At 41.3% G+C, this 257,311-nt stretch overlaps 1 protein-coding gene across 1 annotated transcript; it reads right to left on the reverse strand.

Annotated features, from left to right (window-relative positions):
- Nucleotides 1-110,852: 110,852 nt before the first annotated feature.
- LOC126176425 (uncharacterized) lies at nucleotides 110,853-243,557 on the reverse strand (the record flags this gene model as incomplete). The annotated part of the gene is made up of 5 exons (XM_049923581.1): nucleotides 243,391-243,557; nucleotides 218,193-218,304; nucleotides 198,086-198,206; nucleotides 188,076-188,143; nucleotides 110,853-111,080 (listed from the first exon to the last, which is right to left on the reverse strand). Coding segments are annotated over exons 1-5 (696 nt in total), but the record flags the coding sequence as incomplete, so codon positions are not given.
- Nucleotides 243,558-257,311: the final 13,754 nt, after the last annotated feature.

The raw sequence follows: 257,311 nt of genomic DNA on the forward strand, positions 1-257,311 counted from the left end.
ACATGTAGGAATGTACATTTCCACAGGTAGTTTATTGAGAATACAGCCACCATGTCTGCTGATACACTTCCTACCACACATGTTATGCCAGTGGGGAGGGGGGGGGGGGGTTTGAGGTGTGAACCCTGTTACATACCAAATCACTTGCACCCACCCAACTGTTGTACGATAATGGGAAGCTCACTCAGCCACTTAACCAAAGCCTTGTTCCTTCGACATATTATGATACACTAAATGAGAAATACATATTTTTCAGAGCTTTTCTGTAGATCCTCTGTGGAAAGGCTCCCAGCAATTTCTTTATCTCCGCCATCCTTTCAGATGTAAGTTTTCGGAATTGTCCTCTGGATGCTGAGAACTTCAAATATCCCTGTTGACCAGTTTTGTATACAAGATTTTTCAAACACTACCTTGCACTTTGAAATCTATACTAAAACACCTATATTACATTTTTGTTTGCATGGGTGCACTATTTTAATACAATTATGTACTGTAACTAGAAGTTCACTATCATAGACATTAATTAGGCTCATTTTTATTATCAGTGTATACCTTGGTTATACTCTCCAGTTGTTGGTGAGAGAGTATTTAGTCATTTGTAAGATCCTCAAGGATTAAAATGTATCTGCCCACGTGATTTTTTATCGTTCCGTTCTAGCGCGTCACGGTACTCTATTTCATGTAGAAGAATGTTGATTAGTGGTGTATTCCGTACTATCCCATTACCATCTTCAAATACCTATTATAAAACTCCATTATGGTCTGATGGTTGTCTGGGCAAAGATTTGTCCGTCCCCCGTGGCTGTTCTCTCACTTTTGCAACTTCCTTCCCAATTTTTGTTGTTATTGGAATGCCCAGACCAATACGAATTTTTTGTTGATACTGAAATACCCAGACAAATTCGAAATACATATTAATAACCATGAACACCGTATTTGATATTTTATTCCAACATGAAGGTGAAGCAATATTGCTTTGTATCTGTGAGATCCAGGTGCCGTAAATCGTTCAAGCCTGATATTATAACTCATCTATGCAGGAATGTTTCATGCACCAGTTTGTGGAGTTCTTTAATTACTGTTTCCATAGATTTAAAACTTTCCAGGCGTAGATATTGTTCCCCAACATTTTGGGAGAACTGCCGGATGTTTGTAACTTCCTGCCACAGTATTTCGGCGTGGAGTCTTCTGATACTGGTTACAACGCACTGAGCTCTGATATGTAATGCACCGCCGGCACATGTATGGTGGATTCGCTTGGCGTGGCGCGTGCGCTACTTGGGTGCGTTCGATTCAGCTGCGCAGTGCGCCTTCCGCCCTCACATTTTTACAAATGTACCTCTAGTGGACTCTACATCTCATTGGCAACAGGTGTGGAGCTGGCGTTACAGCGCTGTTTGAGCACACCCTATCCTCTACATAATTTTTATTTAGCAACAAGTTTTATGAGCACTCAGACGGTGTCGCCATGGGGAGTCCTTTGTCTCCCCTGGAAAATCTTCTTATGGAAGATTTTGAGAAGCCAACACTCACCTTAGCCACTTTTAAACCAATTGTATTTTGGCGGTATGTTGATGATACTTTTATAGTTTGGACTCATGGTTTGGATCGTCTGCGAGAGTTTCTACAACATCTGAACTCAATGCATGAAAACATAAAATAATTGGAGAAGGAGGGCTGCCTGCCGTTTTAAGACGTCTTTGTGCGACGTAAGAGCGGTGGTACACTTGGTCATTCAGTATATAGAAAATCCACTCACACAGACCTTTACTTGCAACCCGCTGGTTGCCACCATATGGCAAAAACGATGGGTGTTTTGAAGACCTTGATTCGCCGAACCCACGTCATCTCTGATACCGATAGTTTGCAAACGGAACTGGAGCATCTGCAGACTTCATTCGTCCTCACACGTGGAGAGAGCGTTGCACACCTGTAAATGACAGAGCAAAGAAGAGGAAGGCTGGTAATATTTCAGCGTAAATAGGCAGAATACTAAGAAAATATAAAGTGTAAGCAATCTTTCGCCCTCCTGCAAAAATTTCGTCGTTGTTAAGATCTCCCAAAGGCGACCTAGAGCTGCGCAAGATAGGCGTTTACAGTATTCCGTGCGAATCTTATACAGGGCAAATGACGCGTACTATGCAGGATCACATGGTAGAACATCAGCGGCATACTCACCTCCTTCAGGTCTGTAAGTCTGCCATTACCTAATACTGTATTTCCACTGTTCATGTAATGAATTAAAGTGAGACAAAAAACGTGGCCCACAGTCTAACTTTTGAAGTTCTATTATTAATGAATCCGTGGAAATACGGCTGTCTGACAGTGAGTCTCTTATTAATCGAGACGGCGGTTTTCGATGGGATTCAGCACGGAATCCAGTCGTTGAAAACCTTCGTGTCATCCGTAGCCGGCGTAGTTCTCTGACGGAAGCGCGGGAAGACAATCTAACTGATATCGATATGGCGAGTTTTCACCACAGATGGTGCGCGGCGCAGCAGAATCTAACGCGTTCAAGTAGCGCACGCGCAACGCCAAGCGAACCCACCACGCATGTGCCGGCGGGGCCTTAAATACCAGAGCTTAGTGCGTTTTCGCCAGTATCACCTCAAGATGGCCAGAAGACTCTGACCCGAAATACTGTGGCAGGAAGTTACAAACATCCGGCAGTTTTCCCGAAATTTTGTGGAACTACTGTTTCCATAGTTATTCAGTGATGTATCTAACTATATATTTCTACGATTTCATTCATGTGAACCATGTTCCTGGCGACGACTGATGCCAAGAGCACTCTTAATCGCTCTGTTGGAGTCATCAAAATGTATATACTACAGGGATCGATTATTCATTCTTCTATTCTGAATGTCTGTACCTTCTGCAATGCTACTTCTAACATCTAATGTCACTTTAATAATGGTTTCATATTTCACACAGGTTGGACGCTTTGGTCTTCCATTGGCTTTCTTATGCACATCGATCAAATGTAATATTTCAACGCACATTTCTAGGCCTTTCAGTAAATAATTCTCAGGTTTTCAGGCTATTAGCGATATTAGATTTCTCACTCAAATTCTCTACCACCAACTTGTATCGTGTGATTGGTGTGTTGTTTATTGATTTACCTTCCTCTTTCTTATATATATATATTTAAATTAAGAAAAACTCTTGGAAGTCTCGTCTATACTGACCATCATACAAGTTACTTTTTCAACCAGCAATCGATACATTGTGTGTTACAGCAGTCTCCACATATTTTTATTCATTCGTTGAATCTCATGGTAATTCCTACATGTACTCGATAAATGTGTTTCAAATCCCTACTCCCTTGTTTAAAAGTGAGAATAAGGATTACATTATCCCTCACCAATTGGTTCGGAATTCTAGAGTATTTCTGACTCAAATAAAAGACATCAGCTCCCATTTGATGGCCAAAACATAAATATTTCCGTATTTGATCTCGGTTTTCCACCACAACATTATCAACTGTAAGGGGCAGTCAACTGAAAATGAGACAGATGGAAAAAAGAAGTTCACTGTTTATTATTTCTAAAGTAATCATCACAATTGTCAATATATTTATCCCGCTAAGAGATAAGATGGTCAATGCCTTCATGAAAAATGTTTTCAGTTGCTCGTGAAGCCATGATTGTACACAGGAGAGCTCAGCTCCTCTTCATCTGAAGCAAATCAATGGCCACGTTATGTCTTTCTTTGGGACTCCAAAAATATGGAAACAGCATAAGCAGGGATCAGGTCTGTATAAAGGGCACGAAAGAGTTGTCCGGTGAAACTTATGCAGCATAGGCAAAACAACCTACCAACAAAATTTTTGCCCACTTTTTAGCAAGCTTGTTTCGGGTACGATGTAGAAATCTGGCTCAGAAGCCCTTACACATCCTCCATACAGTCCTGATCTCATGTGATTTCGATATTTTTGGGGCCCTGTAAAAATATATTAGTGGCTGTCAATTTGCTTCAGGCAAAGAGATGCAACTCTCGGTTCTGTAGGTAACTGCAAATGTGCTTCAATGAAAGCGTTAACTATCTTGTCTCACAGTGACCTAAATGTATTAACAGTTATAGTGATTACTTTTGAAATAATAAACAGTTTATTTTCTTTTTTTCACCAGTATGTGGCTCTACACTTTCAGGTAATGGGATATCGCTGTTTTCACTAAATGTTGTCAATGTTATGCCATAGACGTTTTGCAATAGTTCCTGTAATAGCTGGTATTTGGAGTCAAAACGAATCCAGTCTGGTTGTGTTACCAAAGATACGACAACATTCATGTTGCCGCAGCTGAATGGTCCTACAATTAACACTCGTATATTTTCAGGAAGGAATGCGCCATTCTTCTTCTTCTCCTTCTTTTTCTTCTACTACTGATCTTCATTGCTACTGCGGTACCAGTTAGTTACTGTAAAGCCATTGTGCTGAGGGTGTTTCACCCAACTGGTCATGGTGATAACTATGTAACAACATTAGCATGTACGAGGTTTAATGGAGATATATAAAAACATGTGTCTCTTAAACTTTTGTACTCATAAACTCTTACACATTGTTGGGCATTTCTACGTGTTTAAATGAGAACTTAGCTTTGTGCCTACATCCAGTACGGCTGGTCCATACGTATTTTCATTGGTGTACTGCAGGTGTCAAAGTTGAGAGACGATTTCTTCAAATGGATGTTGAGCTCGGCACTCTAACTCTACCAGGTTGGTCCATATGCACACGTAGACACTATAAATATATAACTGTCAGCTTAGTAATTTCTCTGGAGAATGCTGTGTCATGTAACAGGGTTTTAAGGGTAAGCTTTTGCAGATGGGTGCACTCTCTCTCGTTGAAAAGTTTAAATTTTCGTGGGAAATCCACTTAGCAGAGCATATGATAGCCTAATATCTCTGAAGGAGCTTAAAAACTTCCATTTAACATGGCAGCAATGATGAATCAGATACGTGAATTCGTTCACTGAGGGATGATATGACTTTCATATACCACATCAAAAATTTTCGAAAGCCAACACTGGGAAGCACTCTAAATCTGACATGATTCACAAACTGATGCGTTTACTGTTGCTACTATTTAAAATATGTACTGAATTAAACAGTATTACTTTCACACAGAATGGCTTTGTCTCATCTGCGCGGAGACATCAAAATGAGTTACACATGCGTTTTTTGGCTACATTCTACCAGAGTCATAACCATTTCCCTAATACTGATATGACAGCTACAATGCTGCTGCATATTTCGATATGTTCAAACTTTATGAGCTCTTACTTCACTGGGAGAATGTTTTTCACCCTGAGTTAATGAGCAGCATTTGTCGCAGTGTATACGACACTAGAACAAAAAAAAAAAAAAAAAAATGCTTATATCATCTTTCCTTACAGATATGAAACAAAACAATACACGCTGTGTCCAACAGCTAATTTATTGCTGTTACCTGTGCCGTCACCACATACTCTGTTGAATATGAGCGAGGTTATGGTATTATTAATGTAAGTGAGGGCAGTGAGAGTATACTTCAAGTTCTGAACACTGAAGCGTCTAGCCAAACTTTTAACGAATCTATTAACTATCTGCTAAAGGAGAACGCTGGCTCTACGAAGTTTTTTCAGGACATCTACAAAGGCTAGATATCCTGAAGATTCTGGAACTAATTATTCCTGAATATGTCATAATGCTGTAGATTGAGGACTACAGGTTCGACTTGAAGGGAGAGGAGAGTGTTAAAGCGGTTTGCGTTGCATTTATCTTGAAGTGTATGTAAGGTTCTTCTTGACATTTAAAAGAAACTTGTAGGAAGACATAGTCTGAATCTAAATGACTCCTAAACAACAGATACATCTATTGTGTGACATTTCATACAGCTTTCACTGGTTACATAAAGTATTTCAGAGTGATATGCTTATTTCTAAATATGAACCTTGTTATAAACATTATAATTTGAGTGCACGATGTCAAATTGATGGACTTCCTACTAATAAACTACACTATGAGGGCTGTAGAAAGAAACAAATAAAATAATTTAAAAACAAATAAAAAATAAAAGCAAATAAAATAATTATCCAGTAACGGTTTCCCTTTAAGTTACCTTACTTATTGTACTATAATGACTGCACATCTTTACTATCTTTGAACGACATGAAGTGAAAAAATAAAACATTATTAATTATTCTATTTCTTGACACATCAACAATTCTACATTGGGTGTAGTAAATCGTCTTTAAAAATTTCACAGGTTCCTCTTTTTCACTTCATCAACAACAGTGCAGTATTTTCTAAATAACTGTTTCTTTTCTGCGCTAAATTCGACCTGTATAGCGTTTAAAGTGACAGGTGAGACAAAAAACTTAGGTACTCTATCTGCAAATTTCGCGTGTAGTGATTTAATTCTTATGGGAGTGATAGTAGCTGACTTAGACATATGAATTTATACACTGTTCTAAATATTCACATGTACACTGTGCCCACAAAGGTAACACACAAACTCATAGAATAGAGCTTTAAATTCAACTGGCACAAGCTCAGCCTTTCTAACATAGTCCATAATGCACTGTCCAGATCACGTAAGTTCATAACACTTGAATGACATGGATAAATGGAAGAGTCTCCTAATGTTACCTTGAATTTTGCCTCCCCATACATCTCAATGACAAACAGCTTCAGAGCAAAGAAATGGATGTCTGGAGGAGGATGAGACAGGTATAACTCAGTCACCACACGAGCATCAATGTACAGCATCACACCACATCGTTTATGCTGCACCATGTCCATAAACTGCACTTTGTGTTTGGCATTCTTAATTTCTATTACTACATGGTATTCTATTACTACATGGTATTCAGCGATACTTATTTCTACAGGTTTCCGTCCTTTGGCAGTCAGATAATTTGTTATGACAAACAGAAGTGCAATGGGACCACTTAGGTACCGCTCCATGAATGGTTCCAACATATCAGGAAGTCCGTCGGTGTGCTGCTGCAGCTTGATGAGTGGTGCAAACAGCAGTCGCTAGAACAGTTCCGTGCCCTGCAATGGTTTTGTTAGCATTAGGATGAATTGTCACATCTCCCCTGGCCATCACAGTCACTAAATCTCAATACCATCGAGCCTTTGTGATCTACTTCGAACGGTGCCTGATCACAATCCACCTCCTTTACATGAATTTGGCACTGTTTTGCAGCAAGAATGGTATCGGATACCTTGAAAACTGTACAGAACAAGATTCCACCCATAAAAAGACGACTGGAAGCTGTTTCAAATGCAAAGTGTTTCCCTACGTAGTATTAGGCATGGTAATGTGTTGTTTTTGTTGTATTTCTATATCTTTCTCCACCGCCTATATGTGGTCTTGCAATTATAATGGGCGTCAGGGTGAATCAGTAAAATTGTCATGTTTGATGATAAATAGTCTTTGAATCAATATAAATTCTTTCATAACATTCAAAGAAGCTAGAGAAGTAGTACGGTAATTGCTTGTTTTTTTTTTTTTGTTTGTTTGTTTGTATGATGGATAGGTGTACACAATGCGTAATTCATAACTGATACACTCATTTTATTTGTTCCCCTAATTATTTTTATTTTACAGTATTTCTTTACAATTCTTGACTGCAGTCTCCTTGCTTCTCAGTGACCATGGTGGAGCATCTGTGAATAATAATATAATTGCAGTCCTGACACAATCTTTGTTCATCTGCCTAATGGACTGCACAGTAATAACATAAAGACATTACACAGAAAAAAGGTCAAAAATTATTATTAGCAGACCAAACTATAATCGTTCAGCCGTAACTGTGGGTTGTTTGATTGCTCTGGAAGATGGCTCATCTGAACTATAACATATGAAACATTAGCTCAATTTATTACATGAATAAAAACAAAAATTTACTTAACTTGATCCAGTCCTTTGTCACAGAGCTACTTGAATATTTACAACTGTCACTAGCTATTAAAGCACGCTTGAGATTTGAATAACTCTTTAGACCTATTCGTTGTTGTTGATTGCTTCAGCTGAGGTTACAAACTGGGGCAGAGAGTTTCCATGCTCAGCTCTATATTGGCCTCCGAGTGAGGGCCTTGCTGTGCCAACAGAGAGGCATGGTCTTTAGTTGCGCCTCGTTCAGGATTGCAGCAAGACGTCTCTAATGTTTGCGATGTCGATGCGCATTGCCGACATTGGTGTGGCACTGTGATCTTTGGACAATTCCACACAAGCTATCGAGCCGTTTCAACTTTATGAATGTGATGGAATATGACGCAGCTACGTCTCTACATATACAAGGCGGGGCAAATAAAAGTGGCCGGGGCGATCGAAGCCGGACTGCCGAAACTGATGGAGTTTCATGCGAAAAGTTCTGCTCCAGTTCTTGAAGACTGTGAGAGCTGTTGCGATATACACTCCTGGAAATGGAAAAAAGAACACATTGACACCGGTGTGTCAGACCCACCATACTTGCTCCGGACACTGCGAGAGGGCTGTACAAGCAATGATCACACGCACGGCACAGCGGACACACCAGGAACCGCGGTGTTGGCCGTCGAATGGCGCTAGCTGCGCAGCATTTGTGCACCGCCGCCGTCAGTGACAGCCAGTTTGCCGTGGCATACGGAGCTCCATCGCAGTCTTTAACACTGGTAGCATGCCGCGACAGCGTGGACGTGAACCGTATGTGCAGTTGACGGACTTTGAGCGAGGGCGTATAGTGGGCATGCGGGAGGCCGGGTGGACGTACCGCCGAATTGCTCAACACGTGGGGCGTGAGGTCTCCACAGTACATCGATGTTGTCGCCAGTGGTCGGCGGAAGGTGCACGTGCCCGTCGACCTGGGACCGGACCGCAGCGACGCACGGATGCACGCCAAGACCGTAGGATCCTACGCAGAGCCGTAGGGGACCGCACCGCCACTTCCCAGCACATTAGGGACACTGTTGCTCCTGGGGTATCGGCGAGGACTATTCGCAACCGTCTCCATGAAGCTGGGCTACGGTCCCGCACACCGTTAGGCCGTCTTCCGCTCACGCCCCAACATCGTGCAGCCCGCCTCCAGTGGTGTCGCGACAGGCGTGAATAGAGGGACGAATGGAGACGTGTCGCCTTCAGCGATGAGAGTCGCTTCTGCCTTGGTGCCAATGATGGTCGTATGCGTGTTTGGCGCCGTGCAGGTGAGCGCCACAATCAGGACTGCATACGACCGAGGCACACAGGGCCAACACCCGGCATCATGGTGTGGGGAGCGATCTCCTACACTGGCCGTACACCACTGGTGATCGTCGAGGGGACACTGAATAGTGCACGGTACATCCAAACCGTCATCGAACCCATCGTTCTACCATTCCTAGACCGGCAAGGGAACTTGCTGTTCCAACAGGACAATGCACGTCCGCATGTATCCCGTGCCACCCAACGTGTAAGTCAACTACCCTGGCCAGCAAGATCTCCGGATCTGTCCCCCATTGAGCATGTTTGGGACTGGATGAAGCGTCGTCTCACGCGGTCTGCACGTCCAGCACGAACTCTGGTCCAACTGAGGCGCCAGGTGGAAATGGCATAGCAAGCCGTTCCACAGGACTACATCCAGCATCTCTACGATCGTCTCCATGGGAGAATAGCAGCCTGCATTGCTGCGAAAGGTGGATATACACTGTACTAGTGCCGACATTGTGCATGCTCTGTTGCCTGTGTCTATGTGCCTGTGGTTCTGTCAGTGTGATCATGTGATGTATCTGACCCCAGGAATGTGTCAATAAAGTTTCCCCTTCCTGGGACAATGAATTCACGGTGTTCTTATTTCAATTTCCAGGAGTGTACCTTAGACTTGAGGGCTCCCCATACAAAGTAATCGTACGTTGACAGATTAGGTGACCAGGGTGGCCAGCTATGGCCGCGACCACACTGAACTCTGCGAACAACTCTGCTAGGCTTGAAGAATATGTAAATGTGCTCGAATATGCGACCGGCTGTACGGGCAGTTGCTCCACCCTGTTGGAAGTAACTGTGGGTCTTTTTCTCCTCCGTTAATACTGCCATTCGTCCGGGCCACTTTCATTTGCCCCACCCTGTATTCTATCCACGCATTTTTTCAGTTGTGACATTTCCAGTGTTGAGGCGAGCGTTGTCAAGGTGTTCCCCTGAATGAGGAGATTTTGCATTCTTCCACAAGAAATTGTCCTCAGGACTTGGAACGAAGGCTCTCACTTGTTTTATTTTTGAATCTATAGAAATATTTTTGCCGTACATAAATTGATCCTCTTTCACGTTGGACTATTATTTCAACTACACTCAAAGTGTATTACCCACTTTTTAACAACTGTGACAATTCGATACAGAAATATTTCATCTTCATTGTCGATCATTGCTTCAGCAATACATTACAACAAGACGCTGACCGTCACCTTGTTGCCGGCCGGAGTGGCCGTGCGGTTCTAGGCGCTGCAGTCTAGAACCGCGCGACCACTACGGTCGCAGGTTCGAATCCTGCCTCGGGCATGGATGTGTGTGATGTCCTTAGGTTAGTTAGGTTCAAGTAGTTCTAAGTTCTAGGGGACTGATGACCTCAGCAGTTAAGTCCCATAGTGCTCAGAGCCATTTGAATATTTTGTCACGTTGTTGTTCACCATTAAAATTCCCTCACCATATTCTTCTAGAAGGAACAACCATTACGTAGCCTCCTCTTACGTATATCTCGTGAAAAGTTCATGAAAGTAAAATTAGTGACTCAAGCTGACTCCCAGGAACCATTCTTATCTGGAACAGGAAAGGGGGCTGGGAGGTGGATACGCAAAGTACACTCCGCCACATACCGTAAAGTGGCTTGCAAAGCATAGAAGTAGTGGTACACGTAGGTTACAATGCTCAGCCTGTTTTTCTTCAGTACTTTACAGCAGTAAAGCAGTGAGAGACCAATCATGCGTAGAATTTTCTCCTGTTTAAATCATTAGTCAGAATTCTGGACACTGGCGCTGTTGCTATGCCTCTGGTCTCAGAAACTACTTGTCATGTCTTTTGACGGTCTTCTCCAAAAGCATATGTCACAAGATTACATCTCAAACGTCAGTTGCTCTCAGTTCGTGGCGTTGGCTTATAGAGTATGTTCCCACTGCCTCCTCGAGAATTATCAGAATAATGTGAAAGGGTACTGGTGTTTACTGTTAACTTTCCACGAACTTCATTTAAAATAATGAGGATTTGTTTTGAGGTTTTCTAGGTAAAACTTACATCTTATGTTTACGATCTTTTGTTTTCAACAGCCATAGTACTCAACACTAATGCATTCTGCATTTACTCTCACGCTACTTAAAAATTGAAAACGGTATGAATGAATTAAACTATGAAAACTGATGAAATTAATGCGATGTCTTGTTACCACTATTGCCAGTCTTCTCAATATTTATGCTAAGAACTTTGCATTTTATAATGAAGACTTTGAGAAAAGGTGATGTAGCAGAAACAACAAAGAAATAATAAATGTGATGTTGAAATCCGATTATGAAGTTTGGAAACTTGTTGGAATTTGCGTAGAACGTTTTACGAAACTGGTTCTCTAAGATTAAGGTTTATTATCATCAGTTACTGAGAGCGGATAACTCTTTTTATTATTTTTTTAATGCCGACAGTAAAAAGCAATAATATCTCCATTAATTTTAATTAAATTAAGAATTGGTATTGCATAGAGTTTGTGTACACAGAAGATGATGCAGAGACATACCATCTACAGTTGACTACCACTGTGTTTCAATGAATGCAGCAATCGGCTGTACATAATCAGAGTGAGAGTGTATATAACTCATTACATTCTTTAGCTATCTTGCTTTTTGTATAGCAAGTTTTATCAGAGCACGAATGAATTATAATATCTTCATGGCATCTTTATTACCTCCGTGTGACGTTTTCTGGTTAGCTAACAGTCTTCAGATCTGTGGTCCGTAACGCGATTTAACGTAAGAAACTGATAACCATGATGGCTCTAACTGTAGACTATAACTGTATAACAGTATTGTATACTTTGAATATGGTATTTAATGCAGAATCGTTGTGATTCTGGTTTATCATTTTCTGCTGTCCATCACTAAGTAGTACGTTCTGTTCAATAACGCCAATGCGCGATTTTGTGTCGCTGTTATTTATGTTTACCCGATGCAAACTAAACTTCTTTATATGTTTTGCGTTTTGCACTAATTCAGAGAGCAACCTTTTCACAAATTATGTGTCTATGGTATATATTTTCACGTACTTGCACTTTCATTATCAGTCTACACCTTGTACGTCAAATACTGTTTTGTGTACTGTTCTGTGCACATGAAAGTACCTCATCAGAAAAATATCCTGAATAAGTATACCTTTTTACATGAAGTTTTGAGCCAAGAAATGATTTACAGCGCACTCTGATCATATTTTAAAAGCGAGAGTTGGCCTAGTTAGTGATTACTTTACGCAGCGAAAAGAATTGTGGGCCTCAATGAATATTTGAATGAATTTTATGATCGCAGTTACTTCTAACAGTTTCATAATCTAATGGTGTAGAGCGTTTAAATGATCGATCTAGATGAAGCAAATGCGATGAACATTTGTCGCTCCGTCTGATAACCTAATAACTTTGTGTGCAAAACTAGAAATGTAAAAATCCAAAGCAACTGCATCATATGTAATACGACCAGCAGCCACCACCCTCGAAATTCCCACATAATCACTTACCTGGTATCGTATAAAATACCCAGATGATAACAAAAGGATTTCGCTGACTGCATTTCCGAAAAGAAGTTTTTACCGACTGCTACTGTGGCTTGTACTGACTAATAATCCTCTTGAAGGCAGAGCAAATCTGAATGGTCGTACTCGAAGTTAAGTGCAGAGTGCACAGTGCCACGTAAATGTTGTATTTTTAAATCTGAGTTGATGGTAACACGTGAATGTAAATAAGTCACTGTAGCTTCAATTCAATATATAATTACTACGAATCAAACGACTAATATGAAAAAAAGATCGAGCAAAATTGTCCGTACGTGCGCCACGCGACGTACAAGGACACCACATAAGAAGGAACGGGACAAACAAGAAGTCTAGACACATTATAAACTCGTGGAATGCTTTATATAATCGAGAGTGTGATGTATTCAACAAGCCTACTGTATGGATGGAGCAATGAGAACCTGAGTCTGCACCAAGTTCATCGAAAACTGAATACTTCACTGAATAACAAACATTAAGTTTGAACACAACCACAGGCACATTAAAGACCTGAAAATGCTGCATGCAAAGATTACACGAAACTGCCAAAGTGCTAGGCTGAGTCTCACCTCACTTTTGTAACTCGTTTCATGAGAATGAACATCAGAAAACAGCTTGAAATAAAGCTATTGCTTCTGTCGTCCATAGCAAAAACGCGGAATCAACGGCCCAAGCTGCTCGCAGAAGACCAGTCGGAAACACAGACAGGCACAGATTAATCTGCTTCGAGACATTCAAATGGGGCATAATGACATGTGGCCGAGCTGACTTACCACAGTCTCGGACCTCTACTCTCTCACGTAGTCGAAGACTGTTATTACCTTCAGTAGTCTTCCCAACATGCTTAGATCCAGAATACACAGAAAGAGTAATTTTGAGAGCTGACGTTGCGGCAAACAACTTCCAACCTGACCTCCACATAACAGACTGTTTACATTCATCCATGATACTTGGGGATTTTCGAGGCAGTGTCCTTTCACTAAAGCTTCATGTCCTCTCACGTAGTACTCATTGCCATCTCAACAGATTGTTGGTAAGAACAATATTTCCCAGTTTTTTAACCCACCATTTAACTTATTAACTCTCTCTCAGACACTACACTAATTATAACGACGGGGCCTGATACTCAAAATAATTTTATTCAAAATGACGCTGCCTGTGGAAGCCTATGAAATTGTGTTATAGTGAAATACTATGTTCTTCAGGTCTACTACAGAGGCACAAACCTAAACGTCTCTTTGTTTTCCTCTCAAATCTCCGTCGCGTTTTCTTTTTTGCATTCTCCGTGCAGCATTCAGCGGTCGTCAGCTGTCATGCTAACATCCCACAGATCCTGGTGCCCCTGTCACATATGTTTGTTGTTGTGCTGGATCCTTTCTCCCAGTCCTCAGAGCACCTAGATTTTTCTAGAAAATAGCTAACCCACGATTACGGGAACAGCAGCTTCTAGCTCACTGAGTCATTCAATACTTAGAAGTATTTCTTATTTACTATCGCAATCGAGGTCTTTTTAGTTGCCAAGAAACTTCTTGACAAGTTATGAAAGGATATCCGAGACTAACTTTAAATTTAAATATTTTCTCTTCAAATGTTTGGTCTTTCGTTGGTTTCAGAACGTCACGGATAGACGAAAAACTCTTTCTTTCGACTTTGCCATATACTTGAAAGTCTCACTATCACCATGTAAAGTGGAGGTAGAAGGAGGTTTTTATTATTATTATTATTATTATTATTATCATCGACGAGTATGTTTTCCCATCCAAATTTTGTCGTTTACTAGGCCATGTTTTTGAGAGCAGTCACTGTCTCTTCCACGACTGTACCAACATGGGGCTCATGACTTGTCCTGATTACGTGAAAGTACACAAAATACTGTACAATTTTGTGAGATATCCTGAGATTGTCCGCTGCTGCTTTTTCACCACGAATTTGCCACGGATGTATCAGAAGTGGTCAGGAGAATTAATACAAGTTCTTACAGTCACGAAATTTGAAAAAATAGGCACCAGTCGATTTTTCACTCGTTGTTAAAATTTGCGGGAGAAACGATATGTAATACGAATATGGGGTTTCAACATTACAATATCAGACTACAAAATTAAATATACTTTGTGGTAGATTACATTAAAAACCTTCACAAAACAATACTGTCGTTATTGCAAGATTTAGACAGTTACATTTTGCATACCTTTGCATTCTAAACTTGTGTAAAAATTGCATGTGATTGAACATTCTAAGTACTTTACCTGATATGAACACCCAAAACAGACCAGGAAAACCTTTTACCCTTAAGAAAATTTGTCATCCATAAGCAATCCGCGCTTGCTGAAAATTATCACTAACCAGTCTGATGAATTAATATGAAAGCTTGTTAGACATTTTAATTTGACACTGGGACACGATTCTGAAAAGTAGCAAATCTGAAACTTCAGTATAAATATTGCCCTACACTGAAGTTTGTTTTTATGTTACAGTTATACTTGAAATAATCTCTTCACCAAACCTAATGGTGCAGTGGTTTTGGGCGCCGTAAAGATAGGACAGTTTACTTCTTATTCTTCGAAAACTCTGCGAATGGAACGTGTTTTCCGTTAGGAGTAGGTGCTGTTGTGGGATAGCCTTGATTTCAATATAGAAACGACCTCTAAAACCAGTGTAAATATTATATCGAGACAGCGTCTTCCAGAGTCACTGCAGACTTGGTTGATGTCCTGCAGGAACGAGTCACGTGATTAGACTTCTGAATATGTGAACTACTATATTAACATAAAGTCATCTGGCCTTTCTCGAGCGCTGCGTGGGCAAACACACAGCTGTCCTTGGCATTTCATATGGCAGCGTGCGAAATATACTGCGCCACGACTACAGAATGCGTCCTTACACACTTATTCTAGTTGAGGAACAAAGTGAGAGTGGCTGTAAAACCTGAGGAGTCTCTCTAAAAGCAAATTCAACATCTTGCCCTTCGTGCGGTAAACGTGTGTGTCACGTGACGTCCGTACTTTGACCCGTTTTTAATGACCTCGCCATCTGTGAGATTGAAGGTAAGGCAGTGAATTGACCTCGAATAGTGGCTGGAGCATGCTATAGCTGTTACCGTTGCTAAAACCGGATGTACTTGAAGAGGGCGTGACGTTTCAAACTAACTAAAACACGACCAAAAAAATTGTCGCCGTTCCTTCTCGGTTTTTAGACCAACGATTCTCAGCTATCAAACTTCTTAGTGTGGTGGCACTGGTTGGTCCATTCAGTCACCTGGTCTGACTCAGTGTGAAAGTTTTTCCAGTACCCATTAGACGGCTGTGTAAATTGCCGTAAAACTATTTAACAAACAATGGAAATAACACAAGACACTGGTGCAGTTGAAGATACCATAATCTGAAATCCCGTAATCAGTTTCAGTGATGGGCTAAGTTTCATTACTGTCTGTCACCGGAAAAGCTGTATTTTAAAAAGGGAAGTTGCCATCTTGGGTCATAAATTGCAGTGTACCTTGTTCCATATGATATTTTCACCCTCAGATTTAGTGGCGGAGTAAAAATTTTGGGCCCCTAGGCACACCACATTATATGCGCAGCCCAAAAAAAAAAAAACATGTTTTAAATAGCAACTATTACCCGATCACTTCACAATTACCGTTTTGGGCGGGAGTGCTGTTTCCGCACTGTGCTATTCGTTGTTCTGAAGGACACGTCAGCGTCTAGTCGCGCTCAATCAAAATGTAATATGATTCCTGAACTGCATTGTGTTAACACATTCTTCTGTCGAAAGACAGCAGAAAGGAGCACTAGAAAAATAACTTTTCTTTTATGGCCTAAAAATTCAGCAGAGCGTGTAGCAGACAACGGATTTTTGTTATAAATGCACTTTTAATATGTTCTTTCACACGAAACCGTTGAAAATGAAAATAGGAATGTTGTGTTACGATTTAAAAATTGAAACGAACGTGTCATATATTAGAAATTAATACGTACTTTTACAGAGATGCGTTCAAAATTAAAATTAAACTGTCGTTTTACGATCTAATAATTTGAATGTATCGCAGATAGAAAAAACACGTTCAGTATTAATACGTGAATCTATAGGAAAGCGTAAGAAATGAACATGTAATAGAGATTTCGATGCACGAACTAATAACTAAATACAGATGAACAATCACAGAACTGGATTTGCTATTACATAATTTTGCAGACTAGTGTGGAAAAAATCAAATTTGTTTTATAATCTAATATTTAAAATGTAAAGCATTAGGGTCCATGTACCTAGATGCAGCATAATAAGTGTACACAATAACTTAAATACATGTAAGGGCTGAACAGTTTTGTACTGCAGCTACTGCTGTCACCTAAGCTCTTTCTAACGGTATTAGCAAAGCTTTTACGTATTTATCGACAGAACTGAACTACGTTATTTATTAACACTTTTTCATCTGAACGTACTCTCCGATAACGTATATTTCCGCGATATCTATACATTTCAGCAGACACCAAGAATACGCATCAGTTGTAATATACTACAGTATCAGTATGACTTGACTGTACAGCGCCGAGCGGTCTGGGTCATTTGGGTATTGTTTAGTATTGTCGGGCTCCTTCGGTCACGTCTGCACATAAACGAGGTTTAGTTCCGCGTTCTGCCATCGGAAATTGTAAAATAAACAGGTAATACGAAGTTTGTAAATCCAATGAATGTGATCTAAGTCATAATAAAAATCGCATTATAATCTTAAATTTTTAAAACTAATATAAATCAATAAACAAACTTACCAGTCAGCGAAGTTTGCGTCTGGTTTTGAAGGCAGAAAACTCGTTGCTCATATCTTCATAGTTCAGACGGTTATCAGTTAGGACGTCGGCTTCGATGTGAAGAGTGGACATGGCATTCAATCTCTCCTCAGCCAACATAGAACGTAGGTACGATTCCAGTCTCTTAAGAGCCGAAAACAAGCGTTCTGCTGAACAATTTGTATGTGCCAGACATAGAAATAAAACACGGACTATAACCTCTCTTTTCGTAAAAATTTATTCATTTCGACTGGTATATCACTAATCTCAGAAGATTTCAGCAGTTTCGCGAAAAGTACACATTCACTAGGAAAGGAAGGCTCTAAATCGGTGTCATATGACGCTTGGAGTTTTGCCGCACGTTCAGCAATATCGTCAAGTGAACTGTTTTTTTAAGGTTACTGAAAACTGTGAAGGAGTCCAACAGTGTTCTATAGCTTTCCTTCCCCCTCACTAATTCGGCATAGAAATTGTCAAGTACTGGGAGAAATGTTTCGACTCTAAATTTTTCCTTTCCAGTCAGAAAAACTTTTTCAGAGTCCGCTTCTTCGTCATCATGAAGTTTGCACTTTCGTGATCTTTTATAGGAGCATTCATGGTCTATATCAGTCACAGTCACGATAGATTTATTTTCATAATAGTCGAACATGCCACGAATAGATGCATTAAATCCTACAAGTGATTAATACACTCCTGGAAATTGAAATAAGAACACCGTGAATTCATTGTCCCAGGAAGGGGAAACTTTATTGACACATTCCTGGGGTCAGATACATCACATGATCACACTGACAGAACCACAGGCACATAGACACAGGCAACAGAGCATGCACAATGTCGGCACTAGTACAGTGTGTATCCACCTTTCGCAGCAATGCAGGCTGCTATTCTCCCATGGAGACGATCGTAGAGATGCTGGATGTAGTCCTGTGGAACGGCTTGCCATGCCATTTCCACCTGGCGCCTCAGTTGGACCAGCGTTCGTGCTGGACGTGCAGACCGCGTGAGACGACACTTCATCCAGTCCCAAACATGCTCAATGGGGGACAGATCCGGAGATCTTGCTGGCCAGGGTAGTTGACTTACACGTTGGGTGGCACGGGATACATGCGGACGTGCATTGTCCTGTTGGAACAGCAAGTTTCCTTGCCGGTCTAGGAATGGTAGAACGATGGGTTCGATGACGGTTTGGATGTACCGTGCACTATTCAGTGTCCCCTCGACGATCACCAGTGGTGTACGGCCAGTGTAGGAGATCGCTCCCCGCACCATGATGCCGGGTGTTGGCCCTGTGTGCCTCGGTCGTATGCAGTCCTGATTGTGGCGCTCACCTGCACGGCGCCAAACACGCATACGACCATCATTGGCACCAAGGCAGAAGCGACTCTCATCGCTGAAGACGACACGTCTCCATTCGTCCCTCCATTCACGCCTGTCGCGACACCACTGGAGGCGGGCTGCACGATGTTGGGGCATGAGCGGAAGACGGCCTAACGGTGTGCGGGACCGTAGCCCAGCTTCATGGAGACGGTTGCGAATGGTCCTCGCCGATACCCCAGGAGCAACAGTGTCCCTAATTTGCTGGGAAGTGGCGGTGCGGTCCCCTACGGCACTACGTAGGATCCTACGGTCTTGGCGTGCATCCGTGCGTCGCTGCGGTCCGGTCCCAGGTCGACGGGCACGTGCACCTTCCGCCGACCACTGGCGACAACATCGATGTACTGTGGAGACCTCACGCCCCACGTGTTGAGCAATTCGGCGGTACGTCCACCCGGCCTCCCGCATGCCCACTATACGCCCTCGCTCAAAGTCCGTCAACTGCACATACGGTTCACGTCCACGCTGTCGTGGCATGCTACCAGCGTTAAAGACTGCGATGGAGCTCCGTATGCCACGGCAAACTGGCTGACACTGACGGCGGCGGTGCACAAATGCTGCGCAGCTAGCGCCATTCGACGGCCAACACCGCGGTTCCTGGTGTGTCGTGCGTGTGATCATTGCTTGTACAGCCCTCTCGCAGTGTCCGGAGCAAGTATGGTGGGTCTGACACACCGGTGTCAATGTGTTCTTTTTTCCATTTCCAGGAGTGTATAATCCAAGCACTATTTTAGTATCAATGTTTACACTTTGCAATTTCATATTTACGCTATTAATTCTCTGTAAGAGGTCCTTAAAAACTTTTTATCATGAACACCGTTTCTAGTGTGCTCAGTTGATTCAATAAAGCTGAAGCCTCATCTCGCACAAGAGGTTTTTCAAACGTATTATTGGCAATATGTAGGAGGGCATTAGTAACGCCCTCCCAGTTTTCATATAGACTTACACACCTGACCAACGTGTTTTTGATGAACTTTCTACCGTTTTGCTTCTTGGTTTCATAAAAGAAAGAAGTTTCTCCCAGCGCTGTGTAGAAGCAGAGAAAAAATTATAAAGGTTCTGCACTACATTGAAAACTGAACATGCTTCCCAACAATAACTTGTAGCACTAGTGCCAACTAAATTCAAAGAAGATAATGCGTTTTCGGACTTCGTTCTTTAATGCATGCCTGCAAACCATTCTAGATTCCTGACATATTACTTGCGATGTCATATGACTGGCCTCTACAGTCAGTAATATCAATGGAATTTGTAGACAGGACTTTTAGTACGACCTCAGCTAAGTTTTCGGACTTGTGTTCCGGGTTTGGTAAAAACAGATAGAAACGTTCAACAGGTTCACCATTCTCGTTCACATATCTTAATATGAAAGATAATTGATCAATATATGAAATGTCCGCAGTATAATCTACTATTATAGAGAAATATTTGGCCTGTTTTATTTCACTTATGATAATTCCTTTTATTCATTCAGAAATAAGCTCTATTATTTCATCACAGATTGTTGAAGAAAGATAACTTGTATGTCTCGGCCCTGGATTTCCGTATCGTTCAATGTCCTCAGCAAGAAAAGAACTTGGCTGTAAGTTCAAGAGACATCATAAATTGACCATTATGTAATGAATGGAATCTTTCAACGTGTCCACATAGGGGAAGTCCACAACTTGTTAGCTTCTTTACTACTGCACACACCCTTTTCGACACACGGCGCCAGTTCATTTTTTTCTGTATCAACATATGACTCGAAATGGTTATATATTGTTCCAAGTAACTTTTTTCTTATTAAGAGTGATAAATCACAATTTTTGTGTTCAAGTGAATTCTCATGATGAGAGAAAATATTAGAAATATTTTTCCAATGTGCAATACCATTAGAAGCAATCGCGGCCTTACGTCCGAACAGTTTGCATGGTGCACAAAACACAGCATCGGCGCTACAGTAGTATACCAGAAAATCACGCAAAGGTTGATTCACCATTTCAAAGTTTACGGTAAAATACATTTTTGCTCAAATGTCTGGTTTTATCGCCTATTGATCTTCTTGATTTAGAAAAATCAGTTACAATTTTGATTAATGCCACGTTGTAAGAAAATGGGAATCTCTAGAGGTAAGACCAAGTTCTTTTCGAGGAACACAACTGAAAAAATTTAGAGAACCGACATCTGAAGCTGACTGCAGAAGTCATAGGGAGGCCGGGTGATACAGGAAGATTTCAGTTAGATTACATCATGGTCAGACAGAGATTCCGAAATCAGATACTGGATTGTAAGGTGTACCCAGGAGCAGATACAGACTCAGATCACAAAATAGTAGTGATGAAGAGTAGGCTCAAGTTTAAGAAATTAGGAAGAATCAATACGCAAAGAAGTGGGATACGGAGGTGCTAAGAAACGACGAGATACGCTTGAAGTTTCAAAGGCTATAGATACAACAATAAGGAATACCTCAGTAGGCAGTACACTTGAAGAGGAATGGACATCTCTAAAAAGGGCCATCACAGAAGTTGGGAAGGAAAACATAGGTACGAAGAAGGTAACTGGGAAGAAACCATGGATAACAGAAGAAATACTTCAATCGATCGATGAGGAATAAGTGCAAAAATGTTCCGGGAAACTAAGGAATACAGAACAATCTGTACATCGAGTAAGCAATGATGGAAATAATTAAAGATTCAGGAATGGAATTAAAATTCAAGGTGAATAAATATCAATCATACGATTCACTGATGATATTGCTATCTTGAATGAAAGTGAAGAAGAATTACCTGATCTGCTGAACGGAATGAACAGTTTAATGAGTACAGAGTATGGATTGAGAGTAAATCAAAGAAAGACAAAGGTAATGAGAAGTAGTAGAAATGAGAACAGCGAGAAACTTAACATCACGACTGATGGTCACGAAGTAGATGTATTTAAGGAATCCTGCTACCTAGGCAGCAAATTAACCAACGACGGACGGAGCAAGAAGGACATCAGAAGCAGACTAGCAATGGCAAAAATGGCATTAATGGCCAAGAGAAGTGTACTAATATCAAATATCGGCCTTAATTTGAGGAAGCAATGTCTGTGAATGGACGTCTGGAGTACAGCATTTTGTGGTACTGAAACATGGACTGTGGGAAAACCGGAACAGAAGAGAATGGAAGCATTTGACATGTGTTGCTACAGATGAATGTTGAAAATTAGGTGGACTGATAAGGCAAGGAATGAGGAGGTTCGGCGCAGAATGAGAGGAAAGGAATATGTGGAAAACACTGATAAGGAGGAGGGACACCTGTTAAGACATGAGGGAATGACTTTCATGGTACTAGAGGAAGCTGTAGAGGGCAAAAACTGTAGAGGAAGACAGAGATTGGAATACATCTAGCAAATAATTGAGGACGTAGGTTGCTAGTGCTGCTCTGAGATGAAGAGGTTGGCACAGGAGAGGAATTCGTGGCGATCCCCCCCCCCCCCCCTCTCTTCGCCAATGAAACAGGAAAGGAAATGACTAACAGTCTTACAAGAATACAAGAATACCCTTCCCCAGGCACCGGACGGTGGCTTGCGGAAAATTTGTGTAGACGTACATTACCAGTACCATAATATTATTTGCTGACGATGCTGTTGTGTACAAGACAGTATTGTCGTTGGACGATCGTAATGAACTACAGCAAGACTGGGACTAAATCTCCACTTGATGCAATGAATGGCAGCTCCACTTAAATGCAGATGATGAGATGATGTAAGATAATGCCTAAAACAGAAAGAACCCGATGGTATCTGATTACAAAATTTGTGGTGAACGTCTTGAATATGACACACTGTATAAGCATTTAGGAGTGACGCTAAGAAGCCATATCAAATTGGACGCTCAAATGCAGTCAGTTTTAGTAAATAAGAATGGAAGATTTAGATTAGCAGAAATTGTTCTGGGAATGTGTGGTGCTTCTATAAAGGAAATTACATACATGACGATAGTGGGAGCAATTATAGAATGTTGTCCCTATGTCCGGATTTAATAAATAGTTACGCAAAGATTGAACGGAATCACAGAGGCGTAAATGTAATGGCAACAGGTCGGTATAGTCCATGCAAAAGAGTAACAAATATGCTCAAGTAACTTAAATGAGAATCCTTGGAAGAAGGACGATGTAGTTCTAGCAGATCCCTGACGCATAGATTTAGGCAACCTGTAATCGAAATTAATAGCCACGAGTATTATCCCACCACGAATTTTTATTTCGCTTAGAGATCATAAGAAAAAGTGGAGATAGATCACAAGAAAGTGAAACAGAAATGAAAATCGGTAATACTGGCACGATGTACCCTCAACTATGCACTGTACAGTGACCTGCGGAGGATTTATGTTGATCTAGATTCTGATATGCTGAACATTCATTACCTAATACCATTTACCAGCATTTAGCTGTCTCATGTACCACTGGTACCACTGGTATCGATGAAAGATACACCTCAATATTTATTTTGTACAACTGATCATTTAGGATGATTTTAAGGAAATCATTTCGCTCAGACATCCACATCTACATTCCGATATTCCGCTGCCGACTTTATGCTCTGCGGCAGGTGTAGGCAGCACTGCCACTTCCAACCTTACGTGGTGTGCACGAAGAACGTTGTTGGTAAACCTCCGGGTGAGTTCTAATCTCTCTAATTTTTACTAAGGGGTCTTCTCGCGAGATATGTCTAGAAGAAAGAAATATATTGGTTGGCTCTGCTTGAAATGTACGCTCTTAGAATTTTAATTTAAAACCACCCTGGTGAAGGTTGATGTCTCTTTCACACAATCTACCTCTGGAGCTGGATGAGCTTCTAATGATACACTTGCGTTTACTAAAAGAAATCCCGACGAAATGCACCTCTCTTGTTTGGATCTGGTCTCCTCTTTACACTGAATAGCAAAACTCATGGGATAGCGATGTGCACATATACAGATGGCGGTAGGATTTCGTACACAACATATGACAGGGAAGTGCATTAGCAGAGCTGCCATTTGCACTCAGGTCTTTTATGTGAAAAGGTTTCCGTGATTACGGCCGCACAGCGGGAATTAACAGACTTTGAAAGCGGGACAGTAGTTGGTGCTGGACGCATGGGACATTCCATTTCGGAAAACGTTAAGGAATCCACTTTTCCGTGATCTACGGTGACAAGAGTGTGCCGAGAATACCAAATTTCAGGCGTTGTCAGTGCTAACAGACAAACAACACTGCGTGAAATAAGCACAGAAAACAATTTCGGACGTACGACAAACGTATCCGTTAGGACAGTTCGGCGAAATATGGCGTCAATTGGCTAGTGGCAGATGACCGACGCGAGAGCCTTTGCTAACAGCAAGACATCGCCCGCGGCGCCTCTCCTGGGATCTTGACCACATCGGTTGGATCCTAGGTGACTGGAAATCCGTGGGTCGTCAATTAGTCCCGTTTTCACTTGGTAAGAGTTGATGATAGGTCTCGAGCGTGGCGCAGATCCCACGAAGCCATGGAACCAGTATGTCAAAGCACTGTGTGCTCTGGTGTTGGCTCCATAATTTTGTGTTCTGTATTTACATGGAACAGACTTCATTCTCTGGTCCAACTGAACCGATCATTGGCTGAAAATGATTACGTTTAGGTATTTGAAAACCATTTGCAATCATTCATGGACTTTATGTTCCCAAACAACAATGTCATGTAAGTGGGCCACATTTCTTTGAAATAGCTTTGAAGAATGTTCAGCACAATTCGAGCGAGTGATTTGGCCGTCAGACGGTCCGACATGAATCCCATAGGACATTTATGGGGCACAATCAATAGATCATTCGTGCACAACATCCTGCACCGGCAACGCTTTCGAGATAATAATAATAATGTCGTGTAACTAGGGCCTCCCGTCGGGTAGACCGTTCGCCTGGTGCAAGTCTTTCGATTTGACGCCACTTCGGCGACTTGCGCGTCGATGGGGATGAAATGATGATGATTAGGACAACACAACACCCAGTCCCTGAGCAGAGAAAATGTCCGGCCCAGCCGGGAATCGAACCCGGGCCCTTAGGATTGACATTCTGTCGCGCTGACCACTCAGCTACCGGGGCGGACACTTTCGAGATTATGGACAGCTACAGAGGCAGCATGACTCAGTATTTCTGCAAGGGACTTCCAATGACTTCCGTCTCCTCAGTGTAAATGAAAACTAGTGTGAAATTATGTTAACTTACAGATAAGTAATCTCTTTTACCTCACTGCAAATTCTGATTATTTCCACAGTCTATTGCTTTTTTAAGTGCGTCCATAAATTATTGTAATATTACTAAATACAAGAAAAGACACTTGTAAATTGGAATCATTTTCTGAAACACCTTATGCAGCTCTGATTGTTCGCACTTTTTCCTACTGGATGGTTTTTGTAATCAGTACAAGCTATGAGTTTGAAGGTTATATCCCTTTTTCTTCTATTATCTGCTTAACTGTGAAACTGGCATCTGTACCGGATCGCTCTTTCCTAAAAAGGGTTTGCTCTTCCAGTAATAAAAATCCTTGATGCTTCATACTCTTACACTCAATAGCCTTGCATGTATTATACATATCCTGCACTCAAAACACTTATTCTCCTACAATTTTCACAACAATTTCTAACACTATTTTTTTAATACAGGCATAACGTGGGTATTCCACCAGGATCTTGCGGTCAGCCAGCCACTTCCATCTGCTATATTGTTTTAGCTCCCTCTACCACTTTCTTCCTGTGTTGTCCATGTTTTACTGCTGACGGCATGCTTCGTCCCACGCTTCAGTGTGGGTAGGCACTTATTTTTCCAAGCTTGTTAACTGTGTTTTACGTTCTGTTTTATCTTATGTTCTGAGTATTTTCTTGACACCCGTCTCAATCTGTTACTGAGCAGGCCCTGAAGACCTTACCGTCGTGCGCCCATACAACCCTCTCCATCCATCATCACCATCTTGGAATCTGATATCCATTCTAACATGTATTACTTAGATTCAGAGATATCTGATTTAGTGTTCGGCCCCCACATCTCCATAATTCTGCCTTTATTTAATCTTCTGCTGCACCCTCCCTATTCTTCATTTCTTTTAATACTATTTCTAATTTCTCTAATGTAATGGGATCTAGATTTCCATAAATAAGGTCATCGTTTTCTTCTTCTTTTTGCTGGGAATTACTAGACAAGAAATCTCTATGAAGTATCTATTGTTCTTCTTTGACTAAATGTATACATGCTATATCTCTTCACTATCTTGGTGAGCACTCTATATACCATCACGACAACCATCTTCACTATCAACATACTTCTGTCAGAAGCGATTTCTATCCACTGCATAGCATCACTGCGTTGAGGATCTACAATTGTATCTACATATATACTCCGCTAGGCGCTATACAGTGTACAGAGGAGGATAATAACAGAAATAATCGAATTTCTGTCATATTCCATATGCATATTGAGTGAAGCAGACTGCAAGTAGAGCTCAGTTCTGTGACATGTCGTCGGCTTCTAACAAGAAACGATCACACGTTCATCTCAAACATGTGACTGACTCGATGAATACTTGTTTAATAGAATCTAGTATATAAAAGTGGATAGCACATGGTCCACTTAACGATATATCGCACTTTATATAGGATGACCAAAATTATTAGACTGTTGTGAGATCTGAGTTTCTGCTGGCATATACAATGTTCAACTAACTTACAGGAATACAGCTAGGTGACGTCGTCGACGACCGTGGGTATTTCGTCAGAAGCACACCCTGCCATTTTCAAGGCGTAACTACCGGCTGGATTCCCATAAGTTATTTGAATTTTAGATTGTTCACTGACAACATTCTTATCTACAGGAAAATATCGTTATTCTACGTTGGATGTAATGAAATAATATCTACTTAGTCTCAATTTGGAAAAAAAGTCAGTTGATGCGTAATATAAAGAGAAGAAATGAGATTACAAGATTAGTCGTGAACATCTGGAGCACGTCACAGCATATGGGGTAACACAAAGAGGAAAGGGGCAATAGTATATGTTCAGCTTTAGGAAGGCGAACAGAAGAATTAGATTTGATGGAATACTTGTGGAAGTGTAGGGTACCTGTAGAGGAAATCCGTTATACGATGCTTCTGCAAAATGTTTTAATCAATCGAGTCTTTATGAAGCAGACATGGCTATGGACAGAGAAAAATTCGGAAACATGCTGTTAGGATTCAGTCAGTTCGGTTCATTCCACATAAAACTGCAAAACTAATCTTCAACTAACTTAAATGGAAATCCTTGGAAGAAAGACTACATAATTCTTACAAAACCATATTGGGGAACTTTAGAGAACCTCTATTCGAAGAAGACGGTGAGCATTATGATGTGACCATCATAGGGATGAAGGAGCCCTCACACCATGTATATAGACAGTCATTTCCATTTCGTTCAATATGTGGATGGAATATGACAGGAATTTGATTATTTTTATTATTATCTTCCATCATACCCTGAATAGTGGCTTACAGGGTAAATATGTAGATGCAATAATTGGTGAATCTCATAATCTCAATTTAGTGACATTACACAGAGAATAGTAATCGTGTGTGACGGGGACGCTTTTGATAGCCTGTAAAGTGCTCAATTGTATATACAGCGAAGAGATGTAGCAAAGATAAATTTCATCGAAGAAGAGCAACCGATACAAGTTTATACAGATATGTGGTATAATAACTCCCTGCAAAAAGAAGAAGAGGACGATGAGGCTGTTTATGGGAATGTAGATCCCATTAGCTTAGAGGAATTAGAAACAGAATGAAAAGAAATGAAGAATAGGGAGGCTACAGCAGAAAAAGGAATAAACGCAGAATTATGCACATATGGGGTCAAACACTAAATCAGAGATTTCTGAATCTAATTAATACATGCTTGAATGGATATTAGATTCCAAGACCCTCGTCGCATATCCAAGTTAAACCCATCTTTTAAAAAGGGTCTAGAGACATGTGTGAAGATTATAGGTAATCTGAGGACAGTATATACATAACATATATTCAAGAATATGAAGCACAAAAGTAAGAACCATTTACGTCTTATTATTGGAAGAACAAACCATTTTTAGAAATCGACAATCTTCTACAGGTGGCACCATCACAGTTAAATAGACAACGGAAAAAACGAATATAACTTCGAAACTCATCGCTTTTATTCATCACAAAAAGAATCAACCGGAAAAAAGTGCTGATATTCAAGTTTTCATAACATGTTTCAGAAAATAATTCATTTTCAAATGTAGTTTACTTGTGTTTGGTAGTTTATTTGTGTTTGGTAACATTATAATGATTTATAGACGCAATGAGAAAAGCAGTACACTGCAACAAGGTAAATGAGATCTCACATCTGTATTTTAACAGCATTTCACGCAATTTTTTGAATGTGCTGCAGAAGCGACTATAGTGGTGGGTCATTGGGGCCGCATGCAACTCGTTAACATGTCTCTGAGCTACGCCCACAGTTACAGTAATATTGGTTACTTCCTGTCGGTAAAGTGCCTGTGAATAGTGGTCAGGGTCCTGTGACAGCACTATCTAGTTAATGGATTATTGCTGGATGCCTGTAGATCATTACGGGAGTGGATTGGTTGTAAAAAATCGCGGCCACTTGACGACCTCTGTGCCGGACAGGAGAAACTCGCAGGATCCGCAGTTGTTAGGCAGTGGGTGGGGGCAGGAGACGGCTCAAAAGGTCGTGTGGCTTGTCGTTCCCCTGCTAGCTGTTGGGACATACGCAGGCAGCGTCCTCACTGTGCTGCAGTGTGGTGGGTGGCTCACTGGGCACTGGCAGGTCAGCTCTTGGTGTGAGGAGTGCCGGCCACTGTTATTATTGACTCACACCAGATGATGACCTCCCTAACCACAGACGTGTTCCCTACCTTGCTTAGGCCTATGCTCTACAACACCACACAAGGATGTTAAGTCCCATAGTGCTCAGAGCCATTTGAACCAACCAGACAAGAAGCTAACAGTGATAATTTGTGTGTGAATCAGCAGTGTATGTGTTCTGCGACAAAAGTGGTGTGTGTGTGTGTGTGTGTGTGTGTGTGTGTGTGTGTGTGTGTGTGTGTGTGCAAGCACTTCTTACAGTTATCAAACTGTTTTTGGTCTGTGTGCATTCTAATGATACAGAGAATAAATTAGGGAACATTGTAGGTCATGGAATAAGTGTAACTGCAACTGCCCACATCCACAGTTGAAAATGTGAATGTAATTGTTCCAGGGAAATGCATTTGAAACAATATGTGGTGAAGATGTGTGGATTTTTTAATGTGATACTGGTAACATATTTTATCACAGATGGCTTCATTTTTTCTTTGTATAACAGGGCTACTATATTTTGGAAAGAGTACACTTTCTATATTTTAGAATTAAAAGAATTATTCTGTCTGGGTACCATCTCCAGTCATAGAGAATAGCTATATTTGAGCTCGTGGCAGTATTGGCTGCGACTGTTTTAGTATTGTAAGAGCCTGTATTCAGACTCCTGTAGGGATGATGGAGCGTGGAGTGCAGTGGAGCAGGCTAGTCAGCATGCTGGGTACTAATGATGCCACATTAGCGGAACAAGAACTTATTACAAGGTGTACAACTTTGCTTCCGCCGTTTTTCCCCAACATTTAAGGCTTTAATGAAACAAATTGGTTTCATATGTATCATTCAATGTATTTTCCATCGCTAGCCACTACTTTCTCGCATCTTTCGGGCAGTGCACGAATACCGCGTCGAAGAAATTGTTCATCTTTCTAAGCGATCCACGAATTGATCCAATTTGTGACTTCTTCATGAGATCGCAAGTGTTGGTCAGCCAGGCCATGCGCCATTGATCTAAACAGGTGATAGAGGGAGTAATGTCTGGAGAATACGGCGGGTGGAGTAGGACTTCCCATTTTAACGTTTCCAAGTACGTTTTGACCTCTTTTGCAACGTGGGATCGAGCGTTGTCGTGCTGCAAAATCACTTTATCGTGCCTCTCGTTGTATTGCGGCCGTTTTTCTTTTAATGCTCTACTCAAGCGCATTAACTGCGTTCGATAACGAGCACCTGTGATTGTTGGTTTGAACACCTCATAGTACAAGACATCGAGCTGGTCCCACCAAATGTAGAGCATGATCTTGGTGCCGTGAGTATTCGGTTTGGCCGTCGATGTGGAAGCATGGCCTTGATATTCCCATGATTTTTTGCATTTAGGTTTATCGTAATGAACCCATTTTTCGTCCCCAGTCACAATGCGATGCAGGAATCCCTTCCGTTTTTGCCTCTGAAGGAACTGTTCACAAACGCCATTCAACGTCTCTTGGTTTCAGTTCACACGGTTCCTTCCTTCTGAATCATGTCAATAGCCTTGAGACGTTTTTAAATGGCTTGCTGTGTCACACCCACTAATAGTGCCAATTATTCTTGAGTTAGACGCAAGTCTTCGCTCAGGAATGTCTCCAATTCTGCATCATGGAAAACATTCTCTCTTCCACCACTATGCCGGTCAAAGACGTTAAAATCACCGTTCTTGAAGCGTGGAAACCACTCACGACACGTTCTTTCACTAATAGCGTCCTTACCATACGTACTTAAGAGCAAAGTTGTACACCTTGTACATTAAAGTTCACTATCATGTATTCTTCTCTCATGCGGCTCTTATGACAGTGACAGTGCAACGCACAGTATCTGAATGTTCTGCCACTGTCTCAGTGAGCTGCAGAGGATGTCACCCGGTGGTGTCCAGTTCATGTAAACACAGTGTTTGGCGGGCGGTAGACCTCACTGGCGGTTGGCGTCGTCCATACATCATGTGTTACTGTCTGGGGCAGCGACTTCGTATGACTAGAACACTCTTGTAGACAATGGAAAGTAACCTCTCATCACAGGTAATTTCTCAGCAGCTCTGCATGGTCTGGAGATGAACACAGCCCTGCCACCATGGAAGTCTAGGGATGTTGTTTACCTAATGGTACTAGTCAGTTAGCAGCAGTTAGTGAGCCTCTCAAGTACTGTGACAGGTGGATGGTGTTCTCAGCAAGCTGGAGTTAGTCTGACTGTTTGTGAGATCGGCAGTGACCGAGTAAGGCAGGACAGACAGGTAGCAGTTTCGAAGGTGGAAGTCGTCTTGGAGAACGGTAGCAGCACATCATAGGTTCGGCCTCGCAGATGGTGTACTGCAACATAAAGATCTCAAGGCTCTTAAGGCTGAGTATTTATTACTGCTCATCTGAGGCTGTAATGTTATGCCTGGCCAGCGTTGATTTAAATGGTCTATTTTTCTGGGCTCTTCAGTAGTCTCCACCACCCCTCTATTTCTCAAGAAGGCTTTTCCACCATGTCACTAGGCTGTGAAATTTTTACTCTCTCTTGTGAAATCAAACTGTGCTGTTAGAATGACAAGATGTCTTCTCCTTGCTGAACTTTAAGTTGCTGAGTTTACAATTCCAGCCTCTCACTTGTTCTATGTGAGGCAGTAACTTCTGAGCTTGTTCTGCTTCCTGCAATGTCCGCTTTCTGCTCGTTTGTTGTTTTCATTTCGACACATGGCATTGACCTGGTTTGCCATGGTCTGGAGCTGGCTTGAGAGGACTTTGAGAAATTTTTACGTTTGCCCATAAAATATTTATACTCTGTAACAGCATGTACGTAGTGTGGTAAGTTATGTAGATCACAAGTCATGTATAGCCCAGACACCCATTATTCAGACAAGCAGCGTAACTGTACGTCAGTTCGACTAGGTGGTGGCTGCTGGTCGTCTCCCTACTGCACGCAGAACATGAGTTACACTAAATTTGCTTGGCAAGTTTGCAGAGTGCTATGTTCTTCCCGACCAATAGGGGGCGTAGAGCAAGTAGGAGTACAGATCTGACGACCAAAATGACAACGTCCCACCAATTTCAAACCACACAATTTACCTACAGAAGCATGGGGTGATGATGTGGCGGGGGTTGGGCGATGGATAGGCGTGAGGTGGGTGAGGTAGCGGTAGTTTGTAACCTTTGAGCAGGGAAGAGGCAATGGGCATGATTGACCTATCAATCGAAATGGCCCAGGATGAACCCAGTCGCACTACTGTCCTTCCACCAACCCCCAATCCCTTGCAGACTTATTTGCATTTCGCTGAAATTTACTTATTTTAAATACACTCCTGGAAATTGAAATAAGACCACGGTGAATTCATTGTCCCAGGAAGGGGAAACTTTATTGACACATTCCTGGGGTCAGATACATCACATGATCACACTGACAGAACCACAGGCACATAGACACAGGCAACAGAGCATGCACAATGTCGGCACTAGTACAGTGTATATCCACCTTTCGCAGCAATGCAGGCTGCTATTCTCCCATGGAGACGATCGTAGAGATGCTGGATGTAGTCCTGTGGAACGGCTTGCCATGCCATTTCCACCTGGCGCCTCAGTTGGACCAGCGTTCGTGCTGGACGTGCAGACCGCGTGAGACGACGCTTCATCCAGTCCCAAACATGCTCAATGGGGGACAGATCCGGAGATCTTGCTGGCCAGGGTAGTTGACTTACACCTTCTAGAGCACGTTGGGTGGAACGGGATACATGCGGACGTGCATTGTCCTGTTGGAACAGCAAGTTCCCTTGCCGGTCTAGGAATGGTAGAACGATGGGTTCGATGACGGTTTGGGTGTACCGTGCACTATTCAGTGTCCCCTCGACGATCACCAGTGGTGTACGGCCAGTGTAGGAGATCGCTCCCCACACCATGATGCCGGGTGTTGGCCCTGTGTGCCTCGGTCGTATGCAGTCCTGATTGTAGCGCTCACCTGCACGGCGCCAAACACGCATACGACCATCATTGGCACCAAGGCAGAAGCGACTCTCATCGCTGAAGACGACACGTCTCCATTCGTCCCTCCATTCACGCCTGGCGCGACACCACTGGAGGCGGGCTGCACGATGTTGGGGCGTGAGCGGAAGACGGCCTAACGGTGTGCGGGACCGTAGCCCAGCTTCATGGAGACGGTTGCGAATGGTCCTCGCCGATACCCCAGGAGCAACAGTGTCCCTAATTTGCTGGGAAGTGGCGGTGCGGTCCCCGACGGCACTGCGTAGGATCCTACGGTCTTGGCGTGCATCCGTGCGTCGCTGCGGTCCGGTCCCAGGTCGACGGGCACGTGCACCTTCCGCCGACCACTGGCGACAACATCGATGTACTGTGGAGACCTCACGCCCCACGTGTTGAGCAGTTCGGCGGTACGTCCACCCGGCCTCCCGCATGCCCACTATACGCCCTCGCTCAAAGTCCGTCAACTGCACATACGGTTCACGTCCACGCTGTCGCGGCATGCTACCAGTGTTAAAGACTGCGATGGAGCTCCGTATGCCACGGCAAACTGGCTGACACTGACGGCGGCGGTGCACAAATGCTGCGCAGCTAGCGCCATTCGACGGCCAACACCGCGGTTCCTGGTGTGTCCGCTGTGCCGTGCGTGTGATCATTGCTTGTACAGCCCTCTCGCAGTGTCCGGAGCAAGTATGGTGGGTCTGACACACCGGTGTCAATGTATTCTTTTTTCCATTTCCAGGAGTGTATTTACAGATCATTATTTTTCCATTACATAAAGTAGCCGTTTGAACATTCAATGGTAGTGAGGTCTCCTTTAGACTTCTACTTGCATTATAATTTTCAATTACACACGTCCATTTTGCTCTTGCATATTTCCTGGTATCATCTACCCATCTTCTGTTATACTATCTCCTCAGTCTTTTCTTATCTCTCGAAACCAGAAAAATACCTTCCTTGTCCATCGGCTGTGTGTTCTCCTGGCTAAACGTCATTGACACTTTCATTTCATTTTCATTACCGTGGTTATTACACCTTCCACTCTAGATTGCAACCAAATCCGTTTCATTCTTTTTTTCCCTGAATCTCCTAGTGATTCCAATTGTGCATCTCTCAAATGACCATTGGTCGACCTTCTAATTTTACATTGGTTTTCAATCTAAATTGATGCCTTATTGCCAATAAGCACTATTTAAATTTTTCATTCGAAACATATCATTATGTTAGTTTTGAAAACTCTGTTTAGTTTGGCAAAAAGACTCCAGAAGTGTTTTACGCTACTGTGTATTTGTTTTCTTGTTAATGCAATCGTTGTTCTCAGCTACCCTAAATATTGTTTAATGATGGAAATCCATGTGTTATAAATTACCAAAAAACGTTATACGTCACATTCAAGGCCTGCATAGTTTGTATGCGTAAAATGGAAACGTCGTTATCGGCGCTCATTTGACCGCAGGAAATCGCTGCGTTAGGCCTATCTGATGGAGTAAAATTAGACCTGCAATTTCAGGGCGGTTCTGGATAGTGCATTGTGTCTCCAATCTTTAACAGGACAAAGACCCTAGTCTGCATTGTTCAGTCTGTCAGTGTGCTTCAAGTATCATTACGATGTTATATCATGAACGCATTGCCATTTTATGGTATATGGGTTGTCTGCATTCTGTGTTACACGCCAAATTACCGTCCACCCCAGAAACTCTCAGTCTCTGACGCGAGAGTCAAAACATAGAAAATTTGTCTCATAGTACTTACCCGCTGTCAACCACATAACCTGATGAGACCTACATACAGATTATGTCTTGTAGGTACCCCGAATGCAACAGAACTGCGACTTTTTGGAGGTACCTGTGATGCATGTGTGCATCCTGACAGTGTACAACTGTCTCTACGCCTCAGATTTTGCCTTTAATCGTCCATTATGAACAACTGTATAAATCTGGATCAGTGGTGCCGGGTTCGATGACTGCAATATTTGTCTGCCGCCTGATGTTCGTTGTAGAAAGGTGTGGAACCGGTCATGCATCAGTTCACTTCTCAGGCAAGAAGACATACATGTTCAGCAATAAGATATGTCAGTCGTGTTAAGAGCTGTGCAAAATCGGGAGAGTATTCACAAAACTATGGTCCATTTCTACAAACCACATTTCGACCATGGGATCGTCGTTAAAGACGATAATGTACGAGCCCAGCACAAACACCTTGTGAACACATTCCCACTGGAGGCAGGACTCCGTTGAACAGAATGATCTGCATTATCTGCTGACAAGAAGTCGGCAGAGCGTGCTTGAAACAAGCACATTGCAATGGACGAGATGGAGCAACATGGTATTCAGCAGCAGATTTTTATTTCTCGAGTGTGCAAACACAAGCACTTTCGAAGAACCGCAACATTTATGTTGGTTCTTGTCTTGTTTTTCTTTCAATGTATATTTTTAGTATAATAAAGTCACTTCTGTCATTCCCAGCTCCCTTGATTTTAAGGAAACGCAGGTTTGCTGATATGCAAGTGACGTAAATGTGTTTTAGGTGCCGTATACACTCTAAGATAAAAAAAGACACAACACGTACGAATTATCGGAATGAGACTGCAGTCGGTAGACGGACTGTACGGATACAGACAAACAGAAGACTTTAGTTTCAGAAAAACTGGACGATCTTTTCAAGAGAAAGAGCCTCACAGATTGAACAAGTCAGCGACACGTTGGTGTCCACCTCTTGCCCTCATCAAACGGTTATTCGGCATAGCGTTAATTGCAAGAGTTGTTGGTTATCGTGCCGAATTCGATTGGCTCGCTAGATCGTCAAGAGGGAGGGCCGCGCCTATTACGCTCCAAACGTTCTCAGTTGTGGAGAGATCCGGCGACCTTGTAGGCAAGGTAATGTTTTGCAATGAAGACAAGCAGCAGAAACTCGCAGCGTGCAGGCGGGCATTACCTTGCTGAAATGTAAGCTCAAGATGGCTTGCCATGAAGGGCCACAAAACGGGGCGTAGAATATCATCGAAGTCCCGCTGCGCCGTAAGACTGCCGCAGATGGCAACCAAAAGAAATGGCGCCCCACGCGACCACTCCTGGTCGTCGGACCGTATGGTGGGCAACGATCTGGTTGGTATCACACCATTGCTCGGAGCGTCTCCAGAGACATCTTCGGCCAGGAGTCTCATTGAATGGGGTAGAACTGTCTTCAGTGATGAGTCCCGCTCTGAAATGAGCCCGAAGACCAACGAAGACGTTTCTGGAGGCGCCCAGGACAGCGATGGTATACCAACCAGATTGTCAGCTGCCATACGGCAGTGATGTCTGCGATGCCACTCCCTTTCACAGTAGGACTCTTTTGGCTGTCATCCTCGGCAATCTTACAGCACAGTGGTACGTCGACGATATTATACGCTCCGCTTTGTTGCCCATCGTGCCAAGCCATCTGAGGTTTACATTTTAGCAAGATGATGCCCTCCAGCACACGACGAAGATTTCTGCTGCTTGACTTCATGCTTGCAGAACCCTACCTTCGCCTGCAAAGATCGTCAGATCAATCCTCAACTGAGAACGTTTGGAGCATAATGGGCAGGGACCTTCAATCAGGTCCATATTTTGAAGATCTAACGAGCCAGCTGAATTCGGCTCGACAGCCAACAATTCTTTCAATTAAAGCCATGTCGTTTGAAAAGGGCTAGAGGCGGACCAACGCGTCATTGACTTGTTCAATTGGTGAGACCCTTTCTAGTGAAAAAACCATCCAATTTTATGCTTATCCATTACGGATATTTTAGAACCGTGACTGTATATTAATGTAAATAAGTTATACACAACTGCAACCAGTCACTTTTTCAATAATAATGCTTTATTACATTAACCGGTTTTCGAACCCTTTCAGGTTCATCTTCAGATGATTTCGGGAGGATGTAATAAAGCATTACCATCCAATTTTTCTGAAACTGTAATCATTTGTTTGTCTGTACATGTACAGCACATCTACCGATTTCAGTCCCATTCAGATAATTCCTTCGTGGTGCGTCGACCTGTTTATTTTTCTCCTTACTGTATATTAATGGATTCAGATATATTTTGACTTATTCAGTAGCACCGTGCAAACAGTGGAATACCACCTTATTAGAAGTCCATAATCTCTTTGCCGAGCGGTCTTTTGCTGCTTGTTGCACTTTTTTTGATTGCTGATTCGATGGAAGCTGTTAGAAGTAGGAAGATTTTCCACCTCTAGTGTTTCACATCTTGCTACTACAAACTTTCATAACTAACAATAACAACACTGTGTAAGTTTGTAGTACATACTACATTGTGAATGCTATACTTTGGTTTGTTAGTTTCAAAGTAAGGAATAAAGATTTTTAAGGTCCTTTGCGAGTACTACGTACTGCTCCTTGGAGTACGTGGGTTAAGTACACAGTAAAACCTGTGCCGTATCTACTTTCATAGATACACACAAAGTATACTGTTAAGTCTTGTGCCTGCACTGTGTGAGGAAGGCCGGCGCTGTTCTCCGCAACTCCCAGCACAAGTCAGAGTGGTGGGTGGAGCTAGCTTCACCAGCAGGATGCACACCTTTCTGTAAGAAGCCAAGAAAAATCTTCAGGTACCGAGTATATAAAATTTTGAACAAATTGAGGTTAGTTCAATTGGTGATAGGCTGCTTGGTTGGGTCACATAGGACGATTGTAATTGTTATGTGTCTTCATAACATACAGTGAAGTTTGTTAGTTCTCCTTCTCCCTAAAATCCACTTTACTAATAAATATGCTAAAGTTACTAAGCCTGTGCAATCGGCATGTGTGTACTCGATGTAACCGACCTACAATACTGCAGTGTGAATGAATTCAGCCGTTATACTTCAACAATAAATACTGTAATCTGAATAAAACCATCTCACTTAAAGCTGACACTAGCTCTACCGAAGAATGAAGCCCTTGTTAGATAACGTTAAAACTGACGCGAAAGTGTCGAAGAATAAGCCCAGGCTGAATACCCGTTGCCTAAAAGTATTGCTGCCCTGCTATTGCACTGAAAACCATTTTTAACACATCAGTTCACCGTTAAATACTTCAGAGTGGATGAATTACTAACTTAAAAACGGCAGAGGTGAAATATTGCATTACAAAGACTTATCACCAAGAGCTTTGGTTAATTCAAGAATGATAATGGGGACCCAATATAAACCATTACTTTTATAACATGTGCTCAATGCCTGAAAGCTCATAATCGACTATAGAGACACTTGTTGCTTAAGCGATAACATTTTAACAAATTGAAGAGAATATTCGTTCACAAACTACTGCAAACAGGGTACAACTGATGTAATAACACAAAAAGGCATGGAATAGATAGAAGCTTAAATGTCAGTGTGGGCTTTTTGGCTTTTACGCAAACTAAACTACCGGTCAATCGATACATGAATACCATTAAAAGCGTGCCATTTTTTAAACACAGAAATCACGCCTGTAATTTGACTTTGTAGAGTCAATTCTGTAACTAAACATAAACATCGTTCGTAGTAGGCTGTAACGCGATGTTTATTTAATCGTGCCATTACCTACTTTCGACTAAGCGTCACTGTCAAGCACATTTGTGACATCTGTATTTCATGTCGTTTTCAAATCACTCTTAATTGCAAGTAAAATCGAGCCATATTCCACCATTTTACGAAAGTATCCACAGTACAGTCACACCTTTTAAGATTATATCCTGAACTTTGCAAAGTTAGTGCGAAACTTCCTCCGTTCTGGAATGAATATGTGGTTTTGTCAAGCCGAAATACAGTTCACAATCGCGGAAACAGAGACTGAAGCAATCAAATTCAATTACTTGATAGCACAGTTAAAGTCCAGATTTGAGCCCTGATTTGTCTAAAATAGTTTGAATCTCATGAACAAGGGCGAAAGCATCGAATATTCGTTAGCTAAGAAAACGTTAATGACTTATCAGGAAAGTGAGGAACCTCAAATTAAGAAACTAGTTACCGAATTAGTAATTGCTTCGGAGAATTGAAGGTTATGGAGGAATAAATGTTTCAAATAAAATTTTAGACTCTCTGGCTAGAGAAGATTCCGTGTAGTGTCCGAAATATTTTAACAGTTTCCGAAGAAAATATGGACAAACTAGTGCAAATGCCTGACCGGATGACGGAAATGCGAAGCACCCAGGAACCTCAGTCATCTTCATCGGAAGTGTCTGCCCCTGTGGCGTGTGATTCTTCCGCATCAGTGAAAGATCTTCTGTTAAGGATCGAAGAGTTTGAAATTAAAGTCCGAAAATCCAGATATATGGAGCGACAGTATCAATCGGGACGACGTTCTGGTAGCAGAGGCCGCAGCAAGCCAAGACACTGTACAACAGTTATATTCTTAGCTTTGCTAAGTTAGTGCGAAACTTCCTCCGTTCTCGACTGAATGTGTGGTTTTGTCAAGCCGAAGTACAGTTCCCAATCGCGGAAATAGAGACTGAAGCAATGAAATTCAATTACTTGGTAGCACAGTTAAACCCACGATTTGTACCCTGATTTGTCGAAAGTATTTGGAATCTCGTGAACAAGGGCGAAAGCATCGAACTGCTATTTTCGTTTTCGCCATGGCGCATACTGCAGACCTTAGAAGTGTGTTCAACTCTCCCAATGGAATAGTAAGGGAAACTCCAATTGGAAGACACAGTTTCTGCTGAGTATTCTGCCGCAACAATTACATCAGGCCGCCAATATCGATTATTTGTGAGAGATAAAACTTCGGGTTACGTTTCAGTTGACAGCGGTGATGATGTTTCCGTTAAGCCAGCGTGTCCCAAAGGTGAGGTTAAGGAGTCAGAATGCAAACTGTATGCCACAAATGGATCTGAGGTTAAAATTTACGGATCAAAGTTATTGGATCTTGATATAGGCTTGAAACGCAGTTTATAGTAGTCAACAGAACAAAAGGTACACTCGATGCAGACTTCTTCATCAGTTTGACTTATTAACAGACCTGAAACCAAATTATTAGTTTTCGGTAATATTCAGTAACATGTGGCTGCACTCCAGTGTACAGTTGATTTGTGTTATTCCGTTAGCTCACAACAGGCTAACTGTAACTATTCAGAACAACTTTTAAAAAATTCCTGAACTGCCAGCTTATGCCGGAAGAAATAAATCACGATGTTAAGAACCTCCAGTGTACTAAAAAGCCTGCGGGCTAGACCCGCATAAACTATATTTATCTAAACAAGAATTCCAGTTCCTAATGAATCATAACGTAATTCGCCCATCCCAGTAGGTTAGTCTTCTGCACATCGTAGAAAATCTAGATAGTCAGTGGAGACTACAGACGTCCTAGAGACCGGATCCTTCCTGACCGCCTTCCATTTCCTCACATAAATAATAAAATTAAATCCTTGCGGGCAATAAAATACGCTCTGAAGTCAATCTCCTCAAAGCATATCACCGAATCCCACTAGCTGAAAGTGATAACAAAAAGAGTGCTGTAATCACACCCTTTGGACTTTATGAAGTGAATTTCATGCCATTTGGCTCCTGGAATGTGCCCCACACGTTTCAGAGATTTATTAAAGAAAATCTGAGAGATTCATATTTCTGTTTTTCATATTTACATGACCTACTGGTAGCTTCAAAAACTCTAGAAGAACGCACTTAACATTTAACTACCCTGTTTGTACAACTGAACAATTTTCTTTTAAGATTAATGTTGGAAAAATCTGTTTTTGAAGTTCAAGAAATTAACTTTTCAGGTCATGTGATTACTCCACGAGGTACCAAACCAGACCCAAAATGAGCAAAAATGATATTTAATTTCAAACGTGCAGGAACTGTGTCAGAATTACGTCGTTTCCTTGGTATACTGAATTCTTACCGAAGGCGTTTGGAACATGCCGTATAACATAAAGCTATCCTAAATGATAACTCGAAGAACGCCAAGAAAAACGAGAAAACAAGCATTCGGTAGACAGAAGATGCAACAAGGCAGTTAAGGCAGTTCGAGAAGTGCAATGTGGAGCCTGCAAACACTACCGTCTTAACATTCCCGAATGTAACCAGTGAACTTGCATTACTTGTAGACGCATCCGATTTTGCATCCGGTGCAGTGCTGCAACAAAAAGAAGAAGGAATAATGGAGACCAACTGGTTTCTGCCCCAAAACGTTCTCGCCATCGCAGAAGAAATATTCAGTATACGACAAGGGACTTCTCAGCATGCACATAGCAATAAGGTATTTTAAATACCTCCTTGAAGGCCTTTCATTAGCATTCTATATTCATCATGCTCCTTTGTCGGTTGATTTTAAACAGCGAAACGAGAAGACAACACAATGCAGTTGTGTCACCTACAATCTGTATTGGAATTTACGACGATATGAGCCACATTTCTGGAAAAGAAAATACTGTGGCTGACAAGCTATCCAGACTTGAAGTACTAGTACCAATTGATTTAGTGACGATAGAAAATTTTCAAATGAGCGATGGAGAACTCTAGAAACTTTGGTCAACCATGAAGCAACACACGGAAAAATGGGCGAAATCATGCGTAGCATGCCAAAGAACAAAGTGCCTAGACACACTAAATCTGATACTGACCGGTTTCCAAGCACAAATGGAAGTTTAAGGTGGTACACAACGATATGATGTGTCCACTGTCTCCCTTAAATGAATCCATATACTGCTTAACATGCGTCAATCGGTTCAGTAACTGGACAGAAGTCATTCCACTACGTGTTGTTTCGAGCAGAAACGACGGCACAAGCGTTTTTACAACTCCTGAAGCACTATGTTTGGAGCAACTAATCAAATGAAGACTGACCAAGGATCAGAATTTCGATCAGAGCTGTCCCGTGCATTACCTCGAATTTGTGGTTCTAAAATAATACAAACTACGACATATCGTTCAAAATTAAATAGGAAAAATAGAGAGAGTCCATCGAAAATGGAAGGCAGCTTTGAGAATGCGTGGTAAAAATAAATGGAGAGACATCATTCCTACGATTCCCTCGTGACTTCGTTGCTATATGAGAGAAGAAAGTAACTCAGCAGCTGCTGAGATTCTGTATGGCCCAACTGTTAACACTGCTTGGTAGTTTCACTTTAGGGGCGGAAAACAAACAAGAAGTAGAGCTACCAGCATTCACTTCTCAGTTATGCTAACATATGGATAAACTATGCCCTTGAAATGTTCCTATAAGGAAAAGGAAACATCATTCATTACGAAAGATCTACATATTTGTCGGGAATGACAAAGCCGAACTCGTGACCCCCCCCCCCCCCCCCCCCCACGAAGGCTCCGATGAAGTCCTGGAGCGAAAAACAAAATATTTCGCTCTGAAAATTAAGAATGTGGCAATTAATATCTCACTTATAGACTGAAACCTGACTAAATTCTTGTAAACTCAAACACCTTTGGTTTACAGGATAACCTACAGAGCATACGCCTGTCTTCTTCTTGCGTTACGGCCTCTGTAGGACCACGGGTAGCCCCTTCGTGGACTGCATTTTCCTCTTCATTTTTGCTCATCTTCTCTCCCGCTCTTCTTCCGAGATCTTCAGTGTCCTTTTCTCATGTCGGCTCCACTAGTGACACTCTAATCTTTTCCTGTATTCTTCTATGTCGTTGATCTCCAGCACATTGGTCGGTGTGTATTTGTTCCTCCAATTTTCCTTCCCTTCGACCTTAATCCCCAATTCCAACCAGTACTTCCGAAGTTCAACAACCCACTTGGTTCCTGTCTTTCCCCTTATCCTCCCTGTTGTTTCGCACACTCTCTTCGTCATTCTGTCCATACTCTTCCTAACTACATGTCCAGGAAACCTTGCCATTTTGAGTCTGATTTCCCCGGATATTGTTCTCATGTTCCGGTACAATTCTTCCCTAGGTATTCGCATCCACCTCTCTCCGCCTCTTTTGGGACACGGTATTTTTCTCAACTACATGTCCAGGAAATCCAGGAAACCTTGCCATTTTGAGTCTGATTTCCCCGGATATTGTTCTCATGTTCCGGTACAATTCTTCCCTAGGTCTTCGGATCCACCTCTCTCCGCCTCTTTTGGGACGTGGTATTTTTCTCAGTATTTTTCTCTATTCTTTCTCTAGTTTTTCTGCCCCATTACTTCCAAGAGTCATCGTCTCATCAGCATATAATACTGCATTCCTCACCGTTGCCTCTGTGGAGATATTCTTTTTATTGTACATCTCTCTCGTCATACAGAAGGCTGACCTCATCTTCTTTATCCTCTTCTTTATCCGTTGCCTCTGTGGAGATATTCTTTTTATTGTACATCTCTCTCGTCATACAGAAGGCTGACCTCATCTTCTTTATCCTCTCTGTAATTCCCTCCTTGCTCCTGTTCCTTCCTGTTATAAATTCTCCCAGGTGTTTCAATTTGTGTACCATTCACCTGTCAATGAATTACCCACATCTCCATGAGGCTCAACAAAAAAAGTTATCCCATTTGGTCGAGCTTTAAAATTTCCCAAAAAGTACAAATAATTGACTTAACATTCTGAGGGAGGGGCGAGTGGAGGGTATGATGTAGGGTTATGTTTATGTTTATAACATACGATTCTGTAAATAGTTCTCCTCTGTGTTGACTTTATTTTTAATTGAAATAAATGACCATGGAAGTGCATAGTGTAAAAGAAGGTCTAGATATCGACTGTTCAGCTTGAATTAGTGATCTTTGTCTTGCAATAAATACAAATTTGCAAATAATACTTCTGAATCAATAAAATCTCGGTTTACAAGCCGCGTCACTTTGAATAAATGACTCGAACTTCCGATAGCTGTCTTCACCATCGTTATCATGAGTTAAAACCACTGACTGCGCGGGGCTGGCAAGATGTTCTGCTTACATCTACATCTGCATCTACGTATACATACATACTCCGTGAGCCACCGTGCGATTCGTGGCGGTGGGTACCCTGCACCACTACTACTCGTTCCCTTTCCTGCTCCGTTCGGAAAGAGAGCGAGGGAAAAACGACTGTCGTCTGTTTGTCTCAGTACGAGCTCTACTAATTTTATCTTCGTGGTCATTACGCAGTATGTACGTTGTCGGCAGGGTAATTGTTCTGTTGTCAGCTTCAAATGCCGATTTTCTCAATTGTTCTTCTGAAAGAACGTCACCTTCTCTCTAGTGATTTCTTTTTGAGTTCCCGAAGCATCTCCGTAATGCCTGTGTGTTGTTAGAACCTCTGAATTTCTACGATTTCTTCCTTTATTTAATCCGACCTGGTGAGCATCCAAAATACTCGAACAGAACTCAAGGATGGGTCGCAATAGTGTCTCCTTTACAGATGAACAACACTTTCCTAAAAATTATGCAAGTAAGCAGATATAGACACAATGGCAGCGTCTGGAACCGTCCAGTGAGGGCCAGATTCAAGCGCGAAAGGCAAGTTGGGCAGCTCCTAGTAGCTCCGCTTGCTGCGGGACTGAATGAGTCAGAATGTGCGAGGGATCGGCACCGTCTATGAAACTGCCCCTCCCGCGTCCCTACTAACGTCAAGCCTATGTCTTTGCTTTCGCTCGATGTCCAAAGTCTGCCCCCATGCCTTAAAGAGTGCGTGCTCCCAGTCTCTGTTAAAATTGTTGGTGTTTATTCCAATTTCGGTTGCTTCTTTCATAATAGAATCCCAGCAAGGTGATGTTTGAGCCAAAATTCTAGTCCTTTCAGATAGTATTTTATGCCTGTTTTCTAGGCAATGTTAGCCACGGTCGACTTCACAAGTTCTCTTTGTTCGATATGTCGTGAATGCTCTGTACGAAGCTCAGGAACAGTGCGAATAGTTTCACCCCTGTAAATGCTACCACATTCACATGGGACAATATACACGCCTGGAACTCGAAGACTTATATGTTGTGTTTAGCGGGACGCGACATGTATCTGATCTTGGATGCAGGCAGAACAGTGGTTTCAGTCCATGTCTCTTTAGCACGCATCCTATCTTCCTAACAGTTACCCCACAGTATGAAAGGAATGCAGCTGACATCGCCTCTTTCGCCGATTCGCGAGGCGTCTTTCGGCGGTGGCACCTGAAAGCTTCTGGTATCTTTCTTCTGCTCTAACTGCTGTTTGAACTCCTAATGACGATTGCGGAGGAATCTATCGAAAGCTCGAGTGTTTTATTCGAAGTGACGCGGCTTGTAAACGAGGAGGTTTTGTTGAAGCATGCTACCGCGAAAAAAGTTTAAAATTCTGTGTTTTGTGTTTAATTGTACAACAAGACTAACGTAACCAACTATGAATTTAGTTTATCTCAATAATTAGAGAAACAGATGGGTGTGCATATGAGGATTACTGGTTTTGGAAATAAGTCTTGTGCTCGCCGAGAAACGGTGTGAACTGAGAATCAGTGACTGCACTTAATCGCGGTATTTATATTTTCGTCTACTCAGGTGAGGAAAAGGCTGAAGGCTATTGAACGGCGGTCTGTCGACAGTGTACGACACCTGCTGATCAGGCAATGCAGTCCGTGCTTTCTCCTTCGAGGCAGGAAAGCAGGTGTGCGGCTTACTCAAAAGCAGGTGCCCCCGCCTTGAATCGTTGGAAAGCTGACGCTGCGTCCACGAGCACTCGTTAAAGGTAAAACATGAATTGCCCGATGCCCAAAAGCGTTCCTGCTTCTAAGAGATCGACAGTGGATGAAGCACCGATCTGCCTTTGCGTACCGAGGAACTCCCTTACACCGAAAAAGTCCAGCCTGCTTCTGCAGTATTGCTGAGTCTTGGTGAACTTTTCGTAATGCAGTGCTGCTCTTTGATAACATTTAAAACAGGAATAAAACGTTCAGTTGTTTTCTGCGATGTATATCATCCCCGACGAGTTATCGGCGTTTAAAAAATGACAAGTGCGACTAGAAGTAGTGCTGTGGAGGTTCCGTCTAAACTTAATTATGATAATTATTAATTATAATAATAACTTCGTGTGACTCTATGGTCTGGTGCCAGCCCTTCTGCTGGACGCCATTTCAGCGACTTGCGTGTCCCTAACTTATCTCAGTTACGCAGCTGGGGAAAAGGGACCTGTAGTTTGACGTGGATTCCTACATCGTTGAGAAGTGAAGGCTAGGTTGAAATCAGGACCGAAAAATCCGTAGTCAGACCTAGATTTGAGTGCACGACCTCTGTGTTTACGGTCACGCGCTTTACCTCCAGAGCACCAGGCACAACATCTGTAGCTGCAGCAGTAGTAGTAGTAGCAGTAGTAGTAGTTCACCTCTTGGCTTTTATCGGTCAGTGGGAATTAACATATGTGACAAATATGGCCGTATCTTTTGCTTACACTGACTTTTCCACACCGCCTAGAGATTGTAGATCTTACTGTCTGACAGATGTTTGAACTCGATATCTCTGTTCTGAAAAAATGGGGTGTCAACAGTCGGACATCCTGACGAACGGAAGCCAAAGTGATCCTAGAAGACACTCAGACGGACAAACAGACAGACGAACGAAAACCAAGGTGATCCTAGAAGAGTATGTTTTTATTTATTGAGGTACGCAACACTCAAAATTAAATTTTCAACTGTCCTGATGATGAGTACTCATCTACAAAATTATATCGTTTCGAAGTACATACTCAGAACTGACTAGCAATTCAACGCATTAACTTCAAGAGGGTGGGTTTAACACAGCTCTTTAACGAAGAAAACAGTCTTCTGAGACTCCCCAGCTTGTAGATCTTACTATCGGACATATGTTTGAACTCGATATCTCTACCGGTTCTGAAAAAATGGGGTGTCAACAGTCGGACATCCTGACGAACAGAAGCCAAAGTGATCCTAGAAGACACTCAGGCCGGCCGGGGTGGCAGAGCGGTTCTAGGCACTACAGTCTGAAACCGCACGACACGCTACGGTCGCAGGTTCGAATCCTGCCTCGGGCATGGATGCGTGTGATGTCCTTAGGTTAGTTAGGTTTAAGTAGTTCTAAGTTCTAGGGGACTGATGACCTTAGAAGTTAAGTCCCATAGTGCTCAGAGCCATTTCAACCAAGACACTCAGACACACAGACAGACAGACGAACGAAAACCAAGGTGATCCTAGAAGAGTATGTTTTTATCTATTGAGGTACGCAACACTCAAAATTAAATTTTCAACTGTCCTGATAATGAGTATTCATCTACAAAATTATATCGTTTCGAAGTACATACTCAGAACTGACTAGCAATTCAACGCATTAACTTCAAGAGGGTGGGTTTAACACAGCTCTTTAACGGAGAAAACAGTCTTCTGAGACTCCCCAGCTTGTAGATCTTACTATCGGACACATGTTTGAACTCGATATCTCTACCGGTTCTGAAAAAATGGGGTGTCAACAGTCGGACATCCTGACGAACGGAAGCCAAAGTGATCCTAGAAGACACTCAGACGGACAAACAGACAGACGAACGAAAACCAAGGTGATCCTAGAAGAGTATGTTTTTATCTATTGAGGTACGCAACACTCAAAATTAAATTTTCAACTGTCCTGATGATGAGTATTCATCTACAAAATTATATCGTTTCGAAGTACATACTCAGAACTGACTAGCAATTCAACGCATTAACTTCAAGAGGGTGGGTTTAACACAGCTCTTTAACGGAGAAAACAGTCTTCTGAGACTCCCCAGCGTGTAGATCTTACTCTCGGACATATTTTTGAACTCGATATCTCTACCGGTTCTGAAAAAATGGGGTGTCAACAGTCGGACATCCTGACGAACAGAAGCCAAAGTGATCCTAGAAGACACTCAGGCCGGCCGGGGTGGCAGAGCGGTTCTAGGCACTACAGTCTGAAACCGCACGACACGCTACGGTCGCAGGTTCGAATCCTGCCTCGGGCATGGATGCGTGTGATGTCCTTAGGTTAGTTAGGTTTAAGTAGTTCTAAGTTCTAGGGGACTGATGACCTTAGAAGTTAAGTCCCATAGTGCTCAGAGCCATTTCAACCAAGACACTCAGACACACAGACAGACAGACGAACGAAAACCAAGGTGATCCTAGAAGAGTATGTTTTTATCTATTGAGGTACGCAACACTCAAAATTAAATTTTCAACTGTCCTGATAATGAGTATTCATCTACAAAATTATATCGTTTCGAAGTACATACTCAGAACTGACTAGCAATTCAACGCATTAACTTCAAGAGGGTGGGTTTAACACAGCTCTTTAACGGAGAAAACAGTCTTCTGAGACTCCCCAGCTTGTAGATCTTACTATCGGACACATGTTTGAACTCGATATCTCTACCGGTTCTGAAAAAATGGGGTGTCAACAGTCGGACATCCTGACGAACGGAAGCCAAAGTGATCCTAGAAGACACTCAGACGGACAAACAGACAGACGAACGAAAACCAAGGTGATCCTAGAAGAGTATGTTTTTATCTATTGAGGTACGCAACACTCAAAATTAAATTTTCAACTGTCCTGATGATGAGTATTCATCTACAAAATTATATCGTTTCGAAGTACATACTCAGAACTGACTAGCAATTCAACGCATTAACTTCAAGAGGGTGGGTTTAACACAGCTCTTTAACGGAGAAAACAGTCTTCTGAGACTCCCCAGCGTGTAGATCTTACTCTCGGACATATTTTTGAACTCGATATCTCTACCGGTTCTGAAAAAATGGGGTGTCAACAGTCGGACATCCTGACGAACAGAAGCCAAAGTGATCCTAGAAGACACTCAGGCCGGCCGGGGTGGCAGAGCGGTTCTAGGCACTACAGTCTGAAACCGCACGACACGCTACGGTCGCAGGTTCGAATCCTGCCTCGGGCATGGATGCGTGTGATGTCCTTAGGTTAGTTAGGTTTAAGTAGTTCTAAGTTCTAGGGGACTGATGACCTTAGAAGTTAAGTCCCATAGTGCTCAGAGCCATTTCAACCAAGACACTCAGACACACAGACAGACAGACGAACGAAAACCAAGGTGATCCTAGAAGAGTATGTTTTTATCTATTGAGGTACGCAACACTCAAAATTAAATTTTCAACTGTCCTGATAATGAGTATTCATCTACAAAATTATATCGTTTCGAAGTACATACTCAGAACTGACTAGCAATTCAACGCATTAACTTCAAGAGGGTGGGTTTAACACAGCTCTTTAACGGAGAAAACAGTCTTCTGAGACTCCCCAGCTTGTAGATCTTACTATCGGACACATGTTTGAACTCGATATCTCTACCGGTTCTGAAAAAATGGGGTGTCAACAGTCGGACATCCTGACGAACGGAAGCCAAAGTGATCCTAGAAGACACTCAGACGGACAAACAGACAGACGAACGAAAACCAAGGTGATCCTAGAAGAGTATGTTTTTATCTATTGAGGTACGCAACACTCAAAATTAAATTTTCAACTGTCCTGATGATGAGTATTCATCTACAAAATTATATCGTTTCGAAGTACATACTCAGAACTGACTAGCAATTCAACGCATTAACTTCAAGAGGGTGGGTTTAACACAGCTCTTTAACGGAGAAAACAGTCTTCTGAGACTCCCCAGCGTGTAGATCTTACTCTCGGACATATTTTTGAACTCGATATCTCTACCGGTTCTGAAAAAATGGGGTGTCAACAGTCGGACATCCTGACGAACAGAAGCCAAAGTGATCCTAGAAGACACTCAGGCCGGCCGGGGTGGCAGAGCGGTTCTAGGCACTACAGTCTGAAACCGCACGACACGCTACGGTCGCAGGTTCGAATCCTGCCTCGGGCATGGATGCGTGTGATGTCCTTAGGTTAGTTAGGTTTAAGTAGTTCTAAGTTCTAGGGGACTGATGACCTTAGAAGTTAAGTCCCATAGTGCTCAGAGCCATTTCAACCAAGACACTCAGACACACAGACAGACAGACGAACGAAAACCAAGGTGATCCTAGAAGAGTATGTTTTTATCTATTGAGGTACGCAACACTCAAAATTAAATTTTCAACTGTCCTGATAATGAGTATTCATCTACAAAATTATATCGTTTCGAAGTACATACTCAGAACTGACTAGCAATTCAACGCATTAACTTCAAGAGGGTGGGTTTAACACAGCTCTTTAACGGAGAAAACAGTCTTCTGAGACTCCCCAGCTTGTAGATCTTACTATCGGACACATGTTTGAACTCGATATCTCTACCGGTTCTGAAAAAATGGGGTGTCAACAGTCGGACATCCTGACGAACGGAAGCCAAAGTGATCCTAGAAGACACTCAGACGGACAAACAGACAGACGAACGAAAACCAAGGTGATCCTAGAAGAGTATGTTTTTATCTATTGAGGTACGCAACACTCAAAATTAAATTTTCAACTGTCCTGATGATGAGTATTCATCTACAAAATTATATCGTTTCGAAGTACATACTCAGAACTGACTAGCAATTCAACGCATTAACTTCAAGAGGGTGGGTTTAACACAGCTCTTTAACGGAGAAAACAGTCTTCTGAGACTCCCCAGCGTGTAGATCTTACTCTCGGACATATTTTTGAACTCGATATCTCTACCGGTTCTGAAAAAATGGGGTTTCAACAGTCGGACATCCTGACGAACAGAAGCCAAAGTGATCCTAGAAGACACTCAGGCCGGCCGGGGTGGCAGAGCGGTTCTAGGCACTACAGTCTGAAACCGCACGACACGCTACGGTCGCAGGTTCGAATCCTGCCTCGGGCATGGATGCGTGTGATGTCCTTAGGTTAGTTAGGTTTAAGTAGTTCTAAGTTCTAGGGGACTGATGACCTTAGAAGTTAAGTCCCATAGTGCTCAGAGCCATTTCAACCAAGACACTCAGACACACAGACAGACAGACGAACGAAAACCAAGGTGATCCTAGAAGAGTATGTTTTTATCTATTGAGGTACGCAACACTCAAAATTAAATTTTCAACTGTCCTGATGATGAGTATTCATCTACAAAATTATATCGTTTCGAAGTACATACTCAGAACTGACTAGCAATTCAACGCATTAACTTCAAGAGGGTGGGTTTAACACAGCTCTTTAACGGAGAAAACAGTCTTCTGAGACTCCCCAGCTTGTAGATCTTACTATCGGACACATGTTTGAACTCGATATCTCTACCGGTTCTGAAAAAATGGGGTGTCAACAGTCGGACATCCTGACGAACAGAAGCCAAAGTGATCCTAGAAGACACTCAGGCCGGCCGGGGTGGCAGAGCGGTTCTAGGCACTACAGTCTGAAACCGCACGACACGCTACGGTCGCAGGTTCGAATCCTGCCTCGGGCATGGATGTGTGTGATGTCCTTAGGTTAGTTAGGTTTAAGTAGTTCTAAGTTCTAGGGGACTGATGACCTTAGAAGTTAAGTCCCATAGTGCTCAGAGCCATTTCAACCAAGACACTCAGTCACACAGACAGACAGACGAACGAAAACCATGGTGATCCTAGAAGAGTATGTTTTTATCTATTGAGGTACGGAGCACTCAAAATTAAATTTTCAACTGTCCTGATAATGAGTATTCATCTTCGAAATTATATCGTTTCGAAGTAGCAATTCAATGCATTGACTTCAAGAGGGTAGGTTTAACACAGCTCTTTAACGGAGAAACAGTCTTCTAACATTCCCCAGCTTCAATTGACATCTGCGGCCGGCATAGATAACGCCTTCTCCACTTTATTTTAACCTCTTTGATATGTACACATCGATGTGCTGAAGTCATAAGAGCAATGATTTCTTAATACAGATGCTATTAACCTATTATTGCAGATCAAATATTAGAATGATGAGGTGTGCAAATATATAGCTACCTTTCACTTTAAACAGTGAGCGGAACAATAAATTAAGGAGTTTTAAATTATAAAACAAACAGCATACGTCTAACTGATGGTACAGACTTTCGTGGAAATACAAGCTTGAGAAGTGAGTAGTTTGTCTACTGTAACAAGAAATAGTCAGCTAACTGAACTATTACTCCAAAAAGAACAATAACACTTGAAAGAAATGTTTTATGTTATGTGTATCTCAATGATATAATAATAAAAGTGGAGAATTAATAGTTTAGGGCACACTGGGGTTTTAGGACACACGGTCATTTGTCTCCTAAGCAGTCGCAATTAATTTAAGAAACGCTGAGAGTCCAACATTCTGATAACATAAGACATTCAATAATTAAAGTAAAGAGGTTGAGAGTGAAGGAGTAAGCTTGCAGCATCAGCCCTATGAAGTGAGGATCACAAAAAGAGATTAATGGTTTAGTTAATGTATGTTCTTATATGTACGAATGTTTTTATGTGAGTGTAGTTCAATAACAATACCATAGAAAGTAACTGCGATTATATACGCAGTATAATTAGGACGCCAGTTAGTTATGCTGCGTATATACACTGGTCTCCAAAATTAAGGCAACAAACGGAAGTTTTGCAAGGTTGCGTTTATTTTGCCACGAAACAGTATAAACATGTAACAGAAAGTACAAACAATGTAAACAATACAGATCGTAATAAGCTGCAACATGTGCAACGGTAGACAAAAATGATCTTCGTTTTTTCCAACTTAACGGATCTCCACACGCATTCTAACAACTGCTTAATGTGTTCAGTATAGGGTGTGACCAACTCTGACAACGACGGGACATGCTGTGAATGATGTCATCAACCACAAGTTGAGACAGTAACGCCCATTCTTCCTGCAACGCTTCTCGCAAGTCTTAGAGAGTGGTTGGTGGATGGTGACGTGATGCAACCCGTGTCCCTAGTGCATCCCAAACGTTCTGTATAGGATTCATATCGTGAGAGGGAGCAGGCCATGCCATGCGCGCAATCTCTTCCGTTTCCAAGAAAATATCAACCACTCGTGCTGTATGAGGTCGAGCATTATCATCCAGCAGTACGAAATCTGGGCCCAAACCACCTCGCAACAAGCGCACATGAGGTCCCAAGATCCCGTCACGATACCTTACAGCAGTTAAGCCTTCCCGATTCAACAGCGCAATGTCATAACGAGTTGTTCGAGTGGTCATCATAATCCCTGCCTACGCCATTAGGGATCATCCTCGATATCAGCCTCTTTCCTCAATGACTGGGTCTCGAAGTCATGTTCTACGCTCCCGCCAGATGCGAATCCGTCGAGAAACACTCTCCAGGAAAAATCGGGACTCATCTGTGAAAATAACATTGTTGTGCTGTTCTACCATCCAGGTGGCATGTTGACGTCTCCGCCTTAGACGTTACCTTCTGTGACGACGCTTCAGGGGCACACATACAGCATGTCTCCGACAATAAAGGCCACTCTGTTCAAATGTTCAAATATGTGTGAAATCTTATGGGATTTAACTGCTAAGGTCATCAGTCCCTAAGCTTACATACTACTTAACCTAAACTACCCTAAGGACAAACACACTTACCCATGCCCGAGGGAGGAATCGAACCTCCGCCGGGACCAGCCGCACAGTCCATGACTTCAGCGCCTTAGAAGGGCCACTCTGCCGAAGCCTTCTGTACACCGTTTGCCTCGCTGCAACACGACCATTGGTTAGTGCGAGGGCAGATGCCAGTTCCCTTGCAGTACTAAGGCGGTACCGTCGTGCCTTACAGCCAAAACGGTTCTCTTTTCTGATGTTACACGTGATCAGCACTCCTGTAGTTTTCGGGATACAATTTCTATCTCTGAAAACTGTCGCCACATACGGAAAAGAACAGAACGATTCACGTCGGGCCACTTCAGTTTGTGACTCTCCTGCATCCATCCTTTCTATGGCTCTCTACAGCAGAGAGTCTGCAGGCGTCTTCTCTGTGTCGTAGTGCAACGTCTGTGACTGTGTACCCAGCGAGTGTGGTTGTGGGACTACCCTGCAAACACTACCCCGCTTGATAGATGCCATGACTTCATTGCTGACGTGGTTGTCCGTTGATCGGAATGCTATCTTCCTTGCAAAACACGATCGTAAAAACATCTGTTGACACTTTGTATGATTATCTCGTGAATTAGACCGAGGACGGAGAAATAGGAGTTGTTTGGTTTAATTTTTGACACCAGTGCATATTTATGACATTGATTCAAGGCCAGGAAGTAATAGAACAAGTAATAATTTGCAAGAAACCGCCATAAGTGAGAGCAGCACAGGAACGTCCAGTCTTAAGAAATAACACATACTTCATCTGACAAATACACTACTGGCCACTAAAATTGCTACACCAAAAAGAAATGCAGATGATAAACGGGTATTCATCGAACAAAATATATTATACTAGAACTGACATGAGATTACATTTTCCCGCAATTTGGATGCATAGATCCTGAGAAATCAGTACCCAGAACAACCACCTCTGGCCGTAATAACGGCCTTGATACGCCTGGGCATTGAGTCAAACAAAGCTTGGATGGCGTTTACAGGTTCACCTGCCCATGCAGCTTCAACACGATACCACAGTTCATCAAGAGTAGTAACTGACGTATTGTGATAAGCCAGTTGCTCGGCCACCATTGACCAGACGTTTTCAATTGGTGAGAGATCTGGAGAATGTGCTGGCCAGGGCAGCAGTCGAACATTTTCTGTATCCAGAAAGGTCCGTGCATTATCCTGATGAAATGTAGGGTTTCGCAGGGATCGAACGAAGGGTAGAGCCACAGGTCGTAACACATCTGAAAATAACGTCCACTGTTAAAATTGCCGTCAATGCGAACAAGAGGTGACCCAGACGTGTAACCAATGGCACCCCATATTATCACGCCGGGTGATACGCCAGTATGGCGATGACGAATACACGCTTGCAATGCGCGTTCACCGCGATGTCGCCAAACACGGATGCGACCATCATGATGCTGTAAACAGAAGCTGGATTCGTGCACCCAGGTTCGTCGTTGAGCACACGATCGCAGGCGCTCCTGTCTGTGATGCAGCGTCAAGGGTAACCGCAGCCATGGTCTCCGAGCTGATAGTCCATGCTGCTGCAAACGTCGTCGAATTGTTCGTGCAGATGGTTGTTGTCTTGCAAACGTCCCCATCTGTTGACTCAGGGATCGAGGCGTTGCTGCACGATCCGTTACAGCCATGCGGATAAGATACCTGTCATCTCGACTGCTAGTGATACGAGGCCGTTGGGATCCAGCACGGCGTTCCGTATTACCCTCCTGAACCCACCGATTCCATATTCTGCTAACAGTCATTCGATCTCGATCAACGCGAGCAGCAATGTCGCGATACGACAGACCGCAATCGCGATAGGCTGCAATCCGACCTTTATCAAAGTCGGAAACGTGATGGTACGCATTTCTCCTTCTTACACGAGGCATCACAACAACGATTCACCAGGTAACGCCGGTCAACTGCTGTTTGCGTATGAGAAATCGGTTGGAAACTTTCCTCCTGTCAGTACGTTGTAGGTGTCGCCACCGGCGCCAACCTTGTGTGAATGCTCTGAAAAGCTAATCATTTGTATATCACAGCATCTTCTTCCTGTCTGTTAAATTTCGCGTCTGTAGCACGTCGTCTTCATGGTGTAGCAGTTTTAATGGCCAGTAGTGTATTTCAGTTCTTTGCACCAGTTTAAATGTCTTACAGTGAGAAGTGTACTTGGCACTATGGTAAGGAATCCAATGACAAATAAGTAAATAGAATAGTCATTATTATGAAGTGACCCTCTCTGTTATAGTATTGAAATGCACTATGTCTCATTACTAGAACTCTTTGTACATCAACCTTAAGACGAACACGTAACTAGTCTGATACGGAGATATTTTCTCAACTGCACAATTTATTCCCACCAGCCATCGGACCGCAGCTGTTCTCGTCTTGGAGCTGCCATTGGCTGCAAGTTGAACCGATGAGGATGTCCTGGATTCACACACACCGCAGCGAATCAACTGCCGAAAAACGGTCGTCCTTCCTGTGTTGGCCACGCGCCACGGTGTATCTCTTGGAACCAGTTTCTGTGGGAACCTCTACCATTGCTCTTGCGGTTGTCTATTCGAGAAACCACAGGAGGTGTCACTGAACATGTGCGACCCCACAGGTGTGTGACAAGGCCACAACTGCCTCCTCGTGTGAGTGTTGGACGTCAGCATGACGTAACAACCGATATAATACCTCACGAACTTTAAAGCCTTCACGGCGTACCAGTCGTCCGAGACGTCAACGTTTTTGTTCCAGATCTCTCGTTAGTAAATTTGTACAGTATTCTTATCTACATCTTTACAAAGTCGTGGGGTGCTATGAAGCCTGTTACTATCAGTAAAAGCTCAAATGTGGATATTTCTAACCAGTATCCTAGCTAACGGTGTTTCTAATTTTTGTTAAGAAGTTACAGCGCAGAAGAGTAGTAATACTCTTCAGCACACATACTTTGCTATCACACATGCAGTTTGAATTAAGGGAGAATCAGAGGAACATTCACTTTATTCTTTTGTGTGTACGACACTTACAGGGACAAATTTCGAGGACACTAGCTATCTTCCATTACAAAAGCATCTGATTTTGTCGACCAAGCTATACTTAATCCCATAGTGGTACTTAACAGAAATAGGGGAAAAGCTCACGAATAGTTGGTTTCATATGTATCAAATGAGTAAACAGAAAGTTTCCCTCCAGTACTATAAAACAGAAATAGATATATGAGTTGAGTGCTGTGAACTGGTATGCATCACAGGGGTCGTGACTTAAGTCCACTACATCGCTGATACGTCACTGAGCGTAAAAGGTGATTTCAAACATTTTAATCTTATTGATAACGCAAATGTCATTCTAAAATACTTTGAATGAAATATAATTTTATCAAACAAGCAGTATAAAACACTGACTCGTGTCTTAGGGACATCAGATCGTCGCTTAATTGCAACAAAATGCAGTCCATGCAGTTTTAATCTAGAACTGTCACAGAAGCTAACTGTAACTATCATACAATGGTCAAATAACTAGCGAAGCCGAACAATCAAATTCTTTTGGCGGAACATAGCTACCTTGCAGCTACCTGAACCATGATATTAGTTAGTGACACTGAAATATAAGAACTTGATTACTTTGCTTACTTAAAGTTGATTCTCCCCCCCGTTGCAGTATTCTTGGGGTAACTCTATGGTGTCATAAGAAAAGTATTAGTTCTTAGCCCAGAAATGAACAGTTAGAACGGTCTGTGGTGTCAGTTCACGAAGTTAAAGCTGGCCTTTGTTTTAACGTCTCAGTATTTCAACTTGTCCATACCTGCATGTACACTCCCTGCCGTGATTTGGGATTAAAAATGTACACTCATTTAAAAGATTTATTGAGTAAAATTCGCAGTAAAATGTTGGGTGATAACAGGATAAAATAGGTGAAGAGCTATATCTTTGGGATATGACACGAAAGTGGATAAATACTCCAAATATTAGAAAATGGAAAGTAAGTCTTCTCTGATTGTGATATAATAAGAAATCGACCCTCTTTTTCAAAACTATGTCCTCGTGCCTATAATGATCGTGTCACAGAAGTGGGAAGAGTGTCGAACACTAAGAGCATTAACCTATGCCTCCAAAAACTGAAGAAGATCGTAAACAACACAATTTCAAACAAGATCAATCAAAACCTCTCAGAAGGATAGAATAGCTGGAAAAGCAACCATTAACGTAAGAATACTGTAGGAAAAAATCTCCAGAAATAATAAATCAATGTTTGTAGCCATTATTGATTTAGAAAACGTTTTGATCATGTGTAATGACCTAAAACGATGGAAATACTAAGCTGCATTGCGTTACACGATCGAGACAAGAAAATATTCAGCAGTCTGATAGGTAAAAGACGACGATTATCCAAATAAAAAGCAGTGACACAAAATTGATAATAGCAATTACTGATTAACTTCTTCAGTGAAGGTGCAATAAACAAATGTGAAGATATACGTGATGTGGGAAGTAATGTACATGAGGAAATTAAAAAATGCATAGATCTGCAAATGATTGCCCAAATGTGAACACAAGCTGCAAAGTCGACAGAATTTAGGACCTTCCAGAAACATACAGAAATAAATAATAACAACAAATCTCCTCTATATACTGAATAACTGTATTTTGTTACAACACTTTAAAACATTTCGTCATTTAAGACACAAAAGAATTACAGACATTGGCTGCGAGTAGGCATTGATTGAATTCAATGGGGAAAGTTGAAAATTTGTGCTGGACCGGGATTCGAACGCGGGTCTCCTTCTCAGTAGGCAGATGCACTGGCCACTTTTATTTTTTTCTTTTAATCTCATTTCTTTCGTTATTGTTCGTTGTATTTGTTCGAGGCGGACGTCTCACGACTCCCCTTCAAGTTCATTGACGATGCGGTCACTCAGTTTTTTTCATTACAGAGAGCGACAAACCCTCTGACCGAACACAATAAGCCATCTGGGCACAGAGTTCATGTGAATTGCAAGGACTACCCTTGCATGCCTCCCATCAGACCCAAATTCTCAACTTATCCACATACTACGAATGTAGTGCCCCTTGCCCAACAGCCGGCATTGGTGACCGAGCGGTTCTAGGCGTTTCAGTCCGGAACCGCGGGACTGCTACGGTCGCAGGTTCGAATCCTGCCTCGGGCATGGATGTATGTGATGTCCATAGGTGAGTTAGGTTTAAGTAGTTCTAAGTTCTAGGGGACTGATGACCTGAGATGTTAAGTCCCATAGTGCTCAGAGCCATTTGACCCATTTGAACCTTGCCCAATATTCTCATTTATTCTCATTACCTACAAAATTTCGCTGAGTCCCGTAACAGTTCGAGCATAGTGTGCATCCGCACTGAAATCATTATCCATCCTCGCCTGAATTAAATGTATGTGGTGACTGTTCTTTCGGACTTGCCCTTATTACCCCTAGTATCTGAATTATTGCCAGTTCTCTTGACTTCGATATTCCCAGCACTGCTACAACGCCATGCAGCGTCGTAGCTCAGAGGTTACATATTATGGCTCCGAACTGCAAGGCTCACAGAATGATACATTAGATGCTGTCATACTGTGCTTTTTGCATTTCTTTGTTACGACTCGGCTTGGTGCAGAAAAATTTATTAGGAACGGCGCCCTGTCTTCTGCTAAGTACCCCCTTTGCGTGTTCCAGATACCGGTTGCAACATACTGTATGAGCCGGATCTGATTCTCTGCTGTTTGCGTCAAGTAACAACTTTAAAAATTTACATGCGCACCCCGGAATTTGGACCTGCTGAGCAACAACACTCATCATCCTCTCCTAGTGAGAAACATTGAAAAAAATGCCAGGAAAGAGTGTACAAAGGAGGAAATGTCTTCAGTACAATATCCTGGTAACACATCAACAGTGTATTGTGCAGTATGTAAAATCTCGAGAGAAATGGAGGGCAATATACACTCCTGGAAATGGAAAAGAGAACACATTGACACCGGTGTGTCAGACCCACCATACTTGCTCCGGACACTGCGAGAGGGCTGTACAAGCAATGATCACACGCACGACACAGCGGACACACCAGGAACCGCGGTGTTGGCCGTCGAATGGCGCTAGCTGCGCAGCATTTGTGCACCGCCGCCGTCAGTGTCAGCCAGTTTGCCGTGGCATACGGAGCTCCATCGCAGTCTTTAACACTGGTAGCATGCCGCGACAGCGTGGACGTGAACCGTACGTGCAGTTGACGGACTTTGAGCGAGGGCGTATAGTGGGCATGCGGGAGGCCGGGTGGACGTACCGCCGAATTGCTCAACACGTGGTGCGTGAGGTCTCCACAGTACATCGATGTTGTCGCCAGTGGTCGGCGGAAGGTGCACGTGCCCGTCGACCTGGGACCGGACCGCAGCGACGCACGGATGCACGCCAAGACCGTAGGATCCTACGCAGTGCCGTAGGGTACGGCACCGCCACTTCCCAGCAAATTAGGGACACTGTTGCTCCTGGGGTATCGGCGAGGACCATTCGCAACAGTCTCCATGAAGCTGGGCTACGGTCCCGCACACCGTTAGGCCGTCTTCCGCTCACGCCCCAACATCGTGCAGCCCGCCTCCAGTGGTGTCGCGACAGGCGTGAATGGAGGGACGAATGGAGACGTGTCGTCTTCAGCGATGAGAGTCGCTTCTGCCTTGGTGCCAATGATGGTCGTATGCGTGTTTGGCGCCGTGCAGGTGAGCGCCACAATCAGGACTGCATACGACCGAGGCACACAGGGCCAACACCCGGCATAATGGTGTGGGGAGCGATCTCCTACACTGGCCGTACACCACTGGTGATCGTCGAGGGGACACTGAATAGTGCACGGTACATCCAAACCGTCATCGAACCCATCGTTCTACCATTCCTACACCGGCAAGGGAACTTGCTGTTCCAACAGGACAATGCACGTCCGCATGTATCCCGTGCCACCCAACGTGCTCTAGAAGGTGTAAGTCAACTACCCTGGCCAGCAAGATCTCCGGATCTGTCCCCCATTGAGCATGTTTGGGACTGGATGAAGCGTCGTCTCACGCGGTCTGCACATCCAGCACGAACGCTGGTCCAACTGAGACGCCAGGTGGATATGGCATGGCAAGCCGTTCCACAGGACTACATCCAGCATCTCTACGATCGTCTCCATGGGAGAATAGCAGCCTGCATTGCTGCGAAAGGTGGATATTCACTGTACTAGTGCCGACATTGTGCATGCTCTGTTGCCTGTGTCTATGTACCTGTGGTTCTGTCAGTGTGATCATGTAATGTATCTGACCCCAGGAATCTGTCAATAAAGTTTCCCCTTCCTGGGACAATGAATTCACGGTGTTCTTATTTCAATTTCCAGGAGTGTATCTTGTCTACCAATCTGGGGGCTGGAAACAAAAGTAAATGACGTATATACCGACTCATAATAAGACCTAACAGTTTTGAATCATATAGTTCACCTACTCTGATAATTTTAATCTCCTGTGGGTGGATATATTATCTAAGGAAATTATACGTGTTCTCTGCAAGACGTCATCAAGTTTCAAATCTCACCACAACTCTTAAGGTATGCAAGTTAGAACGAATATTACGAGATTTAGTTGCCTTGAGTTATTGTCTTGTCATACAACTGAATACAACTGTGGTCTACACAATATCAAACTTAATAAATCACTGTGCAAACGTACTTTCCTTGCAAATTAAATTATTGTAAGACTGAACCCTGTAATTGACTCCGTACTTGTATACTGAATTATATGAATGTAGCTGCGAGCCGAACTGCGTGTAGTCCATGTTGCTACACTCTAACGTAATTATTACTGTTAAAGTGTTTGTAGTTCACAGTCTCAATTAGGTAATTTTTTTTCTTTACTTAGTTATCTCTACTACTATTGTTAATAATTCATTTGAAGTACTTGCTCGAGGTTCGTAGTAAACCACTGATTAGAAATATTTACTCTGTGTAGTAAACAGGTGGAGTTAGTTCTGTGGCTTCCCTCATCCTGTCCATGGATGTGTTTCTAAGATTCGCCTACCTCTGACTGAAGACAATTGCCGGTAGCAGGATGCCTAGCGAAGCTCCCTGCACCGTGCTGCTGTCAACCGACTGAGATGGCCACAATTTGGAGGCATAATCCAGTTACAATTTATCACAATTTTACTGAGATTTTAAACAGCGGAGATCCTACTTCAAACAACAGTTCTATGTACTTTAAATGTTTTGAATAAGTCAGGGAAAACTTAGGATTGATTTAAATGAAGTATTTTACGAAAAAATTAAATGTTTATCTTCTAATAGTGGGCACCAGCACTATTATTACGCACTGAGGTGACGAAAGTCATGGGACACTTCCTGACATCGTGTCAGACCTCATTTTGCATCACGTAGTGCATCAATTCGACTTGGCATGGACTCAACAAGTTGTTGATGGTCCTTTGCAGAAAATATTGTGCCATGCTGCCACTATAGCCGTCCATAACTGCGAAAGCGTTGCCGGTGCAGGATTTTGTGCACGAACTGACTTCTCGATTATTCTCCCATAAATATTCGATGCGATTCATGTCCATTTCGAGTGATTTGGGTGACCACATCATTCATTCGAATTGTCCAGAACGTTCTTTAAACCAGTCACGAACCATTGCGGTCCAGTGACTTGGCGTATTGTCATCCATAAAAATTCCATCTTTGTGTGGGAACATGAAGCCCATGAACGACTTCAAGAAGCCGAACATAACCATTTCTTGTCAATGATCGATTCACTTCTATCACACCTAGTCCATTCCATACAAGCATAACTCACATATGGAGCCACCACCAGCTTTCACAGTGCCTTGTTGATAACTGGCTTAGTGGGGTCTGCGCCAGACTCGAACTCTACTTTCAGATCTTACCAACTGAAATCGGGACTCATCTGGTTAGGATTCAAAGGGTTCAAATGGCTCTAAGCACTATGTGACAACATCTGAGGTCATCTGACCCCAGAACTACTTAAACCTAACCAACCTAAGGACATCACACACATCCATGCCCAAGGAATGATTCGAGAATGCAACCGTAGCAGCAGCGCGGTTCCGGACTGAAGCGCCTAGAACCGCTCGGCCACAGCCGCCGGCCTCTGGCCAGGCCACCGTTTTCCAGTCTCCTAGGATCCAACTGACATATTGTCACGAGCCCACGAGATGCGCTGCAGGCGATGTCGTGCTGTTAGCGAAAGCACTTGCGTCGGTCGTCTGCTGCCATAGCCCATTAACGCCAAATTTCGCAGCACTGTCCTAATGGATACGTTCGTCGTTCGTCGCACATTGACTTCTGACAGTGTTGCTTGTATATTAGCACTGACAATTCTACACAAATGCCGTTGCTCAGTCGTTAAGTGAAGGCCGTGGGCCACTGCGTCGTCTGTGGTGAGAAGGAATGCTTGACATGTGGCATTTTCGGCATACTCTTGATACTCTGCATCTCGGAATCTTGAATATGTTTCCGAAATAGTGGGTTTATCTCCAACTACCATACCGCGTTGAAACTCAGTTAATTCCCGACGTGCGGCCATAAGCAAGTCGTAAACCCTATCACATGAACCACCTGAGTGAAATGATTCCTCCGTCAGTGCATTGCCCTTTCATACCTTGTGTGTACCGAGCGGGGTGGCGCAGTGGCTAGCACACTGGACTCGCATTCGGGAGGACGACGGTTCAATCCCGCGTCTGGCCATCCTGATTTAGGTTTTCCGTAATTTCCCTAAATAGCTGTCCGCAGCTCATGGTCGTGCGGTAGCGTTCTCGCTTCCCACGCCCCGGTTCTCGGGTTCGATTCCCGGCGGGGTCAGGGATTTTCTCTGCCTCGTGATGACTGGATGTTGTGTGATGTCCTTAGGTTAGTTAGGTTTAAGTAGTTCTAAGTTCCAGGGGACTGATAACCATAGATGTTAAGTTCCATAGTGCTCAGAGCCATTTGAACCATTTGAACCTAAATAGCTCCAGGCAAATGCCGGGATGGTTCCTCTGAAAGGGCACGGCCGACTTCCTTCCTCGTCCTTCCCTAATCCGAGGACACCGATGACCTCGCTGTTTGGTCTCTTCCCCCAAACAACGCAAAACCTTGTGTACGCGAAACTACCGCCATATGTGTATGTGGACATCGTTATCGCGTGACTTCCGTCACTTCAGTGTATTTGCTCCAGCGAAGTGGACATTTATTTAAAACTTTCAGAAAACACGTACTTTTTTGCGTACGAAAGTCGACTTAACAGTCACTAATTCAGATAATGTTTTTTTCATTTGCTCATCCGTCTGCACAACGCTGTCGACAAACGCTTTCCGTAGTTTCAGACCAATAAAATTTTTCTTGTCACTGCATTTGCCGTTATACTCACCCTTCACCCGCCACGCTCACAAATTTTCAATATGAGTTCAAACACCCGCTCAAAATTATTCAAACGGAACGTAGCTGCCGTCCGCTATCAACAGTTCATGATCTCTTCGGTTCTTCTCTTCTCTCTTGCGAACCTTCAACAGAAAGTTAATACCACTTCTTCCTCCGTCTTCCATTTGGCATCACTTCTTTCTTGATACCCCTCCAGAGTCTTCGAATAATTTACATCGCAATTGTTCGTACGAAAACGTCCACCAACACGCTATACCACGACACCATTACACAATCTCAGCTGGCAAGCTTCGTAACATTAAAAAATTCTCAGAAACAGCTTCAATTCCGTCTTGTTACAGTACTTCTACCTACTCTGCTCTCGACACATCAAATTCTAAAAATTGCTTCAAGATATTTGGTCTTCCTCATTATATTAACCGATCCGCCACTGACGTGCCTTCGTCAAACTCTGCTCTCCAAAAACGTTACCTTTCCACTATTAATTGTCTTCCTTCTCATATACAAAGCGCAGATAAAATTACGACTTAACGGGGTTTGCACTGGCCTAAATGCATTAAATATACTGACACTACACAAAAGTACAATAAAAGGAATACATTTATAAATAAAGTTTCACAAGTCCAAGTACAAGAGGGGCGTTCCATAAATAAGGTACAACATTTTTTTCCGGCCAATTTCGGTTGAAGAAGTAAGAAATTTGCTGTGGAACGGCTGACACTCTCATTCCAGGTGATCGACGGATCAGAATGAAACACCACGATGTTCAGCTGGACGTCTCTGTTGGTGGTGCTGAAACACTCGTCCACCCGTTGCGCACTCAAAGGTGTGCGCCCGCTGGGTTCTTCGCCAGTCTAGAGAAAATCGTAAGGTTAACGAAAGGCCATATGTGTGGAATTACTTGCAGGTTGCGAGGCTGAGTGTGACAATTTTTTTTGTCTAACATCGTCACAGGCGATGAAAAATGGGTTCATCACCTGAACCAGAAACAAAAGGCCAAGTCATGGAGTGGCGCCACCCTACCTGTTAGTCAAAGAAAACGTTCAAAGCTACACCCTCAGCCGTCAAAGTCATGGCGACAGTCTTCTGGGACCCTGAAGGGGTCATCCTGTTTGATGTCCTCCTCACGGTGCAACAATCGACACGAAAGTGTATTGTGCTACCCTCAGGCAGGTGAAGAAACGACTTCAGCGTGTTCGTCGCCACAAAAACACAAACGAACTTCTCCGTGACAGCGCAAGGCCTCAGACAAGTCTGCGCGCCGAGAAGAGCTCAGAACATTTCATTAGGCTGTTCTCCCTCTTCCACCCAGCAGCCCGGATGCCGCTCCTTTCGACTTCCCTCTGTTTGGGCCATTGAAGGTTGCATTCCGCAGGAAGCAGTATGTAGCAAGACGTTGGTTCCGACGTCGACCAGTAGAGTGGTACTATGCGGGCATACAGGCCCTGCAAGGAAGGTTTGCAGACACTTATTTAAAGAGTTAGAAATTTCAATTTTAGCTTATCAATACATAGCAATCTTCGCAAATGGTTGCTTACAGTTCTGACTGAAAGATGTCGATAATCAGAAACTAGAAGAAAATGTTATCTTCGACAGTTTTCATTCTTTTCACTGACGAAGACTTTGGCTGAAAAAGCTGAAAATGAAAATTATTCTTTAACAAAAATTTTAGATAATCAGATCAATGATATAGAATGTCGTCAGATAAAGTTACTCTTAAAATTAAGCAAAAACGTTTTACCGCGACAATTCGTTCCATTCAATTAGCAGCGTAAATAAAATGCCCTGTGTATTTGCTGTTACAAATTGTATGCTTATTACAATATTGCTGTAGAAGCAGAACTTGTGTCGAAGAGTAAGAGCAAGGTATGTGGATCACCTGTCAACTGACCATTTCCATACAATTAGGAAATGTCATGGAACGGTTAACTAAGTAATTAAATAGCTAATCTTACATTGGAAAAGGAAATGTCCTAATTAGTACATGAGGTGACAAGCAACCTCATGCTAGAAAGTAGGGACATATGTACTATTTGAATCGAATATTTAACAGGCATTCTGCACTTAAATTAACAGGTTTATGGTGCGAGAAAAAGCTTTCTGCTGCAACTGACACCAAAGATAAGCTCCACTCGAGAGGCCACCAAGGAGACACGGAAAGTGTTACGAGGCAACAGAAGTTTCAAGGTCTATAAATAGGTCCACTCGTAAGTGGTCACGTGGAAAGTGGATTCTGTGCTCGACATTAGCATATGGTTTACATTAAGGTTGTTTGATCGAGGTAGGTATAACGTACAATTTTTGTTTACTTACTTGTTAATTTATTTAGCTTCGGAAGGTTAGGGGCATCAAGGCTTCTCTTATTCTACTTACACTGGTGTACAGAACTTAAGGGCGAAAGTAACTGTAGCCTGATTACCACTGACGAGTAACATAGTAGCTAGGACCATACATAGAAAGAACTGCTACAGCATAGTACAGAAGTTAACTAAAAGAAATACGCAATGAGACGAACAGAAACGACAATTTTGTTCAAAAACAGTAATTACACTGAAGTCACCACGATTCATGATGGTCGCCTGGACATCACGAAAGGCAGGACATGGCCCTTAGTGGGGTGTCTGATCTTCACGGACAGCGTTATCCCATACTGGCCACAAGATTGGTTAGGAGTTTAAAGATTTAGAGATCAGTACGCCCATGCAGCGTTACGCCTCCATACACCATAACAACCGGACCAGCAGAACGATCATGTTCGACAGTGCTGAATGTCCCCCTACACGGCGGAAGGTGGGAACACTTTGTGCACCCAGGAATAGTGTCAAACGTGACAGTTTATTGGTCCAGGTAGAATGATGTGGTTAGTCATAATGTTATATGTGTGCACTCGCCTCTAGATCTTTGAACATGGGACATTCAACAGGCAATCTCATTGCGACACTGTACTACATGTGTATTCCGTCCTGACTACATTTTTATGGATGACAGTGCGCGACCGCATCGAACACTGCAAGTGGGGGAGCTCTTGGGACGATAGGATATTTGGGGAATGGAATGGCCTGCCCGTTCCTCTGAATTAAACCGCGTCTAACACGTATGTGATAAGTTGGGAAGACGTGCTGCAGTACGTCCACATGGAGCAGTTGTCATCTAGTAGTTGCCAACTGCTCTGCTGGAGGAATGGAACGCCATACCACAATTTCTTTTTACCAACCTTGTGAACAACGTGGAAGCTCCTTGTCGTCTGTAGTGATCACGCACCCTATTAACAACCATGTCCAGCCTTTTGTAATACCCAGGAGACCATCAGAAATCGCGGTAACTTCAAGTAATTATTATTTTTCGAATAAAGTGTCATGTTTGTCCATCTTACTGCGTATTTTTTTTCATTTATCGTCTGTACTATACCGAAGCAGTTCTTTCTACGCGTGGTGCAAGTTTCCTCGAGCTGTATTACTTGGCAGCGGCACATCATGCGGAAGTTGTTTTCGTTCGTAAGTTTTGCACACCAGTGTATTTCACATTACATTAGTTACGACAAGCATGTAAGTTACATGTCAGATGGAATCGCACATTTTGAAAGTACTGTGCGATAGACATTGCAGAAAAAACGTTGTTTATATTCGTTCATGAGAAGCAGAACAATACAGACAAATTACAAGTAGCTAGATTTAAACTACGAGCGCTAGCAGCAATGGACATTAGAGGAGAGGTGGAAGAGTAGAGAAAGAGGAAGCTGATAAGAGAAATGATGAAGACAGGACGAAAATTGTGACGTGACTGTCTGAGAAATGAAAAGAGCAACTAGCGTAACTAGGAGAAGACGGCAGCATTAGTTTTACTGTTCGCTGTCTTAATTTTTTGGCGAAAAGTTAGAAGTCAGACAGTGGAAATCGGTTCAACTTGTTTTCTTCAATACAGAAGGGCACTGAATTGTGCTCTGAGTGTAGCTCGTCTCGATCTGGAGGCGCACAGCAGCAGCAACGGAGGAGTTTACGAATATTTTTACATTTTTGTTTGATGCAGCTAGGGCACTAGACGAGTGAGACTCTGTGTTGCTTTTACGACAGGTTGGCAGGTAGCTAATCTCTAATACGGAGTACTGGAAAAGACGCGAACCGAGGAGCCTTTGCAGCAGACAATGTGTATCGTAGTCAGTTAATGTGTCTGCCCGCAACCATCCTAAGTGGGTCTACGAAACATCGACGTGGTCGCACAGACCGATGGTATATGTGTAAGGAGACGGGTATTCATGGTTGGATCTTACCGTATAGAGACCGAGCGGGGTGGCGCAGTGGTTAGACACTGGACTCGCATTCGGGAGGACGACGGTTCAATCCCGGGTCCGGCCATCCTGATTTAGGTTTTCCGTGATTTCCCTAAATCACTCCAGGCAAATGCCGGGATGGTTCCTCTGAAAGGGCACGGCCGACTTCCTTCCCAATCCTTCCCTAATCCGATGAGACCGATGACCACGCTGTCTGGTCTCCTTCCCCCAACCAACCAACCATCTTACCGTATAGAGTTTTCATCAGTCCTGCCATGCTGGATTACATCGCATTAGTGGAGGATATGTACAACGAGTGATTGCTCAGATATATACTTCACATTCTGTGGAACACACAAGTACCACTGTCATACCTTAGCAAAAGAGTCTTGCTGAGAACCCGAAAAATTTACGGTCCTACGTAAATTCACTATGGGCGTCTGAGGCTTCCATCCAGTCATTCCCTTGCTAGTCTGTTGTAGCAGTAGAAGGTAGAAAAGGGAGATCCGATGTTCTACATTTCCCACTGAAGAAATAGTTCACGCAGGAGAATCGTAGAAACGTATCGTCTTTTCACTATCGCACAGGGGTCCCTGACGTAGACAAACGACTCAAAGAATTGAAAGCAATTAAGTCGTCACGTCCTGACGGAATTCCAGGTCAACTTTACTCTACGGCAAAGACCCCTCAATTATCTTGTATTTATTGAGAATTAATCACCCAGCACAGTCCCAAGCGACTGAAAAATAAAAGGCAGATGACTCCTGTACGTAAGAAGGTTAAAAGAACGGGTCCGCAAAATTACAGACCAACATCCTTAACATGGAATTGATGCAGAATTCCTGAACATATTCCCAGTGCCAGTATAATATATTTCCTTGCGACGGAGAAGCTTCTGTCCATAAGACAGCACGGTTTCAGAAAGCACCGCTCGTGCGAAACCCAGCTTGCCCTTTTCTCACATGTTATCTTGCGAACCATGGATGGAGGACAACAGGCGGACTCCACATTCCTAGATTTACGGAAATCATTTGACAGAGTGCCCCACTGCATATGTTAACGAAGATCCGAGTGCCCAGACACGTTAGTGGCTCGAAAGTTTCTCAAGCTATAGAACCAAGTACGTTCTCCCCGACGGCGAATATTCGGTAGAGGTAAGGGTGTCGTCAGGAGTGCCCATGGAAGTGTGACAGGATTGCTTTTATTCTCTATACAGACAAATGATCTGATGGACAGCTTGAGCAGCAGTTTGGGCAGCAGTCTCCAGTTGTTTGCGGATGACGTCGTTGAGTAACTGTTAAAAGATACAAGATTACTTGTACAAAATTCCTATTTGGCGTGATGAACTTACTCTGAATGTAGGAAAATGTAAGTTAGTGCAGATCAGTAGAAAAAACAGTTCCGTAAAGTTCGAGTACAATGTTAGCAGTGTGCTGTTTGACGCAATCACGTCAATTAAATATCAAAGCGTAACGTTGCAATCGGATATGAAATAGAACGACCACACGTAAGGACGATAGCAGGGAAGGCGAATGGCCGAGTTCGGTTCATTAGGAGAATTTTAGGTAAGTGTGGTTCATCTGGAAAGGAGGTCGCGTATAGAACACTATTGCCACCCATACTGAGTCGCTCATTTTACTCTCTTCCATACATTAACAGATAAACATGCACTCACTATACCTTCGTAGTTTTGTTCGGAACGTCTTTCCAGGAGACTAATTTAAAAATAGGTTGTATGTCCCACTCCCAGTTACAGCCAAGACTTTTGGGAGGGTTTACTTTGCAGTAAGGCTAGTGCTGAAATTGCTCCTAACAAGGGAACATCCCCATCGCACCCCCCTCAGATTTAGTTATAAGTTGGCACAATGGATAGGCCTTGAAAAACTGAACACAGATCAATCGAGAAAACAGGAAGTTGTGTGGAACTATGAAAAAATAAGCAAAATATACAATCTGGGTCGTCCATGCGGAAGATAGGCAATATTAAGGGCAATGTGAGGTGAGGAGCGCCGTGGTCCCGTGGTTCTGTGGTTAGCGTGAACAGCTGCGGTACGAGACGTCCTTGGTTCAAATCTGCCCTGCACTGAAAATTTTGCTTTCTTTATTTTCGCAAAGTTATGATCTGTCCGTTCGTTCATTGTCTTCTCTGTTCACTGTAATAAGTTTAGTGTCTGTGTTTTGCGACCGCACCGCAAAACCGTGTGATTAGTTGACGAAAGGACGTGCCTCTCCAATGGGAACCGAAAACACTTGATCGCAAGGTCATAGGTCAACCGATTCCTCCACAGGAAAATACGTCTGATATTTTGTATACGACACTGGTGACAGCATGTGCGTCACATGACAGGAATATGTTGTCGACCCACCTAATTAGTACACTTGGCGAATGGGTGAAAAGTTTCTTCTTCCTTGCCCGATGTAGGTTTTCTTGTGGATGTAATAATCACTCCAAAAAAAGTGATGAAAACATAAGGGTTTTTCACATAAACTGAAAATAAAAAGTTAAAATTTTCGGTTGAGGGGAGATTTGAACCAAGGACCTCTCATACCGCAGCTGTTCACGCTAACCACAGGACCACGGAGCTCCTCGCCTCACATTGCCCTTAATATTGCTTATCTCACTCATGGACGACCCAGTTTGTATATTTTGCTTATTTTTTCATAGTTCCACACAACTTCTTCCTGTTTTCTCGATCGATCTGTGTTCAGTTTTTCAAGGCCTATCCACTGTGCCAACTTATAACTAAATCTGAGGGGGGTGCGATGGGGATGTTCCCTTGTAAGCACTCCTCGATTGGAATCTCGCAGTCTCACTACCAGCTGTCTGGGATTTGGCTGAAAAAATTGAGTTCTACATCGGAATACTTCTCAAACAGCCCGGTTACTAGAGCCGTCTTGATGCACGACGCAAACAAGAACAATAGATGAATTAAGAAAATCACGGAAGTTCTGACATCATAATTGCATTATAGCAGCGTGACGCGAGTAATGGGAAAAATCATCTGCACATTGAGCTAATATGCGATGGGGTTGCTATCTCCACCTCATCCTTTTGTAAGACTCCTCCCTTTGTGATTTAGAGAGGGGGGAAGGGTTTATTTATATTCATGAGTTACTGGGTACAAGATGTGTCATACACTCTTTGTGCTTCTGTTGCACGTTTTTCAAAACGTAGCTCCATCGGCGTCCAAGGTTATCACTCTCGAATCCATTAATACTCACGCTAGCAAAATAATTTGGCGTGAAATGTGTTTCAAAATGAACATTGCTTATTAAGATTCCTATTGAATGAGAAATTTATTCTGAAGGCTCCTAAAGTACAGGATATGCACCATTAGTGGAAATCACTTCTCGGCAGTATACAACTCGTTATTCCAGATCTTGTGAAACTGCGTCTGGCGTCGAGACAGAGTTTCAGAAAGGGCTCCCGGGAACCGGTACTCCCTGACGGTGTGACAGGCGCCGATCAGTGCCGCCAAATACTAGAAAGCAGGACGAAAGATCGACGAGTTTTAATTTGGTATTTTTGATCCCGTTGAAAACACAAGGTTTTGTGCTATTACAATGGAAATACAAGATAACGATATTTCACCTACATCGTGGCTTATATGAAGTTCCAAAAGGACTCTTTAAAAGAGCAGGTGCCGCTCCGTTAATGGGATAAGTATAGGTTTATTTAACGTATTTTAGGCTTTTGTTGTAGCAGATGTATGTAAATGAAAAGAAACCTTAAGGATGTGGGATCAATATCCACCGTGAAACATAATTCATGAATCACTTTTTGAATCCCCTCATTTCCCACAAATTTCGACGCAGAAGTTTCAAATTTGGCTCAAAGGTGTCTAAAACTTTCCTCTGCTGTGGTTCAAACGTGTGGCGTCCTGTGACGTCACCCTCGAATTCGACGACGCTTCAGACGGCAAGATGTCGAGGTATGCGAAAATGAGGCCAGAGCTCAGGAGTTCAAGTGAGGTGTAATGTGGGCTAGTGGAGTCACATTTGCACCAAATTTCACCACGATTCTGCCCTGCACCGCCACCGTGAAGGTGTCACACAATAGGAAGGTAGACACACCCACTCTTCCCCACATTTCAACCCATATTTGGACGCCTCTGCGATGGAAGTCAGAGCAGCGACGCCCAGCGTTTAAATCACGCGGATTTCTAATGGGTGGCCGAGGAAAACATTTCGAAGACGACAGTTCGCAGTACGATGAGCAGCAGGACGACATTGACAAACTTCGACATTGCTATTATATCCAGACCTTTCAACTCTAAGGACACTGTGGGCCTGTATCGCCAGAGAACGTGATTGCCCCCCTTTGGAGCGCGGCACGACGGCAGTTTTTGCTCTCGTGTACGGAGTGGAACCCATAGAGACCGCACAAAACCATTCGACACAATCTGAATGCGATGCAAAGTGGCAGAGGATGTTTATGCATTTTTAGCCCTCCTGTGCCGTGATCACGAAATGGAGGGGGCGGGGGGCGACATTGACATGTGCGTGAATAAAAGGGCTAGCTGTATCTCTAATTTGACTTCCAAGATCATTTCTCCAAATTTTAACAGTAAATATTTAAAATTTTATCTGATACAGAGCATTGTTAACAAAATAAAAGCTGAACAACGCCGAAATGAGCGTAATAAGAGCAGTGCGAGGAGCATTCAATGGATTTGAACGTAAATTTTTGTTAAGAGATCTGGCCAAAAGCCTTAATAAGCTTTGGTATCATTTATTCAGTCTCTCGAAGGCCTTTTTGGTACCTGAACTAAAGGTGACAGAAAAAAAGATCTGAATGCTTAATTCTGTCTTCGTAAATTTTTTTGCACTGTCGATGATCGTAATATAGTGCCCCCTTCCAATCATAGCACTTATACCGAAGTGAAAGATACAGAGATAAGTGATTGTGAAATAGAAAATCAACGAAAATCGTTCAAAAGTGGAAAGGCTTATGCACATACAGACACGTATACTTCTGAGAGCCTACAGAGATTGTGCAGAAGTACTTAGGCTCTTCTAGCTGAAGGACTGCTCCAGTCTAAATCTGTCGCCCGGTTGGATTATCTGAAGAGACGAGAAAGATCCAACAGAGGTGGTGCGTTTCATCATGGGATCATTTAGTAAGTGCGAGAGCGTTGCGAATATGTGGTAGTCCCTGCAAGAAAGTTGTGCATCACGGAGAGTTTTACTGTTGAAGTTCCGGAAGCGTACCATTTAAAAAGGATCGGGCAACATATCACTTCCTCCCATATGTCTATAGAAAGGACCAAGAGGAGAAAATCCGAGAAATTCGAGCCACTACGCAGGTTTACCGTCACTAGTGTTTCAAGAATTTTGAGTAGCTATTTGGAGTCGTATCAAAAATACGTGAAGGAGACAGTTGAACGGAGAGTATAATGGCGAGTGAAGTAACAAGAAAAATTTTATTGGTCAGGAATGCGGTAAGTGTTTGTAGACAATGTCGTGCAGACAGACTGTGGCAAATGAACAAACTGTTTCATTGAATTACTGACTATTGCGTCGACTTCCGTACGCAAAGATGTATTTGGAACTGTTTAATTGTTTTTAATGTCGTAACATGTGTTTTCCGGAAGTTTTAAATAAATCTGCACTTCGCATAAACAAATATAATACTAGTGCGGTTGCCTATGGTACACATGTGCATTTTTCTCAAAATAAAGTATCTAAATCAATTGCAAGTTTTCCTAGACTTATTCAAAACGTTTGAAGTGCATCTAATTATTGTTGGAAGTGCGATTTTGGTTGTTTAAAATTTTAGATAAATTTTAATAAATTGTAACTGGATTTCGCCTGCGTAGAATTGTCAGTGCCAATATACAAGCTACATTGCGTCAAATAAGCGCAGAAATCAGTGTGGGACGTACAATGAACGTATCCATTAGGAGAGTGCGACGAAATTTGGCATTAATGGGCTATGGCTGCAGACGATCGGTGAAAGTGCCTTCGCTAGTAGCACATCGTGTGCATCAGTTCTCCCGAGCTAGTGACCATGTCGACTGGATACTAGGCGACTGGAAAACCGTGGCATGGTCAGATGAGTCCCTATATTAGTTCGTAAAAGTCGACAATAGGGTTCGAGTCTGGCGCAGATCCCACGAAGCCAGTTATCAACAAGGCACTGTGAAAGCTGGTGGTGACTCCGCAATGGTGTGAGTTGTATTTATATGGAACTGCCTGGGTCTTCTGATAGAAATGAACCGATCAATGAAAGAAAATGGTTATGTTCGGCTTCTTGGAGTGACTCATTCGTTTCATGTTTCCAAACAAAGATGGAATTTTTATGGATGACAATGCCGCATGCCACTGGCCCACAATTATTCGTGATTGGTTTAAAGAACATTCTGGACAGTTCGAGTGAATGATGTGGGCACCCACATCACATCGAATACTTATGGGACAATAATCGAGAGGACAGTTCGCACACAAAATATTACACCGGTAACGCTTTCGCAGTTATGCATGACTATAGTGGCAGCATGGCACAATATTTCTGCAGGGTACCTTCGACGACTTGTAGAGTCCATGCCATGCCGAGCTGGTGCATTACGCGGTGTAAAATGGGGTCTGACACGACGGTAGGAGGTGTCCCATGACTTTTGTCCCCTCAGTGTATAATAATAGTGCTGGTGCCCACTGTTAGAAGATAAACATTTGCGTTTTTCATAAAATACTTAATCTAAATCAATCATGAGTTTTCCATGACTTATTCAAAACATTTAAAGCGCATCGAACTGTTGTTTGAAGTGTGATCTTCGCTGTTTAAAATCTCAGTTGAATTGTGTTAAATTGTAACTGGATTATGCCTCGAATTTATAGCTCTCTCAGACGACTGACAGAGCTCGGCCCAGGAAGCTTCGCAAGGCATCCTGCCACCGGCAGCTGCCTTCAGCCAGAGGTAGGCGAATTGAGAAACAAGTCTTCGCACAGCATGAGGGAAGCCGCAGAGCACTAACAACATACACAGAGTAAATACGCTCCTGGAAATGGAAAAAAGAACACATTGACACCGGTGTGTCAGACCCACCATACTTGCTCCGGACACTGCGAGAGGGCTGTACAAGCAATGATCACACGCACGGCACAGCGGACACACCAGGAACCGCGGTGTTGGCCGTCGAATGGCGCTAGCTGCGCAGCATTTGTGCACCGCCGCCGTCAGTGTCAGCCAGTTTGCCGTGGCATACGGAGCTCCATCGCAGTCTTTAACACTGGTAGCATGCCGCGACAGCGTGGACGTGAACCGTATGTGCAGTTGACGGACTTTGAGCGAGGGCGTATAGTGGGCATGCGGGAGGCCGGGTGGACGTACCGCCGAATTGCTCAACACGTGGGGCGTGAGGTCTCCGCAGTACATCGATGTTGTCGCCAGTGGTCGGCGGAAGGTGCACGTGCCCGTCGACCTGGGACCGGACCGCAGCGACGCACGGATGCACGCCAAGACCGTAGGATCCTACGCAGTGCCGTAGGGGACCGCACCGCCACTTCCCAGCAAATTAGGGACACTGTTGCTCCTGGGGTATCGGCGAGGACCATTCGCAACCGTCTCCATGAAGCTGGGCTACGGTCCCCCACACCGTTAGGCCGTCTTCCGCTCACGCCCCAACATCGTGCAGCCCGCCTCCAGTGGTGTCGCGCAAGGCGTGAATGGAGGGACGAATGGAGACGTGTCGTCTTCAGCGATGAGAGTCGCTTCTGCCTTGGTGCCAATGATGGTCGTATGCGTGTTTGGTGCCGTGCAGGTGAGCGCCACAATCAGGACTGCATACGACCGAGGCACACACGGCCAACACCCGGCATCATGGTGTGGGGAGCGATCTCCTACACTGGCCGTACACCACTGGTGATCGTCGAGGGGACACTGAATAGTGCACGGTACATCCAAACCGTCATCGAACCCATCGTTCTACCATTCCTAGACCGGCAAGGGAACTTGCTGTTCCAACAGGACAATGCACGTCCGCATGTATCCCGTGCCACCCAACGTGCTCTAGAAGGTGTAAGTCAACTACCCTGGCCAGCAAGATCTCCGGATATGTCCCCCATTGAGCATGTTTGGGACTGGATGAAGCGTCGTCTCACGCGGTCTGCACGTCCAGCACGAACGCTGGTCCAACTGAGGCGCCAGGTGGAAATGGCATGGCAAGCCGTTCCACAGGACTACATCCAGCATCTCTACGATCGTCTCCATGGGAGAATAGCAGCCTGCATTGCTGCGAAAGGTGGATATTCACTGTACTACTGCCGACATTGTGCATCCTCTGTTGCCTGTGTCTATGTGCCTGTGGTTCTGTCAGTGTGATCATGTGATGTATCTGACCCCAGGAATGTGTCAATAAAGTTTCCCCTTCCTGGGACAATGAATTCACGGTGTTCTTATTTCAATTTCCAGGAGTGTATTTCTATTCTGTGGTTTACTACGAACCTCGAGCGAGTACTCAAGTAAATTATTAACGATAGCAGTAGGAATAACTGAGTAAAGAAAAACAATTTCCTTAATTGAGATTGTGAACTACGGAACACTTTAACAGTAATAACTACGTTCAAGTGTTGCAACATGGACTACACGCATTTCACGTCGCAGCTAATTCGTTTCATTTAGTATACAAGTACGCAATCAAAATTCATGTCTTAATGTATTTCATACAGCGAATTGTATTTGCAAATAATGTAGACTTACAAGGTAGTTCATTTAGTTTACTGTTGTGTAGACCACAGTTGTAATCCGGTTGATGACAAGAACCATAACTCGAGACAATATAATCTCGTAAACTTGGGCTCTAAATTGCAAGCGTTAAGGGCTATGGCCTTTTGTTCAATACATCGACATCTGCGTGATTACTCTGCTATTCACAATAAAGTGCCTGGCAAAGGGTTCAATGAACCACCTTCAAGCTGTCTCTCTACCGTTCCACTCTAGAAAGGCAAACGGGAAAAACGAACACTTAAATTTTTCTGTGCGAGCCCTGATTTATCTCATTTTATCGTGATGATCATTTCTCCCTATGCAGGTGGGTGCCAACAGAATGTTTTCTCAGTCGGAGGAGAAAACTGGTGATTGAACTTCCATGAGAAGATCCTGTCGCAACGAAAAACGCCTTTGTTTTAATGGTTGCCACTCCAATTCACGTATCATGTCTGTGGCACTATCTCCCCTATTTCGGGATAATCCAAAACGAGGTGCCCTTCTTTGTACTTTTTCGATATCATTCGTCAGTCCCACCTGATGCGGATCCCACACCGCACAGCAATACTCCAGAATAGGGCGGACAAGCATGGTGTAAGCAGTCTCTTTAGTAGACCTGTTGCACCTTCTAAGTGTTCTGCCAATGAATCGCAGTCTTTGGTTTGCTCTACACACAATATTATCTATGTGATCTTTCCAATTTAGGTTATTTGTAATTGTAATCCCTAAGTATTTAATTGAGTTTACAGCCTTCAGATTTGTGTGACTTATCGCGTAATCGAAATTTACCTAATTTGTTTTAGTACTCATGTGAATCACTTCACACTTTTCCTTATTCAGGGTCAATTGCCACTTTTCGCACCATACAGATATCTTATCTAAATCATTTTGCAAGTTGTTTTGATCATCTGATGACTTTATAAGACGATAAATGACAACATCAAAAATGGTTCAAATGCCTCTGAGCACTATGCGACTTGACTTCTGACGTCATCAGTCGCCTAGAACTTAGAACTAATTAAACCTAACTAACCTAAGGACATCACACACATCCATGCCCGAGGCAGAATTCGAACCTGCGACCTTAGCGGTCGCTCGGCTTCAGACTGTAGCGCCTAGAACCGCACGGCCACTCCGACCGGCAATGACAGCATCATCTGCAAACAATCTAAGACGGCTACTCAGACTGTCTCTTATGTTGTTAATGCAGATCAGGAACAATAGAGGGCCTATAACACTTCTGTGGGGAACGCCGGATATTACTTCTGTTTTACTCGACGACTTTCCGTCTATTTCTACGAACTGTGACCTTTCTGACAGGAAGTCACGAATCCAGTCGCACAATTGAGGCGATACTCCGCAGGCATGTGGTTTGGTTAGAAGACGCTTGTGAGGAACGGTGTCGAAAGCCTTCTGGAAACCTAAAAATATGGAATCAATTTGACATCTCCTGTCGATAGCACTTATTACTTCATGAGTATAAATAGCTAGTTGTGTTTCACAAGAACGGTATTTTCTGATCCGTGCTGACTATGTGTCAATAAATCGTTTTTTCGAGGTACTTCATAATGTTCGAATACAGTGTATGTTCCGAAATCCTACTGCAGATCGACGTTAGTGATACAGGCCTGTAATTCAGCGGATTACTCCTACTTCCCTTTTTGGATATTGGTGTGACTTGAGCAATTTTCCAGACTTTAAGTACGGAACTTTCTGTGAGCGAGTGGTTGTATATAACTGCTAAATATGGAGCTATTTTATCAGCATACTCTGCGAAGAACCTGACTGGTATACAATCTGGACGCGAGGCATTGCATTTATTAAGTGATTTAACCTGCTTTGTTACACCGAGGATACCTACTTCTATGTTTCTCATCTCGGCAGTTGTTCTTGATTGGAATTCAGGAATATTTACTTCGTTTTCTTTGGTGAAGGAGTTTCGGAAAACCGTGTTTAATAACTCTGCTTTAGTGGCACTGTCATCAGTGACTTCAGCGATGTTATCGCTCAGTGAAGGTATTGGTTGCGTCTTGCCACTGGTATGCTTTATGTATGACCAGAATCTCTTCGGGTTTTCTGCCAGATTTCGAGACAGAATTTCGTTGTGGAAATTATTAAAAGCATCACACATTGAAGTACGCGCTATATTTCGAACTTCTGTAAAACTTTGCCAATCTTGGGGATTTTGCGTTCTTTTAAATTTGGCACGCTTTTTTCGTTGCTTCTGCGACAACGATCTGACCCGTTTTGTGTACCATGGGAGATCACTACCATCACTTATTAATTTATGTGGTATATATCTCTCAACTGCCGTCGATACTCTCCCTTTGAAATCATTTCGCATCTTTTCTATGCTTATGTGATGAGATCGGAAGGAGTGGAGACTGTCTGTTAAAAAGACGTTAAGAGCATCTTAACAGCTTCTTTAAATAGATATACTTTGCGTTTCTTTTTGATAGTAGTAGGTGTTACGGTATTCAGCCTAGCAGCAACTGCCCTGTGGTCGCTAATCGCTGTATTTGTCACAATACTCGCTATTTGTCCAGGATTATTTGTTGCTAAAAGGTCAAGTATGCTTTCGCAACCATTTACGCTTCGAATGGGCTCATGAACTAATTGTTCAAAATAATTTTCTGAGAAAGCATTCAGTACAATTTCGGATATTTTATGCCTGCCGCCGGCTTTAAACGTATAATTTTTCCAGCATATCGAGGGTAGATTGAAGTCAACACCGACTATAATTGTATGAGCGGGGTACTTATTTGAAATGAGACTCAAGTTTTCTTTGAACTGTTCAGTTACTATATCTTCTGAGTCTAGGGTCGGTAAAATAATCCAATTAATAGTTTAGTCCGATTGTCAGATATAACCTCCACCCAAACTATTTCACATGAACTATCTACTTCAATTTCGCAACAAGGCAAACTACTTCTGACAACAATAAATACTCGACCACCAACTGTATTTAATCTATCCTTTCTAAACACTGTTAAACCGTTTGAATAAATTTCGGCTGAACTTATTTCCGGCTTTAGCCAGCTCACTGTACCTACAACTATTTGACCTTCAGTGCTTTCTACTATGGCTTGGAGCTCTGGTTCTTTCCCAACACAACTACGACAATTTACAACTACAATACCAATCGTTTCTACAACTATCTTACTGTGTTTTACCTGCCCACTTTTAGACGGACGACCCTTCTGTGGTTCCCTGAGACCCTCTAACCCAAAAAACTGCCCAGTCCCTTCCACACAGCCCCCGCTAACCGTGTAGCCGCCTCCTGTGTGTAGTGGACTCCTATTAAGCAGATGGTGAGCTCCACCTTAATCTCGGAAGCAAGACTGGCGGTCTTTACCATTTCCGCTAGCCGCCCGAAATCAATCTGCTACGATCCAAAGCGACAAACGTCATTGATACCGACATGAGCCACCACCTGCAATTGGCTGCACCCTGTACTCTCCATGGCATCTGGAAGCACCCTTTCCACATCCGGAATGAGTCCCCCCCCCCCCCCCCCTCCGGAATGCACACGGAGTGCACCCTGGCTTTCTTCTCCTCCTCGGCAGCCATGTTCCTAAGGGACCCTATTTCGCGCCTAACGTTGGAGCTCCCAACTACGACAATCCCATTCTCTGTGAATGCCCAGACCTTGTAGGCCGCGAAGCTTCCTCTGAAACAGGGTGGACGATTGCATCCGGCTCAGAGACATCGTCAGCCACAGATAACGCCCGAAACCTGTTCTCAAACGAACTGGGGAGGTCCTACGATCGGCCCCTCGGAAAGTTTTTCGCTGCCTGCCAGACTTTGGAATGATCACCCACTCGACTATGGGTGAGGGGTCAACCTCAGTGCAGGCAGCACCCAGAGCAGTCACAGCAGTGGACCGATCGGAGGACACGTGGGACGTGCTCGACGTCCCTCGAATCCCCGCGCTCAATCCCCCACAGTGACGCCCCTTGGCAGCAGCCTGAAGCTGTGTGACAGAAGCCAACGCAGCCTAGAGTTGTGAGCGAAAAGTCGTTAACTCAGCTCGCATCTGTACACAACAACCACAGTTCCTATCCATTACGCCGGCCGGAGTGGCCGAGCGGTTAAAGGCGCTACAGTCTGGAACCGCACGACCGCTTATGACCACAGCAGTTGAGTCCCATAGTGCTCAGAGCCATTTGAACCATTTGAATCCTATCCATTACTGCAGTCGCTCCTGTTTGAAGCTCGTAAAAATATGCAACAAACGAAAGGTGAATTCGCCTAATTAGCAGTGGTAAATCAAAGTGCTCTCTCACTGACGGTCTAACTGACACTGAGCTTTTCTAACCAAACAAACAAAAGCCTGTATGACACTAGGGTCGATACAACGGTCGATAGCAACGGCGGTACTGTACACTACACTGTTATTGAAATAAAAGGTTGTGCCTAGTAAGCACTCAAACACGAGAGAAATTACAAAAATAAACTAGTAACTACACAGATAACTGAAAATAAGTCGCTCCTGTTTGAACAGTTGTGTTTCACAGTAGCGAAGATGAACAAGTGCTCTTAGGTTTAAGGAATAAACTTTATAGCTTTTGTTTACCAGACGTTTTTTCTTGTTTTGGTCTATACTACCACCTCGCAAAACGTGTAATGGAAAGAGACTGCAGTGGTATAGATTTGTTTCGCAGCAGCGAAGATGAAGATGTTCATAGCTCTTAAGATATGCTTTTTCAGAGCATATGTTTACTGCACTTCCTTGGCCTATCTCTGAAATCGATCATTTCTCCTGGGACACCCTCCCTTCTTTTAAAATTTGCTTCATAGACAACGGTAATCTAACATTAGCAACCCTCATCACATAACAATAAACTTCGATAAAGATTTAATTCAACATAAATTTCATCCACTACTTAGTCAATTATCGTTATGTAATTTATTTTATGTTCTGTTTGCCCTGTCGGTATGTGTGTATTTGAGCGTGTGACCACACCTGTGTTTTTTATGTACAAAGAATGAGGCAGCGCTAACACAGAAAGTTAGTGATCGATATATATATGGTGGTCGATTATCTCAAGAGGAGTAGAGCAGCAGCTCCATTGGTTGACAGTAATTTCCCTGAGCAGAATAAACTTTGAAATATTTAATGAATTTGAGTGCACAGGTGACAGCCTTGTTAAGTTGCCAGTAAAGTTCAGCAAAGAACTACTTACTACGAGAACGAACAGGGCTTTATATTTATTTGATAATACAGTCAGAAGTTCACAACAGCATCGTTTTGCAACAAAACATTTCTTAGTAATAGACTAGCCACCCATAAACATTATTCTATCTGAACTTAGAGAATTGAAACAGGTTCAGGACTTTAATTTGCTGTGTTTTTCTTTTTACCTCCTAAACATCAACGATACGAAGGGGAAACTTCTATGAACATGGTTCTTCCACTCTAGATTTTATGCTTACAACACGTATAAATTTACAACAGCGTTAGCTGCCAACTGATTCTTGAACATTTACTGCATGCGTGATTCCTATCTTACTTACAGGTGTGCAGAAGTGAATACACTGTCTTCCTTCAAACTTAACAGGTACACAAATGGCAAAAAAAACAGAAAGTTTACAGTTTGCTCAGTCCGGTAGCCATATTCCTTGTGACGCCTTCAAAAAGGGCTAGTTACGCTTTCTCTTTATTAATTGAAAGTTCATTCACAATATGAGTAACAATAGGGGACCAAAGATCGAACCCTGCGTAGCTTTATCACTGATCTACTTTCCTCTCCCTCTTACCACCCCTCTCCGTCCCTCTTTCCCCAACCCGCCGAAAAAGGTTTACTTTTTTCATTAGTTCAAGTATAGTGCTCTGCTGGCAATGGCTTAGAAGTAATCATCAACTACCGCAGCAGGAAACAAAAGTTAACTGACACTAGTGGGAACTGCCGTATGTGAAATACGTAGCCACTTGTAAGGCATTGTACCCAGAGCGTAGCCATACAATCTCGTGATAGCTGTATTACATACACGTGACGTTTTCGTACATGTGTTACAAGTGTTGGGTAATGGATGACCCCTACGTTTTCTAAAATAAAAGAAAATTTTCTCACGAACAAATGTCCCGCAGCATGTTGTTATGTACAAACGGTGTTGCACAAAAGGCAGTATCTTGAAAACCTGGTATCAGACAGAGCATCATTCGAAGAAATCTAATAAACGGGTGCATCACCCAAGAAAGAGGTAAATTACAAAATCCTCATTTCACGGTTTTTAGAGTATAGTGAGTCAGCTTGGACCTTTAAAATGGTAAGATTAGTAAGGGAGATAGACAAGACCAAATGAAGAATGACACTTTTCGTCAGAGATTTATTCAGTAGGCGCGTGGGGGTAACGGTGATCCTTGTCGAATTCTAGTGCTAGACGCAGCGAAAGAGTCTTGGGCCACTCATAGGTGACTACAGTTAAAATCCCGGCTGGGTAATGTCATAGAAGATTCAGCCTCGTATACTGGTCTTCCACCCAAAATAACCACAATGGGAAAAATTACATAAATTGGAATTCATACAATAGGCGTCGAACAGCCGACTTCCCAGTCACGGATGAAAGGAGAAAGGAGAAAAATATAATTGTCCTCCATAGCGTGTGGATTAACACTCACGGCCACTAAGATTATAACACCATTAAGGCAACAAATGCGCAGTGGGCGTGCTCCGATATGCAGATTTCGACGCAACCGCACAACGTTGCTTGGAGTAACACTGTTTAATCTGCGTATAAGGAAAGCTTACACCGTAGGTTTTACATTCAGATACCTCGTTTGTATGTCGACTGGTAGTAAGAAGATTGCTTTATGTCTCGTGTAAGAAGGAGAAATGTTGTAACGGGCCATCCAACTCTAGTATTACTTTTCCTCAACAGTAGTTGTCGATACCATTCTCATTTTTCAAATTTTGGGCAGGTCAGTATTATCTCAGTTGCTTTTCTGAAAACTTTCATATCATTTTGTACACAGTATGTTATATTTAAAGCTAAAACTTGTGAAGAGGAATTACTTTATAAAGTATTTTAGTTTCGAGGTTATAATCGATAAGTACTAGTTCTGAATGTAGGCTACAGTTAATTTTTTTTTTTTTTTAAGACACATTCCAAATTACGAAATATTTGGGCACTTAAAAGTTCTGTTATTAATTACTCAATCCTGTACTGTTTACTATGTTTATTTATGAAATAATGTTTATTTGTAAAATAATGATCGAAACTAATAATGTAACAGAAACTAGTAGAAATTCACTTGTTAAGAAAAATTGTAAATCCTTTGGAATATTGTTATTTTCGCAGAGTGTGAGAGCAGTAAGCTGGCCTATGACGTGATAGGACGTATTTTTGTAATTTTATGCGAACAATGTAATTTCGGCTTTGTTAATGTGAAAAATCAAAATACTGTGTGATATACAAAACTGTGAAAAAATACATTTACGTAAAAACTTTTGTACAACAAAATCTTCAGATTAATTCAAACCAACCGTGAGAACTTGATGTGACTTTTTCAGCTTCAAAAATCAGACCCCTAGACAAAAAGAACTGTATCCAATTCAACATGACAAGCTAAGTAAACTAGAAAGTTTTTTTAATCTTCGCTCCTCTCAAGACTTCATAAAATACATTGTGCAATGTGCACTGTAGATGGCAGTAGGAAGGAGCGGGTAGCTTACAATACCTGTCATCAAATATCGGAGTTCAGTAAAGGCAGCATTGTGTCCTATCGAGACTGGTTTATCGTTCACCGATACTGCTACTCGCATCGGGCGGAATCTCATTCTGACATGCAAATTTGCAATCTGTGAATTCAGAAGAATCATGCAGGATCTCAATGACCCCATGCGACTACCACCATGGAGGACGGACATGCAAGATAGTACAGCCACGGAAAGTGCCTTCAGTAAGGAACTGGGCTTATTTGCAGCCAAAGTATCGACAAGAGTAAGCCGACGACATTTTGGAGCAGCACAAACTGTCAGGTCGGCGACCGTTTTTGTGGCTTGCCTTGATTCGACAGCAGGTGCAGGAGCAACGACAGCAACGTACCCTGTAGCGGCAGCAGGAGCAGCCCAGACTTCATAATACGACGAAGGGCGTGCTGGCTTGCCACCTACGAAATACTGCCGACGAGTGCAGAGTACCGCTGCCACAGCATGCTGCAATACCGCAGTCTGTCGTAACAGTGGACTGGTTGCCCGCGTGTCGTGACACAGCACTGAACGTTTGTAGCCATCTGCGTAACTGAAGATGGCCTCCTGTCTCAACATGGCTGACAAGAGTGATTATAATTCCTCGCACTTAGTAGCTCCGGTATTTGTACTCAGACTGGTTCCGGATCTTTCTGATATAAATACTGCCAAGACATTCAAGCCAAAAATCGGTCCAGTGTGGGGTCAAGTAGCTACAGTCAGCTGTGGCAGCGAGATCAGGTAGGCGCTGGTGGTTCCAGGTCTTGATCCTGTGTCACCAAGTTAGGACGACGCTCTGAACTACTCCAAGGAGTCCTGGATTCGACGCAGGTCACCTGTGTTCCTGAACTGCTGTCCACGCCAGCCGCCATGTAAGCTCCTTGCGTCAGCACAGACACCTCACCTGCCACAGCGCTCCTGCTATGGCTGCACCCCCAGCCTGAAGTACACATTTACTGCTATGGAGCCAAGCAGGCCGCCGCGAGATCTGCTGAGGAGGTACTCTGCTGTACGGGAGTTACGCTCAATCAAGAATGTTGATACTGAATGAGCTCACGTGACTCCACACTCACAGTGGCACTGGTAGAACGCAACCCACACATGCCATTATGGGGCAGAAGCGACCTTCTTCGCTAATGGTGGTGTCTGCATTGCCAGTACCATTGCACCTCCAAGGGTAAGACTGGACATACGAGTAGCCCCGCTGAACATCACAATGAGTTTATCCAGAGGTGGAGTCCACCTGCTTAGCTGGGTGGTAACGTGCTCGCCTCCCACCAAGATAGTACAGCCACGCAAAGTGCCTTCAGTTAGGAACTGGGCTTATTTGCAGCCAAGCAAGTATCATCAAGTGTAGGCCGACGACATTTTGGAGCAGCACGAACTGTGAGGTCGGCGACCGTTTTTGCGGCTTGCCTTGATTCGACAGCAGGTGCAGACGCAACGACAGCAACGTACCTGTTGCTGCAACAGGAGCAGCCCAGACTTCATAACCGACGAAGGGCGTGCTGGCTTGCCACCTACGAAATACTGCCTCCCACCAAGCGAGCCCGGGTTTGATCCCCTACCTGGTTGGAGATTTTATCCGCTCGGGGTCCGGGTGTTGTGTTGTCCTCATCGTCATTTTATCCTCATCATCGGCGCGCAAGTCGCCCAATGTGTTGTCGACGGAATAAGACTTGCACTTGGCGGCCGAACGTCGCTGAATAGGGGCATCCGAGCCAACGATGCCTTATGCTCATTTCCATTTTTATCCAAGGAGAATGACAGTTTTGACGTTGCATTCGTCACCGTCATAGAGGCCAAGTACCTGGCGTAATGACAAGGTGTGCAGTTTGGTGCATAACATGATCATCTCTGGTTCGCACTGCACAGAAGACGTTACATTTCTGCTCCGTTAAGGCTTAGTCTGCACCCTATCTTCGAGGTCTGTCTGCGGTTGTCCTTCAACAAGAAAATGCAAGACTGCGTGTTGCCTAATCTGTTTCGACGTACCTTGAAACACAAGGAGTTCGACTGTTGCCCTTGCCATCACATTCTCTAGATCTCTCACCATTAGAAACATCAGGCCATGAGTTACCTAGAGACTGGGTCGCTATTAATCACCAGCCACTACAGTTGATGAACTCTGAGACATGAAGCAGCGTGGAATGACGCCCTCGTATCCGTCAACCAAGCGTACAAGGAACGGTCCAATCCGACATGTCGAACCTGTCCTGAAATATTTAATGTAGTAAGAATACACCGAAAGAAAAACAATATTAAAATTTTAGCTGCTAAGACACACTGCAAGTACTTAAAAAAATTGAAACTTGCCAAATTCATAGCTCGCCAGGGGACTGGAGAAACGTATGAGTATACCCCTGCCATAGCTGTAGCAGACAGCGTCTGAGCAACGTGGTGGTCACATGTCCTTGGTTAACGGCACATCGGTATACAGATAACACGGCACATTGCGATCATAATTTGTGAAGCGAATTTCAGTTTCCTTTGATAGTTTTTCTGACACAAATGTTCGCAGTGACTATACGCTCGAATTTGCAACTCACTCAGTATGAATAATAATTAGCAGTCGCCTTTTGAGTATCGCTAAATGTTAACAATGGAGGTAAAACAGAGTTAATAGTCTTTGTGATTTCTTCGTATAAGCTTGCTAATAACACCTGTCTGTGCTGGTTCCAGAGTTTTATAGTAATATGGAATGCAGCTAATCTTTGCAACCTTGTAAAGATAAAATATGAAGAACGTCGTGTGCAATCGAAATCACTTACTTCTCCGAAGACTTACATATGTGTTATTTATTAATTAATTTCTTAGAAATTCATTCGAATGGTGTCGACATTTCGTTAGAAATTATGGGGACATTAGAGCAAACAGGAAATGAACGAATCCGTGAATTGTGATTCGAAACATGATTTCTGTTCTAATTAATTTCCAGAGCGAAAAACAGAGTACCTTCCAAGCCCAAAGAAAACAGGTACATAATAGCTTTCAACGACAAAGAAAAGGCAATTTTTTTTTACGTAAACGAAGGAGGAAGCTAACGCATAAACATAGACTTTCGTTTCGTAAGATCTGAACATGAATTGTACAAATGAAAGAAAGATTTACACAAAGTACGAAATATACCCCACTCAAACTCGCAGAAATGTGAAAGGAAATCCATTCGAAAGATTTGGAACTGCTACTGAGAGTCAATGCACCATTACCGAATGAGATCTACGAGACTGAGCGCTCTGAATTGAAAGTGAGATGAACATCACTGATTCCCAGACTTCTTCACCTTTTTAAGGAGATTCAGGAAATTATGCAGAAAACCAAGTCGAAAAATTACGATGTTTACTTCAAGTAAATGTGTAGAGGAGATTTTATTAACAGGTAACGCAATAGAGAAATTCATAGCTGATATAAGGCGAAGCTTTCTGTTATCCCATAAAATGCTGTGTATAAAGCCAATCAGTTAGATTCTACGCAAACTGCAGTTTAACATTTCGAGCGAAGAAGAAAGTCACTTATGCAGTCGATGAATGCTGCGACACATTCGTAAACAACAATGCCAGTGATAAGTATCGGTGGACTACTGTTTCCACAGTTTTGTATCTGACTTCAACAACATCTAGGAAATCAAAAGTAAAAATTTAAGAAAAAGGACTGTTATGTTGCAAAAGTATTGTAAATGACGTAGCAAACTTTGTAGCCGGCCGGAGTGGCCGAGCGGTTAAAGGCGCTACAGTCTGGAACCGCACGACCGCTACGGTCGCAGGTTCGAATCCTGCCTCGGGCATGGATGTGTGTGATGTCCTTAGGTTAGTTAGGTTTAAGTAGTTCTAAGTTCTAGGGGACTTATGACCACAGCAGTTGAGTCCCATAGTGCTCAGAGCCATTTGAACCAAACTTTGTAACAATGGGAGAGAATAATTTTCAATGTTACATCCGAAACGTCTTCTTACCAACTGCGGAAAATAATTCATTCATTTTGTTGTACTCTTGGCCTGGATGCAACGACATCACCTTAGGATGTCGACGAAACAAAGGTTAATATAATTAGCATTTCAACCAGAAGTAAGTGTGAGTCACGATGAAAATATATTTCAACAGTTTGAAAGATTTTTCAGAAAATTAGAGGACGATATAATTTCCAACAGCTCTCAGTGATTTGCAGTTTCTCCGCGGAACAATATTGTTAAACTTCAGTCATTTCTGCATTGTCATTTTGCGTCAACATATTTTACGAATTTAATCGAGTGTACCTGGGACGCAACACAATATGCAGAACAACAGCCACAAGCATTTCGTACTTCATTCCAGGTTTGTCTAACTTAATTATTACTGTCAAATACCTGAATACTTTTTTTTCTTTTATCAGGTGTGATTGGTGCAAGGAAATGTTTGTTTTGTCGTCGAACAGATGCTTCGCATGTTTCTGACGATTACAGGGAATAAACAAGGAACTCTTTCACTGTTAGCAAATTATACATCATTTAAAATTTATCATAAGAATTGTGCTGCACGAATTGTTATAAAATATTTAATGTCTACAAGTTAAAGTCCTGACTGATTGAAGTCGTCTGTAATGTAACATCATACACTGCCTTGATTTCTTTTCCCATGCTAATCACTAGTGTAACCATTGCATCTACAGTTGTTTAGCTACCGATAGGAACCGCAAGTTGTTCAAAAAATTAATGATTTGAGACATTTTTGGTACCATTTAAGTGCTAAAAATTCACGTTTCTGCCCTTTGGACTTTGCGCTGTGCACGTCTTCTTCTCACAGATGCGTCTGCATATTCCCCGATTTGTGCGCTAGGGCAGTACAAACCGCTATTATAAACAGAATGAGATTTTCACTCTGCAGCGGAGTGTGCGCTGACATGAAACTTCCTGGCAGATTAAAACTGTGTGCCGGACCGGGACTCTGGACCTTCCCCTTTCGCGGGCAAGTGCTCTACCATCTGAGCTACCCATGCACGACTCACGACACGTCCTCACAGCTTCAATTCTGGCAGTACTTCCAGGAGTGCTAGTTCTGCAAGGTTCGCAGAAGCGCTTCTGTGACGTTTAGAAGGTAGGAGAGGAGGTTCTGGCAGAACTGAAGCTGTGAGGACGGGTCGTGAGTCATGCTTGGGTAGCTCAGATCGTGCTGGTGGACTCACCCCTGTACCTCAAGTGCAATGTCGAAGACACAGATTTACATCGTTTTGAGTGTGGACCAGCAGCAACTGTCTGGACCCTCGTACAGAAGATTGTGGCTTTCTACCTCCACATCACGTTTCTCCTACCGTGATGATGTATCCCGACACGACCTGCTTTCCATCGGCTAAGTAGCACGCCATCACATGGATCAGTGGCAAGGCTGTCAACTATCTCTTCCGGGACGACATTGTCTATCCAGCGGACCTTTGGACACGCCTCCAAGTACATCACCACACCCTTCGCCGACATCGACACTATCGGGCCACTTTCGCGAACTATTTACAGAGTATTTTCACCAACCCGCCTCAAAGCTGGAATCTCAACGAATCGTGCCAGCCAAGACTGGACGATCTCATGTTCCCCTTTAATGGTTAATGATAGAACGCATTTTGTTCTAATGGCGTGCCAAAGTGAAGCATGGCGCGGAAAGTATTCCTATTTTATTTCGTTTCTCTTTTCTCCTCCTCTACTTATTTCTTTTTTTCCTTACACATGTTTATCCTTTTCACGCATAGCTCTCTATCTGCAGCCTATTTGTTTTCTTTCTCCTGTGTCCCCCCCCCCCCCCAAAAAAAAAACATTAAAAAAATTGGATTGCTGCTGATGGCGAGACTGTATACCCATTTATGTTAACAAAAAAATGGCCGTTGCGGAAATACAGCTACCTTTTACGTTTTATGTTTTTCAAGGGATATTGTGTTATTTTATGAAGAACGTCGTCTTTTATTTTCATACACAAGAGGTTTTTATTTGTTTTCTCCTCGCCTGCAACTTTTGCTCATGTTACAGGTGTTTTTTCTATTTGAAAAAAAAAGAAAAAAAAAGATGGTAGGGCACTTGCCACAAAAAGAGGTAAAACGCAAAAAAAGTGGTAGAGCACTTGCCGCGAAAGGCAAAGGTCCCGAGTTCGAGTCTCAGTCCGGCACACAGTTTTAATCTGCCAGGAAGTTTCGCTGTTATAAACAGTTCTTCGTGCGTTAAAAATGAGTGACTTCAACATTTTCTTAAAATATTTGCACTGCAATTCTGGCAGTGCATTTTGAACTATCCCTTGTTAGTTCGACTCAATGCCAAGTCAATGATGAACACTGACAAAGAGGTGAAGCAGCATGGAATGACATGCAGATATTTTCCATCCAGGTTCAGTTCGACTAGACACCCGGCCTCGTTGAGCCGTTGGTGCTGCCAGACGTAGCAGCTCTGTATATTACATTTCGCCCTCTGTACACATCCACACTACACACATACTCCCCAAGCCACCGTACGGTGCGTGGCGCAGGGTACTCTTTACAATTAATCGTTTCGTTTCCAGTTCCACTCAGAGAGAGAGAGAGGGAAAAACGACTATTTATATACCTCTGTATGGGCCCTAATTTCTATTTCGTATCTTCGTGGTCCTACGCGAAATGTATGTTGGCAGCAGTAGGATGGTTCTGCATTCAGCTTCAAATGCCGGTTCTCTAAACTTTCTCTGTAGTGTTCTTAGAAATGAATATCTTCTTGCCTCAAGCGATTCCCAGTTGAGCTCCAGAAGCATATCCGTGGCACTTGCATGCTGATCGAACCTGCCGTAATAAATCTAGCAGCTCGCCTCTGAATTGCTTCGAAGTCTTCTTTCAAACCGACCTGGCGCGGGTCCCAAACACTCGAGGAGTACTCATGAGTAGGTCGCACTAGCGCCCTATATGCGGTCTCCTTTACAGATGAACCACAATTTCCTAAAATTCTCCGAATAAACCGAAGTCGACCTTTCGACCACACACAATCCTCACATGCTCGTTCTATTTCATATCACTTCGCAACGTTAAGCCCAGATATTTATACGATGTGACTGTGCCAAACTGGACACTACTAATGCTGTATCCGAACATTACGGTTTTGTTTTTGCCACTCATCCGCATTAAGTTATATTTTTCTACGTTCATAACCAGCTGTCATTCATCACACCAACTAGAAATTTTGTCTAGATCATCTTGTATCAGCCTACAGTCACTTATCTTCGACGTCTTCCTGTAAACCACAGCATCATCAGCAAAAAAGCACAGGTTACTGCCTACCCTGTTTGCCAGAATCATTTACGTATATAGGAAATAACAACGGTCGTATCATGCTTTCCTGGGGCACACCTGATGTTACAACTGTTCCCGATGAGCACTCTTTATCGAGGACAAAATACTGGGTTCTATTACTTAAGTAGTCTTCGAGCCACTCACATACTTGGGAGCCTATTCCGTACGCACCTTCGTTATGAGTCTACAGTGGGGCACCCTGTCAATGCTTTTCGGAAATCAAGAAATATTGAATCTCCCTGTTGCCCTTCATCCATAGTTCGCAGTATATCATGTGAGAAAAGAGCAAGCTGGGTTTCGCACTAGCGAATTTTTCTAAAGCTGTGCTGATTCGTAAACATGAACTGTTCGGTCTCTAGAAAATTTATTATATTCGAACTCATAATATGTTCTAGAGTTCTGCAGCAACCCGATGTTGAAGATATTTGTCTGTAACTTTGAGTGTCCATTATTTTACCTTTCTTGTAGACAGGAGTCATCTTCGCATTTTTCCAGTCGCTTGAACTTGGAGAAGTGATTGGCGATAAATGCAAACTAAGTAACGGGTCAATGACGTAGAGTACTCTTAGTAAAACCGACAGGGATTCCATTCGCACCTGGCGACTTATTCGTTTTAAACTTCTTCAGCTGTTTCTCTACGTCACGAATGCTTATTACTATGCCATCCATACGGAACTCTGTGCGATGCTCAAACAGTACGTTTGTACGATTCTCCTGCTTGAACGATTTCTTAAACGTGGTACTTAAAACTTCGGCCTTCCTTTTGGTATCTTCTACTGCCAAATCAGACTACTCATTGAGTGACTGGATGGAAGCCATGGACCCGCTTAGATATTTTACATAGGAGCAGAATCTTTTCTGGTTCTCGGACAGATCTTTAGCCAAGGTATGACGGCGGTAGCTGTTGTGTGCTTCGCGCATAGATCTTTTCACGGACGCACGAGTCTCTACTAATCTTTGACTGTCGTCATTTGCGCCTCTTCTTTTGAACCGAGAGTGCAACAGCCTTTGCTTCCTCAGAATTTTCCGAATTTCGTTACCAAACCACGGTAGGTCTTTTCCGTCCACTAGGCACATGATTGTCCACAGTACGATATACAGTTAGTTTAAAGTTTGCCCATTATTCTTCTATGGCCATCTTTCTGGAAGTAAATGATCGCAGTTCATTGTCTAAGTGTGGTGCTAACAGCTGATTATCTGCTCTTTCTAGCAGAAACACTCTCGTAGACCTTTTGACTGCTTTATTAATTTTCGTAGTCACAGTCGCTATGATGACGTCGTTATCACTAATCCCCGTCTCTATACTGAAGCCATCGATAAAATCCGGCCTGTTTGTAGCTACAAGGTTCAAGATACTTCCATTGCGCGGGGGCCGCCGAAATAACTGCTCAAGACAGTTTTCGGAAAACACAAGACTGTCTGTCTGTACCCGCTGCAATGAATCTATCCCAGTGTGTACTCGTTAGGTCAAAGTCACCACCACTAGTATTGAATGATCTGGGTAGTTACGTACAACTACCCGTAGTCTTTCTTTGAATGACTCTAGTCACAGCGGAGTCGGGTGGTCGGTTAAAACATCCAACAACTAACTTGGTTTCATGTAGACCTGTCATGTACAACCATATAACTCCACTATCGCATTCAATTTCAACCTCAGTAGAGACAATATTTTTGTCGGCTCCAGTGGACACTACCCTTCCTACAGTATCTAATCTGTCTTTCCGATAAACATTTCAAGACTCGCTAAATATCTCAGAGCTTTTCACTTGGGGTTTTAGCCAGCTCTCAGTCCCAAGAATAATTTGAGGTTGAGAATTTTCCTGGTGCGTAGTAAATTCGATAACTTTGTTAGGAATACTTCGACAATTTACTGATAATATTTTTGCAGTCGAACTGTTTTTACTCTGAATGCCGTCTGGTTTCCCTGTACGCGTATCGAATGGTGAGTGTTCATGAGAGTACCTCAAACTACTACCTGACCTAAAAAAAACCATGTGCTCTCCAGAACTACTATGTTACCCGAATAGCTGCTTCCTTTGTGTAGGGCACCCTGACCTATCAAGGGGAGTCTTACACATTCCCACCCGATAGCGTAGGTCCAGAAATCTACGGCCAAGGCCGTGGCAGAGACGACGAAGCCATTAGCTGAGACCCTCCACCTGCTCCAAACAAAAGGTCCCCCATCAATTCTGGGAACGATGCTGCAAATTGCGAACTTTGCTTGCATCCCGCTATCCCGCTTGCGAGGCCAGCAGTGTTCACCAGCTCTGCCAGCCGCCTATAAGAACTAGGAAGGTCTCAGAACCCAGGCGTCGTTGGTGCCGACCTGAGCCACAACTTGCAAACAACTGCACCCAACACTCTCGATAGCTGCAGACAAGACCGTCTTCACATCTCGAATAAGGCTCCCCGGCCGATATACCGCGTGCACAGGCTTTCTTTCCAGCCCCGAACGTAAATCTTCTAAGGAGCTCTATAACATGCCAAACATTGGAGCTCCCAATAACTAGAAAACCCCTGACCACGTGTGCCTGCTCGGACCCTGCTAAGGATTGGCCACCTGTTCACTCACCGTGTGAATAGGCGAGACCATATGGCCAGCCTCAACATTGGCCCTCTGTCTCGAGTGACGAGAACGCGTTACCATACGCCACTCACCCTGCGGTTCCACCGCGTTGGATGCACCAGAAGGTGCCTCGGAAGTAGAGCCCTTGGGCGAAATAAGAGACACTTGAGGTGCACCTTCGACGCTGCAGAATCTCCGCCACCGCTACACCGGGAGGCGGTAGCCTGAAGGCGACTGGTCGCAGCCAAAACTGCATTCAACTGTTCGCGAACTGCGGCCAGCTCTTGCTGCGTCCGCATATAGCAGGCACACATCCTACCCTTCCTAGTAAGACTGGCAGAAATCTAGATAAGTAACTTGTTACAATCCTGACTTGTAACCGAAAGACAGTTGATATCACAATGAATTATGTAGCTGGTTGTTCAGAAGAAATGATAACTGAGCTATTGATTACCTGAACTTACTGCTAACAAAAAAAAAGCGAAACTAAGCTTCCTAAATACCAAAAACGCAAGCAATTAAACAGATATACACTATTAAGAAAACACAGGAAAAGCTAGATGCATAACATGATCCCCTGGAAATTTATCACAGGCGACTGCTGGCATCGAGCTAAGCGGCTAACTACGCTGATTACACCGGTCACTAGTCCCAAAACAAACAGCTGAATATACACTTACAAAGCGCGAGATTAAACTCTGGGAATCTGATGCTGGAGTTCTACTGAATATTTATCACTCGATAGATCATGGAATCAAGTAAATGAAGCGGCACTAGCGACTTCTGCGGCGTAAAATTACATTAGAAAGTAAACTTACTCAAGAAAGAAATCGAAAAATGTGCAAATTCTTGCAAGAAAATTTATAGCACTACTGAAAACATCTAAATAATCGGCTACTGCTCACTTCTGCTAATAAGTTAGAATAGCACTAAACTTAAAGATGTAAAAAAGCGATAAGCTGCTGCTGCTGATTTCCGCTCTGCTCTGAGGCTGGAGGCCTACCCATAAATCACGAACTAATTTGTCCATCCATTCATCGTGCTACTCGCCTACTAGACGGCAATCAGTCGCACACCCACATACCGCGGGTGGCCAGATATCAGGCGTCATCTTTTATGCGGCCATCCGTCAAGCCGGCAAACCCGTCACCGATCAGTGCTTGTCTTCCCAGTTAACAAATACAGGTTTTTTTGTTGTCAACAGAATCTTCGGCAAGCACTACAAACGATGCGTGGCTCTCCAGCAGCAGCAAGCGCGTTCACGGCTGTGGTGCCATCGTGCTATTTCACCTCCATGTGTTACTTGCACACGAGCAGGTCACACCATACCAATGTGCCCTATGTTGGCACACAACCGTACAACGGTAATTCACATCGAGCTCTCCACAGACGAAGTGCGCCGTAATTGTTGGTGAGGAGGATAAACATTTTCACCGGCTCTAGCACCACTACTGGCTCCAGCAGCAGCACTCAGTTTTCGCTACACCTTTGGCGATGGATTCTGCTTTTCGTCCCACCATTGGTAGTGGATGTCAAGTTTCATCCCTCCACTCGAGATAGCTTCGAAGGTTTTAACTTTCGTCCCATCGCTGGCGATAACATTCAGTTTCATCCCAGTTCTTTGCGACAGCTTCAATATTTTTCGTTCCATGTAGTCATCAATGGCTTTCGAGTTTAGTACCAACAGTAGCGATAGCTTCACGGATGTCACAGTTTCGGCCCTGTCTCATAATTGTCTAATCCCACTTTAATCAGCGATGAAGTTTTTTTGTGAACTTGCTCTGAACTCCGCATTTAGACAGGGCCTGTCAGCTACTTCTTCTACAACTTGATGTGCAGTATTTTCATCACTGTGACCAGCATGGCTATATCCAGCATCACTGCGGCTTCAAAGAAATTCATCAGCCTTCCCCAAAGCACCTCCGCTGTCGGTAAGCTCTGTATGGCTCAAATGTAGCCTACCTCTTCTGACTCTGCGGTTCAGCACTAACTCCTAGGCACCTATCTGCTCTGGGCTTGAAACTGCACTTCATCACACATGGATCTTTCAGCGATACCCACCAAGGAGCTATCGACGTCGATGCTGTTATACCTTACGTTCGTTTCAAACATCGTCAAATGATCTCAGCAGTCAAACCTCTTTCTGGTCACCTGGTTCAACGCATTGCCTCTTACTCCAGCACCTTTTCGTACTTTGCTGAACACTCAGTCATTGTAGACGTCGCCACTGACATGATAGGAGTCTGTACTAAGCCTTCCTCATTGTCACTTCCCCGTCACAAGCTTTACACATGCATTGCGCCATCCAGGAGCGATATTTCCATTTCTCAGCTACTGGAGCACTAATATACGCTCTCTGGGTGCAACATTTCTACTTTTCAAGTACCCTCGACCTCATATACGCCCTCCAGACGCAACATTTCAATTTCGTAAGTGCTCCTGCATTCCAGTACGCCCACTGGGTGCAACACCCTTGTTGCTCTAGTGCTCTCACATTCATACACTCTGGGCACGAAGTTTTTACCATCTTTCCAGATCGCTCTAGCACCACATTTTACTCCCCCACCCCACCCCACCCCCCAGGCATTCTATGCTTTTTTCAGTTGCTCTCACAGCGCAGTATATATATGACAACATTTGTTATCTTTGCAAATTTGCTCCAGATGGTCCACCAATCAGCTGCCCCCAACCACACTGGATCTGCCCACACCAGCCTTAGGATTCGTCCAAGACCGCAGCCTATGGACACAACCGCTGGAGGACCTTTAACATCCCGGTCTGATTCCTCCGATCGTTTTCCAGAGGAGGAAGGAGGCTAGGCAGTCATTCTCAAGATGGCTTCGCCATTTCATCCCTAGGGAGAAGAGATGCTGTGTCTGCGGCTATGTGCCTACTACACAGCAACCAGGAACACATCGTAGCCCACAGGTGGTCAATCATCAGGTGTCATCCTCTGTAATCAGCTGCCATGTCGGAATGCCCATCACCGACCAGCACTTGTCTCTCATGTTAGTAAAACAGGCTGTTTTGTTGTCAACAGAATCTTCACAAGAGGTGCCAGGCTCACTGACAGCACCTCATACATTCACAACCACCATTCTGCTATTGTGGGCACTACATATCTCACATCCAAGTGTTGTGTACCCGCAAGTACGTCATACCGTATCCATGTGCCGCGAATACATTTATGACAGCACACGACCACGGAACGGCGGCTCACATCGAAATCTCTATCAACGAGTTCTCTGGGTTTTACGCTAACTGCTGCCGTGATCCGTCTTGCTTTGGGTCTTTGAGCAAAGACGTGTTGCTCCCACATCTGCCGCATGCTAAACAAACAGGTTTTAGGCAGTTTCTTCATTAACTGTGAATTACAGTCCTTTAATCAATACTAAGGTCGGCGGTGTAATCCACACCTGTAGGATCGCACAAATGTACAAATAATCTTAAATGTAGGCAACCAGAGTGCACAATGTGGGTTTACATACCTCACCTATTTCCTATTCTTTCCTTTCTCTATGATGTAGTTAAATTTATGTATTGTTATCAAACTGAGTAACTGACTAACGTTTTCACTTGAAAACAGCATTCAAATTTAAATTTGTGGTAAGGTCGTATGGGACCAAACTTCTGAGGTCATCGATCCTTAAGCTTACACACTACTTGATCTAACTTAAACTAACTTACGCTAAGGACGACATACACATGCCTGAAGGACTCGAACCTCCTATGGGAGGAGCCGAACAGCATTCAGATTTACATTGTAGAAAAATTTCATATAATTTATATTTTATTATATTACGAATTTAATTCATTAAAGAGCTGTTCCTATTCAAATAGTTATTGGTTATACAGTATGAAGTCATCAGATGACCAAAACGAATTGCAAAATGATTTAGATATCTGTATGGTGCGGAAAGCGGCAGCTGGCCCTGAATAAAGAAAAGTGTGAAGTTATTCACATGAGTACTAAAAGAAATCCGCTAAATTTCGATTACGCGATAAGTCACACAAATCTCAATGCTGTAAATTCAACTAAATAGTTATGGATTACAATTAGCCTACAAGTAACCTAAATTGGAACGATCAGTTAGATAATATTGTGGATAGAGCAAATCAAAAACTGCGATTCATTGGCAGAACTCTTAGAAGGTGCAACAGGTCTATTAGAGAGACTACTTACACCACACTTGTCCGCCCTATTCTGGAGTATTGCTGTGCGGTGTGGGATCCTCATCAGGTGGGACTGACGGATGACCTCGAAAATCAAAGAATGGTGGCTCGTTTTGTATTATCGCTAAATAGGGGAGATAGTGCCACAGACAAGATACGTGAATTGGAGTGGCAGCCATTAAAACAATGGCGCTTTTCGTTGCAACGGGATCTTCTCATGAAATTTCAATAACCAATTTTCTCCTCCGATTGCTAAAATATTCTGTTGGCACCTACCTACATAGGGAGAAACGATCATCACGATAAAATTAGAGAAATCAGGGCTCACACAGAAAAATTTAAGTGCTCGTTCTTCCAGCGCACCTTTCGAGAGTGGAACGGTAGAGAGAGCTTGAAGCTGATTCATTGAACCCTCTGCCAGACACTTAATTGTGAATAGCAGGGTAATCATGTAAATGTAGATGCAGATGTTATTGTATATCATGACTGTATCTGATTTCGTTACTGAGACTAACATTGCAAAAGGAAAGAAAATTAGAATAAAGTTTATCCTGTCGCTGACCAACTCATTAGAGAATAGAGAGCAAGTTTAGACTGGGAGAGGGTGAAAAAGGGACTTTCCTGGTATTTTCCTGAAGAGATGTAGCGAAAGTTCAGAAAATGTAAAACTGGATAGCCTGATATCGATTTGAATCACAGTCCTCTTCAGCGCGAGTCCAGGTCTTACATGTGTTGGTGCATATTTGTAAAGTTTCATATGAATAGTTTCTATACTGTATACCACATTGGCCTGATGATATTAATACGTTCAGGTTAAATAAACCAATAAATAAAAACAAATGAACAGCTCTGCAGGGACAAAACTCAAATACGACTTTTTTTTCAATTTCATAAGACTCCTCTTTCACATGACAGATACTTCAATCTAAACATAGAGCAGATGAGAGGAAAACAAATAATACACAGATATAGAGATTTTGCAAAAGGCAATTATTATTATTATTATTATTATTATTATTACACATAATCTACTTATTGTTGACACACAATGTAAATATACAAAGAATAGGCCTATATTTTTATTTATGTTAACATTTAGCGTTTTAAACTGCTACAATCCAACAGTCTGAGTCACATAATTTGGGAATAATGTAATAGTTTTCAAAATTACTTCCATGTGCAATATCTGATGTTGTAGTGGTATTTTAGTGATTTCTCAGAAACTATTGTGAATCATCACGTAGGCACATTGTTCATTGTTGGATTATCTTACGCATATTTAACTCCTTTCAACCTTAACAGAAATAAAATACATTATCTCTCATATTCGGTAACAAGTGACACATTTTACTTGAATTTACGTAAATGTGAGCTTCTTACTTAATCACTAAGTTTTTAATGAACACACTATATCCATAGGACTGAATTCAGACAGTAGAACATGAATATGCACTGGAACTTGCACTTGGATTTATTCCTGAGATAAAAGACCAGACTGGATTCATATAATGTCCAAGCCAGTTACCTTAATAGTATAGTACTTCAGGGTTAATGACCAAAATGTTTAACTTCTGGTCACAGTCAATGGTTTCGATACTTACTTATGTAGTAAAGCAAAATAATTTGGCGGAATCGAAGAAAAAGTGTACACCAAGTTCCATTTTGTAAGCCACTTACCTTACATAATAGTATAGTACTTCAGGGTTAATGACCAAAATGTTTAACTTCTGGTCACAGTCAATGGATTCGATCCTTACTTATGTAGTAAAGCAAAATAATTTGGCAGGATCGAAGAAAAAGTGTACACCAAGTTTCATTTTGTAAAAGCTTGAATAAACTGTTGTGCAACTTGTATTCAAGATGCCATTACCCTTAAGAACAAGAAAAACATGAAACAAAAAATAATTCCTTTTCTTCATAAGTAAGTCATAATATCTATAATTACATCATCTTATTCTCTCCTCTCCAAAGGATATTATTTGTTTATTAATCTCGTTCCTGTATCATAATTTTTCTTTGAATATCAGATCGTAAGACATCAGATAGTCTACATAGTGGGCATGTTACAACATTGCCAAGTTAAAGTCCACATATGAAAGAAATCGGTAACTATTGGACAAGTTCACCTACAAATGATGCAGACTGATATTACTTTAGCGATCTTGTGAGAAACATAAAAAGCAACCAAACTTGGTGCATGAACTTTCTCATAGTAGTGAAGCTCTCTTATTTTGATACACAATAATGAGGAGTACCTGTTTAAAATATGGTTCACAGAATAACAAGGGACGCAAGGAAATATAACCAAAATTACATTCAAACAAGAGCTGTTAATCAGAAATTAGGTAACGTAATGAGAGAGTCACACATTGTATGTTTGTGGTTTACAATCACACACCTTTTTAGTTACAGAAATTCCTGAAACAGAAAGAAAAATTATTTCATTTATATTTTAATGTTTGGACAACCAGAAAACAAATTTGTGTTTCTATCAGGACAAATTTCATTGAAAATGTCACCGTCTGGACTATTGTATGTTAAGCTTTTTCATAAAAAGCAGTATTTTCTTGAGTCAGTGCTGACTAAAACCAATAATGCGCAGATAAACGCCTCAGATTTTTATTATCTACTTCTTTCTAGTTCAGCACACATCCTACAACTCAGAAATGTTGCTAATTAAAAGGAACATTTAGTAGAAATTAGCCACTGTAGAAGTCATTTATTCCCAAAAAATTTAAAAAATGTGAGCAACACAAATATATTCACATCTAAGCAAATGACAATGATATTTACCACAATCAATACAATAATTAGGCCTAAAGTATTTGGTATTATATCTATAACATGGGTTATTCGTTGTTTTCCTCACAAGCTTAATGGGATACAGCGGTTCTCTTCCATTTACTGACCAGTGTCCTCCCCACAGATAACGTTTCAGGTCGTTATTATAGAATTACTCTCATGCACTTAACGTTTTCATAAGTTTTTCTTGTGTCGACTATTAAATATCAGATTCCTGGTTATTTTAGCAAATTTTGAACTATTTGCAGTGTCTGTGTATACTAGTTTTGCAGATGATGTAAGAACTTGCACTGACATGTACCTCTTTTTAAAAGAATTCTGTGGATAGGAGTGATGTGTATGTTATCCATAGCAGTTTGCAACATGAAACCCAGTTCCATGGGAGTCACAGTCATATGCAGCTGTCCTATGAAATACTTTTGACTTTCTTCAAAAACCATCATTGTCATTAATTTTAGTCAATGTAGCCCATGGAAAAGCCACTCGAATATGGGGGCTCAAATAGGGGCAGACATACCAGAAATGTGTACATGTATTTGTAGAAGAAGAAGAAAAAATATTAGAGAGAAAAATGAAACGAAAAATTTTAGGTCTCATAAGAAGCGGAGAAGCTCAGGAGTAACAATAATAAAATACATCCAACTATAAAAATAAATAACAGGAACAATAGGGAAAAGAAGGCTGATTTGCATTAAAAAGATTTAGAAATACATAGCATAAAAGCAAAAGAAGCAGAAGAAAGAGATATTTTTCAGAAGGAAAATGTTGACTGTAAAAGTATTCCAAGGTAGAATAAACAAGAACACAAGTCTGAAGTGGTCTAAATGAGGAACGGTGAAAATATGAAAGCATACTGGAGGAAAAAAAGAGCAAAGGGGACGGAATTGAAACTGTCACGCGGTTTCTAGATGGCGAAAATCGAAATAATAGAGCGTCATGAACACAGTGGAGGTTACGGATTGATCAGTTATATAATATTTAGTATTTACACTCGCAGCGAGCTAACAAATTGCAAGCACAGCTTTATTGCCAGATACAGTCACTTCCATCTGTACACAGCTGAGTGGTTTCAGTGACCGCTGTTCACCTTCAGATCCAAAAAGCAATATGATGAGACATCTCGTGAATGCATGAGCCATGTGTTTTCACAGTCAATCGATTACTGTGTGAATACAATGTGCGCTGTCTCAGCAACTTGGTTACTGAATCTGAAGATGATCATTGATGATCGGTATTTCAACCGTAAGCCAATGAAAGTGGCTATGTTTGTTACTAAAAATTACAAGTAAAACGTTTGCTATGTGTACGCGTAAATACTATGAGATCTCAGACTCAAATGTCTATGAATCTTTCGTTTATATTATTGATTTGATTATAGTCCTGTAAGTTCACGAATCATAGTCAACAACCGAATTAACTCATCCATTTTCTTAGGGATCAGTCCATCTTTGTTGCTGATCTGAACAGGGACTGCGCCTAGCAACAACGGTAGAGTCAGAAGAGAGTGCACAAAGGTGCAACCCGCTAGACCAAAGAGGTTCAAAAAATGGCTCTGAGCACTGTGGGACTTAACATTTATGGTCATCAGTCCCCTAGAACTTAGAACTACTTAAACCTAACTAACCTAAGGGCATCACACAACACCCAGTCATAACGAGGCAGAGAAAATCCCTGTCCCCGCCGGGAATCGAACCCGGGAACCCGGGCGCGGGAAGCGAGAACGCTACCGCACGACCACGAGCTGCGGACAGACCAAAGAGAAAACTGACTTCTCTAGAATATGATGTGAGACTGATCAAAATGTCAGAAAATATCATCCTAGTTACTCAGGGAACCTCTCCTCAGTATGAATTGTTATTTTTGACAATGTAATAACTTTCATTACTAGACGATCTAAATAACCTGTCAAGAGCATCCAGTGATAGAATTCAATTCATAAGTAAGACCAGTTTTACGTATTCCGCAACTAAGCCTCAGGCCTGTCAGCTCAACAGCCTACCGCCGTGCCATTCCTGAACTTCCATATGTCAGTTTTTCAGCCAGCTTGGAACTATTATCACAAATGTCTTTTAAACAGTTGTGCAAGAAATTATTTTGACTTCTTACACTCAGAAACACACCTGTTAAACAATCCGGTTTATCAAAGCTAGCAATGATAGTTTGATAAGTTCATCATTACTTAAAAGGAGCGGGAACACAAAGTGAAGACATGTTCTGTCATATTATCACAGGAAAAGTTAAAGGTAAGAGAGAAACAAATTCTACTCTATGCTTAGTAATAAGAGAATTTGTTATTAAAAACAGTCTTCTTAGGATGCAGAAAATTTTGTACAGTAAGCTGATAAGCAGTTTTCCATTTGATACAAAGTTTGAAGTCATTTATTCAAGAGAGTCGTGTAAGACAGACTTACTGTTTATCACATCTGCTAACTAAATTTCTTATCGACGAAATTATTGCGTCACTTAATGAACGTCGATAATATTAATAAAGCGCTAAAAGAATAATTACCTTAACGATGACTCGTTGATTACAATGTCTGTAAGACAGAATGTGAGAGATTCATTGTGATATGGAATGAAAGACATATGTAGAATGGAATCCAGGTAATAAATGGACAGAATGAAGGAAAAAAAGAAAAAGGGTAAACTGATAGATTCGAGGTATATACACTAGGAAGCCAGTTAGGGTAAGTCGAATGTTCTCACTCTCGTATAAACTTGACAAGATGACTAATCTAACAAACATGTGAAAAGCAGACTGCCAATATTTCTTCAATGAAGCAAAGATACTGAAATATCCATTTGTATACCATTAAGAAAGAAACTGTAGGTTTCAAGTACATCATAATAACAGAAGCAAAATATTGACTGCAGGACACAGGAAGAGGTGAAATTTGAGACATCTGCAGTATTTCGCTGTGGAAGGTGTTGAAAATTAACAGACCAGACGAAGTAAGACGTAAGCTAGCAGACAAAATAATTAAAAAATGAAGTCTACTGAAAATCATTACTCAAACAAGTTACATGTTAAGTCATACGAGACAGTATCTAGGACTGTTTCATCGGACAGCAAGGCGAGCAACAGGAAGATGTAATTTAATAATTGTTAAATGAAAAAGCGTTTTGATGTTATCTCAGTTGGTAAAAGACTCCGTGGTAGTCCCACTTTCGGATCTCCGGGAGGGGACTGCCAAGAGGGAGGAGACCATGAGAAAAATATTGAATAACAACGAAAGGATAATGCTCTACGAGTCGTGGCGTGTAATATCAAAAGATGTCAAAAGTTTGAAAGTGGTAGGGAAACTATAATATCTGAAAATGGAAATGCTAAGGCTGAGTCTACATATTGTGGGGGGTCAGTGAAATGAAATGGAAAGAAGACAAGGATTTTTGGTCAGATGAATATAGGAGAATATCAACAGCAGCAGAAAATGGTGTAATGGGAGTAGGATTCGTTATGAATAGGAAGTCAAGGTACATAGTGTGTTACTGTGATCAATTTAGTGATAGGCTTGTTCTCATCAGAATCGGCAGCAAACTATCACCGAAAACAACAGTTCAGGTGTACACTCCGACGTCGTAAGCCGCAGATGAAGAGATACGCAAAGTATATGAAAATACTGAACTCCAGAGATGAAAATCCGTTAGCATGGGGGACTGGAATCCAGATGTAGAAGAAGGAGTAGAAGAAAGGGTTAGGGGAGGATATGTCTTCGTATTAGGAATGGAAAAGGAGAAAGACTAATTGAGTTCTACATTAAAGTTCAGCTAGTAATTGCGAGTACCCTATTCAAGAATCACAAGAGGGAGAGGTATACTTGGAAAAGGCCGGGAAATGCAGGAAGATTTCAGTTAGCCTACATCATGTTAACAGAAGTTCCGAAATCAGATATTGGATTGTAAGGTGTACCCAGGAGCAGATATAGACTTGGATCACAATTGTATTGATGAAGATTAGGCTGAAATTAAACAGATAAGTCAGGAAAAATCAATGTGCGAAGAAGTGGAATACAGAAGTACTAAGGAAGGAAGAGATACGCTTGAAGTCCTCTGAGGCTGTAGATACTGCAATAATGAATAGCTCAGCAAGCAGCTCAGTTCAACAGCAATTGACATCTCTAAAAAGTGTAATTACAGAAGTTGGAGAGAAAAACATAGGGCGAAAGAAGGTAACTGCGAAGAAACCATGGGTACCACAAGAAATACTTGAGTCGATCGATGAAAGAAGGAATTACAAAAATATTCATGGATCCAGGATTACACAAATACAAGTCACTTAGATATGAAATAAACTAGAAGTGCAGGGACGTTAAGGTGAAATGGCTGCAGGAAGAATGTGATGAAATCTAAACAATCATCGTAAGGATAGACTCAGCAGATAGAAAACTCGAAAGAATGCTCGGTGAAATTAAAAGCAAGGGTGGTAACATTAAGAGTGCAATGGGAATTCCGTTGTTAAATGCAGAGAAAAGAGCAGACAGGTGGAAGGAGTACGTTGAAGGCCTCTATGAGGAGAAAGACTTGCATGATGACGCGATAGGAGAAGAAACAGGATTCATATAGAAGGCATAGGGAATACACTATTAGAATCAGAATTTAAAAGAGCTTTGGATGACTTACGATCGAATAACGCAGAAAGAATACACAACATTGCATCACAATTTCATTGCATCACTATTCACGTTGGTGTGTAGATGTATGAGTCTGACGCTATACCATATCACGTTAGGAAAAACATCATCCATACAATTCCGAAGACTCCAAGAACCGAGAAATGCGAGGATTATAACACAATCAGCTTAACAGCTTATGCATCCAAGATTCTGACCTGAATATTATACAGAAGAATGGAAAAGAAAATTTAGGACGTGTTAGATGACGATCAGTTTGGCTTTAGTAAAGGTAAAGGCACCACAGCGGCAATTCTGACCTTGCGGTTGATAATGGAAGCAAAACTGAAAAAAAAAAATCAAGACACGTTCATAGGATTTGTCGACATGGAAAAGTGTTCGACATTGTAAAATGCTGCAAGGTGTTCGAAATTCTCAGAAAAGTAGGGGTAAGCTATAGAGAAAGACGAGTAATGTACAATAACCCAGAGTGAATATAAGAGTGAGAGTTGAAGAATGAAGTGCTTGGATTAAAATGGGTTTAAGACGGGAGAGAAAGATTCAGGAATGGGTTTAAAATACAAGGAGAAAGGATACCTATGATAAGATTCGCTGATGGAATTACTATCCTCAGTGGAAGTGAAGAAGAATTACAAAATCTTCTGAATGCAATGAACAGTCCAACGAGTACAGAATATGGATTGTGTGGAAATCGAAGGAACATGAAAGTAATGAGAAGTAGCAGAAATGAGAACAGCGGAAAATTTAACATCACGACTGGGAATCACGAAATAGAGGAAATCAAGAAATTCTGCTACGCAGGCAGCAAGAAACCCATGACGAACTGAACAAGGAGGACAGAAAAAGCAGACTAGCGCTAGTAAAAAGGGAATTCCTGGCGAAGAAAAGTCAACTAGTATAAAACACAGGTCTGAATGTAAGGAAAAAATTTATGAGAATATACGTTTGAGCACAGCATTGCATGGCAGTGAAACTGGTACTGTGGGAAAATCAGAAAAGAAGAGAATCGAAGTATTTGAGATGTGGTGTTCCAGAAGAATGTTGAAAACTAGGTGGACTGATAATGTAATGAATGAGGAGGTTCTCCGGAGATACGACGCGGAAAGGAATATATGGAAAACGCTAAAAAGAAGAAGGTACAGGATATCTGTTAAAGCAGGGAATAACTTCCGTGGTACTGGAGGGAGCGGTAGAAGGTAAAAACTGTAGAGGAAAACAGAGACTGGAATACACTCAGCAAATAATTAAGAATGTTGGTGGCAATTGCTGCTCTGAGATGAAAAGGTTAGCACAGAAGAGGAATTCGTGGCGGGCCGCTCTAACCAGTGAGAATAGGGATGACTCAAAAAAGAGTCGCACTGAAAACGCGATTTAACAACGATGCATTGCAATTTGTAGTAGAGACGTGATGTAGATGAGGCATGTCAGCTACACGGCGCATTATGCAAAGACCCACTGTGTAATCACTGCTGCAGGAGTGAGCTCCTGAACTGTACAGCATCGAGTTTTCCCACTCAGTCTAAAGCAGAAGCAAAGCTTTTGTACATCTGTGTTTTTAAAAAAAGCAGTGTATAGATGAATACGCGACACAAAGAGAGTGCTATGATTATCACTTGAATACCGGCTCGAGAATGGTAAGTGTCGTTCCAAGTCGCACAGGTCACATTGAAACAGCATTGTCAAACTTAACGGTAACGGGGAACTAGACATACCCGAAAAAATAATTCGGAAATAGTAGTCTGCTGCTATTGTAACCGTGTATGAACTTTTAATATGTAACAACATGTTGTATTGGAGAAATGCAGCGATGACTTTCCCGTCTTGATTGTAGGAGTCGAAGAATAGTTATTGGTTTCGGTGACGAAGTACCATCATCAGATGTACGAACAATACCAAAATTAGCGCTTCCCTTGTATCGCGGAATATGTGTATTTTTTTAAATTTTACACGCGTCTATATGTGGAACTGGAACTAAACCCCGAAATGTTGTAAGGTGTCCATATCGTCGGAGATCTCAGATGTCGCCTAACATTTTTTATTAATACACAGACGATTAAAATACTTTATACGTAAATGGGTATCTAAATTACCCCGTGAACTCAATGTCCCTTTGATGTAGCTGTTTGATTATGAAAGTCAAGAAAAGGATATGTCCAGAAGAGTATTGTACTTCTCCGACGACCACACGAAAGGCTCATTGTTTGTTGCTGTCATCCCCCGCGTGCTATTCACATGATCACATTGTGCGACTAAGTAGATGCACCCGGCGGCGGATGACGTGTGAGTGAGTGCAGAGTATTGTTAAAATTAAGGTCTGAGAAAGAATATCTAGCGTGTAATGAAGGCGCGAGTATTAAAAGTAAAATAAGGAAACGTGTCCAGAAGTGATGTCAGGACTCACAAAATGTCTTTCACGATTAATGAAGCTTGTGTAGTCGGTACCAGTTAAGCAAAGTAAACAATAATAATTTATAACTCAAAACGACTAATTGCGGATTTCTTCTTTAATTAGATCATCTATCTATAAAAGGCAACCATGAAAGGAGCGACACACTCAACAAGGACCCGCCATGTTGCTGGTAATACAGGACCCATCGTTGACATGCTTCGGGAACCATCTCTTCCAGCGTAGAAGACACATCACGACAAACGTTTTAGCACAAAGCTTACGGGACTGAGTGCTCAAAAATGAATATTGCATATGGCAATACTGTCAGTAACATTTCCTTCTGCAATTAGATCAGATCATACAAAAATATAAAAGTTTCACAAATAATAAGTAAAATAATTGACATTTAGAACGCATCATTAATAGACTGTTCTTATACTACAAAGTCAACATTCAGAAGTGATTCAGTTAATTAACTATGCACGAATTGTAGTAAGAGTTTCACATCACAGAACTGCAGTCGCAGTATAATATGTAGTGCGATTTTTTAGTAATAAAGTGAGTAAGAGGAAGATGTACTGTTTGAAAAATGTGTTAGATGATACAGATGTAGCAGAAACACTCACTCAACCCTCCACAATACCTTTGTTTCCATTGTGTCACGTTCCAAGAGCGTAAGCTAGAACCAAAGATTACTATTGTTTCCATTGCGTAGGGTCGATAGTGTAAGCTAGAGCAAGGTACACGTTTGACTAGGAACCCTAACCACGCGCAATCTGCAGTTTGCAAAAGAGAAAAACCTTGTAATATTCTTCTGGTTTGACAACAAATGAGCGCAACTGCTCTCCACGTGAGAAAATTTATCCGATCATTACACATTCATTTCAATACCTCCTCTGGCACTATGTCACGGATTGCGCGGCCCTTCCCGCCGGAGGTTCGAGTCCTTCCTCTGGCATGGGTGTATCTGTTGTTCTCATTGTACGTTAGTTTAAGTTAGTTTAAGTAGTGTGTAAGTCTAGGGACCGATGACCTCAGCAGTTTGGTCCCTTAGGAATTCACACACTTTTTTTTCTTTTTTTCTTTTTCCCTCTGGAGAAGCCGCCACATATTCCATCTTTTCTACTCCACTGACTTCTGGAATTTTTGCTCCTTCCACTTCCTCCCTTCCAATCTAGTGCTTACCTCTCCTTCCCTATTTCCCTTCCTAACTTGTCAGTAATTTCGCTATACTCGTGCACGACACGTATTCACGTCAGCTCTGTTTTTGAAGCACATATTAATGTACTTTTGTTTTCCTCGTTTGTGCGTATTCACCTCCGGTCCATTCGGTATTCTGGTCTTGGAATGAATACATGTTAGGAGAACTGTTCTAGCCAGAAACTATACATATAAAAGCATTGTACCGCTCTCGAGAAACAGCTCGTGATTACACCTAATGAAAACGATCGTTTGCGGTATAGGGTTCGTGAAAATAAATAACTTAGTTGCTGAAATTGATCCAGATAAATCTGTAAATGGTAATGTAGTTCACCTGCAGTTTGTTGACACGAGTTTCTCAAACTTTACATGGAAGGGAGTGCTCGAATGAGTTCCGAACAGCACCATAACTACATGCTATAAGAATTCATTAAGAATGAGAAAATCGCTATACAAATATATGTCGGATGGTTCACAGCCTCATGTAATTCATCGGAATTAGGTCTCAGTGCCGCTGCTCATTTATGCAACTCACTCCTCGATTCTTTTTATAAGGCAGATTATTCTACGAAAGAAAAATCAGAACTAGACACCGACAACCAAACCAGTGATGTCCACTTCAATGGACAGCAGTGGTAACCATGAAACATCAAACTGGAGACGCAAAACATTTGTGTTTATGCATCCTTCTAGGAAAAGTTCGGGAGCTCTAGATTTGATGATAACAGCTAGGTGCCGGAGTGACAACAGTGCGCTAAGGCAATGGAGTGTGTCACAAGCGACCTATTCGTCACTGCGTAAACCAGACGGGCAAGAACACGCAATGAAATGAAAGCAGATGTGGTTCTCTTGCACGGGATGGTCTTTGCCTGAAATACACCTGCCTATTCCCTGTTTATCTCTTCTCGTTTTACTTCCCTCTGTCTCCCCTGCCCCTCTCTCTCTCTCTTCCTCCGTGCGTGCGTGTGTGTGTGTGTGTGTGTGTGTGTGTGTGTGTGTGTGTGTGTGTGTGTTGAGTTCTAGCGTATTAGTAAGACAGAGAGAAAGAGAAGTACGAGGAATAGTCGCAAAGTGTTTTCACCTTAGAAAATTAAAGTTTCGTGATTAATATGCTTTTCTTTGGAGATACATCATGTCTGCTGTCTTGATTCACACTGAAACCCCGCGCCAGAATAGTGTAGCACACCACTAGAATAGCCTTTTTTTTTTAGCAGTGTGCTACGGTAGCGTGCTGTGGAATGTCGATATCGTTGTATACCATGACTGTAGACATACGTTGACAAAAATAAATAAAAAATTAATTATTTAACTTTATGACTTCCGTCGTAAAGACGAGTAAACTTGCGCTGGCGTCATTTCATTTCATTCAGTGTATGATCATATGAAACATACGATTAGACTTGTCGGTTTATAACGTACTGCAGAACGCCGGTAGTTGGGTAATGTTACGAACCGGTAACGCTACGTAAGGGAAAAGGGCACTAGAGCACATGAGCAGTCGATTGTCGGTTAAGGCACGGCGTCTGACGCTCAGACGGTGGCGTCCAGTTCCTCGTCGGAGGGCGGCTCCGCCAGCAGCGGGCTGCCGTCGGGCGGCGGCGCCGACGGTGTAGTGGGGGCGGAGCGCGACAGCCAGCGGCGGCCCGGCACGGCGCGCGGCGGCAGGAGGCGGCGCGGCCGCGACAGCTGGGGCGGCGGGGGCGGCACCGGCGGCGTCGGGGGCGGCGCGGGAGGCGGCGGGCCGCGCGCCTTGGCCAGCGGCTCCAGCGTGGGGCTGGTAGCGCGCGGCGGCGATCCCGGAGACCCGGACCCCGCCAGGCTGCTCACGTCGGAGGCGGTGGCGGAGGAGGAGGCGGAGGGGGCGCGCCGGTCCGCCTCTGGGCTGACCGTCACGGGAACGCCCGCCATATCCGCCGCCCCCGCGGGACCCGACGCCGACGTCAAGCCGTCCAGGCTGCCCGCAGAAGAGTAGGGCGGTGGCACTGCCGTATTCGCCTGTAACATCGCATACATTCCCTCAAACTAAACACCTTCACGCTCGATGATGAGCAGCTCTAGCAAAGAGTAACGTCACTGTTAAGAACGAGGATCATTCGACAATTAAAGAACTTTTTCCTGCTCCATGGATTGACAGCACTAGCGCAACAATGACGTGCCTTAACCTCACTGTTGCTCTTGTGCATTAGTTGTGTTGGTGCAGTGAATATGTATAATAAATTAACTGTAGATACTCTGCCACGAGACACCGTGGAGCACGCGGCCCTTACTCCAACATACTCAGGAAACATCATTCAATAACATCCGATATTTTCTCGTTGGAGATGATGAGTGCTTAGCGTACAGCATCAGTGGTAGTGATGCCAGCAACTTACCTGTTAGTAATGCTTTATGTGCAGCACTTTGGCTTACCGTAACTTGATTTTGAGGCTGTTCCCCCACACTCGTTTACATAATGTTGAGTTCGTTCGCAAATTCAGTATCAAAAAAAGTGATATACAAACTGTTAAAGTACAGTAACAAAGTTAACACGATTTACAAACATACGGTGCTCTCTTCTTTCCTCCCTTGTCTTAACTGACACTGTGACGGTGTGGAGGATATCTGGTCTCAGAATTAAAACATACGAGGGTTATTCCAAAAGTAAGGTCCGATTGATTGCCAAATTGAAACCACAGTGAACATCAGAAATGTTTTACTTGTAACAATTAGCTACACCTTTCAGCTACTTCTCTACGTAGTCGCCGTTTTGACTTAGACTTTTGTCATAGCGTTGTACCAACTTTTCAATAGCCTCATCATAGAAGGCAGCCGCCAGTGCTTTCCGCCAATTCTCCACGCTGGCCTACACCTCGTTGTCTGTGTCAAAATGTTGTCGTCAAAGACAGCGGTTCATGTGACCAGAGATGAAACTCAGGGGGAGACAATTGCGGACTGTATTGTGGGTAATCTAACATTTCCATTTGAAAACTATGCAGGAGCATCTTCATTGCCCCTGCAGAATGCGGCTGAGAATTGTCGTGAAGACGAAACAGCACGACAGTTATGTAATGTTGGCTGCATAGCTTCAGGCGAAATTTCTCACCAGGCCCTCGTACTTGGCGGCAGACACTATTTTCTAGACATCTTTACGCACTCACTGCGAGCTCAGAAATGAGAAGAGCGACGTGATGCTAACTGGGGTTATACTAGAGACACTACCCAACACATCTGTGCAAAGCTTTATCGAAGTTTCATAGTCGTTTCCATTTCGCGACCGATCGGACCTTACTTTTGGAATAACCCTCGTATAATGCCATATGGCGAGACACACTCGAATGAACCCTGTGACCAAGGTGTAATACTTGGAGGAACAATCAGAAGTGAGGATGGCAGTTACAGTATTAGAAGTGATGAATGTGAAAATGCACTAGAGCTGTGTGTTCGACAGAGGAGACAACGCTCTGTTGTCTAGCGAGATATTGACATCATTACCCAACATAATTACAGGTGCAGCCTACTCTAACGTCTGGAGTAACGTACACAAGAATGATCTCCACAAACATCTTTTTAAACACTATTCCAAGAAGAACATAAGCAATCTCGACCGCAAGTACTTTCTTTCTTTCTTTCTTTCTTTCTTTTTATTTTGAGTTTACTGGTTTCGGTCTGTTTTAGATCTCATACCATGACGGTAGGTGGTGGCAGTGAACGGAGCAGGCGTTACGACTCGTGGAGCCGTAAAGCCTGCTCCGTTCACCGCCACATGGTATGAGCCATGAAGATGGTCTAAAACAGACCGAAACCAGTAAACTCAAAAAAAAAAAAGAAGTTTCTTGCGATTGAGACTGTATATGCTCCTTTTGAAGTAATAACAGAGCTGCTGTTCCCCAAGACAAATGTTCTCAAAAATTATTTTTTTAAATAATCGTTTATCTTCTTGCTGACAAACAGTGTCAGAAATGGCGTGGCTGAATCGGCGAGAGTACAGTGAGGCCGCCGAGAAATACAGGGGAGCCAACTAGGCGTTCTTCCCACTGCGGAGATAGGATATGCGATTGACAGCAACACGGGACAGCTCCGCGCAGTGGTGCGCGCGGTCGCAGCATCGAGTATGGCGCGTTTCAGCTCGTGGCGGCCAAACGCCAAATGTACCGCGTATTTACTCGAGACCGGAAAGAGGTACGGCTTTCCATCCAGCGTTAAAAACAATTTCGGTGTTTTAGTAGAGAAACCATAAAATGCACCAAACGTAAAGTGGCCAGTGACTACTGCAAACTTTTCAAAATATGCAGGATGCTGTACTTTACTTTGAACCGTCGCAATAGCTGCGGGCAATAGCGAAAAGAAAGCCAGTTCACTATCAAGCTGAGATATGTGGCCATAAGATGCGGAAAAAAAAATTTTTTACTAGATAGTTGCCTCAAAATCGAATGAAGAAGACTGCATAGCAAAGAAGGCGCGTGAATCCCAAAACAGTGGTTTTTATTTCTTTTACGCGAGAAACTAATTATAGAAACGGGTGTAGGTTTGCTTCATCTACAAAAAATAATTTTTTTAGTTAAATCGAATGATCTGAAATTTCACTCCCCGCGTATAGTGCGATGCGAGTTGTGTGGAGCGAGCAGCACAGCACTTTGCGCCGGTCTATACGATAGGGATACGTGTCGGTGTCGTAAAGCTGCCGTCCCAGCTGAGTCGCTTCCACTGCAGTTCTATGCACTCCACCGATTCGGATTCCTTCTGCATCGTATCGCGTATCGTATCGCAAATCGCATCGTTCCAGTGTGAACCGCGCCTTACCCACACAGAAATAAATACATACACTCATGCTCAGAAAATAGAAAACCTTGAACGACTAGAGATAGGACGTTCATATTCACAGAACGTGTACGTTAGTATGTTCTGCAGAAATGATTAGCATTTGAACCTTGTCGGCCTGCGGATTCAAGGTCAACACTGACATCGCGGCGCAACACCACCTACCGATAAAATGTGCCTGCGGCTCTCGTTGTCCCTATGAACCGCAGGTAATGGATCAGTGCAACTAGAGCAGACGCAGAATGGCTCGCAGACGTATGCGAGAACCGCACTGTCAAGTCAGTGAGTTTGAGAGAGGACGCACTATTGGCATGAGAGAATGTGATGTGTCCATCCGGGAAATTACTGTTCGTGTGGGGCAGTGCAACGGGTGGTTCACGGAAGAACATCGACATCTCATCCGAATGGCATTGCAACACAGACCTGCGTCCTCCTCTGCTCTGGCACAACAGTGGAACACATCTTACACTATCAGGGGTGACAGTCCGTCGCCGTTTATTGTGGCATGACCTGCGCGTCGTCCACTTCTCCGACTACCTTTGACAAGTGCGTAGAAACATGGTCGACGGCAATGGTGTGCAGAAGCATCCCAGACGGCAACGGTGTATGAAACGACGTCACTGGGGATAGGAATGGCATCAGATAGTGTTTTCGGACGAATCCGGGTTCTGTTTCATTTAAAATGATCACCGCATTTGGGTTCGCCGCAGACAGGTGGGTCTGCTGAGCGGCATCACAGTGACTCCATTCGCACAAGACATACAGCGCCAACTCAAGGTCTTATGGTGTGGGATGCTGTTGGATACAACCAGAAATCACAGTTGGTGCGGGTCCAGGGCACTGTGACCAATGTGACCTACATCCTGCGACCCGTAGCCATATCCTTTCTGCACAACACTCCAGACGCCATTCTTCAGCAAGACAGTGCTCAACCACATGTTGCTGCACGAACACGTGCCTTTTTGGTGCCACACTTGTCGCCAATCGAAAATGTGTCGTATATTGTGGAACGATGGGTGCAGCGCTCTGGGCCGATGCCAACCACCACAGATGAACTTCGGAACCAGGTGAATGCAGCATGGTTAGCTATACCACAGGACGCCATTCGCACCTTATACGTGTTGATACCATCACGCATGCAACAAGTTAGCAGGGCCCATGGCGGAGCCTGAGCATGCTAGGCAACAGGACACATGCTCGACCGAGGTAACTGAACTGCTAATCATTTCTGCAGAACATGCTAATGTACATATCCTGTGAAAATGAACGTCCTTCTTCTAGTCGTTAAAGGTGTTCCGTTTTCTTCTGCACATGAGTATACAAAAAACATAGGTGTCCAATGGCGCTTGTAGCTCCTAGGTCAGAGTTTTAATCTTTCGCTGTGATTTATGCGTGGCCTTCAATGGCTAACTGGGTACACATTACACTACAATACCAATTCTTCCGAGAATCATCCTGTCATAGCAATTTGCTCTTAGCTTATACGACGTACGCCTAAGTGTTTCCGTATATGAACTACATCCATACTCCGCAAGCCACCTGACGGTGTGTGGCGGAGGGTACCTTGAGTACCTTTATCGATTCTCCCTTCTATTCCAGTCTCGTAATGTTCGTGGAAAGAAACATTGTCGGCATGCCTCTGTGTGGGCTCTAATCTCACTGATTTTATCGTCATGGTCTCTTCGCGAGATATACGTAGGACTCCTCGGTGAAGGTATGTTCTCGAAACTTCAACAAAAGCCCGTACCGAGCTACTGAGCGTCTCTCTTGCAGAGTCTTCCACTGGAGTTTATCTATCATCTCCGTAACGCTTCCGCGATTACTAAATGATCCTGTAACGAAGTGCGTTGCTCTCCGTTGGATCTTCTCTATCTCTTCTATCAATCCTATCTGGTACGGATCCCACGCCGGTGAGCAGTATTCAAGCTGTGGGCGAACAAGTGTACTGTAACCTACTTCCTTTGTTTTCGGACTGCATTTCCTTAGGATTCTTCCAATGAATCTCAGTCTGGCATCTGCCCTATCGACGATTAATTTTATATGGTCATTCCATTTTAAATCACTCCTAATCCCTACTTCCAGATAATTTATGGAATTAACTGCTTCCAGTTGGTGACCTGCATTAAACTGGGGTCTTCTTGCCGACCTTCATAACCGAGGCCACTAACGCACACCAGTCAAGTGGTGCTCGTCGCCGTAGTGAAATAAAATGATCGAATGGCGAGAAAAAATTTCACTCCAGTGTTTGGCTGGCAAGGGAGGAGCGGTGGCAGCGTAAAGTTACTGATCATCCATGCACCAATTTCTGGAGTAAATTACAAAACTCTCTGCAGTGTGTCATGGAGTGAGGATATATGTTGCGGTTGATCACCCATCGGTCGGAAGTGTTAAGCTCGGCAGTTCCCGTAGTGCGGTGGGGCTCGATTCAGAAGTAAGCCGGTTCAAATGCTGATGGTGAATGAAATTTTCACTGCCTGTATTTGGCCGGCAAGGGGAGGAGAGCTAATGGCCTAAAGTTTCTGATGGCCAGTCTTTCCGCCATTGTCCTGGATTACATTCCAAACCACAGTGTCTCATGAAATGAAGGCACGTGACACTGTCTACTGTATAGGGACGTTAAGTTCGACCCCGCCCTTGGTGCTTTTCGAGAGGAGTAAGCTACGTGCCGGTACCGGGTTTCACCCTTTCCCTTCTCTCATCATCTCCAACACTAACATGACGCAGCACATCACACGCACACATTACAGTCTCCCATACTTAAAAAACACACTTATGCACACAGCTCTAATACTTTGCGAGTTAAATGACCTGCGGACGTGAAGAATAACGAAAATCTTTCCAGTTAGGTGGTTGGACCTGCCTTTCGGGGTCTTCCAGCCATTCATGCCATACCATTTCACCTTTTTTTCTTTTCTTAACATATGCGTACATTTAAGACAGAACTCTCACACACCACCAGGAAATGGGTCATCGTGTGCAAAGGGAGGTACCGTTTTCGGGTTAGGTTCAAATGGTTCAAATGGCTCTGAGCACTGTGGGACTTAACTGCTGAGGTCATCAGTGCCCTAGAACTTAGAACTACTTAACTAACCTAAGGACATCACAGACATCCATGCCCGAGGCAGGATTCGAACCTGCGACCGCAGCGGTCGCGCGGCTCCAGACTGTAGCGCCTAGAACCACTCGGCCACCCCGGCCGGCCGGGATAGGTGAATGAACTTTAAGGATGGGCGATTGAATTGTTGTTGTTGTGGTCTTCAGTTCTGAGACTGGTTTGATGCAGCTCTCCATGCTACTCTATCCTGTGCAAGCCTCGTCATCTCCCAGTACCTACTGCAACCTACATGCTTCTGAATCTGCTTAGTGTATTCATCTCTTGGTCTCCCTCTACGATTTTTGCCCTCCACGCTGCCCTCCAATACGTAAGAGTCTATTAATTTGCCTTTCCGATTATTTAAGCAAATCAATTAATCCATCATTAGCTGTTTTCTAATAATCGATTATTTGATTAATTGTTTTTATAGTCTTAAACTTCCCCAAAAATTATATTTTTTACAAGAAAGTTTAGTTGTACAAAAAAAGATGGTCTCACACTTACATTTCTCTTTCCGTACCCAACTGTGAAATACATAATTACTATCTTTTTTATTTTCAGCGGAAATATGTGCCTATTTAACATTTATTATCGTGTAAAGTTTATTAGTATCCTTATTTTTAACACATGTACTGTACTGAACATGTTTACAAGCATCAAAATTTTTCAGTGAATTGACTAAGGAACACAGCAAACTATTGCGGTTTCCCTGTCTTAGAAAACAGACTTTCAGAAGGAGTAGAGGATGGCACTATTCCAGGCTGTTTATGAGCAACGCTGTGCAAAATAAAATGTACTACCTCATTGTCTTTCCATAACGGCAGAGGAGATTATTTTCCATTGAATACAGGCTGGTACAAACAGAACAGAACTTCACATACTAAATTCTGCCTAACTGCTATTGCTGTGGTGCAGCTCTGTTCCTGCTGCACTGATACTTGGGAATGATCCACAGACTGTCTTCTGTAGTAACCGGTAGTGGTACTTGTGATTCTTCGACTTGGCTACTTTCTGTGTCTGCTTCTTCCGAACAATGCCATTTAACATGTTAAAGGCAGTAGTAACTGCCAAGGGATTTTGGAAAACAGAAATGCTTGTAGGGAGGATCACGAATCGCGCACAGTGCCAACATTTTGGTCTTCTCAACGATCTGAAAGCGTTTGTGGTATTTTTGTTGCAGATGCTCTTTGAGGCACTTGCATTCTGGTACGGAGATACCTGTATCCATTAACTTTCTAGACAACAAATAATCACTTGTTATTACATTGCTTCCTGTTATGTATCCGTCACGTAATTATCGCCGCTGAGTTCTTCGGCTACTTGGTGTAAGAACAAACTCCACACAAAATGTTTCGCATTGTGCCGACATTACACGATGAGTAAGCCTAGTAGGGGACGGTCGGATTTCTTTCCCTAATAAAACTGCAGACAGCAAGTCAGCACCCAACACACTTAAAAACAAAAAAGGAAAAATTTAAATGGCGTGGTCAAGAAAGTAAAAAAGCGATCTTAATTTTCAATACAACTTTTATTTTTCTAGATCGCGAGTTTATAAAATTATATGACTGGTTTCAATTTTTCTAGCAATTACCTTCGGATGTAAAACAGACAGAAAAAATATTGTTCACACAAAGTTTTACCTATTTAAAATATGCACACTATAAAAATGAGCAGAAAATGACAAAATATCGCTACAGACTGTAAGACATGTTGTAAAATCAAGTACTGAGTCATTCAGACTACCGTATGTTTCGCGATGTTGTTGTTTAAAATTTTAAAAATTTAAAAAAGTACATCTGCTACAGGATCCCACTGTATGCACAACTACAACATAGAATTTATCTTATTAAAATAAAAGAGAACAATAAACAAATTAATTTTGGCAGGTCAACTTTCGGCAGAAGAGTTCAACAAACGAAAGTAATAAAATGTGGGAAGAGTATACGACGAGATAAAACTTGAATTCCAATGACCATGCTGCTAACTGATAATGGGTGGCGCTCCTTAGTACATTACGAAGTAATTTAACAAATGAAATGCAAGGCACAAAAACGAATGTTATGACATCAAAAAACAATCGCACATCAGTAAGCTACAAAATAAATTAATAAATCAAATGAAAAGTACACAAAGGCAGAAAAGGGGACGTTGCGCCACCGATGAGTTTATTGCAGCGAACAGAGGTCGTTTTCTGTGTCTTGATGTTGTCCCTAGTAGGTGATGTACCATGGACGAGTGAAGAAGGGCCCATGCGAAAGCTTTTTTGTACCTTGCATCTTACTTGTTAAGCTACTTACTAATTCCAGGGAAATAAAGGTTCCGTGCCCTCGGAGTCCTTCGCGGTGATGTGCCTGAATAAACTCTTCTCCGTTTACAAGCCGCTTCATTTTGAATGACACGGCTTGTAAATCGGAAAGAGTTTGTTCAAATAACGGTTATATTCAATTAACTAAGCGATTATGTAAAATTAATTAATGTGGAAGAATTATCAGTAAATCAATAATAAATTATTAGTTAATTACGATTATTCGATTAACTACAATTAATCGCCTATCTTAATAAACCTACGCCTCAGGGTCTCCCGGCCAACATTGTCATATTACTCTTTCTTTCTTTAGGAGGTCCCCTTAATCTGCCTGGATGAGCTGGTTCGCATGTAGGAGGGAGGCAGCTCTAAACCACTTCCATTTGGATCTGCCAAATGTCGCTCTGCGATGTTCATACCAATCTTTCGGCGAAGACTCACTTTACTTCGAGAGATTCATATAAAGCACTCCCATGGTATCTGTACTTGTACACTTGACAGACAGGTTTCTCAACAAAGGTTCCTTCCTGGAACTTGCGCTGATTGGTGACAGAACTGTTACCATTTACCCGGTTCCGGGTACAGAAGATTGAGGAAATGTTTAATTTAAAGTTTTCCTGTTCGAGTGTTGTATTGTGTGTTGAGACAAACATACGGTCTCTCCATTTTCGCCTAAGTGGATTGTGAGCAAAACGTTTGTCAGCCACTACCAGTTTGTCGGTTGTATAGAGGAACGATCGTTAATCCCGCACGTTGATACTATTCGAATCTCGCTTAACTCCCAGTCTCGTGAACTATAGCTCTGTGCGCTATGCTGTAGACCTTCAAAGAGCTGTTGTAAGTGATGGTTCAGACAGAATTTAATTCTACCAGTGGTGTTTTTCCGTTTGATATACAGATAATTACGCGTGGAAGAAGGGGACAGGGAAAAAGTCGCTGCGTTTACATAAGAGACCTGTTTCCTTGGAGCTCTGCTAAGTTGTACGACACAAAGTAGCTTAACACGCGTTGGCTTCTGTGTGTATCGGATTCGTACATAAGATCACTTCCTTGGAAGGCCATGTGCATAAAATTGATACACATATTCCGGGCCGTGTTTATAATTCGTACACAGAGATCCATTGAATTCAAATGGATATACAGTTACCATGGCCTCCTGGATAGGTTCCGAAATTCGTTGACGGAGAGTGTGACAGTTGACTCTGGTAGTCTGCCATGCAGTCAACTGTTTCCTTGCGTTTACAACCTCTGGTTACACTCGCGGTCACTCACGCGGCAACAATGCTACAATTAATGTGTGTTTGAAGTCATGTTTCGGTGAAGGTTGAGCTTGTTTTTAGTAAGTTTGTGACAATATCCGACACGAAGACAATTCCGGGTTGGCTAGATGAGAACAGCGAATTCAGTGACAGTGAGGGTAGTTTGTCTGGTGAAGTATTTGATAGTGATTCTGAATACTGTCCTGAGAGTTCCGATCGTGGTTCCGACGATTCTAATGCAAGTGACTGAGGAAAAGAAAAACAGCAACCGTTGAGGATTCATAAATATGCCTCCCTGATACCTTTCCTATGTTACTTGGCACGATGTAACTGGAAATATGAATGACTTTACCACAACTTGTAATGAGGGAATTGCTGCTAATATGAAGACAAAAACGACTGGAAGATGTGATGAACTGAATTTTAATTGATTGTTTATTTGATGACCCAGTTTTGAAATAATTTTCACCAGCAGGAATCGTTATGCCGAGCAACTAATTATTGACTGTACTGTCAGGAGGTTCGAGTCCTTCATCGAGCATGGGAATGTGTGTTGTTCTTAGCATAAGTTCGTTTAAGCAGTGTGTAAGTCTAAGGACCAATGACCTCAGGACCCTTAGGAATTCACACATATTTTGTATTGTCAGTGATAAATGTACAGTCAGTGACAGAATTCACGAGACCCCTCGCCTTGTCGTTATACTGAACCACACAGCTTTACTGTCTGTTAACGCAGCATAACATGCAAGGAGACAAAGGTGCTACCAACATAATTACTGCCTGGTGGTGGTTAGTGTTTAACGTCCCGTCGACAACGAGGTCATTAGAGACGGAGCGCAAGCTCGGGTTAGGGAAGGATTGGGAAGGAAATCGGCCGTGCCCTTTCAAAGGAACCATCCCGGCATTTGCCTGAAACGATTTAGGGAAATCACGGAAAACCTAAATCAGGATGGCCGGAGACGGGATTGAACCGTCGTCCTCCCGAATGCGAGTCCAGTGTGCTAACCACTGCGCCACCTCGCTCGGTTATAATTACTGCCTGGAAACGTGAAGTCGAAAAATACCATCCAACCATTGTGAGACTGTTTTAGAGCCGGCCGCTGTGGCCGAGCAGTTGCAGGTGCTTCAGTCCGGAACCGCGCTGCTGCTTCGGTCGCAGGTTCGACTCCTGCCTCGGGCATGGATGTGTGTGATGTCCTTAGGTTAGTTAGGTCTAAGTAGTTCTAAGTCTATGGGACTGATGACCTCATATGTTAAGTCCCATAGTGCTTAGAGCCATTTGAACTGTTTTAGATAATATGCGAGGCTATATTGCTGCTGATTTATTTATCTCTTCTGCTCATCTGCTGTGTTCAATAAACTAAGTGCAAAACCCTAATTACTATGCATTGTACTAATACAAATTACATAATTACAACTTATCATGTTAACGCTACCAAAAAGGCTCTTTTAATAAAACACAGTATCCAAAAGTGTCAAGAATTAGCCGCATAATACTCGCTTTCGGCTTCGAAACGTTAAATTACTGGCATTGTGTGAAATCCTGGTATTCTATAGAAATCCTAGGCAATGTAATGAATTCCCGATGGTTTTAGACGAACTATGAAATGTAAGTTTTTTGTGAAAATGTTACATACTTTTCTAGGCATTCTATACAATTCCTAGGCATTACACAGAACGATCCGTACCATTTACGAAAAGTGTTAAAAGGGCACGAGAGGAGAAGCATTTATGAATTAATACGCATTTTAAACTGAAAGATTCATTCGCTATATATTTCTGTTATTTAGATTAAACATTCTGAATTATTCTCACTTAAGCTAAGCACTTAGCTAATTTATGGTTTTGAGTCCAGTATGCTTTTTCTAAGTACTGAAGAATCCTTCGCTATTCACGCTGCAGTATCTTTGTCTTAGTCATCATTAGGACATGCAGGGAGTACTATTTGAGGCTGTTGTTGTGGTAAGGTGTTCGCCCCTCAAACGAAAGACTGGATTTTTACCTCTTCGGTTAAAGAGATGCTGGCAGGCTGACCGGCAATCAGTAAAGAAACCCTAAGAGTATATCTCCCACGTAAGTTTTGACGTTGCTTTGATTCTGTATCCTGTAGACATAAAGGTGAAAAACTTGCTGAATTGTATACTTGTTAAAGCCAGCTTTTTCTGCTTCTGTCAATTGTATTGACTTAATTGTGGCACCGAATGATTTGTTAACAAGATGTTGTTATGTATTTATCGCTACTGCTACATTTGCATACTTTTGTGGCAGTCCTGTAACGCTACTTCAGTAAGGCTGCAAACTGAACGTAGACACGAAACGTTCCGAAGCCGAAAGTTGGTATTATCCTGCTAATTCGTGACAATTTGCGATATTTTCTTTTATTAAAAGAGATTTTTTGCTAACATTTCTATGATTAGCTGTAATTCATTTGTATTAGTACAGTGCATAGTAAATAGCGTTTTTTCGTTAGTTTTTTGAACACAGCAGATAAACGTAAGAGATAAATCAGCAGCGATATAGCCTTCCACCTTATCTAAAACAGCCTCACAATGTTCGGATAGTTTTTTTTGACTTCAGATCTATAAACAATATGTTGCTAGCACCCCGTCTGCTTGCATGTCTTGCTGCGTTAACAGACAGTAATGCAGTGCAGTTCTAAATAACGACGAGGCAACGGGCCCCGCGAATTCTGTTACCAACTGTACAGAACACAGCAGTCTGCAACAATGGATGCACACAATAAATGAAGAAATGCTACGTGGTTCTGGATTCGTTTTGTGGGTTGGTCCGAAAACACAAGCTCCAAAACTGCTGATCAAAGAATTTTCCGTACAACAATGAACTAAATAAGTATTCATCATTTTGATTTGCAGCTCCTTGTGTTGGCCGTGTTTGCAGTTAAAATTGTTGGGAGTGAGGTTCGCCAGTTATGCAAAACATCGTTTTTCTCAGTGCCCAAACATGTTTCGGCACCACTACGCCATCATCAGTGGGTTTGCGTTTCTATTTTTTCTGTAATGTGAACATTTTTGTTAAATGTTTATAAGATTATGTACATCTTTAGTTCAAACAATAGATCGTTTCTTTTTGTAAATAACTTTGCATTTGGTGTGCATGAATTTTCTGGATCACTTGTGTGTTAATTACTACAGGTAGGTTGTCATCTGAAACCAAACGATGTTGATGAGAAAGTTTTTTTGCCGGGGGTTAACCTATCTTCTAGAATGTAATTTAGTTTGTCGCGATGTTTTCGGGACTGTATTCGTTTTGACTTACGTGGCAAGCACTTCCATTCTCCGCACCACGCTGAGGTGTTGTGATGCACACGTAACTATAACAAGCATTTTCCACAAATAACGTAGTAAAACACTTTTCATTTCACCAAAACACAGTGCGATTGTGGTTTGTCGTCTGTTTGAACTAAAGATGCACATAATTTTATAATCATTTAACAAAAATGTTCACATTACAGAATAAATAAAAAGGAAAACCCACTGATGATGGCACAGTGGTGCCGAAACATGTTTGGGTACCGTGAAAAAACGGTGTTTTGCATAACTGGCGGATCTCACATCGAACTAAATAACGCTTTGCCCTGCAACAGGTTTGAAGTTCTTTTGAGTATAGTAGGTTTTTGGGTCAATATTGACACAATCAAAGGCAAATCGTATATAGTTTTACTATTAGCTAATCTAATAAACTGTATATTTCACAAATTGTATTGCCCTGATGAGAAAGTGTACACTGATGAACTGTTTTACAGGGAAACGAAATAAACATGGTCTCAAGTTATTTTTCAAGCTGTGCGTTCAGCTGGCAAGTAAAAATGTATGCTGGAAAGGATATTGATCCCAAAGATCATGAGGTGTCTTCTCGTGTGGTGATGGAATTCATGGGTCCATTGTTGAATATCGGATGTACTCTGTACATTGTCAGTTACTACACAAGCGTCGCCTTAGCCTGTAAGCTGAACATACATTCAGCCCAACTCGTTCATATATTGAGACATAACAGAATGTACAACCCAACGATCATAGTAAAAGGATAGGTCAGTAAAGGGGAAATATCTATGCACAGTAACACAAATGTTGTTGTTGGAAAATGGGAGGACAAAAGAGACGTCTTGTTTCCGAGCTCGAAGGAAGTTCAAGAAATGGTAGCAATCACCTCAAAAAAGGAGCAACCAAATCACCATCCACGGGCTGGAAACTCCGTCATAGATGTGTCAGATCAAATGGCACCTCATGCTTAGATTTACGAAATGAGTGAATTGTTATCGCAAGACTGCATTGTAGCTCCGTACAAATATGCCAGTGGTCAGTGCTCAAGGTACTACAAGTAAGGAACTGATAAAAACATGTACGTAAGTGAATTTCTAGAGAAAGTTGCATTTGTATTGATAAAACTGGAAATCCGGAAGATGTAAGTCACCAGGATCATGAGGAACATCAAGTTCACGGAACAATGTCAAGCAAGAAACCGGCAGCAAGAGGAACAGGTGCACATCATGTTACCGAAGATACTCTCAAAAATTTGGTCGAGCTGAAGTTACGAAGAAATCAAAGCAAATCATCACAAACTGGAAGGGTTGTCCGAATAATAACTTCATGTATTTGGCATGTTTTTTCTTTATTCACACTTGTAAAGTAAAGCATATAACTTATTAATTAATTCAAATTCGTTGTCACATTTGCTGTGAATGTGTAAACTAGCCTGTTGAGGTATTAAATATAAAAAGGCCCTGGTCCGGTACATAACCCTGGGTAATTCAGATCCAACAGCAAATGTGTTAAACTGATGCTTTACATTACTGCTGTTCTAGTTTGTCTCGGTACTATAGAGACATAAATGGCTTCTATGTTGAGAATGTAATCTACTGTCTCCTACAACACAAAACTGTATTTCCGTTTTCCGTCGACTCTTTTATCACAATGACAATTATATAACATAGGCTGTACAGACGAGCATGTCCAGACATCCTTCAGTTCAGTGAAAATAGAGAAAGGAATCAGCTATCACAAAACATAGGTGCATCATTGACCACTATCTTTAAAGGAAAGGTTAAGAAAGATAGGACGCTATGTGTCCTTAACACATTGACAAAAAACTCGTTAAGTGCTTATGCAGCCAATACCAAACATCGAGTATTGTAGAGTAGAAAGCGGGCGCACTACGACCTAAGTTTAGAAATACTGTAGGTCACGTGCTAGATTAGTTTGTTCCACAGAAGATAGCGAAGAATGTAAAGGACCCACCAGAATTCAATTAAAATTTTAGTAAGTAATCATTATTTGGATATCGCGTGAGCTAGTAGGAACCTTGTATTTTGTGATTAAATAAATAAAATATGTAACAGTAAAAAGAAAAACGGAGAAGGAAGTAAGCGTTTTAACACATGTAAAACAACAGGAAGCAAGACGACAGTATGAGAAACTATGACAAGCCGTAGAGTGAGTGATCGATATAGAACTACAAGCACAAAAATAACTGATAGCATCATGTTAGACTGAGTGATAAACAAAAACTCACTACAGACAACACAGAAAGTGCTGAACCATCACAGGGTAAAGCAAAGTTAAACCTAAGTTGCGTAAAGCAGAATCACTCTATAGTTAACATTAGGAAATTACTGTCAAAGATGGGAGAACTACGTTGCAAATTCAAGCCAACAACGAATTCTTATTGAAAATGAAAAACTGGCTACGTCGTAAGTGTTCAGTAAATTCGAAAGCCAGACATTATCAGTTTACAGATTACCAATACTAAAAAGAAACGACGAATGTTGATCGTAAGAGAAATCAGTTAATGGATCAAAGTCGTCTGACACGATGCTTTTTGATCAAAATGGCCGCAAAACGAAGTGCTACACAGATGCAAAATGACATACATAGAAATAAGTTTTCTTTGTATAGCTTTCTAATGTTCGTACATTTGCTTAAATTTATAAAGTTGGATATCATTCCATTATATATTTGTTTAATTTGTACGGTTTATTATCAACGGATATTCATACAAAACAGTTGAAACATTACAAAAAAAAACAATAAGAACATAGACTTCTGTGGCACCAGCGTCCACTTCAATGAAAATTCTTTTTTGTGTCCACGTCAGAAATGTAATAAAACCACCGACGCTTCGGCTGTCATACAGCTAAAGCAGGCGATAGGCTCACGCTGTCTTGGTTGTCAGGATGCCTGAGGAGCTGCTCCAGATCGCTCCGGAAACACCACGTTGGAGGCAACAGGAAGCTCTTGACGGGTCTCAGACGCCCCTGGCTAGCGCTCAAGCAGCTCCCCAGTACGATGGAAAATTCCACTAATTTTGCCGATGACAGCTGATAAAAATTAGCATATTACAGTCCTTGAAATATGCGTTTAATATCTCTCTCCACTGATCACGTCATTGCGTTTATTTAACACACAGGACGCCCGGACGCCCATCTGTCCTTAACTGGAGGGACAGGAACCGTAAAATACATGTAAACTACAAGCGGTCTCTCTAATGAAGGTGGCAAGCTCAAACCACGTTCACCTTACCACGAACTCACATGTAGCTCCAGCAGCCAGAACCGGTATTAGAAAGTTTATTTTACCTGTATAGCTAAACTAAATCTGTGATCCGGCATAAGAATTCAGTATCCAACACTTCGTTTACCTATATAGCTAAAACAAAGTCCACAGTGCACAAAACCAAACCTCGCCCATGAAAATAATATCACAAACCTAACGTCGCCATTAAAAGTAAAACAACCTTCATGTTACCTAACAATCACAGTCCAACATAATTACCAATCACTAACAAAAGCCAAAAATTCATAAAAAGATTCGTTAACACCGATTTCGGCAAACAAGAAATACACAATTATGGACATAAACACATGTACCGCACTCCTACAACAAAAATATCAAACGATAAAAACATATTAGGCTGGTGCATAAGTTCATACGTTTTTCTTTTTCTGCATGTTGGTATTGTGGTTGCTATGAGTCTACTTATCGATTGTCATTTCTAATTTTTTAGTTCACTGTTGCTATCTGAGTCCACATATTGTCATTTCATCATTTGGAGATAGTGAGTGGAGCTGTGGACGCTAGAAAGTGGAGTACCAAACATTCCGCAGAGATTCTTCTGTTCGAGTTCAATACATGGGTGATGCAGCAGAGGCAGCCAGAAACATTTGCGCCGTGTATGGGGATAACGTCAATGAAGAAGCTCGGCATGAAAATGATTTTCTCGTTTTAAGGAGGATTGTTTTGACCTTAGTGACTGTCCCAATTCAAGAAGTTTAAATTTTTATACAGTATATCGGTATCGGACCTTCAGGCACTGTAGCACAACAAACCGAGAAAAGGACGTCTCTAGGAAAGATCTATAACGTGCTGTAGCAATGAAACTATGTATTTGTGCAGTAAGAAAGTATAAGTATGGAATTCACCAAATACGGCCCGATAGCTCTGGAAGCACCCGTGGTCTATGGGCAGCGTCTTTGGTCAGTAATCAAAACGTCCTGCATCCCGTGTTCGAACTCCGTCGCCGCTTAAACTCTGAATAAAAATCAACATTGGCGGCCGAATATTTCCGGCATAAGTAGTCACCCTCATTCTGCAAACGGCCTTCACAAAGAAGGCGGAGAACTGGACAGAGATTCAGGGCGCTCTTTTGTCCCTAGGGTCAGAAAATGTCCCTGATGGCGGAAGAACCAGCAACGGTATGAGGATGCAGAAGGCAATGGAAACCACTGCATTAGAGACACATAATGTGTATCCCCTGGCATGTGGCCTGTAATTTAAATCCTGTCGTGATGATCTATCCATTAGCAAAAGATTCGAGAATAGTCCCCCATTCAGATCTCCAGGAGGGGAGGTGACCACGAGAAAAAAGATTGAGTACCCAACGAAAGGATAAAGTTCTAACAACGTTCTACGAGTCGGGGCGTGGAATGTCAGAAGATTGAACGTGATGTGGAACCTAGAAAATCTAAAAAGGAAAATTCAATGACTCAATCTAGATACAGTAGGGGTCAGTGAAGTGAAATAGAAAGAAGACAAGGGCTACCGTTAAGATGACTGTACGGTAACATCAACAGCAGCAGAAAATGGTATAACGGGAGTAGGATTGTTTATAATAGGAAAGTAGGACAGTTTTGCTGTCAACTGTTCAATGATAGGATTGTTCTTATCAGAAACGACAGCAAACCAACACCGACTACGATAGTTCAGGTATACATGCCGACGTCGCAAACTGAAGATGAAGAAATTGAGAAAGTATACGAGGATACTGAAAGGGTAATTAGTACGTAAAGGGAGATGAAAATCTAATAGTCGTTGTGGACTGGAATGTAGTTATTGGCAAAGGAGTAGAAGAAAAGGTTAAGGGAGATATGGGCTCTGGACAAGGAAAGAGAGAGGAGAAAGACTAATTGTTCTGTAATAAACTTCAGCTAGTAATAGTAAATACTCTGTTCAAGAGTCACAAGAGAAGAAAGTATATTTGGAAACGGCCGGGTGATACGGGAAGATTTCACTTAAATTACTTCATAGTCAGATAGAGATTCCGAAATCAGATTCTGGATTATATGGAGCAGATAAAGAAACATCACAATGCAGTTGTGATGATGCGTAGGCTGAATTTTTTTTTTTTTTCTCCCATCTGTCTTCTGACTGGTTTGATGAGGCCCGCCACGAATTGAATTTCTCTCCTATGCTAACTTCTTCATCTTAGAGTAGCACTTGCAACCTACGTCCTCAATTATTTGGTGGATGTATTCTGATATTTGTCTTCCTTACTGTTTCTACCCTCTACAGCTTCTCCTAATACCATGGAAGTCATCCCTGATGTCTTAACAGATGGCCCATTATCCTGTCCCTTCTCTTTGTTAGTGTTTTCCACACATTCCTTTCCTCTTCGATTTTACACCGAAACTTCCTTATTTTGTACCCTATCAGTCCACCTAATTTTCAACATTCGTCTGTAGCACCACATCTCAAATGCTTCAAATCTCTCCTGTTCCGGTTTTCCCACAGTCCATGTTTCACTACCATACAATGCTGTACTCCAGACGTAAATTCTCAGAAACTTCTTCCTCAAATTAAGGCCGATATTTGATATTAGTAGACTCCTCTTGGTCAGGAATGCCTTTTTTGCCATAACTAGTCTGCTTTTGATATCCTCCTTGCTCCATCCGTCATCAGTTATTTTACTGCCTAGGTAGCAGAATTTCTTAACTTCATCTACTTCGTGGCCATCAATCCTCACGTTAACTTTCTCGTTGTTCTCATTTCTACTACTCATTACTTTCGACTTTCTTCGATTTACTCTCAATCCATACTGTGTACTCATTAGACTGTTCATTCCGTTCAGCAGATCATGTAATTCTTTTTCACTTTCACTCAGGATAGTAATGTCATCAGCGAATCGTATCATTGATATCCTTTCACCTTGAATTTTAATTCCACTCCTGAACTTTTCTTTCATTTCCATCATTGCTTCCTCAATCTGTGAGAAAAGCTACATGCGTGTCTTACACTCTTTTTAATACGAGCACTTCGTTCTTAGTCGTCCACTCTTATTATTTCCTCTTGGCTGTTGTACATATTGTGTATAACCCGTCTGTCCCTATAGCTTACCCCTACTTTTTCCAGAATTTCTAACATCTTGCACCATTTTACATTGTCGTACGCTTTTTCCAGGTTGACAAATCCTATGAACGTGTTTTGATTTTTCTTTCGTCCTGCTTCCATTATTAACCGCAACGTCAGAATTGCCTCTCTCGTGCCTTTACTATTCCTAAAGCCAAACTGATCGTCATCTAGTGCATCGTCAATTTTCTTTTCCATTCTTCTGTATATTATTCTTGTAAGCAACTTGGATGCATGAGCTGTTAAGCTGATTGTGCGACAATTCTCGCACTTGTCAGCTCTCGCCGTCTTCGGATTTGTGTGGATGATACTTTTCCGAAAGTCAGATGGTATGTCGCCAGACTCATACATTCTACACACCAATCTGAATAGCCGTTTTGTTGCCACTTTCCCCAATCATTTCAGAAATTCTTATGGAATGTCATCTATCCCTTTTGCCTTATTTGACCGTAAGTCCTCCAAAGCTCTTTTAAATTCTGATTATAATACTGGATCCACTACCTCTTCTGAATCCACTCCTCTTTCTTCTTCTATCACATCAGACAAATCTTACCCCTAATAGAGGCTTTCAATGTATTCTTTCCATCTATCCGCTCTCTCCTCTGCATTTAACACTGGAATTCCCGTTGCACTCTTAATGTTACCATCCTTGCTTTTAATGTCTCCGACGGTTGTTTTGACTTTCCTGTACGCTGAGTCTGTCCTTCCGACAATAATTTATTTTTCGATGTCTTCACATTTTTCATGCAGCCATTTCGTCTCAGCTTCCATGCACTTCTTATTTATTTCATTCCTCAGCGACTTCTATTTCTGTATTCCTGAGTTTCCTGGAACATGTTTGTACTTCCTCCTTCATCAATCAACTGAAGCATTTCTTCTGTTACCCATGGTTTCTTTGCAGTTACCTTCTACTGATACCTTGATCCCTTCAGAGTCAATTTCACAAATCTCCCCAGGTGTTTTTGTCCATTGTATGAAATAATTACTCACTCTCCAACCGACCAACAGTCATGTTGACTGTGCTTACAAGAGTAAATTACATCATAATCTAAAGCACTCTTTTTACAGATAATTCCTTCTGCATTTATTTCACTCGAATGACAGTGTGATATTCCTCGAATTTCAGGAAAATTTTTCCATGGTTTCTCTTGTTCAATGTTCTGTTTAGCTGTCTCCTGATCCACACAGAGTACAGTAGTATTTTTGCAAACTCCAGATGCCTCTTTTTAGAAGTCCATGTCAGACTGGGCAATTGTTGCTACCTCTCTTTGTGCCATGCTCTTCTGGCATACAAGACACTTTGTATTGTCCGCAGCTCGTGGTCGTGCGGTAGCGTTCTCGCTTCCCACGCCCAGGTTCCCGGGTTTGATTCCCGGCGGGGTCAGGGATTTTCTCTGCCTCGTGATGACTGGGTGTTGTGTGACGTCTTTAGGTTATTTAGGTTTAAGTAGTTCTAAGTTCTAGGGGACTGATGACCATAGATGTTAAGTCCCATAGTGCTCAGAGCCATTTTTGGAACACTTTGTATTGCTGTTAACTGCATCCACAACACTTTTTCCATGTGAAGTGGCAAAATATTTCCAAGCTAAATTCTTGGAATGCTTTGCAAACAAAAAATCAAGAAGTGTAACCATGAATCAAGTTTTAAATCCTGAGAATGGGCCATCAATCCAAATTACCATTATTCAGAATCAGATCCGAGTTCATTCTGACAAACTGTATAACACAGCGTATTCATAAAGACAAATATTGTGTTTTGTCCTTCTATGTAGTACCTGAGCATATCAGATAAGTTTTACATTTTCTCTTGTAGAATGTAGCTGCAGGAAATAAAATAACACTTCTTATAGACTACAGTGCACTCTGAATCTCATTTTTATACTTGCAGGAGTATGACATAGCAAAACCTACCTGAAAGACTACCTTTCAACTTCATATTCTATTATCCCTTTTGGAGTGTTCATGCTGTATGTGTTTAATGCTCATATGATGCAGCATTTTAGAGAATTGTTCTAATTCAAACCTTTCTCCTGAACACCCTTCCTTACAGAGGAGCTGATACCTCCCAATACAATCTTTTCTCCATTCTTTCCAACCTATTGCTTTTTCAGGTTCACTAGAAGCCACAGGTTTACTCCTGGAACTACACGTGGAACATTTGTTTTGTCAATAATTAGAATTGGAAGTAAAATCACACAAATGGGATTTCCGAAAGTCATCAATATAGTGGTGTTGCAGAGTCTTCAACTCCAGAATGAAATTCTCATGATCTTTACACTTGAATTGGTCAGGATAAGTAGACTTCAAAACTAGAACATTCTGTGGTCCCAAGGAGCAAATCTCTGAAAAGCCTACATATAAATCTGGACTACACTCTTCCTCAAAGATCTGGAAGGCCTCTTATAAAAACGTTGTCAGATAAAACTTCTGCAAGATTTGTTTCTTTCCATTCACCCAAACAAACATACTATCCTTCATCCCTGGACGTGTGTATGCAATATCAGAGTAAAAGAAGAACTCAGCAACTTGGGAATAATCTTTATTGTGGTTAGCACATTTTCTTGTGCATTTCATTTGCAAGGGCCAGGCCAGATTTCTTTGCCAGTCCTTCAACTACAGCTAACTTTTTCCAAGGGCATGTGGGAAGAGCCTAGAGCCAAATGTCTGAGGACATCTGTATAGTGATACAGTTGGCATTGGGATGGCCTGAAGAATAGCATTCTTCTTTTTCACCCTTTGAAGGCACTTTTGGTCACACTCCTCCTTTTGAAGCTCCTGGAGTTCCAGTTCTGTAATACATTCTTTTTTGTATGTTTTAAATGTCATTTATCCTTCTATTTTCTTCTTTCTGAAACTGTGGGTTTTCTTCTTTGCAGGGACTTTTTATTTTTCTCATCTTGGGTGCAATTGTGGAAATCTGTTTTTTTTTATCTGCCATTTATGTCAAAACATAAACCAAATCAGTCCTACAAACATCTTAAAATTAAATTATTTGCCTGTGGCTGAAGCTAAATATGGATAGAAAGGAGTAAATTCATACTCTTACAGCTTATTTAAGTAAAATTAGCATCCGTTACATATTTCCATGTGCATATGATGTTATGTGTGGAACAAAAGTAAAATTAAGATATATATACGACTACAGTGAACATATAATTGAACTACTGCTGTCACTCTTACAGCTTATTTAAGTAAAATTAGCATCCGTTACATATGTTCATGTGCATATGATGTTACGTGTGGAATAAAAGTAAAATTAAGATATATGTATATGACTACAGTGAACATATAATTGAACTACTGCTGTCATAAGTGGGTACTTCCACTCATATCTAAGGAAAGAGGACAATTGTCATTTCAAAATTTTTTCACGGATGCAATTTGAATCATAACCTTATTTTTGTCAGATACAGGACAACTCTGCATAACTGAACTCAAACTTATATGTTCATAAGCTATAAATATGTTAATAAAATATTTATGATGAGTATATTAATACTCACTATTTACAGAAACTAGAACCACTTCAGTGTATCACTTCCAAGGTAAGCAGTTATACCACTTGAAGATATACTGATTCAGCAAACACAAATCAACTGATGGTTAGCCATTTTAACCTAATATTGCTACCTGATAAAATTCAAATTTCCTTACATACCATGTATGGCACTGCTCTTGATATATTTAATTATCTTTAAGGGCATTTTGCAGCACTCAAAAGTATAATACTCATTTGGTTACAGCTATTCATAGTATCACCCAACGTATTCTTATTCTGTATTCTGGTTGGCTGAGGAAAACATGTGTCCTCTGCCCAGATTCTATAACAAAAGCACATTGTTCAGTGCAATCTTGATTTCAGTTTCCAAAGCTACCATCCCATAGTTGGTGGATTTCATCTTTATACTTGCTTACTGCACAAATTCTGCTGTATTCCACATATGTTGGTTTTGCAGCTGTTGTGTTGGTTCTGTTGGTCATCCTTGGCTGCAGGTTCATTTTCCAGGTTTTTTTTTTAATTAATTAGATTCACTATCACATTGCACTGCAATGTTAATGATTTTGTTCACAAACTGGACTTGTTTTTAAGCAAAGAATGCCAATGGAAACATGATGTAATTCTATGTTTGGCTTTAACATTGACTTTCTCACCTAAAATAGAAATAAAGAGACACTGTTAAAGCTTGTAAAATATTATAATTTGCCTGGGCTAGTAAATGAGCCCACCATAACAACATCTACACCCAAGACATCCTTAGACTTAGCTCAACCACTGTAATTTCCAAGGCTACAGCATATTGCAGACCTATCCTATGGATGTCCTGTTTTGCTTGGTTTGTTGTTTTACAGTGCCTGAAAGTCCAAGTGCCCTCTGCCACACACCATTGGGTGGCTTGCGTAGTATAAATGTACATGTAGATACATAAAAATTTTACCTTCAGGGTGTGATGAAGATCATTTAAGTACATTAAGCCACAATGACCCACATCAGTGTACTTGAGAACTAGCATATGTGTTGAACTGTGTTAACTATAGCATTGTGCAACATTTGCAGTAGTGGGGAAGGTTCAAAAATTGGGTGTATGTGTACCACATGCTCTAAGCCAAATCACAAAAATCAACAAGTGGTCATATAGACATCTCTGCTTGCTCATCATCAATTGGCTCATGAACAACACTGACCAATCCTGTCCTCTATCATTACTAGTGATAAGAAATGATGTCTTTATGCTTACACAGGAAAAGAAAGGAATTTTTGAGCCCAAAAAAGCAGCAACTACCCTTACAAAGACCTGTGCATATCCACAAAAGATAATTTTATGCATATGGTGGAACAGCAATGGTGTGGTGTACTATGAACTGCTTCCCTGAGGTGTAACCATCACTGCTGAGACGTTTTGCAGATGCAGTCCAAGAACAATGACCAGGAAGAGCTCGTGGCATGTTGCTACTCCATGATAAAGCCCAACCCCATTTTGCTTGATTGACAAAGAATGCTGTATAGGAGTTGATTCGAGAAGTCGTTCCACACCCTACCTATTGATCTTGCACCATCAACTTTTCACTATTTCTGCTCTCCGTTGAACAACCTTCCAGGAATTTTCTTTCCAGATGAAAATACTCTCCAAAAATGTCCCAACAAGTTCTTCGCTTCAAAACCACATGATTTCTACAGTTTCAGAATTGAAAAGTTACCCCAGTATGGCAGACGGTTGTCAGTAGTAAATGAGAAGGTATTATTGATGCCTACCAAGTCTCAGTATCTGATGTTTTTATTAAACTTAATTGGAAAATTCTATAAACTTATGCACCAACCTAACACCCTCCTGTCATAGTCACCTGACACTGATATAAAATAGTTTACCAACAACAAAATATATCTTGTCGCACATATTGATTCCTGGTCCAAGATGCAGCAACCTTGGTCAACCTCATATGTTCTCCACAAGCATAAAATTTCACATACTCACCAGTTAAACTGAATGCCTGTAGGTATTTAATCACAGTCAACACATGAGTCCCCATCACAGCATGCACTGCCTAATTGTGAACTTAATTGTCGTATCCATAACCAACAAAAGATGAAACATGAAATTGAATTTCCAACTGTAAACAATATGCCACACTAATAATTACAAATCTGCTATTGCTCATAACTGCCAACATCAAAATAACTCACTAACAAATTGCCAAAAACTCTTTGAATATTATTCTCACAAACAGCACTCAAGAAGGCCAGTGGAACACTAACAGCACCCAACGAACACTTTAGAACCATAAAAGAAAAACACAGTAGAGAATGCTGCCATGTATTTCAATACGCCCTCTGCAAAAACATCTATTTCAGATATTCCATACCACCATTATGTCACTCAACACAACATAATTAACACAGTTACATTATGGGTCATTGCAGATGGGTAATACTGCAAACTTCAGTTGACCCATTAAGATTGCTTGGAATACCACCTAAAATATCAGCAGTTTTATTACATAATGATACATTCACACACCAAGAAGACTTTTATTGAAATCTAAGGAACCTGTTCCCTCTTTTCAGTAGTCAGACTCTAGGCAGCTGAGTGCACATTTCTTTAAAGAGAAAGTGCTCAACTCAAATGCAGCTCTTCTAAGTAGTGTAACTGTGAATTCAGAAACTACACACCTGGATGCAGTATCAGCATCCTGCCTGTCGTCTATGTACAATAAAGAAAGGAGGACAAAATTGTGTGGTGTCTCACCAAAGCAATATTGTATCAGCTCATCAGAGAAAGACTGTGTCACCCCAAGAGTACAGTATGCAAGTACATCTAATGAAAGATTATGACTTCAAGCCTCTCTTGTAAACTCATCACAAATCTGAAAATGTTTTCACAATGTCCAATATTTACACAACAAAACTGAAGTCTTGAACATTCTGCTCTGTGCTGATGTAATGAAGTTAATTTAATGTCAAATTTCAAATTGTGCAAACACTACTCCAGAAAAAATGCTAAAAATAATGGGTAGGTCTCATCAAAAAACATAGTGTTTAAACTAATCCACTACCTGCAATAAAAGAGACAGGAGCAGATAAAATTTCTGAAAGTGTTGCCATGAAACTTATAAATCTAATCTTATTGCAGTTATAGTTTATCCAAATCATTGTCCCACTGAAAAGTAATGTTAACATCTTTCTATACAAACTGCACTTATTTTTAAGCAAAGTAAGCCAGTAGAAACATGATGTAGTTCTATATGTTTTTCTCATCTAAAGTAGAAGTAGAGAGACACTGTTTAACCTTGTGAAACCTTAAAATTTGCCTGGACTAGTAAATGAGCCCACCAGAACAACACCTAAGCCCAAGATAGCCTTAGACTTAGCTCAACACTACAAGTACAATGCAAGATTCAGAGCCCACCAAACTCTCACATTAAATGCTCAGGTAAACAAGGATACCACAAGTCCAGTCCCCCTTCAAACTTTATTGAGCACTACTCACTCAACAAACTCAGTTGCCTCCCAAGTAAAGAAAAGTGGACAGAGATGTATGCAATCCATGATATCAATAAAAAAATTTAACATATTAATTGACATAATGGTCCACTACTTAGAAGAGGCATTTTTGCAAAAACCACTAATGTTAAACAACAGTAAGAGATATCAGAATTGGATAACACCAGTGGTAAAAAATCTCATACCAAAATAAGAAAATATTCCCTAAATTGTGTGAACAAATACTAAGATAATATAAAAGGTCCACTTGTATCCTAAGAAGGTTGATAAGGCAGTCTACAAGGCTTCACAATGGTGAGTATATTGACAAATCCTACAACAAAATAAAAGCAACATGGAATTATAGAAAGGAAAGAGAAGGAAACAAACACAGAAATTATACACAATGTTATTTGAAATAATAACTAGCCCTCAAGAAGCAGTGACCACCTTCACGAAATTATTTACAAGCATTGATAATGAATTGGAAAAAAAAACCAACCACAAAATATCAACCAAGAAAATCAGTAAACTGACTTGTGCCTGAAGTTAAAAGTCACAATACAGTCACTACTGATAACGTAAAACCCCTCAGAGGATTAAAAAATTCTTATTGAGCTTGTGCTGGTGGTGTTCCAGTACCTGTCAACAAGAAATGTGCACATACTATTGCTAAAGCAAAAATTCACTTCTGTGACTGCCATTTCTATGCAGATACTTTCCCAGAGTCACTGAAAATCTCAAATGCAGTTCCCATTTAAACATGCAAAAAAATGAAAAAAGACATGAAAATTTATTTGCCCATTATAATTTCACCCTGTTTCTCTGAAGTATTTCAAAAAATAATGCTCAAAAACTGGTGGGGTTCATTGACAAAAAATTGTACAGAGTTTATCTCAACATGAGTTCAGACACAACAAATCTACACAAATGGCTGTATACGAGTGCGTTAATACAATAGGTCAACTGGATCTTTTGGACAACACAACCAACTACAGGCATATTTCTAGATCTATCAAAGTCTTTCCACAAAGTGGATCATAAATTATTGCTGCCAAAAATGGAAAAGTACGTTGTCAGAAACTGTCAAACAAAAGGATTCATTCTAGAAAGATCTAAGAAAGGATTATGTGGGAAGAGTAGATATCTCCATTTGATCTATCATTTTATGACATAATGTTTGTAGCTAACTTATTACACTGCCCAAAGAACAAACTGCAGCTCATCTAGCATTGTAATTTCGAGCATATGACTAGGCTTCACATATTAATGGGAACTTCAACATTCCATGGATAAATACAACAGTAAACGTTTCAGAGAGAAAGAGAATAACAAAAGAAGGAACAAATGATTACACTGAGCTGTGTGATAATTGTAAAATCCAACAGGAAATGTGCCCTTTGACTGACTGATGACACATGACTTGCATTGGATATGAGAGATAACAAATGTGAAAGTTATGGGAAAGTTAAAAATGGATGAAGGTGCTGGGGCCATGATATACAGGGCACAGCCTAGACTAGAGAGAGCAATCTCTCAAGGGAAACTGGCCACAGGATTCCAGGTGGAAATATATGCTATCAGAGTGTGCGCAGAGAAGAGTCTGGAAGGTCTTACAAGGATCATGGCATCTACATTCATTAAAGCAACCAAGCAGCTGGGAAGTCTCCATCAGCCCCTGCAGCAAGTTCAAAGATCATTTAAGAACGTCACAATGCCCTCATGAGACTAGAGGAAAGCAACAGGGTCAACAGGCTGTGAGCCCCTGGTCACTCAGGAGTCAGTGGCAATGAACAAGCTGAAGACTGGCATGGGCAGGTGTGGTGACTTTATTTATTGGACCAGAACCTGTCCTAGCCATCTGTAAGGCAATGCATCTACTTCTACTTACATACTCCGCAATCCACCATACGGTGCATGGCGGAGGGTACCTCGTACCACAACCAGCATCTTCTCTCCCTGTTCCACTCCCAAACAGAACAAGGGAAAAATGACTGCCTATATGCCTCTGTATGAGCCCTAATCTCTCTTATCTTATCTTTGTGGTCTTTCCGCGAAATGTAAGTTGGCGGCAGTAAAATTGTACTGTAGTCAGCCTCAAATGTTGGTTCTCTAAATTTCCTCAGTAGCGATTCACGAAAAGAATGCCTCCTTTCCTCCAGAGACTCCCACCCGAGTTTCTGAAGCATTTCCGTAACACTCGCATGATGATCAAACCTATCAGTAACAAGTCTAGCAGCCTGCCTCTGAATTGCTTCTATGTCCTCCCTCAATCCGACCTGATAGGGATACCAAACGCTTGAGCAGTACTCAAGAATAGGTCGTATTAGTGTTTTATAAGTGGTCTCCTTTACAGATGAACCACATTTTCCCAAAATTCTACCAATGAACAGAAGGCAACTATCTGCCTTCCCCACAACTGCCATTACATGCTTGTCCCACTTCATATCGCTCTGCAATGTTAGGCCCAAATATTTAATCGACGTGACTGTGTCAAGCGCTACACTACTAATGAAGTATTCAGACATTACAGGATTCTTTTTCCTAATCATGTGCATTAATTTACATTTATCTATATTTAGAGTTAGCTGCCATTCTTTACACCAATCACAAATCCTCGCCGTCTTGTATCCTCCTACAGTCACTCAACGACGACACCTCCCCATACACCATAGCATCATCAGCAAACAGCCGCACATTGCTATCCACCCTATCCAAAAAATCATTTATGTAGACAGAAAACAACAGCAGACCTACCACACTTCCCTGGAGCACTCCAGATGATACCCTCACCTCCGATGAACACTCACTATTGAGGACAACATACTGGGTTCTATTACTTAAGAAGTCTTCGAGCCACTCACATATTTGGGAACCAATCCCATATGCTTGTACCTCAGTTAGGAGTCTGCAGTGGGGCAACGAGTCAAACACTTTCTGGAAGTCAAGGAATATGGCATCCATCTGATACCCTTCATCCATGGTTCGCAAGATATCATGTGAAAAAAGGGCGAGTTGCATTTTGCAGGAGCGATGCTTTCTAAAGCCATGCTGACGCATGGACAGCAACTTCTCTGTCTCAAGGGAATTCATTATATTCGAACTGAGAATATGTTCGAGAATCCTGCAACAAACCAATGTTAAGGATATTGGTCTGTAATTTTGAAGATCTGTCCTTCTACCCTTCTTATATACAGGTGTCACCTGCGCTTTTTTCCAGCACAAATCAAAACTATGAAACTGAATCAGAATGCAGCATGTAGAATACTGGACTATGATCCAAAAACATAAAAATGACAGGCTAATGATGCCAAAGCTAAATTTTATGAAAAGTTCTGTAATAAGCCTAGGTTTGAACAGGAGACAGGCTAAAATCATGGTAGGACTAATGACAGGCCACAGGAACTTTAAGGAACACTTACACTCAATGTGTTGGCTGTGTTGTGAGGGTGATGAAACTGGACCACACTATATCTTCCAGTGTGATGCACTGGAGGTCAAAAAATGTAGAGTATTGGGGTCATCAAGTCCTGAAGGAATTGTGTCTAATAAATAACTAGTAAATGGTTTCCTACTTCTCTTTAAAGGTATTGGTTAGCTTTACTAGAACCACAGGGAGTGAAACCACACAATAAACCCTCCTAGCAATAGTGGGGCTAGGATTGTTGTTGTTTTTATCTCCTGTTGAAATCAAATCAAATTAAACCAATCCCACAAAAACCAAATTAGAATGTTTCTGGAAGCATTACAAACCTATACATATTGTTTCCACAGAAATTGTGTAGACAAAATCATACTATTTCAAGCATGCACAGACACATTTAAGCAATCACTTTTCACTTACTTCTTACATGAATGGAACAGAGAAAAAGTCCTAATAACTAGCAAAATTTGATGTAACCTTTTCCATGAACATCACAGTGGTTTGCAGATTATGGATTCAGACAGAGATGCAGATGTGTTATTGTTGAAGTCCTGACAGAGTAAAAATGAGTTTACTGCAAGGAAGCCCTTCAACACAGCTCTCACACTTTCCTAACTCTCAGTGATTTCTTAACTCAGTGATTCAAATTAAATACTGTGTATTATACTTTAGGGCTCAGTTTAGTAACAACTTAAAATTGAGTCAATAAATTAATAAAGTGGGAGGAGAGGCAAGGGGAGTAAATCTCTAAACTCAGATCAGAAAGTTTTGCTCTTGGAAGCATCTCTCATTGTGTTAATCTGAAAGCAAGACGGTTGGCATATTTTTTACATTTTCACTTCCTGCTGCTTTAGGGAAGTACCTTCCAAAGCAGTAAAGTAGGTAACCAATGTCTCACAGAAACTATGTAAAGATATTAGTCTTACATTCATTTTCCAATATATTTACTCCTTAACGGTTTTTGTTGCTGACAATAAAAATCTGTTCCAGCTTAAGTGTGATTTGCACAATTGCAGTGCAAGACATAATAATTCTTATGTGCACTTTGCCTATTTATGTAGGGTTTGAAATTGAGTTACAAAAGTATTTAACACATTTCCATCTAAAATAAACCAACAAGTTGGAAATTGCTACCAACACAAAAGACATTCCTCATTAACCACTTGTTGTATAGAATATCTGAATATCCAGATTCAAGGATTGAAAAGTTCTGTTAGCAACATAGAAACAGCAGTGTTCATTGCAAAGCCTGTGGCCATTAGTGATGTATTGTAGACAGGATTCTGCATTTACAGATGTAGGTAACCATTTTCTTTGACAAATACCAGTGAAATCAAGTAAATCTTAACCTAATAAAATCAGATAAGCAGCAGCTACACAGTATAACTGAGCAGGCAGCAGCTTTTACCTGATGTGGCCTACCATGGATTTCTCTCCTGCACCACTATCGTCATCTCCGAGTGTCACTAGCATCCTATGTCCTCTATTATTTGCTGGATGTATTCCAAATCTCTACCTTCGCCTACAGTTTTTGCCTCCACAGTGCCTTTTAATACCATGGAGGCTATTCTCTTATGTCTTAACACATATTCTATCATCCTGTCACTTCTTCTAGTCACTGTTTTCATTATGTTCCTTTCTTCAGCTGATTCCGCAGAGAACATTCCCATTCCTTGTCTTGTCAGACCACATAATTTTCAACATTCTTTTGTGGCACCACATCTCAAACACTTTGATTCTCTCCTATTCTGGGTTTCTCACTGTCCCTGATTCACTACCATACAATGCTGTGCTCCAAACACACATTCTCAGAAATTTCTTTCTCAAATTAAGGCCTATGTTTGATACCAGCAGACATATCTTGTCCAGGAATGCACTGTTTGCTTCTGCTGTCCAGCATCTGTGATTGCCCTTTTTAGAGATGTCCACTCTTCTTCAACAGAACTGCCTTCAACTAAGTATCCACCTCCTCAATTAACTTAAAATGCATCTCATTTCTCCTCAGTATTTCAACATCCCACTTCCTTCCACACAGATTATTCTGGTTTATTCTCTTACACTTCAGTCTGCTCTTAATCATTACTAAAATATGATCTGAATTACGAGTATACCTGTTCCTGGGTATGCCTTAGAATCCAATATCTGATTTTGAAATCTTGCATCTGACCACGTCTGGGTCTTTTACAAATATACCTTCTCCTCTTGTGGCTGTTGAATAAAGTATTTGCTATTACCATCTGAAATTTGTTACAGAACTCAATCTGTCTTTCTCCTTTCTCATTCCTGCTACCAAGTCCATATTCTCTCATGACCCTTTCCTCTTTCCTCCTCCTATAACCACAATCCAAAACCCCATGATTGTTAGCTTTTCATCTTCATTTACACACTAAATTATCTATTCAGTACCCTCATATATTTTTTCCATCTCTTCATCTTCTCCTTGTGACATCAGCAAGTGTACCTGAACAATTGTTTTCAGCATTGGTTTGCTCTTGAGTCTCATGAGAGCAAACTGAGAACAACCATATAACTTAAATGTTCACAGTAGCTTACTCTCTGCCATATTTTCCTATTTGTAACAAATCATAATCCCATTACACTATTTTCTGCTCCTGTTGATGACCCTATAATTGTCTGACCAGAAATCCTTATCTTGTTTCCATTTCACTTTATCAGCCCTCACTCTATCTTGATTGATCCTTTGCAATTCCCCTTTCAGATTTTCTACCTTTCCTTCTATGTCCAAGCTTTTGACATTCCATGCTCCATGTTGTAGAATCTTATCTCTTTGTTGGTTATTCCACATTTTTCTCATTGTCTCCTCTCCCTTGGCAGGCCCCTCCCTGAGATCCAAATTTGGGACTAATCCAAAATCTTTTGCCAATGGAGAGATAATATTAAAATAACTTCTTCTACAAAATAATCAAATTTTAGGTTTAGGCTGATCACATTATATATTGCAATTCAAATGCACCACTTGCCAGTAAAAAGTAATTCCATGTGCACCTGTAGAAAGTAACACCTTCTAAACAAATTGTTTTGTTCATGTGATTTTCTTTGAATCAGGCAACCATACAACATGCAATAACTCAAAATATGCCTTTGGGTCAGCCCTTTCCATCACTAACTTCTTCAGTTTATAAAACAGACAGAATGAACAACAGTCCAGAACTACTTTCATATTGTAAATAAAACTGTAATCAAGTAAAAATATTGCATAAGTTTCTTCCCCCTCCAGCCCCCCTGCCGCCATGCCATACATTATCAGCAACTTATAAACAGATAAGGAATATTTTTAAGAGAGTGACAAGGATAGCAGCAAAGTAATACACAATAAACTTTATAGCTAAAACACGTTCAGTCCTTCATACACTGTATTCTGTAAATATCGCCATGAAATAAAGCTGCTAAGAAATTTATTGCTCAAGTCCCTATAGACACAGCCAATACCATTGGTATAAATGTATCACATGCCAGAAAGAACCTTCAAGGGTGTGAAAAAAGTCCAGTCATACATTGTCAGAAGACTATAAAGAAGTACTACCAGAAAACAGCTTCATGAATATCTGGCCAGATCTTGGTGGACAAGATCTCAAAGTTTATTTGCCAGTTGTTTTAAATGTCCAGAAATGAAAAATTATATGCTTCACAAAATGAAAGAACATACCATATGATTATAACATCAATGAGCCACAGTAGGAATTCATTCAACTTATTCAAATAACTGGGTGCAAAAATTTGTAGGGGCATGAAATGAAACAATCATATAGGCTCAGTCATAGGTAAGACACATGACAGAATTTGGTTCATTAGCAGGATTTTGGAAAAATGTGTTCAATTTGCAAAGGAGATTATGGTACTTACAAATTTCTTGTGTGTCCCACCTTAGAATATCAATTCAAGACTGTGAAACCCATATGAAATAAGATAACCAAGGGACACGAAATGTGAAAAAATAATGGTGGCCCAATGTTCACAAGTTTTTGTGACTCACGGGAGAGCATCACAGAAATGTTTAAGAACTTGAATTGGCTGAGCCTTAAAGACACAAGACAACTATTTCTCAAGAGCCTACTCAAAATGTTTCAAGAATTAAGTTAATAACCTAGAGATATTATTCATCCCCCTTTGTATCACTCTATTACAGATCATGAAGACAAGATTACACTAATCAACACATGCACAGAGGTATTTAAATGGCAAATTCCATCCACTTTCAACACATGATTGGAATAGAAAGAAATTTTTATGTGTGTCATCATGCTAGGTATTCTCTGTCATGTTCTTCAAAGTGATTTGCATATTATGTTAGTTGAAGCAGACACTGAAGGTTACTTCTGTAACATGTCAGACTAGTGCTGACTAGTGCTAATCTCCTCACACTAATAATATTAATGACATTATTTCTAGATCATTGTATATAAGTTTATTAGGAGAAAAACAACTACTCTGTAAGAAGTGATTGTTGTTTTTTATATCACTCTGCTGCCATTTTTGTCTAATACTTCATACTAATACTATTACAAATACTTAGTATGAAGTATTAACTTAAATTCTTTCAGATAGCATTACAGTTGTCTACATACTGAAAAAAATCAAGAAACTTCTTACTGTAACAGAGTATAAAACAGAATATACAAAGACCAGATACTTTGATAAATTATAGGAGAGGAGTGGTTAATAATGCACTCTTTCTGTTTGTTTTTGATTACTTCAAGATTTTCAACTTTCTCGGGTTTGATTCCTTGTGGAAGCAGATGTGCTCAGTTGCAGTATTTATTTCAAGTAGTAAAAGGTACAGCAATCACTTGCAAATAATGTTTATCAAATGCAGATTTTAGTCACTATGGGACCTTCTTCAGTGCTAAAAGACATACAGTTACAATATGGCAATTTTCATCCTCCATGGCCAGAATGGGTGGGGGATGAGCTGTCAGCAATACAATACTCTGTTCTTCATATAAGAGCATTTTTAAAAATGTAACAAAGGAGAAGGAATGTTATTGAAGGATGAACATTACACATAGTTGCAAAACAATTAATAGGATGAATTTTGTTGGTGTCTAGATAAAAAAACATTAGGACTGCTTTATTTTCAAATGAAAAATCAAAGGACATACTGCTCAAAAGTGAAAATACATACATTTTAAAAACTCGTTGCAGGAAGACAAAATTCTTCTAAGAAAAAGCACTGCACTTTCTGTTAAAATCTGAAGGACCTACACAGGGAGGGAAGGATTTCAGAAGGAGAAAATATTTTCCATATAGTCTGAGGGATTTGGGTGGAAAAGATAGGGGTCTGTTAGGTAGGAAATTATGGAGATTAAGGTAAATGCTAGATGTGAACAGAGTGGGAAAGACAGAGGGTGAGAAGCACTTTGACATGTGAAAATGGTAGTGGTATTAAGAAGAAAGGGGGATGGATGGTGAGGAGAAAGGAGGGAGAAGCTCTGACATGTAATGGGGTAAGTGAAGAAGAGTTGAAGTTGATAGTAGGGATAAATATTGGGGCAGACCACACTGATTGAGAATCAGAGGGAGGGTGTGTAGGTGTAGGGTTGGTGGGATGTGCTGGTAGAGGCACAGCAGTGTATGAGGATTGGAAACTACAGGGAAAGCTATAGGATTATTGGAGTTGAGTTTGTGAATGGTGTAGGTTGTTTGGAAGTGTCAAATGCAAGTGAGGAGAGATGAGAATTGGATGAATTGATAAGGGCTGCTGGTGATGGAAGGTAAACAGATGCGTATTGCAAGGCAAAGTGCTTGATGTTCCAGCATCTGGAGGGACTTACAGAACTTGGGTTGGATGTACATCCATGTACCATTTGCATAACAAAGGATGGGACAGTTCAAGGTTTTGTAAATTTGGAGGACAGCAGAGGGGTGTAATCCCCAAGTATGGCCAGTTAATAATTTTAGTCTATTTTGGCTTTCTGCTGGATGGTTAGTAGGTGAGGTTTCCATGTCAGTTCCCAGCCAGTGATTAATCTGATATATTGTAGTGTGTTAGTTGAACAGTCATAAATGGTAAGTTAGAAGTCATGGAGATGGAAGGTGTGGGTGGTGCATTATAATTACAGCCTGGGTTTTCAAAGGGTTGAACTTGAGGAGCCATTGGTTATACCAGGAGGCAAACTGTTTGAGGTGGATTTGGTAGGATTTTTAAAATTTCTGGAGTGTAGGACAGAGGGCAAGGAAAACATTCTGAAGGAAGTGGACTGGTGGATGTCATATGGACACATCAGCAGTGTAGAGAAGATAAAGGAGAGGAGAGAGGACAGATCCTTAGGGCACACCTGCAGTGAGATGAAAGGTAAAGGAATTAGTGTTATTAGTGGTGAAAAAGGATGAGCAAGGAACAATGCAATAAGGCAGACATAATTAAGTGGATGTGATAAGTCTGAAGTTAAGTTTGTAAAGGAGACTGGAGTGCCATATCCTGTCATAGACTTTCTCTTGGTTGAGGGAGACAAATATAATAGATTTACTGGAGTTGACCTGGTGGGATAGGAGGTGGTAACTAGTAAGGAGACAGGGCATTCTAGATGTGTCAATAGGTAATGCAGTTGTGACGAGGGTATGTGTTGCACTTTCTGTGAAGTACTTGTTCTATGTCATGTGCTGTGATTGGGGTGTTTAATTCAGTTTGTATTATGTTATCTGAGCACTGAAAGATGGAAGCTAAGGGTGAGACAGTGGTATCTGTGCATTCATGGATGGTAGGAAGCAAGAAGTAATCAAGTGAGTGTCAACAGGGATTGAGAAGATATCAGAGAGATACAATGCAAAGTGATCAGCTTTGCTCTGGTTGTAAGGAAATTGATGGCTGTTGTGTGGGTGCAGGTAGTGAGGAGGAGAATTACCACCAGTGAGTCAGTGGAACGCTTTGCAGTACTTAGAAGAGTTAATATGGAGTGCAGCATTGAGTCTGGTGCATGTCTGGTTTGCCAGTTCCAGTATGTTTTTAGCGTTGAGAATATTCCTGATGTGTGTCTCTGTAATTGCCAGTGACATGTGAGCATATCCCAGTCACAAGTCCTTAGGAAGGAGTGGTATAAGCAAAAGAACTCTCAGAGAAGGAGTAGGGCTTATGTGAGGAGAGTGGACAATGTGCATATATGGCTGTGGCAGGAAGGTCTTGGCATGGAGAATATCTTCAGGCTGCTGAGAGGTTAGTGAGTGGCCTCCATCTGGGTATCTATGGATTCCCGGTAGGCATTCCAGTTGGTACAGGAGTAATTTTGGAGAACTTTTGGATGGAGATTAGGATTTGATGTATGGGGATGAGGTAGTGTTTAGGAGATGGTGAGGAGAAAAGATAGGTGCTCACTTCCAATTGAATTAAGGACTTCTGCAATGGGGCATCCAAGGAGGTTGGAAGATACTAGGATGACGTCTGAGCTAACGCTACTTTCAGGATGAGAGAGCTGTAGGATGGGGTCAATGTCATCAAGGAGGGAATCTGTACACTGACACCACCACAGGAGTTTTCCAGGAGTTTTACTATGCATGTTAAGGTCTGTGGCAATAATGTAGGTGGAAATGGTGTGGTTGATGTCATTGGGGATTGGATTATTAGACCAGATGTACATAGTAGGGTAAAATGCATGTCTTATTTATGTACAGTTGTACAAGCTTTAAATACGAGTCAATGATAACATACCACTAAATGAAAGTTAAAACATTAAAACCATTTATGTACACACACATTCCCAACAGGGCTATTCATTTCAAGGATTGAGTTCACACTGAATCTGCTGTTTAGATTTACAACATGGCCAGAATCAGTGTATGTCATGCCAATCTACTGTACCCTCTTTACATGTGTGAGGTTATAATGACACACAGCCTTCCCCAAGACTCTAATGAAGAGATTGATACCACCTTTTTTGTATGCATCTGGGTGGCTGTCGGACGAGTCAGTGCTTCCTAGGGACTTGTACATGTATCTTTATATATATCATTCTGTCCAATTTGCTAAAACACATGATATTCATTGTGAAAGGACGTATATTATCATGACTGTCAGAGGATTTTTGTCATTAACAAAATTATGTACAGATGCTGAGTTAGATGTTTAATCAAGAAATTGAAGTGCTAAATATCTGGCAGCAAATATTAAGAGGCTGTGGAAATGTTGACATAAGTGGCTGGTGCCTCTAATTACCTTAATTGCAGTTGATCAGATTTCCAAGATGGCGGCGTATATACAAACTGTGGTATATTGCTCTGTAAATTTTAAGTTATTATCTTCAGTAAAGTGTTGGTTATGTGACATTATAGTGGAAAAAGGTATTAGATCAGGCTCAGTAATGCATAAATGGTACCACTCAAGTTTTTTTTTTGTGAAATTAAACTCTGATAAAATCTCGTACGATTGTGGCCAACGTTGTAACGGTCTCCAAGTAGCAACGGAAATGTGCAGTGCCGGAATTGAACTAAATGTGTTACATGAGCTTTATTGTGATACAAATGCAGCAGGAAATACATAGAATTTCTGGAAAATCTAAAGCAAGTATTGAGGAATCCTCTTGGAAAAAAACTGTGAATCAGAAAGTGTTTACAGCAGGCCTAGGTCTAAAAAACTACAGAACAATTTAGACGGTGTAAAAGCAATCAAGGAAGACTTTAATGGTACTAATCGCCATCTAACAGACGCTTCTGATATACAAAAACATAGAAATAGCATTGCCCCAAAAGGCAGTAATGGCAGAAATACATATCTTAGGAAATTCATGTTAGTTGTTCACTCAGACAGTCATGGTTGTGATCTCGCAAAAATCTTGCAAAATGAACACAGTCTTAGAGCTACCAGCTACGTAAAACCTGGGGCTCCTACAAACAGAGTTATAAGGAACATACAGCATGATAAAACTACACAAGAAAATTGGGTTTTAGTTATAATTGGTGGTGCAAACAATGTTTATTGCAATGAACTAAAAAGTGATGTCTGTGACCTCCAGAAAATCCTATATACAGTGAAAAATGAAAGTGTAATAGTGACTGAAATACCACGCAGATATGACCTAATAGAAACGTCATGTGTCATCAGGAAATTATTAAGGCCAACAGGCAATTTCGCAAAATATGCAAAGCACACAGAAACACAAACTTCCTAGGTGTGAAATTCTTGGAAAGGAAACACTTCACCAGGCATGGTATGCATTTAAATATTCATGGGAAAAAAGTTCATAGGTTCTAGAATAAATGAGATGGCTGAGATGATGTACACAAAAAACAACAGCATGCCTATTATTGTATCAGCTCAAAACGGAGAAGCCATCTCATCACAGATGATACCAGCAACAAAAAAAGATGCAGAACAAACACAACCAATAGCAGTTACACAAAATGCAGCAGTACAAACAATAATCGAATCAGAAATGCCAACAACAGCATCACCATCAACAGCAACATCACAGACAGCAGTAACAGCAGAAATCCCAGCAATAGCAGGAGCAGCAGCAGACATGGAAACAACCATCCATGGGGCAGCAAGTAGACAGAAAAGGACACCTCCTTCCCATCTGAAGGTTTTTTTGACTGCTGATATAATGAAAAAGAAGCCACCAAGATAAGTAACATTAAATGTCTAACAGTACTCCACCAAAATATTCAGTGTGTATAAAACAAAGTGCAACAGCTGGAAGTTGATTTACAAATCTTAGACAGCACTGTTATCTCTATTACAGAGCACTGGTGTAAAGAAAGTGAAATCTTATATATTAATTTACCTTCATATATCCAAGCATGTTCTTGTTGCAGAAACACAATGAATGGTGGAGGATCATGTATTTATGTTAAGAACAGCATTGAATTTAAAGTCAGAAATGATATTGCCATGTTAAGTGTAGACAAAGACTTTGAAGTGTCAGCAATAGAGATAGTTGCTATAAATATGCCCAAGAAACTAACTATATTATGTGTATATCGTTCTCCCAGTGGTAATTTAGAGATATTCTTTTCAAAAATTTATACAAAGCCTAGAACTAGCATTGACTCTGAAACATAATATCCTTTTGTGTCGGGACTTTAACATAAATACAACTAAAACAGATGACACCAGTAACACATTTATGAATATCCTACATAGTTTTGGTACATCATCACTAGTCAGCTGTGCAACAAGAATAACCACCCATTCATCATCTACCATTGACCACGTAACTACAGATGTAGGCAAAGAAAACTGTGATGTACTTGTCAAAAATCTGGGACTGTCTGACCATCTAGTTCAGATTATAAAAGTAAAAGCTTATGTGAAAAAAGAATCAAAACTGCATGTATATAAAAGAGTCTACTCTCCATCAGCTTTGCAAGAGTTTTCCTTAAAGTTAGCACATAAAAGTTGGGAAGGAGTATACATAGAAACTAAAGTGAATAGCAAGTTCTCCAATTTTGTGTCTGAGTTTAAATTAAAATTTGAAGAAACAGTCCCCAAAGTATTAATTCCCATTGGAACACCCACCAACAATAAATGGATTACTAAAGGAATTAGAAAAAGTGCTCAAACTTGTAAATACCTAAAGTCCATTAAAAAGGACAATAGATATCTAGTTTCTTTGTACTACTAGAAAAACTACAAAAGTATCTACAGAAAGCTACTTAACACTGCAAAAAAATCAATCAACTATAGGTTCATAAATTTAGCCAATAATAAAAGTAAAGCTACATGGGCTGTAATGAAACAAGAAACAAGAACTGTGAAGCAGAGAGGTACAAACACAAATCAAGAACAAGGAAAACTTAGAAAGTAACCCAAAAGAATTAGCAAATTATGTGAATACCTACTTTAGCATTGCAACGAATTTACAGAAAAATTTTCCAAAAGGTGCTAATCGACCAATACAGAAGCATATAGCAAACTCAATGGTATTGCTTCCAACTACTGAGGAGGAAGTATGCAATGTTGTAAGGCAATTAAAGAACAAAAACTCGGAAGATTTAGATGAAATCCCAATGTGTGTGCTGAAAAAATTCATAAAATGTATCAAAGGTCCACTAACAGAAATCATAAATGAATCCTTCAAAACTGGTTGCTTCCCTGACTATCTGAAGCACGCCAAAATTTTACCAGTTCACAAGAAAGGTGACATAGAAAACATTAAGAACTACAGACCAATAGCCCTATTGTCATGCTTTTCCAAAGTGATAGAAACAATAATTGAAAACAGGCTTTTGAGCTATCTAAGTAAATTAAACCTCCTGTGCAATGACCAGCATGGTTTCAGACCTGGTAGAGGTACAGAATCTGCAATAGCACAATTTACAAAAACAGTTTTAGAAGCACTAGATCAGAACAGCTATGTAACTGGCCTTTTCCTAGACCTGCCTAAGGAATTTGATACAGTTGACCACCAGAAGCTGTCACACAAATTAGAAGCACTAGGAGTAAGGGGAGTGGTTCTCAAAAGGTTTCGTTCATATCTAGAAAACAGAGTACAGTCAGTAGAGATCACAAACATCTCCAGTGGATCAAAGTATTTTTGAGAAACATGTATATGATCCACAATAATCAATATTGGGGTACCTCAAGGAAGTGTACTAGGCCCTGTATTATTTCTGGTGTATATAAATGATTTCCAGCAACATATCAGCCATGGAGAGAAGATATTGTTTGTAGATGGTAGCAACATAGTAATCACCAGTAAGACAAAAGCACAAATGTTGGAAAATTCTACTGAAGTACTGAGGGATGTTCACAAATGGTCTCAGGAGAACAAAGTAACTCTCAACATAAAGAACACAATACAATACACTTTAAGAATGAACAGAAAACAGAGTCGCTTAAATTTAAAACTAGATAACATCTCCATAGATGATGTACCTACAACAAAATTCTTAAGGTTGCACAATGACAGCCAAATGAAGCGGAATGAACATACTATGAAACTCTCAAAAAAGATATCCACAACATGTTATGCACTTAGAGTCCTCGTATCCGCATGCAGTAGTGAATGTTTGAGAACTGTATACTTTAGTTATGTTCATTCAGTAATCAGTTATGGTATTATTATCTGGAGAAACAGTGCTCAGAATTTACAAACAGTATTTAAAATGCAAAAGAGAGCAGTAAGAATTGTAACAAAAAGCAGTAAGCAGGCCCACTGCAGAGAACTTTTCAAAAAGTTTGAAATTTTAACTGTTCCTTGTGATTTTATGTTCCAAACCATATTGTACATCAAGAAAAACATAGAAAATTATAGCACAAATAGCAGTTTTCATAACTATAGTACAAGAACAAGTCACTGTCTTCACCTAGACAGGAAGAATAAACATAAGACTCAAAATGGCTTCTTGTATGAAGGTGTAAATCTGTATAATAAACTGCCACAGAAAATAAAAGAAGCAGATAACATGTACTGCTTTAGGAAAAATCTTAAATTGTTTTTGCAGGAACACTGCTTTTACACTATAAGTGAATTCCTTAGTACAAAATGATTCTAAATGGCTTTTGTTTCGCAGTATTTTGATAAGGAGCAAAAATGATTGTAAATAACTTATATGTTTAACTACATGTAACAACAAACTGTATAAATATATGAATGTACACAACTGACAACATTCATACATTTTAAAATGTCCACAGATGGCTAAATAAATAAATAAAATAAATAAATAAATGATTGGTGGATTGTCACAGAGAACATCATTATCTCGAGAAATGGCTTAAAAGTTATTACCGAGTGATGTACTTTCATTTTTTATCTATTTTATGTCCTCATCTGTAATTAATATTCTTTGTATTTACATTTCTAATTAACTTTCCAATTGTTTACATCACACAACTTTCCAATTTTCAGAATCTGAGACCTTATTTGTAAATTTTACACACATATCAGATAAAGCACAAGATTTGTGTTGTCATTGAATGTTAGTATTCAGATCCAAACTGTAATTAATTACATAACTAAAATAACACAAGAGACATTACTGTAATTAAAGTTCAGACTGATTTTTTATATTTAAAATACAGACAATACTAAAAAATGTATGTCATACAATATTGTATTTTATACCTTATTCGTCTGTAACAATTTCTTTATGTTTTGTAAATTTTAAAGGTAACATCAAAATTGTACAAAATTAATAACGGGTTATTTTGAAATTTATTTTTAAAATTCTATGTAAAGTGATGCAGCGAGGCTACAAGGGGTTGTTGTTTTATCAGTCAGTCAAAGGGATCTATGAAGTATGTCAGTCAGTGTTTTTGTTTACATGATGAGTATGCAGTTCAGTTGCCAACAAATTTTGTGAAGTTGGAAACTGTTGTATTCTTTCATCAAATGAACTCCAGGCAATAGAAAGTTAAGATAAATGTAACGATCCGAGCGGAACATTATAATGTGTTCAAAATATGTATTAACTTTTCTTTTACAATTCATATGTTTTATAATTTTATTTATTATATTATATTTTAAAAACTTATGTACATAAAACAAATGAGCTGGTTGCAACCAAAAACAGTTACTAACATTTTACATTCATACATAGGTGGCAGTAATTTTCTGAATTAACCAGGGGCATTGGTTATTGCGGCACACTTTATTAGTGAACATCCTGTTCAAAAGACTTAAGTTAGTAAAATATTTTATTAAAACAGTGTTACATTCTAAACCCAGTTTGAAGGAATTGGAACAGATAAGTTATTGTATCAACAGTAATATATCAAAAGGACCCAAAAGCATTCTGCTTTATATTTCCTCTCACATCGGTTTCACAAAAAGGAACATAATCATATAGACAGTTTAGTGTTAAAAGTAATAAACAATCAACTACAGCATGTAATAATGTTGGAAGTTGATTGTACTTGTATCCAGAAAGTATGTACTCACATGTGATCTGCATGTGTAATCATAAGTAGGTAATTATTGTCACGTCACCGCATCATTTGAGGGTTAGAACCTCCCCTCCTGTCAGAAATAAGAACTTCCTGGGCTGCTCTCATGGTTTCATTTCTGCCTTTGCTGCCAGTCATCTCTCTCACTGACAGTGCTCGCTACCTGTTGTCACATTCACAGCCAATCGTCATCTCTGAATACTGATCTCACCCTTGCCACTGGTCACTGCCAGCCCACATCTTCTCTGCAAGTTTTGTCTCCATCAGCCGGTCATCACCATTTCATCACCAGTTTGTCACCACAGCCACCTCCATCTGTTTATTGCAACTGTCACATCACATTGGAGAAATTCTCATCACTTGCAACACTACCACAGCTTATCACCATCATCCCATTGCTTCTTCAGTGGCTGCCCAACCCAATCAACACTGCTCATCACAGTCCGCTGTCATGGATCATCCCACAACAACTATCATCTATACCTCTCTTTCTGCTGCTCCCACCATCAACACATGGAGCATATCATTTCACCCAACCACCCCTCCTTCCCTCCCTTCCTCCCTCCCTCCCTCCCTCCCTCCCTCCCTCCCTCCCTCCCTCCCTCCCTCCCTCCCTCCCTCCCTCCCTCCCTCCCCCCCCTTACACCTATCTGCCTGTATCTACAGTATTCTCTCCCACCATAGCAGAAACCCACACATCTATCCTCATCCCCAGCACCCCCTACATTTTCGCTTTCAGCCACAACCCATCAGCCACCACATCTATCACTGCCAAAAGCATAACTGCCCGCCGAGCACCAGTTGCCTCAGATGACATCACCAGAATCACCTCATCAAGCCACACCACACCAACCAATGCATACCATACTGAAGGACCTGCATCACTCAGAGGTAACCCCAAAAATGTCACATCCTGCCACCCCCATCCCACAACTATCCTTCCCCCCAACAGCCACTAAAAATCAACAAAATGACAAAACATCAACATCAGCCCAATTCCACATAAAAACAATAACTGATCCTGGTTACAATCTAACATATGGACACAACTGTCCCTCCAACATATTTCCCTATCATCCACACCTTTGGCCTCTCCAGCCCAGATCTGAAATTCCTCAGACCCTAATACCTCACACTGGAAATCAAAAAATACAAGCCAACAAACCATCCCTAGAAAAGACTATTTCCATCCCATCCCATCTGGTAAGTCCTCTCTGACAAAGGGTTCTGGGTGACTCAGTGCCTTTTCCTAAACCTCTCTCAAACCTTCTGCCACAAGAAGGTGTCATGCATAAGTAGAACCTTTTTCACACATGTGTTCTCCTGCTTCTACTTGGTGACTAGGTTTTTTTATCTATGCAGTTACATTATATAGCTAGAAATGGCTCCGTATTACTTAAGTCCCTCAACCCCAACCTCCACAGAGACTTTCTCTCCAAAATTCCTCACATTATCATTGGTCCCAAAGCCTCCTTAATACCCTTTGTCACAATACCATATGCCACTCAACTCCAACCTTACCACCATCCTCCCACCCTCACTTCCGTGATCAGCAAAGTTGACCTTGAGATCAAGCATGAGGAGTTGGAATTCTAACTAAACAACAACCCAAATTTAGAAGTTTGAAAAGCCCTATGGATCAACAATGATCACAGTCCCACTCACCTTGACCATTTATTTACTGAGTTTGCCTCCTTTCTTCTTAAAAAGTGAGCCTTGATATACCATCACCACCACAAGGTTAAACCTTCCAAATCCCATCCCCAGTGCTGCCACTGCCAAAAGTGTCTTTATTACAATGATTGCATAACTGCAGACAGTAAAAATCCACTTACCTGGCCACACTGCAAAGCCTCCCCATTTTCTGAAGCAGTGACCTAACATAGCTCCCCCCCCCCCCCCCCCCACCCTATCTGCAACACCTGCAAGGACTCCCACCTCATGTATTCAGTAAATGTAAAGCCAAGCCCCAGCCAACCAAACCAAAACTCACAGACTCAATCTGTCCCATTGATACCCTCATTAATTTCAGAAATTCCCTCCACCCAATATCCACTGCTGAAAACATCATCAAATCCATGACATTCATCCTCCAAAACATTCATCCATTCCAAAGTCCACACACAGCTTGCTGCTCACTTTATCTTTCTTCTCAACAGCCAACCCACCTACTCCCACAACCAGGTCCACTCCTCTTCACCCACCTCAACATCCTAGTCTATGATCCATCAGGTCCTCACACAAACACTCCCTGTCAATTTCCTTATAATGGCGTAACAGCATTACAAAATCTTGTATTATGACATCTGCTCTCTACCCACCAATAAAGATTTTTTATTGCATACCCTGTCCCAACACCATGTCCATACCTTTATCCTTAATGAAATGATCCTCCAACCATATCACATCATCTGAACCTCTCCCTACACCCTACACCACACAGATAACACCCTTTCCTTGGCCAGAGTCAGAGTTGCAATGGGACACCACAACAATATCACAATTTGGGACAGCCCTTATACAATTCTCCCACAGAACACCTTATCCTTACCCTCTCTTTCCACACAGTGCAACCATCTATATCAAACCACCCTATCCTCTATGATTTCCTGACCCACATAGATTGAACCTTTTCCACCTACATTATTGCTGCTGACCTCAGTGTCCCTGCAGAACTCCAGCAGTGGCATCAGTCTACTGGCTATCTGCTAAGTGACATTGTTCCCATCCCACACCACACCTGTCCTGAAAGCAATACTATTCTGATGTCACCCTTGTATCTCCCAACCTCCTTGGATGCACACTGCAGAAGTCCTCAATCCAACTAGAAGTGACACCTACCTGTACTCCTTACTATCTCCTACAGACAGCCCCATCCCCTTGCATCCCATCCTAATCTCCATCAAAGAATTATTCAAGACTACTCCTGTATACCAACTGGAATGCCTTCCGGGGCTCCATTGAAACCCAGACTGGAAGCCACATCCTGAATTTCCAAGACCCTGATGCTACCTACCCCTCATGCAGCATCCAGACCGTTTCAGGTGCTACATTAACCCACATTTTTACCAGGACCATACATCCTCACCACCCCACCTTCCCCCCACAAGCCCTGCTTCTCCTCTGAGAATCCCCATTAACTCTTCCAAACAGTGAAACACATTTCATGACTCACTGGGAATAACACCATACTTCGCTACCTGCTCCTCCGCAGTGACCATCCCTTACCATGAAACCTGAGCAAAACTGACCACTTTGCATCCTATCTCTCGAACATCATCTACATCCCTGATGACCCTCATTTTGATTGCTCCCTGTCCCCTACCACCTTTGAACGTACTAACACTACTGTCCTGCTCATAGCTCCCTGCTTCCAGTACTTAGGCAAAATACCATATACATAATGAAATACACCAGTCAAGCAAATTATGTAAAACACATACTTCACAAAAAATGCAACACATCCCATGGTCATGACTGCTTCATGTATGGACACATTACAGAATGCTCCCTCTACTTTCTTGCCACCCTTGCTGACCTTTATAGCACCATCCTCTCCACAGGTTATTAACCTGAGCTCTAAAATGCCTCCAATACTACTTTCCCTCAAAGTGCACAAACGCCCTATTGATGCATCCTCCTATCACCCCAACTGCCTCATCTGAGTATTCAGCAAGGTCTCTGAATCCATCCTCTCTCAATGCATCCATCAATACCCGAACCAACATTGCCTTCTTCCAGTTAAGGCTTCTGTCCCAATTTCTCCTCTGATGACCTGCTCCTGCACCTCACTCATCTCCTAACCCACCAACTCAACTCTCATAAATCTGTTATTTTTGTATTCCTCAAGCTCGAGAAAGCTTACGACCATGCAGGGCATTACAGTCCCCTTTTCAAACTTCAGACATATGCACTTCCAATTAATTATGTCCACCTTATTACTTCCTTCTTTCTAATTACTCATCCTTTGTCACTATTAACAGTACCAATCCTCATACCTTCCATTCCATTGCAGGTGTACCCCAAGGCTTCATCCTCTCTTCTCTCCTTTATCTCCTCTACACTGCTGATATACCCAAACCACCTCCACCCATCCCCTTCTTCAGTATGCTGATGACAACACTTTCCTTGCCCTCTGCCCTACACTCCAGAAAGCCCAATGATTCCTTCAAAGCCACCTCAGTCATTTTTCACCTCCTGGTGTAACCAATGGCTCATTGAAATGAATCCCTCCAAAACCCAAGCAATAGTTGTAGGATGAACCCCCCCCCCCCGCCACCCACCTCCACGACTTCTACCTTACGATTCGTGATCATCCTATGCAATTAACTATCACACTTAAATATTTTGGACTAACTCTTGATTGGCAACTAACATGGAAACCTCACCTACTAACCACCCAGCAGAAAGCTCACAATAGACTAAAACTACTAACAGGTTGAACTTGGGGACTACACCCCTCCACTATTCTCAACACCTACAAAATCCTCAGGCAACTCATTCTCTGCAGTGCAAGTGTTGCATGTATCACTGCCCCACCAAAGTTCTATAACTCCCTCCAGCTTCATGTCCTACCTGTCACCTCTATAGTTTCCCCACATTACAGACCCCTACCTCACCCATGCCCCTCAACCTCTATGGGACATATTGTCTCCTCCCACAATACATCTCACCCAGCAGAGGTCCTCCAGATTTTAAGTGCCAAGTGCAGCACTTCAGTGATTCACTTTCTGCATCCCTTTACCTTCCCCCACATGGATCATCTACCATGTTGTCACACTCACACCCCTAATCACCCACATCGATCACCTCCATATCTCTTGTACCATCTACAAACTAGGTTCCAATAATCCCACTGTTTCACCTTTGATCACCAACACGTATACTGACATGCTTTCACAAACACATCCCTCCATCCCTCCACCTCCATGCACTCTGTATCCTATCTCAATGCTACTTCAGCCAACTTCCTCTCCCAGACCATGAAATATGCTCCAACATTTATATCTCCCACCAAATTTAACCCTTCTCCATCTATCCCACTCCACATCAGAGCTCCTCCCTCTTTTTCCTTCTCCACCCACCCCTATAGCTTTCTTCTTGTACTAATCTCTCTACACACCATTACTCCTCCTCAACTTCTGTCTTTCCCACCATCTGTATTCCCAATATTAGCTTCATGTCCTACCTGTCACTTCTCTAGTTTCCCAACATTACAGACCCCTACCTTACCCATGCCCCTCAAACTCTATGGGACATATTCTCTCCTCCCACAATACATCTCGCCCAGCAGAGGTCCTTCAGATTTTAAGTGCCAAGTGCACTGCTTCAGTGATTTTTATCAGAAGAACTTAACCTTTTGTGATGTGTTTTTAAAATGTATATATTATCATTTTTAGATCTCTGCCTTTGATTTTTAATTTCAAATATAACAATAGCCACAAGATGATGTGACTTACCAAACGAAAGTGTTGGTATGTTGATAGACCCACGGTTGCTTCATCAGGAAAGATGGAAGGAGAGGGAAAGATGAAAGGATGTGAGTTTTAAGGGAGAGGGGTAAGGAGCCATTCCAATCCCGGGAGTGGAAAGACTTACCCTAGGGGGAAAATAGGACAGGTATACACTCGCACACACACACATATCCATCTGCACATATACAGACACAAGCAGACATTTGTGCAGGCAACGAGTTTGGGCAGAGATGTCAGTCGAGGCGGTAGTACAGAGGCAAAGATGTTGTTGAATGACAGGTGAGGTATGAGCGGCGGCAACTTGAAATTAGCGGAGGTTGAGAACTGGTGGGTAATGGGAAGAGAGGATATACTGAAGGGCAAGTTCCCATCTCCGGAGTTCTGATAGGTTGGTGTTAGTGGGAAGTATCCAGATAACCCGGATGGTGTAATACTGTGCCAAGATGTGCTGGCCGTGCACCAAGGCATGTTTAGCCACAGGGTGATCCTCATTACCAACAAACACTGTCTGCCTGTGTCCATTCATGTGAATGGACAGTTTGTTGCTGGTCATTCCCACATAGAAAGCTTCACAGGCAGGTCAGTTGGTAAATCACGTGGGTGCTTTCACATGTGGCTCTGCCTTTGATCATGCACACCTTCCGGGTTACAGGACTGGAGTAGGTGGTGGTGGGAGGGTGCATGGGACAGGTTTTACACCTGCCTACACTGTGAAGCTTTCTATGTGGGAATGACCAGCAACAAACTGTCCATTCACATGAATGGACACAGGCAGACAGTGTTTGTTGGTAAAGAGGATCACCCTGTGGCTAAACATGCCTTGGTGCACGGCCAGCACATCTTGGCACGGTATTACACCGTCCGGGTTATCTGGATACTTCCCACTAACACCAACCTATCAGAACTCCAGAGATGGGAACTTGCCCTTCAGTATATCCTCTCTTCCCGTTACCCACCAGTTCTCAACCTCCGCTAATTTCAAGTTGCCGCCGCTCATACCTCACCTGTCATTCAACAACATCTTTGCCTCTGTACTTCCGCCTCGACTGACATCTCTGCCCAAACTCTTTGCCTTCTTTCTTCATAGTAGCTGCATTGTGGTGCCACCTATTGCCAGGTACTCCATATCAGCAACCTCAGTAGTCATTAGACATCTTGAGAGAGCAGAATGGGGCACTCCGCTGAACTCATGGACTTGGAACATGGTCAGGTGATTGGATGTCACTTATGTCATATGTCTGTATGTGAGATTTCCACAATCCTAAACATCCCTAGGTCCACTGTTTCCAATGTGATAGTGAAGTGGAAATGTGAAGGGACACATTCAGCACAAAAACTTACAGGCCTACCTTGTCTGTTGACTGACAGAGACAGCCGACAGTTGAAGAGGGTTGTAATGTGTGATAGGCAGACATCTACCCAGACCATCACACAGGAATTCCAAACAGCATCAGGATGCACTGCAAGTACTACGACAATAAGGCAGGAGGTGAGAAAACTTGGATTTAATGGACGAGTGGCTGCTCACAAGTCACACATCATGCCAGTAAATGCCAAATGATGATCAAACAGTGGAAAAACGTTGTGTGGAGTGACAAATCATGTTACACAATGAGGCAATCTGATGGCAGGGTGTGGGTATGGAGAATGCCTGGTGAACGTCATCTGGCAGTGTAAACAGTAAAATTTGGCAGCAGTGGTGTTATGGTGTGGTCGTGTTTTTCATGGAGGGGGCTTGCACCCCTTGTTGTTTCGTGTGGCACTATCACAGCACAGGTCCACATTGATGTTTTAAGCACCTTCTTGCTTCCCACTGTTGAAGAGCAATTCGGGGATAGTGATTGCATCTTTTAACATGATTGAGCACTTCTTCATAGTGCATGGCGTGTGGCAGAATGGTTGCACAGCAATAACATCCCTGTTATGGACCGGCCTGCACAGAGTCCTGACCTGAATCCTATAGAACAACTTTGGAATGTTTAGGAAGGCTAACTTCATGCCAGGCCTCACCAACTGACATTGATACCTCTCCTCAGTGCAGCACTCAGTGAAGAATGGACTGCCATTCCCCAAGAAACCTTTCAGCACCTGACTGAACATATATCTGGAAGAGTGGAAGCAGTCATCAAGGCTAAGGGTTGGCCAACACCATACTGAATTCCAGCATTACCAATGGAGGGCATCATGCTCTTGTAAGTCATTTTCAGGTAGGTGTCTGGATACTTTTGATCACATAGTGTATATTCACTTGGCTGAAGAGCAGAGTATTGCACCACTGACAGCCCATATGGGGTGAAGGGGACGAAATGAAAGTGAAGGGGGAAAAAAAGGTTACTGCATCTGTTTGTATCAGTCCACAATAGTCAGATCCCAATGATTTTTAAACAGTTCCCAAAATGGGAGCTTTTTGTGGTTACTTGGTCATTAGCAGTGTCCTATAAGACCATGCCTGATGATAAACAATTTCAGACTTCTCTATACAGCTGCCTATCTTGGATGAATGGAACATCATTATATGTGATAACAAGTCTAGTGCACTATGGGCACTTTCAAGAAGGTGGGCAACGAAACTTAATTTTTTGTCATATTTTTATGATCTAAAGTGGAATGTTCACTAAACCTGGCTTCAAGCCATCTACCAGACTGTCCTACATAGCAAGCATCACAGCGTTCAATTCTATAGACACCTGGTCTATGGAAAAGATTTCTTTTTTAAATACTTTTTTTTTAATTCTGCTCAAGTTACCCATGTTAGAAAAAGCTACATTTACCTTTTGTATTTTAAAAACTGATGCCACTCACTCACTAATTTTACCATAGTATGATCCATAAATGTACTTATTACTGCTATCATCAACTATGTTGAAACTATTTCCTTTCTGCCTTTTGTTTATACATATTATTGATGTTATTATGTAGGTAGTTATTTATAAATATAATTTATTGTGTTCAGTTCAACTTCATGCCCTGTGCTTGGAAGTACAATTTTTAATAACCAATTAATGGTGAAATTAATGTATGCTTTTTTGTGTGGACTGGAGTAGTTTGAGATGTAATTTGTGATACTGTCAGATCCCCTCCTTTATATGTCAATTTTGAATGTATACCTCTCATTTAAAACAGTAATGATCCAATATAGAAGATTAATTGATCCGTTTGACTCCACCACACATGTGAATTCAGTTTTAGTATTTGGGTGGTTGAAATTGTTGGCAACTGTTTTAACACTGTCATCATTACCACTAATTAATAGTCAAGTATCTCAAATGTTTCTAAAGTACCATATTATCCTATGTGTCATGTCACAATTTACAGAAATAGCTTGTGTCTCAACAGTATCATAAATAACACATCAAATCACCCCAGACAGGACAATACATATTCCTTAATTTTGCCATCAGTCAGTTATTAAAAATTCCTCTTTCAAGTACAGGGCATGATGCTGAGCTGAATGCAATGTAATGTACTGCTAAGGTTAACAACTCCCTGCATATTTACATCAACAACTCATATAATAATGTAGTAAATAGAAGCTGGCACTTGTACCCTAGGGATAGAGTCTTGCTATCAAAATGTCCTTGGTATGGTGTACCAATGTATGCAAAATTCTAATTTGGGTGTGACGAATTGATACTGTGGTGAATGGCATATACTGATTGTGAGAATCGGACGTTGCATGCTATGAACACATCTCTGTATTTTACCAAACCAAAGATTTGTTTTATGGACTCTTTGTGAAGGAAATTAAGAAATTGGACATGTGAGAGGAAGAGAGAGATTGTATTGTTGTCAGATGATGTTATGGCATATAGTAAATGTTCAAATCGTTTTTTACACAAAATTAAATCCAATAACTAACATCAAGTATTCAACCTCCCATGTGTATATCTCCATACTGAAACTATTTAATTATCATGGCACAGATATTATGACACGTAAATTTCTCGGAGCTGAAGGTTGGAACAATAGTGCGAACCTGCATTTTCGACGGTCATAATTTGTCAAGAGATTATCTCCGAATTAATAAATTTTAAATAGCTAAATTGTTAGACCTATCATCCAGACTCATCAAACAACATAGCACATAGTTATGATGAATGATCTGCGTAGCAAGTAAAGGTTTTAGAGATTTCAGGTGGAGCAGAAAACAATGAGTAGTTTCCGCAAGATCGCCACTGCAGAATACACCTATTGCTTTCCTGTGGTATTTAAAATGAATTATTTATATTTTCCTGGTTTTCAGGTGAACAAAGATAAAAGGAAATAAGGAACTGAGCTAAACCAACTAAAACTAATAACTAAACCAATAATTAAAATAAAACACACAAAAAGAATATTTATTTATAATAATAAAAAATTAGGAATATTTTTAATTAACCCACAATTATAATAATAATATATAAAATTGGCCCTGGTTTCTAACACTGGCAGTGCTTAAACTTCAAGTAAAAATCATAAGCAATGGCAGCTGAAGTCTTACAGCATAAGAAGTCACCCTCATTCTGGCAATAGTCTTGTCAAAGAGGGTGGAGGAGCAGACAGAAGTTCAGTAGACTCAATTGTCCTTGGGGTGTGGAACTGCCCCTAAAAGGCAGAAGCATCAGCAGTGATCAATGGCTTAGGGATGCAGAAGTCAATGCAAACCATTGCATTAAAGACATATAATCTGTTTTCACAGGACATGTGGCCTGCAATTGAAAAATTATCATGATGATCTCTCCATTGACAAAAGATTCTGGACAATCCCCCATTTGGATCTCTGGGCAGGAGCAGCCAAGGAAGAGAAGACCATGAGAGAAAGATTGAATAACTAACAAAAGCATAACATTCTGTAAGTTTGGGCACGGAATGACAGAATATGGCAGGGAAGGTAGGAAATCTGAAAAGAGAATTGCTGATGCTCAGTCTAGATATAGTGGGGGTCTGTGAAGTGAAATGGAAGGAAGACAAGTACTTCTGGTCGACAAATAATGTGTAATATCAACAGCAGCAGAAAATGGAATAACAGGAGTAGGATTTATTATTAATAAGAAGATAGAGCAGAGAGCAAGTTACAATTAACAGTTCAGTAAGTTCAGTAATAGGGTTGTTCTCACCAGAATCAATGCTGACAACAACAGTTCAAGTATAGATGCTGGCATAGCAAACAGAAGATGAAGAAATAGAGAAATTATACAAAGATATTGAACTGGTAATTAAGAACATAAAAGGAGATGAAAATTTAATAGTTATCAGGGATTTGAATGCATTTGTAGGGGAAGGAGTAGAAGAAAGGGTTATGGGAATATACGGGCTTGGAAGTAGGGATGAGAAAGGAGAGTGACTGAGTTTTGCAATACATTTCACATGGTAATAGCAAATACTCTGTTCAACAATCACAAGAGGAGGAGGTGTACTTGGAAAGGCCAAGAGATACAGGAAGATTACATCACGGTCAGGCACAGATTCCAAAATCACATATTGGTTTGTAAGACATACCCAAGACCTGATATAGACTCAGATCATAGTTTGGTAATATTGAAGAGTAGGCTATAGTTTAAGAGACTAGTCAGGAAGAATCACTATGAGAAGAAGTGGGACACAGAAGTACTTAGGAATGAAGGCATATGCTTGAAATTATGTGAGGCTCTGTAGGCAGTTCAGTTGAAAAGCAATGGACATTTCTAAAAAGAAGTTGGAGAAAAAAGTGGGTACAAGGAAGGTAACTGCAAAGAAATCATGAGTAACAGAACAAATAATTTAGTTGATCAACAAAAGAAGGAAGTATGTTCAGAGGATTTTAGGAATGCAGAAACACAAGTCACTTATGAATGAAATAAATGGGAAGCTAAAGTGAAATTGCTACATGAAAAATGTGGAGAAATTGAAAAAGAATTGATTGTTGGAAGGACTGATTCAGCATAGAGAAAAGTCAGCTCAACTTTCAGTGAAATTAAAGTCTAGGCAATAACATTAAGAGTGCAATTAGAAATCCACTGTTAAATGCAGGGGAGAGAGTGGACAGGTGCAAACAGTACATTGCAGGAGTCAACAAGGAAAAAATAGTGGATCCAACATTACAGTCAGAATTTAAAAGAACTTTAGATTTCTTAAGATAAAATAAAGTGGAAAGAGTAGATAACATTCCATCATAATTCAAATCATTGGGGCAAATGACAACAAAATGACTATTCATGTTGGTGCACAGAATGTATGACACTGGCAATATACCACTAGTCTGTTTTTTAAAAAAAAAAATAAAAAAAATAAAAAAAGCATCATCCACACAATTTCAAAGATAGTAAGAACTGACAAACACAAGAATTATTGGACAATTAGCACGAAAAATCATGCATCGAAATTGCTGATGAGAATAATATGCAGAAGTATGGAAAAAAAAATTTAGGATCTGTTAGATTGTGATCAGTTTGGCTTTAAGAAAGCGAAGACACCAGAGCAGCACTTCTGACTTTGTGGTGACAATGGAAACAAAATTGAAAAAGAAGACAAGATCATAGGATTTGTCAATCCAGAAAAAAATCTTCAACATAATAAAATGGTGCAAGATGTTCAAAATTCTGAGAAAAATAATGGTAAGCTGTAGGGAAAGGGGAGTAACATTATATAACATGTACAAGAACACAGAGGGAACAATAAGATTGGAAGACCAAGAATGAAGTGCTTGAATTAAAAAGGATGTAAGACAGAGATGTAGTCTTTTGTTCCTACCATTCAATTTATGCATCAAACAAGCAATGGCAGTAATAAAAGGAAGATTCAAGAGTGGGACTAATATTCGAGGTGAAAGGATATCAATGATAAGATTTGCTGATGAACAATCTTGTTTGTACAAAATATGGATTGAGAGTAAATCAGAAGGCAAAACTAATGCTAAGTAGCAGAAATGGGAAAGCAAGACACTTAACATCAGATTTGGGGATCATGAAGTAGATGAAGTTAAGGAATTCTGCTACCTAGGCAGTAAAATAATCCATGATGGATGGAGCAAGGAGGACATGAAAAGCAGACTAGGACTGGCAAAAAGTGCATTTGTGACCAAGAGAAGTCTACTACTATCAAACATACAATTTGAGGAAGAAGTTTCTGAGAATGTATGTTTGGAACACAGCATTGTCTGGCAGTGAAACATGGGCTACAAAAAAACTGGAACTGAAGATAATCAAAGGACATGAGATGTAGTGCTATAGAAGAATGCTGAGAATTAGGTAGACTGATAAAGTAAGAAATGAGGCGGTTCTCTGCAAAACTGGCAGGGACACATCCTCTCGTAGGACACAGCTTAAATCAACAGGTGGCCTCAAAAAGCTCCCAATTTTTATAGCTTTTTAAAAAGCATGAGGGTCGGCTGCAATTTTCCAATTCAAACAGATGCGCTGACAATTTTTTTTTCTTTATTGTATTTTGATTTCCTCCACCCCCCACCCCCCTATTTACTACATTATCATATGAGTTGTTGATGTAAATACGCAGGGAGTTGTTAACCTTAGCAATACATTACATTGTATTCAGCTCAGCATCATGCCCTGTACTTGAAAGTGGAATTTTTAATAACTGACTGATGGCAGAATTAAGGAATATTTATTGTCCTGCCTGGGGTGATTTGATGTGTTATTTATGATACTGTTGAGGCACAAGCTATTTCTGTAAAGGCTGGCAGCTGCATAATACACCCCGCTGCAGCCTACAGACAAAGTTAAAAAACATAATGAGGAGACATAAAATTAAAAAGTGGTGATTAAACAGTAACTGCTTAAAACTAGTACATGGCGAAAAAGTTGTGAAGAAACCATAAAAAACAGAGAGGTCAGTGATTCTGATTACAAACTCTTAGGAAATAGACAGGCTCAATTTAAAAAACATAGTGACAGTCTGGTTTCTGTTCGCAGCTCTTTAAAAAGGAGATGCACAACACTGAACACTCACAGAAAACACTGCACTATAGAGTACGAAGGCATATGGGGGGGGGGGGGGGGATGAGGTGGAGGACCTGGACAGTTGAGGGAGGGAGGAGGGGAAAGGGGAGAGCCGATGGAGGGAGAGGACACAGAAAAAGGGGGGCTAGCAGGGTGGATGCGAGAAAAGAGTGGGGAAGACAGTGGAGGGGAAAGAAAAAGGACTGGAGGGGAGGGGGGGGGAGAGAATGGAGTAGATGGAGAAAAAACAGGATGGAAGGGGGGGAGAAGAGGGAGTCTGGGAAAAGGACAGAGGGAGGAAGGGGGAGGTGAGGATCATAGCTGATAGGAGGGATAAATGGAGGGTGAGAGGGCATCATCTGGGAGGAGGGGCGGTTGATGGAAGCCACCTCAGGAAAGGAGATGAAGGGTGTAGAGGTGGAGGGTAGGGGGGACACAATGGTGAAGGCACAGCAGCAGGTGGGAGTTGGAGAGAAGAGGAGCCACCAGGGGATGAGGAGGATCAAGTCGGCAGGAGGTGTAGAGGAGGTGGACATGTTCGAGGAAAAGGAGCAGATGGGGGAAAGGAATCAGGTCATAGAGGATCTGCATGAGGGACAGGAGGTGTATACAGAAGGTGAGGCAGAGTGTGTGGCGCTCAAGGATTTGGAGGGACTTATAGAACTTGTGGGGGGAACGCATATCCAGGTGGGACTGGCATAACAGAGGATGGGATGGATTAAGGATTTGTAGGCGTGGAGGATAGTACAGGGGTGCAACTCCCAAGTCTGGCCAGAGAGGAGTTTAAGGAGATGGAGGTGGTTGTGAGCTATGGATTGGATAGAGCAGAGATGAGAGATCCAGGTGTGGTGATGGTCAATGGTGAGTCCAAAGTGGGTGAGGGTGAGGTAGAGGTAGACAGGACGAATGCAGATGATAAGGATAAAGTCAAGAAGCTGGAAGGAGCGAGTGGTACGATCTACGATGATTTCCTGGGTCTTGGAAAGATTGATTTTGAGGAGCCACTGGTTACACCTTGTGGCAAAAAGGTCAAGGTGATTCTGGAGAAGGGTAGGAGTGAGGGCAAGGAAGGCGGTGTCATTGGCATACTGCAGGAGGTGGACTGGAGGGGGGTGTAGAAGGTACGGGAATCAGTGTTATGGATGGTAACATAGGAGAGGCGTCGGGAGAGGAAGGAAGCAATCAGACAGACATAGTTGATAGGAAGGGCATAGTTCTGAAGTTTAAACAGGAGACCAGGATGCCATACATGATTGTAGGCCTTTTTGAGGTCTAGGGAGACAAAAATTGTGGAGCGATGGGAGTTAAACTAGAGGGAGAGGAGATGAGTGAAGCACAGGAGTTCATCATCAGCAGAGAAGGTAGGTCAAAAGCCACATTGGGTGTTGGGGAGGTGGTGTTGGTGGAGGTGGTGATGGATGCACTGGGTAAGGCTGGATTCCAAGAGCTTGCTGAACATTGAGGTGAGATATGTAGGGCAATAGGAAGAGGCATCACATGGAGACTTGTTGGGTTTGGAGAACATCAGGATATGGGAAGTTTTCCACAGGTCAGGGCAGAAGCCAGTGGCAAGGATTACATTGTAGAGGGTGGCAAGGACTGCAAGGAAGCAGGGAGGACAGTGTTTGAAATGGTGGGAGGTAACGTGGCCATGGCCGGGAGCAGTGTTGCGTTCAGTACGGAGTGTGAGACTGATGTCCTGTGTAGTGATGGGAGTGTTAAGTCCTGATGATGGTGTATTGCCCAAGTACTGGAAGCTAGGAGTAAGGGGAGGAGAGGAAGTATCCGTACATTCGATGACATCGGATAAGAGGGAATAATCTAATTGAGGATCATCTGGAATGGGAAAGACATCAGAAAGGTGGGAGGCAAAGTGGTTGACCTCACTGAGGTTGTCAGGGAAGGAATGGTCATCAAGGAGGAGAGGGTACTGCAGGGCAGGGCAGTTCCCAGTCAGGCGGTGGAAGCAGACCAATTTTTCGAAGAATTTATCAGGATCATGGTTTTTAGTTGTGTGCATATCTGTCGCCAGGCATGGGGTCTCTTCACAGTAAACATGTTGCAGATGTGGTGTTGTAATTGCCAGTGGTGGTTGAGTGTCCTGGTGATGAGTGCAGAGGAAGGATCGGTAGAGGCGATGGGACTCAGGAGGGAGAAAGACGGACTGTGGGGGCAGGGCCAGGCAGTGAGGATGGATGGCTTTGGTAGGGCTATGGGTGGTGACAGCATCAGACAAGGTCTGGTGGAGGAAGGCAGCTGTTTGGAAGATATCATCAGCAGATTGGAGGTTAGGGTCGGGGCATTTGACTAGGTCAGTATGGAGTTCTGGCAGGCATCCCATTTGGCACAGGAGCAGTCGTGGACAAGTTTAGGAGGAATGAAAGGGCGAGGAAGGTGACCATCAGAGATAGTGAGGGGGACGCGGGCATGGTAACTGCCAATTAGGTCAAGGACATCCATGGTGACACACCCAAAGAGGTTGGGAGAGACTAGGATCACATCAGGTGTGGTGTTGGATTCGGGTCGGGTGTGTTGGGGCAGGGGAACCAGGTCTCCCTGGAGAGTGGTGATAAACCAGTGCCACCACTGGAGTTTGGCAGGAGCATGGCTGTGGATATTGAGGTCTGTGGAAATAATGTAGGTGAAGAAGATGCGGTCAGCCGGCCTGAGTGGCCGAGCGGTTCTAGGCGCTACAGTCTGGAACCGCGCGGCTGCTACGGTCGCAGGTTCGAATCCTGCCTCGGGCATGGATGTGTGTGATGTCCTTAAGTTAGTTAGGTTTAACTAGTTCTAAGTTCTAGGGGACTGATGACCTCAGATGTTAAGTCACATAGTGCTCGGAGCCATTTGAACCATTTTTTTCAGTGTGGTCCAAGAAATCGTACGGGATGGGGGTACGAGGGCAGATATAGATAGTGGCACATGTGACAGTAAGTGTGGGGAAGAAGTGGCTGAGGGTGAGATGCCCAGCATGGTTGTTGAGGAGAGGTTGGGGCCGAACAGGGAGATGCTTGAGGCGGCCAATAGCAACCCTGCCACGAGCCAAGGGGTAAGGGCTATCGGTGCAGTGGAAGGTGTAAGGAGCTGTGGCGACAGATAGACAGTGTTGAAGGAAGGTTTCATTTAGGACAAAGGCATCCACTTGGTGTCGATGGAGGGTGTGGAGGAAGAGGAGTTTGTGGGTGGGTAGGAAGCAGATATTATGGTAAAGTATGCTGTAATGTTGTCGCACCATGGTAGGGGAGATTTGGTGAGGGGGTTTAAGGTTAAGTGGGCCTGGTTGTGGGACTGGGTGGCGATGTGGAAGTTTGAATGGGCAGCAAGGGCGATTTCGGAGAGGGTGATGATGATGTTTGGTTTGTGGGGCGCTCAACTACGCGGTTATCAGCGCCCGTACAATTTCCCAACCTTTGCTCAGTCCAATTTCGCCACTTTCCTGGATGATGATGAAATGATGAGGACAACACAAACACCCAGTCATCTCGAGGCATGTGAAAATCCCTGACCCCGCCGGGAATCGAAGCCGGGACCCCGTGCTCGGGAAGCGAGAACGCTACCATGAGACCACGAGCGGCGGACTCGGAGAGGGTGTGGGGGCATTGGAAGAAGTGGATGTTTTGGAGGACTATTGTGACAAAGCAGATGATGCCCTCTGCAGTAAGGGGAGGGTGGAAGCGAGTTGTTGGACTGAATGGGGTCATCGACAGGAGGAGGTTTCACTATACATTTCAAGTAGTAGGTAAGATGGGGGATGCAGTGATCCTCCTTTTTTTTTCTCCTTTATTGGGTTACGATTCCCCCTAAAGGGGGCGGTGCAGTGATCTGACCGTAACAACCTATATATGATAACATTTACGGATTGCATATGAGTACATAGATTCTGGGGACAAATATAATGTAGTTCTCACATTATTACATGCTGTAGTTGAACATTTATTACTTTTAACACCAAACTGTGTAAATTACTATGTACTTTTATTTAAAACTGATGAGAGAAGACATTATAAAGCAGAAAGATTTTGGGTCCTTTGTGCCCGCTATTGATGCAATAACTTATAACACAATTCTTGGCTGCTCTAATTCCTTTGATTGTGCTTAGAATATAAGATTGTTTTTATAAAAAAAAATTAATAATTTAGATCTATCAAACAAGATGTTTTGTATCTTTAAACTATGTTGAGTTGTAAAGTGTGTAACAATAATCAACACCACTGGGTAGTTTAGACAGTTACCACACAATATGCATACATGTAAAATATTAGTCATTATTTTTAGTAACAACCACCTGATTTGTTTTATGTACATAAGTTTTGAAATTATAAAATCATAGATAAAAAGATAAAACATATGCATTGTAAAATAAGGTAATACATGCTGTCAATGAATCACACATGTAAAGAGGGCACTGAATATTGGTATGATGTACACTGAAGCGAGCTGTATTGTAACCATAAACAGTGGCCTAAGTGTGAACTCCACTTTTGACATGAATAGTCCAGTTGAGACTGTACGCATATATGTATTTTTAAAGTGTTAACTTTCATTTACTTGTATGTATTTTATCATTGGTTCACATTTAACACTTATGAAGCTATACATGTAAGGAACGTATTTTACTTTATTTTAACTAGTTACTTATACATTGTGCAGTCACATTAATTAGGCCACCACCTATATTTGACATGAACATGCCGCTCACAGATGGCAGTCGGCAGCACTAGCAACTATAAAGCTTGTCAGGGGGGGATGGGAAAAATGGGGCAATCATTGTTGTAATGCTGAAATGGAGAAATTTATTTGACATCCAAATGGCATGATTAATGGTTTTCAGGGCAAGGGTGGAAGCATTTCTGAAATGGTTAAGTTTGTAAACTTTTAATGTGCTACCAAGGTTAAAGCATACCATGCATGGCGAAACAGACCTATTCAGAACTGACACCAAGGTAACTGTGGTGCACCATGGACCATAGATGACAGGGGTGAATGACAGCTGTGGATATGTGTATAGGTGAATAGATGTGCAACTGTTGGAAATTGACCACCCAGACCAAGGGGCTACCAACAGTCTCTCCTCAACAACCATTTTGCAAATGTTGCTGCATGTGTGCCTCTGCAGAAGATGCCTGGTTCACGCACACATGCTGATTGCTGTTCATTGGTGACAAAGGCTGAAATTCACAGCCAATACCACAACTAGATGTCCACTGAGTGGTGACAGGTGACCTTTCCAGGTAAATTATGTTTTATCAGTGCACACTCCGCTGCAGAGTGACAGTCTCATTCTGGAATTATGTTTTATACCCCATCAGACAAATGACCATGACCTTGCAACCATCATCAGAAGGGTCCAGGACAGTGGAGGGAGGCATATGGTCTGGGGAATGTTTTCATGGCAGTCCCTGGGTGATCTCATCATTCTGTAAGGCACAATGGACCAACACAAGTACATATCTATTCTTGGGGACCTAGTCCACCCCTAAATGCAGTTCTTTTTTTCATTGGCACGATGGCATCTACCAGCAAGAAAATGCAATATGTCACACAGGTCGCTGTGTACGTGAATAGTTTGAAGAGCACCAGAATGAGTTGACCATACTCCCCTGGCCACCAAACACACTGGATTTAAACTCAATCAAGAATCTGTGGGACCACTGCAATTGGCTGTTTGTTGCAAGGATCCTCAACCAAGAAACTTGGCGTAGCGGGCCATGGCACTGGAGTCAGCATGGCTCCACACCCATGTCAGTAACTTCCAGAACCTCACTGACTCTCTTCCTGCACATCTGCATTGTAAGAGGTGGTTATTAAGGCTTTTGACATGCGGTCACATTAATGTGATTGGACTGTGTATGTCTTTTAGCACTGAAGATGGCTACACAGTGACTGAAATCTGAATTTGCAACTAATTGTGACTGATTGTTGTACCTTTTGCTACTTCAAAGTTTCTGTCTAATGTCTACCAGAAACCTGTTATAGACTTTTGCAGCAGAATATAAATTACTGTTCTGAATCCTACAAGACACATATTCTATATGGAAATAATTTTTATATTTAGTGTTGTGACTGTGATTTACACAGTTTGTCCTAAATTCTTCCTTTTTATTAACTAAGAATACCAAAGAACTGTCTTTCTTGTCACATAAGTGTAAGAATTCTTAAATTATCATAGAAGCTTCAATAAGATTTTTGGTTACTAAGTTTACACTTTTATTTTTATGACCTTAACTACATCATTGCAGATTTAGTTAGTTAGTTCATGTTCCATGGATCATTTGCACAATAAATCATAATGATATGGTGACATGGGATGAATCATTTATATTCAAATCACAAATTATTTTGTAAATGTGGTTACATGCTGAACATTTATGAGCACCTATTCATTTTTGCTACTGTGAGACTCATCTCTTCTTCTGAACAAATACCCATAGCTCTTAAGGTATACATTTTAGAGGCCATATTTACTAGATATTTTTTCTTGTTTCGGTCCATACTGCCTCCTGTAAAAGTATGGGAACCAAAGAGCTTGCAGCAGAAGAGATGTATTTCACAGTATTGGAGATGAACAAGTGCCCATAGCTCTCAAGATGTGAAGAATGCAAGGAGAGTTCTATAAACATGGCCTCTCAATTTATGTAGCACATAAATCACATGTGTTTGCCTGGAGCATAATTTATCTGTTTGTGTATCCCAGTTAAGACTTAGATCAGTATTAAAGGCAAGAAGTTTCATTGATTTATTTTTCCTGTTTGGGGGGATTTAAACTAAATATGTCTTTTGTTTTGCTACTATTAATGTGCATTGTATTAGCCACAAACCAGGAAGCTCACCTATCTATTGCTACCACTACATTCAGTTGTAACTCACCCATGTGGTATTCTGAGCAGTTGGTGTGGTGTAATCTGCATAAAGTTCAGCATTACAGTTCAATATAAAAGGCAGATCATTTATATATATAATAAACAGAAATGGCCCAAGAACATAACCCTTGGCTCCCCTTTTGTAACTGGTAAGCAATCAGAGTTTTGGTTATTTGCACGCACTAACTTTTCCCTATTGCTTAGGTTTGACCACAGTAGGAGAAGAGCACTCTCCTATTCCATAGTAATGCAACTCTCTTATTAGGATAGTGTGACACCTTGCATGAAAGATTTTCCTTAAATCCAATAGTGTCACACAGCTTATTGGTTATTCTCAGAACAGTCACATATTTTTAAATGCTGTCAACTGCTTTCACAGTAGAGAATGTCGATCTAAGGCCATATTGTGCATAGCAGATGAGGTTATTACATTTAAAATATTCATTGATTTGCTGGGACATATGGTACTCTGTTATTTTATAAATTATTGGAACAAGTGAAATAGGTCAGTAATTGTTAGGTGTAAATTTGTTAAGGGCAGCTTGGTTTATGGATGTTTTTAGGCATTCTGTATGGTATCCCTCCATTAATATCTTGTTTATCATCTTTGTTAAGAGGCACAATTACTTCTTTTTTTATGTCATCACTTAAAACTTCTGAGCTAATAGGCCATGGTCAATGTATAAAACTTTTTCCTAATGTTTCATCTCTAACTGTGGAAGACATCTTCAGTAGTAAAGCTGTGAACTGCAACCAGAACTCAAGGGAGCTCTGAGTACATGACCAGTGTAGAGGGCACCACAGCCCTTAACATAACATCGGCTATGATATTATCTTTAGTGATTCCAACATTCTTGATTGAAAGTAATCAGTTGTCATTCTTACATTGCAACTCTGACATCCAGATTTTATATAATTTGATATCTTTCTCTTTCCTGTAAAAATTATTATGCTGTTTCTAAATCTCAATAGTCTCCCTATACATGTGCCCATGATAATGTGATGTTTTTGATATTATGCTTGTCACACTGAATTTTATTTCATGATCACCTTCATGGTAAACATGTTCGATTATGGCTGATTTATCTTTATGTCCCAGATGGCAATTCCTCTTCTGTTCATCATGATGGATGTTAACATTTATTTTTGTGGCACCAATATTAACCAGACTGCAACTACAAGGAATTTTAGATAAACCTAGTGTAGCCAATTGATGTTGTATATCTTTTACCAATCTTAAACATGCTTTTAGCTTCCAGGTGGGTCTGCTGGTTGTTTCTACACAACACCTGCTCAAGACTTTCCCAACATGATCTGTAATCTGACATATGAATGGAGGGAAAACTTTCCCCTTGGATGGCCATTGTTCCTCATTGGTCCTGATTCTCTCCCTAAGGCAAAGTTGTTAGAATAACCATTCTTCTTGAATGTAGACCATAGATGTTCAACCTCATCTTTTAAGTTAATTCAGTTCACAAATTTTGTACCCCCCTACATATCAAAATTTTAATCACACTTCCTTTTTGTCTGGGGTGGTGGTACTGGTCAGTATGACTGGCTTTTTTGTATACCCTATGGCCCAATGTTCCATCCTCTCACTTGATAACACATATTCAGAAACTTCAGCTCGCCATTATTCTCCATCTCCATAGTAAATTGTATTTTCAGATTGATTCCATTGAGATGTATCACTGAATTTTTGCTAGTCTCTGGATTTTCTTTCTGAACAGCAATGCTTCATAAACTCCACTATTATTGATCAAAGAATCCACTTTTCATTCCACCACTCTCCTCGTCACCACCAGTGCAAGTGGTCATAAACTCTTCTCTGCCTATCCAGAATAGGACAGAAAAGTAAAAATATTTTAAGGTACTATATCCTCAGAGAGCTTTTCAGATTATTTCTGTCTGAACAACATTTATTCCTCAATGGTATTTGTTGCTAATAATTAAATTTTACTCCAGTTGAATTGTTAGTTACTCAACTACAATATAAGGATGAAATAATTTTTTAAACAAGCATAGTCTCTCTATGTAGGGTTCAGATTGTGGTTATTCCTTATGTTCCAAAAGTTTTCAGCAATCTAATACGAAGGAAGAAATTATGAGTCAGCAGTCCATGATCATCACAAGCACCAGCAGCAGCCATTTGACAACCACTACTACTGGATAAATGCTTCCACCTTATTTCTTCCTGTATCAATTCCATGCATCTACATTGCTCTAAGATGCTCTCTAATGTGTTGTACACGTCTAACATTACATTGTTGCTTCAGCTTTTTCCTCAATTAGTGGAATCAAGTAAAGTGCTTTCTTAGTCAATCTACCATCTATTCATATGGCTACAGGTCCTGAACACCTAAATTCTTTTTCATTAGAGATGTAATTAGATGTTGTACTCCAGTGCCTTCCCTGGTACATTTATTTGTTTTTGTGTCCCTGCAAGTGATTCCCTACATGCACCTCCTAATTGATTGCTGAGCAAACCTCAGTTTTTAATGGTTTTTGCATTGAAAACCATATGTCACTGAAGTAAGTCATAACTGGTGGTAATACATGATATTTGTGAACTTTGTATTTCCAACACATCAGAAGCTTAGTCTTGCAAACTCTGTTTAGTTCATCAGAAGCACTTCAGTTGTTTATGTGCTGTTTATTTCTCTTAAAATCTATTCAAAACTGCTTTATTAAGTTATTCAGGAAGTTTTAAAAAATGTGTCTGCACTTGAGACAAAGATTGCGATGTCATTGACAGAATGAAAGTGGTTCATATGTTCTCCAAAACACATATTCCTTATTTATTTTCCCAGTTAAAAGATCTGAACATTTTCCTAGTGTCGCTGTGAACAGTTTTAATGATGTTGAAGTGTTTTTTCTCTTGTAAGATTTAATTTCCTACTATGTTAATGAAGTTTAATAGAAGTTAAAGTGTTAATTTATATATGCTTTAGCATGCTGTAACACAATGGCTAGAGGACAAATGCAAGGATGTAGAGGAATATATCATTAGGGGTAAGATAGATACTGCCTACAGGAAAATTAAAGAGACCTTTGGGGAAAAGAGAACCACTTGCATGAATATCAAGAGCTCAGATGGAAACCCAGTTCTAAACAAAGAAAGGAAAGCAGAAAAGTGGAAGGAGTATATGGAGGGTCTATACAAGAGAGATGTACTTGAGGACAATATTATGGAAATGGAAGAGGATGTAGATGAAGATGAAATGGCAGATATGATACTGCATGAAGAGTTTGACAGAGCACTGAAAGACCCAAGTCGAAACAAGGCCCCAGGAGTAGACAGTAATCCATTAGACTACTGATAGCCTTGGGAGAGTAAGCCCTGACAAAATTCTACTGTCTGGTGAGCAAAATGTATGAGACAGGCAAAGTACCCTCAGTCTTCAAGAAGAATATAATAATTCCAATCCCAAAGAAAGCAGGGGTTGACAGATGTGAAAATTACCAAACTATCAGTTTAATAAGACATGGCCAGAAAATACTAACATGAATTCTTTACAGACAAATGGAAAAACTGGTAGAAGCCGACCTCTGGGAAGATCAGTTTGGATTCTATAGAAATGTTGGAAGGCATGAGGCAATACTGACCCTATGACTTATCTTAGAAAATAGATTAAAGAAAGGCAAACCTACATTTCTATCATTTGTAGACTTAGAGAAAGCTTTTGACAATGTTTACTGTAATACTTTCTTTCAAATCCTGAAGGTGGCAGGGGTAAAATACAGGGAGCGAAAGGCTATTTACAATTTGTACAGAAACCAGATGGGAGTTATAAGAGTCGAGGGGCATAAAAGAGAAGCAGTGGTTGGGAAGGGAGTGAGACAGGGTTCTAGCTTATCCCTGATGTTATTCAATCTGTATATTGAGCAAGCAGTAAAGGAAACAAAAGATAAATTCGGAGTAAGAATTAAAATCCATGGAGAAGAAATAAAAATTTTGAGGTTTGCTAATGACATTGTAATTCTGTCAAAGACAGCAAAGGACCTGGAAGAGCAGCTGAATGGAATGGACAGTGTGTTGAAAGGAGGATATAAGATGAACATAGTTTTGCTATTTGGGAAGCAAAATAACTGATGATGTTCAAAGTAGAGAGGATATAAAATGTAGACTGGCAATGGCAAGGAAAGCATTTCTGAAGAAGAGAAATTTGTTAACATCGAATATAGATTTAAGTGTCAGGAAGTAGTTTCTGGAAGTATTTGTATGTAGTGTAGCCATCTATGGAAGTGAAACATGGACGATAAGTAGTTTGGACAAGAAGAGAATAGAAGCTTTTGAAATGTGATGCTACAGAAGAATGCTGAAGATTAGATGGGTAGATCACATAACTAATGAGGAGGTATTGAATAGAATTGGGGAGAAGAGAAATTTGTGGCACAACTTGACTAGAAGAAGGGATTGCTTGGTAGGACATATTCTGAAGCATCAAGGGATCATCAATTTAGTATTGGAGGGCAGTGTGGAGGGTAAAAACCGTAGAGGGAGACCAAGAGATGAATACACTAAACAGATTCAGAAGGATGTAGGTTGCAGTAGGTACTGGGAGATGAAGAAGCTTGCGCAGGATAGAGTAGCATAGAGAGCTGCATCAAACCAGTCTCTGGACTGAAGACCACAACAACAACAACAAAAATGCTGTAACACATTTAATGAATACCTTGTTTCTCAAGAGCTGTGTTAAAATTGTGGCAAATAACAATATTTTCATGCAGCCTCACTTAATTCTTGAATAATATTCTAGATAAATCCTTTGGCCTTATTTAGTACATTCAGAATCCAATAGAGGGTCATTAAATAAAGTATTAATGTTAAATATGTAATTCATGTAAATCTGCATTCATAGTATTTAACATATTTACATTACAGGACCCCTTATAGTCTTTAAACAAATGTAAATTATAAAGACAAACTGCAGCAAAACTGTAATATGTACATATTGACAGGTTTAACACTGATCTTCAGATCACTCAGTAACAGTGGACTCAACCAGAAGTGAATTTCTAACTTCTTAAAAAACTCCCTAATATTACAAAATCAATCAACAAGAGATGGGTTTCACATTCAGTTTCATATTGCAAGTATTTTATTTGACTGTAAGTAATAAGTAAAGTTCTGGCACAAATCCAGCTGCACAGTGTAGTTGTTCAGGTAAGTGTGTGTGTGTGCAAAGATGTATGTGTTATGTTCACTGTAACTCAAAAAAGGATTTTTCCAAAAGATAGCAAAGTTTTCAGCCTAGTTAATGTTCCACTCTGTGATTAATAGCAGATAAACTGCAGCTATACTGTAAACCTGAAGAGACAGCAGCTCTCTCCAGAACAACAGTTTTCATACTACTGTATTTGAAGGACTCATAGACATGCTTTTTCTTTGAACAGTTGCCTCCAAAATTCAGGTGAATCTTATACACAAAATTAATATAAAAATGTCCATTGTTAGAGTTAAAATTCCTATCAATCTTAAAAATGGCCATATATTTGATGCTGCAGGAAATCTATCTCTATCTGGCAACACCAGATTGACTGTCTTGTTTTTCCATTACTATTGCAACCTAGCAGTAGTTGTATCATAATTGTGCAGTGGAGATAAATGTTGCAAGCTGTGTTGCTAACACCAATCGTGGATTACATCTGCATTTCCTCACTCACATCTCTTCTCTCCACAATGGCCTAATACATTCCCTTAATTCTGCCACCAGTCATGGTGTGAACCAACTGTCTCTTGAGCCACTTATAACTTGATCAGTGACATCAAATTTCAAAAGAAAGAAAATAGGATGAAGTCAAGTGACACTTTGAGTAAGAACTTAAAATCAAGATAAACCATACTAGGAAGAAATGTAAAATCAGGAAATTTTTAGTATTGATCTTATGTGTTTTTCACAGGAGCTACAAATTTGTGTTATAAAATTGCAGATGTAAAATTGTAGAATGTAAAATTGACATTCCATTGCATTATGTACTGCCAGATTGCTCCTAATATCATTAAGCTGCTTATATTATTTTGTTCACAGGCTTCAAAGCACTGATGCCATTTCCTTATTCTTTTCAGTAATTTGGAAGGGCTATGGTTCAGCAGTTCTAGTTCTAACATTTACTGCATAGGCACTCTTTCCACAGCTTCATTATCATTTTGTCCTTAAATATTAGAACATCTAAAGTAACAATATTATGAAAAGGATAATTGCTACTCACTATATAGCGGAGATGCTGAGTCACAGATAAGCGCAACAAAAAGACTGTCAGAAAGTAAGTTTTTGGCCAACAAGGTCTTTGTAAAACACACACACACACACACACACACACACACACACACACACACACATTCACATGCGCATGCAAACACAACTCACATACACATCACTATAGTCTCTGGCAGCTGGAGCCAGACTGCCAAAGACTGTGGTCATGTATGAGCAAGTTGCATTTGTGTCTGTGTCTGTGTATGTGTGTGTGTGTGTGTGTGTGTTTTTGTCCATGTCTGACAAAGGCCTTGCTGGCTGAAAGCTTACTTTTCGACAGCCTTTTTGGTGTGCCTATCTGCGACTCAAAATCTCTGCTGTATGGTGAGTAGCAGTATCCTTTCCACAATATTGTTGCATTCCATCCTGAATTTTTCATTGTTTTGACATCTAAAGTAAGCTTTAGACTAAATTTCATGACAAATTCACAGCTTTACTTCTGCCAGTATCTCATCTCCTACCTTCCAAACTTTACAGAAGCTCTCCTGTGAACCTTGCAGAACTAGCACTCCTGAAAGAAAGGATGCTGTGGAGACACTCCGCTGCAGAGTGAAAATTTCATTCTGGAAACAGTATGTTTAGTTTACATTTTCAAGTTTGCTCTCATTGCATAGTTGATGTCTATTTTCAAGCATCTGTCACTTCAGGTTTTCAGCATTTTTACATGATGCTTTTTCTAACGGTCAAACAAATCTGTAACCATTCATGTCATTGTTTGTATGAATTGTATCCTCAAGATACAAGAATTGTACATCAAAATAGAATGTACAACTGTTTTATAACAAGTTAACAAATTTCCTTTGTAAACTAATTGCATTTTTCTAGTATCATGCCAATTAATCAAAGTCTGTCACCTGGTTGACCTGTGAGGTGGAATCCAAAATTTTCAGGACTGGTGCTGCCATCTGGAAAGTAGGAGTAGTAGATATTTGCACCACTAGGTGGCAAGAGCTACATATCTGATGAGTCAGTGTGTGGAGTGGCATTCAGCTGGAAGGACGTATGAAGTGTCCACAGTGATTTCCGTAATACTCTGTGTTTGGTGTGTGGCGATTGCACAATGGATCATCGAACAGAACAGCACATGTGTATCAAATTCTGTGTGAATCTTGGGAAAAGTGCTACAGAGACCCTTGCAATAATTCAACAAGTGTTTGGGGGACAGAGCATGAGCCATATGCGTGTGTTCCAGTGGAAGAGCCCGGACTCTCCAAGACCCAAAGAAGTGAGAGAGGTGAAGAGCAAAGTGAAGAGCATGATCATCATTTTCTTTGATACCAAGGGAATTGTGCACAAAGAATTCATCCCACCCATCAAAACAGTGAATTATGTGTACTACTGTGATGTTTTTTGACAGCTCCATGAAAACGTGCAGCAACAATGGCCCGATGTTTGGTGTCAAGGGAACTGGCTGCTGCATCATGACAATGCACCCTGTCACTAGTCCTTGCTCACGATGACCTTTTTGGCAAAAAACAACATGGTGGTACCCTACCCACCGTACTCTCCACATTTGGCACCTTGTGACTTCGCGCTATTCCCAAAACTCAAACTCAAGTTGAAAGGCCATCGGTTCGACACTCTAGAGAGGATTCAAGAAGCATCACTGATGGTGATAAACACCCTCAAAGAACAGGACTTCCAGAAAATGTTTTACCAGTGGCAGAAGCACTGGGACTGGTATGTACGTGTGGATGGGGATTACTTCGAGGGTGATGGTGACCATTAGTCCAAAGGTAAGGTTTTCAACAGATGGCAACAGCAGTCCTGAAAATTTTTGTATGAATGAGCTCATGTGATCATTCCATTGCATACACTCACAGACTTCTACACCCAGATAGATGTATGAGTTCACTGACTCCTATAGTGAATTGAAAGGTTCACTTTCAGAACACAATAAATGACAGATAAGTTGCAGGTCAATGAAGACCTATGTAAATAGAAAATGCACATTAATGAAGATCTAAGTGAAAAGAAAATTTCTGCATGCCATTTCTTAATTATTCCCATAACATACCCCATAGCACAGTGTAGCCAAATCCCAAATGTGTGTCACTGGACAGTGTTATAACGTACACAGAGAAGTAAGGTACATAAGTAAATATTTAAATCCTGTCATATTTCACCAAAGGCATTCAATAAGTACAGTTTAGTGGATAGATTTCACATCAAGTGGAAGATGACAATCTTTTTATAAGTAATGTGATACAGGCAGACAATGCAGCTCCACTCATGAAGACATTTTCAACATCCACAAGAACCATTATTGGTCAGAGCACAACCCACATGTCACCCATGAACATGACTTTCAGGCATGCTTTGACATAAACCTGTGGGCTGGAATTGTGGGAGGAGTGCTTTTGGCCCTCACCTTTTGCTGGAAAAGTTGAATGTACCCCTGTTTGTATGTTTCTCTGCTATACTTTGCCAGACACATTAGAAAATATTCTGGGCACTGATAACCTTGCCGCCGGCTGGAGTGGTCGAGCAGTTCTAGGCACTACAGTCCGGAACTGCGCAACTGCTGCAGTCGCAGGTTCAAATCCTGCATCAGACATGGATGTGTGTGATATCCTTAGGTTAGTTTAAGTAGTTCTAATTTCTAGGGGACTGATGACCTCAGAAGTTAAGTCCCATAGTACTCAGAGGCATTTGATAACCTTGCCATTGAGCACCTATAAGCTCCAAAAACACACTGAAAATGTTTCACTTTCCCTGTTTGGTGTCAGCTATGTCTTCAGCGTGATGGTGCACTGCCACTCTTTGGAATTAATGTGCATAATGAAGTGTTTCCAAGGCAATAGATTGCTCATGTTGGTCCAGGCTCCAGTTCCCTGGACCTTAATCCAAGAGATTTTTATTTGCCAGGCACTTAAAGAAACAAGTTTGTCACACTCCACCCATGGATGTACATGACGTAATAGCTCATGTGCATGCTGCTACAACAATATTGGATGCAGATGTGTTATGTGTGGTCCTGTGAAGTATGATCCAGTGAGTGGTGAAGTGTTTGTAAACGCAAGATGGTCACATTGAACATCTTCTCTGAAGTGAGGATTGCTAGTAGGTATACATACCACCTCTGTGAAAATAAATCTAGACAACAAACATGGAGAATGGTATTATTGTGTCTAGCATGCCTAATGTGACTTAATGTCGATTAGACCATCAGTGAGAGAACACTGCATGTTTCTGCTGCTAATAAGGCAAGTACACCATTCGTTTATTACATATTTTTACAAGCTTCAAACAGGAGCAACTTATTTTCAGTTACTAGTACATTTTTATAATTTCTTGCATGTTTGACTGCTTACTAGGAACAACCTTTTATTTTTAAAACAGTATAGCGTACACTACCGCCATTGCTATCGACCCTCGTATTGTACAGGCTTTTGCTTGTTTTGATTAGAACAGCTCAGTGACACTTAGACCATCAGTGACAGCCACTTGAGTTCCTACTGCTAATAAGATGAGTACACCATTCGTTTATTACATATTTTTATGAGTTTCAAACAGGAGAGACTTCAGTAATGGATAGGCACCGTGATTGCTATGTACAGATGTGAGCTGAGTTGGTGACCCTTTGCTCACAGCTCCAGCCAGTGTTGCCTTTCATAACACAGCTTGAGGCTGCTGCCATGGACATCACTGTGGGGGTTCAGATGTGGAGATGCGAGGGACATTGAGTGCAACCCACGTGTCCCCCTATCAGTCCACTGCTGTGACCACCCCGGGTACTGCCTAGACTGAAGTTGACCCCTCACCCATGGTTGAGTGGGAGATCATTCCAAGGTCTAGCAGGCAGCAAAAGACCTTCTGAGGGGCTGGTAGTAGGGCTTCCCCGGTTCATTTGACGAACTGTTTTCAGGGGTTATCTGTGGCTGATGATGTCTCTGAGCTGGATGCAGTTGTCCCCCTGTTCCAGAGGAAGCTTCTCGGACCTCAAGATCTGGGCATTCACAGAGGGTGGGTTTGCTGGTAGTTGGGAGCTCCAACATTAGGTGCTTAAAGTGTCTCCTTAGGAACATGGCTGCCAAGGAGGGGAAGGAAGTCAGTGTGCACTCCGTGTGCATACCAGGGTGGGAGCATTCTGGATGTGGAATGAAAGCTTCTGGATGCCATGAAGAGTATAGGGTGCAGCCAACAGCAGGTGGTGGCCCATGTTGGTACCAATTACACGTGACACTTTGGATTTGAGGAGATTCTCTCTGGTTTTGAGCAGCTAGTAGAAATGGTAAAGACTACCAGTCTTGCTTGCAAGGTTAAGGCAGAGCTCACCATCTGCAGCACCGTTGACAGAACTGACTGTGGTCCTTTGGTGCAGAGTCAAGTGGAGGATCTGAATCAGAGGCTCAGGCAGTTCTATGACTGTGTAGGCTGCAGATTCCTTGACTTGCACCATCACCGGCTGGAGTATCCGTGCGGTTCTAGGCGCTACAGTCTGGAGCTGAGCGACCGCTACAGTCACAGGTTCGAATCCTGCCTTGAGCATGGATGTGTGTGATGTCCTTAGATTAGTTAGGTTTAATTAGTTCTAAGTTCTAGGTGACTGATGACCTCAGAAGTTAAGTCGCATAGTGCTCAGAGCCATTTTTTTGAACTTGAGCCATTGAGCATTGTGTTTTCGGGTTCCAGTTAATAGGTCAGGAGTCTATTACACACAGGGAGCAGCTACAATGGTAGTGGGTGCTGTGTGGAAGGGACTGGGCAGTTTTTAAGGATAGAGGATCTCAGGAAACCACAGAAAGGGCATCCGTCTAAAAGGGGCAGGTAAAACACGGTAAGGTAGTTGTAGAAACAATCAGTATTGCAGCTGTAAATTGTTGTAGCTTAGTTGGAAAAGAACCAGAGCTCCAAGCCTGAATAGAAAGCACTGAAGCTCAAATAGTTATAGTTATAGAAAGCTGGCTAAAGCCAGAAATAAGTTCATCTGAAATTTTTTCAAATGACCTAACAATGTTCAGAATGGATAGATTAAATACAGTTGGCAGTGGAGTATTTATTGCTGTCAGAAGTAGTTTACCTTGTAGTGAAACTGAATTAGATAGTTCCTGTGAAGTAGTACGGGTAGAGGTTATACTTGACAATCAGACTCAACAGTTAATTGGATCATTTTACCAACCCCCTGACTCAGAAGATATAGTTGCTGAACATTTCAAAGAAAACCTGAGTCTCATTTCAAACAGGTACCCCACTCATGCAATTATAGTCAGTGGTGACTTCAATCTGCCCTTGATATTCTGGAAAAATTATACATTTAAAGGCAGTGGCAGGCATAAAACGTCATCCGAAATTGTACTGAATGCTTTCTCAGAAAATGATTTTGAACAATTAGTTCATGAGCCCACTTGAAGTGTAAATGGCTGCAAAAGCATACTTGACAAATAGGGAGTCTCATGACAAATATAGGGATTAGCTACCACAAGGCAGTTGCTGCTAGGCTGAATACCATAACAGCCACAACTACAAAAAGAAACACAAAGTACATCTATTTAAAAAAAGTTGATAAAAATGTTCTTAATGCCTTTTTAGGAGACAGTGTCCACTCCTTCCAATCTGCTCACATAAGCATAGAAAAGATGAATGATTTCAAAGAGATAGTATCAATGGCAACTGAGAGCCATTTCCTCATCTCAATGAGCTAATGAGCCAGTTCAGGCATAGCACAGCATTCATGCTAGCTGTTCTTGGTCAAGCTGCACACAGTTACAGCATTGCCTGAACCTCGTTCTTTTAAACTGAATTTCTATTAAACCTACTGGTGGGACTAGGTTTTGCTAGATACACTTTTTTCTTCAGTAGGGATGAGGAATCACATGCCCACAGTCAAGTGCAGCATTAGTTCTTCATCTGCACTCATACGGTAACTTTTCTAGTATGTTGATGTTGTTGCAATCTACAGTTTAAAAACTCCTTTGATGCAGCTCTCCATGCTAATACATCCTGCTCAAGTCTCTTCATGTCTTAAGATATTCTGATATCTGCTCTGTAGTAAAATCTCTTGAGAAACAAGTCATTCATTCAATACATTGTAGCATACTGAAAAAAATATATTATGGTAATGTTAGAGTTTTGTTAGACTTACCTGGGATAGTGAGAAAGTTACAAATGAAAGAAACTTCAGTCAAGAATTGTACATATTATGGAAACTATTAGCAGCAGTGTTAGAGGAAGTTTGCAGAGACTTAAAGTGGATAAACAGACTTAGAATGTGTGTTAATGGACCACATTTGAAACACCTTTGTGTCATTGATGACACTGTACTGTTTTCCTCTAATGCAGGCAGATATCAGATCAGCAGCAAGAAAAAAAAAGATCATAGAGTAAGTCTGAAAGTAGGCCTGAAAAGCATTTATAAAATTACAAAAAAATGTAATCAAACATTTGAAATGAAATAATGGAAATCTGTAATGGACACAACAGCCATTTGTATGTGTGAATTATGAATGTGTGTGAGTTTTGTTGTCCGTGCCTGATGAAGGACTTAGTCCTGGTAGCTACATAATACCTAGCAGTATTTTTTCATTGTGCCTGTCTGCCATTCAACATCTGCTCTGTGTGGTGAATAGCAGTATTCTTTCAAGTAAAAATCAGTAATTTTTACCATCTAAATATGGAAAACTAACTGATTTGAAAAGGGAAGCCCACAATCAGTAAGAACTACCAGCTTTTATCTTTCAGTAATGATAAATAGACTTTTAATCCAAAAACCATTAAAAAACTCAAATTACTCAACAAGCAATGGAGAGATTCTTGTTCAGAAATACTAGAAAGGATCAGAACACAAATAAATAAGTCAGGGAACAGACTGATGTAGAAGTCACATTTATGAGAATTGTGGAAATGGAATGGAAGTGACTGGACATGTAGACCAGAGAACAGATGGTTTGTGGATCTAGGAAGTTCTTTGCTGTATCCTGAGAGGTAAGAAAAGGTCTAAATGATGGCCTTATCAAAGATGCGTAGCTAACATTCAAAAACATACAGGGGCAATAAGGATGTGTGTAGCTGAAGAGTAATGTATGTAAAAGTCTAAAGAAGGCTTTTACTTATCTTTGAATTTCAGTCAGCTGACAACTATGATAACAGTGATGATGATAAAGAATCATGAATGTAGTAAAAACTCTATTCTGTCTGTTTCTTGATTTACCTCATTTGCAGCACTGCACAGGAAACTGGAACTTAAGGAATCTGCAGTGCTTGCTGCTGACAGAGAACCTGCAACACATAAATGATGTGCAACTCAGTGAAATCAGTATTATTGATAACAGAATAGTATAACTGGATAGAGTTCTTTATTCTTACTGTTTCTTTTCTATTAATTAATTAATTTTTCAAAACTAAAGGTGGTAAAAAGCTCAACAGGAAATGGACAGTGCAAACTATTGTTAGATCTGCAACACTTGGGATGAGTGCAACTTGTGTCAGACAGAGAGAAGTCCATCCAACACAGAGAATATGATGTAGATTCATTCATTCATTTATTCAGTGATCATGTGCCATAGGTCCTATTATGAAGGAAAATCTTCTGGGTTGATGCTAGAATAAAGGTATTCATTAACAAAATAGAGACAGATGGTAAAAGCCATATCTGTACACTGTATAAAAAATGAACTACCAATAATATGATACATAACTTGTAGGCTGTATTTTAAACTGCAAAATTAACAGAAAATGAGCCAATGTGAAAATAGCTGGCTTCTTGAACTATATTAAGTAGTTGCTGTTTATCTCTACTGCTAGTTTAATATTTTGCTATTATTTATTTTAAAAAGATAGACATGTTAGGTAGGGTTTATTGTCCCAATAACAATGAGACTGCTAGAACAGAAATGCAGATCATAGCATTCATAATGATACTGTCATTTTTATAGTGAACATAGCAATTTGTTTGGCAGAAGACAGAAATCTTCAATCCTTGGAACGAAATAATCAGATAATTTATAGAAATAGTGGCAAAAAATGTTAATTTTCTTGTTACTTTGTAGGAATTATGAATTTCTTGCTTATGTCTGAGTAAGCAAACTGAAGGCCTTTGCACTAGAGTAGAGAACACCACTTTGACCCTTGGGCAACAAAGCAATGTATATATGAAAATGAATATATTGAACTGAAATTATAAAATTTCAAACAAACAAAATAATCTGTTCACAGCAGAAATAGACATTAACAGTAATACATCAAAAGGAACACCGCCTGTTAAATTTCTTTGGGATGCATATATTCCATTGTGTTAATTTATAGGAATGTTCTAGTAGAACCCTTAAAGTCTGTCCAGCAATTGATAGTGTATTTGCAATGATGATAACTGCCTTGTTGAGTATCCTGAATGTCTCATGAGGCCCTTCACAGACACTACACCCCAAATCTGGTCCTCAAACAGATCTACCATGCTATACCCTCACACATCCAAAATCCTTCCACCACCTTCAAAGATTGGTTACAGAGGAAAGCCCCCTTTGTCACCCAGTATCACTCCAGTATGGAACAATTAAACCATAACCTTCACCAGTACTTCACTTATCTATCATCAAGCCCATAAATGAGGGAAATCCTATCAAAGATCCCTTAGATCCTTTCCACTCCTCCTAAAGTGGTATACAGTCACTCACTCATACACAACTTCCTGTTTCATCACCAAGCCACTCTACTTTCAAACCCCTGTCACAGGGACCATATCCCTGGGGTGACCCAGGTGCAAGACCTGGCCAAGTCAGCACTTTTTCCTCCAGTCTGGTTGTTGGTTTACCCTATCCCACTAGAGACAGGGCCACCAGTGAAAGCAGCTGTGTAATGTACTAAATCTGCTTCAATCAACATGTGTGTGTGTGTGTGTGTGTGTGTGTGTGTGTGTGTGTGTGTGTGTGTGTGTGTGTGTGTGTGTGTGTGCATGTTTTTGTACTATAGCTTGACAAAGGATTTATTCTGAATATAGAATTATCTTCTATTGCAATGCAGGTAAAGTAAATACGGTATTTATTAGCCAATGAGAGCAGTAAAAATATTGGCTACTTAGGACAAACACACCTTGCAAAGGTCTCTTGAAATACTTTGAAATCCTTCCAATCATTCCCAAGTAAATGTACACTGAGCTGACAAAAGGCCTGAGATACCTCTTGAGATTGTGTGGGGGGCCTCCTTTTGCCCAATGTAGTGTAGAAACTCAGTGTGGAATGGACTCAACAAATTGTTGGACGCCCCTGCACAAACATTGGGCCATGCTGTCTCTATAGCTGTCCATGACTGTGAAAGTGTTCAAAATGCAGGATTTTATGCACGAACTGACCTCTCAACTATGTCCCACAAATTGTCATTGGGATACATTTCAGGCAATCTGGGTAGCCAAATCATTCCCTCCAATTGTCCAGAACATTCTTCAAACAGATCGTGAACAAGTGTGGCCCGATGACATGAAGCACTCTCGTGCATAAAAATTCCACCTTTTTTGGGAACATGAAGTCCATGAATGGCTGCAAATGGTCACCAGGTAGCTCAACATAACCATTTCCAGTCAATTTTCCATGTAAACACAGCCCACACCATTATGGAGCTATTACCATCTTTGTTGCTTGGTTGGCTGATTTGGGGGAGGAGATCACACAGTGATATCATCAGTCCCATTGGCTTGGGGAAGGATGCGGAAGGAAGTTGGCCATGTCCTTTCAAAAGAGCCATTGTGGCATTTGCTTGAAGTAATTCAGGGAAACCACAGAAAATCTAAATGAGGATGGCTAGATGAGTGTTTGAACCACTGTCCTGACAAATGCAAGTCCAGTGTGCTAACCACTGTGCCACCTCACTTGGTACTACCAGTTTGCACAGGGACTTGTTATCTACTTGTGTTCATGTCTTCATGGGGTCTGCACCACACTCGAACCCTACCATCACCTCTTACTAACTGAAATCAGGACTTGTCTGACCAGGCCAAAGTTTTCCAATCATCTAGGGTCTAACTGATGTGGTCTTGAGCCCAGGAGAAGTATTGCAGATGATGTCATGCTGTTAGCAAATCAATCAACTCGGTCATATCCTGCCATAGCCTATTAACACTATATTTTACCACACTGTTCTAACAGAGCCACTCATTGTACATCCCACATTGATTTCTGTGGTTATTTCATGCAGTGTTGCTTGTATGTTAGCACTGACAACTCTATACAAATGCTGCTGCTCTCAGTTGTTAAGTGAATGTCATCAGTGACTGCACTGTCTGTGGTGAGGGGCAATGCCTGAAAGTTTGTATTCTTAGCACACTCTTGATGCTGTGGATCTTGGAATATTGAATTCACTAATGGTTTCCAAAATGAAATGCCCCATATGTCTAGCTTCAACTTCCATTCCACATTCAAACCCATTAATTCCCATGGTGCATCCATAATCACGTCAGAAACCTTTGCACATGAATCACCGGAATACAAATGATAGCTCCACCAACGCACTGTCCTTTTATAACTTGTGCATGTGATGCTACCATTTGTTCATGTGCATATCACTGTCACATCACTTTTGTCACCTTAGTGTACTTATAAATTGTTAGTTTTCTTATTAATAACTAATTGAGTTCTGTTTCACACAACCACTGTTTGAAACAAAATATAATTTTCATGCACAATATCTTCTCTGTCCAGCATTCAAATTAAGATTTTTTATTGTGTTTGGTAGGTCTTCAGAAAATACCTTTCACAAACAGGGAATTAGAAACTCCTACATATTGAAAATTAAATTAAGGATTTTCATATTAGCCTGCCTTTATACAAATTATCTGGTTATCTAAACTTAAGAATTGAAGACTCATGACACCTGTCTGACAATAATGTTCATTATAAATTTTTCTTCACCATTAGAAATGTAAGTAAGTCTCATTCTTTATTAAATATCATTGTGGTCAGGTAAACTTTAATTTGTTACTTTAATAAAATCAGCACCTAATATAAATGGGAAAACACACCTTTCTCTTTCCTTACGGTTCACTAAGACCTGCAAAATGAAACAGGCTCTTACATTATACATTTGTCATTGCTATTGTCAGTTTTGGTGTATTTCAATTTTGAAACTTTGTAATTCATAAAAGCAAGAAGTATAAAGTTTCAATTTAGTTTTAATTTTTAAACTTTATAATTCCTGCACTATGAAGATTCAAATTAAAAATACACTACAATTGACAGTAATAATAACAAACATCTAATCTAAGAGCTTGTATCATTGTACAGATAAGTAAGGAAAGAGGAAGGTGTGTGTGTGTGTGTGTGTGTGTGTGTGTGTGTGTGTGTGTGTGTGTGTGTGTGTGTGTATGTATGTATGTATGTAAATCATTTATGACATTCTATTACAGTCTGTCATTGACATCAGTATCCAGTTAAATTATTATTATTATTCTGGATTTACAATGTGAGTACATTTTTCCAGCACCTATTCTAGATTACAGTAATTCACTAATTATTGTTCTCCACTCTTCTCTATTTGTCCATAAATCTTCAGGAATGTTGTTCTTCCTCATTGCTGACTGAACTCCCTGTTTCCATGTATCAGGTGGTCGTCCCCTTTTTCTTCTTCCAATTGGTACCCAGTCAATTATGCATTTTGGTAGCCTTTCCTGTTCCATTCGTCTGATGTGTCCATACCATTTAAGTTGTTTGTGCTCGATGAAATCGATAATTGAATTTTTACATTTCATCTTGTCTCTGATTACTTCATTTCTTATTCTTTCTCGTCTTGATATTCTTGCTGAATGTCTCCAGAAATCCATTTCTGTGGCTAATAATTTTGATTTCAGTTGCCATTTTGTTGTCCACACTTCTGAACCATATGTAATAATGCTCCTAACTATTGTTTTAAAAATCCTTATTTTGTTATCAGTTGTTATGTGTTTGTCCCAGAGAATTCCATTCAATAAAGAGATTGTCGTCTTTCCAGAATTTATTCTTGATCTAATTTCTTTGTCCTGTTTCCCATTATTTGTCATTTTCACACCTAAATATTTATATTCCTCAGTAGCTGTTAAATGAAAATTAAATAAATAAAGATGAATAAAAATGTCTTATTTTCCTACAAACATACTTTCTGCTAATTATTCTGTTTTAAATTTAGTACTGGAAAGCAGAGATAGTAGTTAGTAGTGAAATGATATTTTTATAAAGAGATTATATTAATTCAGTTTTTATCACATACTTCTCTCCTTTTAACAATAACTTGATTTATTTGACACATCTGATGGTTTTTCTTCATGACTGAATCTACAGAATAAAATCCACAAATGCATAAATTAGTTTCTGACCACTCCTTCTCTCAGTTACTTTAACTTGTTGAATATCCTTAAAGGTTAACATTTTCAGTGGGCATCTACTAAACATTAATTATTCATTCACTAAATACTGAAATATCAGTGATGTTATTTGAAATGCAGTGAAATTGATTATGTTTTCTACACTGGCCTTCAATGTATCAGGGGATAGACAAAATTCCATTAATGAAGCAGTCAATTCTAGGACTCCAGTATACTTTACAGTACAAATTTTATGTAGGAAAAGATAGATTCCTACTTACTGTAAAGATGGCATGTTAAGTTGCAGATAGGCAGATCTAAAAGATACTTATGGTTAAGCTTGTGAGTAAGTGTCTTTCAGTTGAGCCTGTCTGCAACTTAACATGTCATCTTTAGAGTAAGTAGCAATCTATCTTTTTCTAAAGTGTTGTAAAGTGTTGATATTTGTACATGGAGTTTTCACTGTTTGACAAATTTAACAGTATACCATTATGTTATGCAGTCTACTACATTCATTATGAGCAACAAAGAAATGTGCAAAATTTTAAAAATTTTATTTAAGACAGTTAGAATTAAGATTTAAACTGTTGTCCCAGATTTAGATAGCTATTACATGTTTGGGAAAATGTAATTAACATCAGTGAAAACATGTTCCTTCAATGAAATTAACAAAAAATATAATGTCAACAGCTGTGAAATTTTACAATATTTCTACATAAACAAACATTAATGGATGTAATTTTCACATTTCTCAATTAAAACATTTTGTTTTCTACAGGTGAAAGAATAGTAAGTTTTGTTTAAATATACTTCATTTCAAAGACTAGTGAAAGACAGAAAGTGGCAAATTTTAGAACTTTTTAAGAGAAATTTAAAATAAATTAAATAATAAATAATGTCCTTTTGAAGCATTAAAACAATGGATTCCAAAAAATGTGTTCTTTTGATACAACTGATGGTTCAACTATAATATTATTACCATTTTGTAAATTGTGAATTTCTAGAACTTTCTGGCAGACACAGTGAGGACGACATGTTCTAGACAGAGTCAACAACTCCCACATTGGCTACATACAATGTGATTTTATATACAATATCTCCTGAAGTAGACAATTTTAAAACTGTCGCAACTGTGGTCAAGGTTTAATAAACCTGTATCTTGCAACTAATCTGCTGCTATTTCTAATCCACTGTAGCTCTTTCACCCCTCAGTTGTTAAAGTGCAGCTACATTCAAAATCTTACTGCTTGTTTACATGTAAAAATGTTGGCATCAACCAAAATAAAATATTATGATTCGTGTAGCTAATATGGGAAGAATGGTTACATTTTTTTCCTTTGAGAATATGTTTGCAACAAAGTACATTAAAAATCTCAAGTTACATTTTCTGTTTGATGTCTGTGAAATACATGGTGTTTCAAAGTTCTTGCAGCTAACATCTATGAATATAACACATTATGGCGAACAACCTTTTTTAGAAACAAAATTTTCGTCAACATTTCCCAGCAATGCTAGGAATCCTTCTGTATTGGGTATGTCCCTGAGAATTGGCAGGGCATAGACACTATGCATATGTCTCATGTGTCACCTATAAGCCAGTCATTTGCTTTGTATGAAAGGGACAGGCCCAGCAAAATTAAAGTTCCTGACTTCTTCTAAATATCTTTCTCCGTCTAGAGACACTAATTATTACAGTTTTCTTATTTAAAATCACTGTATCAATTTATGGAGTAGGTAGTATGCAGCACACCTTGAAGCAGAACCTGCTAGTTTGCTGAAATCTCACTATCCCAGGGCTGGTAAATATTAAAGGATGCCTAATGACACCAGGAAGCATCAGTGAACATTTTCTCCATAACAAAAATTGTTCCCCTTGATATTATCTATCATCCCTAGATGTTTGAGGCAAAGACTCTGAAACACCCTATTAGATACCTATAGATTGTGGATGTACTAACACCACCAAGGTTTGTAATAAGGATAAGAATGCACTCCTTTTACTGCAAACTCATTCCATATCACTGAAAGTTCTCCATCTTTGGGATCTATGGGACACGATGAGCAATGAATGAATGAATAAATGATTGGGATGTGTTAATTGGTTGGCTGCAAAGACAGAAAATGTCAGTACTTTTGTTTATTTATTAATCCACAAAATTGTATGCGGTACTATTTTCCAGAGAATATTAGACACAGTATATTGTTATAACAAACACACTATTTTAATGCTAATCCTGTATTTAAATAAACTCCAATGAACATATCAACATTTCACTATTGCCAAAAGATTTGTAATGAGAAATTCTGCAATTGTGTTGAAATTTAAACATATCTTTTATTTCACTGTCTAAGCTGTACATTTATTTTTAGTGTACATGTGCAACTGAGATGGTAACATAAATGATAGATTTAAATATTAATATTTGTCATAGAGTTTGTTCTACAAAGACTTAAAATTTTTCTTCTGGAAGAATTATAGAGCCTATTTAGTATTATACAATTGCTAACCATTAGATTTTTAAAATGTAAAACATATTAATATTTCCAATACGTGGATAATAAGATTATATTACAAATAGCTGCAGTAGATACATTGGATACAGATAAAAATAAATCAGGAGTTCTTCAAAAATAGGGAATCTTCTGTCTGATATACAAATGAGAAAGATTAAGCATTTTTAAAGCAAAACACTGAGCTTAAAGGACCTTAGGTTTTACAGCTTACATTTGAAACATGGTGAATGGCTTGGATAGTGTGCTGTTCTAGGGTGGTCACAAGGCATAAGGGGAAATGTTTTTTATACTTTATTTTGGGGGATCTTCCTTGAAGTTGGCAATTGCATAGAATATGGGAATGCAAAAATTACAACTCATCTTGTTGACATTTACTTGTACTTCACTGATGCTTAGAAAAACTGTGATATTTATCAAAAAATAATTTTTTCCCATTTTAAAATTGGAACATTCAATCTAGAAGCCTGATACTTCTGTCATTTCACAAGAAGTTTTATTGCATGCAATTTCATTGCCATCACTTTTTGGCTGAATCTTTTAGTTGTTCCCCCCCCCCTCCCGAACACATATTTTGCATTCTCAGGTCAAATGCATCTCCTCAAAATTGTAACAATACTATTTTTTTATCTTTTGACAGTTTTTCCTTTTATATTTTTTGCATTAAAAACTATGTCATTAAGATGAACATCATACACTGAAGAGCCTAGGAAACTGGTACACCAGCCTAATATCTTGTAGGGGGCCCAGGAGCTGACAGAAGTGCCAAAATGTAACATGGCATGGACTCAATTAATGTCTGAAGTAATGTTGGAGGGAATTGATACCACAAATCCTGCAGGGCTGTCCATAAGTACATAAGAGTATGAGGGGGTGGAGATCTCTTCTGAACAGCACATTGCAAGACTTCCCAGATATGCTCAATAATGATCATGTCTGGGTAGTTTGGTGGCCAGAAGAAGTGTTTAACTCAGAAGTGTGTTCCTGGAGCCACTCTGTAGCAATTCTGGATGAGTGGAGTGTTGCATTGTCCTGCTGGAATTGTCAACGTCCGTTGGAATGCATAATGGACATTAATGGATGCAGGTGATTGGACAGGATGCTTAAGTATGTGTTACCTGTCAGAGCCATATCTAGGCATGTCAAGGGTCCCATAGCACTACAACTGCACATGCCCAACACCATTACAGCACCTCCACCAGCTTGAACATTCCCCTGCTGACATGCAGGGCCCATGAATTCATGAGGTTGTCTCCATACCCATACACCTCACATATAATTTGAAATGAGACTTGTCTGACCAGGTAACATGTTTCCACTTGTCAACAGTCCAATGTCAGTGTTGACAGGACTAGGTGAGGCATAAAGCGTTGTGTCATGCAGTCGTCAAGGGCACATGGGTGGGCCTTCGGCTCCAAAAGTGCATATTGATTATGTTTCATTGAACTGTTCACAGGCTGACACACGTTGATGGCCCAGCGCTGAAATCTGCAACAATCTGCAGAAGGGTTGTACTTCTGTCATGTTTAATTATTTTCTTCAGTTGTCATTGGTTCCATTCTTGCAGGATCTTTTTCTGGCCACAAGGAAGTCAGAGATTTGATGTTTTCCGGATTCCTGATATTCATGTTACACTCGTGAAATGGTCACTTCATTGCTACCTCGGAGATGCTGTGTCCCATCACTCATGTGCTGACTATAACACCACGTTCAAACTCACTTAAATCTTGATAATCTGGGGTTGTAGTAGCAGCAACCAATCTAACAACTGCGCCAGACACTTGTTGTCTTACATAGGCATTGCTGACCATAGGGCCATGGCAGTAAATTAACTTTTCCTTGCCAAGTCCTGTAATATATGCCAAGTGAAATGGTACACCAGAGAACATGTTCACACTCATCAACAGTCCAATGTCAGTGTTGACAGGACAGAAAGCTCTACTTTTTGGAGATAACTAGGAAGGTACTAGCCACATATATAGAAGATTGCATTACAAGATTGGAAAAACTGCACTGGTGTGATGAGTTGAGAAAAGTGCAAAATACTGCTAATGGACCAGCAAGTATCACTCAGAATCACAATGCAAAAGCTCACAAACCAACTCTTAGGCAAGAATTTGAATTGTAGTCCTCCCAAACATGAGTGCAATACAGTGCCTTAAAATAAATAAGCCAAATAAAAAAGGGTTGAAACCCAATGCTCATTTACATTTACTGGGCTTTATCTCGATCACTTAAATAAATGCCAGAATTGTACTTTTAAAAAATTCACACTACTATTCTTCCCTATTATTGCCCAGTCTGAGTATGAGCTTTCTCACTAACAATCTGATCATCAGAAGGAATTTACAAAGGCACTCAAACTTGATGTGTGAGACTGTTCTTACCTACAGGTCGCACTATATAGTTGCGAAAATACTGGACCATGAGGTAGCTGTTGCCCACACTGCCTTTGGGAGCATCACCATAGCTGATCACCAGAGGGTATAAGTCAGGCTTTGATGTCACCTACAACAACAGGGTGCAGGGAAAATTATAATTAAAGTGTAAAATACACATAAATATCTAAAAAATATGGAGCTTACAATGATTGTAATTATTCTGTATTAGATTAGCCCATAAATTTCAAAGATGTGCACACATCTTGCAAAGACCATTCCAAGTGACAGCTGTGTATTAGATGTATAATACACAAGATCACAGTACAGATACAGTTTTAAATAATTCTACAAAGTGTAAGACAAAATGACAACAATCACTAAGTATCAATGTGTCACCTGCTTTGTTCAGATGACTACAAAACAAATTGCATAATTTTGTCCCAAACCTATCAATCACAAAGAATAATTAGCTTCCACAAATTAATGAAAAATTACAAAAATAATGATACAGAAGAAACCTATATGTTGAGTGTCCTGTAAGTTATGTAGAGTGTAGAACAAATTACATGGTATAAATGATGACTAGTCCAGTATAGTACAAGTAATCTTAATTGAAAGTTAGATTACAGTAAAAGTCAAATGTTCAAAATATGGAATTATTATTTTCTGTTGAAGATACTCCTATATGAGACAATTCCTGAGTGATCAAGTGTTACCGCTTTTGCAAATTTAAATCATTTTTACTTGGCCCAGTATAAGGATGTTTGCAAGCATAGTGACATGTCTGTGTGGGAAAGGCTCACAAAATACAGAAGAATGCATCTCACCAGGCAAAGACATTGCAGTCATATCTTCACAGCATTATTGTACCCGAAGGAGGGAACTGTACAGTTATTCTCACTATCAGAGACAAGTGACAAACTGACATGGCTGGCAGGTAAACTAAACGTAAGGTTTATGACCCAGGTCTGTAAAATGGATTTTAGTGTAAGATGCTTTTAGAAAATAACTTTCTTCCAAACAGATGAGGACTGAGAGGATGAATAACACCTTTTATAATAGCTAATTTTAACAAACAATTAGATGTCAAAACTGAAAATACAATGCAGTCGGTTCTATACAAAATTTTCCTGCTAAAGCATGAGACAATTTGCTCAAGAGCACTGACAGGCTATGATATTGTAATGCCTGTGTTATTCCAAATTATGATGCAATATACCTTCATACATGTGTGCATACGCAAAGGAACAGGCAATGCAGCAACTACCGACATTACAAAATACATGAAATGTATGTGCAGTTGTGGATATGGACAACCATCAGCTGTATAATAGAATGATGACAATAAAAATTTGTGCCAGAGCAGAACTCGAACCCAGATTTCCCACTTATTGCGAGTGGTCGCCTTACCATTAGGCTACCCAAACACGATTCACAGCCAGACTCAAACTTCCATATGTCATCAGACATGTGTCTAACCAGGAACTGCGCCCAGATAGCCTAATGGAAAGGCAGCTGACCACACTAAGCGGGAAACCCGGGTTTGAGTCCTGGTTCAACAAAAATATTCATTGTCATAATTCCACTATATATTGGCTGGTAGTCCATATTTGCTACTGCAAATAAATTTCATGCACTGATAACATGGCTTTGAGAACACTAATAAACTTGATATGAGATATTGCTGAGTCCAGTATTGGACAACTACAAGTAGCACTACCTGCCAGCTATTGCAGAACAGCCGTGACTGCCTTGCATTACACTGCAATTTACCAAAATGCTGTAGTCACTGTTTACCTACCTGATGATTAAATCCACTAATAAAATGGTTCAAATGGCTCTGAGCACTATGGGACTTAACTGCTGTGGTCATCAGTCCCCTAGAACTTAGAACTATTTAAACCTAACTAACCTAAAAAATCACACATATCCATGCCTGAGGCAGGATTTGAGCCTGCAACCGTAGCGGTCGCCGGTTACAGACTGTAGCGCCTAGAACCGCTCGGCCACTCCGGCCAGCTAAATGCACTAATACATACTGGTTAAAGTCTGTTGTGCATGTTCATGTTTTGATGGTGCACGAAGTGACAGAAGCCCAATTTCTCCTCAGATATTTCGGCTGTATACATTTCGCCCATCTGAGTGAGCTGCCAGACTGAAGCTTCAGCACTCGCCTGTGGGGAGATGGGCTGGCAGTGGCCATGTTGCCACTCTTCACCCATTGATTTTTAAGATATTTTCGGATTAAAATACACCAATTTATTAAATTAAAATATAGACTATTATAATTATGAAAAGATGATGATGAAGTGATGTACATTCAAATTCTTGGTAAAGATGATGTGATATTGGCCCCAGGTGACTGGGATGTGGGAGGAATGGGGGAGGATATCAGATGGAGAATGATAAGGTATGGTTGTGTGGAAATGAGCTGACAGTTTGGGCACAAGTGTTAGGACAAGAGTGTAGTGCCAAGTGGGTGAGATAAAGTTGGATTGGCGCATTTGTTGGCGATGGCATGGATCAGTTAGGTTATGACTGGAAGGAGGATTAGATCTTAGAGACGAGGTCAATGTCTGGGAGGAGAAGTTGATTGAAATTCCATTACCAAAGGAGGTGCATGGAAGTGGTGGGAAAGTGGTGCTTGTTGATAGCGGAGTGGCAGTAGCCAGAGTTCTCAAGGATGGGGAAGACTTAGGATGTTGGGAATCAAGTTTACACAAGATGTAGAAGAGACGTATCTGTTCTAATTATTGAAGGGAATCGGGAAATTTGGTTAACTGGTGTAGAAGACAGGTGGGGAAACATAGAGGATATATAAGGCAAGACAGGGAGAACAGAACTGTAGGATTTGGAGGGAGTGGTAAAATTTTGGAGAGGCAGAGCACTTGCCATCCATCCTTACAAATCCAATGACCGCACCACTATGGATGCATCTGCAGGTGCAAATACATCAGAAATGAAACTATGCAAGGAACTATGTGTAAACTGAATCTGTGGGTAGGAAGCTGATCCATTCTGGGATATCCCAACCACCAATATGAGCTGCATTGCAGTGACGCCTTTGAGTATAAAGGAAAGTGCCAAAATTCAAGCTTTGGCCAGGGTGAAACCGCTATCTCTATTAATTAAATTCTCACCAAATGAGTTTCGACTGCTTCCTTCACCATCTAGTCCAAGAAAAATGAAGTCGACGCAATAATTTCGAGACTGCCGTACAGTACAGAAAAACTGATGTCAATGCAGTGCTCTGCCACAGTCAATTAAATGGGCTGTGAGAGAAGGATGCAGTTTCGACGTTTTGGGCACCTTCTGTGGACTGTATGCAACGTCTGTCCAATATGCACTCTAAGATGGGAAAAAAACGTACTATGGATAAATTACCTGAATGGGACGCAAATCGGTAGATTTGAAGTACATGTACAGACAAACGATCAGAGTTTCAGTAAAACTAGATAATTTATTCAAGAGAAAGAGCTTCACTAACTCAGCAAGTCAATAACACGAAAGTCCACTTATGGCCCCTTTGCAAGCAGTTATTTGGCTTGGCACTGATAGACGGTGTTGTTAGATGTCCTCCTGATGGACATCGTGCCATATTATGTCCAACTGGTGCGTTAGATCGATCAAAATCCCAGGCTGGTTGGAGAGGGATCTGGCGACCTTGCTGGTCAAGGTAGGGTTTGGCAAGCACTAAGGCAACCAATAGAAACTTTCGCCGTGTGTGGGCGGGTATTACCTTGCTGAAATGTAAGCCTGGGATTGCTTCCATGAAGGGCAACAAAAATGTGTAGCCTATTATTTTCGATCTACTGTTGTGCTTTAAGGGTGCTGGGGATGGCATTCAAAGTGGTCCTGCCATGAAATGAAACGCCACCTCGGACCATTGCTCATAATTGTCAGCCTGTATGGTGGGCTACAGTCAGGGTACCCCGCTGCTGTTCAGGGCGTCTCCAAACACATCTTCGCTGGTCATCAGGGCTGGAATCTCATTGAGTGGAGTAGAGTTGTGGTCAGTGATGAGTTTAGATTAGATTAGATTTACTTTCATTCCAATTGATCTGTAGTGTGGAGGTCCTCCAGGATGTGGAACATGTCAGAAAAACAACAATACATGACAAATATTTACAACTAAAACAAATAAGCTAATGTACCATTCCACAGGTCCCAAGTGGAATGATCGTCATTTTTTAATGAACATTAAGAGTCATTTTACAAATACTAATGCACTGAATTTAAAATAAAAAAGTTGTTTATTTATTTATAAGGTAATAAACATGTAATACAACTACTGTAATACTTATTTACAATGAACACATTACTGCACTGAAATGGTGCAGAAGTTAGATTATACTTACACACTTACACACACACACACACACACACACACACACACACACACACACACACACACACACACACACATACATTTTCAGTTAACACATTACTGCACTGAAATTGTGCAGAAGTTATGTTGTACTTATATACAAATCAGTTGGTTTTACTAAGAAATTCATCAATGGAGTAGAAGGAGTTGGCCACCAATAAATCCTTTAGGCTTCTCTTAAACTGAATTTCATTGGTTGTTAAGCTTTTTATGGCTGCTGGCAAGTTATTGAAAATGTGTGTTCCTGAATAATTCACACCTTTTTGTACAAGACTAAGTGACTTTAAATCCTTGTGAAGATTATTCTTATTTCTAGTATTGATTCCATGAATTGAGCTGTTGGTTTGAAAAAGTGATATATTTTTAATGACAAATTTCATTAAGGAATAAATATATTGGGAAGCTGTAGTTAGTATCCCTAGTTCCCTAAACAGGCTTCTGCAGGATGTTCTTGAGTTCACACCACATATAATTCTTACTGCACGTTTTTGTGCCAGGAAAACTTTAGCTTGGCTTGATGAATTACCCCAAAAAATAATCCCATATGACATTATGGAATGAAAGTAAGCATAGTATGCCAGCTTTTTCATTTTTATATCCCCTATGTCTGACAAAATTCGCATTGCAAACAGAGATTTGTTAAGACGCTTCAGCAGTTCTGTGGTGTGCTCCTCCCAGTTGAATTTATTATCAAGCTGTAATCCCAAGAATTTAACACTGTCCACTTCTTCTATCTTCTTGTCATCGTATGTTAGACATATACTCGTGGGACACACCTTACACGTTCTGAACTGCATGTAGTGCGTTTTTTCAAAGTTTAGTGACAAAGAATTGGCTAGGAACCAGTGATTAATGTCCACAAATATTTTATTGGCTGATCTTTCTAAGACTACACTTGATTTGCTATTTATTGCAATGTTTGTATCATCAGCAAACAAAACAAACTTGGCATCTTGTAATGTTACTGATGAAAGGTCATTGATATACACAAGAAAAAGTAAGGGCCCCAAAATGGAACCTTGTGGGACCCCACATGTAATTAGTTCCCAGTTGGATGATGCCTGATAGCTTGATACATGTCTCTTTCCTAATAACACCCTTTGTTTCCTGCCAGAGATATAAGATTTGAACCATTTTGCAGCATTTCCTGTTACACTATAATATTCTAGTTTACTTAAAAGGATATTGTGATTTACACAATCAAATGCCTTTGACAGATCGCAAAATATACCAGTTGCCTGCAATTTTTTGTCTAATGAATTAAGTACATTTTCACTGTAAGTGTAGATAGCCTTCTCAATATCAGAACCTTTTAGAAATCCAAACTGTGACTTTGACAGTATGTTATTTGAGATAAGATGGTTATAAAGACGACTGTACATTACTTTTTCGAAAATTTTTGAGAATGCTGGCAACAGTGAAATTGGACGGAAATTTGATGCTATTTCTTTATCTCCCTTCTTAAACAGTGGCTTAACTTCAGCATATTTCAGCCATTCAGGAAATATTCCACTGATAAACGACTGGTTACACAGATAGCTTAATATGTTACTTAGCTCAGAATCACATTCTTTAATTAACTTTGTTGATATTTCATCATACCCACTAGATGTTTTTGATTTTAAAGATTTCATGATGGACATTATTTCTGTTGGGGTAGTGAGGGTCAAATTCATATTATGGAAGTTACTTGAAATGTCTGGTCTAAGGTAATCCATAGCAGCATCTACTGAACCTGACAACCCCATCTTTTCAGTAACAGTTATAAAATGTTTGTTAAAAAGTTCTGCAACACTGTAAACATCTGTCACCAATGTATCATTTACTCTTAATGCTATTTGTTCCTCTTCATGTCTGGTTCTACCGGTCTCCTCCTTCACTATATCCCATATTGTCTTTATTTTTTTATCTGATATGACTATCTTTTCCTTGTAATATATTTGCTTTGACATCCGTATTACAGTCTTTAATATTTTGCAGTATTTCTTATAATGTGCTATAGCATCAACATTGGAAATGTTTCGGATTGACAGATACAGTTTTCTTTTGGTTTTACAAGATACCCCTATTCCTCGAGTAATCCATGGCTTCTTTGTAGACTTTGCTCTAACCTTGGTAAGTTTTGGGGGAAAGCAGTGTTCGAATAAGGTAAGCACTTTATTAGCAAAAATGTTATATTTTTCATTCATGCCATGAGCACTGTAAACATCAGTCCAGTGAATGTCTCTGAGGAGTGTCCTAAAATAATCAATTTTTGGCTTACTGATTACCCTCTTGAGCTCAGATTTAACAGATTTTATATCCTGTTCAGTATTAACATTTAACAGAAGGAACTGCATGTCATGGTCTGAGAGGCCATTGACTATTGGTTTTGTAATATAATTTTGTTCATTTGACTTTTCTATAAAGATATTATCAATGGCTGTTTGTGAGCAAGTGGCTATCCTAGTGGGGAACTTTACTGTGGGAATTAAGTTGAATGATAGTGTTACTAACTCAAATAAGTTCTTATTGGGAGAGTCTTTAAGGAAATCTACATTGAAATCACCAGCAACCACTATTTCTTTGGTTTTGGTTGTTAAATGGGCCAGTACAGCTTCAAGGTGGTTTACAAACAGATTAAAGTTACCTGCAGGTGCTCGATATACACTTAATATTATGAAAGATTTTTTGTGAAAATCTAATTCTGTTGCACATGCTTCCATATGCTGTTCTAGGCAAAATTTATGAATGTCTATGTTCTTAAATTTATGACAGTCCCTGATGAATGTGGCAACTCCTCCTTTCTCCATTTCTGATCTACAAAAATGAGATGCTAACCTAAACCCTGTAACACTTAAAAGTTCTATACCAGTGGTCACATGATGTTCAGAGAGGCAGATTATGTCAGCTGGGTTTGAAGACTCTAATTCATCTATGCAGATAGTTAATTCATTAATTTTATTTCTCAGTCCTCGAATATTTTGATGCAATAAAGATAGATGACATTTCACATTGACTGAGTTAAAATTGGGTGGAGTTAAAATATCTGCTGACAGTTGAAAATTCTTAACCAATGGCTGTTTATGCTGATGTAATAAGCTGGAATTATGTTTTTTTGATTTCTTTCTCAAACTGAAGGTTTGTCTCAGTTCTAACCTCTCTTAAAATTTGCTTTCTTTCTGTCCTCCCTACCCTAAAAAAGGGTATTTTCTGAATCCTATAACCACTGGTATTTTACCACTCATGACAGTGCCTCCGCCCTTTAACTTTCCTGCTATTTCCCCAGCCAATTTACCCTTCCCCTTCCTGTTGAGGTGAAGGCCATGCCTCAGTCTGGCTTCGAACTGAGTCCCGACTACCAGCAAAGACGTATGTGGAGACACCCTGAAATGCGGTGGGATACTAACCTGACTGTCACCCACCATAAAGCCCAACAACCAGAAGTGATCGTCTGGGATGACATTTCATTTCATAGCAGAACCCCTTTGGTTGTCATCCATAGCATTCTCACAGCACAGCATTATGCTCACGATATTGTGCATCCCTTTTTGTTGCTCTTCATGGTATGCTATCCTGAGCTTATATTTCAACAAGATAATGCTCTTCTGCTCACAGCAATAGTTTCAAATGCTTATCTTCGTTCTTGTCAAATCATGTCTTGACTAGCAAGGTCGCCAGATCTCTCCCTGGCTGAAAACAATTGGAAGAAGATGGAGATTAGCGTTTAACGTCCCATCGACAATGAGGTCATTAGAGACGGAACGAATGGAGCATTATAGGCTGGGCCCTACAGCCAACTTGCGATTTTGACGATCTAACGCCCAAACTGGACCGCAGGACATCCAACAACTCTACCAGTCAATGCCAAGCCGAATAACTACTTGCATAGGGGCCATGGACCAATGCATCACTACCTTGCTCAATTAGTGAAGCTCTTTATCTTGATTAAATCATCCTTGTTTTCTGAAATTGTAATCATTTGTTTGTCTGTACATATACGTCACAACTACCGATTTCTGTCCTATTCGGATAATTCTTTATGGTGTGTCATGTGTTTTTTTTTTAAGTTGTACAAAAGACCACATTTACAGAGAATCCTGTAGGAGCATTAAATCGCTCTCGATGGAACCCAAAAGTACTACTGTCTTCGTCGGAAGTTCAAAAATCAATTAAGCTTTGTGCTTGGCGAGGACCTGGCCTATTTTAGACGACGGACTTCCTACACAAGTAAGGAAAGACATGGATTTAAATTTTTAACGTTACCTTACTTATAACCGAGGCACCTTAGTTAGGTGCTGACATCACAATATTTCCAGAATGAGATTTTCACTCTGCGGCGGAGTGTGCGCTGATATGAAACTTCCTGGCAGATTAAAAGTATGTGCCCGACCGAGACTCGAACTCGGGACCTTTGCCTTTCGCGGGCAAGTGCTCTACCAACTTTTTTTTTATTTATTTAATCTCATTTTGTTTGTTTTTGTTCGTTGTACCTACTCGGGGCGGACGTCGAAAGACACCCGTTTCAGTTCGTTGTTGATCCATTAACTCAGTTTTTTTTATTACAGAGGGCAGCTGGCCCTCTGACCGAACACGCTGAGCTACCGTGCCGGCGCTGCGTCAACTAGAGCTGAGCAGCCGGCCGCCCGGGATCCAACTGAGCTACCAAAGCACGACTCACGCCCGGTACTCACAGCTTTACTTCTGCCAGTATCTCGTCTCCTATCTTCCAAACTTTACAGAAGCTCTCCTGCGAACCTTGCAGAACTAGCACTCCTGGCAGAAGTAAAGCTGTGAGTACCGGGCGTGAGTAGTGCTTCGGTAGTTCAGTTGGTAGAGCACTTGCCCGCGAAAGGCAAAGGTCCCGAGTTCGAGTCTCGGTCGGGCACACAGTTTTAATCTGCCAGGAAATTTCATCATAATATTTATTTATTTTGGAGGAGGGGAGGCGGCAAGATTCATTATATGAAGTATGACATCTGTCAGATAACTTTGCATCTGTTTACTTGTGGCCACAGTTTTACTAGCGTTTTGAATGCTCCCAACCAGCCAAGCTGTGCGTAAACGCGATAGCAGTGCCACCAAATTATGCCTGAAGTTATTTATGTCCCATGAAGTAAGTCAGTAGTTGTACAAGGCAAATAAATAAGTCTGAGGAATACCTCATGTCTAGAGGCAAGTACTCCTCCTCAGTTGACTGCTACATAAGAACTCTTTGCACATGTCACCAACATCAAGCTTCATCGATTCATCTCTATGGGCACTGGAAAAGAAATGACGTTTAGACAGCCCTGCCCTATTACAGGCCGAACATACGTTTCCACCCTTCACAGACAAGAAAAGGGTCACTCTGTAGTAAAGGACATTACAGGCGTCATCAGCGCTATTTGTATGAATGTCCCTAGTTCTGGCGGTAGACCAAGTAGGTGTTTTTCCTTTTTTTTCTTTGATATTTTATCCATTGAACCGATGTTTTTAAAATTACTTCTTGGGGTAATTTTATGAAACATACTTCGTTGGAATAGGAAGTGTTCCTTGACTGTATCTGATTCATAGAAAGATAAAATATAGTCTCAGTGTTTGTCATCACGAAGAAGAAATTTGTTGCAACCCTTGTTCACTCAAGTCCGAGCAGCCCGTAGCGGCTCGCCATCTTATTTACAACTATTCATGACGTCGCCTTTCCGGCTTAGATTTTTTAAAATGTGGCTTGTAAGTACTGCATCTCTTTCCAGTCAGTACAAACTTTAATTTTATTAATGTATTATACACCTAATATGTTTTAGAACACTTTTTTAATTCTGAAGACGACGCTCATAGTAGCGTCGAAAACAGGTCAATTTTGACTTAATATTTGTTACCGAGGACTTATTTGTTCTAATATAGAAATTTTTCAGTTTGATTTACAAACATGAATAATTGAATGCTATGTGATTCCGAAAAGCTGATAGGTAAGACCATTGTTCCGCGATAAAATCTTCTATGTTTATCACCCATTCCAGTGAATGTATTTACAGATGAATTGTTGGAATCATTGTGCTGCTTAAGGACTTTTCTTTTACAGGATAATTTTGAGTAATCAATATCCATATCTTTATATTTTGAAGTTGTTTTAGCCCAGAATGATTCAAAATTGTCCCTCATAAATGTAATCAATATTACAAAGTTGGAAATCTCTTACTGCCCTCCTTTAAGTGTAGGGAATTTTTCTGTAGTGCTATGTTTTCTGTAGCCTATCTAGGTGACCAAACCGTTTTACAAAAACTGATAACATGAAAGAGAAGGCAAGAGACTGCATATTAATAAAAAAAAAGGTCATTTGTTTTGGCCCCAGTGTCTCAATTCTCATTTTTTTGAAACATTTAGAAAAATTTCTTGAAGTTCTGCACAGATGTACAAAACTTAATGCGTTACCAAGTACCTCATGGCCACACTTGTAGGAGAGAGTGGTTTGAAATTTGTAGAGGTATCAGTGTTTAAGTGAACAGAGATGTGATATTTTCGGTGAATCCCATACACAATGTGTGATATTCTTCATAACATTCAACGCACTTCAAGATTACAGGATTCTTTTTGCAGTGTCTTGTAGTGTTAGGTTCAAAGAGTTTGCAGGGCAGTGCATGCAGTGCATTTCGAGATTCCAGGATCCCTTTCGCAGATTCTTGTAGTGTAAGGTTTAAAGAGTTTGCTGCGCAGTGGACAAATACAGTTGGACACAGTTACATAATCCGATAATATTAGCTGAACCATCAAAGCACTGGCCTCTAAAACTGGATGCAAGCAGATCAAACGGTCTTAAAACAATGATAATCGTATGAAACAGTGCCCTAGCAGTGGTACTTTACGGTACGTGGAGTACAGCCCTAAAAACATTCCTCTACTTCCAACAAAGCATCAACAAATGTTATACAGACACTAAGTCGCACTTTGGTGGCTATGTTGTTTCATCTGCTATGATTGCAACATAGTTTACACTTTTTATGTCACCGAATAACTTTCTAAGAAGCGTATTACCGGTACTTAAATTTAGCCAAAAATTCACTTTGTACATTACGGAAAGTCCATTTATAAGTTTAGTGCTGTAACCACATGAAAAGTTGCTGGCTGATTATTGTCACATCGAAGACATAATAAATTGTCAGAGTTACTTGTTTCATCAGTATGTCATCATACTGCAAGCCCCATCACTGCTAATTAATGAAGGAAACATCTGATTTTTAGTAAGCAAGTTCGGTTTACTTTCATTTGTGTTAGTTTTTCTTTTTTAATCTCGCTAAATACATTGACATTCGATTTTAAGGATGTGAAATACTTATTTGAAAAAAAAATCCTTAGTGTAATAGTCCCAAGGGTTGATACTGTATCCGCAAGGTTGACGCTCGGCGTGGTGGCTGCTGGGAGCGACCGTAAAGGCATTTTCCATTTACAGCCGCTCCCATCAGACACCACACCGAGTGTCAGCTTTCTTTGCGCTCATAATAACTGTACATTTTAAACGATGTTTTTATTACTGCCACACTTTCATCAATACATCTTCCGTTTTTCCACGTATCTGTATCTTAATAGCTACAAATACAATCTTGTCAGCCAGAAAACTTTTACCTTGCTGTCTCTTACAAATGAACTTCCTCTAATACGCTGCTGCGTACCTTCAGTCAGAGCCTACGGGGTAGCATTCATCTCACTAGAGGTGGCAAAAAATAACGTAACTGATAGAAATAACCGGTTACTGAAAACTAACAGTTACTGCGATAACCGTTCCTCGGATACAGGCAGTTATTTCAATAACTGTCTAATGTCAACAGTGCCTCGCGCCATCTGTTGACCGAAGATCGTACTACGCTTTCTCGTCAACTCATCGGAGAACTGGCTAGGAACTAAGGAGAAGATAGACCATTTGGAAGGCGTTCTATAGGCCATGGGAATAACTGTGAGACTGCGCGCCATCTGTTGATAAGAACTGTGTACTATGTCGTGCGCCTTCGTTACTTTTAGCACAAACAATTAAATAAGATTAATGTCCGAGCGGTGGATGATAGGAGCTGCAGTACAGGCATTAACAAGTACGGTCGTTCCCTTAAGCCACCGCCTCATATGTCAATTTAGCTTGGACGGGTTGTATAAAGAGAGGTACCATAAGGAATTCGAGCGACTATGGAAATAACTGTCAGAGATAGGTATTTTCCTCTGGCAGTTATCGTTATTGGCTCACAGTTCTCGCTTTCTGGCAGTTATCGGACTACCATTACAAGTAACCTGGAAGTTGGTAACGGAATAACTGTGTGTCTGTGTTCCTGATACAGTGACTCCAGTCTTAGACCCCAGTGATATTACAGAGACGATAGTAACTGGAGCGAACAAATATTTACGAACTTCTTCGGAAATAGCCGCTGGCCGTCGCGAATGACAAATAACATGTCAGAACGTATAACATAATACAGTGGAATATAATAATTATTATCCTCATCATTTGTCAAGAGATTGTCAAAATATGTGAATATGTCACAGTAACTGCTAATATTTACAGAATTGATACACTGTCAGAATAAAACACAGATACGCACTTTCAATAAATTTATCATACACAGAATACCCGATCTTGACTGTTGCAACCAAGTGCTGTCAAAACTGAAATATAGCAGAATTTTTACCTAAGTTGGTCCATCAGTCTCTGTTACGATATTCATCTACAGAGTAGAAGGAGCGGTCAATGGAAGCATCTGATTCCACCCGTCTGCTTCGACGTAGAGGTGTTGTGATGTGTGAATGTCATTACGGCACGGTGTTTATGAGTTGGTTTTTGTGTGTGTCGATCTAGGTTGCAGTGCCGGAATTTGCTGGTGGTAATTATTATTTTTTTTTCTAGCTGTGATGTTTTGTATATTTATGAAGTATTGAATGTGATTTAATTTATGTAGGGATGATTGATTTGTGGACTTTTGGGATTGTGGTTTTATTTTTCGCAGTTGTAGGTGTTGGTTTTTTGGCATCAGTAGCTGTGGTGGACCTATATAGGTCACCGGAAACGACTGATTCCCATTTTCATAGTTGTATGTGCTGATGTTTTAGTATTGTCATCTGAGGTTGACCTATGTAGGTCAAGGGAAATGTCCGATTCCAATTTTCGTACTTTTAGTTGTGGGTATTGGTGTTTTGGTATGGTCACCTATGGTTGACCTATATTGTTCAAGGGAAGTGTCCGATTCCTGCAGATTTTTTGTTGGTGTAGCAGAATGCTGTATTTTTTTTCTTTTTGTTCTTCATTTTGTGTTTTGGGATCATGGTGTGTTTTTTTTACTAGCTTGTCCTCACTCTAAAACCCCCAACTTCCCGCAGTTGTCCCATAGGTTTGATTGTACACTCCTGGAAATTGAAATAAGAACACCGTGAATTCATTGTCCCAGGAAGGGGAAAATTTATTGACACATTCCTGGGGTCAGATGACACTGACGGAACCACAGGCACATAGACACAGGCAACAGAGCATGCACAATGTCGGCACTAGTACAGTGTATATCCACCTTTCGCAGCAATGCAGGCTGCTATTCCCCCATGGAGACGAACGTAGAGATGCTGGATGTAGTCCTGTGGAACGGCTTGCCATGCCATTTCCACCTGGCGCCTCAGTTGGACCAGCGTTCGAGCTGGACGTGCAGACCGCGTGAGACGACGCTTCATCCAGTCCCAAACATGCTCAATGGGGGACAGATCCGGAGATCTTGCTGGCCAGGGTAGTTGACTTACACCTTCTAGAGCACGTTGGGTGGCACGGGATACATGCGGACGTGCATTGTCCTGTTAGAACAGCAAGTTCCCTTGCCGGTCTAGGAATGGTAGAACGATGGGTTCGATGACGGTTTGGATGTACCGTGCACTATTCAGTGTCCCCTCGACGATCACCAGTGGTGTACGGCCAGTGTAGGAGATCGCTCCCCACACCATGATGCCGGGTGTTGGCCCTGTGTGCCTCGGTCGTATGCAGTCCTGATTGTGGCGCTCACCTGCACGGCGCCAAACACGCATACGACCATCATTGGCACCAAGGCAGAAGTGACTCTCATCGCTGAAGACGAGACGTCTCCATTCGTCCCTCCATTCACGCCTGTCGCGACGCCACTGGAGGCGGGCTGCACGATGTTGGGGCGTGAGCGGAAGGCGGCCTAACGGTGTGCGGGACCGTAGCCCAGCTTCATGGAGACGGTTGCGAATGGTCCTCGCCGATACCCCAGGAGCAACAGTGTCCCTAATTTGCTGGGAAGTGGCGGTGCGGTCCCCTATGGCACTGCGTAGGATCCTACGGTCTTGGCGTGCATCCGTGCGTCGCTGCGGTCCGGTCCCAGGTCGACGGGCACGTGCACCTTCCGCCGACCACTGGCGACAACATCGATGTACTGTGGAGACCTCACGCCCCACGTGTTGAGCAATTCGGCGGTACGTCCACCCGGCCTCCCGCATGCCCACTATACGCCCTCGCTCAAAGTCCGTCAACTGCACATACGGTTCACGTCCACGCTGTCGCGGCATGCTACCAGTGTTAAAGACTGTGATGGAGCTCTGTATGCCACGGCAAACTGGCTGACACTGACGGCGGCGGTGCACAAATGCTGCGCAGCTAGCGCCATTCGATGGCCAACACCGCGGTTCCTGGTGTGTCCGCTGTGCCGTGCGTGTGATCATTGCTTGTACAGCCCTCTCGCAGTGTCCGGAGCAAGTATGGTGGGTCTGACACACCGGTGTCAATGTGTTCTTTTTTCCATTTCCAGGAGTGTATTTTTGGTGGGAAATGTTATTGTACTATTTATATGTATCTTCGTGTTTGTCGCCATGTGTATGTAGTAACGTCATAGACACACTTAAAATAGCTATTTCCGGCATACTGATGACGTGTGGAATCACACTTCTGTATCAAATAGTCTTTCAAACACACTGTAAACCGTGCTTTATCTGAAACCAAGTTTTTAATGGTTGCTGACTTGCTGGCAGTTTATTGAAAATGCATGTTCCTGAATATTGGACCCCTTTTGGACCAAGGTAAGTGATTTTAGGTCTTTATGTAGATTGCTGTTCCCATTTCTAGTACTGATATTATGTATTAAGCTATTGGTTGGAAATACTTGTAACAAATTTCATTAAGGAATAAATATACTAGGAAGCAGTGGTTAGAATACAAAGTTCCTTGAACAGGTTCCTACATGATGTTCTTGAATTGATACCACAAACGATTTTTATTACACGCTTTTACATGCGAAAAACTTTTGCTACGTTTGATATGTTCCCACAGAATATGCTCCCTTATGAAATAACAGAATGAAAAAATGTGGTATGCCCTTCCCAACTGAATTTATTATCGAGTTGTAGTCCCAGAAATGTAACACTGTCAACCTTTTCGATCTGCATGTCTTCATATGTTATAAACATGCTCTAGCTGGAGAAATCGAGCAGTTTCCAAATCTGACATAAAACTTGGATTAGCGTAATCACACTTTCCCCAATAGGACTAGCTTTTACACAAGAGGAAACGAATCTGTCACATTACGCATATTTTTTGTTGTATTGCAAGGCTGTACACTTTATTCTATTATGTGAGCAGCACAAGAAATTAAGCTTCGAATTTCACCTACAGTACTCAGTTTACATATTACTTCATACTTAAAAACGCACATTGTTAACATTTTACTTAAACAGTGCTTTGGCGAAGTTCCGCGTACTTTCTGTTGCAGCTGCGAAGATAATATTTCTAATAGCGACCGATAACCTACAAACATATAATCTGAAACACTCATAATCGTTCTAACATCAACTAAAATGTACCTGGAGTTAATAAGCTGAGGTTATGACACGATTCATACTACATTCCTGCTATTTCACACTACTCGCAGATATACTGATAACTAAACTGATGGATTCCAACTATGTCGTTATTTAACTGTTGGAGTTATCGGTTAGAGGTGGCAAAAAATAACGTAACTGATAGAAATAACCGGTTACTCAGAAGTAACGGTTACTGCGATAACCGATCCTCTGATTCTGGCAGTTATTTCAATAACTGTTTAGTGTCAACAGTGCCTCGTGCCATCTGTTGACCGAAGATCGTACTGCGCATTTGGAAGGCGTTCTATAGACCATGGGAATAACTGTGAGACTGCGCGCCATCTGTTGATAAGAACTGTGTACTATTTCGTGGGCCTTCGTTACTTTTAGCATAAACAATTAAATAAAGTTAATGTCCGAGCCGTGGCTGATAGGAGCTGCAGTACAGGCATTAACAAGTACGGTCATTCCCTTAAGCCACCGCCTTACGTGTTAATTTAGCTTGGACGGGTAGTAGAAGGAAAGTTACTTAGGAATACGAGCGACTATGGAAATAACTGTCAGAGATCGGTATTCTCCTCTGGCAGTTATCGCATTGGCTCGTAGTTCTAGTTCTCTGGTAGTTATCGGGCTACCACCACAGATAACCTGGAAGCTGGTAACGGAATAACTGTGTGTCTAGACGTTCCTGACTTGGTGACTCCAGTTAAAGGTCGTAGTTCTAGGTGATATTTCCAGAGAGGATAGTAACCGGAGCGAACAAATACTTTCGTACTGCTACGGAAATAGCCGCTGGCAATCGTGAATGACAAATAACATGTCAGAAAGTATAACATAATACAGTGGAATATAATAATTATTATCCTCATCATTTGTCAGGAGATTGTCAAAATATGTGAATATATCACAGTAACTGCTAATATTTACAGAATTGGTACACTGACAGAATAAAACACAGTTACGTACTTTTAATAAATTTATGGTACACAGAATACCCGATCTTGACTGTTGCAACCAAGTGCTGTCAAAACTGAAATATAGCAGAATTTTTACCTAAGCTGGTCTATCAGTCTCTGTTACGATATTCATCTACAGAGTAGAAGGAGGGGTCAATGGAAGCGTCTGATTCCACCCGCCTGCTTCGACGTAAAGGTGTTGTGGTGTGTGAATGTCATTACGGCACGATGTTTATGAGTTGGTTTGTGTGTGTGGGGGGGGGGGGCTGTCGATCTAGGTTGCAGTGCCGGAATTTGCTGGTGGTAATTAATTTTTTTTTTTATAGCTGTGATGTTTTGTGTATTTATGATGTATTGAATGTGATTTAATTTATGTAGGGATGATTGATTTGTGGACTTTTGGGATTGTGGTTTTATTTTTCGCAGTTGTAGGTGTTGGTTTTTTGGCATCAGTAGCTGTGGTGGACCTATATAGGTCACCGGAAATGACCGATTCCCATTTTCATAGTTGTGTGTGTTGATGTTTTAGTATCGTCATCTGAGGTTGACCTATATAGGTCAAGGGAAATGTCTGATTCCAATTTTCGTACTTTTAGTTGTGGGTATTGGTGTTTTGGTATGGTCACCTATAGTTGACCTATATTGTTCAAGGGAAGTGTCCGATTCCTGCAGATTTTTGTTGGTGTAGCAATATGCTGTAATTTTTTTTCTTTTTGTTCTTCATTTTGTGTTTTGGGATCATGGTGTGTTTTTTTTACTAGCTTGTCCTCGCCCTAAAACCCCCAACTTCCTGCAGTTGTCCCATTGGTTTGATTGTATTTTTGGTGGGAAATGTTATTGTATTATTTATATGTATCTTCGTGTTTGTTGCCATGTGTATGTAGTGACGTCATAGACACACTTAAAATAGCCATTTCCGGCATATTGATGACGAGTGGAATCAGACACTTCTGTATCAAATAGTCTTTCAAACACACTGTAAACCGTGCTTTATCTGAAACCAAGTTTTTAATGGTTGCTGACTTGCTGGCAGTTTATTGAAAATGCATGTTCCTGAATATTGGACCCCTTTTGGACCAAGGTAAGTAGTTTTAGGTCTTTATGTAGATTGCTGTTCCCATTTCTAGTACTGATATTATGTATTAAGCTATTGGTTGGAAATACTTGTAACAAATTTCATAAAGGAATAAATATACTAGGAAGCAGTGGTTAGAATACAAAGTTCCTTGAACAGGTTCCTACATGAGGTTCTTGAATTGATACCACAAACGATTTTTATTACACGCTTTTACATGCAAAAAACTTTTGCTACGTTTGATATGTTCCCACAGAATATGCTCCCTTATGAAATAACAGAATGAAAAAATGTGGTATGCCCTTCCCAACTGAATTTATTATCGAGTTGTAGTCCCAGAAATGTAACACTGTCAACCTTTTCGATCTGCATGTCTTCATATGTTATAAACATGCTGTAGCTGGGGAAATCGAGCAGTTTGCAAATCTGACATAAAACTTGGATTAGCGTACTCACACTTTCCCCAATAGGACTAGCTTTTACAGCGCAGGAGTAAACGAATCTGTCACATTACGTATATTTTTTGTTGTATTATAAGGCTGTACACTTTATTCTATTATGTGAGCAGCACAAGAAATTAAGCTTCGAATTTAACCTACAGTACTCAGTTTACATATTACTTCATACTTAAAAACGCACGTTGTTAACATTTTACTTAAACAGTGCTTTGGCGAAGTTCCGCGTACTTTCTGTCGCAGCTGCGAAGATAATATTTCTAATAGCGACCGATAACCTACAAACATATAATATGAAACACTAAAAATCGTTCTAACATCAACTAAAATGTACCCGGAGTTAATAAGCTAAGGTTATGACACGATTCATACGACATTCCTGCTATTTCACACTACTGGCAGTTATACTGATAACTAAACTGATGGATTCCAACTATGTCGTTATTTAACTGTCGGAGTTATCGGTATTCGCTAGCGAAAAATAACTTGGCAGTTATTAATAACGGTTAACGATAACGGTTATCAAAGAATAACTGGAACTGTGATAACGGTTACTCCAGAATAACCGTTTGGCCCACCTCTACATATCACGCTAGGTGAGGAGAACCCTACGTCATAGCGACGTAGCACTACGTCATCGTGACGTAATTAACCTAAATCGACTACATGAGTGCGTATATCGATCTTTGCGGTTTTACCGTTAACGTCAAAGCTAAATGTAAATACATGTGTTCAAACCAAGTGACAGGAGTTACCTGTTACGCTCATCCCAGTTGAATTAATTATTAAGCTGTATTCCCAACAATTTGGGATGATATTATGTGTTTCAGGAACATAATGAATGTCTGAACGAAGGAACCATAACAAAAGTAAAAAAAAAAAAAAACTTTTAGTTAATTTTTTTTAATCCGATGAAGCGTGCATAAATAGTGTGGATAGAAACGTGAAATAATTAATTATTAAGCTGCAATCCAAAGAATGTGGGATGTTATTGTGTGTTTCATGAACATTACGAATATCTGAAAGAAGAAATCATAACTATAACGAAAGTGTCTAGGCAGTTTTTAGTCCGATTAATCATGCATAAATCATGTGGATAAAAACGTGAAATAGGGAGAAATTAAAGTGTTTCGTATTTTTATAAAAGCCAATGCATTGTACATAATTCATGTGGGCAGAAACGTTAAACTGAGAAACTGATGTTGGAAGCAATTCCGAATGTTGCTGGAAATATTAAACCATCTAGTTCCATTTAATTTTGCCTTCATCTTGTAAATCAACTAAGAACAAAGAACAGTGCAGATTCAAGCCGGACACAACAGTCGATGTATACAGAATGCACACAACAGTCCATAGGACAACTCGTGAAACTCATGATACGTGCCTACGTCACGTTGACGTAGGGCTTTCCTCACCTAGCGTGAAATGAATGCTACCCAGAGCTACGCACCTCAGTGTATGGAGGTGGCGCGCGGTGCAGCGAGGAGCAGCGGCTGTAGTGTGGTGGGGGGCAGCAGGAGCCGGCCGAGCTGCGCAGGGAGCCGCTAGGGGCGCCCGCGTCGCTGGCCGCCGCGTCGTCGTCCTGCGGCGCGCAGCCGCAGCAGCAGCTGCGCCCCCGCCGCCACAGCCCGCAGCCGCCTGCGCACGACGCCACCAGGAACAGCAGCAGTAGCCTGCAACGGCAGGCGCAGAGCTTCATTCCGGCTGTCGGAGGATCTAGTGCTGCTCACGTGGCAGGTGCTGAGTAGTGCGCGTTCTTAATTCATTTGTGATACCGTGTGGTTACAATTGAAATGCAGCTACTCACGGAGTTCAAGTATCGGGTGTATTTATCGTATGATAGTGGTAGACATTCTAACGTGTTAATGTGGAACCATTTTGCACTGGAAAAAACATTAGTTCCCATTTTGGCCACCAGGTGCAAGTCTGGGCTGTAGAGCACTTCACTAACATCTCTGGTGCTCTGGTGCTCATATTGAACACACAGTGTAAGCAGCAGTTAATAATCTCACTTATTGACCTTTCCTTACCACATCCTGTTCCTAATTCATTACATACTGTATGGAAACATCTCCATCTGTCTTTCTTGTATTCACAGTCCCAGATTTGCATCTGGTAGCCAAAATTGGAATTAACGTTTTTCCAGCATAAATCGGTTCCAAATTAATGCATTAGAACAGGGGTCTTCAAACTTTTTAGTCCGTGGGCCACATTGACTCCTCCACAAAGTCATAAGGGCCAAGATCTACCTAGTGGGATTAAAGCACCCTAGCACGCCATGATCACTGTAAGGAAAGATGAAATCGCAAAAATCTAAGGTTGTGGGAATAGCTAGCACTGAAACGAACTACAATTTTTATTTAATTACATAATTTTGTTTGGTGGACGTACCTGACCGAAATTCTGGCGAATTTCACCGACAAAAAAGTATGTCACTGCACATTCTTCACGAAAGCGTCCCGCAGAGTTAACCGAAAACTCAAAATCGTTGTTAGCAACACCATAACTGCAAGACAACGTAATCAAAAGAATGTGAAACCTTGCTTAAGAAGCATCTTCCATAATGATTGATTACTAATGCTAGTCGCCGAAGTGGCGTCCATTTGAAAGGCTTGCGCTTCGTGAGTAGACTAAAATGAAAAGAATGTTTTTACTTAAAATGTTTTCGCCAAACTAGTCTGTTAACCGTTCTTTTATTTTTCACTATCGCATGGAGAATGGTCTGTCTGTTTATTGTGGATAGTCACAAGTTTAACCATGATCTTCCACTTTGTAAAGATAGAGCTCCGACAATGTCGCGGTGTGTTGGTCGCGATAGGCCTCGAAACTCAATTGTTGGCAGTATAGGTACCACCTCAAATATTTGGCGGGCAGGATACCGGGGGTTGCCCGGCTAGCTAACGCGGGCCGGTTTGCCGGCCCTCGCGGGCCGGTTTAGGCCCGCGGGCCGTAGTTTGGAGACCCCTGCATTAGAATATCTACCAATAGATACGAATACAATCTTGTCAGCCCGAGGACTTTCACACAGCTCTTGTATACAACGTGTTTTCTCGATTATGTTGCTGTATAACCTTCGGTCAGATCTTCGCACCTCTATGTATGGAGGGGGTGCGTAGTGCAGTGAGTAGCAGTGGCTGTAGATAATTACAGCCCACACTGAACCTCTATAAGTATCTGCACTCAATTATAGCAACCCAGTATAAAAACAGAAACTGACAACAGCGAATGGAAAGCTACACATTTCTAAAGCTTTGATTGTAGTGGTATTAAGTTAATACACGACTTGAACATCAGGAAAGAAAGAGCTGATGGAACAGGAAGCAGAATGTTTTCCAAGATTTTAAAATTCAATGGCTCTTGCTAATAACCTCGATAAATCGAACTAGAAGTCCGATCCCTTAAAATGTCTTCGATAAATCGAAGAAATCCCATGTGTCTTGCTGCATTCGATTTATCGAGAGATAAATCACCTCCAAACACTCTATAATTGGAAGCCGAAGGCTATTCAACACTCAACAAATTTTACTGGTAAGATTTAGGCCTTGACGGAAATTACATACCAAAAATTATATACCAACTAAAAATTGTTCGTTTCAGCTGATCAATACAATGAAGAAAGTTTATAATAAATGGAAACATGTGGATATGGAAGGAGGTTTACTGAAACATCGGAATGGTGGCATTGAATGTAATGAAGCATGTAGAAGATATAATGTACCAAAGTCTACATGACGTCATTGTTTGAAGACTTTAGATAGAACATCAAAATTTGGAAAAACTAATGATTTGACAGAAAAGATGGGAGGTGAAACAGCACAGCATATAATTAATTTAGAATTCAGTTTCTTCAGAATAAGTATTACCGAATTAAGTTAACTTGCCTACCAACCTGCATCCCTTCAATAAAGAACAGGTTTATAAAGGATAATCCCACTTTGTCCTTGCCAATTCCCGAAGTAATATTGATGGCATGAAGGAAGGGGTCTAACAAAGAGCATGTTAATGAGCTGTTTGATAAATTTGAGAAAACATTAACATGTTTACTGCCAATCAAATAAATATAACTTAGATGAAACCGCATTATCCTCAATTCACAAACCATCTAAAGTAATCGCTCGAAAAGGTAAACACCATGTGGGTGCAATCACAAGTGCAGGAAAGGGTCTTACGACATGTGTATGTGCAATTAATGCAGCATGTGAATTCATACCTTCGATTGTAATATTTAAGCACAGCAGAATGAATGATGTCTTAAAAAGGGCAGCTCCATGATACACAGGGGATTTTCTCCGTCCGGGGACCGGGTGTTTGTATTGCCCTCATCAAAAATGTCCAAATGAGTGTGAATTCCTAAGGGACCAAAATGCAGAGGTCATCGGTCTCTAGACTTACACACTACTTAAACTAACTTAAGCTAAGAACGACACACACATCCATGCCCGAGGGAGGACTCGAAACTCCGGCGGGAGGGACCTAGCAATCCGTGACATGGCGCCTTAAACCGCACGGCCACTGCGCGCGGCTTCCTCATCATTTCATCATCATTCAGGGAACTGGCTAAACTGTAAAGTGAAAAGATTGGGAATTTGTACGGGTACTGATAACCACGCCGTTGAGAGCCCCAGAAATCAAATCATCATGATCATCATCATCCATCAAACACAGCATCTGGATGCTTGAACAATGGATGGAGAACATCGGAACTGTAGGTGGGCTGGCTAGAACATTTCATAAAGTGTGCAAAATTCGGAAAAAGGGACCAGAAAAAAATTTGTTTTTGGTGGATGGATGCAGCACACATATCCATCATTTAGAGGGAATTCAGCTGGTTCGTGAGTATGATATAATCATGCAGTCATTTCCTGCTCACACAACTAATCGTCTACAGTCATTGGACAGATTGTTCTTTAAAATACTAAAAAACAAACAGCTACAATGAAGCTACGTTCTCGTGCTTGCAGTGTCATAAAACAAGCTAACATTGGCGATAATGCATATGTCAGGTCACTTTGTACGGACATAGCACGAAACGTTTTTAACGCAAATGGCTTGTGGCTATGTGATAGAAACGTCGTCAAACAAGAGGGCTTTGTAGATACTGTACGTATTGTTGATAAGTCAGACCAAGAATCGTCTGATGGAACTGAAGCAACAATGTGAAAATCTGTAAGGCCGCCGAACATTGCAACACCGCTCAATGATCAGTCTGAATCTTCTGCAATGTCTCAAGAATGTGGACCCGAAAACGATATTGCAACAGTTACCGAAATTAACAGCCGACAAATAAAGTGTTACTTGAACGTTTTATCTCCATCCCATGTATAACAACAGTTATAGATAAGAAATACGAAACGGCTTAAACCAAAAATGGAATTAACATCAAGTCCTTACAGAAAGGAAATAGAAGCCAAAGAAAAGGCAAACAGAATTTTTTAAAAAAAGCTGTTCACAAACTTATAAGAAAGACAGATAAATTAAAACTTTAAGAATAAAAAAGTAAAGGACAGAGTGAATCGGTTATCTCAACTGTGTAAGGAAGCTCGAGAAGAAGACATGATTCAGCGTATGAAAAGATTGGGTACATGTCCTTTACATTGGTGTGTAAAGTAAAATTAAGTAATATTTCTGTGATATCTGTGTTCAAATCAACAGATTTTCCATATTCCAATTTGAGCGATTTAATTTGTTAAGCATTTATATTTTGTTTCCTATGTGTAATTTCAGTATGTGTAGCTATGGAAATAAGATTGTGTTTATAGTTCCTAATTTGATACTGTGATGTTTTGCTTCATTATTCAATGGATTTATTATCGTATCCTAAATACGAATTAGGCTACAGAAGGTATGAATTAGGAAGCCAGTTGGTTTAATCGGATCAAAGATACAGATTAAAAAAAGTGGAAAACTCAATCTGAGGAAACTATTTTTGTATTTGTTTGGAAGCTGGTTGGTTGCTTAAGAAAATAAAGATTCAATGCATGCAAAACAAGCTGTGGTGTTTAAATTATTCTTCAAAATACAGCAATTCTCCCTTAAGGAGTACCACTTTAGCAACCTTACCCTGTGCTGTTAGCCTTGGCGTTGAAAGTTTGGTCATTAGTTATAGGTGGCTCACTAACTGAAAAAAAGACATAACATAGTTTCCAGGAAGACTTACGGAGATAGTGCGAGCAGTGATCTCAAAGATTGTTTGGCATAGAAAAATGAACTGGGAAGCCTGCAACAAATCACTATCCTGGTAACACGTCGATTACTCATAAAAGAGTCTTTTTTCAAGTGTCTCGCTACCTTTCGGTTTTGAGCACGAAAAATTTAAAGAGGGAAACGTAAGGAAAAAGGAATAACGCTATTGCTTCCAATGAACATGGACTGGAGTCAGAAACTGAAACCTCTTATGACAGCAAAAGCTGCTAATGCTAGTTGTCTCAAGGATATCAGATCATCTCCAGCCGCTCCAACATAAAGGCGTTGATGACAACAGAATTCTTCAATGACTAGGTGTTGAGCCTGGGCAGAGAGATTAGAAGATAAAACAGACGCAAAAATATCCTGCTATTACTGGAAAATTCCGCAGTTCACAATAGCCCACTATCTCTGGATGATGTGAAACTTCGTTTTTTCCCCTGTAAACCCAACTCGCAAATTGCAGCCATCTGATCAGGGAGCAATCTCGATTTCTAGTTGTACCTCAAAGGCCGATGTGACGATGGTGTTGTATAGCATTAAAGGTGCTCCGACGCTCAAACAACAATTTCGCAGCGATAGTCATGGGTGATGAATAATTATCGTGGCGATTTCCTTCATCAGTTTCAAGAATGCCGATTCATCAAGTAGCCACAGCATCATCATCAACAACACATGAGTGCCGGCCGGAGTGGCCGTGCAGTTCTAGGCGCTACAGTCTGGAACCGAGCGACCGCTACGGTCGCAGGTTCAAATCCTGCCTCGGGCATGGATGTGTGTGATGTCGTTAGGTTAGTTAGGTTTAATTAGTTCTAAGTTCTAGGCGACTGAGGACCTCAGAAGTTAAGTCGCATAGTGCTCAGAGCCATTTGAACCAAGCCAACACATGAGTGGAAAAATGGACTCAGGTGTATAAAATACCTGGAAACTCCTTCCTGATTTGGAAGAAAGAATGGAATTTGAGGATTTCATACATTTTGACGATCATGTGGAAGTCTGTGGTAGCCTGACTGACCATGAAATTTTGTCTGTTTCATGCGAAATGAACGAAGAGAATGGTAAAGTAGAAGAAGAGTAAGAAGGAAAAGAATAAGCGACTGAAGCAAAACCTGTTCGATTTGCAACTCTAAAGAGACAATATGGTCATTGAAAACTTTGCACACGTACGCATTCTGAACAGAAATAGATACTGATGTACATATGGCTTTGCTCACAACAGAAAATGCACTTAACCAAGCACGTTGTAGCAGACTGAGGCAGCGAAATATCTTTACAAAGCAAAATTGGAGTTGTCTTATGTGTTTGCTAAAATTTATAATTGCCTATCATTTGAAATGCTGTAATAAATGATGCCCCAAGATCCACTGACCTCAGCGAGGTGTTCAGTGATACAGGTAGGTAGTCATACTGTAGGTGCAACCACAATAAGATGGTACTCTATGTGTTCAAAAGTATCAGGACACCCCCAAAAACATATGTTTTTCATATTAGGTACACTGTGCTGCCACTTACTGCCAGGTGCTCCATATCAGCGACCTCAGTGTCATTAGACATCTTGAGAGAACAGAATGGGGTGCTCCACGGAACTCAGGACTTCGAACGTGGTCAAGTGATTCGGTGTCACTTATGTCATACGCCTGTACGCAAGATTTCCACCCTCCTAAAAATCTCTGTTGTTGTTGTTGTGGTCTTCAGTCCTGAGACTGGTTTGATGCAGCACTCCATGCTACACTATCCTGTGCAAGCTTCTTCATCTCCCAGAACTCACTGGTACCTAAATTCTTCTGAATCTGCTTAATGTATTCATGGCTTAATGTATTCATGTCTTGGTCTCACTCTACGATTTTTACTCTCCACGCTGCCCTCCAATGCTAAATTTGTGATCTCTTGATGTCTCAGAACATGTCCTACCAACCGGTCCCTTCTTCTTGTCAAGTTGTGCCACAAACTCCTCTTCTCCCCAATTCTGTTCAATACCTCCTCATTAGTTATGTGATCTACCCATCTAATCTTCAGCATTCTTCTGTAGCACCACATTTCAAAAGCTTCTATTCTCTTCTTGTCCAAACTATTTATCGTCCATGTTTCACTTCCATACATGGCTACACTCCATACAAATACTTTCAGAAACGACTTCTTGACACTTAAATCTATACTCGATGTTAACAAATTTCTCTTCTTCAGAAACGCTTTCCTTTCTATTGCCAGTCTACATTTTATATCCTCTCTACTTCGACCATCATCAGTTATTTTGCTCTCCAAATAGCAAAACTCCTTTACTACTTTAAGTGTCTCATTTCCTAATCTAATTCCCTCAGCATCACCCGACTTAATTCGACTACATTCCATTATCCTTGTTTTGCTTTTGGTGATGTTCATCTTATATCCTCCTTTCAAGACCCTGTCCATTCCGTTCAACTGCTCTTCCAAGTCCTTTGCTGTCTCTGACAGAATTACAATGTCATCGGCGAATCTCAACGTTTTTATTTCTTCTCCATGGATTTTAATACCTACTCCGAATTTTTCTTTTTTTTTTCCTTTACTGCTTGCTCAATATACAGGTTAAATAACATCGGGGAGAGGCTACAACCCTGTCTCACACCCTTCCCAACCACTGCTTCCCTTTCGTGTCCCTCAACTCTTATAACAACCATCTGGTTTCTGTACAAATTGTAAATAGCCTTTCGCTCCCCGTATTTTACCCCTGCCACATTCCGAATTTGAAAGAGGGTATTCCAGTCAACATTGTCAAAAGCTTTCTCTAAGTCTACAAATGCTAGGAACGTAGATTTGCCTTTCCTTAATCTTTCTTCTAAGATAAGTCGTATGGTCAGTATTGCCTCACGTGTTCCAATGTTTCCACGGAATCCAAACTGATCTTCCCCGAGGTCGGCTTCTACCAGTTTTTCCATTTGTCTGTAAAGAATTCGCGTTAGTATTTAGCAATTGTGACTTATTAAACTGATAGTTCGGTAATTTTCACATTTATCAACACCTCCTTTTTTTGGAATTGGAATTATTATATTCTTCTTGAAGTCTGAGGGTATTTCATCTGTCTCATACATCTTACCCACCAGATGGTAGAGTTTTGTCAGGACTGGCTCTCCCAAGGCTGTCAGTAGTTCTAATGGAATGTTGTCTACTCCCGGGGCCTTGTTTCAAATCAGGTCTTTGAGTGCTCTGTCAAACTCTTCACGCAGTATAGTATCTCCCATTTCATCTTCGTCTACATTCTCTTCCATTTCCATAATATTGTCCTCAAGTACATCGCCTCTGTATAGACCCTCTATATACTCCGTCCAATATACAGATTAAATAACATCCTCAAGTACATCGCCTCTGTATAGACCCTCTATATACTCCTTCCACCTTTCTGCTTTCCCTTCTTTGCTTAGAACTGGGTTTCCATCTGCGCTCTTGATATTCATATAAGTGGTTCTCTTTTCTCCAAATGTCTCTTTAATTTTCATGTAGGCAGTATCTATCTTACCCCTAGTGAGATGAGCCTCTGCATCCTTACATGTGTCCTCTAGCCATCCATGCTTAGCCATTTTACACTTCCTGTCGATCTCATTTTTGAGACTTTTGTATTCCTCTTTTTGCCTGCTGCATTTACTGCGTTTTTATATTTTCTCCTTTCATCAATTAAATTCAATATTTATTTTGTTACCCAAGGATTTCTACTAGCCACGTACAGCACAAAAGTGTACAGGCCGACCTCGTCTGTTGACTGACAGAAACCGCCGACAGCTGAAGAGGGTCGTAATGTCTAATAGGCAGACATCTATCCAGACCATCATACAGGAATTCCAAACTACATCAGGATCCACTGCAAGTACTATGACTGTTAGGCAGGACGCGAGAAAACTTGGATTTCATGGTCGAGCGGCTGCTCAAAGCCACACATCACGCCAGTAAATGCCAAACGACACCTCGCCTGATGTAAGGAGCGTAAACATTGGACGACCGAACAGTGGAAAAACGTTGGGTGGAGTGACGATTTCACGGTACACAATGTGGCGATCCGATGGCAGAGTGTGGGTATGGGGAAAGCCCGGGAGTGTCATGTGCCAGCGTGTGTAATGCCAACAGTAATATTCGGAGGCGGTGGTGTTATGGTATGGTCTTGCTTTTCATGGTGGGGGGCTTGCACCCCCTGTTATTTTACTTGATACTATCACAGCACAGGCCTACATCGATGTTTTAAACACCTTCTTGCTTCCCACTGTTGAAGAGGAATTCGGGGAAGGTGGTTGCATTTTTCAACACGATCGAGCACCTGTTCATAACGCAGGCGTGTGGCGGAGTGGTTACATGACAATGACTTCCCCCTAATGGACTGGCCTGCACAGAGTCCTGACCGGAATCCTATAGAACACCTTTGGGATGTTTTGGAACGCCGACTTCCTGACAGGCCTCACCGACCGACATTGCTACCTCTCCTCCGTGCAGAACTCCGTGAAGAATGGGCTGCCATTCCCCAAGAAACCTTCCAGCAACTGATTGATCGTATGCCTGCGAGAGTGGAAGCTGTCGTCAAGGCTAAGGGTGGCTCAACACCAGAGTGAGTTCCAGCCGATGAAGGGCGCCACGAAGCGACTTTCAGCCAGGTGTCCGGATACTTTTGATCACATAGTGTATCTGTGGAGAGGTCCTGAAGTGAGGCAGTGGCCTATTCAGTAGTAGCAGGGGCAAAAGTCTGGATGATTGATTTGGCTTGTAATTTTAGTCTACATGGCGTTGCTGTGCTGGTAGTGCAAACAGCTGATAAAAGTGGAGCTACAGCCGTTATTTTTCCCAAGAACAGGTAGCACTTCTCTGTGGTTCAATGATGATTGCATCGTTTTGGGTAAATTATTTCAGAGACAAAATAGGTCCGCGCTACAATCTGGAACCGCGCGACCGCTACGGTCGCAGGTTTGAATCCTGCCTCGGGCATGAATGTGTGTGATGTCCATAGGTTAGTTCTAGGGGACTGATGACTTCAGAAGTTAAGTCCCATAGTGCTCAGAGCCATTTGAACCAAAATAGGTCCCCATTCGGATCTCCGGACAGGGAATACTCAGGAGGATATCGTCATCAGGAAAAAAAGAAACTAGCATTCTACGGGTCAGAGCATGGAGTGTTAGAGCTCTTAATCATGCGGGGAGATTAGAGATTTTAGAAGAGGAAATGTACAGGTTAACGTTAGATATAGTGGACATTAGTGATGGAAGGTCGCAGGAAGAACAAGACTTCGCATTATCGTAGCAAAGATAGACATGAAGCCAAAAACTCACTACAGCAGAAGAATTGTATATGTCAACTGCCCGGTGAAGAGAATAAAATGAAATTATTCTGATGAAGGGAATAATAAAAAATTATTCAGATGCTTAAGAGAGAGGAACATTTAAACTGTGATAGGGGGTTGGAACTCGATAAAAGGAAAAGGAAGAGACGGAAAAAAGTAAAGAAATTTGGACTGGGGTAAAGAAAGGAAAGAGGATTCTTCACCTGGTACAATTTTACACAGAGTACTGTTTAATCCCTGATACTTCGTGTAAGAATCGTGTAAGAGGGGTGAATACATGCAAGAGACCTGGAGACACTGGAAGATTTCAGATAATATGACGATAAGGCAGAGATTTCAAAACCGGATTAACTGTAAGACTTTCCAGGAAATTGCGGAAAGTTGTGACGTCCCTGTGCTGTGTTGTGTGGTCCCAATGTCCTGGCAGTGCAGGATGTTGTATGTTCGGGGCTTTTATCGTAATGTTCCTTTGAACTGGCTCTAAGGTTTTTATTATAAAGTCTGTATGTTGTCCTATGTGGCGGCTGTATTACGGTGGAGCGCTTCATTTCTGTAGAACAGTAAATGTTGCACCGCCGCAGTTGGTAAATTTTATGTAAGAGTGCTTTACCGCTCCTGCTGAGCGGGGTACGGTTGCACGGGCTTATTTAACATTGCTTTGGGCCGCGCCTTAGCGTCTGCACGGTTACAGCGTAGCCAGTGGTCTGCCTCGCCTGTGTTGCTGCGCTCCTTTAGGCATCGCGTCGCGGTTGGGGCCTTGTGAGCGTATAGAGCGTCTGGGCAGCAGTAATTTATTGTTTGAATGTAGTGGTCATGGAGCTTGGCCAGAATTAAGTTTAGGTTAGGGAGTTTTAAAAGCCTTGTTGCTAAACCTGAGCCCTGTTAGGTTAATTTAGTAATCATGAGCTTGGCCACTATTAAGTTTAAAGTGTAAGAATATTGTTTCTAAAGATAGAACCTGTTTTGCCTGCCTTTTATGTGTTTGATGGTTACAACCTTACCCTAGTATTGAAGTGGTCTAGCGCCCTTTCTTGTGCTGTGATATTTGTACTTATCGGAGGGCTTAGTAGTTGAGCTACCGGCGTGGGCCACGCCCATTAGAGCTAAAAAGGCTTGATAAAAAATATTAACTGTTCATTGGAAATTTAAGCCATTAAGCCTGCTGCTAAGTTTTCACTAAGTTACTTCCAGGACGAAGGCAGTGACTGTGGCCTTAGTTTCAGGGGTGGTGGTGCAGTGTGTTGCACCTTTAGCCAGGGTTCAGGTTTCACCACCCGCTCTTGCGGGAGGTCTTCCTAGGGGGTCGACCAAGATCCAGAGCTCTGACAGGACCGAGACGGCGTTTGTTTCCTGTCATCATACAGCAGGCGACGGGACTTGAACGTCCGAGAGAGCTTGATTTTTTTACTGCTGAAACCCATTTAAAAGAAATTTTAGATTAATTCCATTCCAGCCTCGACACGTAACAATCCAGCCCTCCAGTCATGCGATATCGGGAATAGGTGTTCAACGGATTCGTGTTCCAGTTGCTTGCACACGAATATCACCCAGAATTCTGTCCTGTCACAGCAAGAGATGCGAGTGATAGCAAGTAATGAGACTCTGTAATCTATTCTGTAACTAACGGGAAACAGATTTGAAAAAGTATGCTGCAGTGGTTGATTCGTTATTGCAATTACTGCCGCCAAAATTACAACTTTTGAATAATTCTGCAAGACATATACTATGTATTTAATAATATTCTGTACATGAAATTGAAAAAATAAAAAAATAACATGTGAGATTTGAACCCGCGCCACCAACGTGGTAGGTGTGAAAACTAATCGCTACTCCACACTTGCTTGATTGAAACATTACACATGAAACTAGCATCGATTTTATGGGAAACTGAGGCTGTCGCATGAAAAGCCGTTAGCCTGGTACTCAGGACAGGTTCCTCTATAACATAAGACTCATCAAAATCCGTGATTATTAAGTCTGATGGTCCTTTCGTAAGTTACGGTTGCAGGGATGAAATACAAGCAGCGAAAAGTTATCTACAACTCGTATAGAAACCGGATTGCAGTTGCAAGAACTGGAGATCGTGAACGGGGGCGTTGGTTGAGAAGAGAGAGAGAGAGACAGGGTTATAGCCTATTAAAAGTTACTCAATATGTACATTGGTCAAGCAACAAAGAAAGCTAATGAGAAATTTAGAAAGGGAATTATAGTTCAGGGAGAATGGTTTAAATTGCTCTGAGCACTATGGGACTTAACTTCTGAGGTCATCAGTCCCCTAGAACTTAGAACTACTTAAACCTAACTAACCTAAGGAGATCACACACATCCATGCCCGAGGCAGGATTCGAACCTGCGACCGTAGCGGTCGCGCAGTTCCAGACTGTAGCGCCTAGAACCGCTCGGCCACCACGGTCGGCTCAGGGATAAGAAATAAAAACTAGAGACGGCAAATGACTTGAAAGAGCAGTATAACTGAATGCATAGTGTCTCAAAAATAGGTTATAATATGAACAAAAGTAAAAAGATTTAATGGAACGTACGCGAAGTGAATCTGGAGATGATGAGGGAATAATATTTACAAATGAGACGGTAAAAGTAGTCGAAGCGTTTTGCTGTTTGGGTAGCCAGATAAATAAAGTTGGCTGAAGTAAAGACCATATAAAATGGAGACAAGCAATAGCAAGATAAAAGTTTCTCAAAGAAAAAAATAGAAGTTTTTTAATATCGAATGTGAACTTGTTTTAGGAAGTCTTACCTGAAATTGTTTGTGTGACGTGTAGCCTTGTACAGAAGTGACACGCGGACAATAAATGGTTCAGAAAAAAGGAGAACAGAGTTTCAAATGTGGTACAGCAGAATAATGCTCAAGACTACATGGGTAGATCAAATAATTAATGAGGAAGCACTGAGCCGAACTGTTAAGAAAGGAAATTTATGGCGCAGCCTGACTAAATGAGCTGTGGTGCAGTTGCCTTTCCTTCATTGTCTGTAGTTATCTTTGTTTGATATCTTGGGCTAGCGCAATTTTCGGGGATCCTACAATTACTGCGAATTCGTCGGGGCTAGTTAAAAGGCCGAGCACGATGGCGATGCGGGAGACAGTGAGACCAGTGCCTTGGGAAGAAAGAACTGAAGTGGAACATATTTTTACTTTCACTCTGTGGAAACACGTCCAGTCTTTCTCTTTGAAGCAAGTATATTTGGCAAACAGAGAAGCCGATATGAAGGGTGCCGAGCAAATCCGATGTGTGAGCAACTGAACGACGGACCCATCTGACACTTTTTATTGCGGCACTTCCATGCAATTACCATTATTAGCTAAGTCGTTATCGCCAAGCGCGAACGTGCATCGTTTTCCTTCATTTCTTGCTCTAAGAGGGATAGTCAGGCTGCTGCTTGTTGATGTACAGAAGATGTAAGAATAATTGAATCGATACTTAAACATACAGCGTTAAAACTGGCAATACATTTACAATGTGCAGACGATATACCGACACTTTTCTTCGATGTATCGAGAGCCGATAGCGATTTTTTTTTTAAATATTGATATATCTGATTCCCTATATTTTTAAAAATATCAACAGTGCTAAGCATGACGCGACCAGAGAGTGAACGCCCTTCCCAGCTGGGAGTAGAGCTGGAGCCGCCGACCGACTAGCCGCACACCGCGGAGCTGTGTGTTGTGTCCTGTGTGGGCGCGCGGTTGTATGTGCTGGTGTTCGGCTCTGCCAGGCAGAAGGAAGTGTACAGTTCTCCGTGTCTGCGCTCGGCGTGTGTTATCTTGGCTTATGGAGCGCGGTTTTCGGCAAATGTAATTGTTGTTTGTTCCCTACTGAATGTATCACTCCAGGTGCAGAGCTTGTGGAACAAGCTTTCCCAATGGTGGGTGGAATGGGGCCAGCTTTGGAGGCACCTGTAAGTGTGCTCATGTCTATGGGAATAGAATTACTGTACCAATGGTGAGGGACGCAGTGACTGTTTCATTGCTGGTATGCACTTGCCCCGTTCTAAACACACGTGTTGTAGTAAACCTGTTTGAGGATCGCCATCCTGGTTACAAGACAGAATCTTTTTTAGTTAAGTGATTGTTTCGGTGTATGCGTAGTAACGCGATGAAAAAACCATTCATTGATTTTAAAGATGGCAGTGCGTCAAGTGATTTAGGTGCTATTTAACAATATTTAAATTTTCTAGTTATTACTGTCATTTAATTTGTCAGTTAACCCGATTTACTGTGAGTAGTGAACTGTGGTGTCAGCTGTTGGTTATTGCTGACATGTTATTTGCTGCTGCTATAGCTATCCGCTGCAGCTGTTGATTAAAACACTGATAATGCAGAAGGTATTTCTTACGATTAAATTAATAATTATACTTAATTCTGGGCTTTTTTCCTTATTAATAAACATTCTTGGTTAGCCAGATTCTTTGTTTGAAATTAAATGAAGTAAGTATCAGTTAATTATGCCGTCCTGGTGGATTTACGTATTAAAAGTTTATAAACAGATTCAGGTTTAGTGGGTGTGCTTAACAGCTAAGTTTTCACTAAGTTACTTCCAGGACGAAGGCAGTGACTGTGGCCTTAGTTTCAGGGGTGGTGCTGCAGGTTGCAGTAATTGGTGTCAGGCTCACTAGGCAGCCATAGGGGTGGCTTGTATAAGTGATGTGAGCACAGGGCTCAATCTAGCATTAATGCTGCCACGTAAAAGGCTTCATTTTGGATACAAACGCCTTAATTCCGCTTACTGTCAAAGTGGTTCGCCTAGTTTTGAGATTTCATTGCTTATATTCAAAGTGATTTTATTCTTTTAAATTTTGAAATGCCTTGATGTTTTTTTTAATTTATTGTAAAGTTTTGCTTGAAGAATTTTCAAATTACGAAAGCTTTTGACATTTTAATTCTTTGCAAGATTTTACTTAAATTTAAAAACCTTAATTAAACTATCGTAGTTTTCTAGTGAAAGTGAATGAATGCATTACTTCAATTACAAGAGGAATCAGGAAGCTTTAATATCGAAATTCCTGGTCTTTCGTGTTAGTATAATAAACAAATTATTTTAAAATAGTAGTTAACTTCTTGTTCCAGCACCTCTCCTACTCCACAAGCTTAGTAGACAGAAGAAGAAGATCAAATGAAAAAGTAAAAAAATGGGTGAAAATTATGCTTCCTGGGAATACATTAAAACTTCTGAAACCATGTTGAAGATTCTTTTAATTGAGACGTTATCAGAAAAAATCTAACGTAAGTTGCCAGTGGATGAAAGAAAGTGCATGTTTTCAGCTACACATGCAAAGATGAGGTGACCCCGATGCAAACTATCTTTCAGCAAGAACAATTCTTTTTTAGGTATACTACATATATGAACCATCTGCAGATACATTCCACAGACAAACGAACTATGATGTGAATGACATTAACAAACAGTATTATCACATAGCTTGACACTGGTGGGTCAACTCAAGCATCAGTCACGAACCCATATTTTTCCATTGTTACTTCTTTAGTGAGGTTTCTTTGTACTAGATGTATATTACTTTTAAGGTTATTCCTTGGAATCTGATTCGAGTACATTGTGATTAAATTTTTTATTAGTTGTATGAATGGATCTCGCTACTTGTAGCTGTTAAAGTACGAAAATCCAAGATGAAATAAGCATTTAGATAGTAGTGTCAGAAAACGTAAAAACGGTTTAGTTCTTAACTGTCGAGTATAAATGGTAATTATCTAACCATGCTTTTTTAGTTCATAATTACCAAGCAAAAATTATATTTATCACTATATGTTCTGTCACTTAATAAAATGCAATACTATACATAAGCACTAGTGATACATCCTACATCGCTACCACTTTGCATGTCCTTACCATGAACTGGGAAACTTAATTATAATAGGAGAGATACTTTTTCATGTCATCTAGAAACGTTTGTCATCAACACTTCAGACTGCACCATTTATTTGTCATATACATAAGTTACATATAAAAGGTTACACTAAAGCCGTGTACTCATGCAGAACTAATATGGGAAAAGGAGGAATTGTTACATATATTAAAACAGAACACAAGTTCAAAATTATTGAGACAAGTAGATTTTGTAATTGTCAGCAAACAGAGGTGTGTGCTTTTGAATTACTATTGAAATATAGTTCACGTTTAATTGTGACTGTATATAGAACCTCACTGGGACTTTTCGAACTGTTTATGAGGAATCTTGACTCCTTACTGTGCTGTCTGTCAGACAGCAGCTAGCAGTTAATAGTCTGTGCTGACTTCAGTTAAGATTTGAAAAAGGATTCTGAGAGGGAGAATTATTTGGTAACCTTATTTGGAGTTTACAGTTTGATCTCAGTAATAAACTTTCTTCAGTGAATCTCAAAGTAAGGAAATAACTCTCTGATCATCATGAAAATCAGCTAGAATAATTAATGACTCCAGGACTAATGTTATTAAGAACCGTTTACATAAGATAACGTGGGATCAAATTTATAATGAACCAAATACTAATATAAAATTTAATCTATTCCATGATAAATTCATATCATTATTTGCAAATAGCTTTCTGTATGAGCAAATCGTAAAGGACATGAACAACATTTAAAACACCAGGGAACCCTAGAAGGATTCAAGTGTATCATCTTAGCAAGAACAAGTGGACATCCTGCAGTAGTTGCACACTATAAAGAATACTCAAATTACTACTCAAGCTTATTCAAAAATCAAGGAACATACACATAATGTCATAAATCAGTAATTACGACAACAGACTAAAGGCTACATGCAACGTAATGAAATGAGAGACAGGACAAACATCCTCAGAACAAGATAAAATCACTATTGAACTGAATGGAAGGGCTATAAATGATGAGTCACAGGTAGCAAATATATTTAATAATAATTTATGAAGAATAGTAGAAAGCACAGAGACTAACTGTTTAAGAGAAAAATCACAGCAGTATATTGAAGAAGAAACGCTCATAAAATTCGAACATATATATCACTAACTTCTCCTTCTGAAATTAAGAAAATTATACAGTCTCTCAAAAATGAAACCTCCTCTCGTTTTGCTCCCATATAATAAGCCCAATCTCATTCTAAATATGTAGTGCATCACTAAATCAACGCATTTTTCCAGAGAGAATGAAACAAGCCGTTGTTAAACTGCTCTCTAAGAAAGGTGGTACGAGAAATGTCAGTAACTGCTGACCTGTTTCACTGCTGAAATAATTTTCAAAAAATTTTGAAAAGGTGATGCATTCTAGAATATTATTTCGCCTTAGCAACAATAATATCTTCAGAAAATCACAGTTTTGCTTTCAGAAGAGTTCTCTACTGAGAATGCCATTTGCATGTTCACTCAACAGATTTTATAAGCAGTAAACAATAAAGCGGCACTGACTGGTATATTCTGCGAATATCTAAAGCATTTGACTGTGTGAATCACAGTATTCTCCTAGATACATTGAAATTGGATGGGACTGATGCTATAGCCAACCAAAGGAGAGTGTCATATCTAAACAAAAGAATGCAAATAGTTGTACTTAGTACTCGTAATTCGACCAATGTAGTCCAGGGACATAATTTTGACTGGGAAGTAATTAGGTGTGGCGTTCTTCAAGGCTCAGTCTTAAGTCCACTATTGTTCCTCATATATGTGAACGACCTTCTGTCTAATAAGCAACAAGTAGAATTAGTTATTTTTGCAGATGACACTCGTTTTAAAATCAATCCAAGTATAAATACGGAAACAGAAGAAATGGTAAACAAAGTTCTTAAAAGTATCATTGACTGGTTTTCAGCGTACAATCTCACCCTCAATTTTGAAAAGACGCGACATATTTCGTTGTGCACATCTAGGTGTACTGCTTCAGTGATAAGAGTAACAAATAGTGAGGAGATAATAAATAGGGTGGAAATTTCAAAACTCTTAGGTGTCCATGTTGATCAGAATTTCATTTCGAAAAAGCACAGTTCAGAATTCCTAAAACAGTTCAGCCACATTTGCACTTAGAATTAATGCAAATCTTGAGGAGAGACAAATCAGTAAGTTAACATACCTTGCATATTTTCATTCAATACTGTCATATTGAATAATGTTCTTGAATAACTCGTCTTTAAGAAAGAACACCTTCTTTGCACAAAAATGTGCTGTAAGAATATGCGGACTTCACCCACAATCATCTCGTAGACATCTGTTTAAGGATAAAGGGTACTTATAAACGGTGGAAAAATCGAAATTTTTATGACTTCATTAAATTCTGTAGTTTCTCCTGATTACATAGATATATAGGGGATTATAGGGTTTCAAATGAAAAATGACCTACATACGTATGCCAAATTTTAAAGTTACTGTCATGTATGCCGCCATGCCCCCTTTATTTCTGTTACAGAAACCAGTATTATTTCGAAAAGAATGTGAACTTTCTGCTTCCAGCGATTATACGTACGATATATTGTATATGTTGATAACAGTGCAGGTTTCTAGTGTCTGTAAATGATTATATTTGCTATTATATACTTTTGTATCGCTGAGCACTTTGTTCAAGTGTTGCCGAATGTTTGTTGCCCAGGTGCTAGATAAATACGATCTATGCCACGCATCAAGAAATTCAATAAAAGGCAATTCCGTGGTAACCAGTTCCAAAACAAAGCAAGCTACACTGTTGAAAGTAACCTATGTATCAGTTCTTCAGGGAAGACACTCCCAAAGGCACTCATCCTGGTGATTCAAATTTTTGTGGTAAGAATGACTCTGTTTGTAGTGGATTTGTTGTTGTTGATGTGAGCTTCTTATCTTCTTTGATAAAGGATGTGGCGAAATGTAAACAATGTGATGGTGGACGCTGTCTGGAAATAACTGAACAACAAAGTAGCAATAAGGGTTTAGCGTCAAAATTAGTTGTTCTGTGTAGATCCTGCAATAAATCTACCTCGAAACTGACTTCGAACATTGTGCATAATTCATATGATGTGAATCTGAAGTTAGTGTATGCAATGCGTGCAATAGGAAAAGGGAAAAAGGCTGCTCAAACGTTTTGTGGTTTTATGGACCTTCCTCCTCTTCCCGGTAAGTTCAGCAAGTAGATAAAAATACTTTTATGTGCCTCGACGGTTGTGTCTAAAACATCTATGAAACGTACACTAGAAGAAACTGTAAATATTAGTGGAACCAGGGACATTACTGTTGCACTTGATGGGACATGACAACGTCGAGAACATCGTTCCTCGAATGGTGTTGTAAGTGCTACTTCTCTGGAGAATGGAAAGGTTGTTGGTGTTGAGTGCTTATCTAAGTACTGTCACACCTGAAATAGTAACACTGAAGGACATATTGAATATCAGTGTTCTAAGGATTATGATGGTTACAGTGGAGGTATGGAGCGTGATGGAGCTCTAAAAATATTTCAGAGGTCAGTGCCCGTTTATAACGTTAGATGTACGAAGTACCTGGGCGATGGGGACTCTAAAGTTTTCAATGAAATTAAAGAGTTCAATGTTTATGGTGATACCTTGGTAACAAAACTAGGATGTTGTGGACATGTGCAAAAGAGGATGGATGCTAGATTGAGGAAGCTACGAAGAGAAATGAAAGGAAAGTTGCTATCTGATGGAAAATCTCTGTCTGGCCAAAGCAGATTGATAAAAACTGAAGTAGACCTTCTTCGGAGTTATTATGGACTGGCCATTAGACGACCTGCACCTTTCAATGATGTTACAGCAATGAGAAAAGCTGTATGGGCCACCTACATTCATAAGTTGTCCACAGATGCCCACCCTGTTCACGGACTTTGCCCTAAAGGAACAGATTCTTGGTGTGGTTACTAAAAAGCAAAATAAAGTGGTCAAATATACCATCATAAGCATTCTCTTTCTGAGCCTGTTATGAATGAAATAAATCCAATTTTTAGAGACCCGAGTGACCCTGTTTTGTTTAGTAAATATCTTCATTGGGTCACTCAGAATAGGAATGAAAGTTTCAACCATTTCCTATTGGAAGGATTACCCAAGAATGTTTTATAGGACTAAATACATTAAAAGTTGGTGTACTAGATGCAGTGATATGTTTCAATGATGGAGTGGTAGGAAGGTTGGAAGTGCTGAGAAATTGAGCCTTAAAATGTGGCTCTAATATGGAAGATCAATAGCTTGCGTGTGACAAAAAATTTGGAAATTTGTGGTAAGGTCGTATGGGACCTAACTGCTGAGCTCATCGGTCCCTAAGCCTACACACTACTTAATCTAACTTAAACTAACTTACGCTAAGGACGACACGCACAGCCATGCCCGAGGGAGGACTCGAACCACCGACGGGGGGAGCCGCCAGGACCGTGACAAGTGCGTGTGGCAGACAGCGGGTGCATGAAGCTGAAAGATTCGCTCCTCAAGTTACCAAAGAAGCAAGAAGAGCTAAAAGGAAAGCGAAGAGGATGCTTGAAGAAATGCTGCAGGATGAAGACTGTGCTTCAGGAATGTTCTGAGGCACACTTTTATTGGACTTATATCTTCATTCGAAGTTTCCCGCGAGTTGTATTTTTCAGAATTCAGGTGCAAATATTTCCTAAAGATCATAAATCATTGCTCTAATTTTTTTTCTGTAACTTGCAATAGTCCATTACTTACGTAATAGACCGAAGCTCTATTGCAGAATCAACTACATAATAGAAAAAAATAACATTTGTATTGGGAAAAAATTATAAAAATTAAAATGTAGAATGTGCTTCTTTATCTTTGTAATATACATAGTAAGTGGAATTAAATAGGTCTAGTACCTCAGCCATCATGCCATGCATATCTGATAAAACTTAGGTCTCCTTCAAGCGTATAACATTGGATTAAATGGTACCTCAATTTCAGAAAGCATTTTGGAAAAAAATGCATCAATTTCTTTGTAATTTTTTTAGTAACCCTAAGCAGGTTCAAAAGTATTCAAAATACTTCTAATTTGCTTAGCAAGTGTGCTACATTACCTGTTAACAACAAAAAATCTGTAAAACATATACATTATAAACAGTGCCTGAAAGAAATAGGTGTTGATTTTTACATAATATTGAGCCAGAAAAGTACACTGTATACTTAAGGAGAGTTGCATTCTCGCTAATTTTCGCGCTATATTTATTCCACCTTGAAGTTTGTTGTAAATAATTCACTACATTTCACTGCATCGTTGTACATAGTGACAATACCAGAAGCAAAAGTGACATTCGTTAGTCCACATTAATGCTGTCTTTTGGACAAAAATGGGTGCACAATGTTGCAACAAAAATTTTTGATAACGTATATAGTGATACAAAGTGTCTGACAGACAAAAAAATAAAAATTGGAAACAAAGTGAAAAGTTTCTCTTCTATCCCGTGGAAGAATTTCTATTACTGTAGTGTGTAAAAGGTGATGGGCAGGAATTACTAATTCACATCTGTACATATTTTTTTCTTTTTGTGATAAAAACTTAAAAATGTTCAGACTGTAACCATGTGCACAAATTAATTTGTGATGTGAATATAACATGACTCATATCATGTCATTATGATCTACCATGCAAAATGATCTCTGAAATACAAAACTAACTACCATCAGAAAGAAATAGTATTCTTATATCGTTTTTATGTTACCAAAAATTTTACTTTTAAAGTAGCCAGTGCGGCATAAGTCAGTTAACCCCTTCGCGTTTCTGGCCATGGTTAAATTCATTGAATTAATTAATTTCATCTCACACTGAAAAATCGCGAAACCTGTGCACAGCGAAATTTGCTTAAAGACTGATGACAGAACTGTTTGTTACTGACAAGTGTCAGTCTGCGTCTTGGCCTCATAAGTGTGTACATTGTAAGGGCGAACGGTGTCCGTTATGAAGAGAAAATTGCCTACAGAAGAGTGCGTGTTTGCTTTACAAGTGTGGTGAAAAGCCGGCCTGAGTGGCCGAGCGGTTAAAGGCGCTACAGTCTGGAACCGCACGACCGCTACGGTCGCAGGTTCGAATCCTGCCTAGGGCATGGATGTGTGTGATGTCCTTAGGTTAGTTAGGTTTAAGTAGTTCTAAGTTCTAGGGGACTTATGACCACAGCAGTTGAGTCCCATAGTGCTCAGAGCCATTTTTTTTTTTTTGTGGTGAAAATTTGGTCGAAATTAAGTAGGTTAGAGGAGACATCTTACTATGCAGTGGCCGTCCAAAATAAATGGGCCCTGACTACTGAAGAAAATCTGCAGCTCATTGTACAGGCGTTCGTTTCTTCAGCCAAGCAATTTCCAAGAAGAGCTTCAAAAAACAAGAGTTTTCCGAAAGGAGTTTAAGGAGAATGTTAAAAATATTACTACATTATCAGCGTAAATTACTACACACCCTAAGTCATGACGATACTGATCTAAGGCGTGAAGTTTGCGAGTGGTGTGTGATATGCAGTGAAAGTGATCTTAATTGTCACAAAACAATCCTTTGTTCAGACGAAGCAAGTTTTAGGTTAATGGAAGAGTTAAACACAACTATTTACATTGGTCTCCTGGAAATACGCAATTTATTATTGAGGAAAGTTAAACGTTCTTGAAGTTACGATATGGGCAGCAAAAACGTAGTAGGCCCTTATTTTTTCTATTTGTTTGTTAGTGCGGCAAGGTGTCTTGCTATGTTAAGAGAAGTTATTGTTGAAACACAGACAATTACCTCTGTACTTGAAGCTGGCAGTAAGACGGTGCTCCGCTGCACTACAGATACATGTACGTGCATTTTTGGATGACAATTTTCAAGAGTGGTAGGAAGCTGGGGTAAAAACGATTGGCCACCAAGATCAGTGGACCTCATACGGTATGATTATATTATGTGGGGGATACTGAAAGATAATGTTTTCGCTACAAAACCATTAAACCTTCAGCATTTAAGGGATGTGACTAAGAATCTGAAAACTTTTTGGTAATAATGGGGAGTTCCGTGAGAAGATATGTAAATTGGTGTTTAGGCGATGTGTTAAATGAAGTTCACATATTTCAATCTTTAAAAAATCATATACTTTCATAAAATATAAACGTTGTTTTTATTTGTTTTTATCCATCCAATTTTCAATATTCATATAATTGAAGCGGTGTGAACCAAATAGGTCTAAAGCACACCATTACTAATTTTGAGTCTGTAATACATATGCATGCTCCTGGCGTGTGTTGATATTACGGTGAACCAGCTTTATCAGTGCTGTACCTCTACACTGTATACATGAACATTTTCGAACTCTCCCATTTCTCTGATATTCACTTGCATATGGGCTCAAAGCAAAATGTTCATCGCTGTAGTAACGCTCACTGGCTACAGTTACATCCATTTCTTCATAAAAACTGGAAGCTCTCGAAGGCACGCCCCACGCAATTCATTCTATGGTTCAGCAGTCCAGTCTGTACAGTGGACGCTGAGGATTTCAGAATCCTTAAGAGTGTTAATGACCTCACAACCAAACCAAAAGTTGTTTGTGGTAACAATGTACATTTCAGAAATTTTACAGTGATGAAGTTTTCAACAGGTTGCCATGAACTGTGATTTAAAGTAACATATCGTTAATTGGAGTCGTGGGAAGCCATCATTTTCCTCAATTCACATCGAGGGGAACCACGATTTATTATTTCCCTACAGTGTGCAAATATCTTGTGAAATGTAGTTCCCAAATAGGACAATCGAAGGTAGATATCAACCTTGAAACACAAAGCCTTCAAAAAACTACTTGATTTCTTGTGTGAAGTGAACAGATAGTTCTTGAGAACCTCAAGCCAGGTAATGCGCGTAATGAAAACGATCATAACGAGGACCATGAAGTGTTGGGATAGGCCATAATTGTGTGTGTGGTAGATTTAGAATCTGTTCTTTAAGTTCTGATTCTAGTATCACATTAATTGCAAACTACACAGGAGTCAGAAAGACCATATTGTCCCTAACCTATACGTGAAAATTTTGTGAATTAACATAAATAATTATAATAATCCTAAACATTAATTAAATATCATAGTATGAAGTGGGTACATTATTTTTTATAGGAAATATAGGATGATGCGACTTGGCTAGAAAACAAATCAAACCTTTGAGAACGGTGCTTTGCCTGTAAAACTGATTTTCACAAACATCTATTTTTCTCAAAAGCTTGTGTATGTGCTTCGGTTCCTTATGGTTCTCAGTGTCTCGGTTTCATTTCAGTTACACATTCATCACATTTCAGTGCCCATAATCTTGTTTTATTGTTTCCACTAACACGATGGTTAAACTGTTGCCAACGAATGTTCACGACGACAATTATTGAACTATCTGAAAAAAAACGCAAATTACTTACAAACCATGGCGTGCACACACTTTATTCAACATGTAAACGTCACTACAGATATTCGGATTTAGGTTATGACATGTTCGATATGTATGCCATCATTGGCGATGAAGTGGCGCAGACGAATAGCGAAATTCTGCGTGACCCACTGAAGTGTCGGAATATCGATAATGTCGATGACCTTCCGATTGGCTGTTTTCAGCTCAGCAGTGGTTCTGGGCTTATTTCTGTACATCTTCTCTTTAACATAGTCCCACAAAAAGGGTCGCATGTGTTCAGATCCGGAGAATCGAGGCCAATGCCAGTGGCCTCTGGGTACACGAGAACCAGAATGCGGTTCCCAAAGTGCTCCTCCAGGACATCACTCTCCTGCTTCAATGGGGTTGATCTCCGTCTTGATGAAACACATCTTGTGGAAATCAGGGTCAGTTTGGCTAATGGGGATGAAATCGCCTTCCAGAACCTTCACGTACCGTTCGGTAGTCACGTACTGTCAAGGAATACCGCACCGACTATTCCTTGACTGGACATACCACACGACACAGTCACCCATTGGGGGTGAAGAGACTTCTCTATCGCGAAATGCGGACTCTCAGTCCCTCAAATGCACCAGTTTTGCTTATTGACAAACCTAGTCAGATGAAAGTGGACTTCGTCGCTAAATCAAACCACGCTAGTTTCCATCATGCCGGGCTTCCAACGGCGCAGTTTGAATGTCCAAACGCAAACCGTTCGGAAGTTATGACGATTTCACTTCATATAGTTCAATAATTGTCACCCTGTATTTGTTCAGTATCAAGTAAATGGTTTTATCTGTAGCGATCAAATGTGAGCGTGTTGGTATTATGAGGCATGCACTCAGAAGCTGGCTATGAGTAGGTGTCGGATGCTCACCCAAAGTACCAGTGGTTCCAGAAGACGAAGCTCGTGGCAGGCGGCAGGGGCAGGGGTGGTCTGTAGGCACAGCAGCCTTGCGCGCAGCACTCCTTAGGCGGGGGGCAGCTGCACACAGGAAATAAACACCTCAGGTCAGCGGTGAGCAGGTTAGCACACACGATCATTTTACAAAGAAAACGCCCAATGTAACGACACTGCCAATGAAGCTACTTCCCTTCTCTGTTGGGAGAGGAGCTAAACATCTGTTTGACATTACTACTGTAATACACCTAGCTCCTTGCCGAGGAGAAATTAGCTAGCCAGTTCGACTGAATTTTTTTTTCTTTATCTAGCGGTCTTCTGATTGCTCTAATGCGCCACGCTAAGGGTCAACGTCAGTTGCTTAATCTTGGGAAACTACTTTAAGCGTTTCATAAAATACTATTTTTAAATATTTTTAATGAAAATTCATGAGACTTTACCATGGGTATTTTTTTCCCTGATTTCTGTACACATGACCCATCAGACTGTCCGTTTTAGTAGTCAGTTCTTTCAGACTGTTGTTCTCCTCGACATTTATGCAGGGGACCTTCTCATTTCTTCTCAACACACTTACTTTTCAACATACTTCTGTAACATCACTTTTTAAACGCTTCGCCACTCTTTTTTCCTGGATTACCCACAGGCCGTGACCCATTCGCGTACAATGTTGTGCTCCAGGCGTACGTTTCTTGCTGTAGTTATAACCTACGTTGGATGGTAGTAGACTTCTTTTAGCAAGACCTCGACAGTGTGTCCCCAAGGAAATCATCATTATCATTATTATGAGCAGCAGCACTTCTGAAGTGCAGTTTCTGTCCCAGGACCATTAAATCTCTATAAACCCCCGCACCGAGGTCAAAGATCGTTGCAGAATGCCATGAAATCCTTGCGAGGCTAGGGGAAAGCAGCAGGGTAAATCTGCTCTGGGTCCCTAGGCACTCAGGTTTGAGTGGTAATGAATAAGCGGATAGGCTAGACAGGGCAGGGGCAATTACTATTTATAGGACAGGGACCTATCCTAAACATTACTAATACTAAGGTAAAATCTAAACTTCACAGCTCGATCAGAAGACAGCATGTAGAAAGTTGGATAAATAAATGTAAATGTCGTGTGACTAGGGCCTCCCGTCGGGTAGACCGTTCGCCGGGTGCAAGTCTTTCGATTTGATGCCACTTCGGCGACTTGCGTGTCGATGGGGATGACATGATGACGATTAGGACAACGCAACACCCAGTCCCTGAGCGGAGAAAATCGAACCCGGGCCCTTAGGATTGACATTCTGTCGCGCTGACCTCTCAGCTACCGGGGGCGGATAGAAAATTGGATTAATACCAACATATACACTCCTGGAAATGGAAAAAAGAACACATTGACACCGGTGTGTCAGACCCACCATACTTGCTCCGGACACTGCGAGAGGGCTGTACAAGCAATGATCACACGCACGGCACAGCGGACACACCAGGAACCGCGGTGTTGGCCGTCGAATGGCGCTAGCTGCGCAGCATTTGTGCACCGCCGCCGTCAGTGTCAGCCAGTTTGCCGTGGCATACGGAGCTCCATCGCAGTCTTTAACACTGGTAGCATGCCGCGACAGCGTGGACGTGAACCGTATGTGCAGTTGACGGACTTTGAGCGAGGGCGTATAGTGGGCATGCGGGAGGCCGGGTGGACGTATCGCCGAATTGCTCAACACGTGGGGCGTGAGGTCTCCACAGTACATCGATGTTGTCGCCAGTGGTCGGCGGAAGGTGCACGTGCCCGTCGATCTGGGACCGGACCGCAGCGACGCACGGATGCACGCCAAGACCGTAGGATCCTACGCAGTGCCGTAGGGGACCGCACCGCCACTTCCCAGCAAATTAGGGACACTGTTGCTCCTGGGGTATCGGCGAGGACCATTCGCAACCGTCTCCATGAAGCTGGGCTACGGTCCCGCACACCGTTAGGCCGTCTTCCGCTCACGCCCCAACATCGTGCAGCCCGCCTCCAGTGGTGTCGCGACAGGCGTGAATGGAGGGACGAATGGAGACGTGTCGTCTTCAGCGATGAGAGTCGCTTCTGCCTTGGTGCCAATGATGGTCGTATGCGTGTTTGGCGCCGTGCAGGTGAGCGCCACAATCAGGACTGCATACGACCGAGGCACACAGGGCCAACACCCGGCATCATGGTGTGGGGAGCGATCTCCTACACTGGCCGTACACCACTGGTGATCGTCGAGGGGACACTGAATAGTGCACGGTACATCCAAACCGTCATCGAACCCATCGTTCTACCATTCCTAGATCGGCAAGGGAACTTGCTGTTCCAACAGGACAATGCACGTCCGCATGTATCCCGTGCCACCCAACGTGCTCTAGAAGGTGTAAGTCAACTACCCTGGCCAGCAAGATCTCCGGATCTGTCCCCCATTGAGCATGTTTGGGACTGGATGAAGCGTCGTCTCACGCGGTCTGCACGTCCAGCACGAACGCTGGTCCAACTGAGGCGCCAGGTGGAAATGGCATGGCAAGCCGTTCCAAAGGACTACATCCAGCATCTCTACGATCGTGTCCATGGGAGAATAGCAGCCTGCATTGCTGCGAAAGGTGGATATACACTGTACTAGTGCCGACATTGTGCATGCTCTGTTGCCTGTGTCTATGTGCCTGTGGTTCTGTCAGTGTGATCATGTGATGTATCTGACCCCAGGAATGTGTCAATAAAGTTTCCCCTTCCTGGGACAATGAATTCACGGTGTTCTTATTTCAATTTCCAAGAGTGTAAAAACATGGGAAGCTAATGATGTCGAAACCACCTTTCAAGTGAAATTGTGTGAACCTAGTTGAACAGGAGACATCTGGTCAACGTGGCTCAGTTCGAAGCGGGACTCGTCACTGAAGACTACTCCAGTCAATGATATTCCAGGCTCAATGATATTCCAGGCCGAAGACGTTTCTAGAGACGCCCTGGACAGTGGTGGAACATCAACCTGACTGTCGCCCGCCATGCGGCCTGATGACAGGGAATGGTGTTCTGGAGTGCCGTTTCTTTACAAAGCAGGCCCCTTTGGTTGTCATGGGCGGCACCCTGACATTACAGTGGTACGTAGATGGTACTCCGTGCCCCATTTTGTTGCATTTCGTGGCAAGCCATCCTGGTCTTACATTTCAGCGAGAGTTTCTACTGCTAGTCTTCGTGTTTCCCAAACTCTACCTTGGTCGTCGGATCTCTCCCCAATGTAGAATGTTTGGAGAATTATGGTCAGGACCCTCCAACTTCTCAGGATTTTGACGATCTAACGCTCCATTTAGACAGAATTTGGCATCATATCTCTCAGGAGGACGTCCAACAACGCTATCAATCAGTGCCAAGCCGGATAACTCCTTGTATGGAGGACAGAGGTAGGCCAAAGCGTTGTTGACTTGCTAAATTTGTCAAGCTCTCTCTCTCTAGAATAAATTTTCCAATTTTTACGAAATTGTAACCATTTGTCTGTCTGTTGTAGTTAGCAACATCGACCGCTAAGCTACATTTGTGTACATCTTGTTTTTTTATGAAATTTCCATGTGTTAGCACATGGTTGGACTTTTTTTGGCTTGGCTGATCTATTGTTTACGCAGATGTTTACTTTGCGGTGCTCTAGTGAGAAACTACTGAATGTTAACGTCTATGATTGTCCAATATTATTGGCCAAGCCCCGCAGGATTAGCCGAGCGGTGTAAGGCGCTGCTGTCATAGACTGTGCGGCTGGACCCGGCGGAGGTTCGAGTCTTCCCTCGAGCATGTGTGTGTGTGTGTTTGTCCTTAGGATAATTTAGGTTAAGTAGTGTGTAAGCTTAGAGACTGATGACCTTAGCAGTTAAGTCCCATAAGATTTCACACCCATTTGAACATTGTTGGCCATATTGACATAAGCTGTTAATAAGATCGTTTGCAGTGTCACTAGATGTAGCTTGCAAGAGTTATGCGTTTGTGTGTAGGCTTCAGCTGTCGACCTGATCCTCCCCCTACCGCACAGGGGCCGTTCTCAACAGAGCGTCCGCACACCCACTGCCGTCCCATCCCCGACGGCAAAGTCTGAGCAGCTACGGGCCAAGTTACTATGAGCACACTCTACCACACCACACTATCTTTCATTCTGAATGGTGTCCCAAACCTTCAGGATCGAGATTGTGGAGACATTATATGATCATAAACTGGGTACTCGGATACGGAACTAAATAGTCAGAAACTAACTTTTTTTTTTGCTACTGCTAGTATGCACTTTATGTTCTCTCTATTTCGACCCCCATCATTTATTTTGCGGTTCAAATAACGATGTCTTGAATGAGCACTGTGTCCTAGGGAAGTGCTAACGAACAACTTGTAATGCTGTCGGTAGAGGCGCTGTCTAATGTCTGTTCAGTGAATTTGCAAAAGAGATACACTGTGGACTCGCATACTTTTTTTAAAACTAGTTATTCACCTTATAGGGTTCAAGAGTCTCACCGAAGCAGAAGTGAAATTGTACTGCACAATATGGTTTGAAGGACTTTTTATACAGAGATTTTTTAAGTTATATGAGCTATCCCTTTCGACACGGGATCTCAAAATACCTTAGTACCGACATGTAATATTCTAACATAAAAGAACTAAAATATTAACTCGGAAACATTGGTCAGTTATCATAGAAGTCGTTTAAATCAAATCAGACGATAGATTCAAATTTCTTAGGATAATTTCAATTGTTTGATAATGTAGAACTACTTAATTTTTATTTTATACTGGAAAATTTTGTGTTGTAATCTTACATGTACATACATCCATAAAACAATCCGTTTCAGTCATTATCACATAATCTTGTTTCCAAACCGTGAGATCGAGCATTCTGTGAGGGCGCCCTTTGCTGCTCTTAATTAATGAACGAACATGAAAGCGAAGTTTAGTCTTAAATAAATGTACACCAAGTAAAATTTTAACAAAGTGTCATGTACCCCATACAGCAAATCATACACGCGTACAATGACCTCATAAAAAGGCCAACAAAAGAATCAGGCGAACTGTAATTCACGTCGCTATCATTCTATCTGTGTGATTTAATTCTTAGGTTGGCAACATCGACATCAATAACGTTTATTTTTTGAAGTCGTCAGTCTTACTGGCAATTTTCTTTCACTGTGGTGAATGGCCAAGCCTCTAGATGTGATGCAGTGTATAAAACATTTTCGGCCTCCTTACCGTGTCAAATTACAATAAACTCAAGCTTTCGACAATAACTTCCAACGTCTTCGTCAAAAACAATTGCTTGTCATAAATGCCTTCTGTGCCTTGTCCATCATTCCATTCTCCCAATATACGGGGGGCCAACGGCCTTGCCGCAGTGGTAACACCGGTTCCCGTCAGATCACCGAAGTTAAGCCCTGTCGGGCTGTGCTAGCAATGTTGGCAAGCGGGATACTCTCAGCCCTTGTGACGCAAACGGAGGAGCTACTTGACTGAGAAGTAGCGGCTCCGGTCTCGTAAACTGACGTACGACCAGGAGAACGGTGCGCTGACCACATGCCCCTCTATATCCACATCCAGTGACGCCTGTGGACTGAGGATGACACGGCGGCCGGTCAGTACCTTTGGGCCTTCATGGCCTGTTCGGGTGGAGTTTAGTTTTAATATAAAGAGGGGTTAAGGAACGCACACATATCTCCTGCCTAAAGCCGTCGGCACACGGACCGTGCTGTCGAACGTTAACATTGAGCGTGCCAGGTTCAACTTGCTGCTGAACGCTCAGGAACGATGCGACTTGTGCATACGGTACGTGGGCCCCAACGTGGTATACGCGATCGCAACGCGCTCCAGCGGCAGTTGAGGGATGTTTCTAGTTCGTAAATCACACTGTTCACTCAATGGACGCGCGTAAAATTCCCACGTTAGCTCTATTAAAGCGCACATTTCCTCCATCGCCCACGAAAAGGAAATTACCATGTCCAATCAATAAGGACACAGACTTATAAAAGTTCCATTACAAACAGTGCGGTACAAATTTGGAATACTTCTCCGTATAAGATAAACATTGTCTCATCATTCCCACATTTTAGTAAAACCCCAAGGTCAGCCTTACTTGATCACTACCCAGTAGCAGAATCTTTGCGACATGTGAATTACGAAGCGTGAAAGAAAAAGGAACAAAGCTGTCCTGTAGATTAAGCCAATCGAACAAAATCACCCCTCAAAAAAGGTGAATTTATATTTACATAACATCAAATTACAGCATTTACTTATATTAAACTAATAATAGAGTATCAGAACCTAATAAAAACACGAATGTTACGAAAAAAATTGGAAGTGTTATGACGCGAACCACCACCCCAATTAAAACTCATTATTGTTCAAAGACGCTACTCATTACGCTAATCCTACCACACAATCCTTGAATGTAATCATATTGTATTACCCATGCTATAAACGTTAATCGTACATTATTATGTTACTAATTGAAATTTAATTATAACAAATTGTACCAAGGATAATACGTTTTGGGTGGATCTTCAGTGTGTCGCTGTCTTCAAATAGCCTTTTCTCATAATACGCAAGTTACAATAATTCTTTTGTAACCAATATAATGTTTCTCATTATTTTATTGGAACAAATCACACAACTAACAACGGATTTTCCAGTGATTCTCAATTTGCTGGTGCTCAGAAACGGCAAATATACATACAGGCTTGAAATGAATGCCAATATGGCGCCTCACAACTCTGTACTGAAGGGTGACGGCGTGCGTGTGACGTAGATGGCGTTGTGCCATCTCACTGGTTAACGCTCAGACGCACGCTCAGAATATCTGACATGCTAGATATTGCTCTGCACGTTCGGAAAGACTCCCGAACGTGCTGTTCCACGCTATGACGTCAGAAACTCGGCACGCTCAACGTTCAACGTTCGGATGCACGGTCCGTGTGCCGACGGCTTAACGGCCTGCAAGTTATAATCGCATAGTTTCTGTAAAGTTAAAACACTATGACGAGAAAGCTGTGAAGAAAACTAAGCAGAAAGTTGGCAAGGGAATTAAAGTTTTGGGAGAACAAATAAAAAATTATAGGTTTGCAGACGCCATTGGAATTGCGTCAAGTAAGGTAAAGGACTTGGAGGAGAAGTTGAACGGAGTTGGTAGTATCTTGAATGGAGGCTACAAAGATAAACATCAGCAAAAGTAAAACAAGGCAATGACATGCTGCTGAATTATATCAGGCTTACTGAGGGAATTTTATGAGGAAATAACGTGCTAAAAGTATTTGACGAGTTTCGTTATTTGAGCCACAAAATAAATGATGGTGGCCGAAATAGAGAGGACATAAAATGCATACTGGCAGAAGCAAGGAAAACATTTCTGAGAAGGAGAAATCTGTTAAAACAGAATATAAATTTAAATATTAGTAAGTATTTTCTGACGGTACTTGTCTGGAGCGTAGACTTGTATGGAAGTTCTTTGTGGAGGATAAACAGGTCAGATAAGACGAGAATCGAAGCTTTTGAAATGTATTCGTGCAGAGCAATGCTGAAGATTTTATGTGGTGATCAAATAGCTTATGTGGAGGTAGTGAGCCAAAATGAGCAAAAAAGAAGTTTATAAGACAATTTGACTAAAAGAAAATATCGGTTGACAGAGCACATCCTTACGTATCAAGGACGGTCAATTTGGTAATGGAAGGACGTGTGGGGGATGTAAATTGTAGAGGGACACCAATGCTAGACTACAGTAAGCAGACTGAAATGGATGTAGGGTGCAGCCGGCCGGTGGGGCCGTGCGGTTCTAGGCGCTTCAGTCTGGAACCGCGTGACCGCTACGGTCGCAGGTTCGAATCCTGCCTCGGGCATGGATGTTTGTGACGTCCTTGGTTAGTTAGGTTTAATTAGTTCTAAGTTCTAGGCGACTGATGAACTTAGAAGTTAAGTCGCATAGTGCTCAGAGCCATTTGAACCATTTTTTGTAGGGTGCAGTAGTTCCGCAGAGATGAAGCTTTCGTGGAAAGCTGCATCAAAGTAGTCTTTAGGCTGAAGACTACAGCAACAACAACAGCAAAACACTACACTCCTGAACCTTCAGAAAATACTTCCACATATTTAAATTCACACTGCGATGACAAAAGTCAGGGGATACCTTCTAATATCGTGTCGGACCTCAATTTGCCCGGCGTAGTGCAGTAACTGGCATGGACTCAACAACTCGTTGGCAGTCCTCTGCAAAAATACTGATCCATGCTCTCTCTATAGCCGTCCTTAGTTGCGAAAGCGTTGCCGGTGCAGGACTTTGTGCGCGAACTGACCTCTACATTACATCCCATAAACGTTCGATAGGATTCATGTCACGCGATATGGGTGACCAAACCATTCGCTCAAATTGTCCAGAATGTTCTTCAAACCACTTTCAAACAATTGTGGCCCTGTGACATGGCGCATTTTCATCCATAATAATTCCATCGTATATGGCTGCAAATGGTCTCCAAGTAGCCGAACATAATCATTCCTCGTCAATGACAGTCTCAGGTCAGGCATAGGGCCCAGTCCATTCCAAGTAAACACAACCCACAGCACTATGGAGCGACCACCAGCTTGCACAGTTGACAACCTGGGTCCATGGCGTCGTGAGGTCTGCACCAAACTCGAACCCTACCATCAGTTCTTACCATCTGAAATCGGGACCCATCTGACTACGTCACAATTTTCAAGTCGTTTAGGGTCCAAACGATATGGCCAGGAGAGGCGCTGCAGGCGATATGCTGTTAATAAAGTCACTCTAATGCTAAATTTCGCCGCACTGTTCTACCGGGTACATTCGTCGTACACAGCACATTGATTTCTGCAGTTATTTCCCGCAGTGTTGTTTGTCTCCTAGCATTGACAACTCTACGCAAACGCCGCTGTTCTCCGTCGTTAAGTGAAGACCGTCGGCCACTGCGTTGTCCTTGGTGAGAGCTAATGCCTGAAATTTGGTATTCTCGGGACATTCTTGACACTGTGGATCTCACAATGTTGAATTCCCCATCGATTTCCGAATTGGAATGCCCAAGCGTCTAAAACCAACAACCATTCCGAGTTCATCGTCTGTTAATTCCCGTCGTGCTGCAATAACCACATGGGAAATCTTTTCACATGAATCACCTGAGTAGAAATAACAGCACCTTCAATACACTGCCCTTTACTGCTCTTTTATACCTTGTGTATGCGACACTACCACCCTATGTTTGTGTAATAGATAATTGATGCATGAATAGTTCGTGTTCAGTTTCACAAGTATTGTCACGGTTATTAAAAATTCACAAGCGTGGATTTTCAGGACTATTAGTATGAGGAAGCTGTATGCGGCTAGGAAAAATTATTTTTTACTTTTAAAAATGTGTTATATTAACAAGTTTTTTATTTCAATAATTATTTTCTGTTTTTAGTTTCGTGTGTGAAATTTTTCAATCAGTTTCAAACATTTTAGCAAATTCCAGATTTATTTCAGTTTCTCTGCATCTAACATCTACATCATGCTCTGCAAGCCACCTAATGGTACGTGACGGAGGGTACTTCTTGTACCACTGACTCAGCCCTCCAGCGCTGCCCCACTCGCGAACAGCGCATGGGAGGAACGATTGTCGGTAAGCCTCTGTAATGGCTCTAATTTCTCGAATTTTCTCCTCGTGGCAATTAGGCGAGAGGTATGTGGGAGGAAGTAATATTTTATCCGAGTCTTCCTGAAAAGTGCTCTCTCGAAATTTCAATAGTAAATCACTCCGTGATGCACAACGCCTCTCTTGTAACGTCTACCAATGGAGTTTGTTGAGCTTCTTGCGTTGACTAAACGATCTCGTAACGAAACGTGCCGCTCTTCGTTTGACCTTCTCTATCTCTTCTATCAGCCCTGCCTGATATGAATACCAGAGAGAAGAACAGTACTCAAGAATCGGTCGAACAAACGCCTTAATATCGTCTCCCTTCGTGGATGAGTTACATTTCCTTAAGATTTTTCCTTTGGATCTGGGTCTGGCATCTGCTTTTCCCAATATTTGTTTTTTTGTGGTCATTCCACTTAAGGTCGTTCTCGACAGTTGCTCCTAGACATTTTACGGCAGATATTGTTTCCAGAGGTTTGTCATCAATAGTGTAGCTACGCGGTAGTGGATTTCTTTTCCTATCTATGCGCAATATGTTACATTTGTTTGCGTTCAGGGTCAACTGCCAGAGCTTGCACCATTCATCAATTCTCTGCAGGTCCTGGAAATCGTTAACATCTTTTGGCGTTTTTGCTTAGTTGTAGACAACCGCATCATCTGTGAACAGCCTTAGAGAGCATCCGACGCTTTCTGCTATGTCATGTATATATACATATTGTAAACATTAACGGTCCTATTACATTTGCTTGGAGTATACCTGAAATTACCTTTTTATCTGTCAGTTTTTTTCCGTTAAGAGTGACGTGTCGAATTCTGACTTCAAGGAGGTCTTGAATCCAGTCGCAAATCTGCTCTGATATCGGATAAGCTCGTATCTGTTTTCGCTAAACGGCAGTGCGGGACGGTATCAAATACCTTGCTGAAGTCAAGGAACACGGCATGAACATGAGCGCCATTGTCTACGGCGCTATGGATCACATGGAGGAACAGAGGGAGCCGAGTTTCACAGGATCTCTGTTTGCAGAATCCATGTTTATTTTTATAGAGGAGATTTTCCTTTACCAACAACGTCATAATTCTTGAGCATAAAACATATTCCATGATTCTATAACATTGACATCAACGATATAGGTCTATAATCGTGTGCCTGTCCTACGGCCTTTCTTAAACACGGGAATGACCTGAACTTTTTTCCAGTCCCTTTGTTGCTCAAACGATCTACGATGAATTACTGCTAGAAGGGGAGCAAATACTTTCGCATAACCTTTGTAGAATCTTATAGGTATCTAATCTGGTCGTGACTCCTTTCCGCTACAAAGCGATTGTAGTTGTTTTTCTGTCCCGAGATCGGTTACCTAAATATATGCCACTTGGATGTTCGTACGACAATTGAAAGGAAGGACCCTGTTACGATCTCATGCAATGAAACAATTTCTGAAGACCGAATTCAGTATTTGCGACCTTCTCTAAGTTATCTGCCATTTCGATGCCAGTATAATCAATGAGTGCATAAACAGATTATTTTGACCGACTTACTGATTTTACATACGACCAAAACCTCTTAGGGTTTTTACTCAGGTCGGTTGGCAAAGTTTTACTTTCAAAGTCATTGAACGCTTCTCTCATTGCTATCCTAACGCTCATTTTTGCTTCGTTCAGCTTTTGTTAGTCAGATTGCGTTTTACTTCTTTTGATTCAGAGATGAAGTTCTCTTTATTTACGTATCAGTTTCGTAACACGGCGATTAAACCATCATGGGCCTTTGCCGTCCCTTAAGACCTTACTCGGAACATATTTGTCTAGGTCATATTGTTCCATCTTCCACATCTTCCTCCTCATCAACGAATATTTGATGCTGATTGCTTAGACACTCTGAAATTCGTATCCTGTCACCCTTGCTAAGCAAAAATATCTTCCTAACTGTCTTAACGTTCTTTGTTAGACCCGTCGTCATAGATGCCTTATGCCTTATGACCACTAATACCTTCTTCTAAGTTAACTGACTCGACAAGTACAGGAGGTCTAAGCCGTTACCAGAGTTAGTTCTCTATCTGCTCAAAACAATTTTCGGACAAGACATCCAGAACAATGTCACACGAATCCCTGCCTCTGGCACCAGTTTTGACAGCATGACACTCCCAGTCTATACCTGGCAAGCTGAAGTGACCATGTATTACTACGGCATGACCAGGAAAATTATCGACAGTATTCTGCTAGTTCTGTCTGAAGCCCTCTATCACTAGAGCTCCTGACCCAGACAGTCCATAAAAGCATCAGATTGCCATTTTTGACCAATCTTTGATACTTCACCCAGATTAATTCACAATCGGAATCCGTGATAACCTTTCTAGATTTTATCGAATTCTTTACTGCAATAAATCCGTCGCCATCATTGGTGACTAACCTATCCTTACAATAAATATTCCAATCTGAACTTTGGTTTCAACCAACTTTTTGTCCCTAATACTACCTGTGCATTATAACCTTCAGTAAGCGACACTAATCCTGGGTCCTTTTCTTGGATGCTCCTGCGGTTTACTAAAATCATATTAACCTCTTCTGCCTGTGACGACGAACGTTCTCTGAGGACATTATGGCTGCTTTATAAGGTAAATCCTCTTTGATCGCAAGGGAGGGTTTCTCTAACCTAAAAAACGCACGTCTACACTCCACGCGTACTCCGCTAGCCTAGTAGCCGCTTCCTACGTGTATTTTATTCCTGACCTATTAAGGGGAACACTACAAATCTGTACCCGATAGCGGAGGTCGAGAAATTCGCATCCGATACTATCGCAGAGTCGTCACGATGTTACAAGCAGATAGCTTAGTTTGCACCCTGCGTGCGATGCTAGTTGCCTTCACCAACTCTGTCACCCACCGGAAGGAGACGAGGATGCTCTCAGAACCCAGCGGCCGGCGTCATTCGTGCCGACATGTGCCACTATATGAAGCCGATTGCACCCAGTGCACTCGATAGCCGCCGGCATCTTCCATACCACGCACGAGGCCCCCCGGCAAACATACCGAGTGCACACTAGCATTCTTTCCCGCCATGGGTGCTATTTTCCCAAAGGGCTCCATCACCCACTTAACATTGGCGCTCCTAATGACAAACATACCCACTCTCTGCCCTTGTCCGAGCTGGGCAGGGAAACCGGCCACTGGCCCAACATGGGAGGCATCCCGTCCTGACTCAGAGTTATCGCCTTTACCGGTTGCTAAAGCATAGGAAGCCAGCCGCGCTATCTGCTCCCTCTTCCGGCTTCCGTCCAGTAACACGAGAACCCAACAATGCCTGACACCCATTTTTGAGCGAGAACAGACCGGTCAGACGTTGCGTATCGGAAGATGCAGCGACACCCGGGTTACCAGGGGATTCCAAATGCGCCTAAAGTGTCACAGGTCTCGTCCCAGCGCCCCGATGTCGCCGCAACTTTGAACATTAGCCAGAAGCTTGTCGACTGTAGCCAATGCTGCTTCCAGCTGTTTACGGACAATAATTCGCCTGTGTCCGCTCATACAAAGCACAGTCCCTAACCATAAGGTAGCGTGTAAAAATAGATATAGATCTCAGATGGCGCTATTGAGTTTGGAATGTACGCAAAATACAACGAGGAGAATAAAGAAACACTAAAAACTGCTCTCCAGATTTTTCACTATGCCCTGAGACGGCAAGCTCTTAAACAGAAATAAATTTCTCTACTGGAGTGGATGTATCTACAGTTACCTGTTACTAGAAACTCTACTCACCCGAAAGCTACAGCACGAGATATGTATGACAAATAGAATACACTTATCTAAACTATATGCTGCGTACCAGCACGAGATTTAAACTTAGTGGCGTAACGCGGCGGTCTGACGGCGGGATAATTACACTAGGAAGCTGCTTACACAAAGACATGCACCAAGATTTACGCTAAAACAAAAACTTACAGTAATTTGCTAACCACTAGTCTACACAGTAAAATACGCTGGTATGGCTCATCTCTTTGCAGAAGCACGCGAAAAAAAAGAAAGAAAAAGAAAACAGAAACTGGCTATGTCAGACAACTGCTTCTCTGCTACCGCTGCTGCTGCGTCTGTTTGCTCGATGCCTGCCGGTACGTTCAGAGTTAACCAATATATTGCTGGCTATTACGTATATACCGTATCGTGGAAAGACCGTGAAGATAAAATTTAGAGTGACTCGACGTCACGCGGAGGCTTACTAATAGTCGTTCTTACCGCGAAACAGGAAAGGGAGGAATAGCAGTGGGACACAAACTACCCTCCACTTCACACC

Source organism: Schistocerca cancellata, chromosome 3 (genome assembly GCF_023864275.1).
Source record: "Schistocerca cancellata isolate TAMUIC-IGC-003103 chromosome 3, iqSchCanc2.1, whole genome shotgun sequence".
Taxonomy (NCBI): domain Eukaryota; kingdom Metazoa; phylum Arthropoda; class Insecta; order Orthoptera; family Acrididae; genus Schistocerca; species Schistocerca cancellata.